The 243,793-nt window shown below is 43.1% G+C and overlaps 2 protein-coding genes and 1 long non-coding RNA gene across 6 annotated transcripts; 2 read left to right on the top strand and 1 right to left on the bottom strand.

Moving 5' to 3' along the window:
- The first annotated feature begins 1,564 nt into the window (after nt 1-1,564).
- On the top strand, nt 1,565-126,063 carry MYZAP (myocardial zonula adherens protein). Of its 4 annotated transcripts, XM_070797497.1 has the most exons (14): nt 1,565-1,700; nt 5,066-5,150; nt 27,962-28,048; nt 42,955-43,110; nt 47,246-47,338; nt 51,171-51,284; nt 55,046-55,198; nt 60,574-60,699; nt 61,867-61,995; nt 66,026-66,105; nt 67,521-67,626; nt 89,187-89,270; nt 106,684-106,784; nt 125,123-126,063. In XM_070797497.1, the coding sequence occupies exons 2-14, from the start codon at nt 5,100-5,102 to the stop codon at nt 125,217-125,219; spliced, it is 1,377 nt and encodes a 458-aa protein (XP_070653598.1). In that variant the 5' UTR covers nt 1,565-1,700; nt 5,066-5,099; the 3' UTR covers nt 125,220-126,063. The 4 variants fall into 4 exon arrangements, with proteins under 4 accessions (XP_070653598.1, XP_019824321.1, XP_019824323.1 ...); XM_019968762.2 differs by lacking the exons at nt 1,565-1,700; nt 5,066-5,150 and adding an exon at nt 14,072-14,225; XM_019968764.2 differs by lacking the exons at nt 1,565-1,700; nt 5,066-5,150; nt 106,684-106,784 and adding an exon at nt 14,072-14,225.
- LOC109565094 (uncharacterized) lies at nt 106,781-144,870 on the bottom strand. The gene is made up of 5 exons (XR_002181614.2): nt 144,388-144,870; nt 133,143-133,289; nt 131,038-131,203; nt 112,038-112,221; nt 106,781-109,855 (listed from the first exon to the last, which is right to left on the bottom strand). It is a non-coding gene; the product is annotated as an uncharacterized lncRNA (long non-coding RNA).
- Nucleotides 144,871-144,907: 37 nt separating this feature from the next.
- Nucleotides 144,908-152,139, top strand: POLR2M (RNA polymerase II subunit M). Its single transcript, XM_019968766.2, has 4 exons — nt 144,908-145,158; nt 146,934-147,578; nt 150,522-150,726; nt 151,754-152,139. The coding sequence occupies exons 1-4, from the start codon at nt 145,046-145,048 to the stop codon at nt 151,898-151,900; spliced, it is 1,110 nt and encodes a 369-aa protein (XP_019824325.2). The 5' UTR covers nt 144,908-145,045; the 3' UTR covers nt 151,901-152,139.
- Nucleotides 152,140-243,793: the final 91,654 nt, after the last annotated feature.

Raw genomic sequence — 243,793 nt, 5'->3', positions numbered from 1 at the left:
GCACTGCTTTACTATTATTTTTTATTTATTTGGCTGCATCGGGTCTTAGTTGTGATACTTGGAATCTTCGTTGAGTCATCCTGAATCTTTTGTTGTGGTGAATGGGCTCTCTAGATGTGGTGTGTGGGCTCATAATTGTGGTGCACGGGCTTAGTTGTCCCACCAAATGTAGGATCTTAGTTCCCCGACCAGGGATCAAACTCACATCCCCTGCATTGCAAGGTGAACTCTTAACCACTGGACAACAGGGAAGCCCCTCCTCCTGCACTGTGCTCTGAACATTCAGAGATGGACACGTAGCTCCTTTTCTCAGGAATCTAGGCTGTGCCTCTGCCCCACAGAGGCCTGACCTATTATAAGGTTAACTGCTTACAACTTAGGACAAATGGCAGTTTCTAAGCCAAAGGAATAACAACAAAGACATGTTTGGCAATCATTTTATTGATGCTTTTGGAATGTCAAAGCTTACAAGAAACCCTCAGTTACTACATAGACGTGTAGCTCCAGGGAGGTGCCATGACTTCAGGTGAATGCAGATTGAGTCAGGGCTACCACTGGAACCCAGGTCTCCTGTCCACCTGTCCATTGGCCTCTCTACCTCTCCTCGGAGATCAAACCAGTTAATCCTAAAGGAAATCAGTCCTGAATATTCATTGGAAGGACTGATGCTGAAGCTGAAACTCCAATACTTTGGCCACCTGATGCAAAGAACTGACTCATTTGAAAAGACCCTGATGCTGGAAAAGATTGAAGGCAGGAGGAGAAGGGGACAACAGAGGATGAGATCGTTGGATGGTATCACCGACTCAATGGACATAAGTTTGAGAAAGCTCCGGGAGTTGGTGATGGACAGGGAAGCCTGGTGTGCTGCAGTCCATGGGGTCGCAAAAGAGTTGGACATGACCGAGCAACTGAATTGACTGACTTCTCCTCAGGGGGGTTTATACCTAATAACAAATAAGAACTTAAACACTAGCCCATGATGTTTGCTCAAGGGCTATACTGACAGTGACTTGTCCATGTGAGGGCAAATTGCCCCTGAAGAAGATGGTCACCCAGCTTCCCCCAGGGGCTCCCACAGTCCTCCACAAGGCTCCCCACAGTGAGCGTGCTCCTGGTGCCAGGCACATCAAGGCTCAATGTTGTTCCAGAACCTGCTGTACTTCCTTACTCCCTATCAGATCACGTCCAGCCGCTTTTCTCCAGCCATGGTCAAGGTGAGTGTGGAAGCCGTAGAGCACTGTCAGGGGGTACTCTGCCTGTCAGGCACCTGCTTGGGATTTAGTCCTGGCTTTTCTTCACCTCACTCCCAGGCTTAGATGGGCCCCTCCCTTCTCTGAGGAAAGGGTTATCGGATAAGCTGACTTCCAGCTAGGGCACTGGTTAGGACCATTAGCCTCAGCACATTAGTCTCTGATAAATGGATGATTCCAACCCAGCACCATATAGGATACCACAGTGCTCAACTTCCGCTGTCCTGTCCTTTCCCGGTGACTTTGCCGTTTGACCTGCCTCTCAGAGCCTGGCAATTATTAACCTGCACAATCAGGCTCTGTGTGAACTTCTCTTTCCAGATAAGGCACCTTTCTTAAAAAGTTGCCCCCGAGCAGGGTCTCCCCAGCTAGGGGTTGTGGTTTGCTGGCTTCCTATGAGTTCCTTGTGTTAGTGATTCCAGTGCGCAGGGAGGGTCCTGTGGTCAGGTAAGCTGGAGAAGCGCTGCGCAGTTTGTTATTTTGGAAAATGCTCCGTTTACTTGAGGGCAAGAAGTCCTACCTTCAATCTGCCTACTTTCATTGAACCTAGATTTTCCCAATTTCACTGAACTGCAGAAATTTTTTTTTAAAACAGAATACACCTTAACCTCCTTGAGGGAACTTACCCTCACCTCTTTCTGAGCTCAATTTCTCTCATCCATCCTGCGGTTTACAACCGGGCTTTCCTGTCTGGGTCACTCTCCTGGCGTCACTGTTCTGTGTCTCTGCCATGTCCCTTCTGCACACTGGGGTGTGGCCTTGCTCCCTGCTTCTTGTTCCGGTGTGCCTGGAAATAAGGGGGTTTCCTGACACACGGAACTTACAGTGCTAAAGCCAAAGAAAATCCCAGGTGCCTTGGGACATGTTGGTCTTCTGTACTGAGCCCTGTTTCTTGCCTGCAGCTCCAGGCCTCTCCTGGGATTCCCTGTCCCTGGCCTCAGCCTACCTGGGGCTGTGACCACAAGGTGCTTACATGCCCAGCCTCTCCCTCTCTCTCAGCTAAACCCCATCTCCTCATCAGCACCCACAGGGGGAGTAAGTTCCCCTCTTACTAAGCAGACCCTTAGTGATGCCCCTCTGAGCAGACCCTGTCTGACCTCATCTTATCCACCCCGGATAGACTTGGAAAACCCTAGCACCCCACCCATTCCTCCCCAGGCTCATGCTTCTGACAGGCACAAGGTAGCTAAGTGGCTCTCAGGAGGGGTCATGGCGATTTTGCCACAGCTATGAGAGCGGATGGGGCAGGGGCCACCCTGACATTGTGTGTGGAAGGCCAAGAGCCAGCCTGTCCAGGAAAGAGAAGCTGCAGCCTCCCAGCCCCCACTCTGTTCCTGTCTGCTCTGCTGCCAGTTGCATGGTTGGGGGGATTGTTACTGTGTTCATCTCTGGACCACAGATGCCCACTCTGATGAGTGAATAGTCTCTGCCATCAGGGTTCACTCATAGAAGAGGAGGGTGATGGAGACACAGGGCTGAGCGAGTGCAAGCAATTGTTAAGTTGTGTTGCATTAAAACCAACAGAGCGATTAATTTGTCCCTTGTTTTTACTGCTGCAAATATTTTTCCATTTCTACCAGTCTTTCCCCAAGCCTTTCTATTTCCAGGGCCTTTTGTGTAGTTCCAGATCAGGAGTTCTTTTGTTCATTAAAGCCCCGACTTATTGGGAGACTGGTGATGTTTGCTTTTGAAGGGGAGGGGAGGAGGTGACCTGCAGAAGGCAGGCAGAAATAGCCATATCACATGGAAGTTTGGACCAGAAGTAGATGTTTTCCCAGATCTGGTGAGCAATGGGTCTCAACAGTATCCCTGTCCGAGGTGCTGGGATGTGGGATGGACTGATCTGGACACGCTGCCTTCCCTGGGACCCTGGAAAAAACCTTTCAACCTGTAGAATAATCCTACTTTGTGTCTATTCTGTGCCAGGCATTGTAGATGCTGGGATTAGAGGAGTGAACAAAGCAGATGGAAATCCTGGCCCTTGTAGACCCTGAATCTTAGGGGAGCTAGACAAAAACCAAATGCTCAAGACTTGGGCTTTTATCGCAAAGAGCCATGAAACCATTGGAAGGGTCTGTACAGAGAGGAGTGTAGATTTAAAAGGATCACGGTAGCCTCTGTGTTACGGATGGAATCACTGTAATGGGACAGAGGTAGAAAGACCAGTTCAGAGGCTATTTCAAGGATGCAGGGTAGAGGTGATGGTGGCTTAAATGTTGCGGATGAAAAGGCTTTAGGTTTTGGAGATGCTTTGGAGGTAAAGCCAGATAGATAAAATGTGAGCTATGAGATTAAAAGGAGAAATCATGGATGACTCCAGGGATTTTGGCCTGAGTAGCTAGAAATATAGTCTTCATTAACTGAACTGGGAAAGGCTATGGCAGGAATAATGTTTTTTGCAGGGGGGAGGGATCTCACACAGAGAGAGCAGAGCCCTCATGTCCTCAACCCCTCCCCTCCCCACCGCCCTGGCTTTTCAGGCAAGACCACACTGGCCCTCGTGGCTGTGTGTGGGTCAGAAATGGCATCTCTTTTAGTTAGGGAATTTGAAATAGACATGTACACACTGCCATTTTAAAATGCATAACCAACAGGGCCCTACTGTATGGCACATGGACCTCTGCTCAATGTTATGTGGCAGCCTGGATGGGAGGGGAGTGTGGGGGGAATGGACACATGTACACGTGTGGCTGAGTCCCTTCGCTGTTCATCTGAAACTATCACCACGTTGTTAATCAGTTATCCCCCAAGACTAAATACAAAAAAGTTTAAAAACCTTAAAAAGTTTTATTGGAGATTTTTAAAAAAAGAAAGAAGTGGCAACTCTTCCTCTATCCGACAGCCCTGTGTTGAGGACACGGCTTGTCAAGGGGAACAGCTCCTCTTGCAGCCTGAACCCCTTTCTGTAAACAGCCTTCACAGTCACACCCAGAAGCCCTGCCTGGAGTGACTAGCAGTGTGTCAGAAAGACCGTTACAGCAGGATGGGACCAGATGGCTACCTGGGGCAGCATCAACTGAGCTTAAAGAAATAACTGTTCGTGTCCCTGTGTCATGTTTTAAAGTACACTGTGTACTCGCCTCAGCAGCTCCAGTGAGCGGAGGCCTACTTGCATGGGTTCATCAGAGGTATAAAGGCAGGAAACAAAATTAAGGAGTATTGTTGGTCTTCTTAGGATTAAAAATAATGAATGCTGTTCTGTTTTGAAGTTACATGATCCTCTTTTATTACATGCTAAGACTAGATAAGTTCTCTATATTAATCTCTCTGTTTTTTTTTTTTTTTTTCAGAGAAGGGTATTCCCGGCAATGTTGAAGGAAGCATTAACCCTCACTGTTCGTTTTAAATATTTATTTATTTTATTTGCTTATTTTGGCTGTGCCAAGTTTTAGTTGGGGCATTCAAACTCTTAGCTGCAGTGTGTGGGATCTAGGTCCTTGATCAGGGGTTGAACCTGGGCCCCCTGCATTAGGAGCGGGGAGTCCTAGCCACTGGACCTCCAGGGAGTTCCCTATATTAATCTCTCATAATATAGCAAATCAAATATAGGGAAGGAATGGCTTTTCCAAAGGTCTTATATTAGCACCAGTATGGAACACTCAACATACTAGCTTTGAAGAAGTTGTTCCAAATCTAAAGGAGTGTTTCATCTTTTACACTCAGCATTGCCATCAAAATGACCAGGCAATTCGTGGTTTTCTTTAGTTTAAGGGACTTCATGATACACTATAGTCATATCATTTATATTTTACACTCTCATTCAAACCTCCCAATGACTCTAAGAGGTGGTACTGTTATCTCCTATTTTACAGGAGAGAAGATTAAGACTTGGAGAGTGGAGATGACATGCCTGGGACACGTCAGCTAATGTGTGGCAGAGCCTTAACAGACACTCAGGTTAGTTTGGGTCCAGAGTTCTGTCTATTAAACAATGTTTCCCTGACTCCCCTGATGTGAAGTTCAGAATTCCATAACCCCAGGGTCACAAATTTCTGGAATTTGAAGGGAATAAGGGCATCTACTCTATGCCCCCTTCCCCACCTGCTGCCTGAATTCTCTCTAGTCATCCTTGATGAGATGTCTTCCCCCTGGTCCTTGTAGAAATGCTGGGTGATGGCATAAGAAAAAGTTTGAGAAGCTTATTAGGATGTGAATTTCTGGGTGTCATCTCAGATCCATGAAATCAAGAGTGTCCTTGGATCAGGACCCAGAAATATATTGTTATCAAGACCCCAGGTGGCTCTAGTCGGCAGCCAGGTTTGGAGACCACACTGTAGTGATGGGGAATGCCCTGCCTGCCTCACAAATTGGTCCTGTCTGTCATTTCCACCCTGAGCCATTTCTTTCCTTTATCCCCTCTTCTTGGGTAGCTCTGGCTTATTCCTTAGATTGCATTGAACTGCATCTCCTTGGAGCTTTTACCTACTGGGCCCCATTCTACATTTTGGGTTACACAGAACAAGTTTAACCACTCTGCCACTTGGCAGTGTTTCAAGAACTGAAGTCATCAAACCCCACCCTCTCCTAGAGGGTCAATTTTCCCAAGTCTGCCACCTACATCTCTCATTATATAGTGTCAAGTTCTTATATCATCTGCGTCATGTTCTTCTGAAATCATTTGGGTGCTCCTTGTTCCTTTAAACTGAGGCACCAGAACCAAAGGCCACTTCCCGGGAGCCAGCATAGTAAGAACTTTCACTTTTCTGATTCCAGACCCTGCCTTCCTCTAAAGGGATCTTGAAATTAGATGACAAGTACTGGGTCTCCAAGGGGTGGGCCTCTGTGGAGCCACTGAGTTCTGCAGATGACCTTAGTACATGACGCTGCTGAGCCTGTCTCGTGCCCTGTGTTGGCACAGCTGTTGATTCTGGACACAAGGTGAGGACCGTAGATGTATTCTTGCTGCGTCTTGTCAGATTCTGCTCCTTGTTCCAGACTCTTGAATTTTGAGGTCCTGCCTCTTCCATCAGTAGATTGAATGTTTCTTCACCTGATTCTTTCAGACTGTCTGTATTATTCACCCTGTTTTCTACCAGACTCTGGTTTAAGATTATTGTTGTTCCAGAGATCTTTACTCTGAGTAGTGACGTATTGTATACCCCTCGGTATATCTGTGTGTGTGTGTGTGTGTGTATATCTCTCCATATTTTATATAGCTAGAATGGACACAGCTGCTGCTCACCCGATCGTCTCAGTCATCCTTTGCCAGCTCGTGTGTCAGTTTCCCGGCTTTTGTGTAGCTTTGGTGCCAATATTCTGTGCCTATTAGGGACATAGACGTTTCTTGCCCCTAGGGAGTGCCACAAGTATCTGTGAGTTATATTCTCCCTCTGTCCTCCACCCCATGTACCAGAAAATTACCGGCTAGCATAGGAGTAAGAAAGTCCAGCTCTTTGGTCTGGCAGCAGGACTAACTGAGGTTCAGTTTACATTCCAGAGCTGTCCATGGGATCAAGATCTGGACTTTACCTAAGACGGTGCCCTTGCTGACTCCTTCCCCTTTCTGAGACCCTACTCCCTTCCTGGTTGCTCCTGAAGGCACCTCCTCAATAATCTCCTCCACAGGGATCCTTGGTTCAGAGTCTGCTTCTGGGAGAAGCTGACCTAAGATGGTGGTCATAGCGTAAACAGATGTTATCAGCTGTTCCACATGAGTATACATATAAACATTTCAAGACTTTTAAATTTTGTTTATTTATTTTTTAAAACATTTATTTATTTGGCTGTACCAGGTCTTAATTGAGTCATTCAGGATCTTTCACTGCAGCACAAGGACTCTCTAGTTTTGGCGCTTGGCCTCAGTAGTCTCTCCACGGCATGTGGGATCTTAGTTCCCCGACCAGGGATTGAACCTGTGTCCCCTGCATTGCAAGGTGGATTCTTAACCACTGGGCCACCAGGGAAGTTCCAGGGCTTTTTAAATTTTTTTTAAAAATCCTTTTTGTAGATTAGCTATTTTAATTTTAGTATAGAGTCAAATACAGGTATAACTCATATATTAACTGATCCAAATAGGATCTACTGAGCAGTTACCACAAAGTCAGTGTCTATTGCAGCAAAACTCCTAAGTTGCTCAGGGAAGCATGAGAGTGGCAGAAGGAGACATTCTTTGTGCCACGTGCTGGGAAAGGCCTCTAATTCCTTTAACATCTCTCACTGCACTTACGCCTTCCCTTCTGTGATTTTTTTTTTTTTTTTTGACATTGGGTGGAGCCTGTTTCCTCTTAAAGACAGTCACCAGGCTGTCTTCCTGAAAAAATAAATACATAAGATTTCCGCCTTTGCACCTGCAAGTTTCCTACCACAAGCCCACGGGGCTCCTTGGACAAGCCAGGAGGGTGTCTTCCTCTAGGTGTGCAGGTGTGTCCCTGGGGGTTTAACGCTTGGCAAAGTCCCAGGGCTAAAAAAGGAATCACTTATCCTTTACACATCCATTTTATTTACTGATTCCCCTCCCCTGGGTATCTATGGCACTCCTGATTGACTACTCACTGGGATAATGTAGGATTCACATAAGTCTTCCAACTTTTGATTGGTCGGTAAGTTTTGTTTGATTTTCTGCTTTTTGAATCCATCCTTTCCTTTCCTTTCCATCACTGCTGGGTCCTCCATTTCAGAGTCCCTTTTTCTCTTATCAATACTATTTCCTATCGCTTGTTGGCCTTTTGGCTAAGATCAAGCGTAATACTTACTATTCCCAGGGAGTTCCCTGGCGGTCCAGTGGTAGGAATTAGGGTTTCACTGCCATGGGCTTGGGTTTGATTCCTGATCAGGGAACTAAGATCCCAAAAGCCATATGGTGCAGGCAAAAATTTACAAAAAGAAAATTGAAAAATAATATTATTCCCATAGACCCAAAAGCACTTGTCCTGTGGTCTCTGCCGTCCAGGCATAATATTCTCTCTGCTGCCCCTTGTGTCACTGCCCTGCTTGTACACCTTCACTTGCCCCCTCGTCACCTGCAGATCGAGTCTCAATTTTATTCAAGGTTTTTACAGTCTAATCCTAGTCTACTTTGCTTGGGCCATTCCTTCCTGTTCTGAGGGTCAAGCTAGAGAGGCAAGCACACATTTCCCAGACCCTCTGATCTCACTGTGTCCTCTGGCCCCCAGTCCAGAATGTCCTAACATTTTCTTCCTCATTCTGTGGGGCCAGCTCCCATGCTGCCTTCTCAGAGGAGCCTTCCTGCTCTCTCCAGCTCAGTGCCTTGAATTCCTTTGTCCTCTGCCCACTACAGTGCTTTGGACATGCCTCAAGTCTGGCTTCTCTCCCAGTTTAAGAGGTGAGCTGTCAAGGACATGGGCTTCCCTGGTGGCTTAGTGGTAAAGAATCCAATACCAATGCAAGAGATGCAGGAGATGTGGGTTCGGTCCCTGGATTGGGAAGATCCCCTGGAGGAGGAAATGGCAACCTACTCCAGTATTCTTGCCTGGGACATTTCATGGATGGGGGAGCCTGGTGGGCCACAGTCCATGGGTCACATACAGTCAGACATGACTTAATGACTGAGCAGGATCACACCTCAAGGACATGGAGTCTGAAGCTGTCTTGCCTGGGACTGAAGCTCAGCTCCACCACTTACTAGCATTGTTACCAGTGCTAGTCACTTCCCCTCCCTGTGATGTGATTTCCTCATCTGCAAAATAGGGGACATAATAACACCTTCCTCACTGAGGTGCTGGGAAGGTTCAATGAGACAATGCATTTTAAGCTTCTGAACACAGTCAATGCTGCATAAGTGTTGGCTAAATTCACATCTCTCTTCACAGATTGATTGTGAGTTCCCAGAAAGCAGTGGCTCTCTTACTTCTCTCTGTGTCCCCAGTGCCTGGTACATAGTAGGTGCTTGGTACATATTTGTTCAGTGGATTGGCTTCTTACTAGCCAATGAATTGGGCATTTGTCCGTGAATTAACAGGTGAGCACAGGATTGTTTTCTATGAGTTTTATTCCCCAGAGTGGGTGTGCAGCAGGTTCCATCCCCTGTGTCTAGACAGGTTTATAAATTCTGTGTATCTGGGTGACGTGGCTGAGGTATTGGGTTCCTCTCAGTCTGCTTTCCTTATCTCTAGACCCTGTTCTCTGCTTCTCAGACATTCAGTGAATGTGGGGTATTTCTTGTTCTACTTTATCCAAAGGAGCTTTGTAATTCAATACCCTTATCCTTGGGTTGGAAATGTGTCCTTTTTGTGTTGTGAAAAGTTGGTCTCTGTTTGGCATTCAGAATAGGAATATGCCAGGACTTTGAGGTGTTGTGATACCTGAATAGAAGAGGGTAAAAAAAGGGAACCCTCAAAGACAGAAGAGTGAAGAGAGCAAAAATACCAGGAAGCCAGGCATCACCTGGGCTCACCTCCTGTGTGTCCTGTTCCTGATGGGTTCTGCCAAGAAATATGGGTTGTCTTTGCCACTCAGGACTTTGCTGGATAAGTGGGTCCCATCAGAGCTCCTCAGCTAAAAATGCTAATAGAGAGTTTGGAGAGAGCTCAGAAGAGAGCACCACAGATAATTCAGATGCAGTTGTTCAGTCGCTAAGTCATGTCCGACTCTTTGTGACCCCATGGACACACCAGGCTTCCCTGTCCATCACTATCTCCCAGAGCTTGCTCAAATTGATGTCCACTGAGTCAGTGATGCCATCCAACCATCTCATTCTCTGTCGCCTCCTTCTCTTCCTGCCTTCAATCTTTCCCAGCATCAGGGCCTTTTTTCAATGTGTCAGCTCTTTGCATCAGGTGGCCAAAGTATTGGAGCCTCAGGCCTTCCAATGAATATTCATTCATTGGAATCAAATCCAGTGTTGATTTACTTTAGGACTGACTGGTTTGACCTCCTTGCAGTCCAAGGAACTGTCAATAGTCTTATTCAGCACCACAATTCAAAAGCATCAATTTTTTGGCACTCAGCCTTCTTTATAGTACAACTCTCACATCCATACATGACTACTGGAAAAACCATGTGCTTATTCGCTCAGTCGTGTCTGACTTTGTGACCCCATGAACAGTAGCCCTCCAGGCTCCTCTGTCCATGGGGATTTTCCAGGCAAGACTACTGGAGTGGTTTGCCATGCCTTTCTCCAGGGAATCGTTCCAACCCAGGGATCAAACCCAGGTCTCCCACATTGCAGGCGGATTCTTTACTGCCTGAGCCACCAGGGAAGCCCTGGAAAAACCATAGCTTTGACTATATGGACCTTTGTTGACAAAGTGACATCTCTGCTTTTTACTACTTTGTCTGGGTTTGCCACCACTTTCCTTCCTTTAATTTCATGACTGCAGTCACCGTCCACAGTGATTTTGGAGCCCAAGAAAAGAAAATCTGCCACTCTTTCCATTTTTTCCCCATCTATTTGCCATGAAATGATGGGACCAGATACTATGATCTTAGTTTTTTGAACTCTTTCACTCTAATCAAGAGGCTCTTTAGTTCCTCTTTGCTTTCTGCCATTTGGTTGGTACCATCTGCATTTCTGAGGTTGTTGGTACTTCTCCTGGCAATCTTGATTCCAGTTTGTGATTCATCCAGCCTGGCATTTCTCATGATGTAGTCTGCATATAAGTTAAATAAGCAGGGTGACAATATGCAACCTTGACATACTCAGAAAGCAGAAGCTGAAGGAAATGCGAGAGTAGTCCAGGAGCTGGGATGGGAGGAGGTGCAATCCAGTGACTGATTTCAAGAAAATGAAAGGTGTGTTTATGCAGACATCTAAAATTTTCTACAGCCCTGTGCATCAGCAGAGAAATTTAGGACAGGTTTTAGCCATGTGGCTATTACTGTGGATGGGAAGGTGTGGCAGCTAAGAGAGTTGTGTTACAGTGTCTGTTGCTTCCAGTGCAGTGGCCCTCCTCCGTCACCAGTGCTCAGGGAGGGCCCGGAGGAGGCCGGACCAGTGCTGAAAGGGAGCGAGGTGACTGTCTGCACCAGAGCCTCTGTCCCTGTCCTCACCTCTCACTCCCAACGTCTTCTGGCTGGGCAGAAGTCCTATTTCCTGGACTATGATTTCATTGTGGACTTTTTCCCTTCTCTGCCAGCTCCAGTTTTTCATTGGTTGCTCAGTCCCTACCTGTCTTCCTATTAATATTTTCCTCCTCCTCCTCCTTTCCCACTTTGGGCTCTCCAGTCCCCTCTCTTGCAGTTCCTTAGGTGTTGGCCTGGCATGGATTGGCCATAGCATAGGCCAGAGCCTGGCATCTGCCCACCCACAGCTCCTGTAGCCCTTAGTGCCAGCTGGTGTGGGGAACTTACCTGGCTGGGACAGTCCTGGGGACAATCCTGGGGCTCTGGCTGCTTGAGCTGACAAACTGCTTGGAGACTCTCACCTCTATTAGAAGCTGGATTAGAAAGGAGCTTAGTCTTAGTTTTGCTTGACTATGAGTGAGCTGAAGGATTGGTATGTAATATCCTTTTTTTTTTTTTTCCCCCTATTTCTTTATGTGGCTGCACTGTGTGACTTGTGAGATATTATTTCCCAGGTCAGGGGTTGAACCCAGATCTCAGGCTATGAAAATACCAAGTCCTAACCACTAGACTACTGGGGAACCCCCTGTAATATCATTTCTTCATTCATCCAACATTTGCTGTGCACTTGCAACATACCAATTACTCTGTAATATTTCTTCACTCATTCAGTGTTTATTGCACATTTACTATGTGCCAATTACTCTGTAATATCATTTCTTCACCCATTCATTATTTATTGTGCATTTACTACGTGCCAATTACTGTTCTAGGCACCAGACAGGCTTGGATGTAAGCAAGATCAAGTTTCCACCAAGAGGTCACGAGTGAATACGAAGTCTGCTGCTTTTGTAATGAACTATAATGCAGTACAAAAAGTATTAACAATATGAAAGACTTGGATAGATGGGGGAGAAATGATTCCATAGCCCACCCTTCCTCTCAAATGCTGACTCCATCTTGAGCAATCACTTGGGTGGCTGCCATAATATAAATATACACTGATGCCAGGTTATCTTGGGCCTGTCTGAACAGCAGCCCATTTCCTTTCTCCTCAAGGCAACATAACAACAACATTCACTAGTCTTTTTCTCCTGAGGTAATCATGCAGCTGTCTCTAATCCATATTGACTTTCAACAGCCATATTTTGACCACTTCTTTTGGCTTATTTTTTATTTATTTTTTTTTATCAAAGTGCTATACCTCTGAAGCTAACACAATGTTGACCACTTTTTATTGGAAGGCAGACCCATCTTTTAGACTCTTTTTTAGAAGGGTGAGTGGATAGAAGGATGCAGGAAGGGTGTAGTAAAAAAAAAAAAGGGGGGGGGGCCCTGGAGTTAGAAGACTACAGGTCTAATCCCAGCTATTCACCATTTAACCTAATACCCCTAGGTCTCAGTTCCCTCGTTGGTAAAATGGAGGTGATAATAGTATCCATGCTTTTGATTATGGTGAGGTTTTGATGAGAAAAGGCATATGCAGCAGGGAAAATGCAGACAGAGCTGGGGTGATGATGATGATGATTGAGATGGTAAAGCACAGGGTGTGTGACATTGGGAAAGCCTGCGTGACATCAGTTAGATTCTCTGGTCTCAGTTTCCTCATCTGCAGAAGGAGCAAATCTTACAGGAGCGTCTGGAATTTTGTTCAGCAACATTTCTTATATTCCTTGAGTGTCTTCTGTGTTGGTGCCACACTGGGAATTCAGACTAGGGTGAGTCTGGACCCTCCCCCTCTGGAAGCTCACCACTGGGAAGGGGACAGACACACATATTGATGACTCTAAAGAAGACACGGTCTCAAAAAGCATTGAGATTCACGAGGGTAAGTGTTCAGGGCAGGAGCGTCCTGGAGAGCTTGGTAGGAAGGGAGGGTTTGGGCTTTAAAGCAGCAGCAGCAGCAGCAGCAGCAACAACAGAGAGGGAAAGTCTTCCCCTATTGAGATACATTTGTCCTCAGGATAAATGCCAAACTCTTCAACTAAGCACACCAGGTTCTTCATGATCTGGCCCAGTGCCCTTCTGCGCTTTTCTACCATTTGCCCCTTGCACTGTGGTATTTTCAGTTTCTAAAAATTCTACCAAACCTTCTCTTGCCTTTTGCCATCTTGCAACGTAGTTTGTTTTGGCCTGTAATTCCCTCCTCTCTGTGCTAGGGGGCAGCAGAGAGGACAAGCAAGGCACTAGGCTTAGACTGTGGAGTCCATCACAGCTTTGCCACTTTCCGGGCAGTGGGGCATCTGCTCTGTTACTCAGTCTCTCGGTGAGTCAGTGTCCTCATCTGCAAAATGGGAATAGTGCCTATTCAAAGGGTGGTTGTGAGGATTAAATGAGTTAATACATGCAAAGTACTTCCCAGTCAGGGTCGCAGTAACTATTAAACAAACATGAGCAGGTGTAATGAACACTCTATGCCTGGCTTGCTTCTGTGTGTATTTCAGGTCTTACGTTAGTCATCACATCCTCTGGGAAGACTTTTCCTACACAGGCTAATTCCTAAGGCCACATTGTGAGCTCCTGTGTGTATCATCTTTTCTACCAAAGCACCGACACCTGTCGTTTCTCAGTATCCCCACCAGATTGCAAACTCCACAGGATAGGGGATTGGTGGATTGGTAGATTGTGTTGACTGCTGGGAGGCACTCATGGTAGGCACTCAGTCCTGTCCTAGGACTGACCCTGGGAGGACGCAGAACCGTGGGGGAAGGTTGGTGACCAACTTCTGCTGGGTCTGCGCTCTCCGGAGAAAATGCAGCCTGACAGGTCAGGCGAGTGCGCGGGCCCCGCCCCGGCCCCGCCCCTTGGCCCGGCCTCTGCCCCGCCCCCACCCTGCCCCGCCGGCGCTTGTGGCCTGCGCGGTTCCCGCCCTCCTCGCCTCCCTCTGGCTTATTACACCCGGGAACAGCGCCGCGCCGAACCCGCCACCAACGCCGCTGCTGCGGGATGCTGCGCTCCACGTCCACTGTCACCCTGCTCTCGGGCAGCGGCTCCGGGGCGCCCAGCAGGAGGGTGAGTAGTTAGGATTGGGAGCTGCTGCTGTCCCACTTCCCAGTCCAGCCAGCCCCGCTTGGGGGTCTAGAGATGGAGACGCGCGAAACCGGTCCCTCGGCCCGGACACTCCACCTGGACTCAATTTTAGGTTCTGTCCCAGCTCCGCGAGCAAGCCCCTTCTTTTCTATGCCCCAGAAACACCCCATGGGCTCGAAAGGGGACTTAGGGGACTTTCTGGAATTCCCAGAGATTTCCTCTCCTTTCCTGCCTCCTCTAGCAAGCCAAGTGTCTTGATGGCACCGTTTTTAAAAAAAGCACGGGGAACTTTCTGCATTATCCCTATCTGGAGACTCAAAGGTGATGAATGTCTAACCAAACTTTCCTCCTTCCAGAGATAAAAAAAAAAAAAAAGGGCCACTTGTCACCATTGGTGATAGAATAACACTGATTTGGAGTGGTCTTAACTAAGGTAGGCTTTATTTTACAAAGTAGAGATTAGGAGCTGGCCACCTAGTAGCCGGGTTGTGGGACCTGGGTTTATACAAGGTGCTTTCTTCTTTCTGATTTAAATACTAGCACAGTGGGCACCATCTCCACCTAGGTTGCCCTTTGGAAGTGCTATTTCTTTGCCATCTTTGTTGCATCTTTTCTCATCGCTCCAGGTGCTCTGTGAAAGAATTGCTAGCCACATCTTTCCCATTTTGTATCTCTTCCAGGAGTGGTACCTCAGAGCACACTGCCAGGGCCTTGGTTTGTGCCTTTTTCGTTGTTGTTGTTCAGTCGCTCAGTCATATCCGACTCTTTTCGACCCCATAGACTACAGCACGCCAGGCTTCCCTGTCCTTCATTATCTCCCAGAGCTTGCCCTAACTCATGTCCGTTGAGTTGGTGATGCCATCCAACCATCTCATCCTCTGTTGTTCCCTTCTTCTCCTGCTTTTTATCTTTCCCCGCATCAAGGACTTTTCCATTGAGTCAGCTCTTTGCATCAGGTGGCCAAAGCATTGGAGCTTCAGCTTCAGCATCAGTCCTTCCAATGAATGCTCAGGGCTGATTTCCTTTAGGATGGACTGGTTTGATCTCCTTGTGCCTTGTAGGTTTATCTGTTCACTATGATATTCAGTACTCATCATCTCAGTGCATCATTTCTGTGCTTGAAACTTCTCTAATCTATTTCCCTGTGTCTGTCTGTCTGCTTAGTTGTGTCTGACTCTTTGCACCTCCATGGACTGTAGCCCACCAGGTTCCTTTGCCCATGGAATTTTCCAGGCAAGAATACTGGAATAGGTTGCCATTTCCTCCTCCAGGGGATATTCCTGACCCAGGGATTGAACCCGCATCTCTTGTGTCTCCTGCACTGGCAGGCAGATTCTTTACCATAAGTGCCACCTAGCTCAAACAGTAAAGAATCCACCCTGCAATGCAGGAGACCGCTTGTATGCAGGAGACCACTTCCATGCAGGAGACCCCTTTCATGCAGGAGACGTGGGTTCGATTCTTGGGTTGGGAAGATCCCCTGGAAAAGGAAATGGCTCCTCACTCCAGTATTCTTGCCCAGGAAATCCCCTGGACAGAGGAGTCTGGCGGGTTATAGTCCATGGTGTCGCAAGGGCTGGACACGACTAAGCGACTAAACCACCACCAACTTATTTTCCATATGTTTAGCTAAACAAGTGGCTAAGTCCAAGCCAGGGGCCCCTTTGATACTCCTGTCTGTTTTTTAGTCTTGTAGATGTGCTCACTTTATTTTACATACCTCCCCCAAATGACTAGCAGTCGTCTTCAGTGCTGTTTTTCTTTAGCTCCAGAAGGACTCTGTGTTACTCCTGGGTCTGGGCCAAGTGATAGGTTCCGATGTGTGTGAACACAAGATATTTAAGGTTGACGGAAGCCAATCGTTGGGTTCATAAAGCAAGATTCCTGTTAGGTCCAAGTGGATTTCCAACCACAGTCCTAGCCTTACACCAGGATGGGTATTTGTCTTTTTTTCTGTGGAAATCCTTCTCAGTTGGAACATAATTATGATTGAGAAAGAATGAAGTTACTGCAAAGCCAGCCCTGAGCTTGGACAGGATCCTGTGTGGGACCAGATTGTGTGAAATTGTCTAGGTCCCCTTCCAGAGTGGATACCCGTTGAGTGGCTAGAGTGATGTGGGTGGATGCAAATGTGATTAGTATAGTAGATAACCTTTCTGAAGATTTTTTTCTCAAATATTTACTTTCAAGTATTTCTTTAGCTATACGTACTGTGGTGTCTGATGGAATGAACACACTGTTGAGAAGGCTTTGCCCTTTGAGTAAGACATCTGAAATACTTTGGTCTGAAGTGGTCAGTGCCCTGAATCAGACCATGTAAGGCTACTACTTTGAGCACATGGGTATTTGCTCTGTAAGGAAGATAACTAAAGATTTCCTTGTGATTTCCAACTCTGTTCAGAATTTGCAAATGGCATTGGTACTGTGTGTGTTTGTAGAAACTGTGATCTTTGATTGATTAATTGATTTTTAAGCAATGCTTATAGACCTTCTGTGTGATGAAGGGTTAGATATTGGGGTCCACTCTACCTCTGGGTATAGACATTTGTCCCAGACTGCCATCATACAGAGTGATGGTTGTAATAGTAGGGTAGAGTGTTGACAGGTTGCATGGAAGCTAAAAGGAAAGGTTCTTCTTGAGGCTTCTGAGGAAGGCCTCCCTCTGCAGCAGACATTTGTGTTTAGTCTTGCAGGATGGAGCATGGAGCGAGACTTTGTAAGGCGAGTGACATCATTGACATACTGAAAAAAGGAAGTATCATTTCTTCTAAATGGAACTGTTGGCATATACTGTTTAACAGTGATGTATTAGACCTGCTTTAGGGCAAAACACTTATTTTTTTTGGATAAACAAGGGTAGGATGTCTTAAAAATAAAGTTGCAGACCAAACAAGTGGAAAGTGTTCCCTAAGTTGAAAGTTTTTCAGTAAACTCTATATTGTTCTGTCTTTCCTCTGTGATATGCCACGAGCGATGGCCTTGTGCAGTAAAACGCTAGCCATTAAAATAACATTTCTGTTTCATCCCAAGAGCTTACCAAATTAGGGACTGCTGGGGAACCGGGATGTATCCGGCCAGGCCTTCAGGCCAACCAGAAATGGTGGTGACAGCTGACACTGAGCAGGGAGTTCTCGGAGTCAGCTGCCTAGGGTGGTGCGGCCAGACCAGACTGTCACTAGTTATCCTTCGTTTAATAGCTGCCACCTACAATTTGTACCTCCTTCTTATCTGAAATCTCTCAAGGGGGGGGCGGGGAAACACCAAACAGATGGGAGAGTAATGTCTGTCAGCTGATAAACCTCTGAGAGGCATTTATGGATGCCAACCAACAGGGGTTGTAAAGTTAAAAAAAAAAATCTGCCTTCATACCTGTTGTGCACTAAAAATAGTTTTATCTATGGCAACAGCAGGAAGATAAATTGGCTGGAGAATAACCATAGATAGATTGAGATGACCTTGGAGAATAGGAGAAAATGTTTTAAAAAATATTGACATTGCTTTGTGATTTTGAAAGGAATTTTGTAAATGCAGTTAATCACACTGAATGAAGCTTTGCAGTGGAAGGGCAGTTGTGTGGCCAGGGTATGTGCTTTGGGGGGGAAGGCATTTTTGCTTGGCACAGCCAAATATTACTGGTTTAGCAGTTTGGTGAGGGTGGTGTGAGATGATAGACTTGTCAAGGGTTCCCCCAGCATCACACTGTGTTGTAATAGGAGACTATTGACTGGTGTATTGGTGTCATGGCCCCTCCATGGCACATTAAAAAATGAAACCAAATCCAGGAAGGCCAGAGGGCAAGGACTGTCTCCTGGCCTGCTTTTGCCAGTAATTTTTGTATTTGGCAGAGTCTTCCTCTGTTAAAAACTGGAATGGGCTGGCCAGTCATCACTTCCTCACTCAGGCAGTACTCTCCTGGGTCCCATTTCTATCTGATTGACTCAAAGAATTCTCCTTAGCTGGCCAGGGAATGGATCAGACAGGTGTTTACCTCACTTCCTTTTCCTTTCACAGAAACATCTGTGAGCATAACTTCCATATTGTCCTACTGGGCTCTGAGGAAGGGACGCAGAGCATTGTGGGAACTCAGCGTCTGGTGGAAGGAAGCTGGCTGCAGCCCTCCCCAGGGAGGGGGTTGGCAGGGGGCCTGCAGTACCCAGAAGACTGGCTGGCTGCTCTCCTGGGCCCTCCTGAGCCCAGTTGAGGAGTTTTAGAACCTGGTTTCCCCAGGATTCAGCCAAAGACCCTCTGCCACTCAGAACTAATAGTTATATGCTCAGAAAAAAAAAGTGTCCTGACTTCTCTGCTTTGGTTCACTCATCTCGCTGTGTCAGGTGTAGGATGAAGAGACCTGAGTTCTGAGGAGTCTTAAGGAAATCTGAGATCCAGAGGCTGGTGTTACCACTGAGCTTCTGGTCACTTATGAAACCTTTTCACATCAGCCTCAAAAATTGTAGAGCTGAACACAGGGAGTTGTGGGTCCTGGGCCAATTAACTAGAGACCAAGTTGAAATGTTTTGATTTAAAGGACTTTCAGCAATTATGTGCCTTACTTGTTGTTCCTGCAGTCGTGTCTCTCAGCCAAAAACGGTCCCCATCTCACCCGGCACACAGGATAGTAACACAGAGGTGTTTGCCTCTTTTCCCTCCTTAGATAAGTGATATTTCCTGAATATCAGTCACACTGTTGACTGTTTTTTGTATTTTAAGGCCAGTGTGTCTCTCTAAAATGCAGAATCCAGCTACCTAACTCTTCTGCTTTAAGAGCTCCTTTGGTATTGCCAGGAACAAGTACAAACCCCTAATTTAGCACCCAGGGCTTCTGATCTGGCCTTTGCCCTCCCCACCCCCTCCTCACGAATACTCTTTGCAGGTGTACCAAATTACTTTCTGTTCCCCAAGATTTTGATGCTGTTCCTCACCTCTGCCATTTTTCATGCCTCTTTTCTGATGAAGGGTCAGCTCCTCTGGGAAGCCTGCCTGAACCCCCTCTTCTGTATTCCCCTAGAGGCTCGTGACTCTCATCATTGCTCCTACCTATGATTAACTACTAGAGGAGAAGGTTTAAGGACCCTCCCTTCCCAGGCCTGGTGTAATAGGTGCTTCGAAAGAAGAGTGTCCCCAGGGTCCTCAAACAGCCATACTTGACACTGAGTTGGCAAATGGGAAAACAGGAAGAGACGCTTGGGATGAAGCCAGCCCATGACCTCTGGTCCACCTGGGCAGGAAGCAGGTGCCCTGTGGATGGGAGTGTCTGCCTGGGTGAGGAGCTTCACAGCTCTGGGAAGGCCTCCAAGTAGTCCAGGTGCCTGATCCTGTTGTACTGTCGGAGTTTCATTCCTTTGGTTAGGTCAGTGGTTCCACTCTGGTTACGCATGGAATACCGAGAAGCTTAAAATCCTCCACCTAGGCCCCACCCCAGGCCATCTAGATGAGAACCTTGAAAAGTAGAGAATGACATCAGCATTGCTTAGGAAGCTTCCCCGGGTGATTCTAATATGTGGCCAAGGATCAGAACTCCTCCTTCCAGGGTTGCTCTCTCAGACAGCTTTCTTGGACATGCAGGCAATCCTGGGTCCATGTTCTGGAAGGTCCCTTTGGCTTTTTGGAAAGGCATGATGGAGGTGGGGGCAGGATGGGAGAGTCCTAACATGCTAGGACTCTGGTGTCTTTGTGTGCATTCATTTACCTGTGATTTCTCTCTGGGTCTTGGCATTTGGGGCACATGGTAAGCCTGGTACAGAAGAGCCAGCTAGAACAAGAGGGAGAAGTCACTGTCCTCCTACTTAGGAATTTTGTCTGGAATCAGCTGTGACAGGAAAGTGGGTGCCAGGACACTTTACACCACCTGGAAGAAAGTATGGAGATCAGGGTGGGCAAGTGATGACCCCATAGTCAGACCCAGCCCTTGGCCTCTTTTGTATACTCTGAGCCAAGAATGGTTTTACAGGGCCTGCAGACCCTCAGTATTTGCTATCTGGCCCTTTACAGAAAAAGTGTACCTCGCCCTGATGTAGACGGTCAGGCCTGCAAGCTCAGGGTCAAAGCAAAGCTTAAGAGTCCTCCTCCAGACGGGGCGGGCCCAGTTCCACCTGCATGTCCCAGAGATTTTAATGCTTGTGCTGAGCAGAGACTGCCCTCCCAGCCACAGCCATAGTGGCCACACCATCTGTTGTTAGGTGGAGCTGAGCAGGGAGCCACGGTCACAGAGTGGACTGCGCCCGAGGGAAATGTAAATGCACTTGGCTCATTTCTGTAGGGAAATCCATGTTTGTAAACTGATGAGCAAACCCAGCACCTCCCTGTGTCATCTTCTCCACCCCTTTTTATTTGAGATGGGCAGCTCTCCCTCAGGTGAGCCTGGATACTGAAGCTGAGAGCGTGAGGGTACGTGGATGGCAGAGTCCCCGCTAGACAGGGACCAGTCCTCTGCCTCCACAGAGTGGGTCAGAAATAAGTCCCCAGAGGCCTGCTTACCTCCCATGCGCCCTGATTGCAGACAAGGGCTCGGTTGTGGATCTTCTTGTGGAGGAGGCTTGAATGCTCGCTGCCCTTCTCCTGCTGTCCTCCTGTGGGGATTGGCTTGAAGAAAGTGGAAGGCTCTCTGGGGAGTGTCAGGCACATTCTCCTTACTGTGTTTTAGTTCAACCTAGAAAGAAGCCCATACTGACATTTACTGAGCAAGGGCCTATGACATGTTGATCCTGTGCTGAGTGCTGTAAGGGCTACACAAGCAGTTAGGTACAAAGCCTGCTTGGGAACCCTATTTTTTCCCTTCCGGTCCATGCTGTAGGGTGTGGAACATAATAGGAAGTACTCAATAATTGCTGTTGAATCACTGAACTCAGATTTGAGCAATAGTCCTTTCCTCTAGAAATTTAAATGGCTCCCCGATGGCTTCCCTTAGAGGCCTTGCTTCGCTGTCAGGCATCTGTAGGCTGTTAAGAGTTCGGCCCCTACTTGTGTGGCCATTTTCTTCTCCCGATATTGCTCAGGTTGCGGGCCCATTTACCATTCTCAGAACATGCCCTGTTTGTGTCTTTGGCCCGTCTGGAATGAATGCCTCGTGGCTCAGAGGGTAAAGCGTCTGCCTGCAATGCAAGAGACCTGGGTTCGATCCCTGGGTCGGGAAGATTCCCTGGAGAAGGAAATGGCAACCCACTCCAGTATTGTTGCCTGGAGAATCCCTTGGACAGAGGAGCCTGATGGGCTACAGTCCATGGGATCGCAAATAGTCGGACACGATTGAGTGACTTCACTTCTTCACTTCATTCTGATGATGGATTCTCCCAACATCATTGACCTGGGAAGTCCTTTCTGTCCTTCTATACTCAGTTCACATGTCATCTCTAGAACCCTTCTGATATACTCCACCTCCAGTTAGATGACTGTTCTCCTCCTTAAATTCCCAGAGTAAAAAATGATTTACTGAAAGCTACATATGTGCCAGAAACTATTCTAAGCCCTTTTCACATATTAGTTTATTAAAGCCTAGCCACAGGGACTGGTCCAGTGGTTAAGACTCCATGCTTCTACTGCAGAGGGCATGAGTTAGATCTTTGGTTGGGGAACTAAGATCCTTCATGCTACTCAGTGTGGCCAAAAAAAAAAAAAAACAAAACAATCCTTGCGAAAATCCCAGGAGAGTCGTTTCTGCACTATTGTTAACTGAGTTTTACAACGGAAGTAACTGAAACAATAAAGATGGAGTAGCCTGGAAAATCCCATGGACAAAGGAGCCCAGTATGCTGCAGTCCATGGGGTTGCTCAGAGTCAGACACGACTGAGCGACTTCCCTTTCACTTTTCACTTTCATGCACTGGAGAAGGAAATGGCAACCCACTCCAGTGTTCTTGCCTGGAGAATCCCAGGGACAGGGGAGCCTAGTGGGGTGCCGTCTATGGGGTCGCACAGAGTCGGACACGACTGAAGTGACTTAGCAGCAGCAGCAGCTTTCCAAAGGTTTCACAGCTAGTAGGTGTCAGAGTCAGAATCAGAATTGAAACCCAGAAGTGCAGTTCCATATGCCTTAACCACACTACCCTGTCTGCCCAGTATTGTATTGGTTGTGATATTGCCTTGTGTGGTTATGTTTCTGGATGATGAGCCTTTTTGGGTAGGGCTCTTTTTTTTTCCATATTGGTACCCTCATAGCCCTTAGTGTTTTACAAGTGGTGGGTGCTCAGTACTTGAAGTACACTGAGTCCATCTTCTTGTTTTTGATCCACTGGAAGGGACCTTTGATTTCAAGGATGGCAAGTCCAGGACTAGTGTTCAGGGTAAATAAGATTCAGCTCCCCACAATGTTCAGAACACAAGGTGGAGCCAGCTTCTATGGGAACCCCTGGGATCAACTACCTTACCTGCCTCTCAGATACTGTCCAACCTGGGCTACTCTGGGTATTATGTACCTGAGTGTCAGGAAACCATGAAAGTGAGCATCATCAAATGCTCAGAGAGATAAGCCTTGATCTGCCTTGATCTTAGCCAGGGGGAGATTTTCCCATGGGGAGATTCCTCGAAGTGAATGACTAATGGAGGTCAACTCTACAGGGTCAGCCTGTCGGGTACATTCAGGGGTTACTTAGTACTTCTGTTAAGAAATTCAGAGCACCTTTTCGACCTGTGGGATGTTCTCTTTGCTGCTCTTGAAATAGTCCTGTGGGTCTAGGAAGGATTGAGGACCTCCCCCGCCTCCACCCCATCTGATATGTGCTGTGCTGTGCAAAGTTGCCTGAATCATGTCCAACACTTCGCGACACTATGGACTATAGCCCGACAGGCTACTCTGTCCATGGGATTTTCCAGACAAGAGTACTGGAGTGGGTTGCCATTTCCTCTTCCAAGGGATCTTCCCGACATGGAACCCATGTCTCCTGAGTTGGCAGACCTTTCTCTGTCTCTGATATAGTCCCTCTCAATCTTGATTATTGCTGTAACTGACTGTTAGTTGCTTGTGTCTGACTCTTTGTGACCCCATGAGCTGTAGCCTGCCAGGCTCCTCTGTCCATGGGATATCCCAGGAAAGAATACTGGAGTGGGTTGCCCTTTCTGACTACTAAGATATTTTAAAAATATTTATCTGTATTTATTTATTTGACTGCACGCCCTGGGTCTTTGTTGCAGCATGTGGCATCTTAGATCCTCATTGTGGCCTGCAGGCTGTCTTAGTTATAGGCTGTGGGACCTAGTTCTGTGACCAGGGATTGAACCTGGGCCCCTTGCATTGGGAACATGGGGTCTTAGCTACTGGACCACCAGGGAAGTCCCTACTATGTTTTTTATTTTAAAAACTTACACATACGTGGAACAGGTGCAGACATTGCAGAAATCCCCCTTTCCAAAAGATCACCACCACCACCACCAGCAGGTAGTCATGTTTCTGTAAAGACATTTTTCCCCACAAATATATATACTAATTATCAGAGTGTATTTTAAAAACAGAACAGGTTATTTTTTCCCAGCACTTGTCTTTTTTCACATGACAGTACATTTGAGCATCTTACTAAGAAGGGTCTGACCCTGTTCCAAGCTGGATTTAAATTGCATCTGTGCCGTCAGTCCATTGTGGATCAGCACTGATTACAGAGTGTAAGCACCACGTGCAGTCCATGCCCTCATGTTTCCATAAAGGCACTCCTAATGACAAGAGCAAACACGCCGCACAGGGGTGTGGGTGGAGCCGCGAGCGCCTGGCGCACCTGCCAGTTAGCTTTGAAGTCAGATGTTTATTTTACATTCTTGTTTTATTTGAATTCATTATCTATCATCAGGTTAAACTGATAGTTTAGAAAAATGCATTCTCTTTAGCCTGTGAATTAGTGTTCCGTAGTGTAAATATGGCCTGAGGAGAGATGCAGAAAGTGTGTTGAGGAAAATCAGCATTTTGGGTGGACAGATAAAGAACTGTCTCCATCAGGGGGAGGGGGCTTCTCAGTTTTGACTGATTGGAGTCATGGAGTCCCTTCTGGACCTTGTCTTTTCTTCCAGTTTTCAGTTTATTCCAAAAATGATTGACATTAGGGATTACCCCTCTAGGGCAATCAGCCTATAAAGCTATTAGTTGCTATACTAATACCCTCTAGATCCATTGGCCAAATTGTTTTTATTATGGAAAGCAGAGCTAGAAAGCCAAGTCAGCCTATTTCATTTTGGAGCTTGTAGGCTGATGACATTATTTAGATTAAAATAAAAATATCTAACAGTGATAGAAGCTTACTATATGCCAGAATCTTCCTTTACCTGTATTTTACCCTTGAGATTCAGAGAGATCAAATAGATTGCTCATAGTCAGCACAGCCTAGTAGGTGTTGGAAACTGTGAATATGTGTGTACACCTGTGCAGGTATGTATCTCTGTGTGCACATGTGTGTGTGTGGTATAGGGTATGGTACAAGAGAAAAGTACTTCCTTTTCTCTGCAAAACTATGCTGTGGATCGGATCTGGCCTACCAGAGATGATTATTGAGCATCACAGACTTGGATTACCTGCCTGGTGTGAGTTACATTTTGATGTTCATGCAAATGCCCGCTTGCTTCAACCAGCCCATATGGCCTGAAGTCAAAGGGTTACCTCTTTCTGGAGACCCTCAGATTCCCGTCAGTGTTGTTTGTCAGCTGAGGGAGCTGTGTGCCGGATTGGCTTGATTTCTCTATGACCAGCATGACTGGCAATGAGCTTTAAGGTTTCGTGCAAAGTTGGCCATGTAAGAGGGAGTGATATCGCTGCGGGTCAGGTCACGTCTCTCCCTGGGGTCACTGGAGCCAGAGCTTGCCCAGAGAAGAGTGAGATGGAGAAGGATCTCGAAATCAAATCTTGTGGCTGAAAGGACTGGATTGTTTAGTGCAGAAGAAAAGACATTCAGGCTGATGAAGAGCAAAGGGAATTCTGCTACAGTCCCTGAGGGTACCCCGGGTCTGTCAGGTAGGGGGTCTGAGGAAGCGCTGTTTAAGTCCATTATCAGGAAGTTAGAGGTGTCAGGTAGCAAAATGGGGTACCTCAGAGGAAGGCAGTGGTGAGAGTGGAAGTGCTAATGTGTGTTCCAAATGGGCTGTCACCTTTACGGGGAAATGTTAGCCTCAGGCTGGGTGTCCACCTGCCAGGTATATTGTTGAGTGAGGAGGTTCCTTCAGAGACTGGCAGGTTGGATGTCAAAGGTCTTTTACAATCGTATCCAACCGTGGGCTTCTTGGATGCAGGGTGCTTTCTTCAGAGGCTGCCCTGTGGACCAGTGCATAACTGTGACTGCAGACCAGGTTGAGGTATGTATTAGTTTAGTGGGGTTGCTGTAAAAAAAAAAGTACCACAAGTCAAGTGACTTAAACAACAGCAATATATTGTCTCCTGATTCTGGAGATTGGAAGTCCAAAGTCAAGGTGTCGACAGGATTGGTTCCTTCTGAGAGCAGTGAGGGCAGAATCTGTTTCAGGCCCATCTCCTTTGTTTGCTTACATGGTGCGCTCCCTGTGTGTGTGTGTGTCTCCCAATTTTCCCTTTATAGAAGGACACCAGTCATTTGGGATTAGGACCTACCCTAATGACCTCATTGTACAAGCTGTGGAAAATTCTTAAAGAGATGAGAGTACCAGATCACCATGCCTTTCTCCTGAGAAACTTGTATGCAGATCAAGAAGCAACAGTTAGAACTGTACATGGAACAACGGGCTGGTTTCAAATTGGGAAAGGAGTAAGTCAAGGCTGTATATTGTCACCCTGCTTGTTTGACTTACATCATGTGAAAGTACATGTATCAGAGTACATCATGAGAAAAGCCGGGCTGGATGAATCACAAGCTGGAATCAAGATTGTAGGGTGAAATATCAACAACATACCACCCTAATGGCAAAAAGTGAAGAGGATCTAGAGAGTCTTTTGATGAATGTGAAAGAGGAAAGTGAAAGAGCTGGCTTAAAACTCAGCATTCAAAACACTAAGATCATAGCATCTTGTCCGATCACTTTATGGCAATTAGAAGGGGAAAAAGTGGAAACAGTGACAGATTTTCATTTCTTGGGCTTCAGAATCACTGTGGACGGTGATTGCAGCCAGGAAATTAAGATGATTGCTCCTGGGAAGAAAAGCTATGAAAAACCTAGACAGTGTATTTAAAAGTAGAGACATTATTTTGCCAACAAAGGTCCAAAGGTCCATATAGTCAAAGCTCCATTTTTTCATTACCATGTACAGATGTGAGAGTTGGTCATAAAGAAGGCTGAGCACTGAAGAATTGATGATTTTGAACTGTGGTGTTGGAGAAGACTCTTGAGAATCCCTTAGACTGCAAGGAGATCTGACCAGTCAATCCTAAAGGAAATCAATCCTGAGTATTCACTGGAAGGACTGATGCTGAAGCTGAAGCTCCAATACTTTGGCCACTTGATGCAAAGAGCTAACTCATTGGAAAAGACCCTGATGCTGGGAAAGATTCAAGGCAAAAGGAGAAGAAGGTGGCAGAGAATGAGATAGTTTAATGGCATCACCAACTCAATGGACATGAATTAGAGCAAATTCCAAGAGATGATGGAGGAGAGTGGGGCCTGGTATGGTGCAGTCCATGGGGTTGCAAAGAGTCAACATGACTTAGTGGCTGAACGACAAGCACCGCTATAAATACCCTATTTTCAAATAAAGTCACATTCTGAGGTACTAGGAGTTAGGACTCCTGTGTATACATTTTAGGGGGACAGAATTCCACCCATAACAGGGACAGGCTGTGCTCTCATGAGTGTGTGCGGCTGTGGGCTGGGCACTCTGGGTGCTGCTTTGACTCTCTGTTTTTTTCCTTTGATGTTATTTTTTTAATGACAGGATAAAAAACAACACATTTTCCACTTCTCTCCAGAATATATTACAATAGGATCAGGCTGTGATAATAGGGTGAAATAAACATCATGTGGCATTAAATACGTTGTCATTGTTGTGTGACCATCACCACCATCTGTCTTTCACATTTTCAAACTGAAGTTCCGTATTATTAAAGAATAACTCAGTCCTTGGCAACCAGCATTCTTCTCTCTGTCTCTATGAATTTGACCACCCTGGGGACCCTGTGTAAGTGGAACCACACAGGTTTGTCTTTTCATGACTGTCTTATTTCACTTAGCATCATGTCCTCAAGGTTGCTCCATGTCATAGCATGTGTCAGAAGTTTTGTTCCTTTATACGGCTGTGTAAATATTCTGTTCTATGTATATACACATTTTATCTACCTACTCATCCATCGATGGACATTTGGGATGTTTCCACCTTTCGCCTATTGTGAATAATGCTATTGTGGACATGGATATATAGACTTTAAAAATTTTTTTGTGATTAAACATGTACATGTCTGTTATAGGAAAATCCAACATAGAGTCAAGTAGAAAGCACCTTCCCACCCCTCACCACTGTGTATAGCTTGGCCTCTACCCCTCTGGCTGTATTTTGAAATCAGATCATCCTGTACTGTAATGGAACATGAGCCATTTTAAAAAATGTTTGAATTCTATGAAACTATTCAGTAGTTTGCTAAAGAAGGAAAGCATAAAACATAAACAGGAAGGTGGGGAGTGCCTGTGATGGGCCCGGTGGAAGCTGGTCTTTCCCCAGCGTCCCCTGTGTGATTTGTGCCATCATTCCCGTTGCTAAGGAGGCGACGGAGGCTCTGAGAAACCCCAGGTGATCTGGCTCCTTCTGCCCCAAATGCAGGTTTATAACTGCCCTCTCCTGTCTTCTCTCCCAGGCAAATGTCTGCAGACTACGGCTGACTGTACCTCCCGAGAACCCAGTGCCTGAGCCGAGTGAAAAGAAGGTTGAAAGAAGAGAGCAGGTAAGCCATCTCTGAGGCGAAGTCTTGACCAGTGTCCACCTTTTTGTCGCTGTTTTATGCTGTGCGGCATGTGGGATCTCAGTTGCTCGACCAGAGTTTGAACCCTTGCCCCCTGCAGTGAAGCACAGAGTCTTACCCACTGGGCTGCCAGGGAAGTCCCTCGCCTCTTTGTGCCCTTTTATTTGAACCCCCTTCCCCTGACGTCCTCCATCCAGGCTGTTCACAGAGCCTGCGTGTCAGCAGCTGTATGATGAAAGGCCCCCCACCCGCCATCTTCCCAGAAGTCAGGCTGCTCTGCCTGGCCGGCTGGGTGGCCTCAGGACCCTGCTGTCGCTTCTGGGTGAACACCGGCTGTGTGTTGCCTTGCAACTCTAGGGGCGCTGGCTTTGGTGACAGGTGTGGTGGCAGGGGACGGGTTTTTCCTGAAAGAGCCCTGACCAGCTGAGTCAAAGGGCCCATTGTGAGCTGCGGCGGGGCCTGAGCCTTTCTCTGTGGCTGGAGCCAGAGGCCCAGCTCTTGGGGTGGGGGTGCTGCCTGGAGAAGAATGGCCCCAAAGCAGCTCTGGCAAGGGCACCCGGCTGCAGGGAGGAGGAGCCGAGCAGGCCTTTTTGTGCCAGCTGCTGTGCTAAGTGCTGGGCTGCAGAGATAAGTCTGACCTTGGCCTTGCCTTGAGGAGCTGACAGATTTTCAGGTGAGACAGACATATAAATAAACCAAGCTGATGTGATAGTTCGAGTGTTAGGATCCTGAAGTGTAAGCAGGGCTCTGGGAACATGGAGAATCGGGCTGTATCAAAGGACCCAGAAGCCTGTTTGAAAGGGCTCTCGCCGCTAAAAATGGAAACATTTCAAAATCAAAAGAATTAATGACAGTGATGAATTATGATACATTGAATAATAAAAAAAAAACCCTCATGGGTATATAGTAATAGATTATAAAAGGGAAAGCTCTTTTTTTTTTAATATAACATTAGCTGATAAATTTAGCTAATTTCTTGTTTTGTAACCCCCATGCCAGGTCATCAATGAATGTAAAAAACTAGTCGGTGAAAGATTACCTGGAGCAGTATATTGATGTGGGCTCAGAGTATGACCTCACTGATCACTTACAGGCTCTAGAGGCACAGTGCTGCAGTATGGCAGCCAGTGGTTCTACCAGGCGATGCCATTCGGCTTTACCAGGACTGGGCAGCCTGGTATTCTGTGACTTCTGGTATGATGCAGTTAAGAAGTAAATAATGTTACCTGTAATATTCATGCCAAACTTGTGTAACTGAATCTAGTAATAAGGAGACAGAAAAATCCAAAATGTGGGATTATCTATAAAAAAATTAGACTCCCTTAATAAATTTAATGTTATTAAAAAAAAAGAATCTATTGGAGATAAAAGAGATGAGAGAGACTTAACATTATTATAATGCATTAAATGTTGATTAAATCCTGGGTCCAATATATATATATATATATATATATATATATGTAAAATATATATACATATATGTATCTTTTGATACAATATCAAGTTGTACAATTTTGAATATAAACTCATATATTACATATTATTAAAAAATGGTGCTTTTCTTACTCATGATAATGGTACGTTGGTGATATATCTTAACTGTTCTTTTGGCTTCTCTGTATCTTTGAAGATTTTCCAAAGAAAAAGTTTAGAGGTAAAAGCTTATAGGCAGAGAGAGTGGAAGTGGTCAGGCTTTGGCTGCTGAACCCTGGCTGATGACCAGGGGCCTGTGTTGCTGGAGGTGTGAGTCCCCTCTGCCCTCACTGATCCCCTCTCTGCCCATCCTTTCAGAGCTGATAGATTGATCAGAGGAGTGGCCCTAGGCTGTGTCCAGAGGCTCATGGGCAGCTTAGCACATGGGGAGTCAGAATGACTACTTGCTGGAGAAGAGGCCCAGGCTGGGGCAAGTGACAGGACAAGGGCCCTGAATGCATGGTAGAGGCAGTGGGGAATTGGGTCTGTTGGAGTTAGCTCTGAGCTGCATACCTGGGGAGATGGTTCTGAGGGGCTTCTGCATGCTAACACTGGGGCGGTGGGTTCTGTGAGGCACCAGAGGGCATGCCACTGCTCAAGAAGAGTCAAGTATTACCTAAGAAAATGCCAATCTGTTCTATGTCACAGGCATGTTGGTCTTCACGTTGTACCCCGATTTGTCTGTTGACCTTGAACAGTGCTTTTCAAGCTTTTAAAAACAGTTAGACCCTCTTATTAAAAAAAAAAAAGTCAAAATGTCATCCTGAAGCCTCATGTAATCCAGGTGAAAGTGGTGCTGATGGGGGCCAGAGTCCTCCCAGTTTCCCTGCACTCCAGGACCCTCCTGCCCAAGAACTCCTGGAGCACAGGGCAGAAGCTCCAGAGCGAGACTGTGCCAGGATGCTAGACTCGGCAGACCAGGTGTGCAGCCTGCGTGCCAATCTCTGATGCATTGGTGACTCACTGCAGAAAAACTGGGGTAGAGAGGAGGAGGGTGGGGCCGGCTCTTACCCCAGAACCGAAGTCCTTGTGTGGTGGCAGCACGTGAAGGTCCTGGTGGTAACTCTGAGGCTGCTCTGGGTGATTCTGAGTCCTGGCCAGGTGCCTGGTCTTGAGTCACTGGGAGCCAGAGGTGAGCACCAGCGAGGAGGCCCTGGGGCTGCTAGCCCCCCTGATGTCCTTCCGTGTGGCTGCTCCTCTCTGTGATATCGTATGTAGTCCACAAAATTGCAGGAAACTAAGAACACTGGCGAGGTGACTTCTTCCTTTGGTTCCTTTGTCTGTGGTGTGACAGTTGGGGGACTGAAGCTTGCTCAGATAAAGAAGCTGTAAATGGCCTGATGGGATGCTGATAAAGCGAAACTCCTCAGAGGATTTCCGGGGCCCTGTTAGACTGGCAGCCCACTGAAGGCAGAGCTGGATCTTGTTCTTTTTCACAGTCAGCAAGATGCATAGCGTTTTGTTTTTTTTTTTTTTTGGCTCTGCTGGGTCTTCGTTGCTGTGCGGGCTTTTCTCTGTGGCAAGTGGGGGCTACTCTCTAGTTGCAGTGTGCAGGCTTCTCATCACAGTGGCTTCTCTTGTTGGGGAGCATGGGTTCTAGAGCCTTTGGGCTTCAGTAGCTGCAGCACGTGGGCTCTAGAGCACAGGCTCAGTAATTGTGGCACATGGGTTTAGTTGTCTTGTGGCTTGTGGAGTCTTCCTGGATCAGGTATCGAATCCACATCTTCTGCATTGACAGGTGGATTCTTTACCGCTGAACCACCAGGTAAGCCCTGCATAATGTCTTCTGGGGACCTGAGGAAGCTATGGGGCAGCTGGCTGCACATAAGCACCACTGCTAGCTGGGCCATTCTGTCTACTGGCCCCAAATCATTAGGGAGAGGAATTACTCACGGGGCAGTGGTGGAAGGGTGTGGCAGGTGGTTGAGGTTGCCCAGCTTCATGATGGGCTGTTTAGAGGCTTCTGGAGGCAATGACGACAGAGGCGGCATCTTTCTCTGGAGTCATGGGTTCCTCAGGCAGGTGTGGAAGGCTTCCTGCTCCCAAGGCAGATGCTGGGGTGCCTGTTCCTCTTAATCTTTCTCTAATGGAACATCCCACCTGCCCCAAACCTGCTTTCCCCAGTCCACCAGATGACTCCCAGACACTTCGTTCCTCTGCTACTAGTTTCCTCATCTTTCAAGTAGGCACATGAAAGCCTGGTTGCAAAGAGTAACTGAGTTGGAGTATGCAAAGGTCCCCCAACCGCATCTGGCCTGTAATACTGATTAGAGAAAAGTGAAAAGTGAAAGTCACTCAGTCATGTCCAACTCTTTGTGACCCCATGGACTATAGCCCAGTAGGCTCCTCTGTCCATGGGATTCTCCAGGCAAGAGTACTGGAGTGGGTTGCAATTCCTTTCTCCAGGGAATCTTCCCTACCCAGGGATCAAACCCATGTCTCCCTCATAGCAGGTGGATTCTTTACTGTCTGAGCCACAAGGGAAGCCCACTGACTAGAGAGGCGATGGTTAAATGTCAAATGCTTCCCCTTGACTGTCAAACCCAGTGGCCCCGATTCTTCACTTTTCTCCCCTGTCCCTGGGAGAAGTCATTCTCCTTTCTGAAATTGCCCATCCTGCTTCTCCTCCCTCTTGGGCTGTGCCTCCTGCATCTTTTCGGATAGTATGTCCTCCTCTGAGCATCCCTCTGCCAATACTCCCGGGCCTGGCCTCCTCTCTCTGCACAGACCTTACCTCAGAGAACTCCTCTTTGGTGATGATACCACCTCCTACGTCAACCTTGCTCTCCCAAGCCCCGTCCTACTGGTGGCCATGCTGGCATTCAGTGTTCTTTACATGGTGTTTATTTTATGTACAGACATTTTATTGCTGTTTTACCATTATTTTTGTATTTAAAAATATGAAATCCAGTCTGTGGCCATACCACCCAAACGTGCCTGATCTTGTCTAAAAGTATGAAATCTGGATCATTTGTGTGCACAGATATGGGTGGCTCAGTGATAAAGAATCTGCCTGAGTGTAGGAGATGTGGATTCGATCCCTGAGTCAGGAAGATCCCCTGTAGTAGGAAATGGCAACTCCAGTATTCTTGCCTGGGAAATCCCACTGACAGAAGAGCCTGGTGGGCTGCAGTCATAGGGTCCAAAGAATCGGATGTGACTGAGCACCCATACACATCCCGTTTTATAGTTGAGGAAACTGAAGCACAAAGAGATTAAGTAACTTGCCTGAAGTGATGCAGCCCTAATCTGTGGGGTCTCAAGGAGTCAGGCACAACTAAATGCGCACACAGATAAGCAGGAAGTACTCAGCTTGGTTGGAACACAGGTAACGCACTTAGACAATGTTCTGACCCTGTGAGAACAAAGCGCCCCACGCATCTTAATGCCTGTTTCCTGATGGCAAGTGAGAACAAAGCGTCTTCTCTATTATTTGTTCCTCATGTGTGTCCCCTTCAGAGCCATGTACTTTGAGGGGACTGATGGCGTCATCTTGGAAATGAGGCAGAGATGTTAAGGGCACCACAAGGAGGGTGTGTGGGTTCGAGGGGAGGGAAGGGAGAAGCAGTTCTCTGCACCCAACTCCCTGTACGTCTGGGAGTCTGACACCCTCTTCCCTTCTCTCCTCCTTCTCTTTCGAGTCCAAAAGAAAATTATCTTTTCCAGGATAATTCACTTTTACTAGAACCTTCTTCCTCAAATAACCTATCTGATTAAGTCCTGCTTTTGGCTCTCTAACATAAAATGGCAAATGATGACAAAGGGTAGAAGATGATGAGTTGATGCCTTTCCTTTTATTTCAATATTTATGTGTTTACCTGGTTGCACCAGGTCAATAGTTGCAGGATCTTCAGTCTTCACTCTTTAGTTGCAACATGTGGTCTCTTAGTTACAGCATGTGGGATCAAACCCAGGCCCCCTGCATTGGGAGCACAGAGTCTTAGCCACTGGACCACCAGGGAAGTCCCTTCTCCTTTGAAGTAAAATAGCTATATTTGATTATTGTAAGCAAATAAATGTCAAAATATCAGTAGTGTGCATTGGTTTGCTTGTTGGTTCCATTGTTGCACTGCTGGTTGGACTGCAGGACTCAGAGCCCGCAGCCAGTTCCTCCTGCATGACCACCCAGCCCATCTAAAATCCACTTAGTACTAACTCTTTCTTTTTTCTGGTTGGTCTGCCCTCACCAGACAGGTTTACTTATCATCTCGCAAACCCATGACATCTGCTTCCTTCTCAGAATCCTTGCTAAATCTCTAGCCTGTGCCTGGAGGCTCTCCGCAGCTGTCTCTCAGTTTATCCAAGTCTCCTCATCCTCAAAGGCCCCACCAAAGGCCTGCCTCCCTGAGATCCTCCTGCCTGCCTGTGCTTGGGTGATTATTCCCTCTCTTGAGCATCAGGACACCCAGGCAGCCCTCTCCCTTAGCACCTAGCCATCTGGTGCTAAGTACTTCACATATGTACACATACATATTCTTGCCACGTCTGGATACAACATGTACATATGTGTGTGTGTGTGTGTGTGTGTGTATGTTGTTTTCTCAGTCATGTCCAACTCTTTGTGATTCCCATGGACTATAGCCCTCCAGGCTCCTCTATACATGGGATTTCCCAGGCAAGGATACTGGAGTGGGTAGCCATTCCCTTCTCCAGGGGATCTTCCCAACCCAGGGATTGAACCCAGGTCTCCTGCATTGCAGGCAGATCCCTTCCCATCTGAGTCACCAGGGAAGCCCTATGTACATATATACACACGCATAAAATGTGTAGTCTTTTAATTTTGTCTCCCAGACCCTAGATCTCTGCTTTGCATGTAGTTGGTGCTTAGTGAGTGACTGGACTGTGGTGATTCAGTTTTGTATTAGTTTCCTTGGCCTGCTGTAAAATGTACCACAAACTGGGGGGGGGGCTTAAACAACAGAAATCTAGTGTCACCATTTTGGAGACTGGAAGTCCAGGATCAAGGTGTCAGCAGGGCCGTGCTGTCTCTGAGAGCTCCAGGGAGGCAGCCATCCTTGGCTTTTACAGGTTTCAGAGGCTCTTGGCAATCCTTGGCTATGGCAGCATCACTCCAGCTTTACCTGGTGTTCTCCTGTGTGTGTGTGTCTCTGGATCGAAATTGTCCTCTTTTTACAAGGACACTAGTCATATTGGGTTAGCTCTTACTCTACTGACCTCTTATTAACTTGTCTCTGTCCCCAAATAGGGTCCAATTCTGAGGTTCTGGGGAGAAAGACTCCAACATGCTCTCTATTTGCAGAACACAGTTCAACCGACGATAAGTTTCTTTGTGAACTATTATCACCTTAAATTGCATTAACAACTCGGGTGAATGAGCAATGAACTTTTATTTACATATTAAAAGTTGTTAACTATAGGGAAGAGGAAATGCTGATTCATTTGTAGACACACATTTCATGTTGAGGAATTGATGACATGTTTACTAAATTGTTGAACATTAAAGTTGGTAGAAAATAATTTTGAAATTAAACCCCTGTCATTTTCAAAGAACTTTGTGAATGTATACATTTATATTCCTATCCAAATCTGTATGCAGTATACTTTTATAGAGACAGACATACACCCACACAAATAAGAAACCAAATCAACACCCCCTTTATCATGTTGTATCAGGGTCTCACTATATAGTTGAATTTTGGAGAATACTGTCTGAGCTCTGCCGATTCTGAGTCTGTGCAGTGGTGAAGTTTTTCCCAATTGACTAAGTAGCTTGAAGTGGATAATATTTTAAACAGCTAACATCCCACTGTCATAGATGTCCTTGGAGTGACATATGTTTCTAAAGAAGCTGTTTTTCTGTAGATCTTGGAGAATCCTGACTGAGAGAGAGCAGATATATGTGTATGTATACAAAGTCGAGGGCTTTCATAGTCCAGTAAAATGGTTAAAAGGAAACCTTTGCTGTTTGGTTTTATAGTCTTCTAAGAAGTCTTTAAAGCCTTAAAAGCCCCGGATGAATAAGCCTGCTGAGTTCTTGTCCTTGGTGTGACTGTTTATACAATATCCCGGGCTGTTGCCAGGTGAGGGCGTGCACTGCCGTGATTCAGATGCGGCTGGGGCCTCCCTGGTGATACTGTGTAGGACTCTCTGTGCCTCTCAGAGATAGCAGCCCCTGGAAGGGCAGAGAGTCCTGGCTGCCTGACCACTCAAGGTCATGGCAGGCCACTCAAGTCATCTCCAGGGGCCTCAATTTCCTCTTCTGGCAAGTGGAAGTGTTAGCCTGGAGCCAGCATTTTTCTAAATTTCTTTAGTTCTGGGACTCTCTATTCAAATAAATATGTATGACAGTGCATCTGTAGAACAGTGAAGGCGCAGTGACTGGTTTAATATAAGGTCGGGGTCAATGGCTGCCCCAGCAGTGTGCCCTGCCCCCGCCTCATCACACACCGAGGAGAGATGGGGGACTGTGTACAGAACTGCTGACCCAACTCTTCCATTTTCCTAACTTCCCAACACTTTGTGTTTCTTTCCTCATGCGGAGAAACCAAGGCCAGTTCAAGCGTGAGCATGTCACTGTCAGAGTGAATCTGATGACTGCGATGGAACAGCAAAAAGACTCCAGAGAAGGGAGGTGGACTGACAGGCAGAGGCATCCAGACGGACATGGAGAATCTAGTAGGAAATCAGATACTCAGAAATCTAAAGCCACCGCCGCAAACTATAGAATCTGTCAGTATCTGTTAGTATGCCCGGCAGTGCCCCAGATGACTTATTATGTTATTCCGTGCCTTCCTTGAAACAAGCTTCTGAAATTGATGGTATTATCCCCATTTTACCATTCAGGACCTTGAAGTAAGTCACTTGCACAGGGCCACACAGCTAGTAACGCTTTGCAGTTCTTACTCAGGTCTGTGCCCTGGCGAGTCATCTTGGTGACATCAACTTGCATGCTTCCTCCTATCAGGAACGTCTGGTATCAGTCAAGGTAACTTACCTAAGGTGTGTACTGTACCACTGGGTTCCAGAAGAGAACTGACCCCTCGCCTCCCCCCAGATACTCTTCTCCTTTTCCTGCGGTTTTTAGGCCTAAGCAGCTATTGTCTGCTTAGGATGGAGTATTATCTTTAAGAAGTTACTCTTATAAGGATACTATCAGAACTACATTTTCTTGTGAGATTTGTTTTTTTTTTTTGGCTGTGCCAGGTCTTAGTTGTGGCATGTGAACTCTTCCTTGTGGCGTGAGGGCTCTAGTTCTCTGCGTGCGTGCGTGCTAAGTCACTTCAGTTGTGTCTGACTCTGTATGACCCTATGGACTGTAGCACACCAAGGTCCTCTGTCCATGGGATTCTCCAGGCAAGAATACTGGAGTGGGTTGCCATGCCCTTCAGGGGATCTTCCTAACCCAGGGATGGAACGTAGCCCCTGCATTGGAAACCTTAGCCACTTGCATCCCCAGGGAAGTCCCTCTTGTGTGATTTCTGCTTGACTAGAAGTTTTCTTTTTCTTCTCATCTTTAAGCATTCAAAGTGATCTGTCTTTTTCCAACCATAAGTTTATGTAGGAAGTGGTCTCTATTCATTCTTGTGAGATAGTTAAAAACAACAAATATCTTAGTTACTCAAAGGTCTTCATTTATCTGAGGGGACAAGCCTGCCCATCCCCTCTGTATTCCAGAGGGAATAGTCCTAGTCCTCTCCCAGACTGTGGAAGAGCCCCAGAGGCTCAGTTATAGCGTCCATTTTTGTTATAACCAGACAAAACAATGTCAAGCATGAATAATGACCAGGAACCATAATTTGCTACGATGGACACACAGGTCAGACCGCATTCCTGAAAGTGATCGCTTCTGCCTTGGGGATGGATCCAGCGCCCAGACACTCAACATTTAAAGAGTCCCCAGGTCACCTTCTGCCTTCTGGCTGGAAAAAGTGTTAGTCTTGCAGTTGTGTCTAACTCTGCAACCCCATGGACTATAGCTTGCCAGGCTCCTCTGTCCCTGGGATTCTCCAGGCAAGAATATTGGAGTGGGTTACCATTCCCTTCTCCAAGGGATTTCCCCAACTCAGGGAATGAACCCAGGTTTCCTGCATTGCAGGCAGATTCTTGACCATTTGAGCCACCAGGGAAGCCCTCTGGCTGGAAGGAAAAGTCCAAAACCAAAAGTTTTGAAAATGGCTTCTAGTTTTCAAGTCACTCAATTCATGTTTCAGGCCATTGAAGTCATACTGGCAGCCAGACATGTGACCAGCTGCCTATCCTGGCCTCTGGGGTCAGGGGCTGGCTGTGGCAGTCTACTAGCACTAGTTTGGATTTATGGTAGGCTGTTTCTGATACTATTTATTCTCTGAGACCCCTTCTATTTTTTAATTAATTAATTTTTAAATTGAAGGATAATTGCTTTACAGAATTTTGTTGTTTTCTGTCAAACCTCAACAGAAATCAACCATAGGTATACATATATCCCCTCCCTTTTGAATTTCCCTCCCATCTCCCTCCCGGTCCCACCCCTCTAGGTTGATACAGAGCCCCTGTTTGAATTTCCTTAGCCGTACAGCAAATTCCCGTTGGCTGTCTATTTTACATATGGTCATGTAAGTTTCCACGTTACTCTTTCCATACATTTCACCCACTCCTCCCCTCTCCCCAAGTCCACAAGTCTGTTCTTTATGTCTGAGATCCCTTCTTGACCATGGGATGTTTTTCTTTTCTAAAATCAGTGTCTTGGATGGCCACATACTCCAAATATTCTGACACAGGCACAGTTCCAACTATTTTCTCTTTCTTCTTGCCTTTGAACTGTACTTACTGAGCATCTATTTATGGTGAGCACTGAGGATCTAGCAGTGACTACAACAGATAGAGCCACTGTCTCTGTAGATAACCTCTGTAGAGGTGATCTCATTGCAAGATCTTATATTCTGAGTTAGGGTTTAGAAAATATGGTCATCTATCACTGAATTTATACCCCTGCTTTCTGATAGCAATAAAACCTCTAGAGCAGGAGTTTAGGCTGAGTTACTTTTCTATCGTTTTTCTTTTCTAAGGCGCTTGCTGCCAAGTATCTTTAGGGAAAACAGCCATAGCATGAGCCTGTAAGTAAGTTGTAAGTCACGCAGACATCCCAGGGAATAGTTTCATTGAGAGAGTCTCTGTATAGTTTACTGATGGTGCCTGTCATGAATTCTGCTGCTTTGCACAGAGGGACTTGGGATGTTCTTTCAGTTGATTATGTCCTTTTCCCTTCTTTGGCAAAAACTTTTTTGTTCTGTGCCTTTATTAGGGCTTTTGTTTTCAAGGCAATTTTATCTGCTGTTGTTTTATGTCCAGGAAGCTTTTAGTAGGCCTAGTGTACATTTTTTAAAATTTGATTTTTTTAATACCGAGCAGCATTATAAAGAAGTTGAAAAAGCTTTTAATTATGGAGAATTTCAAACATAAACAAAAGGAGACTGAATTGTGTAATGAATATTGGAACCTTCACCCAGCTGACAGCCCTCAATCCACGGTCAGTCTCGCCGTATCTCCACCCCCGTCCACTTCCTCCACCCTGTGTCCCAGATGTCATAAATAGTCTATGTCTCTAAAAGATAAAGATTATCTCTTAATATAATCACAATGCTGTTATCATGCCTAAAAATTAATATTTATCTTATGGGGAGATTATTTTAAAGGACACGGACGGAGAAAAATTCAGCTATAAACACAGTGTCAAACGCGTCAACTCTTTTTACTTTTTTTTTCTGGGTTTTCCAGTTTTTGACCAAAAGCATGCTCACGTTTTGTAAAAGTAATAGAAGTCTCAGATACTTTGCAACTTTTTCTGGATATAGATTTTATGCTTGGGGCAAATATTACCCCCTACTCCCACCCTGTGGCTTCATCTTAGAGGAACAAAGGATGTTCTCTTCAGGGGACCAACTTTACATATTCTGAGTAATTCCCCAGAACCTCTTCCAACTTTTAAAGCTTCTTATTCATTCAGCAAGTATTTATTGAGAACTCATTAAGTGTCCATCACTGTTAGTTGCTGGGGATTATGGTGAAAAAGAAGACAGATAAGACCCTAGACTTCTTAGAACTTTGATTTGGTAGGGAAACAGGCCTTACATATATCGTGATGCTAACAGTCACTCCATCATGGTGGTGGTAAGTGTTGTAGAGACCTGACTGTCTGAAGAGTTGGTGAAGATGACCTTGAGAGAACATTTCAGCCCAGCAGTGGCTCTGCAGTGAGAGGGAATAGGCTGTGTAAATGCCTGAGGCATGAAGGAGGTTGGCTGATAAAGGAACAGAAAAGAGGCCCTGAGGCTGGAATGAAGTGAGGGACTGTAGGGAGATGGATCCTGGGAGGCTAGAGAACAGCCTCCCATCCTGGGCTCATCTCCTCCCAGTGGCCCTGAATCTGAGGGCCTCCCTCTTGGCTCCCATAACCTTGAGGTCTGGGACCACACGAAGCTGTGAGCTCCACTTCCTCTCCTCTATGCTATCCTGAAGGTTTTGGTGGCTCAGATGGTAGGAATCTGCCTGCAATGCAGGAGAGCCAGCTTTGATCCCTGGATCAGGAAGATCCCTGGAGGAGGAAATGGCTACCCACTCCAGTATTCTTGCCTGGAGAATCCCATTGGCAGAGGAGCCCAATGGGCTACAGGTCGCAAAGAGTCGGACATGACTGAGTGATTAACACACAAGCTATCCTGAAGGTTTTATGCTTAAAGAAAGAGCCTAGATTTGGAAACACAAACAGGCACTTGAATACTGCCACCTTGGAAAAACTAGTAATATATACACAGTAGGGTTAATGTGGAGATTAAAGAGAACATTGTATAGTAAAATAGCTAGCCAAAAAATATTTTCTTTCTTCGTAAACCCCCCTTCCCCGTCCCCATCACAGCCCAGCAGATCCTCAGGAGTCCTCTCCCTGTGGGGTGGCCCATGCTGATGGCCCTGCTCCTGTGTTGGGTGCTTTCCTGTGGGTCTCTCATTTAGATCCTGACTTTGTAATAATTTTTTAGTTGTCATTTTTTGAAAAAATATTATTGAAGATGTGGAGTCCAACTTTCTAGGTGTTTTACTCACTCAAACACGTACTTGCAAAACAAAAAATAGAAATATGAAAGGTACTATTTTTTACTTAACAGATCTTTGATACCTTTTCATGTGTGTAACTTTCAGATCCACGACCTCTTGGGATGTGCTTCACAGACCATGTTGTCCCTGGCTTGTCTGTATATACCTTCATCTATGGTGGTCCCCATCTCCCCTCATGCGCATGAAGACAAGTCCTCTTAATCTGGTCACCTGAGCGTTTTCCTGTAGGATAGTCCACCTGTGAAAACCTTTGCTTTTCAGAAACAAGTTTTCCCAAAGCCTTAGGCCACCATCAGCTTGTTTTTCAGGAACTGGGTGGAGCTGGTGACTGAAAGAGCTTGCTTTTGTTTCCTGGTATGTGGGAGTTTCATTAGAGCTTTTCCTCTTCCTGATTATATGTGTAGTAAAGCTGGGATATCTAATTCGAGCTTCTCACTCCACTGAGTGCCATTTAACCCCCTACTCACCTAAACTCAGGTATCAACATTAAGAGTTGCCTCAGTGCCTGTGGGACCCAGGTATGAGGGGCTCTAGTGAAAGCATTTTCCATAAGCAATGCAAGTGTCCCACCCCTCATATTTTATCTCTTAACAAGTTTGTACAGAAGAGTGGGAAGCAATGGATATTTTGTTATTTTTTAAGATTTATTTTAAAATTTTTGGTTGTGCTGAGTCTTCACTGTTGCATGTGGGCTTTTTCTAGTTGCAGCAAGCGAGGGCTACTCTTCGTTGCGATGTGTGGGCTTCTCACCAAGATGGCTTCTCTTGTGGAACACAGGTTCTAGCTGTGTGGGCTTCGGTAGTTGCAACACACGGGGTCAGTAGTTGTGAGGCACAGGCTTAGTTACTCCATGGCATGTAGGATCTTTTGGGACCAGGGATCAAACCTGTGTCTCTTGCATTGGCAGACGAATTCTTAATCACTGGATCACCAGGGAAGCCCTTCTTCTTGGAGTGGGTTGCCATTTCCTTCTCCAGGACATCTTCCCAACCCAGGGATCGAACCCAGGTCTCCCACGTTGCAGGCAGATGCTTTAACGTCTGAGCCACCAGGGAAGCCCCAGCTTAGAGGTCATTAATGATTAATAATTCGGTAACTTTTACAAGCTTTGATTGAATGGGATCATAAAGGACTTACTGTTCTGCCACAAATGAATGATTTTAACATACACATTATAGTTTTATATGTCAAAGATGTTTTGCAAATGCATAGAAAGAATTTATGCAAAGGTGGTTTAAAAATTAGTGTAAGAGCAAAGTTACCATTATGAAACTCAGCCTTCTGCCCTGTGACATTGTCAGCCCCAAGGAAGATTAGACGTAGGCTGGTTTTTCTCTACCATCTCAGTCCCTCGTCTTACGTTGTTCCTGTCCCCTCTCTTCCATGTTGTGATGGCCTACTCTGTCCCTCTACATCCAACAAAGCCTATGGGGAGGTGTCCTTAGTATCGGACAGAACTGGGCTTGAACCTAGGTATGTGACCATGAACAAGAGATGAGACTTGACCTCTCTGAACTTAAATTCTCTCTGCTATAAAGTGGAAAGGACAGTCATTGTGTTGTGGTGTGGCTGTGAAGATTAAATGTGTGAGGAACATGTCTAGCTTATAGAAGGTGCTCAATAAATCTTAGTTTCTCTTGGCCACGTCCCCCCCTTCCCAAGTGTGTTTGCACTTCAGCAATGATGGGAGTTTTAACTGAGAGAGCCAAGGAGCAGAGGATTCTTTTGGAGTGATGTCATGCTGCCTCTGCCTGACTTTTCAGAAGTATTTCATTTCATTTCATTTCAGAATAGTCACAACAGGGGACCCCCACCTCCCTTCCTCAGAACTGGCTCCAGGGTCAGCTTTAACGTCAGAGGACAATCTGGCTGCCAGATGGCTGTCAGCATTCTTCCCCCCACATATCTCAACCTCCTGGATTTCAGGCCACACAGTTAGTGATGATGATGAAGTCATACAGAGGAACCAGCATACAAACAGCTTTACCAAGAATGTGAGATTTCAGACACTCACTCTTGCTATCAGGGTTGGCACAAGTACTTTGTCGGAAGGCGCCTTTGTCAAAAAGATGCCTTCTCTGGGAAGATGGGATCCTGCAGAGTGCTGCTTGATAAAGGGACAGAGCTTTGGTGGAAATTAGGGCAAGGTGCTGGTCTTCCAGGGGAAAGATAGGCCCAGGCCAACTATGACTTGGTGAGTAGAGACCAGGTTGGATTTCTGCTGGCAGTGCCACCCCTGCCCCATTGCCAGGCATCTCAGTACTGGGCACAACCTGCATAACCGTGTTCAGTGGGCCCGTGATGACAGCTGCCTCTACAAAGCCTAAAGAGTCATCATTCTCTTCTCTTTTCCTCCCCTCTTTCAGCATCGTGACCTGAGCAATGGAGAATCGACCAGGAAACTCCCTCAGGGTGTTGTCTATGGTGTGGTTCGAAGATCAGATCAAAACCAGCAGAAAGAAATGGTGGTGTATGGGTGGACCACCAATCAGCTGAAAGAAGAGATGAACTACATCAAAGACGTGAGTAGTTTAAGGATTTTTTTTTATCTGTTTTATAGTCTTCTTGTAGCATCTAAGAGGATGGAGTTGGAAGCTCTGATATGAATGTAATAAGTCATTTTGAAATAATTCTAAACGTTGTCATTTTGGATGGAAAACCACTACAGATCTTCATGGTGATGTGAAAAGTGTTAGTTGCTCAGTTGTGTCCAACTCTTTGAGACCCCATGGATTGTAGCCTTCCAGGCTCTTCTGTTCATGGGATTTCCCAGGCAAGAATACTAGAGTGGGTTGCCATTTCCTTCTCCAGGGGAACTTCCCGAGAAGGAATCGAACCTAGGTCTCCTGCATTTCAGACAGATTCTTTACCGTCTGAGCCACCAGGGAAGCACACATGTAATTTTGCAGTGAGGTACAGAATGAAGTTCAATATGTTATTAAGTAAGGAAACTCAGTAGGCCAAATAGCTTTTTTCTTCCATGTATGATAAGGAGGCTCTTAGGTAGTTTTGCTAATTATATTGGACCATCCTGAAATTAAAAGACGCTTACTCCTTGGAAGGAAAGTTATGACCAACCTAGATACCATATTCAAAAGCAGAGACATTACTTTGCCAACAAAGGTCCATCTAGTCAAGGCTATGGTTTTTCCAGTAGTCTTGTATGGATGTGAGAGTTGGACTGTGAAGAAAGCTGAGTGCCGAAGAATTGATGCTTTTGAACTGTGGTGTTGGAGAAGACTCTTGAGAGTCCCTTGGACTGCAAGGAGATCCAACCAGTCCATTCTAAAGGAGATCAGCCCTGGGTGTTCTTTGGGAGGAATGATGCTGAAGATGGAACTCCAGTACTTTGGCCACCTCATGTGAAGAGTTGACTCATTGGAAAAGACTCTGATGCTGGGAGGGATTGGGGGCAAGAGGAGAAGGGGATGGCAGAGGATGAGATGGCTGGATGGCGTCACCGACTTGATGGACGTGAGTCTGAGTGAATTCCGGGAGTTGGTGATGGACAGGGAGGCCTGGCATGCTGCAATTCATGGGGTTGCAAAGAGTTGGATACGACTGAGCGACTGATCTGAACTGAATATAAGAGTTTGGATAGCTGTATAAATTTGGATACTTTTGGCTACATGTAGCAGAAAAGCCAACTCTTCAAGGAAATTTTTCTCATGTGGGGATAAGTCTAAGGATAGGTGCACTCCAGGCAGGGCTCCCCAAGCACCAGTTCTACTTCTGAGATTCCCTTGGTTCTTTCCTCCTTCAGCCTTAGGCTTACAGCATCATCTGAAAATATGATGGTGTCTGGAGAAGGAAAAGGAGACAGTCATCTCTGGTTACCCTTTAGAGACCCGTCATCAGACTTTCCCTGGTGTCTCATTGGCAAGGACCCAGGTTACATGCCCATTCCCAAATCCATCACTGGCAAGGGGAATGGGCCTTGGGAATTGGTTTGATGGTTCAGGCCAATCAGTTGGGTTGAAACAGATGCTGGGAAGTCAACCACAATAGACATTGTCCAACCCAGGCCAATTAATACCATTTCTTTGTAATTAATATTACATTTCTTTTAAAATGTATGTTCTTTGGAGAACTTTTGAAAAATATAAAGATGTATGAAGAAGAAAACAAAATCACCCGTGATTCTACAATTCAACCAGAACAGTTGTTAACATTTTGGAGTATTTCCTTGTAATCTTTTCTTTTCTTTTTATCTGTCATCTATCTTTTCTTCCTTCTCTCCTCCTTCCCTCCTTCCTTCCATCCATCCATCATCTCCATTCCTTCTTGGTCTACCCAGTGTCTCCCTAGATTGAATAGTGCCTTTGTTGTCAAACCAGAGTGATTAGATAGAAAGGATATGAGCTGTCCCAGACACTGGCCTGTGGACTAAAAAGTACCCGTGAGAAGCAGGACAGCATGGGCAGTGGAGTCCCCATGGATCTTGGCTCAAGGTCCAGCTCTTTGACCCAGCCAAACTTTTGCCCTATCTGAGCTTCAGTTTTCTCCTTTACAGATCATGGGGGCTGAGAAGGGATCGTTAGGGTCAAAACTAGCTCTGTTTTATCTGGCTTTGTTTGCCAGCAGGACTCAATCACGTGTGGTCAGCTTTTGTTTTGAGTTTTTGAGAAGAACATCTCTTATCAAATATCAAAAAATAATAAATGTACCTTTCTTAATGTGTCTTGAAAGATTTGGATAGTTGTACAATTTTAAGGAATAAAAAAGATAGTAAATTCTTAACTGAGAAAATGAAGAAAAGCCAGATGAGCCATACTCATACACAAGTGGGCAGAGCCTGTCTGACACCTGTCACCCTCAGAGCCCCCGTCGTCCAAACCCTGAAGATCATTTCTAACCATTCAGAGTAGCCCATTCCTATGTTTCTATGTAGGGACAGCTTGTACCTTTTTGGTTGCCCGTATTTTTCTCATGCAAATGCTTATGCCTTTCTCACTGAGATGCCCCAAATAACATGGCACCACTTCAGAGGTAAACCTGCTAAGCAGATTGGTGAGTTGCAGATTGTCCAAGACAAAATCGTAGGTTCAGGCTGTCAGGTGTCCAAATCACATGAGAATTTCTGACCTGAATTGCCAGCCTCCACTGTGATCTACAATTTAAAATCAATTTTTTGATTCCACCTTCTGGGGCTGGCTTCAGATCCATCCCAGGCTACTCATTCCTGAGTGTGTTTATGGGTTTGTGCACCTTCCCTCACTTGTGGGTGGACTCTGGCAGTATTTGCCAATGGGAGTCACATCCAACTCCACCCACTCCCCAACAGTGAGTAGGCTGAGAACCAACTCAGGGCCACAGATGAAAGCCGTTCTGTCTGCCCAGAATGAAAAGGTTGTTGCTTTTGGCCTCATTTCCCCCAAAATGTTTGTATTCAATGGTGAGAAAGTAGACTCTATCATTACAATTCATTTGGGAAGGCAAGGTGTTGTGACTTACCTTCTCCTGCCCTGAAATCTCCACCAATATCCAGTCATTCCTAATAAACATGCAGTTTAAAGCAATGTGCTAGTTGTATAAATACAGTTTCAAAATTAAGTCCCCATGTGCTGTGGCCTACTTAACCCCTCATTCTAACCAAACTGCTGCTTTTGAGCCTTTCCTGTGATAGAAGTTCCAGAGCCTTCTGGAGAGGGCTCCTTTGAGGCTGCTTTTTTTGTATGAGAATCCCTGAGTTCTTCATTCAACCAAGGGAGCACCAGAAGAAGAGTGAAGATAGAGACTATTTGTTAGGTTTTTTGCTTTTATTGAGAATATATTTAAGGCCCCATTACTCCTCTGGAAGTGGTATTATAGAGAAATTTAAACAGAGTTTGTATAAACAGGTGTTTGGGGGAATCACCATGACTTTTCTTACATTTAGTGCCTTGTGTAGTGTTGGTGATTATTGAGGAACTGACTTTCACATTTATGGGCTCTCTAAGCTCATACTTTCCTTCCTTACATTCCAAACATTTATTTGTTCTTTGGCAGTCAAGACAGCGATAGGGAAAATTAGAGGTGCCTTTTTTTGTTTTTTTGTTTTGGTCTGCCTAGTCGTGTGTTTTGGCTTCCCTGGTGGCTCAGTAGTAAAGAATCCACCTGCTGATGCAGGAGACATGGATTTGATCCCTGGGTTGGAAGATTCTCTGGAGAAGGGAATGGCCACCCACTCTAGTATTCTTGCATGGAGAATCCCATGGACAGAGGAGCCTGGCAGGCTACAGTCCATGGGGTTGCAAAAGGGTTGGACATGACATAGTGACAAAACAACAACAACAACAATAATCATGTATTTACGAAGTTGACCAGTTAAACAGTTCCTACTTATAAAAATATGTGATAGGAAAAGGGGAAAATCCCGCCTGAATATGATTTTTAGGGTGGTAGGTAAATTTCAGTAAACCATTTTTTCTTCAGAGCATGTTATTTGATAATTAATATTTATTAATAATTATATATAATCCACAATATGTATTTATTATTATCACTATTATTTGGATAATTCCCTTGTGATACTCTTTCTTAATATCCCAAATTGTCCTGTTCCTAAGAATATTTTTTTGTGAGGCCTTTCTCTCATTAGGGTTTCTTAAATGTTTTGGAAATCTCACATGAAAATATTGTAGCTTGATCTCTAACCAGCATTTTTGTGGGCTGCAGGTGAGAGCCACTTTGGAAAAAGTAAGAAAGAGAATGTATGGAGACTATGATGAAATGAGACAGAAGATTCGACAGCTCACCCAGGAACTGTCAGTAAGTAGCATCATGTGAAGGGATGCTAGGGCTTAGAACTCCCTCTCAGTTGCTAGTGCCTGAAGATACTTGAGTGTATCGTGTTCCTTGTGAGTGGAATCATAGGAACGTGATTGCACTGGGTCTGTGGTGCAGCTCGTGGGCTCTCCAGTTGTGGCGTGTGCTTAGTCGCTCCATAACGCGTGGAATCTTAGTTTCCTGACCAGGGATTGAACCCACCTCCCCTGCACTGGAAGGCAGATTCCTAATCCCTGGACAACCGGGGAAGTCCCTGGAATCATATTTTACATGAATTGAGGGAATATTATCATAGAATGAAGTTTATTATTTGAAGGAAAATTTTTGTGGCAAGAATAATTTTCACTTTCAAAGCATTCCCTCCAAAGTCAAGAACAAGACGAGGAAGGCAGCTCTATTATTATTAAATGATATTGTACTGGAGAGACTAGCCATGGAATTTAGCAAGAGAAATAGATTTAGAGGTATAAAAACTGGATAGGTAGATGAAAAACTATCACAGTTTACAAATCATATGACTACATACCCAGAAAACTCAAGCGAACCAATGAAAAAACTGCTGTAAACAGAAGAATTCTGTAAAGTAGCAGGGTAAAATATTAATGGACATAGACAAATAGATTGCAATATGCAAAAAACCAGTTAGAGGAAATAAAAGCAACAAAATACTGCCAGATATCTGGAAATAAATTTTAATAAGTAGAAAGACATATATATCATGTACTTGGAAAGGAAGATTCAACATCGTAAGACATTAATACCATTCGTGTTGATATGTAAGTTTAATATTACCCAGTAAAAGTATTAAAGGATTTTTATTTTATGTTGTTCTTTTACAACTGAACTAGGTGGTTCCATGGTGTACAGAAAATAAATATGAAGAGTTAAAATTCTAGGGGGAGAAAAAGGCAATGAAGGAGACTAGCCCTCTTATTATTACAAGAAATTGAGAAAGCCTCAGAGATGAAAACAGTATAGTATTGGCACATAAATAAATAGACATTAATGAAAAAGAGCCCAGAAATGTAACCCAATCTATGATAAATGCGGCATGTGAAATGAAGGAAGGAAAATAGACCAGTCAATATATGCTGTTGGGACAGACTTATATCTGGACAAATTCTGGGTAGATTTTGTTAAACTTAGTGCCAGAAGAAAATATATGTGAATTGTTTTACAGTCTTGGAGAGGGGAAGGTATTGTTTTATGAAGAGATGCAATTCCAAAATCACTAAAGGAAGAGTTAATGACACTGATAATTTTTACTACATTAAAATGAAGACTAGCGCTGGCAAAAATACCAAAGTCAAATGACAACCTGGGAAAAATTATTTGCCTTCGTACTATAGGTAGTAGGCATGGAGAATGAAATGGCAGCCCACTCCAGTGTTCTTGCCTGAGGAATCTCATGGACTGACGAGCCTTGCAAGCTGCAGTCCATGGGGTCGCAAGGAGTCAGACACGACTGAGCGACTAGTAGGCAAATATCCTGGATACTTAAAAAGCGCCCATGAATCAAAAAGAAAAATGCCCCACCTCATAAAAATAGGCAAAATATTTGTGACAGATAATTTATAGTAAAGGACAGATGAAGAGATCTTAAATTCCTCATTCTCAATAAGAGAAACTCAGATTAAAATGGTCCTGTGATGTCATTTTTATCTAGCAGATTGGCAAAACTGCAAAAGTGGAACAAGATGCTGTATTAGCTGTGCTATAGAGGAACAGGCAGATTGCTGCTTGGAATGTAGTTTGCATTACTTTTAGCAAAAGCAGTTTGGAATATCTACCCAAATTACAAATGCCTATATCCTTTGACAGCACTTCTCTTCCTAAGAATTTATTCTATAAGAAAAACTCTCACATATGTGAAATGATGTATGTATAAACTCAGTTGTTAAACATTGTTTATAATAGTAAAAAGATTGGAAACCTTACAAGTCCATTAAGAAAGAGAAAATTTTAAGAATATATTATATCTCTACAATCACAGAGTTGTAAAAAAATAAAAATGAATAAGTTCTTCAAAAAGATACAGAAAAATTTCAAAGATACAGAGTAAGTGGTAAAAAAGCAAGACACAGGAAAATGTCATGTGTAGTATACTACCATTTATGTAAACTAAGAGAAGAAAATAAATATATCTAGATTGTTTTGTGTGTGTACAAAAAATTACTGGGAGGATCATCAAGAAAGTAATTAGCAGTGGTTCCTACTTGAGGTGCAGCGTGGGCATGGTGGTAACTGAGCAGATGGGACAGGAGTGAAAAAATATTTTGTTTAGTATCTAATATTTAGAAATATTTAGTGCCTTTTCTACTTTTAAAATGTTTGAACTCTAGGAATATATTGCCTACTCAAAATTAGAGAAAAAATAAGCTTCCTCTGGTTTAACCTAGCTAATGTTTTATGGGGAAAACATTTAAAAGAATATTTGTGGTTAATAACCTTGAAGGAAAAGTCTATTCTGTATGACATACTTCCCATAAAAGTTAACATCTGCAGTAAAGGAGCACAGTTGCAACAGTCATGTATTAGAGTCTAGTTTATGTCTGGGCTGTGAAATTATCTGCTTAAGTAAGACCTACTGCCTTGATTACATGGGCTGGGAGTATACTGGCATATCCAGCTTGTCATTCTTATTGACATGTAGGAAGAGATTTGTGAAATTGTCACCTGCCAGTGGAAATTCACTCTGCCATCCACTGACGCTGACTGTAATTAAAGCCAGAGGACTGGATTTGCATGCATAAGCAGGTCTCTGCCCCTTGCTTTCCATTGGCACCTCCTGCACACCCTCGTTTTCTCATCTAGACTGTCACAGGAGCTTCATCTCTACCCGCAGTCTCCTCCTCCTCTGGGTCACACCACAGACTGTAGCCAGGTTAAGATGCTAACATGGGACTTTCCTGGTGGTCCAGTAGTTAAGACTTCACCTTCCAATGCAGGTGATGTGGGTTTGATACCTGGTTGGGGAGCTAAGATCCCACATGCCTCATAGGCCAAAGGTCAAAACATAAAACAAAGCAATATTGTAACAAATTCAATAAAGACTTAAAAATGATCCACATCAAAAATAATCTTAAAAAAAAAAAAACATGCTAACTTATTGGCTGTATGAATGTGCCCTGAGCAGGAACACACCTCCTGTCCCTGGCCTGCTATTTCTTCCCTCTCCCAAGGGTACACTGCTTCCGGTGCCTCCCACAGGCCTCACAGGATCAACCCTTGAGCCTCCCAGAACCTTACCTCTGGTTCTATTGCCTCCTGGCCTTTCTATATACTCAGCCCTTCTTTAAGGTCTAGCTTAAGACTGGGCTCTGATGAAACTCTGAAACACATTAAATATACATCCAACAAAGACAACACAACAACAGCAGCAGCCACAAAACAACTCCTGGGAACTGGGTGAGTCCAAAGCATATTCCTTCTATGGTGAGTAGGCAAAAGCAAGACTGTACAAAGTCATATCCAACTAGGTTCTAGTTGTAAAGGTAGCTATACATTTGCATTCAAATCCCTTAACTTCTCTCCTTCCCTTTCCTCCCTATAAAAAGGCATGTTCTGGGGGCTGCATAGTGTTGTGAGAAGTAAGTGAGGCCCTGATGGGGAAGGAGTGAATCATCCAGGGGAAAAGTTGTCTTGCCTTTCTGCTCTCTAGGTCATGCAGATGTTGACTTTTTAATGTCAAGCTGTACTTGAAGTATCATTGACCCTGATGTGTCTGCCCTCAGGAGAAAGTTGTGACCTAGCTGAAGATTTTTGTGAGCGTGTATGGTTTGGTTGTGTGTAACTGTCTCTTCAATCTGTCCAGGTTTCACAGGCAAAGCAGGACTATCTGGAGAATCACATCCAAACCCAGTCGTCAGCCCTGGACAGTTTTAATGCCATGAACGCGGCGCTGGCGTCAGACTCCATCAGCTTGCAGGTACTCACCTGCTCCCCGTTGGCCGGGTTGTCCTCTGTTCCAGCGCACATGAGCTTAGCCAAGGGTGGGCCCTGTGTCTTTGTATTAGAGTAAGTCACAGAATGTTCTCGGCTCATTATTCAGAATACACTCGGCCACAGTAAAGGCTGAGCCAAGGAGACGGTTAAGGAAGGAAGCTGATGGAAATGCTTCCAAGCTGAGACTCCCAACCTTGCAGCTGCAGTTGGTTTTGTCCTTATTAACATGGGGGTTTAGATCCTGAGTTCAGCACTAGTGATATCACTTGTCCCGCTAGACACCTGAGTGGTCCTGAGCATCAGGGCCTGAAACAGCGTATCACCCAACATATCACCCATATCTCCCTCATGCTGCAGTGTTAGGAGAAGTCTCACCAGTCACTGGAAAGATGGCCTTAACCCAAGGCAATCCTCATTTCTTCATGACGAGTAACTCCCAAAGGCTATTAGGCATGTTTTCCTAATGTAGAAATTATTTTGCATTAAAAGGAAAAACCGTGTGCCTTCCAGAGAACACCTAGGAGTGCCAGACAGGGATGCCAGAAAGAGTCAGGGTCCTGCACGTGTGCAGGTGTGTGTGGTCAACCCGCATCAAGGGGATTCTTCTTGTTATTACTATGATTTGTTGGGAGTTAATCCCTCACATGCTGCCTATTGTTACTCTTTCAACCGAGCCCCCCATGTAATATGCAAATTAATTTGAAAATGTTCAGAGCCAAGCATTAGATTCAACATTATATTCAACAGCCTCCTCGGGCTTTAATTTCCAAACATGCAAATAATAGATTCTGTCCCCTTCCAATTTTATTTGGCTCTTATCTCTTTACCTTCCTCTTCAAAGTTCACACAAGCTATTTCATATCCTTTCTGGTTCTCTATAAATAATTTGCTAGATAAGCAAACAAATTTTATGTTGGGATGATCCACTTCCCCTAGGATCCAGTACTTTTTGCTGACAGCTGACTGGGCGGTAGTGCCAGCGTTGAAGCTAGGATATAGTTCCACAGTGGGGCAGACCTTGTGTTTGGATTTGTTTGGAAGCCCATTTCTGGTGGGGCTCTGAGTCCCACCCTTTTCCTGGCTCCCCTTAGAGCATGCCAGCTTTCCCCTGGCCTCATGCCAGGCCCTGCTTTGGGTCTGGTTTATTCAGTAGCCTTTGTTTTCTCTTCCTCCTGCCATCAAGGGGGTTTGTCCAGGCTCCCTTTCCTTCTCTCCTGGACATGTTCTCACCCTGGCCAACTAGGAAAGGCTGTATCTTACCTGACTTCACATCTGGTTGGTATCTGTGTTTTTTTTTCTTCCCCATCATACTTCTGATTTGCCACCCCCTGTTGACTGTAAAAACAACAACAACAACAACATACAACCTAAAAGTTGAGAGTTCTGTTTTATTCGGAGACCTCCCTGAGGACTATAGCCCAGGATTCAGTCTCTCAGAGAGTTCTGAGGAACTGTTCCAAAGAAGTAAGGGAGGACCAGGATATACAGGAGTTTTGGCTGGGAAAAAAAAAAAAATGTAGTCAAACATCAGAAGATTGCTGTTAATCACAAAAGAGAGAGATCTTAAGTTAATGTTTTTAATGCTTTTCTATGTATGATAAGATATAAGAGTCTGGGCTCATGGACATTATTTCTTTGGTATGCATCTTAACTCTCTAGGCCTGGTATCCTGCTTTTTCCCATCCTGAATTCCCCTCAGGGCACACTTTCAGGTGGGCTGCCCTGGCTGATGGCTTGATGGCCAGCAGCATTCATTGTTTACTGGAATGGCAGGCAGGCAGGCAGCACTTTTGTCCCCATCAGTGACACTCCAGGCATTCACTTCCAAGGTCAGCTGTTAGAACAGCGTCCACCCTAACCCAGGGACCCTGACTGATTCCTCATCATGGTCTAGTCTCTTATTCCAGGGCAGTCAGAGGAGCCTTATAATGAAAAGATTAAAAATTGTTGTTTGAGAAAAATAAGAAGAAGTGGGTGGAGGCAGGGAAAGAGGAGGAGTGGAGGAAAGAAAGATACTGTCTCATGGCCAGGAAACTCAGATGCGTCTGAAGATATTAGCTTCTAATTTCTTCCATTGTCTAGTCTACCCCATTTTCATTATTAATGACAATAAGACCAGGTCTTCAGTTCGACTTTATAGAATGTCAAAGCTGGAAAGAACGATTGAGATGATCTCCAACCCCGTTGTTTGATGGATAAACAAACTGAGACCAACAGAAATGACTTGAACAATGTGTGTAGCTCCAGTCCTGGTCTCTTGGCATCTGATACAGGTTCTGAGCACAGGACTGGTCTCTGTAAAGCCAGTGGGACTTGGAGAGAGGATGCTTGGCCAGGTGGTTTTCCAAGCTCCTTGCATCTCCAACGTTCTGTGATTCCAGCCTCCAAATGGCTTCTGTATTTTCTTTCATACCTATATACCACCACTAAAAATCCTTTTTTACTGACTTGAATAGGTTTAGGAATGAAGCTTATTATCCAAGGTGGAGGCTCAGGAGTGGAGGAGCTTCAGAGACTGGCCAGCTACAAAGAGGACACAGGTGTTAGGAAGTGAGTCCAACACCAACATCTTATATTAGAAGAATTCCCAGCTCTTCTATATGAGTTGTAGGTAACTGCAGGAGGCAGTAGGAGGGGGTAGAAGTTGCCTTGTGTCTAGTGCTAGGAATTCTGGGGTTGTGGAAGCCATTCCTCTGTAATGAGAGTTAAGCGTGAAATAGCAACAGTATTAATTTAAGCATTCCTGCTTCAGTGGCGGTCTGGATTAATGAGCATCAGGCGTCTGACACTTGTCAGGCACTTGTTGCAGACTCTGTTCACCAGTCCTCCCTTCATCACTACCCTTCTCTGCCTGAGGGAAGTGCATGCAGCATCATAGTAGCCTCAGCCATGTTGTTGCTATTCTGGCAGCTCGTCTACAGGTGCTGAAGTAAACAGCCTGTTCAAGAAATAAGGGGGAATACCTCCTTTTTATAAAATACCTATTTGGTTTTCTGACTTAGGAATTTAGAAAATGTAGAAGATTTTAACAGAGAAGAAAGGTAATACCATCCATACTCCTGTCCCTAGTGAAGGTGGTTATTTGAATTTGGTAACTCTCCTAGTCTTCCCCTCTCTCCCCGGTGGCTCAGCAGTAGAGAATCTGCCTGCCAATGCAGGAGACATGGGTTTGATCCCTGGTTTAAGAAGATCCCCTGGAGAAGGAAATGGCCGTCCACTCCAGTATTCTTTCCTGAAGAATCCTATGGACAGAAGAGCCTGGTGGGCTGCAGTCCATGGGGTTCCAAGAGTTGGATACAATTTAGTGACTAAACAACAGCAAGAACTACAACCTCCTAGTCTTTTTTTTTTTTTTTGCTGGGCATTTGAACAGATGCTTATGCTTTTTTTTCAAAGTGGGGTTCTTCTGTACTTATTGTTTTCAAACCCAATTTCTTTACGTGTGAAATTATGTGTCATTAACATTTTTCCTTGGAAAAGGGTTTGATCCATTTCCATCCATCCTAGGCAGTGGTCCGTGGTGTTGGCAGCAGTGATGGGGAATTATGGGGAAGCTGGCTGGCTTCAGTACAGGGCAGCAGACCTCCTGACCACCAGGGGGCCCTCAGGCGCTCTAATACCAGGGGCCCAGGCTTGTAGCTCCTGTTGCTGATGTCTCAACAGTTAATGACAAAGGGATGTCCCGGTGTGGTCTGGCCCGTTTTCTCACACCGCTAGATCTGGTTTTTATTTTCATCCCATCAGAAAACCCTTGTGGATGTTACTTTGGAGAACAGCAACATCAAGGATCAGATCAGAAATCTGCAGCAGACATACACAGCCTCCATGGACAAGCTGCGGGAGAAGCAGAGGCAGTTAGATGCGGCGCAGGTTGAAAACAAACTGCTGAAAATGAAGGTAAGTACAGGAGCATGGATCTCCTGCTCACCGTTTCCTCCTCTTGCCTCCTCCTCCTCTCTCTCCTTCCATCATCAGCTCTCCCATTCCGATTTCTCCATTCTCTTCTCTGTTGGGTTTTGGTGCCCTTCTGTGGCCAACCACGCAGGATCTGACCTGACGGCACTGAGAGGGTTTCTGTGTTCAGAGCTGTCAGTGCAGATTGGGGGCACCCCCATACACACCCCATTGGGCTCTCCTGCCTCGATCCCAGTGGCCTCAGCTGCCAAGACCTCATCATGGCACTGCCCTTATGTACTGAGAGAGCCCTTGGGATGCCTGCAGGTTTGGGGCTTGAGAAGCTTCAGTGTTGGGGACTTCTCCAGTGGTCCAGTGGTTAAAAATCTGCCTGCCAAATGCATGGGACATGGGTTTGATCCCTGGTCTGGAAAGATCCCACATGCCACGAGGCAACTAAGCCTGTGCACCGTAACTACTGAGTCCTCGCTCTAGAGCCCGTGCTCCAGAGCAAGAGAATCCACTGCAGCGAGAAGCCTGAGCGCCAAAACAAAGAGTAGCTCCCGCTCACTGTAATTAGAGAAAACCCGCATGCAGCAATGAAGACCTAGCACAATCCCAAAATTAATTATTTAAAAAAGAAGATTCACTGTTTAGCTTCTCTTTTAGATCCCAAGGTCTTTTTGTCTGGTTTGAAAATGAAGAGCTGAGGGGCCCCCTGGAAGAAAATGAATGGGTGACCAAGGACTCTAGGCAGTGTCACTCCTGACCCCAGGCCTGGCTTATTCTGCAGCTCAACCTCTAAAGCCCTGGAGGTCTCAGTGCTCCTTCCATATGTGAGGCGTGGAGCCCTCGCTCGTCCATGGATCTGCTCCTGGCTCTGAAAAGAGTTCCTACCCAGTGCCAGGAGCAGAGCCACAAACAGCTCCCAGAAGTCACTCAACAAATTATTTCCTGAATGAATTTGTTTTCATTTGAACCTGTGCTTCTCAGATTGTGTTCAACACAGCCTAGCCTGTTCTAGAGGAGAGTGCCTTGTGGGTTGCATTCAGTTCAGTTCAGTCACTCAGTTGTGTCTGACTCTTTGCAACCCCATGAACCGCAGCATGTCAGGCCTCCCTGTCCATCACCAAATCCCAGAGTTTACCCAAACTCATGTCCATTGAGTCGGTGATGCCATCTAACCATCTCATCCTCTGTCGTCCCCTTCTCCTGCCCTCAGTCTTTCCCAGCATCAGAGTCTTTTCACATGAGTCAGCTCTTCGCATCAGGTGGCCAAAATATTGGAGTTTCAGCTTCAACATCAGTCCTTCTAATGAACACCCAGGACTGATTTCCTTTAGGATGGACTGGTTGGATCTCCTTGCAGTCCAAGGGACTCTCAAGAGTCTTCTCCAACACCACAGTTTAAAAGCATCAGTTCTTCAGCGCTCAGCCCTCTTCACAGTCCAACTCTCACATCCATACATGACTACTGGAAAAACCATAGCCTTGACTAGACGGACCTTTGTTGACAAAGTAATGTCTCTGCTTTTTAATATGCTGTCTAGGTTGGTCATAACTTTCCTTCCAAGGAGTAAGCATCTTTTAATTTCAGGGCTGCAGTCACCATTTGCAGTGATTTTGGAGCCCCCCAGAATAAAGTCAGCCACTGTTTCCCCATCTATTTGCCATGAAGTGATGGGACCGGATGCCATGATCTTCGTTTTCTGAATGTTGAGCTTTAAGCCAACTTTTTCACTCTCCTCTTTCACTTCCATCAAGAGGCTCTTTAGTTCTTCTTCACTTTCTGCCATAAGGGTGGTATCATCTGCATATCTGAGGCTATTGATATTTCTCCCGGGAATCTTGATTCCAGCTTGTGCTTCATCCAGCCCAGGGTTTCTCATGATGTACTCTGCATATAAGTTAAATAAGCAGGGTGACAATATACAGCCTTGATATACAGTATATATACAGTATACAGTATACCACACAGTATACAGTACACAACAATGTACAGGTTGTATACCCACATGATTTATTGCACGAATCAGAGTATGTTTGGGAATGAAAGGAAGTGCTGTTAAGAATTAGGGGAATAGCCTGAGCTACATGGTCCTCTCCATAAAGTCTACCCACAGGGCAGCTGATGGGGAGGACAGGCTGCTATCCCACACTGCGTGGTCTCCATGATGACTGCCCGTGGGCCCTGCCATCACCACCCACTTGGCCAAACACAGCCACCTGGGGGAGGGGAAGGAGCCAGGGAGCTACATAGTCAGTCAGCTCCTCCCTGCTTTCCTTTCAAACAGGGCTGTTCTTCTATTTCTGCTTTCATGTATTGTATTTCTGCACAAGAGTTACTTCGAAAGAAAGGGGTTTGTTGCTGAAACATTCTGAAGTGATTGTTAGGAGTTTCTCCCTCAGGGCAGGATCTTTATGCGGTCATTCATCCCACAAATATGTATTGAGTGTCTGCTCTCTACATCCATGCTCCGCAGCCGTCTGTTCCAGTGCTGTGGTGTCAGGGAGACCAAGCCTCTAACCCAGCCTGCAATTGTGTTTTGGAGGCTAATGCTTTACCCCAAAATAACAATTTAAGAAGTGACAGTATTTCACGTAACCTGGATGCAGTGTCAGCAGGACATGAGGGACAGAGCTTGTTTTCAAATTGGAGATGAAGCACAGGACACACTGGGTCTCTCTCAGTTCGTGATAATCTCCATTCAGGATTTCCCATGTTGTGGCTTCTTGGTAGCAAAACTTGCCTAGTGATGAGAAAGGAGATGTAGAGGACATCAGAGGAGACTTTGGTCCAGTCTTTGGAATAAACATCATGTAACCTCTTAAGGTTGTAGTATACTCTGCTTATATAGAGATTATCTACCCAGCTAACTCAGCTCTCTTGAATTAGCAATCAGCTGGAGGGAAGAGACACCAACACACTTTCAGAGGCATAAAATTAATGGCCTGAGCTTTACAGGCAAGGGCAGGGCCTAGGCAGAAAGGAAGCAGCAGCCACCCCCAACATATGCCTGCCTGCCCACTTTACTTTTTCTCATCTGCTAGGCTGGGTCTGTGCAAGCCCCCAGGAGCCCCCAGATTGGGTTCTGCAAACCACATGGGAACATTTCCAACTGCACCAGTTGGGAAAGCACAAAAGTATGGAAAGGATGAGTCCAAATTTCTTACATGAGCTGAAGTCTTCTCTAGGGACTGAAAGCTGATAAGATGGTTTCAATTCCATGTGGCACCTTCTCTTCAAAGGCTTTCCTGTTCTTCTGACTTATTTTTTAGTGTATGCATGTGGGGGGAAAATGTCAAACAAATATGAAAGGTAACGTGGAGGTAGGCATACACCATTTTACATTCCTACCACCATGTAGGAGAATTCCAGTTTCTCCCCATCGTTGCCAATACTGGTTACTCTCTTACTGATTGTAGCCATCCTTGTGGGTGTGAAGTGGTAGTTAATTGCATCCTTGATAACCAGTGATGTTGAGCGTTGTTTCATGCATTTGTTGGTCATCTGTATATTTTTTCTGGAGTGTCTGTCAGATCCTTTACCCATTTAAAAATTAGGTTATTGATATTTTATTGTTGAGTTGTAAAAATTCTTTATATATTCTGGATACAAATTATTAGATGTATAATTTGAAAGAATTTCCCCCCACTCTCTGTGTTGCCTTTTCAATTTCTTGATGCTATCCTTTGAAGCACAGCAGTTTTTAATATTGAATATCGATGAAGTCAAATCTATGTATCTCTTTTCTTGTCTATTGTGCTTTTGGAGTCATATCTGAGAAGCCATTGCTTAATCAAAGGTCACAAATTTTCTTTCTAAGAGTTTCATAGTTTTGGCTTTAACATTTTAAGTTTTTCATCCATTTTGAGTTCATTTTTATATATGGTGTTTTAGGGACCCAACCTCATTCCTTTGTATGTGACAAATCCGACTGTCCCAGCACTATTTGTTGAAAAGACTCTACTTTTCACAGTGAAAGACCTTGGTAATTGTTTAAAATTGTTAATTGTTTAACGGTTTAATTGTTTAAAATTTAATTTTTATATCAGGTAAATTATTGGTTTCAAAGTCAGCTCTATGAAACAAGTGTAAGAAACAGCACATCTGTATCTGCCCTTTCCTCTCTTATTCCCTCTTTCTTCATTTAGCAAACCTTTTTATTTTTAAATTTTATAGTTTATCCTGCTGCTGCTGCTGCTAAGTCACTTCAGTCGTGTCCGACTCTGTGTGACCCCATAGACAGCAGCCCACCAGGCTCCCCCGTCCCTGGGATTGTCCAAGCAAGAACACTGGAGTGGGTTGCCATTTCCTTCTCCAATGCATGCTCTGACCCAATTCTGATAATGTAGTGGTCTTATTTTCATCCCACAACAGAGTGAATTTGTTTTCATTTGCATCTATGCTTTTCAGATTGTGTTCAGCACAGCCTTTTGGCTGTTCTAGAGGAGAATGCCTTGTGGGGAGAATATCCTCATGATTTATTGCTCAAATTGCTTAGATTCTTGAGTACTCAAGACTTTCAAAAAGCATGTCTTTCTGAGGCCAGTTAGAATGTGGATATATTACCTAGTATAGTGAAGGACAGGGAAGCCTGGCGTGCTTCAGTCCATGGGTTGCAAGAGTCAGACACAACTTAGCGACTGAAAAACAACAATATTACCTAGAGGGAAAGGGTTGTTAAAACTGATAGAATAAAATATGATAAAATTTCAGGAGGAAAATAACATTACACAGGAAAAGGCACTGAAGAAAGGGGTTAATAAGACAGTGCAGGGACTTCCCTGGTGGTTAAGAATCCACCTTGCAATGTAGGGGACATGGGTTTGATCCCTGGTCGGGGAACTAAGATCTCACGTGCTGTGTGGCAACTAAGCCTGACCGCCACAATTACTGAGCCTGTGTGCCACAACTAGAGTCTGTGTGCCATAGTAAAAGATCCCACACGAAGCAACAAAGATCCTGTGTGCCCAAGAGCCAATGCAGCCAAATAAACATAAAGAAAAAAATAAGACAGTGGAGCACATTTTAGAGAGAATTCAATTTTAAAACAGTTAGATTTGAAGTGCAGTGTTGATAGAGAAGTATGTTTCTACCTTGTGAAAAAGTCGCTCGTGGGACACCTTTTCCTGATAATATTAGTATCAAGTAAATAAGTTTACAGGGCTACTTTTAATGTTCCATGCACCTGCTCGTCCCTTTTCCTTCTTCCTTCTATCTCTTTCCCCATCAGTTCCTGCTGCCTCTGTCCCCTGCAGAGCCCTGGCCCCTGGGCCCACTCCTCTGTGAGTTCATGCTTGACACATACAGAGTGTAAGGTGCAGATTCGCCAGAAACTGCTGAAGCTGTAGCTCTGAAGTGAGTCTCTGTGCAGGTGGAATGCTCCCAACAAGCCAACGCAGAGGTGATGAGAGAGATGACCCGGAAGCTGTACAGCCAATACGAAGAGAAGCTGCAGGAGGAGCAGCAGCGGCACAATGCAGAGAAGGAGGCTCTCCTGGTGTGTATGTCCCACCTGCTGACGGAACAACCGGGGAGTGTTGGGTGCATTATTGTTGAAAATGAAGTCGCTCAGTCGTGTCCAACTCTTTGCGACCTCATAGACTGTAGCCTACCAGGTTCCTCTGTCCATGGGATCTTCCAGGCAATAGTACTGGAGTGGATTGCCATTTCCTTCTCCAGGGGATCTTCCCAACCCAGGGCTCGAACCCGGGTCTCCTGCATTGTAGACAGACGCTTTACCTTCTGAGCCACCAGGGGTGAGCTTTAAATGGGAAGGTGTGTACTTGGAGGTGAGTTAGTGGACTCTAACATGGGTTTAGTATGTGCCCACTCACTCCTCTCCCTTCTCCCTCCCTTCCTTTACTCACCTTCCTCCCTGCTTAAAAGAGCCCTCAATCTCTGTCTCTCAGTACACCCCTTTCTCCAGCCAGTCTGACCATTTGCCACATCCAGGTTGACCCTGGCTTACCTGAAGCTGTGCATTTCCTCACCGCATCTTCTCCTCCTTCCCTATCCCCATCCTGCTTATGCTTCCTGAGAGTCTTGAAGATGCCAGCATCTCCACGAATGAAGTCTTTCCTCCTCACACAGCTGCAAGTGTCCCCAGTCCTGGGGAAGCCCGTTCTCTGTTCTCTGCTGTGGAATTCTCTTGTCCCTGTTATTAGAGCTGGGCTGTGCATCTCCCACCTTGGCTTCTCTAGCGGAGCATCAATTCCTTGAGGACAGGGACTCCAATCTGCCTCATCTTGTGTCCTCACAGGCTTAGTACATGTGCTGAATAATTGACTGAGCTGGTGTTTGGGAGAAAGATCTGGGCACTCTGCATTCAATTCCACTTCTAGCCCTAATTCCCTTTATGTTGTTGGCAAATACAGTGATACTTTGAGCATCTTGTCAGGGGATAAATAACATTTGTAGGCTCTTTTTTTTTTTTTTTCCTTAAGAAGGGGGAAAAAAGGCAGAAAGATAACTAGGCCCTTGCAGTGTGTCTTTTATTCATTGGTTAGAACCAGAATCATGGAATTTGGGTTCGTGATTCTCTGAGACTCTTCTAGGCTCCCGGGTCATGCTTCTAAAGAGACAAGATGATTTAGTGGGGCCTGAGCTGTTTGAACCCTGATTGGTAGTGACTGAGTGTTCTGAGAAGAGTGTGTTTCTTTTGCAGGAAGAAACCAATAGTTTTCTGAAAGCCATTGAAGAAGCCAATAAAAAGATGCAAGCGGCAGAGATCAGCCTAGAGGAGAAGGACCAGAGGATCGGGGAGCTGGACAGGCTTATTGAGCGCATGGAGAAGGTAACAGCTTGGAGCCCGCGGGCCCCTTACCCAGCCTCCCTGTAGTGTAACAGCTCCCCTCAGGCCTGCCCAAAGGTGTGAGAAGCCCTCACCACAGATCCCTCTCATTCCTACAACTTGTGACTTGAAATAACAAAGACAGAACTATAAAGTAAAGTATATGGATGTAAAGCCATTATCCTCCAGTTAAAAATAAATCTAGAAAAAAAAGAAACAGCAAAAAGTAAAGTATATGGAAGTTCTACCAAGTCCTAAGTGTTCCTATGTTGAAAATTTTGATGCTTCTAACATCATTACATACAAAATTATTTATAGAAATTAATCTTTTAGCAGCCCTGCTTTGCTGGGGCCCTCAGCATGAACTTGGTTTCCTTGGCAGGTAGTCAAGCCCTGTTTCCATGTTACATTGACACCCCAAGCCAGTTGTTTCTGGGACCGGGGTCTGAAGGGTTGTTTATGCATCAGAGTAGGGGAAATTGCTCTCCGTGGGTGGGGGTGGAGCAGGGAGAGCCTGCAGAAGACAGGAGCTCAGCTGGGATAATGAGCCAGTCTAGAGAGAGGGAAGAAATGAAGTGGGAAGTGGAGAAAAGATAAGAGGTGGGAGAGAGGAAAGAGAAAAAGCAAGAAAGATGAAGGGAGGGTGACCTTTACCAGGTGACAGCTGACTTCCAAGTGAGAGTGGTGGTTGAGGACTAGAGCTGTGGGTTCTAGGAAGTGGCTCTCTAGCTGTGTGAGTTTACAAAAGAGAGGGGACCAGCCAAGAGCACCCTTCAGCATCCTGTGACCCACACTGGACACTGAGAATCCCCACGCCAAGGATGGAGGGAGGGGAATGACCGGGGAAGCAGGGTCAACAGCTGGGCTTCCGGCTGGTTCCGAGAAGAGGGCTGACCTGTGATGTCTGTGGCCTGGTCCCCTCTACACTCCTCTGACCAATAAGGTGGGAATAGCATTAAACAGAGCTTCTCAGCTGGCCAGGGGGCTCTTCTTTTAAGTAATATCTTTTGAGGGGAGGGACTTGAACAAATAAAGAGTCAGTTATAATTTCATCTCTACCCTCTGGGAAAGCAGAATCCTATCTTGTCTTGAAGAAAAGGTCAGTGGCATGGTTAGGGCTGATGTCGGTACTGGTTGTAGATGGTGGTTGTAATGATTGGGCACTGAAGGCATTTTGTAGAATGCAGGCAAGCTTTCCTCTACATCGCCGCTCTCCTGCAACAGCAGAAGGTGCTGGTTAAAGCACACTCCCCCCGAGTGACAGGCTGTCCTGCAGCAAACAGGAGCCAGGTGAGCGGGTGGTCTGGGGAGGGGTGTGTGCAGGGAAACCATCTCACAGAGAGACTATCCATGTTTTAGAATCATGAACCTAGGGTTTGAGTCTTGGCTCTCTTTCTAGTTGCAGGAAGTTACTTGACTCTTCCAAATTTAGCTTCCTCTTCTGTAAAATGTTGATAATAGTAATTCTTATTCTTAGGCCTTTTGTGAGGAGTCAACAAGAAAAATCCAGGCCAAATGTTAAGGGCAGTGCCTGGCATATATAGAGTAGGGGCTCAAAAAATGTGTGGCTCTGGTTTTTAGGTTTTGACTTACATAAATGTCTGCCCCTGGTGTCATCTTTTTTTTGTTTCAGCTGGACCTGTTCTATAGCTTAGTTTCTTTGTCTCCTTGGGCTTCTGGAAAGTTCCCAACATTTTCCCACTGATGTCCATGTGGAGCCCGCATGGGGGTGTGTGGCTGGGGGGCTAGGGCGCTAGTAAGGCTGGCCCTCCCTCCCCGCAGTTGTGTGGCATAAAACATTCCCCATGTCCTCTTGGCGTTTTCTTTAGTGATTGAGAATCTGTTGTCCTTTCTCGTGACTTTTCTCATTTAGGCTAGCAAAATGCTTGCCTTAGGTAGCTAAGATTAGATATGCCCATTTACTGGTTTTCGCCCTTCACAGCTAAATCTGTGAGAGCAGGAACTGTGCCAAACCTCTGTCACACACTGTGAACAACATGCCTACAGAGTTTGTATCCTGTTCTCACATATTTTTGGATTTTTCTCGAGGACAAACCATGTGCTTTTGAATGGCTTCTCTGCTGTACCCCTTAGTTTACTGTTTCTGAACATTGTGTCCAAAACAGCTTTCTTTTTTCCTTCATCAGTTCAAGTATGTTAAGGAGTGTGTTCTATCAGAGACCTTTCTGCAGAATAGATAGTACCCTATGCCTTGATCTTGGTGGTGGTTCCACCAGGTAATGTGAATACAGATATGTCAAGGGATTGTACAGTGTCCACTTAAGATTTGTTGTACCTCAACTTAGGAAAATATCAAAATTTAAAGCATACCGTAAGTTAGGCCTTTCCCTACTTTATGACAGCTTTTTGGGGAGTTGGAGGGAAGGCTCACTTGTTAAGAATTCATCACTATTATTTCAGGGCTCATGGAAACTTCCAGCCAGTGGCAGAAACCATGGGGACAGTTAGTCTGTACATTCACTTGTAGAGATTTAAAAGAAGTAACGAAACCCCACGAAAAAGTTGGTCTCCCTTTATTCTGAATATGTCGATGATAACATACCCTCCCTTCCAGAGTGTACTGCTTCCCACTCTGACTATCCCTTGTCTGCTACTGCTGACAGCTTCAGAAGTTGTGGGAGTTCAAGTTTCAAGGATTTGCTTTTAATATTTGGTGGGAAAGGAGTTTGGGATCTGTAAAACTAGTCAAAGCTTGTTGGGCAGAATTTCTGAGGGTAAAGATCAGTCACAGCCATACTTAGAGAAAGCCCTCAAGCAGAAGAGTCTCCTTTCAATTAGTGAGCAGGATTTGATAAATATCATTTTAAGGAAATTTGTCATACTAACAGTTGTAATTATTTCTGGTGCAGTTTTGGAGGTAATGGGTGCTATACCTTTATTAATATTTTTCACTTTGTTCAAAGAAATAAATGTCCAGATTCTTTTTACTTTTTTAAGGTAAACTAAATTTATATAAAAATGTGCAAATCTTCTTAAAAAATATTAATTTATTTGACTGCATTGCTTCTTAGTTGTGGCACGTGGGATGTAGTCCCCTGAACAGGAATCAAACCTGGGCCCCTGGATTGGGAGTGTAGAGTGTTAGCCACACCAGACCACCAGGGAAATCCCTGTACAAATCTAACGTGCACAACTTATTGCTTTCCTATTGATACTGTAATCATTTACCACAGTTAGTGGCTTTAAAACATCATAGAGTTACCATCTTTAGTTTAGGAGGTCAGAAGTCCTAAAATCAAGGTGTGGGCAGGGCTGTTGGGAGCTCCAGAGGAGAATCCATTTCCTCGCCTTTGCTCCCTTCAAGAGACTGACTATATTCCTTGGCGCATGGCCCCATCCTCCAGCTGCTAAGTCAGCATTATAGCACCTCCCAGCCTGTGTCCATCTCTTGACTGTAACCTTTCTTCCTATAAGGGCCCAACCAGATAATTCAGGATAATCTCCCCATTTCAAGATTATTAACTTAATCATGTCTGCTAAGTTCCTTTTTCCACATAAGGCAACATGTTCCCAAGTTTCAGGGATTAGAATGTGGATGTCATTGCAGCACATTTATTCTGATTTTCATGGTATGTTTTTACAAGTAAACACAGCTGTGTAAACACTACCGCAGTTAATTTATAGAATATTACAGAATTCCAGACCCTCCTGAGGATTCAGAAAATAATCAAGAAATTTGTAGTATCACAGGCCACTGATTTAGAGTATTGATTATCATTATTTAGAACTGTATATTTTCATAAGACATCTGAGCTTGGGCTGATGAAATAGCTTTTAAAAAATAAATCTTGCATGGCTTTCCCATGGTATTTGTCTCTAACTCATAAATACATCTATAAATGCACACTAGCAAATTTGAAATTTTGAGATTTGTTTGGACTCTGGTGAGTGAGTGTATCGAAGCCCATAGGTGTCATATAGATTTGAACTGACTAGTATTGGAGTTGCTTGCTGTACATTCTCTAGCCAACTTGGGATCCATCGGTTAAATATTAATGTCTGTCTGTTTTAGGAGCGCCATCAACTTCAACTTCAACTCCTGGAGCATGAAACAGAAATGTCAGCGGAAATAACCGATTCTAACAAAGAAAGGTAAGATACACTGTCCTGTGTCTTATAATGGATTTAGGTGGTGGACACACTGTGCTTGTGTGGGCTCACTCGGTCCTTGCATTTTCATTCATTTGGTCATCACTCATTACAGACTGATAACATGTAAAACGCTGGACTGGGAGCTTCCAGCCACATATTGCAGCCAAGGGGTGGTTGTTAGAACAGTGGAACACGTCAGTGCCTGTCACTAATGCCAAAGTTCTGTCTATAAATGTTCCCCATAACCTTGAGCTCCACAGGATGCACCTTGTTGATGAGAAAACTCAACAGTGACTAATCCCATTGCCTTGGAAACGAATTTTACAATGTCTTTGTTTCCAAACATTTTTCAGTGAAACCTTGCCTTGTCCCTTGGCTGTGAGTGTATAAAGCCCTGCATGGGAAATGCAGGAGCAATGAACTGCCTATTCTGGAAACCAGAAGGCAGAGAGTCCACACGTGGCCCTCTAGTGAAGGGAAATGGGGTTGGCATGCGCTGAGCATTTGAGCAAGTTACTTAATCTGCCTGAGATCCTTTGCTTCTCTGTAAAATAAGAATTCTTTTTTAAAGTGAGAGGAATTAAAGTGATACTAATAATGCCCATCTCATTGGGTTATTATTGTGAGAGAACTGTTGGCTGTACTGCCTGCCACAATGTATGCTGAAAAATACCTGTTCTCCTTCCTCTTACATGACATCAGAGTTTGCAGAGTTCTAGGAATCCTCCCTAGTCTTTAAGGTTGTGCTGAGGAGGGACCCAGCAGAGATGGGAAGTGGTAAGCAGACCACCAGACCCTTTTCCGTGTTCTAGTTTAGTGGCCCCAAAGAAAGAGTCCATCTGCTGGTTCCTTGGGTTTATTTGAAACAAGTAGAGTCTGAGGATAATCTGTGCTGGGTTTTTTTTTTTTAACATGAAATATTTTCTGAGGTGGTCTGTTCTGTTTTGATGGAGGAAGGGTGTTTCAGCATATTTCCCATTTTCTCAAAATAAATGATGTGTGGAACAACTGTAATTCCTGCCTTCCCAGGACTCTGCCACTTGGTTTCAGATATGTTGTTGTGTTGCTAGACTCTTCTCTGTTTTCCTAATTGTGGCAATTACTGGATGTTCCAATGTTGTATTAACCCCCAAAGAAACAGTCTCTCATATCTATAAGTGGTTAAAATTCTCTCTCAGCTCTTGGGAGGTAAAGTAACTGTCCTTACACAGGGTGAGATTTGCAAGTGGGGACTTGAAAAAGGGTCCTGTGTTCCTTCTCCAGTGGGGTGGTTGGTTGGTGGTTAATAAACTAGGATACATACAAAGTAGGAAGAGTGCATCTTGTTCTGGGCGGTGTTTCTCTCAAGTGGTGACTTCGTGTGCTGATGCTGTGTCGGTCAGGGGTTCACTGGCTCTGTCTTCTATCTGTGTTAGGTATCAGCAGCTGGAGGAGGCGTCAGCCAGCCTCCGGGAGCGGATCCGACACCTAGATGACATGGTGCATTGCCAGCAGAAGAAAGTCAAGCAGATGGTTGAGGAGGTAAGTCACTGTGAAGGATCATGGGCGTGAGATTGCTTCCTGTGGTAGGGACTCTGCAGCCCCAGAGCCAGATATGACTCTCAGCTCCGTCTTCTGTGGTTCGCAGTTAACTAGCTCAGGCCACTGCTGTCTTGGCCCAAAGGAGAAGCTCCTCATCTGTCCCCTTTGGACAAGTGATGATCCCTCTAAAAGAGGGCTCTCTCCAGATCAAAAGGTTACAGTTAAGAAAGCTGGGAGGCACATTTCATAAATTCACCCCGCTATGCAGGTGGGTGCCTTCAGCTCAGGGACCAAAGGGTCCTTTTTCTCTTTAACTGTATAGTGTGAAATCAAGGTACATACTTACTGATGGTTGGACATAGTTTACTATCCTGTTTTTCTAAATGAAAAAACAGGTAAGATGAACATTTATAATTCTCTAGGAGGAAAAAAAAATTTCTTTTAAGTTGTGTTATAGTAACCTGTCTCTTATGGTATTTTCTCCATAGGAGAAAATCCATGTTGTGTACAACGTATTATCTTTTTCTTACTCAATTAAAAAAATCAGAAACAAGAACAATTAGTACTAACAAGGTTATAAGGATTCCCTAGGGACTCATTCTCTAACTTGCAAAGAAAAAGTTTCGTTTTAATTAAACATTTGGTCTGCAGCAGAAAAACTGAAAAAAGCATTATATGTGCTTATATTAAGCACAACTCTGAAAAGTTATTTGTTAATGGATTATTAAAATGAAAAGTATCTACTTCTAATAATTTACACATATGATAGACAAATAGAAGATTAAACATATATCTTTTTTAAAATTAATCTCTAAAATGTTGGAGCTACGAGTGGGGCTAAAGTCAGGAAATTGTGAGGGTGGGGAGGGACACCTTTTTAAATTGTGTGTAGGATAAACACACATTAGATAAAATCTTCACCCAAATGAGAAACCCACTTATACAGTGTGATTGGCCTGGGTGGAGTAGAATAGGAGAAGGGGGAGCAGGGGCTCAAATGAGGAGATCCTGATGCAGTTTCACGGTCCCTTGGCCTGGCTGGGCAGGAGCACTGCCAGCAGCAGTGATGGGCAGATCTTGCCCCGTATCGGCACTGGGTAGATGTCAGGGGTGTTTCCGAAGGAAAAGCATCACTTTGTCACAGTTAGCATCTCAGGAACTATGGCAGTCTTAACTGTGGCTTTTCTGCCTCTGACTTCACACTCACGGTGTCTGCGGCCGGCTGCCCCTCATTTCCCCAAGGGGCTCCTTGGCTGTGGTATACTCCATTTCTCCCGCCTCACCACAGGGTACTGTCTGCGTTGTTTCCCTGTCTAACATTAGAGAATGGTGAACAAAACCTCACGTGCATTGGCTTCTGATTCAGTTTTTGTCTATAAGGGTTTAATGATTGGTCTTTTAAAAAAATAATTTTATTTATTTATTTTTTGGCTGCACTGGGTCTTCGTTGCTCTGGGCTTCTGTGGGGCTTCTGTAGTTGCGGCGAGCAGGGGCTACTCTCTAGTTGCAGTGCGTGGGCTCCTCATTGTGGTGGCTTCTCTTATTGTGGAGCATGGGTTCTGGGGTGTGTGGGCTTCAGTAATTGTGGCATGAGGGCTTAGCAGTGCAGTTCCTGGGCTGTCGAGCACAGGCTCAATAGTTGTGGCACACAGACTTAGTTGCCCTGAGATCTTCCCCAACCAGGGATTGAACCTGTGTCTTCTGCATTGGCAGGTGTATTCTTTACCACTGACCGCTGGAAGCCCTGATTGGTCTTTTTAAAAAGACATTTTCAAGTTTAGAATTCTAAGTTACTTCTGGAATCTAATAAACATACTGATTTGAAAGCAGTAGGGGAATAATTAGGGCTTCCCAGGTTGTGCTGGAGAAGGCAATGGCACCCCACTCCAGTACTCTTGCCTGGAAAATCCCATGGACAGAGGAGCCTAGCAGGGTGCAGTTCATAGGGTTGCAAAGAGACACAACTGAAATGACTTAGCACAGCACGGGGGAGTATTTATATATGCAAATGAGGAAGCATCTAAAGATCACTGTCCATATCTTGCTTTAGTGTCTCTGATGTAATATCTCCCAAACATAGCTGTTCTAAGTGCCGATGATGTGGTCTGAAAGACCCAGCCATTGAAGTGAAATCGCAGGCTGAAATTTAGGATGGCATCATCAGAGGCCAGCTGGGGCCAGCTGGGTTTCAGTTAGGTGGAAGAGAAAGGGAGCTTTAATTCTAAATTTAAGCTAAAAATTACTTCTATCAGGTAATAAGAATTAAGGTATTTGTCCCGTACACCGTGTTAACTCATACAACAGGAGGATGGTTTAAAATCTCAATCACTGTAGCCAATTCTAACTTTTTTTAAAAGTTAGAAACATGGAAAAGGGACAAGTGAGCACACTGAGAAGTCCAGGATGAGGTTGGAAAGTATTAGAACTCTAGTAATCCAGGGAATGGTTGAAGGACTTGGACAGGTGATGGCCACGGGGAGACGTGAGCAGGGAGTTCACATCTTAGGAAAACTGTCATGGAGAAGAGGTAATATATTTTTCTTTGCATTGCAATGCAAAGCCAGATTGGAGCCACTGGGTGGCACTTGAAAAGATGCACATTTCAACTTTCAACATAAAGGAAACATTTGTAGCACTGGCTGCCCTGAAAGGTATTTAGCCCTTAATCAGGTACGCCTTTATAAGGAGAGAAGACGAGATTGAAGCTCTTTGTATAAAGGATTCTCTATAGTTTACTAGGCTGTGCTGTTGGTAGGATCTCAGCCTTTTCACTGCTTTGCATAATGCATGAAATCAGCAAATATATACTAAATTTGGACCAAATTTTTAAAAATCTAGATGGCTGAATTAGTCATTTGGACCAAATTTTGAAAAATCTAGATGGCTGAATTAGTCGTGTGGTGTCCTCACTCTGGCTTGAGAAGAGAAGTGCTTTCTGTCTGTGAACTCCAGCCACCCAGACATGGAGGCAAATTTGACTGGAAGATAGAGGCAACCTTTATGTGTCACCAGTGTTAGGGACAGTTTTCCCTCTCTTCCATAAAGTCTGAAAGCCTGTCCCTGTGATGGGTTCATACTCAACAGGGGTAGGAATCCAGTCCCTGTCCATTATTGCTGTCATCTGAGTCATAATGTCTGTGAAGAAATTTAGTTTATTAAAATGATAGGCTTCCTTCTTCTCAAAACATTTAGGTATTATTACTGAGGTTCTTTGAATCCTGACATGTTAAGCAGTATATTTACTTCCACTCCTACTGCTGCTGCTGCTAAGTCACTTCAGTCATGACCGACTCTGTGCGACCCCATAGACGGCAGCCCACCAGGCTCCCCCGTCCCTGGGATTCTCTAGGCAAGAACGCTGGAGTGGGTTGCCATTTCCTTCTCCAGTGCATAAAAGTGAAAAGTGAAAGTGAAGTCACTCAGTCGTGTCTGGAGTGTAATTTCTTAATAATATACTAAATAAAAATTAACCAATCTTGGTATTGCCATCCTTAGCCCAATAATAATTTTTCTTTGAATCCTGACATGTTAAGCAGTATATTTACTTCCACTCCTACTGCTGTTGCTGCTAAGTCACTTCAGTCATGACCGACTCTGTGCGACCCCATAGACGGCAGCCCACCAGGCTCCCCCGTCCCTGGGATTCTCCAGGCAAGAATGCTGGAGTGGGTTGCCATTTCCTTCTCCAGTGCATAAAAGTGAAAAGTGAAAGTGAAGTCGCTCAGTCGTGTCTGGAGTGTAATTTCTTAATAATATACTAAATAAAAATTAACCAATCTTGGTATTGCCATCCTTAGCCCAATAATAATTTTTCATTGTATGGGACAGTACACTTCCACAGGGATCTGTGCTGTAAAAGTTCCAGTCACCCTTTTGAAATGAAGGATTAATATATATCTTATCGGGTCAAGTTCATTGAGAAAAGATACAGAGTATCTTCTGTGAAGTGTGAGAGCAGATACCCCCACTTAGCTAGATCTTTGTACTCGGTTAAGTCTCCTTTTGTGCTGTTTATCAGGGGTTGGTCATCTCCTTCCCACCACTAGTTCTTCTGACTAGTTCTGGATCTGACAAATAGATACACACACACACACACACACACGCCCAAATATGCCCCTTTTAGACTTTTAAGAGTTTTCCAGAAAATACAGAGGCACTGAAAAAAATAACAGTCATGAAGAAACTCACTCATCCATCCATTTACCAGATCCCTGCCTGTACTTTGTCTTTGCTGGGGCCGGGCACCAGTTGGGGGTGGGCAGGGCAGATAGTGGCTCTGCCCTCATGGATCTTACTATCTGGCGTTAGCTGAGTTCCAGTCATCCTTGCTCTTGGGCTTCAGTCTTCTGTTGCCAAGCTGTCTTGGGTGTGGGTCTTTTGTCTCAAATCAGGTAGAGTTCTTTAGCTTGCTGCTAAAGGACACAGGAGATCAGGGATGAGCACACGGCTGCAAGAAACCTACAGCCCGAGCAGTGAACACCTGACATATCTTTAAATATCTTCAGTCAACAGGGCGTTGACACCTCTTTCCCTGCTCTCATCAAGGCCCAGTCCCCTGCCAATCAAAGCAGCTTTCTGCCCAGGGGAAAATTATCTGGAGGAAAGCAATTTAAAAAATTCAAATTCTCTCTGTTCCGAGAATCTTCCCTTTTAAATGGATCTGCCATTTGTTAGCACACAATTTATTTTAAAATTCTTGTGTGGTGTGGTGTGCTGAAATGTACAATGCAAAACACGTTTTCACCAAGTACCCTCTGTTTAGAGGATTCAGAGTGCTCTCCCTCATTGAAAATTAGCCACCTGGGGGAAAGGGAAAAGAGCCGCAACGATGAGCCCACAACCCTAACCCGCTCAATTGCCCTGTTTCCAGATCATGTCCCACGAGCTCTTCTCCAGATTTAGTCTCCGGCTCTTTGGAAGATAACAAAATGGTAGCCTGCTCCGGGTTGAAAGCAGTTGCTTTCATTGTTCGTGGTTAGAAGAACACTTGTACTCTCTCTGCTGGGAAGAGGTGGTATGTGTGTGTGATGAGCTGATGAACAAAACACGAAAGACATGCTATTGAAAGGAAAATGTGATGACGTAGGGCTCTTATTTGTGGAAACACCCACATTCTGTAACCTCAGCTTCCATGGCCTGACACTACAGAGTCAAGAGAACTCCAAGACCCACCGAGTATTTCTAGCAACATGGGTTCCTAGACAACAAAGAAGTAACTGTGGTGAAAGACAGTACTAAAATATAATTTTAAAGTGCCAGGTGGAGGCTGGTCCTAAGATCTTGGAGATTGAAGCCTTATTTATGGAAAAGCTATCAAGGACACCTGCCAAGGAGATGGGAAGCAGGCTTGAAGAACTCCAGTGCTCCAGGAGGAAGTGCTCCCCACCTGATCACACCCCAGGAAATACAGAAGCAGCCAAGTGTCACTGTCGCTTGATTATATTTGTATGTGGGAAGTGGCCCTGAGGATGTCATAGTGCTGAATCAAGATACAACATTAGTCAACTTAGCATTCTCCTTGTTTAAGTACATTTGGTTTGCTTCCATCCATGAATACACAGCTCAACTCACTTCATGAAAAGAAGTCTATCTGATGAAAAGAGAAATGTATTTGGCTGAAATGTCCTTAACATCTTATGGGAAAACCTGAACAAACTTTTTGACCCACCCAATATATTGACGTGAAATATACTTCATGCATGCTGTATTTTTATAGAGGCCTTGAGACAGCCACAGGCCCTGGTATCTCAACTAAACAGTGTTGCTGAGAATTGTAGTAGCAGCAGTGGTAATAATAGTCAGTGGGTGGTATTAGCCTAGTGATGGAGTGAATTCATCAAGGGGGTGGGTGTCATTTAGACGTTGGGTAGTTTTTTCCACTCCATCCACTTCTCTGTGGCCAAGTGGGCAGGTAAATGCCTTCTGGTCAGTAGTTGGCTTTGGTCTTCCGTTTAGATGTTTCTGTGCAGCAGAAAGGGAGCACATGGATAACTTTGCACTTAAGTAGTGAACTGGTGATGTGGTTTTACTCCCCGCCAGTGTTCTGTTTGAATGCAGATCCCCAGATACTCTGCTGGGTTTCCCAGCTTCCACCAGGGAGCTTGGAGTCGGATCTGAGAATTGCTCATCTAGATATCACTCTAGCATAGGGACCTACATTGTTTCTAGAGATTCCATTACTGCCCTCGTGTTTTTCAAATCTGTGGTGGAAAAGTTATTAGCATTTGTTCTAGTGGAGTAGACTCACAACTCAGCTTCAAAAAGTGAAATAATATCAAACCAGGGAGTGTAATGACTTCTAGAGAAAGTGGGGCACCCATGTGGGCCTCCGTCCTAGGACTGTCTGCTCTTGCCCTGCCCTGGGAGTTCCTTCTGTCTTTTGGGCCATGGGCAGTGTCCTGGGGCCAGATGAGCCTTCTGTTGTGGGGCAGAGAGTGAGTGAGGGGCTGAGACTGTCTGTGAGACCCTGAGAGTGCCTCCGAAATTTTGCCTTAACTAGATGACCCACGCACCTCCGCCTTGGCCTGATGCTGGTTCCTGGGCTGGTTGGGGACCTCCTTAGATCTGGGTCCCCTGCCTTTCAGGACCTCCCTCCATCTGCTCCTCCTTGCCTTTGCCCATGTCCCTCAGTTTACCGCTCCTGCCAGGACAGCGATATGGTGTGAACTTGACTTACTACATCAAACATGAGTTAGGTGCTCAAACCCTGCCCACCCCCCACTCACACTACCACTCCATTCCCAACCCTTAATTGGATCCTAAGCCTTGGACTCTTTTTTAAGGCTATACTTTTGTCCTAGGGCCGCTCACACTCCTACCCAAAGGAGATACTACACACAAGCTGAGGCCGGATTTACAGTAATTGAATGAGGCCGAATTTACAGTAATTGAAAATGTTACAGTTTTCAATTCTGGTGTTTAACACTGTATTAGCCACTTCTTGATTTAAAAATCTTAGATGCTTGATCTAAAATGTGAAGGCTTTAGAAGGCGTCAGAAAGCTCACACAGAGGTAAACCTTTTTTCTATGCATTATTGAAATATTGCAGGTTCATTGTATTGCTGGTACTGGTTAATGTATTCACGATTCGAACTGTCCTTTCAAGGGAGAAGGTCTTTTCTTTGTAAATGTCATTGAACCCACCTTCTGTTTGTTGAAATCATTTCTGATTGGCTCAGATATATTTCTCAGAGGCTTGGAAGCTCACATCCTGTCTGTGGCGGTCTCTGTGACAGTGCTTCTCATCCGAGTAACTCTCAGAGAGTGGGTATTCATCGTGTTGCATGGCTGTACATCTAGACCTCCCATGCCACGCTATTTCTCTGTGGGCGGTATTACTGGCACCATATTTTAGTACAGGAAACTGAAGCTTAGTTTTAAAAAAATAAGTTGCCAGCAGCCTCTCCACGAGTGATGATGGTGCTAGGTCTACACCCAGATTTTTGACTCCAAAGCTAGCCTTGTTCTTTGCTTATTTTTTTAGCAGTTGGAAAAAATTATAATTTTTTTTTTGTGTGGCCTCACTGCACAGCATGTGGGATCTTAGTTCCCTAAGCAGGGATTGAACCTGTGCCACCTGCCTTGCAAATGCAGAGCCTTAACCACTGGAGCACCAGGGAAGTCCCTGGAAAAAATTTTAAATATGGAGAATAATAAAAATAAAACCCATGTACTGTCTTCTGGAATTGAAAGATATTAACATTTTGGCATATTTTGTATTTTTTCTAAATAAAGAACTTTAAAGACATTCTCATTTTACTCCTCCCATTTCGATTCTTTGTCCTTCTTACCCTCCACCCTATCCTGCCCTAGCGCTTCCTTCAGAGGCAACTGGCCTCTATCCAGACCATGTTTCTCTGCTTTTACTACACGCACATATGTTTATTGTCAATATATAGCTTAGTTTCTGTGTTTGAAAAGGTATGCTGGGAGTTTCCTGGTGCCCTAGTGGTTAGGATTTGGTGCTTTCATCACAGGAGCCTGGGTCTAACCCCTGGTTGGGAAACCATCCCACATGCTGTGTTGTGTGGACAAAATACAAATAAATAATAAAACTGTGTAAAATTTTATATATAGTGTATAAATAAATTTTATTGTATTTATTTTGAAACTTACTCTTTTCCCCAATTTTGTTTTTGGTGTTGTTCCATATACTAGATCTTAATTATTCATTTTGATGGCTCTCTAATATTCCACTGTCTGAATATCTTATAATGTATCCTCTTGATAGACATTTAGCTTGTTTCCAATTTTTTATTCTTTTACAAACAATACTGTACATGTGTCTATGCTTATCGAGGGAATAAAATTAGAGGAGGAATTGCCAGGGACTGGGGTTGGCACAGTCTCACCTCTGTCACTCTCCAAAGTGTGCATAGACTTCTACCTGTCATGTGGAAGGACAGATTTCCCCACATCCTCACCACCTCTTAGACTATAATTTTAGCCAGTTGTGAAATATTTCTTTGGCTTAGTTTTAATTTGCATCAGCCTGTTAACTACTCATTACAACTAGAGAAATTGACCCTAAACTTCTCAGCAGTCAAGCTCCCATTGTTATAAATTGGTTGTTCACATCCTTTGTTCATTTTTCTGTTTGGTGGTTTTTCTTTTTTCCTGCTGATTTGTAGGAATTCTGTATACTGCCAATATTAGTTGTTTATCAAAATAGTTGCGTGCTATTATCTTTTCCCAGTTCATGGTTTTTGGTTGTTTATGGGGTTTTGTACAATATATACATTTAAAAAAATTGTTATAAAATTATCAGTCTTTTTGTGCTGTGTTGTGTGTCTGTTTGTCATAAGTTTTAGAGTTTTGTTTTTCATTTTTAGGTCTGTAATCACCACCACCCCCCCTCCCCCGCCACATTCTTGCCCATCGTTCTTCCTTCCTCTCTTTTTCTCCATAACACTTTATCATCTTGTGATATATCCTACACTTACCTGTTTTGCTTGCTTATGTGTTGTCTCTTTCTCCCCACTGGAATGTAAGCTCTCTGAGGGCAGTGGTTTTTGTCTGTTTCATTCATGTCTGTATCCCCAGTACTTGAAATAGTCACTGGCATATAGCAAGTGCTCAATAAATTTTATTGAACAAATAAAGAGTAATCTGTATGGAATTTATTTTTTGTGTATATAGTATGAATAGAAATTCCACCTTTTATTCCCTCATGGAAGGCTTATTTCTCTAACACCATTCATTGAATAGTCCATCCTTCCACCACTGACTTTTTTCATTCAGCCTTTATCAAGCTGAAGTAATTTCCTTTGCACCACTGTCTTTATATATTCCCATTCCCCTGCCTCTGTGCTAAAGTTTGCAGGAAGGTCAGCCCTTCACATACAGCAGTGGGAGTGGGGGTGACGAAGAGCTAGGCCCTGTTTATGGAGAGCGCGTTTCTGATGGGTCAGTCAGTAAACATTTAAGAAGCACCTTTTATGAACCAAATGCAAAGACAGACCTGAGTCCTCAAAGCCCTCAGAGGATTTTCTGGTTGACATTAAAGCTGTTATAACTCAAGGCAGAATGTAAGTGTTGAGCAGGCAATGAGCTGTTTGCTGAGGACATAGAAACTGGAGAACACAGTGGTTAAGTTTGTAGGCGTCAAGTAAATTAAATCTGTCTTTGCATCCTGCCTCTGCTTCTCACTGGGCTTTATATCTTGAGCAATTTACTTATCTTCTCCAACATTTAATTTCCTTATCAAAAAATGTGAGTGATGGTAATAATGCCTGCTTCAGACGTTGTTGATGGAAAGAATGTACCCTAAGGGTGTAGGTCAGTGCCTGCAAATACTCACTAATTCTAGTGTGCATGGAGAAACTTTAGGGAGGAGATGATATTTGCCTGGGTCTTGCAGCATGGGTTAGATTTTTGTAGCAGGGATTGAGTGGGTGGAAAAGGACGTGCCAGACTAGACATAGAATCAATTAAAGCACAAACATGAAGGCCAGAAAGTATAGGGTGAGTTCAGCGAGCAATATTTCAGTTTGAGTGCACTGTAATGATGACAGGGAGGAATGATGAAGAGACTGGAAATGTAGGTTGAGCCTAACTGCGGTGGATTAGCAGCAACAACCCGAGAAAACATCCTTTATTTCTCAGCTCCTGATTCCTCGATGGCTCCCCATTGCCAATGCCTCTGGCAGGGGTTTCTTGAAGACTCAGAGAGGAGAGGGGCAAGAAGGGCAGCTCAGAGGCTCCCTGGAGAGTCCTGGTCAGTGCAGGTGAGGGTCCATGTTCCAGGGCATCTGAACTTTAGGAACATGTGTTTGTGTAATGTGCACCTGCGTGTGTGTGTGTGTGTGTGTGTGTGTGTTTAATTGAAGCCTCCTTTATTTTTTGTTTTGTTTTGTCTTAGAATTGACACAATTGGTAAATCTTTTTTTTTAAATTTTATTGGAATATAGTTGATTGACAATGATGTGTTAGTTTCAGGTGTACAGAAAAGTGAATCAGTTATACATCTACATAATCCCCTCTTTTTAAGGTTCTTTTCCCATGTAGGTCATTACAGAGTACTGAGTAGAGTTCTCTGTGCTACACAGTAGGTCCTTATTAGTTATCTATTTAGTATATAGTAGTGCACATCTATCAATAGGAACTTTTTTTTAAACCACTTTCTTTTTTTAGCATCAGCTCTGTGTCAGATGTGGAGCTGGGTGCTTCTGTATACCGGCTTACCTCACAGATACTGAAGGTTGGGCCCCAGACCACTGTAATAAGCAAATATTACAGTAAAGTGAACCACATGAACTTTTTGGTTTCCCAGTGCATATAAAAGTTATGTTTATACTGGAGTCTATTAAGTGTACAATAGCATTATGTATAAAAAACTGTATGCTGCTAAGTCGCTTCAGTCGTGTCCGACTCTGTGCGACCCCATAGACGGCAGCCCACCAGGCTTCCCCGTCCCTGGGATTCTCCAGGCAAGAACACTGGAGTGGGTTGCCATTTCCTTCTCCAATGCATGAAAGTGAAAAGTGAAAGTGAAGTCGCTCAGTCGTGTCCGACTCTGTGCGACCCCACGGACTGCAGCCCACCAGGCTCTTCCGTCCATGGGATTTTCCAGGCAAGAGTACTGAAGTGGGGTGCCATTGCCAAAAACTGTATAGACCTTAATTAAAAATACTTTATTGCTAAAAACTGGTCACTAACCATCATCTCGGAGAAGGCAATGGCAACCCACTCCAGTGTTCTTGCCTGGAGAATCCCAGGGATGGGGAAGCCTGGTGAGCTGCCGTCTATGGGGTCTCACAGAGTTGGACACGACTGAAGCGACTTAGCAGCAGCAGCAGCAACCATCATCTGGGGCTTCCCTGGTGGCTCAGTGGTAAAGAACCTGTCTGCCAGTGCAGAAGATGTGGGTTCCATCCCTGAGTTGGGAAGATCCCCCGGAGAAGGAAATAGCAACCCACTCCAGTATTCTTGCCTGGAGAATCTCGATGGACAGAGGAGCCTATCAGGCTACAGTCCACGGAGTCTCAAAGAGGCAGACATGACTAAGCGACTAAACAACAACAACAGAAGCATCCTGTGAACCTTCAGTGAGTTGTAATCTTTTTGCTGCTGTGGAGGATTTAAAATATTGTGAGAATTATCAGAATGTGACACAGAGATACAAGGTGAGCAAATACTGTTGGCAAAATGGTGCCGACAGACTTGCTCAATACAGGGTTGCCACAAACCTTCAATTTGTGAGCAATACGGTATGTGTAAAGCACCATAAAGAGAAGTGCAGTAAAACGAGTTCTGCCTGTACATCCTCTGATTGTTTAGCTGGAAACATTTCTCTCCCTGGATATTCCTGTTCAGTGTATGGTCTTTTGTCCCAGATACTGTGTCCATCCAGGGAAGCTTAGAGGACCCTCCTTCCTGCTTTCCCACCTCACCTTCCTCTAAAGTCATGGAAGAGAAAAGACCAGGCTTAAGACGTGGGGCCCCAGCAAACCGTTTGTAAAAGAAGGTATTGCCTGCCAGTGTTCTTCCCTGCCTGGCCTAATTTGCAGGCAGCACTGCCGAGATAGGCTGTCATCACAGGGAGGACAGAGGCCACCCTCTGGACCTCAGGCTGGTGTGAACAGAAGAACCCAGGCCTTGTCATCAAAGAGACATGGGTTTAGGTCTCACCCCTGCCAGCATCAAGCTCTTGGGTGACCAACTGTCCTGGTTTGCCTGCAAATGAGAAGGTTCCTGACACATGAGACTAAAACCTAGGAAGTTCCAGGCCAGCTGGGACGGGCTGGTTCCCTCTTAGTCCTGTGGTCTGAACCTTTCCCTCACCCCATCCGCAGATGGCCGATGCATCCCGTCTCTGGGTGGGAGGGGAACCAAACATCACTTGCTTGCTCCCCTGTTGTGCGAACTCGTGCACTTCCTGTTCCACGTGCTGCTTCCCTGCCAGTGGAGACAGGTCTCCCTGGCTCACGGCTGCGCTCCTGGAACCTAGCACTGGGTCACCGCTGACGTCGAGGAGTGCATGAACAGCGAAACTCTAGGAACCCCAGTTCCTTCGTCTATGGGGGTAATGACTCTGAGGGTTGTTTCTGAGAATAACGAGCTAAGCCAGCAAAAGCCCTGATGCCCAGTATGCTCTTTTTCTTCCTTGCCAGAGAATGCCCGCAGATTGGGATTCCAGTTTATCCATCCTTCACTGATGTTTGTATAGTCCAGTTATGAGTGGGTACCCAGGAGATTCAGGGGGCTGGTTCTTCTTCAGTAGAAGTGGGGTGATCTTTAATATAAGATAGAAATCAAACCAAATTAGATTACTTTACCGCAGAAGCCAGTTTCAACTGATCCTTTAGAATAGTATAGTTCTATGATTATATATTACTTCAAACTTAATAGAAAAAAATTGATTAAAATGTGTGCCCTGTTCATATCTGGCCTGGCTGAATGCCACAAGACACATTAATTGAAAATGAATTTCTCCAAACCCAATCAAACATCATGAAGATGAAAAATGTACCTTTTTCCCTCCGTTCCTTCATTGATTTTTCATTTTCCCCACTCAGAGCTTCATTTAGCAATTTTTCAGTTTCGTTTTGTTGTGGCCTTAACTCATCCCTGCTCTCCCCCCAAAATGAGATAATGTACCCTTTTCCGTGTCCTTTTTAAACTGTCCTTTGATGCTGCATTAGTGCAGGGCAGATCCACGTCTTGTCATAGGTCCCTGCGTTGTATCATTTTTTAAGAAAAGAAGGTAACCTTATTTTTAAATTCTTTCTGTGGTGGTTTTTACCAAAGGGAATGCACTTAAAAAATAGATAACTCTGAAATTAAACTGTTATAGCACTTATAAAATAGAATTAAGAGAAACTGTAGCAAAAAAAAAAAAAAAACACCTTTTCAGAGGAAGAGTATTAGATATCAGTTGTTCTCAGTTTTCATGGTGAGGTGTTTGGGCATCAGGCACGATTCCTATTTTGTTGAGAGAACTGGAGAAAACTATTTGCCAGATCACAGCATGTTGAGCTGAAAACTAGGCTGGGTTAGGACAAGAGGGAGCAAGGGGAGGTGATAAAAACCCCAGGTGAGTTCTAGAAGATTCTTGCCTGTCCTGTGCCAGCTGTAACCCAGTCAGTCCACTGGGTCTCTGGGTAACTGGAGGTTCATTGTGGGTAACAATAATAGGGATCTTCAGTCTATTTTTCTGTCAAATTTTCAAATAATTGAACAGCATGCATTTCCCATGAAAAGTCAAAAAAGACTCATATTCAAGTATCGTATTGCTTCTCTTTGACCTAGAATTCAGAACTCTGGTTCTCTCATTTTGATTAGAGACTTTGATTGGCAGGTATCCATTTTTGGTATATTTTCAATGGGAAAATGACTTCTTTGTTTACCAAGGTGGTTTAAAGTAGAAAGTTTTTTTATTTATTTGTTTGTTTTATAACTTGCTTTATTTTTAACATCTTTCATGTCAAATTAGGGTTCTATAACATTCATCTTAATGGCTTTATGAGTCCATTAGAAAGAGTAACAGAAAGAGGTACTGGTGATAGAGGTTTGGAAACTTTTTATTAATGTGTTGAGTTTCATGATAAGCACACACACAAATACAAACCATCACACTGATTTTGAATAAAAGTGCTTGGTTTACTTTCCTTGGCTATTCTTAAAATTAGAATGAAAACAAAACAAATTTCAGAGGAAATAAACAATAATGTCATAAACTTAGTTTGGATTAAAAGAATCTAATTTCCTTACTCTTAGAAAATTTTAAACAATTTAATTCACTGTGACAGTCAGTTTTAATGTACCTTCTATATCATGCTCCGTTACAGTGTATCTCCTGTTTTATGAAAGGCATTTGCAGATGTATGTATATTATCATTTTCCAGCTGGTAAGAGAAAACACCCTAAAGCATAATCTCTTAAAGAAAAAGTATCAAGTGCTATCTAGTATTTAATACTTATTTGCTGCTGTATTTCTTATATTCATTCACTTCTCTCCACATCGCCAACCTCCGTACTGAGTTATGTTTCATGAGTCTTGCACAGTCGGGTACTATTCACATTCTTTTAATTATAGGCTATATCACATTCTGACATCTAACACGAAATGACCCGTGTCTTTTGTGTCTGTCACCAATGTGAAAAATTCCAGGAAGCTGACAAGCCTTGCAACCTCCGGGGGTTGTTGTGAATCCATAAGAGGACCTTACTGAGTTTTTGTATAATTTCATTTTAGTATGGTTGACATACAAGGTCCTTTTTGATAGAAATCGGGAGGGATCCTTTCACTATAGGAATCTGTTTCCAAAGCAGTTTATAAAAATGTGTGGATGGATAGCAGTGACTTCACTTCCTAAGAGGACTGCTCTTTCATGTAAGATAATCGATACACTAAGCCTCTGTACCGTGTGGGCTTGCTGTCTGTGCAAGGGGAAGATCTAAACACACCGTGGTGGTGGCAGTGATGGTTCCTGCCAGGGGTTTGCACAGAGACAGATGTAACGGCAGCCTGGAGGACTTGGCAAGAGCTAGCCTGGGAAGTGACTGTGGAGTACTCCTGCGGGCAGATTTCCTGGTGGAGAAGCGGATGGAGGGTGGGAGGCCCTGCCTGGTGAAGGCACCAGCTGGGGCAGAGGTCCCACTGTGTTCACAGCACTCAGAGGATGGAGTGGCTTCTTTGTAGGGTTCATTGTGGGCCAGAGCTGGCAAGAAAGGAAACTGGGGAGATAAAGTGGGACCACAGCAGAAGCATCTCATGTCCACACTAGGGAGCTGGAACATTAGACCGCTTGGGAGGGTTGTTCTGTTTTGTTACTGTTTTCTTTTATTGAAGTGTAGTTTATTTACAATGCTGGGTTAGAGTCAGGTATACGGCAAAGTGATTTGGTTATATATAACCAATTCTTTTCTATTATAGGTTATTACAAGACGTTGAGGATAGTTCCCTGTACTATACAGTAGGTCCTTGTTGGTTATCTGTTTTATATATAGTAGTGTGTGTGTGTAAATCCCAAACTCCTAATTTGTCCCTCCTGCTTAGAAGCTTGGGAGGGTTTTTGAGTAAGAGAGCATCTATAAGTAGAGCCTAGAAGTGGACTTGGTCCAGGTAACTCCAGTGTGTGGCTATAGTTGAAAGGGATTGCTTGGCTCCAACCATCTATCCAGGTAACTCAATTGTGGCTAAAGAAGAAAAGCAGTTACCGTTTTAAAAACTAGATGACCCCCTAAACCCGCCTTATATCAAACTGGCCTGTTCCTGCATGATCAGTTAGGCTACAAGACATATATTCAGTTTGAATTACAAAAATTAAAAAAAAAAACAACTTGCTAATGAAGACAAAATTAGACATCAGTTCAGTGAGTTAGCATCAAGTAAAAGGTTCTAGATTTTACCCAGATGGGTTTCTTCCCTTTGTTCTATAAGAGGGTTTACTGTTTGATTTTTTAGATTAATTAATTGATCTCTGGCTGTGTCAGGTCTTAGTCGAGGTACTCAGGATCTTCACTGTGGTGTGGGAGCTTCTCTCTAGTTGTGGCTTGTGGGATCTCTAGTTGGGGCGTCTGGGCTGAGAAGCTGTGACCCATGGGCCTAGATGCTTTGTGGCATGTGGGATCTTAGTTCCCCAACTAGGGATTGAACCCATCTTCCTTGTATTGGAAGGTGGATTCTTCACCTGTATCATCAGGGAAGTCCCCCTGCTGTTTGATACTTAAATTTAACTGTTGCAACAAGATGACATTCTTGGGTAAGTAAGATAGAAGCACTTATTTTCCAGACTTCACCTAATTTCTTGTTTCTTAATGTTTTGACTTGAGCCTGGTAACTTGGGTCATTTACCACCACCTGGTGACAGCTAGATTTAAATGCAGTTTTGTGAAGTGTACATAAACCTCTTAATGGTCAAATTTACAAACTGATATGAGTCAAGAAGTGAGAGCAAATGTGCCAAATGGATTTCACTTGCATACTGCCTGCGTGGTTCCCTGGATTTGGGGATGCCCCCAATTTTGGGGTGTGCTTTGGATCTTATATATTTAGCAAATCTGTCTTGGTTCCTCTGGTCCTCCCAGTCTCTTCCAAACAACTTTGTTTCTGAAGTCTACAGGGTGGATTGTTTAGAAGTAATGGATGGACAGATTCTTTGATTCATTCATTCAATGTCTGAGAATATGAAGCTGATCAAGGCCTTTACTCTCAAGAAGCTGACAGTCTAGGGAGGAAGAAACACCAGTAATAACATAGTGATAGCTGATTTTTGACAGTTTCTGTTACTATAGGAGTAAGATATAGGAGACAATATGTCAAGGCTCTTTGAAGTTGGCAGTCAGAAATAACAGCATTTTTCACACAAATGTGTGATTTAGATATTATGGAAAAGAACCAAAGGCTTGGGAGTCATATGTTGGCTAGAATAATAGCAAACCCAGATACATGTGGGCATGCGTGCTTAGTTGCTCAGTCATGTCCAACTCTTTGCAACTATTGGACTATAGCTCGGCAGGCTCCTCTATCCATGGGACTTTTCAGGCAAGAATACGGAGTGGGTTGCCATTTCCTTCTCTGGGGGATCTTCCTGACCCAGGGAGGGAACCTGTGTCTCCTGTGTCTCTTGCATTGTGGGCGAATTCTTGACCCGCTGAGCCATCAGGGAAGTCCCATCCAGACACATGAGAGTCTGCTTAGTTTAGAAACTGGATGACTTATTGGGAGAAGGCATGAGGTGTGCTTCAGGAACAGACATCTGTAGGGAAATAACTTGAAATTAGAAGTTGGCACCCCTTGTAGGGCATGAGGGGCCTGCCATGCACTGCCTGCCAGCCTAAGCGTCCTTTGTCCCTAGTCTGAACACGTCAGCTCTGACCACAGAATATACTGTACAGGATGCTTCTCTGAGAAATGCTCAAGGATGAAAGCAAATGAGTGTGCACGGCTTTCATTTTTAGTGCAAGAGCACAATCGCTTCTTGAAGCATCAGTTGCTGAAAAACTTGAGCCCTGTCATCAGAAGCTTCAGATCCCTTACATTCTTCCCACACCCATTTTTTCCTCCAGAGCAAGGTGCCTCCTCACACTAACATTAGCCCAGAAGTCTCTCCTCAGCTCTCTTTCCCTAGATGATATCTCTGTTTTGCATTGATTTCTTTTTCAAACTAAAATCTAGGGAAAAGGTGAGTAGAATAATCTTGGTCTCTTCCTATGAGCTGTTCCTGAGGGCATCCGTAACCCTCACTTCTCTTGATTCACTGACTACTTCAGAGCTGGTGCACCTGGTGTGTGTGTGACGTCACTTGTGTTATTTGATGACATATTACCCCTGACTTTGGAGTATTTTAGTTCACTTCAGTACACATTTTGCCTATCATTTAAAGACTTTAAAAGTCAGCTTTTAAGAATTTTAACAATATAAGAAGGAATGAAAAAGGGACACGATAAGGGTAATTTCTGCAAATTTTCCTACAAAAAGTGAAGGAAATGTAAATAAAACAAACTTTTGTTTTGCCCGTAATCCTACCCTAACTGCAGAATGATTTCATTTATCTAACTTCTCTTCCAGCTTCTACTTTCATCATTGTAAACTCTTGTTTTTCTATCCCTTGAGGCTTTTTGTAAACACTTTTCCATTTTGTAATAGATTTGTTTTTAGTGTTTGTGTAATATATTCCATCAAATTGATAGTCCATAATTTATTACCACTTCCTTTAGTGCTGGACATTAAGGTTATTTCCATTTTCTCTCTATTATAAATAATAGGAGTAAGAACATCTTTGTATATATAGCTCTGTTCCTACATCTGAATTATATCCTTAGGATAAATTCCCAGGAGTGGGATTAGTAGGTCAAAGGGTATGAACAGCTTTATGGCTCTTAATATTTATTGCTAAATTGCCCAAAGGGTCATTCTAATTTACAGCACCACCTGCAGCACACAAGAATCGCTGTCTCTCCCAGCCCTTCTAGCACCAATTTTCTCAGTCGGTAGTTTCAGGCAAATTTAATAGATATGAAAGGATAACTAGTGACTGTTTTTAATTGTTAAAGTTTTTTTTTTTTTTTTTATCAAAATCGAACATTTTTCCTTAAGTATGTTTCTTGTGTTCTATTTTGTATAAATGGTTTGTTTTTCATGATGGAGTATTATATTTTTTGATACCAGGTGGAACTTAAAATATTTTATCACAAAAATGTCTAATTCACTCAGGACAAAGAGGGTAATAATGAATCATTGCCTAGATTCAACAAACAGCAAGATTTGGCCACATTTGCCTCATCTCCACCTTCTTTTCCTTTTATTTTTTCCTTTGTGGAATTATTTTAAAAGGCAAGTCCCAGACATTCTACGTGTTTCACTAGGCATCTCTAAAGCATGTGTACTTTTTCCTTCTGTAATCATAATTAGTTATTATTACATGTTAGTTTTCACAGCTAACAAAATCAATGATAATTCTTCATCCCATTTGATATCGGTCTGTAATACCATTTTCCAAAATGTCTTTAAAAAGTCTTTTAATAGTACTTTGCTCCAATCAGCATACAGAGAAGTCCACTATACTTGGTTGGTAGGTTTCTAAAGTCCTTTGATCTAGAGCATGCTCCGTTTACTCCCCTCTCGCCCCCAACTCAAGTTTACCCCGACCTAGTGACTTACTGCAGGAACTAAGTCAGCTGTCCTATAAATGTTCCCACATTCTGAATTTGACTTTTTGTCTCCTTATTAGCTTGATTGGATTCTGTTTCAACTTTTTTTAGTCAGGGTAGGCAAGACTGCTTCCTGGGTGATTCATTTTGTACTGCTCCAGGGGCACATATTATCTGGTGATCCCACTTTGGGTGATGGTGAGGCTGGCTGTGGATTCAGGTGGTGACAGCCCTCAACACAATTATCAGGTTCCTCATCAGCTTTGCTGCTCAGCATTTCATCTGTCCATGAAAGTTGCTTGAGTCTGTTAGTAATATTTCCTAGGTATCACACAATGGTGATTTCCAAATTCTCTCCTTCCTTCTCCATTTATTACCTGGAATTCTTCTGTAAAGTAAAACTTCTTTCCTCATAAACTGGGACTTTTTCTTAGTAATCTCAACATGCAGTTTGTGCAAGTAAGGCAGGATAAATGCTTTATCCTTTTCTCTAAATCTTCATGTTTCTAAGTAAGGAGTTGGTTCCGCTGTCATTTCCAATTGTTGCTGCTTTGTTTTTTCTTTTTTAAGAATCATAAAATGCTCAGGGTTTTAAAAAATATATATATATATATTCCCTGTGTTTTACTTAATTACACTCTTTTTGATGTACAAATTGTCCTGTCTTTGACCCAAGGGAGACCCTTCATGTCTTTGTTTTCAGGTAGAATAAGGTGTCTCAGGCTTATCTAGTATATTTTTAAAAAGAAAACAAAAATTATGAGTTCATACTGATACTTTCATTTCAAATCTAACAAAACTTTTTTTTACCTCTTTGATTTCATACTCATATTTATTTCTCTTACACTAAAGACCTTGGTTCCAAATGTTATTATACAACCTATCAAATAGTTTCAAAATATAATACTAACATTACTATCCAGATTTTCCCAGTGAGTGAGAAGTTTTGTTGCAATTCTTTTTATCTTTAGAACGCATCCACTAAAAATATCCAGTCAAATTACCTTCTTCTAACAGTGCCTGAATTACTTCTTTTAACCAATTTGATATACAGTTAAGTTCCTTTATTTCAGTTTGTTTTCAAATTTTAGGATTCACTTTTTCCCCCCTTTTTGGTTTTTATTTTTTGAATCTATAAAATGTGCTTCCAAGATTGAACCTGTGTAACAAGGTTATTATCAGAAAAGTCTTTCTTCTGTCTCTTCCTTCTAATTTCCTCCCTCTCCCTGTTGGTAAATATTAAGACTTGTTTGATCTTTGTAGTGTTTCTTTTTGCACATATTCATTCATACGTCTTCAGCAGTTTTACACCAAAATATTCATTCATATGTCTTCAGCAGTTTTACACCAAAGCCAGCATACCATACATTCTTTACGATATACTGTATCAGGGTTTTAGAGATCTTCACTTTTTCTTGAAGGTTACAAGGAAATCCATTGTTACGATGTACCATAGTTTTATCAGCCACTTATTGATGGAGTTCTGTCTTTGTGTGTGTGTGTTGCCTAAAATCCTATGTCCAAGTCATTTCATATTTTGGCTAATGTATCTATAGGATCTATTCCTCGAAATAGAATTGCTGGCTCAAAGGTTAAGTGTAATTGTACACTTGTACTTCTTTTACTTATTGCTAGAGTCCCTTCTGTAGGAATTGTATCATTTTGCACAGAGAGAGATTTTTTAAAAAGGTTCTGCAAATGCTCAAATTTCATATAAAAATTATTGGAAAATTAGTGCATTCTTCCAAATCACATATTATTTATTGAACCCACACTCTGTTCCCACTATTGTCCAAGACATGGCCTGGTACAGAGCACTCTGGTTCCTGCTTTTAGGAAACCTGCAATTTGTCCATGGAGACATGATTTGTGAATGAAAAACAAATGGTACTCCAAGATAGATATAGTATAAAAACAAAGGGAAAAAACCCAGCTCAAGTCCCTGTCTTTCAGAGGACTTCCCTGCTTGCCCCAGGCCTCATGAGTCCTCAATCCTCTGAATTTCATTATTACTTTCAGTGACAGTGACCTTTTTCCCAGAGCAAAACTTTTGACACTTAGTTGAACAAATATAAATATACAAACAGGACCAACAGAGCCGAATGTTGGAAATACAGGCTGTGGCATAAATTCAAGCTGAATAAATTTTTTATGTAGAGTTACGTCTGCACTTCTCAAAGCATCAGTGAAGTTTTCCTAAGGGTTCCACAGCAAAATCAGTGCAGAAATGTTAGGCTAAATAAACCTAATGAAACAGCTCCACAACCATGTTTGATGTCCCAAGCTTACCTGGGCACAGAACCCGCCTCTCCATGGAGCACCTCATGTTAATACTGTTGCACAGAACACAGAAGAACCAAAATGTAGTTTCTGTTTGAATGAAAGCCAAAGGCTTCTCTTCTAGTTGATTAACTTGTACAGTTCTGCATTTTTGATTAACAATGTCCAATTTGTTTCTTTCCAGATTGAATCACTAAAAAAGAAGGTGCAGCAGAAACAACTCTTAATATTGCAGCTTTTAGAAAAGATATCTTTCTTAGAAGGAGAGGTAAGAAGCCATGTTTCTTCATGCTGGTGTCTTCTCTACCATTAAATTTTATGTTGCTGAGCCTACCGCTGACACTTAATTAAAAATATGGCTATTTCCTGGCCTTATAAAATTGATTGAAGGTTAACTGCCAACATTGAAAATGAGGTTCTGACAGCTAGTTTTTCTTTACCAATCTGACTCTCCTCATCCCCCCTTGCTACCCACCTCTGCTTTTTGGCTCCCATTTTTCTTATTCAGGAATTTTCTTAGCAAGTTGGATAGGCTGCTGATGAATACTGATAATTCCCCACATCTGTGTTGTGCTTTATAATTTGCCAAGTATTTTCACGTACATCTCTCACATGATTTTCTCAACAACTTTAAGAAAGGCAAGATGAGGTTTATTCTCTCAATAATAACAACAAAAAGGCACAGGGAAGGCAGGTAGCTTTTCTCAAGGTTACACAGTTCAGTGCCAGAGCTAGGCTGAGAGACAGACCCCTCACCCAGTTCTCTTCTGTGACCTTGAGTCAACACACTTTAGAGGTGACTTGTTGTTTAATCACTGTCGTGTGCTACTCTTTGTGACTCAATGGACTGTAGCTCCTCTGTCCAGGGGATTGCCCAGGCAAGGATTTTGGAGTGGGTTGCCATTTCCTTCTCCAGGGGATCTTCTTGACCCAGGGATCGAACCCACATCTTCCGCTTGGCAGGTAGGCTCTTTACCACTGAGCCACCAGGGAAGCCCCAGAGGCGACTTAATTTCACTGAAAACTTCAATGATATTTAGTATTCATGACTTTATGGCCTTTTGAAAGGCATTTTGGGAATTTTGTGGAGGTTCCAGGGAAGGAAATTATGGAGTTGAAAGAACTTTAAGAGCTTAGGTGTTAATAGAAGTGGAAGCCTTCTGTTTTCTCTGAAGGCTTTTTATTAAGAACTTGGCATTGAGCCTCTTCATTTAAGGCTCCGTGAATCTCTCCTTGTCTGTGTCCCGTTTATAGTCCTTCCCCAGTGAGAGACAGCCCAGGAGAGAATGGTGAAGTAAGGACACAGGAAAGTAATGACAGTAATTAAGCTCCTAGTGTGTGTTGGGCGCTTTTACTTTCTGTATCTTTTGTATACCATAGAGGCTAAGAGTGGAATCAGACTTGCCTAGGATTGAACCCTACATTCTTATTAGCTGGGTGACCCTGGAAAGGTTTCTTAGAATTAGAACCTGAGGATGATAACGGCACCTACGTGTGTGTCCATGTGATGGGAGTGCATAGAAAGTAGCTGGCATGCCTAAGCAATCAATCATTTTTTCTTTATTAAGAGGGATGAGTTAGATTATATTTCCTCCATTTTATAGCTAAAGAAACTGAGGTTCAGGGATGTTAAGGAACCCATCCAAAGTGACAATTATAAGTAAGCCTGAGCACTTAACCACCATGTTTGTAGGGGTGGCAAGCAGGGTCTTTGTTTCCTCTGTTTTGGGAGGGCTGCCTATAAAAGTCATAAGCAGAAACCCCTCATGGCCCAGAGGGACCTGAGAGCAGACTCAAAGCCCATGGGCTCATTGTCCTGACAGCTGAGTAAGTGGACATTTGTCCTGTCCCCTGAGTCCAGCTCTAGCTTTATGAATGGAGACTTCTGTATCGAAGACTGTCCTCTGAGATCACAGCTCCCTGTGGAGGAATCACAGCTCCACAGTGAGAGTCAGAGAGAGAGTGACCTGGTGAAAGTCATGGGTTCCGAGAGAGGCTGGTTCCAGGAAGGAGATGCTGACAGGAGAGGCAGAGGGTTACCCAAGACCATGCCCACTCCCTCCCGTCTCCCCCGGCTGGCTGTGTTACCAAGCCGGCTCCCCTGCTGGGAAATTAGAAAATGCCCAAGGGGGGACTGTGCTTTGAGAAGAGCCTTACGTATATGTGTGCTTTTGATTTGGTGAACTCCTCTCTTCTCTTCATTTGGGTTGCCCAGACTCTGAGATGTGGATGTGAGTCTGCTAGTTTAGTTAGGAGGTGATCCCTGAAAGCCCCAGTGAGGAGAGGAGAAATGAGTTAGGGAAAGCATGAAGGCCTCTACCGACGACCTTACTGAGATTGCCACTGGGGACGGCTGCTGCTCACTTGCCCTGGGTTTCCAGGGGAGATGGCGCGCACTAGGTTCTGAGATATCCTTACCAGAAGGTCTGAAAGCTGGGGCATTTGTCCACTAACTCCCATCAGTAGTTGGTTGAGGCCTGCTCCAGGAGGTTGTGGCAATTCTGGCCTGCCCTGGGCAGAGGAAGCCCCCCAGGTAAAAAGTCATGAAGGCATGTCAGGAATTGGTGAGTATCCAGAGCATGGGGGTGGGGTGGCCGTGTCTGCCGTGTGCATCCAAAAAGTCATTCAGAATGGCTTGAAAACTATTTCTCTTTGAGCATTTAAACACTAATTTTAGATTTGGTTGATTAAATTTCCCTAAACTATTTAAATTCCACTACAAATTTAGAATGCCGAATTCCTTTTGATCATGCATCTTAAACAACAGATAAACCGTTATACAACATGTCAAGATTTAATAATACATTTACACTTTAACTTATTCTAAAATATTAAGTATCTTGGGTTTAATTTATATCTTCATTGTTTGTGTTCTTGGTTTTTAAGATCTTCGAAAGGTCTTAGAGTTAACCTAAATGTCATTGTGACATTTTCCAGACAGTTGCACTGATCTTTCATATCCAGAGGACAAGGAATACCTTTTCTGAGCAGCAAAGCCTACAGGATGCTGACTCTTGGAGGGACACCTTCTTGCTTTATGGTATAGGACTAGGTGGCTTCAAGGTGATTCAAACTCAGGACCCCTTATCATTGGGCTGTACTGACCTATCTTTAGTACTATTAAAAATATGTATATTCCTTATTAATACTTTACCATTCTTTGTCAGACTAGGTAAAGATTTCACCTCTTAGGAGATGAGTTTGAGCTCTTGGTTTTCCTCTTCAGGTTGTGTGAGCAGTTGATGATGTTACAAACACACTGCTGTCATCTCCTTTTCAGGCAAGAATACTGGAGTGGGTTGCCATTTCCTTCTCTGGGGGATCTTCCTGACCCAGGGAGGGAACCTGTGTCTCCTGTGTCTCTTGCATTGTGGGCGGATTCTTTACCATCTGGTGATGTCCATGTGTAAAGTCGTCTCTTGTGTTGTTGGAAGAGGGTGTTTGCCATGACCAGTGTGTTCTCTTGGCAAAATTCTGTTAGACTTTGCCCTGCTTCATTTTATACTCTAAGGCCAAACTTGCCTGTTACTCCAGGTATCTCTTGACTTCCTGCTTTTGCATTCCAGTCTCCTATGATGAAAAGGATATCTTCTCTTTGGTGTAGAAGGTATTGTAGGTCTTCACAGAACCATTCAACTTCTTCATCTTTTTCTTCTATGGGGCATAGACTTGGATTACTGTGATGTTGAATGGTTTGCCTTGGAAACAAACCAAAATCATTCTATCATTTTTGAGACTGCACCCAAGTACTGAATTTTGGACTCTTGTTGACTATGAGGACTACTCCATTTCTTCTAAGAGATTCTTGCCCACAGTAGTAGTAGATAATAGTAGATACTAATAGATAATATGGTCATCTGAATTAAATTCACCCATTCCTGTCCATTTTATTTCACTGATTACTAAAATGTTGATGTTCACTCTTGCCATCTCCTGTTTGACCACTTCCAATTTACCTTGATTCATGGACCTAACATCCCAGATTCCTATGCAACATTGTTCTTTACAGCATCGGACCTTACTTTGACCACCAGGCACATCCACAACTGAGCATTATTTCCGCTTTGGCTCAGCCTCTTTATTCCTTTTGTGGCTCTTTCTCTGCTCTTCTCCAGTAGCATACTGATCTGGGGGTGGGGGTGAGGTTCATCTTTCAGTTTCAATCTTTTTTCCTTTTTATGCTATTTATGGGTTTCTCAAGGCAAGAATGCTGAAGCGGTTTGCTATTCCCTTCTCCAGTGTATCAGTGTAGCAAAGTGACTCAGTTATATTCTTTTTCATGACGGTTTATCACAGGATATTGAATATAATTTCTTGTGCTGTATGGTAGAACCCTGTTGTTTAAAGACCATTTTAGTAGTGACAAAATTGGGGAAAATATGTGTTTTTTTAAGATTCTGAGGTTGCACTGACATTTTCTAAATTTATCTAGTTGTTTTGCTTTATAATACAGGGTCCTGTTGGCCACTAAGAATTTCTCTTATTCTTACCTATTCTAACACCAGGAAGTTTTATTCCTTGACTTTCCATTCTCTGCTTTACTGTAATGATGCCAATGATGGTGTTTTAGTTATCTTCAAAAAGTTTTGGTGGACAGAGCGAGTAACCTAGTCCTGTCTGATTAATAAACTAGGTGCTGCTGCTGCTAAGTCACTTCAGTCGTGTCCCACTCTGTGCGACCCCATAGACGTCAGCCACGTCTCCCCCACCAGGCTCCCCCACCCCTGAGATTCTCCAGGCAAGAACACTGGAGTGGGTTGCCATTTCCTTCTCCAATGCATGAAAGTGAAAAGTGAAAGTGAAATCGCTCAGTCGTGTCCAACTCTTAGCGACCCCATGGACCGCAGCCTACCAGGCTCCTCCATCTGTGGGATTTTCCAGGCAAGAGTACTGGAGTGGGGTGCCACTGCCTTCTCCAAATAAACTAGCTACCCTTTGTTAAGGGCCTGACTTCAGACTCTGGAGCTAGACTGCCTGAGTTCCAGTGTCAGCTCTGTGACTTACTAGTATGTGGTCTTGAGCAAGTTACTTAACTGCTTTGTGCCTTAGGTTGCTCATTTGTAAATGGGAGTCCTCTGCACAGAGTTGTTAGGAAGACTAAATTAGTTAATACTAAGTGATTAGAAAAGTATGTGGCTCCCAGTAAATGCCATGTGTTTACTGTTTCCTCAATAGCTAGGTCCCAGGGACTCCTTCTATTGACAACTGATTTATATTTCCTCTTTGTCCTTCTCTTCCTCCTTCTTTTAAATTGAGAATGTAGATTATTTTGGTCCCTGAATTCATCATATGTACTTACTGGTGCAGAAACTCATTAGATTTTGCAACCCCTTCCCCCACCAGATCCCTAGAAGTTTGTGCTAGGCCCCATCAGACTAGGTTTTCATCAGCTGATTCAGAAATCTCCCTGATGCAAAAATATGCCCATTCTATTTTCTTTTTTTTCAAAATATATTTTTATTCACTTATCTCTTGAAGAAATACCCCATCCCTTATTTCCAATATGTTGTAGTTTATGTGCTTAGTTGCTCAGTTATGTCTGACTCTTTGTAACCCATTGACTGTAGCCTGCCAGGCTCCTCTGTCCATGGGATTTTTCAGGCAAGAATACTGAAGTGGGTTGCCATTTCCTTCTCCAGGGGATCTTCCAGACTCAGGGGTTGAACTTGTGTCTTCTGTGTTGCAGGCGATTCTTTACCTGCTGAGAAACTTTTATTAAAGTTATAAGCATCTGGCTTCATAAGGTTCATCAGCTTTCTGAAACTGAACAGATCCCATTTCATTTTTCTCTGCTGAAAATCCTAAACTTATATTCCAACTCCAAAGTCAGAGGAAAGGAGTCAGATGTCTTGGTTTTGTCCGTCCTGCACTTAACATGTGTTGTGTGGTACATAAACCTCTCAACGTGTCTGCTGTGCATTCCTGGGTCAATTGTGAACTTCCCTGTGTGACGCCGGGGCAGCAGCACCAGGCACCACGTGCAGGTTTTATTGGACGTGCATTCTTGTTTAGAGCTCGGGCTGCAGCTCCGGCTGCTCCCTCCCTGGGGCCTCGGGAGCCGGGGAAGGAGGTGGCTGCCGTTCATCTGTGACATAATCTCCCAAAAATGCCAAGAGGTGCCATACCAGGTCCTTCCTTTCTGGAAGGCGCACAGCCTCCCTAGTTCCTGGGTGGTCTGCATTTCACAGCTCAACACAAGGTGGTGGTGTTTGAGAGTAGGAAAACCCTGGAACCTGATTCTCAGTCCTGGAGCAATCTCTTCTGCAGCCCAAGCCAGGCAGTCAGCCGAGGCTGCTCTTTAGTCATAGCCTGTGAGGCTCAGAGCAGAGTGTGTTTGCTTTCCTGTATCAAGATCTACCTTTTAAAATTATTGTTTTTTAAGTATTTCTGTCATCCTGCTCTAATTTTCCTCCTGTTGCCCATATTCAGGCTCTCATCATCCTTTTTTAGGTCCTGTCAACCTTGTATTAATTCATACAAATAAAGCTGAAGCTTTCTAAAGTGTATGGTGACAGATGTTAACTAGACATCCTGCTGTGATCATTTTATAGGGTGTGCAAACACCAAATCATATGTTGGATACCTGAAACCAATAGAATATTATATGGCAATTAAGCCTCCATTTTTAAGAAAGTATGTAATTTAATGAGTGTTGACGGTTGTATATACCCATGAAACCACCACTGCAGACAAGATGCAGAACGTTGCCATCACTCTCAAGATCTATTTCCCCTTGCGGTCCATCTCCCTTCCTATTCACCACCAGGCAACCAGGGATCTTTTTTTTGGACTTGTTTGCATTTTATATAAATAGAATTATATAGTTGTGTGCTCTTTCATGTCTAGTTAGCTTCTTTCACTCAGTGTAATGATTTGAGATATATCCATCTTACATATATTCTTTTTTTGTGGCAGGATATTTTTTATTAAGATACCACAGTTTATTTCTCCATTCCTTATTGAGACACGTTTGGGTTGTTTCCAGCTTGGGGCTATTGTGAATAAAACTGCTGGGAACATTACTGTACAAGTCATTATGTGAACTTAGGGTTTATTCTTTTTTTAAAGTAATTAATTTATTTTAAATGAAGCAAAGATGAATATTTTTAATGATAAAAGGTACAATTCACAAAAAAGATAGACATCATAAACTATTAGACACCTTAACAACAAAGAAACAGACCCATAAAGAAAAAATCAGAAGAAATATAAGGCAAAAGAAAAAATATATAATCATAGACATACTAACATTTCCCTGAGAATATTTTATCAAGTACACAAAAAATAAGAATAGGGGTATCTTGAATGATGTCGTTAATGATTTAAATATAACAGATTTCTATTTAATTTATATTAATCATATCCTACATAAATATATTTAAAATTTTATATCTCATATGTTATCAGATATCCATAGGACATTTAGAAAAACTGGCAAAAAGATAAACATTACTAAATTTCAAAAAGTTTACAAAATTTCTTTAGTGTGTGTGTGATTCAGTTATACATATACACATATGTTATTTTTGAAATTATTTTCCATTATAGGTTATTATAAGATATTGATTATAGTTCCCTGTGCTATACAGTAAACCTTTGTTGCTTGTTGCATATCCATTTTTTAAAATTAGAAATGTAGCATTCTATTCACATTAAGTCAATCAAGTGGAATCTAAATGTCATAAATTTTTTAGTTAGGAAAAATTTCATAAGTTTTCTAAAATATAGATTATATATATGTATACAAAAGCTTTTCTACTACACTTGATAAAGGCTTGAGAAAGAACATAAAAAAAAAGAGAGATGGAGAAATTGGGAGACATAAACTAAATGAAATGGGAGCACTGACTATGAAATAGAAAAAGAGAAACAAACTAGATAAAAGTAAAAGATCCTCATATAGTCCAGTTATTTTTAAACATGGCTACTCACTAGAAACATATCTGGAGCGCTGGCAAAAACACAAAGCAATACCTGGGCATTTGTATTTTTTAGAAAATTCCAAAATAATTCTCATATGCATATGGATTTTTTAAGTGATTACAGGTTTTTCTATTACATGGTTGTTTTGGTGATACAGAATTCTGTAATTTTTCTGCTGACCAATCGTAATACAATGGTACTGAGTAATAGTTACATAATCACAATAGTGAAAGATGTTTGTCAGTTTTCACAATCAATAAAAAGACAAAAAATAAAAGATAATTACAATTGCAAGCCATAGTAGGAACATGATTAACCTAACAATATAAAATAATTACATACAATTTGGGGGGTCAAGCAGAGTGATGTGGTAAGTGAAAGTGCATACATGCACATGTTTTCATCCGCTCAGCCAGTCTGTGTCTTTTGGTTGGTGTATTTAATCCATTTATATTTAAGGTAATTATCCATATGTATAATCCTATTACCATTTTCTTAACTTGCTTTGGGTTTATTTTCTGTAGGTAGGGCTTTTCTGTTCTCTTGTTTTAGGCCTAGAGAATTTCCTTTAGCTTATGTTGTTAAGCTGGTTTGGTGGTGCCGAATTCTCTTTAATTTTCTCTTGTCTGGAAAGCTTTTGATTTCTCCATCAAATCTGAAGGACAGTCTTGTTGGGTGGAATATTCTTGGTTGTAGGTTCTTCCCTTTCATCACTTTAAATATGTCATGCCATTCCCATCTGGCTTGTAGAGTGTCTGTTGAGAAATCAGCTGATAGCCTGATGGGAGTTCCTTTCCATGTTACTTGTCATTTTTCCCTTGTTGCTTTTAGTATTTTATCTCTGTCTTTAATTTTGTCAGTTTGATTACTGTGTGTCTCAGTGTGTTCCTCTTTGTGTTTATCCTGCCTGGGACTCTGTGCTTCCTGGACTTGGTTGATTATTTCCTTTCCCATGTTTGGGAAGTTTTCAGATATTATCTCTTCAAATATTTTCTCAGGTCATTTTTCTCTCTCTTTTCCTTCTGGGTCCCCTATAATGCTAATGTCCGTGCATTTAATGTTTTCCCAGAGGTCTCTTAGGCTGTCTTCATTTCTTTTCTTCTTTTTTCTGTATCCTGTTCTGTGGCAGTGATTTCCACCATTCTGTCCTCCAGGTCATTTATCCATGCTTCTGCCTCAGTTATCCTGCTGTGGATTCCTTCCAGTATATTACTGATCTCTGTTTGTTCTTTAGTTCTTCTAGGTCTTTGGTAAGCATTTCTTGCATCACCTCAATCTTTGCCTCCATTCTTTTTCTGAGATCCTGAATCAACTTCACTATCATTATTCTGAATTCTTTTTCTGAAAGGTTGCCTATCTCCACTTCATTTAGTTGCTTTTCTGGAGTTTTACCTTGTCCCTTCATCTGGGATATAACTTTCTGCTTTTTCATGCTGATTAACTTTCTGTAACGTGGTTTTATTTTAGTTGCTTTGAGATTGTGGTTCTTCTTGTTTCTTCTGTCTACCCTCTCTGATGGAGGAGGCTAAGAGGCTTTTGTAGGCTTCCTGAAGGGAAGGACTGGTGGTGGGAAAAACTAGGTCTTTCTCAGTAAAGCTTTAATCCAATTATCTGCTGATGGATGGGGTTGTGCTCCCTCCCTGGTAATTTTTTGGCCTAAGGCAACTCAGCCCTCGGGTCTAAGGGCTCTATGGTCAGGTTGGTGGTGGCCTCCAAGAAGGTTTACACCAAAGCTGACCTCCCCAGACAGCTGCTGCCAGTCCCATGCCCCTCCCCCAACCCCCGTCCCTCTGGGGAGCCCCTGCTGACACACCTCCACAGGAGACCCTCCAACACAGGTGGTTTTGGTTCAGTTTCCTATGGAGTCACTTCTCCTTTCCTCTGAGTCTTGGTGCACGCAAGGTTTTGTTTTCAGCCTCCAAGACTGGAGTCTCTGGTACCCCAGTCCTGTGGAAATTTTGTAATCAAATCCCACTGGCCTACAAAGTCAGATTCCCTGGGGATTCCCAGTCCCTTTGTCAGGTCCCCAGGCTGGGAAGCCTGACATGGGGTTCCAAACCTTCACAACAGTGGGAGAACTTCTTTGGTATTATTCTTCTCCAGTTTGTGGGTCGCCCACCCAGAGGGTATGGGATTTGTTTTTATCATAATTGTGCCCCTCCTACCATCTAGTTGCGGCTTCTTCTTTGTCTTTGGGTGTGGGGTATCTTTTTTTGGTAGGTTTCAGCGTCTTTCTGTTGATGCTTGTTCAACAGCTAGTTGTGATTCTGGTGCTCTTGCAGGAGATGGGCGCAAATCCTTTTACTCTGCCATCTTGAACCTGAAGCCCGGGTTGATTCTTGTTGAGTGAATTCCTAGTAATGGGATGGCTGGGATGTATGGTAGATAAAGATCTAACTTTTTAAGAAACTATAAAGAGAGTCTACTTTCTCACCAGAAGTTGGACTGTTCCAGTTTCTCTGCATCCTCACCCTTAATACTGTCAGTCTTTTTCACGTGGCCATTCTGGAAGGTATGTGGTGGTATCTCATTATGGTGGTGTTTCCATGGTCACCAGTGATGCCGAGCATGTTTTAAGTGCTTATTAGCCATTTGTATATATTATTTTTTGAAGTGTTTGTTCAGATCTTGGGCCCATTATTTTACTGAGTTTTACTTTTCTTTTTTGTTGTGTTAAGGGTTCTTTATGTATTCTGGATACCAGTTCTTGGTCAGATAAATGTATTGTGAACATTTGCTCCCATTTCATGACCTCCTTTTTCATTTTCTTAATGACACCTTTTGGTATCCATTTTTATTTTTGGTAAAGTTCAATTTATCAATTTGTTATGGTTTCTGCTTTTTAGTTCCTAAGAAATCTTTGTCTACTACAAGGTCACAGAGATTTTCTCCAATGATTTCCTCTAAAAATGATAGGCGTTTTGCTTTTAAATTTAGTTTTAAGATCCATTTGGAGTTAATTTTTGTATTTTGTGTGAAGTAAGGATTGATATTTTTGTTTCACCATAGATATCCTATTATTTCTTTTTAATGCCTCTTTATTCTGATATTGATCATTTGTCCCCTTCCACCCTTCTTTGATCAATCTAAGTAGAGTGTTATTAATTTTGCTGTTTTTTTAAAAACTAAAATAGCTTTTGGCTTTGTGGATAGAGAATATTATCTGTTTTCTGTTTTATTGAGGCTGTTTGCTCTGATATTCATTATTCTCTTCCCTCTAATTATTTTGGTGTTACTTTGCTCTTCTTTTTCTAGCTTCTTGAGGTAGACCTTATAGGTCAGTGATTTTAGACCTTTCTTCTTTTCTAATATACGCTTTTAAATCTATGAATGTCCCTTCCCAGCTCTGCTTCACCTGCAACCTACAAGCTTTAATAAGATGTATTTTTATTATCATCCAGTTCAAAATATTTTCTAATTTCCTTTGAGATTCTTTGACTTATCAATTATTTAGAAGTGTGTTGTTCAGCTTCCAAATATTTGTGGTGTTCTTAGATATCTTATTGTTTTTTATTTCTAATTTAATTGTTATGGTCCTAGAACATGCTTTGTATGGTTTTCATTCTTTTAAATTTAGTTTGACTTGTTTTATGGCTCAGCATATGGTTTCTCTTGGTTGAGTATTATAAAAAAATTCATATTCTGCTGTTTTTGTGTGTGTTATATAAATATCAATTAGATTTAGGTTGTTGATAATATTGTCTGGATTATTTATGATTTTCCTGGTTTTTGTATAACTGTTCTCTTAGTTGCTCAGAGCAGGTATTAAAGTCCCTTGCTATGATTTCAGACTGTCTGTTTAATTTTGTTTTTTACTTCATATATTTTAAAGCTCTCTTATTAGGTACAAACACATTTTTGACTATTGTGTTTTGGCATGAATTGATCTCTTTATGAAATACTGGTCACTACCTTTGTTCATACTCTTTGTCTTAAAGTCTCTTTTATCTGGTATTATAATTTCTGCACTCTTAAGTTTATTGTTTGCATGGTATATTTTTTTCCATCCACTTATTTTTAACTGGTCTGTGTTATTTAAAGTACATCTCCTGTAGACAATATATAGTTAGGTTTTGTTTCTTTATACATTCTGATATTCTTATACTGAAGTGAACAGTCCATTGACATTTAATTTTTATTGACATGGTTGGATTTAGTTCTGCCATTGTTTGTTTTCTATTTAGTCCCTCTGGCTTATTTGCTGGTTTTGTTCCCTTCTCTTGCCTTTTTTTGGACTGTTCCAAAATTTTTTAGAATTCCATTTTAATTCATCCATTCATCAGTTGGCATTGTGTCTTTAATATTTGAGTGGTTGCTCTAGGTACTATAATATACATCATCTAGTGTTCACAGTCTACTTAGAGGTAATATTGTACCATTTAATATAAAATGTAGAAATCTTACAATGATAAGGTCCATTAACCCTTCCCCCTGCTGTCTGAGTTAACCTTATGTATTGTATCTATATATTACTATAAACCCACTGTATATTGCTAGAAGTTTTATGTCATATGTATTTGGAGAAATTAAAATAATTTTCTTTTATGTTTACTCATATAGTATTTATTTCTGATATTCTTCACTCATTCCTGAAAAATCTGAGTTTCTGATACCTCTCTTCAGGGTGAAGAATTTTTATTTAGCATTTTGTGTAGTGCAGACCAGATGGGGACACATTCACTTAGTTTTTCTTATTTGAAAATAAGGCCTGTAGTTCACCTTCATTATGGAAATATATATAGAGTTCTAGGTTGACAGTTTCCTTCATTAGTATTCAGTCTCGTCTGGCTTTCATAGTTTTTGATGAGCAACCTTTGGTAATTCAGATTACTGTTTCCCTATATGTAACAGGATGACTTTCAAGATTTTTCTTTGTGTTTTTCAGTAGTTTGACTGTAATATGCCAAGGTAGGTTTCTCTTTGAATTGGTTGTCTGAGTTTGATGAGATTCTTGAATTGGTTATATTCAAGATTATATATATTGAATCAATATATAATCAATATATTGGTTATATATATAATCAATATATATATCAAGATATATTGATATATATTGAATATATATATTCAATAATATATAATCAATATATTGGTTATAGTCAATTCTTGAATTTATATAAATTTATGTCTCTTACCAAAATGGGAAAATTTCAGCCATTGTTTCTTTTCCCCAAGAACCTGGAGATGTACTACCCCCCACCCAACTGCCCCCTTAGTTTTTTGAATATTTTTTCTGCTCCAGTTTCTTCTTTCCTTCTGTGATTCCAGTGTCCCTATGTTAGGCTTTTAAAAATTGTCTCACATTCCATGAAGTTTCATTTATTATTTTCAACATTATCTTATCTTGATTGAATGACTTCTTTAATGTGTCTTCAAGTTTACTGACTCCTTCCTTTGGCATATCCATTTTTTTCTTAGGGCAATCTAGTGATTGATCTAATTTCAGGCATTGTACTTTTCTGTTCAAAAGTTACCATTTGTTTTCTATTTATATTTTCTGTTTCTGTTTTTTTTTTTTTTCCTCCTTCATCAGTGATGTGCAGGAAAATAGACTTGTAATTGCTTTAGAAGGTAAAGAATCTGGTTAGACCCAACTGCATCCTGCCTTGCTATGGTGGGTGATGGGTTAGATCTCGGTTCAGTTCTTTAAGCCTTGGCTTCATACTTCTTTCACTTTGCTCCACATGTACATGGTTCAGGGGTCTGCTGGAGACTGGAACTGAGTTTATACACAGAATATAGAATTTCAGTATTTTCTGACCCTTCCATTTTGGCTTCCCTCTCACTCTTGGTAATGCTTCTATCCCGTAGACTCCTACTGTTTTGTTTTTTTTTTCCTATCATACAGATGATCTTTCTATCAAATTTTTACTGTGTTTGTGCTGCCTCCACTATGACTATTCTGCTCTTGGGCAAAGCTGCAAACAGAAACAAAAGAATCACAGAGAACCCAGCCAATGCTTGTCAACTGCTCCAAGTTTTACCTCCTGTCTAAAACGTACCTGTCCTTCAGTCTCTGAAGACCTCGGTTGTTGTTTGTCTTCTGTCCAAGGTTGATAGCTATTCTTTGCACGAGTCTCTATTTTTAAAATTAAATTATTTATTTAAATTGGATGATAATTACTTTACAATATTGAGATGGGTTTTTGTCATACATCAACATGAATTGGCCAGAGGTATACATGTGTCCCCCCATCCTGAACCCTCTCCCTCTCCATCCCATCCCTCTGGGTTGACCCAGCGCACTGGCTTTGGGTGCTCTGCTTCATGCATCAAACTTGCACTGGTCATCTGTTTTACATATGGTAATATATATGTTTCAATGCTATTCTCTCAAATCATCCCACCCTTGTCTTCTCCCACAGAGTCCAAAAATCTGTTCTTTACGTCTGTGTCTCTTTTGCTGCCCTGCATGTAGGATAGTCATTACCATCTTTCTAAATTCCATATATATGTGTTAATGTACAGTATTTGTGTTTCTCTTTCTGACTTACTTCACTCTGTATAATAGGCTCCAGGTTCATCCACCTCATTAGGACTGACTCAAATGCATTCCTTTTTATAGCTTAGTAATATTCCATTATGTATATGTACTACAACTTCCTTATCCATTCAACTGCTGATGGGCATCTAGGTTGCTTCCATGTCCTAGCTATTGTAAATAGTGCTGCAGTGAGCATTGGGGTATATGAGTCTCTTTCAATTCTGGTTTCCTTGGGGTATACGCCCAGCAGTGGGATTGCTGGGTCATATGGCAGTTCTATTCCCAGTTTTTTAAGGAATCTCCACACTGTTCTCCATAGTGGCTGTACCAGTTTGCACTCCCACCAGCAGTGTAAGAGGGTTCCCTTTTCTCCACACCTTCTCCAGCATTTATTGTTTGTAGACTTTTTGATGATGGCCATTCTGACCAGTGTGAGATGATTCCTCATTGTGGTTTTGATTTGCATTTCTGGTTTTACATTTAGATCTTTAATTCATTTTGAGTTTATTTTTGTGTATGGTATTAGAAAGTGTTCTAGTTTCATTCTTTTACACGTGGTTGGCCAGTTTACCCAGCACCACTTGTTGAATAGACTGTCTTTTTCTCCACTGTATAGTTTGAGGAGGCTCTATTTAACTGCTTACTCCTATATACTAGAAGTGCGGCTCTCACTCTACCTAGAAAATTGCAGTGACCTCCCTGACTGATCTTCCTTCCTTATAGTTTTATTTCCTCCCAATACAGTTTTCACTTGGAGCCCAAGTGTTTGAAGTAAAATTTGAGTTTGGTCTTATGGGCCTGGGTGTAGAGGCTTGGTTGTGGCATACACAGCCCTTCATAACCAACTCCTGCACACCTGTACACTACAGTCAGGGGCCTGTTCTCAACCCAGTATTCTTCCATAATTCTGGGGTACTCATTCCTTTTATTTCCCTTACTCTCTGTCCCTTGCATAACTCCAGAAAATCTTCAGACAATTCAGTCCTCCATTTTGAGTTAGACATCCCCTCTGAAGTGCCCCCATGATATTTTCTGGGTCCCCCTGGCATGAGACTTAGGAGTTTGTTCTGTTATTTTCTGCTTAGATGTCTGTACCCCCAAAAGACTGAACTCCTCAAAGGTTACAAATTATGCCCTATTTCTTTAGCTGCCAACTTCCTCCCCTCACTTGATTTTACATACTACCTGATTCCCAGCAGATACTCAGGTTTTTTTTTTTTAACTAATAGTATTACATTTTTAAAAGTTAAAGATTTTCATATCAGTGCTTCAGTGAATAGCTGATTCAGGGTTTGAACCCGGGTCTCCTGCCCTGCAGGCAGATTCTTTACCATCTGAGCCACCAGGGAAGCTTGATTTGTACGAGAGTTCCTTTGAAATAGAACAAAAGACTTAGGACTACAAGTCCACTACTCACTGTATACCAATTGGGATACATTCGCTAACCTTGCCTTTTTGCCCCCTAACTATAGGTACTCAGCTCAGCATTTTACAGAATCCTCATGATTACAGTCTACATTGAGAAAGAATGAAACAGTGGGACTGTTGATTGTTAATGGGCAGGCCTCTCTCTCTGTATGAATGGGAGAGTTCAGATATTGTTGGTGAAGCAGTGTGTGTGTGTGTGTGTGTGTGTGTGTGTGTGTGTATATGTGTAAATGATGGTGATCCCCTGGCAGTTAGCCAACAGCATTCTCCCAGAGCACCAGGTGACAGATGCCGAGCCCACAGATCAGTCATGGCTTGTCAGCAGCTAAGGAACCTGGAGTGCATTCTCTTCCTGTACACCGTTTCGCATTATCAGAAGGGATTCCTAGACCTTTATACCCCGCAGAACGTGAGTCTGCACCAGAGCCGCTGCTTTGCGCCTTGTTATCACCCATCCAGAGCAGGAGCTCTTTCAGAGCAAATGAGCTTGTTTCCAAATAACTTTTCAACTTTCATGTGTTGTTGAGTGTCTTAGAATACAGTGCCTTAGCTTCAGCATCAGCTTAGAAAAGACAAACGCTTAATTTTTTCTGGTTATGCAAATAAAACACTCATTCCCTGGTGGCTCAGTTGGTAAAGAATCTGCCTGCAATGCAGGAGATCTGGGTTTGATCCCTGGGTCAGGAAGATCCCCTGGAGAAAGGCATGGTAACCCACTCCAGTATTCTTGCCTGGAGAAGAATCCCATGGACAGAGGAATCGCAAGTTACAGTCCATAGTGTCACAAAAGGTTGGACATGACTGAGCGACTAACACACTTTCAAAGGCATTTATACATTTATTCAATACATATTTATCTTGCATATACTACATACTGTGTTCTGAGGAATACAGTCAGGAACATAGTTATGGTTATTGCCTCATGAAAATTTAGCATTACAGAAAATACATAGAACTTTAAAAGAGAAATCAAAAAATCTCTATACACAGAGATAACCACTGTCTGAATTTTTTAAAAGGTGTGTCTTTCTGTCCTTTGGGTTTTAGGCAGCAGCATTTCATCTGTTTTCGTTTCAATATCCTCAACTCCCTTGCTCCTTTGTCCTTCATTTCCCCCACGGGGCAAATTTCCAATTCCTGAGCATCTAATCATCAACCTATGTAATGTTTGGCTCTGGTCTGGGGAAAAAACACTATTTCAGAATGCTAATTTTAATCCCAAGGAGCTTGTTCTACTTTATATGTTTGAGATTCTGAATTTTCCACACCTACGAAATACTAATTATTAAGTTACAGAGGTATTTCCCTCTAAATTAAGTTAATAGACTTAAACTCAATTTATAGTTTAATGAGGGAGTTTTAAAACATGAGCTGTACCTTATTTATAATTACAAAAAAAGTGATAAATATCTAAAGGTCATCAGTAAGAGACTAGTTAAATAATGTAGATCCATACAATGGAATGCTATGAACCCATTAAAATAGTTTGTTGACATAAAAAGAAAACTAATAAACATGGAAAGAGTCACAACACATTGTTGAGTGGGCGAAAAGCAAATGGTACAGAGTAGGGCAAAAAGCAAATAATGGTACAGAGTAGGATATTTTGTTTGTTTCCATTCAGGTAAAATTGGATACATATGTATGTCCAGGCACATAAAGCTATTAGTAAGGATTCAGTCAATATATTCCTTCAATTCCTACTGTATAAGAGGCACTTAAAAATACACTGTGATAGATGTCTGTGTCTAGGGGAAAATCCAGATAATACCTATAAATTGTATCATATGTATTTGTGGGGGAACACATTTGCTTTACTAACAGCCCTTTCCCCCCTCATCTCTAGAATAATGAACTACAAAGCAGGTTGGACTATTTAATAGAAACCCAGTCCAAGACTGAAGTGGAAACCAGAGAGGTTGGAGTGGGCTGTGATCTTCTACCCAGGTATTTAAGAATTTCCTATTGTTCCAACTCAAATTCCCCTTTGACTCGAGAAAATACTTTCACTGTGCTGTTATTCCCAGAATTGCATTCTTTCTATCAAAAGTATTTCTGCAAAGAGAAGTGGTGTCTGCTGAGGGGTCTGGCTGGTTTCTGTGGAGTGGGGAGACTGTGGAGGCCAAGGGCATGCATGGCCCAGGAAAGACCTGGGGAAGCCCCTGCAGAGAGATGAGCCCCATCAGCAAGTGTGTGCATTTGGTCCTTCATCTATTCATTTATCTGTTCATTCGGCACACATCTGTTGAGTACCTCCCCTGTGCCAGACAGTGATGATAACGAGAGGAATTAGACTGGGTTCCTGCCCCAGAGTGCAGGCTGCAAGGGAAATCAGATGTACAGGCAGACATTCTCAACAGTGTGAGAGGGCCCTGTGAGGTAGTAACAGAGTAGGGAGACTCTAAACCCTGCTGCTCCCTAGTACTGTAACAGAGTGTTGTCATGCAGTAGACCAGATTCACAAATACATCTCTTCAGACATAAGCACATAAACAGGAACTATAACCTGGTTTGTTCAGCTGCATTGCTGAGCTAGAGGACTGAGCCATGTGTTGTTAAGTTGCTCACAAGCCCAGTACCTGGGTCTCTCCCCGGTCAGGTTAGCGCCTGTGACCCAGCAACCCAGCCCATGTCTCTAGGTGCTCAAAACTGTGCTTGGCTCCAAGAGGACAGAAAACAAGTGCATACCAAGGGCACTGACGGTACATGGCTTGTGACTTGGGTCACCAGAGTCACAGAGTGCCACACCCTGTGTGCAGTGCCGGAAGGTGTATTCTCGTGTGGTTAGGGGCGGGTGTGTGGTGGTGGACATGAGTCGGTCAGGAAAATGTAGACTCCTGGCTTTGAATGGTTACATCCATGGGAAACAGGAATGAGCTGATTGCCAAGCTGGGCTGTAGAACACCCAGCTCTCGTCCTCGGGGTTAGGAGCTGCGGGACATGTTCAGGCTGGACTCTTGTTAGCTGGGGCCTCCGTTTCCTGACCTGGTAAGTCAGTGAGTTGCCCAGGTGACTACTCAGCTCTAACCAGTTCTCACACTGTAGAACAATGTCTCATATCCCTGTTTAGTCATTACTGATATTGTCTTTTTTATTAAAATGAGATACTTGCCATTCTCAAAATACTTACCAAAAGCAGGATTAAGCTCTTTTATTTATTTTTTTGAGATAAGTCTCATTTATGTTGCTCGCTTTTTAGTTAAAAACAAGGCAATATTTTTCATTCTGATACCATTAACAGAATATGTTTAAAAAAGAAGGAAAAAGAATGTATAAATAGACTCTAGGTCTCATCAATGCAGGGGATAAAGTACTTGATAAAAATAGGACCCAAAAGAATGATTGATCATACCCAGGGACAACTGTTAAAATATAAATAGTTTGGCTATTTCCTCTTTTTTTTAATTTTTCAAGAACCAAGTGGCTTAGTCCCCTCTAATTGCCCACATAATAAATCTTATTTGGTTGAGACGGGTACAAAACTATGTCTGAAACCAATAAATTGTTTGTTTTCTAATTCCCACATTTTGGCCTAAAACAGGGTTTTCAATTTGTATGCCGAGGGATAGCCTGAAGCAAACTTTTATGGCTAAGTTATGAAACCACAAAGCGGTGTTCATAATGGAAGTGCTGACAGACCCTTAACTTATGGCCGCACTGAACTTGGAAGCCACTTCAGTATCTAAAAGCAGCTTTTCCATAAATGTAACATTTGGTTTCCCCCAGGATCCATCTTAGCACTTTAACTACCTGGGGCAATCAGCAGAGGAAATGAAAACTACGTATCCCCATTTCCGAAAAGGCAGGGTAATCTTTCATTCTTTCTCTCGCAAGTATTTATGAAGTGCCTACTATGTGACAGGCGCCGTGCACATCTGGGGGCGAGGAGCACGGCCTCTTGAGAGGTGAGGTGGGGCCGTGGTTTCCCACCTGTGCTTTTTGGAACTGCGCGCTCTGTGCTCGGGCTCCAGGAGGGGCTTCGGGGTGGGGGCGACGAGGTAAGCAAGGAGCTAGCCTGTGGAGACCATCCCCCCTCACAGAAAAAAACCCAACCTGAGAAACTCAGTTTTTAGTGTGTTTTATATGTTAGATTCCAAGAAAGGTTTTGCCTGAATAAAGAACTCTGTGGTCACAATCAAATGGGAACCCCCACCCCCGGATCTAATCTCCCTGTTTTATAGATACCAAAACTGAGGCCCAGAGAGATACAGGGATTTCCTAGAAGCCACAGAGCCAGGATTTGAGCCATACCTCTGGAGTCCTGGTATGGTACATCTGTAGTTTTAAAATGCTCAGTAGAGATTGCTAAATTGTGTTACGTATGTTCTAAAAGAATCCCTGGTTCTCACTTAAGACTTCAACTGCTGCTACTGCTAAGTCACTTCAGTCGTGTCCAACTCTGTGTGACCCCATAGATGGCAGCCCACCGGGCTCCCCCATCCCTGGGATTCTCCAGGCAAGAACACTGGAGTGGGTTGCCATTTCCTTCTCCAATGCATGAAAGTGAAAAGTGAAAGTGAAGTTGCTCAGTTGTGTTCGACTCTTAGCGACCCCATGGACTGCAGCCTACCAGGCTCCTTCACCCATGGGATTTTCCAGGCAAGAGTACTGGAGTGGGGTGCCAATTGCCTTCTCCTAAGACTTCAAACTGGCATCTAACTAACAAAAGATTCCATGGTGTTTTCAATAATTTTTTTTTCATTTTTTAACTTTACAGTATTGTATTGGTTTTGCCATATATCAACATGAATCCACCACAGGTATACACGTGTTCCCCATCCTGAACCCTCCTCCCTCCTCCCTCCCAAGAATATTTTAAAAACAGGCTCCCCAAATATCTTAGATCCATAAAAAGTAATGAATTAAGCCTGTTACGCAGGTGAGTTTTGTTCTTCCTTCTGGGTCTTCTGCCGTACCCTCCAGCTGGGAAGGTTTAGGCTGTGGGGGTCCCTGCCCAGCCAGCTGAGCACAGCTCTGCGCCAGTTACTCAGTCTCCTTTAATCTGCTGTGATTCCATCCTTACAATGGGAATGAAGATGACAATATCAAATCATACTGGACTGTTATGAGGATTAAATGAAAACATATATGTAAAGAATTTAGCATGGTAACTGAAGAACTTAATAGCTAGTATTCCTATTATCTAAATAAAAACTTGATTTTACATATAAGACATGGTATCAAGTATTTTTTTTAACATTTTATTGGAGTATAGTTGATTTACAGTGTTGTGTAACTTTCCGGTGTAGAGCAAAGTGATTCAGTTATACATGTGTTCATTCTTTTTTAATTCTTTGCTCATATAGGTTATCACAGGATATTGAATAGAGTTCCCTGTGCTGTATCGTAGGTTTGTGTTGGTTATCTGTTTTATACATAGGAGTGTACACGTGTTCATCCCAAGCTCCTGGTTTATCCTTCTCCCCAGTGTTTCCCCTCTGGTAACTGTGAGTTGTTTTTGATACAAGTCTGCTTCTGTTCTGTAAATAAGTTTGTGTCTTAGTTGCTCAGTCGTGTCTGACTCTTTGCAACCTCACGGACTGTAGCCTGCCAGGATCCTCTGTCCGTGGAATTCTCCAGGCAAGAATACTGGATTGGATTGCCATTCTCTTCTCCAAAATAAGTTTGTATCGTCTTTTAAAAATGAGATTCCACATATGAGTGATATTTGTTTTTCTCTTACTTCACTTACTATGATAATTTCTAGGTCCATCCATGTTGTTGCAAATGGCATTATTTTGTTCTTTTTTACGGCTGAGTAAATATTCTGTTGTAAATGTGGACCACATCTTTAGCCATTCATCTGGCAATAGACATGTAGGTTGTCTCCATGTTTCGGCCATTGTGAATAGTGCTGCTCTGAACATCGGGGGGCGTGTCTTTTTGGATTAGAGTTTCGTCTAGATCTATGCCCAGGAGTGGCATTGCTGGATCATATGGTAATTCTACTCTCAGTTTTCTGAGGAATCCCTGCCTTCCATCATGCATGCACTAACTTAATTTGCGCTGACAGGGGAGGAGGGTTCCCTTTCTCAGCATCCTCTCCAGCATTTGTTGTTTGTTGACTTTTTAATGATGGCTATTCTAACTGGTGAGTTGGTACCTCATGGTAGTTTTGGTTTGCATTTTTCTAATAATGAGTGATGTTGAGCATCTTTTCATATGCCTCCTGGCCATCTGTATTTCTTCTTCTTTGGAGAAACATCTATTATGGTTTTCTGCCAATTTTCTGATTGGGTTGGTTGGTTGACAGCTTAATTGAGTGGCTCGTGCTCCCGTATGTGTTGAATTTTTCAATTGTCAGCGGTTTGGTATCAGTGGTTTACACTGGACGCTGTGTAGAACTCTGGAAGCCCCAGTGATAGATGAGGTCTTTGGTCAGCTGTGTTATCAGGTGTTGCAGTGTGTCCCAGGCACTGGGCACAAAGCCCGTGCTGCTGTAAAGCCTTATGGCACCTACGACCCATTTCTCCCTATACCTGCAAGTTTTACATGCTGTGCTACTGCTAACAGCATTTGGTGGCTAACAATCTGCCTGCCAAGCAGGAAACCAGCTTTGATCCCCAGGTAGGGAAGATCTTCTGCAGTAGGAAATTCCAACCAGCCTCCAATATTCTTACCTGGGAAATTCCACGGACAGAAGAGCCTGGCGGGCTACAGCCCCATGGAGTTGCGAAGAGTGAAACATAACTGACTTAACAATTAGAGCTGCTCAGGGAGCACAGAAAAAATAGAGCAACTCTAATTGGAAGTCAGTTGACTATCAAAATCTTCCCCTAGGTAAGGAAACTGAGATTTGAAGAGCTTAGGTAGCTCACACCTCTCTTGCATACAAGTCCTCATTCCTGGCTGCCTGCTGGGCACCGCTTCATCTTCATACAAACCCTTATCCATAGCTGAGCACATTTTTTTCCATCAAAGTCAGATCCTCTAGTTGTGGTTAAGAGCAATGGCTTGGAAATCAGCCCTGGGTTTGGGTCCTGGATCTGCCTCTGGGTATATCTATAACTTTGAACTAATGCCTAACCTTTTTGAATCTCAGCTTCCTTACCTAGGGGAAGATTTTGATAGTAATTCCTAGTGAAACTTGCTAAGATGATTCAGATATAAAGTGTCCAGTGTATATGGCCATGTTTGCATATTTCTGCTGCTGCCATCACCACAGTCCCAGCTGCCATAAGTTCGGGGTTCTGCACTCACCTTTGAGCTTTGCACCTGGACTCACTCACTGGTATGGGGCTGGCTTTTTCCTTCATGACTTGCTCCAGACTCTCTACTTGCACTTCCCCAGCCTCTTGGAGACCAGTGTTCAGTCCCATCCCTGGCTCCAGGTTCTCCTTCTCAAATTCTTCTCCTTCATCTCATCTTTGTGTGGCATAGATTTCTGGAAAGCAAGGAGAGAGGGAAGGGGTCAAAGGCATTCACCCTGATGCCAGGGGCTTCTAAACACCTAATTAAAGGCAAAACTCATGAGTCAGATTTGAGAAGTTAGATATATATTAATTAAGGCCATTGAGAGCAATTTTAGGTCAGCTAGCCTTCAAAGAGAAAAGTGGAAAACAAAATACCAAAAGAAAAGAGACTTCTGTCCTTTGTCCCTTAGCGAAACTCAGTTTCCAGTAAACTCATAAATTATGTCTTAATAGGTACATTTTAATGAAAAATATTCCTTGCAGTCATAAGTTGCCGGCGCATAGTAAGTACTTTAAAATGCCTACATTTTCATATTTCTGTTGTAGAAACCAGAACACAAAGCAGCTTTTTGTCAAGGCATTATTTGCTGACTCTGCTTTTGTTTGCCCCAGGGAACTGCCCCTTTATGGATTAATAAAAGGTTAACAATAGCCTTAATGTGTTAAAGAAAATGGCTGAGTTTTCATTCTGTGGTTGAAATTATTTGTGTTCTTGAAATCCTGTTTCTTAGTGATCAACTAAAAAAACTAACCTCAATTCTTTTTGAAAGGTTGAGATATGAGAGCCTGTTTCTGAAACCCAGAGGGTTCACCTTTATAAATATTTCTGAACTTTACGGGCTTTTAGGATAGTGTCACCAGAGACTATTTCTGTTCTGTGGTATTTTCACAGGAGTTGGCACAAATTGCCATCTGGCTCATGCCCCTGGCACTCCACTAAACTGCCTGGTCGGGTCCCTGGGGGCTCCTGAACTGTGATATCCTGTGGATTCCTCTGTAGCAGGTGATGGTGAAATTGTTACCACTCGTTCCTCAAAATCCATTGTCCTCTGGTTGCCTTGGTCATTGATCTGTGTAGTGATAGTTCTGTGTCTGGCCTGAGTGAGCTGCTGAGGTCATGAAGATAAGCAAGATGTGGTTTTCACACTTCACGAAATTATAGCTAGCAGAGGATGTGCAGACCAGCAGGTGCAGTGAGATGCTTCCAGGAGTGTCACAAGCCTCTGTGACAGTCATTTTCAATGGGAGGAGAGTGTGGAAAAGACATTGAATCTCTTGGGAGAGTTATGTGAAGATTAACATTCCCCCACACCCAGGCTTCTAATACACCTTATTAAGAAGTTGTCTCCTAACCATGGTTGAAAATCACCGCACGGTAATAGGTGTTTGTTGTTGTTGCTATTTAGTTGCTCAGTTGTATCCGACTCTTTGCAACCCCATGGACTGTAGCCCTCCAGGTTCCTTTGTGCATGGGATTCCCCAGCAAGGATACTGGAGTGGGTTGCCATTTCCTTCTCCAGGGGACTCTTCCCAATGCAGGGATCGAACCTGCGTCTCCTGCATTGCAGGCAGATTCTTTACTGCTGAGCCACCTGGGTAGCTGTATATAGTTATAACCTTTTTTCTTGTGATGATGTATTAGCAACTCTCAAGAATACAGTATTGTTACCTACAGTTGTATGCTGTCCATTACACCCTGTGACTTTTATAACTGGGAGTCTGTACCTTTAGGCCCCTTCACCCATTGTGCCCATCCCCCACCCACTTCCTCTGGCAATCATCCGTCTTTTCTTGGTATCTATGAACTTGGTTTTTGTTCTGTTTAACATATGAATAAGATACTTTGTCTTTGTCTGACTTATTTCATTTACCCTAATGTCCTCAAGGTCCATCCATGTTTTGCAAATGGCAAGATATTATTCTCCTGCATTGGCAAGTGGATTCTTCACCACTGAACCACCACGGAAGCCTGATGGGAGGTGTTACTGATGGGGGCAAATTTAGCAAAAGTGAACCCTGTGGAAGGAGAAAACTGAGCGGCGCTGCTCAAGGAAACTGAGGGCACACAGAGAAAGGGATGATAGTTTCTGTCACTGCTGTGCAGAATCGGGGGATGAGGTTTGACTCTTGAAATACAGGTAGGAATTCATCAGATTTATTTGAGGGGACAGTTGAGGATGGCAGAACTGTGAAGCAGTGTGTAAATGAGGAAAGGCCAGGCGAAAGACAGAACAGTAGATGGCAGAGGCCTTTACACCCTGCAGGGGAGATGAGAGTCCATCCAGGAAGCAAGGGGGGAAATGAAGAGTTTGAAGAATAGTAATATGCTCCAATTGCCCTTTTAGGAAAATATATTTGACAGCAAAATGGATATGGGCTAAACCTGCAAGTAACAGAAATCATTTCTGCCTGTCATGTGGTCTACCAAAGTGCAAGGGAAGCTGGGAAAGGTAGTTATATGTCTATAAGGAAAAAGAAATGGGACATTTTCTCCATTTTAATCACAAAATTGTTACTTCTGCCTCCTAAATATCATCTTAACATTTCCTTGCTACTTTACCTCCAGTGCGATTTTTACAGTTTGAGTTCTCATGGTCTCTCTCACTTTCTAAATAGCAAAACTCTCCTAAATAACCTCCGGCCTCCAGACTAAGGCCTTTGGAGTCAACCCTCAAGGTGTCAAGGAATCTTGCTAGAATAAAAATAGGGGCATATCCTGCCCTCCTTAAAAACGGCTCACTGTCCCATTCTGAACCCCTTAGCAGGGTACAGAGGGCCCTTCGTCCCCCTTCCGCCCCAACCTCATCTTCTGCCATTTTCACATTGAACTCTTTTGCTCCAGTCCTGGCTGAGTATGTCTCCTTTTCACACTGTGGCCTCTGTGTTCACCCTTCTTTGCCTGTACTGCCTCCGCCTGGAATTCCCACCTTTTCCTCACTCACCTGAGGAATGCCTAGGCATCCTTCAGGAGTCACCTTCCTGGGGCTGACTTCCTCTCAGTGAAGCTAACTTGTCTGCCCTCAGTTTGCCCATAATGTGTTTGTTCTTGTGCTGCTCAGGGTCTTGGCAGGAAGGGAAAATGGAAGACAGTTAAATGAAATGACTGTGTACAAACTTGAGGGCAGCTTTTAGGGAAATAAAAAATGGACACTGGCTTGCTCTGGAGCTAGCAACAGTGGCAGCTATTTCCAGCCTGGGCCTGAAGAGATGGGGAGAGAAAGCTGGTAGAGGAGATGAAGGGGTGAGCTATAGCGCAGCCTTTGCTAGAGGAATGTAGCCAACCACCAAGCTGCAGCCTGAGCAGAGGGAGCAGATGGCTTGGGCTGCCTGTGCTGCATTCTCTGCCTCCACCTCCTAACAGGTCCAAACCAACTGGAAGGTAATGGGTGAGGGGGTCCACTGATGTCCACCTCTGGGCAACTTCCCAGGGTTTAGGGGAGAGAAAGGGGGGATGGATCTGAACAGGCAAATATAAAGCATCCAATATAGCTCCTTATGTCTTTATACAGCCAAGGCAATGGCACCCCACTCCAGTACTCTTGCCTGGAAAATCCCATGGGCGGAGGAGCCTGGTGGGCTACAGTCCATGGGGTTGCTAAGAGTCGGACACGACTGAACAACTTCACTTTCACTTTTCACTTTCACGCATTGGAGAAGGAAATGGCAACCCACTCCAGTACTCTTGCCTGGAGAATCCCAGGGATGGCAGAGCCTGGTGGGCTGCCGTCTATGGGGTCACACAGAGTTGGGCACGACTGAAGTAACTTAGCAGTAAGACATTACAACGATTTAAATATCTTTCCCATCTAATTGTGAGCTCCTGAATGCATGGTGTTTTTTTTTTTTTTTTTTAATTTTTCTGAATCATGGATACCTAGCAACCTTAAGTTGCTAAAACTACTGTCTGGCTCCAGGGAAGAAGGGGGTTCAAGATGGTGGAGGAGCAGGACATAGAGCTCACCTTCTCCCACAAAAACATTAACCATACATCTACAAGTGGACCAGTTCACACCGAACATCTACTGAATGCTGAAAGAAGACCTCAGACTTTGGAAAGGGCAAGAAAATCACCACATAACTGGGTAGGATAAAAGGGAAAAGAAAGAATTGGGATGGGGCCTGCACCCAGGGAGGGAGCTTTTAAGAAGGAAAGATATACCATATCCTTGGATTGGAAGAAGTAGTATCCAAATGACTGTACAATGGAAAAAAGACAGCCTCTTCAATAAGTGGTGCTGGGAAAATTGGATAGCTACATGTAAAAGAATGAAATTAGAACACTCCCTAACATCATACACAAAAATAAAACTCAAACTGAAGACCTAAACGTAAGGCCAGACACTATAAAACTCCTAGAGGAAAACAGAACACACTCTGATGTAAATAGCAGCGATCTTTTTGGATCCATCTCCTAGGGAACATATCTCAAAAGCCATTTATGACAAATCCACAGCCAACAACATACTCAATGGCAAAAAGGTAATAGCTTTCCTGCTAAAATATGAACTAAGGCTGCTCACTGTCACCACTTCTATTCAGCATACTCCTGGAAGTCTAGGACACAGCACACAATAAATAAAAGGTATCCAGATTGGAAGCGAAGAGGTAAAAATGTCACTGTATGCAGACAACATGGTTACATATATATATATATAATCCTAAGAACTCCACACAAAACTACTCGAGCTAATAAATGAATTCAGCAAAGTAGCAGGATTTAAGCCTAACATTCAAAAATTGGTTGCATTTCTTTACATTAACAATGAAATATCAGAAAGAAATGTAAAAACAAAAAAACTTTTAAAAATAGCACCAAAAAAAGGAATAAACCTGACCAAGTAGGTGAAAGACTTATGCTGTGAATTATAAAACAATAATAAAGGAAGTTAAAAAGCATTCAGAGAAAGGGAAGATATCCCATGCTCTTGGATTGAAAGAACTAATACTGTTAACACATTACTGACAAGGGGGTTTTTGCAGAAACTAACACCTGCGGCCAGTGATTTGTTATGTAAATGAATACGGAAACATCTCTAGTCAATAATGTTCAGGTAACAAAACACATATTACTACATCTCTGATCAGTAATGTATTAAAATGGCAATGCGACACAAAAAAGTCTACAGATTTAATGCAAACCCTATCAAAATACCCATGACATTTTTCATAGAACTAGAAAAATAATCCAAAAATTAATATGGAATTATAAAAGACACAGAATTGCCAGTCCTAAGGGAAAAAAGCAGGAGGCGTAACTCTCCCAGACTTCAGACAATATTACAAAGTTACAGCATTCAAAACAGTGTATTATTGGTACAAAACCAGATATACGGATCAGCAGGACAGAACAGAGAGGCCAAAAACAAACCCACGCATCTAAGGTCAATTAATCTCCAACAAAGGAGAAGAGAATATAAAATGGGGGGAAAGTCTCTTGAGCAAGTGGTGCTGGGAAAGCTGGACAGCAGCACATAAATGAATGAAATTAGAACACACCTTCACATCATGCACAAAAATAAACTCAAAATGGCTTAACGCCTTAAACACAAGACATGACACCATAAAACACCCAGAAGACAGCACAGGCAAAACATTCTCTGACGTAAATTGTACCAATGTTTTCTTAGATCAGTCTCCCAAGGCAATAGAAATAAAAACAAACAAATGGGACTTAAGTAAACTTACAAACTTTTGCACAGCAAAGGAAACCATAAAAAAATGAAAAGACAATCCACGGAATGGGAGAAAATATTGGCAAATGATGCAGCAGACAAGGGCTTAACCTCGAAAATACACGAACAGCTTATATAAATAGACAACAACAACAGCAAAAGCCCAGTGGAAAAATGGGCAGAAGACCTAAATACACATTTCTCCAAAGAAGAAATATAGATGACCAGTAGGCACATGAAAAGATGCTCAGCATCACTAATTAGTAGAGAAATGCAAATTACAATGAAGTACCAACATACACCAGTCAGAAGAGCCCTCATTAAAAGGTCAACACACAATGAAAAAGAAGTTACAACAGACAATGCAGAAATACAGAGATTACTGTGAGCAACTATATGCCAATAAAACAGACAACCTGGAAAAAAATGGACAAATTCTTAGAAAAGTACAACAACCATCCAAGACTGACTCAGGAAGAAATAGAAATTATGAACAGACCAATCACAAGCACTGAAATGGAAACTGTGATCAAAAACCTTCCAACAAACAAAAGCCCAGGGCCAGATGGCTTCACAGCGCATTCTATCAAACATTTAGAGAAGAACTAACACCTATCCTGCTCAAACACTTCCAAAAAACTGCAGAGGGAGGAATACTCCCAAACTCATTCTGTGAGGCCACCATCACCGTGATACCAAAACCAGATAAAGTTATCACACAAAAAAGAAAACTATAGGCCAATATCATTGATGAATACAGATGTAAACATCCTCAACAAAATACGTGCAAACAGAATCCAATAACACATTAAAAGGATTATTTATCGTGATATAGTGGGTTTATCCCAGGGATACAAGGATTCTTTGATATATGCAAATCAATCAATGTGACACACCATATTAACAAATTGAAAGACAAAAACCATATGATAATCTCAATAGATGCAGAAAAAGCTTTCAACAAAATTCAACTCACATTTGATAAAATCTCTCCAGAAAAATGGGCACAGTAGGAATCTACCTCAACATAAGAAAAGCCATATAGGACAAGACCACAGAAAACATTATTCTCAATGGTGAAAAACTGAAAGTATTTCCTCTAAGATCAGGAACAAGGCAAGGGTGCCCACTCTCATCATCATTAGTCAACATAATTTTGGAAGTTGTAGCCATGGCAATCAGAGAAGAAATAAAAGGAATCCAGACTGGAAAAGAAGAAGTTAAACTCTGTTTGCAGATGACATTGATAAAGATACCACCAGAAAACTACAAGAGCTAATCAATGAATTTAGTAAAGTCACAGGATATAAAATTAATACACAGAATTCCCTTTCATTCCTACACATTAACAATGAAGAATCAGAAAGAGAAATTAAGGAAACAATCCCATTCACCACTTCAACAAAAAGAATAAAATACCTAGAAATAAACCTACCTAAGGAGACAAATGATCTCTATGCAGATACACTGATGAAAGAACTCAAAAGACGATACAAACAGATGGAGAGATAAATCACGTTCTTGGATTGGAAGAATCAACAGTATGAAAACGTAGATTGCTTTGGGTGGTAAAGTCAGATTTCATGCAATCTCTATCAAATTACCAATGGCATTTTTCACAGAACTAGAAGAAAAAATTTTATAATTTGTAGGGAAACACAAAAGATCTTGAATAGCCAAAGCAATCTTGAGAAAGAAAAATGGAATTGGAGGAATCAACCTTCTGACTTCACTCTATATTACAAAGCTACAGTAATCAAGACAATATGATACTGGCACAAAAACAGAAATACAGATCAATGGAACTGGCTAGAAAGCCCAAAGATAAACCTCTGCACCTATGGGCACTTTATCTTTGACAAATGAGGCAAAAGTATACAGTGGAGAAAAGATAGTCTCTTCAGTAAGTGGTACTGGGAAAACTGGACAGCTACATGTAAAAGCATGAAATCAGAACACTTTCTAACATCATACACAAAAACAGACTCAAAATAGATTAAAGACCTAAACATAAGACCAGAAACTATAAAACTCTTAGAGGAAAACATAGGCAGAACAGACATAATGCGCAGCCAAGATCCTCTTTGACTCACCTCCTAGAGTAATGGAAATAAAAAAATAAACAAATGGGACTTAACTAAACTTAAAAGCTTTTGCACAGCAAAGGAAACTATAAACTAGATGAAAAGACAACCCTCAGAATGGGAGAAAATAATTGCAAACGAAACAACTGACAAAGGATTAATCTCCAAAATATACCAGCAGCTCATGCAGCTCAATATCAGAAAAGCAACCCAATCAAAAAATGGGCAGAAGACCTAAACAGACATTTCTCCAAAGAAGACATATAAATAACCAACAAACACATGAAAAGATGCTCAACATCACTTATTATCAGAGATATGCAATTCAAAACTACAATGAGATATCATCTCACACTGGTCAGAATGGTCATCATCAAAAAAAATCTACAAACAGTAAATGCTGGGGAGGGTGTGGAGAAAAGGAAACCCTTGTGCACTGTTGGTGGGAATGTAAACTGATATAGCCACTATGGAAGACAGTATGGAGATTCCTTAAAAAACTAGGAATAAAATTACCATGTGACCCAGCAATCCCACTACTAGGCATATATGAAGATAAAACCGTAACTGAAAAAGACATATGTACCCCAATGTTCATTGCAGCACTATTTACAACCGCCAGGACATGGAAGTAACGTAGATGTCCATCGGCAGATGAATGGATAAGGAAGTTGTGGTAGATATCCGCAGTGGTATATTACTCAGCTATAAACAGGAACGAATATGAGTCAGTTCTAATGGGGTGGATGAACCTAGAGCCTTTTATACAGAGGGAAGTTAGAAGGATAAAAACAAGTATTGAATATTAGTGCATATATATGGAGTTTAGGAAATGGCAATCCACTCCAGTACTATTGCCTGGAAAATCCAATGGACAGGGGAGCCTGGTAGGCTACAGTCCATGAGGTTGCAAAGAGTTGGACACCACTGAGCGACTTCACTCACTCATGGAATTTAGAAAAATAGTGCTGATGAACCTATTTGCAGGGAAAGAAGGGACATGAAGATGCAGGGAACAGACTTGTGGACACAGCGGGGGAAGGAGAGGGAAGGATGAACTGAGAAAGTAGCACTGACATATATACACTACCATGTGTAAAATAGCTAGCTAGTGGGAAGCTGCTGAACAGCACAGGGAGCCCAGCCTGGTGCTCTGTGATGACCTAGAGGGGGGAGGTGGGAGCAGGGAGGCAGGGTCACAGCGAGGGGACATATATATAATTATGGCTGATTCATGTTGTTGTATGGCATAAACCACACAACATTATAAAGCAATTATCCTCCAATTAAAAAATAAAATGAAATAAAAATATTGTATATTAAAGCATTCATATGGAATCTAGAAAAATGGTACTGATGAGCCTATTTGCAGGGCAGGAATAGAGACACGGGTGTGGATACAAGCGGAAGGAGGAGAAGGAGAGGTTGGAGTGAACTGACATAGCATTGAAATATATATATTATTATCATGTGTAAGATAGCTAGTGGGAAGTTGCTGTATGAAACAGGGACCTCATCTACAAACAATATCTGGAGAGGATGTGGAGAAAAAGGAACCCTTTTGCACTGTTGGTGGGAGTGTAAATTGATAACAGGCACTATGGAGAACAATATGGAGATTCCTAAAAAAAAAAAAAAAAAAAAGGGAATAAAACTACCATATGACCCAGCAATCCCACTGCTGGGCATATACCCTGAGAAAACCATAATTCAAAAAGATGCACATACCCTCATGTTCACAGTAGCACTATTTATAATAGCTAAGACATGGAAGCAACCTAGATGTCCACTGACAGATAAATGGATACAGATGTGGTACATGGATACAACAGAATATTACTCAGCTGTAAAAAGAATGAATTTGAGTCCATTCTAGTGAGATGGATGAACCTAGAACCTGTTATGCAGAGTGAATTAAGTCAGAAAGGGAAAAACATCATATTAACGCACATATATGGAATCTAGAAAAATGGTATTAATGAACTTATTTGCAGGGAAGGAATGGAGACACAGACACAGAGAACAGAGCTGTGGACACAGTGGCATAAGCAAAGAGTGGGATGAATGGAGACAGTAGCACTAACACGTGTACACTAACGTGTAACACAGACAGCTGGTGAGAAGGTGCAGTGTAACACAGGGAGCCCAGCGTGGTGCTCTGTGATGACTAGCGGGGAAGGAGGCTCAAGAAGGAGGTGATATATATGTATAATTATGGCTGACTTGTGCTGGTGTACAGCAGAAACCAATACAACATTGTAAAGCAATTTTCCTCCAATTAAAAAATAAATTAAAAAAAAAGAGGAAGCTCAACTTGGTACTCTGTGATGACGAGAGGGGTGGGATGGTGGGAGACGGGAGGGAGGCTCATCAGGGAGGGGATATATGTATACTTACAGCTGACTCATGTTGTTGTACTGCAGAAATTAATGCAACATTGTAAAGCTGAGCCATTGGGGAAGCACTTAAAGCAATTACCCTCCAATTAAAAATTGTTTTAAAAAAAAGATACACTTGAATAATGGAAAAAAGTCAACAAACAACAAATTCTGGAAAGAATGTGGGGAAAGAGAGGCCTCCTATATTGCTGGTGGGAACGTATGTTAGTGTAGCCACTATGGAAAACTGTGGAAGTTCCTCAGAAAACTAAAAATAGAATTACCATATGATTCAGCAGTCCTACTCCCGGGCATATAGCTCGACAAAACTCTAATCCCAAAAGATACACACCCCACTATGTTCACAGCAGCATTATTCACAATAGCCAACACATGGAGACAACCTAAATGTCCAGCAACAGATGAGTGGATAGAGAAGACGTAGTACGTATATACACACAATGAATAGGACTCAGCCACAAAAGGGATGAAACGATGCCATTTGCAGCAATGTGGATGCAACTAGAGATTGGCATACTAACTAAAGTCAGTCAGAAAGAGAAAGACAAACACCACATGATATCACTTACATGTAGAATCCAAAGTATGACACATATGAACTTACTTATGAAACAGAAACAGACTCATAGACCGTAGAGAACAGATTTGTGGTTGCCAAGGGGAAGGGGAGGACCGGGAATGTGGGATTAGCAGATATAAACTATTACATATAGGATGGATAAACAACAGGGTCCTACTGTATAACATGAAACTACATTCAATATTCTATAATAAACCATAATGGAAAAGAATATGAAAAAGAATGTCTATATAACTGAGTCCACTTTGCTGTACAGCAGAGATTGGCACACATTGGAAATCAACTATACTTCAATAAAAATAAAATTAAATAAAAATACAAACAAATACCTCGTGAAACTTAAAAGCTTCTGCACAGCAAAGGAAATCATAAACAACAAAAAGACAATCCACAGAATGGGAGAAAATATTTGCAAGTGAAGCAGCAGACAAGGGATTAATCAATAAAATATACAAACAGCTCACACAGCTCTATGTCAGATAAAAAAAGAAAAAACAACCAAAGAATAGGCAGAGGCTTTAAATAGCCATTTCTCCAAAGAAGACATACTGATGGCCAAAAAGCACATGAAAAGATGCTCAACATCACTAATTATCAGAGAAACATAAAATTACAGTGAGGGATCACCTCACCTAAGTCAGAATGGCCTCATCAAAACATCTATAGACAGTAGATGCTGAAGAGAGTGTGGAGAAAAGGAACCTTCCTACACTGTTGGTGGGAAGGTAAATTGGTGCAACCACTATGGAAAACAGTATGGGGGTTCCTTAAAAAACTAAAACTAGAACTACTATATAATTTAGCAGTTGTACTCTTGGGCATATATCCAAAGAAAATCGTAATTCCAAAAAAACACATGCACCCCAGTGTTCATTACAGCACTATATACAACGAGCAAGACATAAAAGCAACCTAAATGTCCATCGACAGAGGAATCGATAACGATGTGGTACGTTTATACAGTGGAATATTACTCAGCCATAACAATGAAATAATGTCATTTGCAGCAATGTGGATGAACTCAGAAATTATTACACTGAGTGAAGTAAGTCATACAAAGACATATCATATGATACCACTCATATGTGAACCTAATATTTACAGAACAGAAGCAGACTTGGAGATAAAAAAACAAACTTACGGTTACCAAAGGGGAAATGTGGGAGGCGGTTAAATCAGGAGCTTGGGATTAACATATACACACTATTATACATAAAAAAGATAACCAACAAGGACCTACTATATAGCACAGGGAACTCTCCTCAATATTTTGTGATAACCTATATGAGAAAAGAATCAGAAGATGAATATACGTGCATGTGTAACAATAAAAAAGGCTGACACCGAAGAATTGATTCTTTTGAACTGTGGTGTTGGAGAAGACTCTTGAGAGTTCCTTGGACAGCAAGGAGATCAAACCAGTCAATCCTAAAGGAAATCAACCCTGACTATTCATTGGAAGGACTGATGCTGAAGCTGAAGTTCTGGTACTTGAGAGTAGCATGGAAATATATACATTACCATATGTAAATTAGATAGCTAATGGAAAGTTGAGGGCTTCCTTTGTGGCTCAGATGGTAAAGAATCTGTCTGCAATGCAGGAAACCCGGGTTGATCCCTGGGACAGGAAAATCCCCTGGAGAAGGGAATGGCTACCCGCTCTACTATTCTTGCCTGGAGAATCCCATGGACAGAGGACTTTTGAAAGTCCCTTGGACAGCAAAGAGATCAAGCCAGTCAGTCCTAAAGGTAATCAACCCTGAAATATTCATTGGAAGGACTGATGCTGAAGCTCCAATACTTCAGCCACCTGAGGCGAAGCACCAACTCACTGGAAAAGATCTTGATACTGAGAAAGATTGAGGGCAGGAGAAGCAGGTGACAGCGGACAAGATGGTTGGATAGCATCACTGACTCAATGGACATGATTCCATTGAGCAGACTCCGGGAGAGAGTGAAGGACAGGGAAGTCTGGCGTGCAGTCCAAAAGGGGTCACAAAGAGTTGGACACGACTTAGTGACTGAACGACAATGAGAACTTCCTATATAATACAGGGAGCTAAACCTGGTGCTCTGTGACAACCTAAAGGAGTGGGAGTTTCACGAGGGAGGGGATATTCATGAATTCTGATTCATGTTGATGTATGGCAGAAACCACACAATATTGTAAAGCAATTATCCTCCAAATAAATAATTTTTTAAAAGTTACTAAAAATAATGGTCCCTCTAAATACTCAACTGTATTACTGCAGTCTATTTTTAAGTGTTGAAAATGGATTTCCTAGAGTTATCTTATCACGTGAAGCATATGGTGAGTTTTGTTTCATATTCCTGATTTGCCTTTTTTCATTTCTCAGCCAAACAGGTAGGACTCGTGAGATCTCAATGCCTTCCAGGAACTATACTCCGTACACACGAGTCCTAGAGTTGACCACAAAGAAAACTCTGACCTAAGCACTTGGAGACATGCACTTTTCACAGATGGACAAAGGCCCTGGAACCCTGCAACCTGAAGTCTGGAAAGGGTGACTGTTGCTTCCTCCTGTACACTGTTTTAAGTCCCAGTGGAAATTGCTGAGGTTTTGCTCCACTTCTAAAACATGAGGCAAAGTGAAGGTGGAAGGGGGAGGGCAGGAGAGAGAGGTTTCAAGGTTGTTTTTCAAACCCCCAACCAGTGTATGTATGTACCCTGCTGTACTGGGCTGTTGTTAGCTTTCCATGTAGACACTGAGCCCTGGCAGGAGAATTCTCTATTTTCTGTTTTACTAGACTTCGGTTGGGAGGAAAAAGGGTATTAACTTGAAATTTCATGCTACTCATGCCAGGATCATTTGTTACAGCATGAAGGTTTTATTTACCCGTAAAAGTATTAGAGGCAGTGTTTCTCGGCTACAGGGAAGCCTGTCCATAGGAGCATGGGCACCTGGGGAAATGTGACCCCAGGAAGGAAGGGGCAGGTGCCGCAGACCCATGCAGGGGCTTGGGAGCCTCGGCTGGAGCCAGTCCTTGTGAGGGCAGACACGTTTCATTCTGATGTGCTAATCCCTCGGTTTAATTTGTGCCTTATGCCTTTATGGGGCCAGCTGAAATCACTGTATTTCTTCAACCTGTGATTTAGTTTTTCTTTCTCACTTTAAATGAAAGAGAATTTTGTATGTTGTAGAAATTTAATCACTTAATGCTTTCAGTATCAATTATTGTTTTTGTTAAAAGAATGAATAATTTGTTCATGCATGCTCTACTTTGATATTATAACCTATGTCACATACGTTTAATAAATGCCATATATTTTGTTCTACTGATGCTGTCATTGTGTGTCATTCATGACTGTGTAGAGGGGTAAAGAACAGAACCAGGTTCTGGACTGTTCAAGTTAGGGCACCATAATTTTTCAATCAGTACAATCCCTGGAATCATTTATAAACTGTACGAGAGGGTGTGTGTGTTTCTGTGTATGTATTTAAACTCTGAAATTTATCTAGTTAACTTACCTTCTAGAAAGATTAAGATGCATTCATGTTTATAAAACATTAAAATCATTTTTACTAAAAAAAAAAATCCTCCTGTGTGCCCAAACTCCCTGTGCTGTGGTTAGTCGTTCAGTTGTGTCTGACTCTTTGCAACCCCATGGACTGTCACCTGCCAGGCTCCTCTGTCCATGGGGGTTCTCCAGACAAGAATACTGGAGTGAGTATCACTCTAGGGGATCTTTCCTCCTCCAGGGGATCTTTCTAACCCAGAGATTGAACCCAGGTCTCCCTCATTGCAGGTGGATTCTTTACCAGCTGAGCTACCAAGGAAGCCCACCCAAACTCCCTACCTCTTACCTTTAAAAAAAAAAAAAAAAAAAAGAGCCAAAGAAAGAAAGCAAAGCAACTCAGTTGAGTAAATGACCATAAGTCGGCATAGTGTCAAAGAGGAAATGGCATATTTTGAAGTCAAATTTGTATTTACATTGAGGTTGTGGGACCTTGGACGTGTCATCAAAGCTCTCTGAATATCAACTTCATATTCTACTAACTTGGGATAATCATGCCTACCTGATTGCTTCAGCAGCACATATACTAAAATTGGAACGCTATACAGAAGATTAGCATGGCCCCTCAGCAAGCAAATCAGATCCCTTATGATTATACAGTGGAAGTGACAAATAGATTCAAGGGATTAGATCTGATAGAGTCCCAGAAGAACTATGGATAGAGGTTCATAATACTGTAAAGAAGGTGGTAATCAAAACCATCCCCCAGAAAAATACAAGTCAAAAAGGTTGTCTGAGGAGGCCTTACAAATAGCTGAGAAAAGAAGAGAAGCAAAAAGCAAAGGAGAAAGGGAAAGATATACCCAATTGAATGTAGAGTTCTAAAGAATAGCAAGGAGAGATATGAAAGCCTTCTTCGGTGAACAATGCAAAACAAAGAAATAGAGGAAAACAATAGAATGGGAAAGACTAGAGATCGCTTCAAGAATATTAGAGATACTGAGGGAATATTTCATGCAAAGATGGGCACAATAAAGGACAGAAACACTATGGACCTAACAGAAAAAAGCAGAGACATCACTTTACCAACAAAGATCCATAAGCTATGGTTTGTGAGAGCTGGACCATAAAGAAAGCTGAGTGCTGAAGAGTTGATGCTTTTGAACTGTGGTGTTGGAGAAGACTCTTGAGAGTCCCTTGGACAGCAAGGAGATCAAACCAGTCAATCCTAAAGGAAATCTGTCCTGAATATTCATTGGAAGGACTGATGCTGAAGCTCCAATATTTTGGCCAACTGATGTGAAGAACTGTCTTCTTAGAAAAGACCCTGATTCTGGGAAAGACTGAAGGTAGGAGAAGAAGGGGACAACAGAGGATGAGATGGTTGCATGGCATCACTGACTCAATGGACATAAGTCTGAGCAAGCTTCAGGAGCTGGTAATGGACAGGGAAGCCTGGCGTGCTGCAGTCCATGGGGTTGAAATGAGTGGGACATGACTGAGCAACTGAACTGAACTGAAAAGAAGCAGAAGAGATTAAGAAGAGGTGGCAAGAATACATGAAAGAACTGTATAAGAAAGGTCTTAATGGCTCGGATAACCATGATACTGTGATCACTCACCTAGAGCCAGACGTTCTGGAGTCCAAAGTCAAGTGGGCCTTAGGAAGCATTACTAGGAACAAAGCTAGAGAACGTGATGGAATTCCAGCTGATCTATTTCAAATCCTAAAAGATGAGGCTGTTAAAGTGCTGCACTCAATATGCCAGCAAATTTGGAAAACTCAGCAGTGGCTACAGAACTGGAAAAGGTCAGTTTTCATTCCAGTCCCAAAGAAGGGCAATGCCAAAGAATGTTCAAACTACCACATAATTGTGCTCACTTCACATGCTAACAAGGTAATGCTCAAAATCCTTCAAGCTAGGCTTCAACAGTATGTGAACCGAGAACTTCCAGATGTACTGGAAGCTGGATTTAGAAAAGGCAGAGGAACCAGAGATCAACTTGCCAACATCTGTTGGATCACAGAAAAAGCAAGAGAATTCCAGAAAAACATCTGCTTCATTGACTATGTTAAAGCTTTGACTGTGTGGATCACAACAAACTGTGGGAAATTCTTCAAGAGATGGGAATACCAGACCACCTTACCTGCCTCTTGAGAAACTCATATGCAGGTCAAGAAGCAACAGTTAGAGCCTGACATGGAACGACAGACTGGTTCCAAATTGGGAAAGGAGTATGTCAAGGCTGTATATTTGTCACCCTGCTTATTTAACTTTTATTCAGAGAACATCATGTGAAATGCCAGGCTGGATGAAGCACAAGCTGGAAGCAAGATTGCTGGGAGAAATATCAATAACCTCAGATATGCAGATAACACCACCCTAATTGCAGAAAGCTAACAGGAACCTAAGGAGCCTCTTGGTGAAGGTAAAAGAGGAGAGTGAAAAAGTTGGCTTAAAACTCAACTTCAGAAAACTAAGATCATGGCATTCCAGTCCCATCACTTCATGGCAAATAGATGGGGAAACAGTGGCTGACTTTATTTTTGGGGGCTCCAAAATCACTGCAGATGGTGCCTGCGGCCATGAAATTAAAAGATGCTTGCTTCTTGGAAGGAAAACTACGACAAACCTGCTGCTGCTGCTCAGTCACTTCAGTCGTGTCCGACTCTGCGACCCCAGAGATGGCAGCCCACCAGGCTCCCGCGTCCCTGGGATTCTCCAGGCAAGAACACTGGAGTGGGTTGCCCACAGGGTAATAAAAAGCAGAGATATCACTTTGCTGACAAAGGTCTATACAGTCAAAGCTATGGTTTTCCAGTAGTCATGTACAGCTGTGAGATTTGGAGCATAAAGACGGCTGAGAGCTGAGGAATTGATGCTTTTGAACTGTGGTGCTGGAGAAGACTCTTGAGAGTCCCTTGGACAGCAAGGAGATCAAACCAGTCAATCCTAAAGGAAATCAATCCTAAATATTCATTGGAAGGGCTGATGCTGAAGCCGAAGCACCAATTCTTCAGCCACCTGATGCAAAGAGCCAACTCGTTGGAAAAGACTCTGATGCCGGGAAAGATTGAGGGCAGAGGATGAGCTGGCAGGATGGCATCACCGAATCAGTAAACCCCAGGGGACAGTGAAAAACAGGGAAGCCTGGCACGCTGCTATCCGTAGGGTCATAAAGATTCAGACATGACTGAGTGACTGAACAACAAGAAGCATGACACACAAGTTCATGAAGTGTTCCATATTTTTTACACAAAAATAAACTCAAAATGGCTTATAGACCTAAACATAAGACATAACACTATAAAACTCCTAGAAGAGATCACAGGAAAAACATTTTCTGACACAAACTATACCAATGTTTTCTTAGATCAGTCTCCCAAGGCAACAGAAACAAAAAACAAACTTAAACAAAAACAAAAAACAAAAACAACAAACAAAAAAGCAAACAATCAGACTCACAAGCTTTTGCATAGCAAAGGAAACCATAAGGAAAACAAAACCAAAATAACCTATGGCATGGGAGGAAATATTTGCAAACAGTATGACCAAGAAGGGCTTAATTTCCAAAATATCCAAACAGCTCTCAGTACAACAAAAAAAGCAAACAACCCAACTGCAAAATGGAAAGGAGGAGACTTCCCTGGTGGCCCAGTTGCAGGCTGTGCTCCCAATGCAGGGGCTCTGGGCTTGATCGCTAGTCAGGGAACTAGATCCCACATGCTGCAATCAAGAGTTCACGCCACAGCTAAAAGATCCCTCATGCCACGACGAAGATGGAAGGTCCTGTCTACCACAACTAAGACCCAGCACAGCCAGATAAATAAGTATGAAGGAGGAAAAAAGAAAAACGGGCAGAAGACCTAAACAGACGTTTCTCCAAAGAAGAAATACAGATGACCAGTAGGTTCATGAAAAGATGATCTACATCACTAATTATTAGAGAAATGCAAATCAAAACTACAATGAGGTACCAGCACCTACTAGTCAGAATGGTCATCATTAAAGAGTCAACAAATAAAAAATGCTGGGCAGGGTGTGGAGAAAGGGAACTCTCCTATGGCTGCTGGTGAGGATGTAAGTTGGGGTAGCCACTGTGGAAAACAGTATGGAAGGTTCTCTGAAACAAAAAATAGAATGACCATATATCCAGCAATTCCACTTCCGGGCATAGATCTGGGCAAAACTATAATTCAACAAGAGACATGCAGCCCTGTGTTCACAGTGGGACTGTGCACAATAACCAAGACATGGAAACAACCCAGATGTCTATTTACAGGTGAGTGGATAAGGAAGATGCAGCACACATAGACAGTGGAATATTACCCAGCCATGAAAGAGAACAAAATAATGCCATTTGCAGCAACATGGATAGAACGAGAGATGATCATACTAAGAGTAAGTCAGAAAGAGAGACAAACACCCTATGATATCACTTATCTGCGGAATCTAAGATGTGATACAAATGAACCTATCTATGAAACAGAAACAGAATCACGGACACAGAGGAGAGACTGGTGGTTGTCAAGGGGGAGGGCGCTGGGGGAGGGATGGAGTAGGAGTTTGGGATTAGCAGATGCCAACTGGTATATATACATAACAGATAAATAACAAGGTCCTACTGTGTAGTACAGAGAACTATATTCAGTAGCCTATGATAAAGCACAATGGAAAAGAATATATAAAAAAGAATGTATATCTGTAACTGGATCACTTTGCTGTACAGCAGTAATTAATACAACACTGTAAATCAACTGCACTTTAATTAAAAAAAAAAAATCACACCTACCTGATAGGCTAACGTGAGTGCCAACTGAGGTAGGTCACGCAGAGGCCTGTCCTGGGGCTCTTGGTGCACAGGAGGGTCCTGCCATCTGGAGGTGTGTCTTAAAGCACTGCTGTTGAGTCCTGGCTACCTTCCCTCTCCAAGGTGCTTTAGCGAGAAAAGCCTTTTCCTAGCGCGGTGTCAAGGAAGAGAGTTTCAGGAAAAAGCAGATCTGGGGACCAGGAGGTAGTGAAGCAGGACTCAGAGTGGCAGAGGGTTCTGGGAACCCCTGGGCCCCTGGAGAAGCTGGTGGGGAAACAGCTTCTAAATGAAATGTGGTGGCATAAAAAAATGTCAGTTTTTGTGAGAGCAAGAAAGAAATAAAGACTGTTCGGCAAACACTCCATACCCTCCTTCTTAAAACAACCAAAAAAGGAAAAAAAATCAATAATCTAAATTCAAAGAATGCTAGGAATCATTCAAGGTGGTCTGTCCCCAGGGCCTTTTGTATTTATAAATTTTTAAATATACCTGTGGAAATTTTGGAGAAGGCAATGGCGACCCACTCCAGTACTCTTGCCTGGAAAATCCCATGGACAGAGGAGCCTGGTAGGCTGCAGTCCGTGGGGTCGCTGAGTCAGACACGACTGAGTGACTTCACTTTCACTTTCCACTTTCATGCACTGGAGAAGGAAATGGCAACACACTCCAGTGTTCTTGCCTGGAGAATCCCAGGGATGGGGGAGCCTGGTGGGCTGCCGTCTATGGGGTCGCACAGAGTCAGACACGACTGAAGCGACTTAGCAGCAGCAGCAACATGTGGAGAATTCTAAACATTATTTGAACTATTCAGAAAGACCACTGAAGGGACTTCCTCAGTGATACAGACTTGAAACTGAAAAAGAAAAAACCCAGAGCTGATCCTTCTCACCCTTTTGTCAAAATCAGTGACACTCAATCTACCGTCTGAAACAGAGTGGCGTTTGTTCTTCAACCTCCTCATAAGCACAGGTTTCATGTAGAACTGGAGAGAAAAACTAATATCACATAGCAAATTTACTCTGAATTTATTCCAAAAATGTATTCCTATAATAATGCCTCAATTAATATTCTCATTCCAATCCTTCCAGACTTTCTTGAACACACACACACACAGACCATTTATTGTTTTAGAATACACAGGACTCTATACAGAAGCAGAATCACGGCACTCAGGAACGCAGGCTCTTGAGACTGTCTCAGCTTAGTCACAAGTGTGTGCCTTAAGCAAGTCACAGAACCTCTTTGAGCCCCTGTAAAATGGGATCAGTGACAGTTCTTTCCCAACTGTCACTGTGTGCAGATAAAATGAGTTAATATCTGTGGGGTTCCTAGAATAGTGCAGGGCGCAGAGTAAGCACTTGGAAAGCGTTACCTGTGGTTGATAATCACATTTCACTTACACACTACAGCATTCTATATAGGTACAGGTGTATAGAGCTACACTGATGTTTCTGACAGCTAGTTGGATTCTATTTTATTGGTGTACTATGGTTTACTTCGAAGAAGGCAATGGCACCCCACTCCAGTACCCTTGCTTGGAAAATCCCATGGACGGAGGAGCCTGATAGGCTGCAATCCATGGGGTCGCTAGGAGTCGGACACGACTGAGCGACTTCACTTTCACTTTTCACTTTCATGCATTGGAGAAGGAAATGGCAACCCACTCCAGTGTTCTTGCCTGGAGAATCCCAGGGACGGGGGAGCCTGGTGGGCTGCCGTCTATGGGGTCACACAGAGTTGGACACGACTGAAGCGACTTAGCAGCAGCAGCAGCATGGTTTACTTGCCCTATCCCCAGCTGTTGGAATTTTGGAATTGTCTTTACTCTTTTTAAAGCAATCCTCTGATAAGTTCCTAGAAGAGGGATCACTGGGTCACGAGTTAGGTACATTTCAGTATTTCAGTGCATGTGGTCCAATGTGGCCTCTGGAGATTTGAGTCCACTGAAACTCTCACCAACAAAATGAGAATATTCTTTCCCTACCTCTTTGCCAACACTGGGAATGAGAAATGAAGGCATGTGTAAAGTTGGTAGCTTTAGGGAGGCCTGCACCCCTCCCCCAAAAAACAGACAGTGCAGAAAGTACCTTCAGGATATGGCCTGTGGATACCTGAGCTCCGGACTGTGCAGGTGTGAGCTGCAGGCGTGCAGGCGTCCCCGTGGTCCAGAGAGTGCAGGTCAGCCAACAGGAAACAGGACTGGGCTTACTTAGGAGCTGGCATCCTCCAGGATCCTGGAATCAGAGAAGGCCTGCTGCTTAGTGAGTCAGAAGCTAGAGCTGGCCATCGTGACAAAAGATTCACCATATGTCTGATAGGAGGTTTGAGTTTGGATGGCATGTGCCCCAGGGAGTTCTTTTTAGGGCTACCTGGGGAGAGAATGTTTGGGGACGCGTCTGGAGCTTGGTGATGTGACATGGTCTTCCCAATAGAGGGCGCACCAACCAAGACTGATCCCCAGCTGGTCCAAGTGGATCTGTGTACTCCAGGCACCCTCTTTCTCCCCAGAAAATGCCACTGGCCTGCTCCAGGATTCCTTTCTGTCCTGCTTCAGGCCACATCAGACCACAGTGCTCTTCTGGACAGCCAGACTCAGGGGCCAGTTCAGCTCAACCAGCACATGCCAGGTGCTGGGGAGACACGGATGTGTACCCTCAAGACCTTCATCCTTTCCGAAATTGTTCCCAGTCAGTCTCCTCCCGATCTTTGCTTTCTCTGAATCCCAGAGGTATTTGTTTCTGTCCTATCTTTTCTACTCTTACGTCTGATGACAGACCATCATGTCCAGGACAGAGGGGCCTGGCGTGCTGCTGTCCATGGGGTCACAAAGAGTTGGACTCAACTCAGAGACTGAACAACAACAACCATACAGGTAAGCTCCTTGGGGGCAGTTTCCTATAAGGAGGGGACAACATTCCACACCTCAACAAGCATGGAGAAATCTATAAATGAAAAGTATCCAGAAAGAGCCTTGGCCAGAGAAAGTAAAGGAGACTAAGAGTTACCGACCTAGGCATAGCATGCAACCACTCCAGTCTTCACAGCAATTCTGTGTAGAAAATGTCACTACCACCGTTTTGTAGGTAAAGAAATGGAAAGTCAAAGAGAGATAAAACTTGTCTGACACCGCCAGACCTGACTGACTTCAGAACAGGGGTGGGAAGGCTGGAGTTGGTATTGTCACTAAACTGCAATAGTCCCATGGGTGGCTCTTGAGTGTGGTGCTCCCATGAGCAGCTCTGCCCAGGAAGGAAATGGAATTGAACCCCAAAGAGGCTGGCTGGGCTGATCATGTGAAACAGCACAGGAGGAGTTTCCAGAGACATGCCTACAATCGACACTAACATTGACCCCTGCTGTTAGTACTAGTCATTACGGTGAAGGAGGTGTTGCACTATGAATATCTGCAGACCCAAGGATTTCCTTTTATTGGACACATATTACAGACTTGATGAATAATGCTTCCTTGTGAGTAGGACTGTGTACAAGGAAAGCAGGGCAAAAAAACAGTATGTTGGGATAAATAGGATTAAATAAACCATAGACTTCTTTCTCTTATATGCAAATTTGAGAATAACTCACTGGACTTTGTCAGAGGAGGACAAGCCCCAAAGTAAGACGGGAGATGAGTTTCTGGAAAGAGACCAGTGGGAGACTGCTGCTAAATCTGGAGGTAATTTGTTAGGCAGGATTAGATTGCTGATACATGGTGTGAAGTATAAATCAAAGAAATTTTTGCATATGGATGTCCAATGAATTGTTTTAGCACCATCTGTTGAAAAGACTATACATTTCCCACTGAATTGCCTTTGTGCCATTGTGGAAAAGCAACTGGTCATATTGGTGCACAGGTCTATTTCTGTACAGTCTGTTATAATGATCTAGTTGCCTGTCTTAACACCAGTCCCACACTGACTTGATTACTGTAGCTTTATCTTAAGCCTTGAAGTCAGGTAGTATGGGCTTTTCGACTCTATTCTTTTTCAAAGTTGTTTTGATTAGTCTAGGTCCTTGGCATTTCCGTATGAGTTTTACTCTCTGTCAGTTCCTACCTATGGGCTGTTGGGATTCTGACTGACATTGCACTGAATAGATAGGGCTTCCCCGGTAGCTCAGTGGTAAAGAATCTGGCTGCAGTGCACAAGCCACAGGAAAGATGGGTTTGATCCCTGGGTCAGGAAGATCCCCTGAAGTATAACAGAGTATGGCAACCCACTCCAGTCTTCTTGCCTGGAGAATCCTATGGACAGAGGAGCCTGGTGGGCTACAGTCGACAAGGTTGCAAAGAGTCAGATACAACTGAAGTGTCTTAGCATGCACGCACACACTGAACGGACAGATCGTCAAGGAGAAAACCAAGACCCACTGTTGATTATCAGGCCAGCTTGGAGCTGGTAAGACTAGGTGAGTTCCATGCTGGTGCTGCTTCTGTCTTCTTCAGTTGGGAAGGTAATAGGTAAAAACTTTCATGGAATTCTGAACAAAATATTATAAGAAACATTAATTTGTGCCCAAGGGCCATAAAACTGATGTAATTTGAATGCAATAAAATATAAATAAATGGCAAACAGTTCTTGGGGGTTTTCTCTTAATTTTTCAACACATACTTTTGAGTTTTAACATAGAGCATTTACAGCATTCACCTTCCTGAATTGGGGTGGGAGGGGGGTTGAGAAATAATTAGTAGGCAATTTTTTGGCCCTGGGACTTTTCTTGTAAATGTTTTCTTTGGCAGCCATACTCTTGAGAACAGGAAGTTACTCTCTTGTTACAGATTTAAGACTTTTCTGAGCCAAATAACAGAAAGCTGGATTAGTTCTGAAATGAAGGGGGAAAAAAAACAACTCTTGGCTCTTGCTGGAGATTAATGACATCTTGCAAATATTTTAATTCTCCCCTTTCCTCTTAACTTGCCACCTCCTAAACAAAGCACATTCAGCCTGAAAAATCTTAACTGGTCATTCTGTGGTCCAACCCTAAAATAAAATATGGTACCCACAAATTTATTTTAACAAAATTTTTGATGGGCTGGGGGAAGGAAATAAATGCTGTCTCAAGTTGACCTTTTCTGTCACAAAATCCCAAAACAGAATTTAAAATAGAAAATGTAGTTGTAAAGATGCTACAGTATCATAAAGATTTATCTTTTTTTTTGATCCTTTAAAGTGCATTTTGCTATAGATAAAAATGATAAATCAAGCTTTGTAAACAAAGCCTATATATTGTTAGAGATGCTTGCAAACAACTTCTTAGCAATTGTTCAAAATAAGAGAATTATATCCTTTGACTACAGCATTTATTAGTCTGACTACAAAACAAGCAAACTGGTTTCCCCTAGAAAAGACTAAGTTCTTTTGAATTAATGTCCACTTTTTACATTTGATTCTAGGAAAAAAAAACAAACACCCAACAACTTGCAATGTCAATGAAGTTTACAACCTGTGGGGACATTAACTACGAAATCAGCGATCTTAATTCCCTGACCAGGGACTGCACCTGTGCGCCCTGCAGTGGGAGCGCAGAGCCCTATCCACTGAAGTGCCAAGGAATTTCCTGTAGGGATTCTCAAAACACAGATGATCTTTAGGAAAACAGATTTAGAAGTGAAGAACACCTTCCTATAACAAGTGATCTCTAGGAAGTGATCTACTAGTGATCTAGGGAGTTTCCGTGGTATTACACTCGTCCCTCAGTATCAAAAGTGGGGGAATTGTTTCCACGCTCTCCATTCCCACAGATACCAAAATCCACACATGCTCAAGCCCTTATATAAAATGGTGTAGTATTTGCATAAACTTATCCTTTAATTTAAATCATCAAGATTATTTATAATACCTAATGTAAATGCTTTTTAAATAGTTGCCAGTACACAGGCAAATTCAAGTTTTGCTTTTTTGGAATTTTCCAGGATTTTTTTTCCTTTTCCTTTTTCTGAGTATTTTGGTTCCATGGTGGTGGTGGTGTAGTCGCTTAGTTGTGTCCAACTTTTTGCGACCCCATGAACTGTAGTCCGCCAGGCTCCTCTGTCCATGAGATTTTCCAGGCAAGAATATTGGAGTGGGTTGCCATTTCCTTCTCCAGGGGATCTTTCCAATCCAGGGATTGAACCCATGGCTCCTGCATCTCCTGCACTGCAGGGCAGATTTTTTACCACGGAGCCACCATTTTGCTCTGAGGTTTGTTGAATCTGTGGATGTGTAACCCACATATATGGAGGGCTGACTGTATTGCAGCCTCTCAAAAAAGAAAAGGCCTGAAGTTTCATTTATACTTGTTTTCACACACCAAACTCAAATGTCCTGGTGCCCAGGAAGTGTGCATCAAGGTGGCAAGGGTCTGTGGTAATGGGGGCAAGTGGCTGGTGCTGGGGAGGAGCAGGGAGGATGCTCTCCAGGATCACTAGTACATGTCCATCTTAAAGTCACTCAGATTCATAATTTTGAAAAACTCTGTGCTGCCAAACAAACTCATCTGTAGACTGCATGTATGCTAAGTTGCTTCAGTCATATCTGACTCTGGGACCCTATGGCTCCTCTGTCCATGGGATTCTCCAGGCAAGACTACTGGAGTGAACAGCCATGCCCTCCTCTAGGGGATCTTCCCAAACTAGGAATCAAACTCACATCTCTTATGTCTCCTACACTGGCAGGCAGGCAGGCAGGTTCTTTACTACCTGGGAAGCTCCATCTGTAGATGTGATGTAGCCAAAACCCCACAATTTGCAACCTTTTATTTACATTTTCTAATGTTTTCTTTCTGTGAATTATAAAGAAAAAACTTATTCCTTTAAACCACTTTTTTTCTCTAGTCAGCATGAAGTGATGTTCCTCCCACGTCATTCATTATAAGTTTGTCTGTCTTCTGCTATTTTGACAACTTCAGGGTTTCTTTTTAACCTTATACACAATCTTAAATTACTCAGAGCTGTCATCCATTAGATATAAAAATTAAATTAAGCCCAAGAATTCTAGGTGATGGAAAACATGATCCAGTCCCATAAGATATGGGCAACCACGGGAGTCCAGCAAAGGCTGATAAAACCCTAAATTTCATCAATGTTGGATGACTATTTATTTAAAGGGAGCTACCTGCTTCCTGGTTTCCTGCATACCAAATATTTCTTTTCAACATTTATGAGCTTAAATAGATGCAGATGTTGCCAAAGAATGTATTATAACATCCATCATCCTAGAATCCTATAACTTAAGCACTGAAAGGCACCTTGGAGTTCATCTGGTTCAATACCCTCATTTTAAATGGGAGAAGACTGAGGCCTAGGAAAATTAACTGGATACAAAGTTGGTGGTACACAGACCCTCTCTTCCCAAAATCATAGTTGTGGATCAACAAATTTCACCACTATACCTTCACTTAACTTCTCTGATCTGGATCACCTTTACTGTCCATATGCTATACTTGACTGTTCTTTCCTCCAAATTTTGGAGAAAATCAAGGAGGACTTTTTCCCCTTGGTCATTCTCCCGATTCTATGCTATATGGGCCTCCCTTCCTCCTTTTCTCCTATTCCCCCTTGCTGAAACTTTTCAGAGTGGTAATCTTCTTTATGCAAGACAGAAAATTAAAGGTGACCAGACACTTGATTCTGGCCAGGGTCTCATGAGAGGAGAGGGGTGGATAGTTTTCTCTAAATCCATTTTGCTGCTGATCATTGATTTCTTTGTTTCACAGCCTCCAATGTATATTGGATTCCAAAGAGTGAGACATAAACGGTGTGCTGGCACTGAAGTAGAGACCTGGTTCTTCTTTCCCTCCACTAAAGGCACAACTCTCAAGTCCCTCTCCTACGACACTTGTAAGAAAATTATTAAATCTCACCCTTTAGTGACTTTGCAAATTACCTTCCTTAAACAACACACTGGATGTTTTACCAAGAATCTTGGGTGACAAGACCCATGTAAGTATAGAAGGATCTGCCCTTCAGCACAGAATCTGAACCGATTCTAACCAAACTTTGGTTTTAATATCCTCACTTTTTGCCTACCCTACATATTCTCCAAATTGTGAAAAGGTGGTCTTCTGCGGTCTTTCTGCCACCTCAACTCTGTTGTAAAACTCTAGCTGGTCTACTCTTCCTCTCCAATGCCTCAAAATTCTATTTTCTCCCTTTCTCTTCTAACAAAGCCCACTTTTTAGTGTAGATCATCACCTCAGCTAGCCTTTTGTGAGAAAGCCATTTGGAACAAATTCACACTCAAGTGTAAATGACTGATAGGCCACAACCCTTCTAGAAATATCTACTGTCCCAAAGGAAGATCCTTGTTAACCTAGTGATTCTCTTATCAGTGGAATTTTAGCCAATCCATCAAAGGGAAGTGAAGTAAGTCAGACTTGAACAAAGAGAACAGACTTCTGGTTGCCAGAGGTGGGATGGGGTCGGGGGGAGTGGGTAGATGGAGTGGGATTAGCAGATGCAAACTAGTTTATATAGGATGGATAAACAATAAGGTTCTACAGTACAGCACAGGGAACTATATTAAAGATCCTGTGATAAACCATAATGAAAAAGAATATAGAAAAGTATATATATGCATAACTGAATCACTATGCTGTACAGCAGAAATTAACACTGTAGATCAACTATCCTTCAATAAAATGTAAGTAAAAAAAAAAGTCTTTCTCCTAATGGGAGAGGAGGGGCGTCAGCTACAATGTCTGTATATTCTATAACACATATCAGCACATGCTTGCTTTTTTTTTTCCAGATGAATTCAAGGGTGGTTTAATATTTAAAAATTAATAAAAATTTACCATATTGAAAGAATATAGGAGTAAAATCATATGATTATCTCAACATAATTTTTTTGCAGTTTTAAACCTTTTATTTTGTATTGGGGTATAGCTAATAAACAATGTGACAGTTTCAGGTGGAGAGCAAAGGGACTCAGCCATGCATACACATGTATCCATTCTTCCCCAAACTCCCCTTCTTTCCAGGCTGTCACATACATTGAGCAGAGTTCCTTGTGCTTCAGTATGGAACTGTGTGTTCCAGTAGGTCCTTGTTGGTTATCTATTTTAAATATAGCAGTGAGGACATGCTTTCTTTCAAGAAGGTGTTTTTTTTTTTTTCTGGTTTATGAGTTTATTCATACGAAAAATCATAGAAGGACTTCCCTGGTCCTACCTGGTGATCTAGTGCTTAAGAATCCACCTGCCAATGCAGAGACACTGGTTCAATTCCTGGTCTGGGAAGATTCCACATGCTATGGGGTAGCTAAGCCCATGTACCGCAACTATGGAAGCCTGAGTGCCTAGAGCCTGTGCTGGGCAACAAGAGAAGTCACCAATGAGACTAGGAGTCACCCGTACAATGCAACTAGAGAAAACCTGCTTGTAGCAATGAAGACCCAGTGCAGCCAAAAAGACAAACAAATAAATAAATAAACAAGTGTTTTTTTAAATGGGCAAAGGATCTGAATAGACATAAAAATAAAATTCACAGGTGTTAATCACCATCAGTCACATATCTAACCAATAATCTTGATTAGTGTTGCTAATTACAGAGTAAAATCACCTGGAACTTTAGCGGACCAATAATTTTTTTTTTCCTGAATTATCTCTTTCCATGCTAACAGAAATATCATAAAACACTGTGGTGGCCTGAAATGAGAAATTTGTCACCAAACAACACTCAACCGTGTGAAAGTCTGAAGAGAAAAGTGTTCTTTTCCTTTGACTTGAACCTTATTTGACTGGGATTTTCTCACCAGAGTCTTCCTATTTTTTTTCCATGGGCAACTGCCCCCTTGATTAATCCCATTTCCCTCAGTCTTAGTTTTTCCAAGCAGCTGAGCAAACAAAGATGGAGGCAGCCATTTTAACGTGCTTCCTCCCTCAAGCCCTCTGGGATGGGCCGTCCGTTCATCCTGTTCATAAACCAACGGCCTGAATGTGCTTGGAGAAAGCAGCAAGGATCTTCTGTCAGGATTAATTTTAATAGTTCCACAGTCTGTCACTGGGGAACCACAGTCCTGGAAAATGGCTTTAAATTACTATTTGCTGATAAAGAGACAGATATGAGCTGAAAATTTGGTTCCTTGTTTCAAACAGTTTGGATAACTCATGTAAGACTTTACCTGTAGTGTGGAGTGCATGCACTTTACAGCCTAAACTCTTGGGTAGCTGAGGAAAACCTTTTGTTGCGGTGGCATCACAGTGAAATGCAAATGGGGGAAATGTGACATTCTGTAGAAGTACAAAAATTTTAGAGTTGGAAGGGAGATGAATTTGTGGGTGAATTCCTCAGCATAAAGCTTCCTATGAAACCTATTTCTGATATCTGTGGAGAGAAACTGATTCCCCTTGTTGCCCCTTCCAGTTTTTTGTCTCCCTCTCTACCAGTTTCTTCCTCTTTCCTCTTTTCACTCTGTTTTTCTCATACCCAATTCCAATTGCCTGTTCCTTCCCTTACTTTCTCTTCCCTAACTGGCAAGGCTGCTGTCAGTTAATTGTTAAGTTCTATGCTGAGGCACAGGTGAGGCAGCTAGCAAGACTGACCGACCCATCAAGGGACTTCCCTGGTGGTTAAGTGGCTAAGACTCGGTTCTCCTAATGCAGGGGCCCTGAGTTTGATCCCTGGTCAGGTTACTACATTTTCCTAACAGACTGATGCTACTAGGCTTTGTATTAGTCAGGGGTCAAGATTGAAGGCAAAAGAAGAGGGTGGCAGAGGATGAAATAGATTACCAACTCAATAGAGACAAATTTGAGCAAACTCTGGGAAACAGTGAAAGACAGGGAAGCCTGGCGTGCTGCAGTCCACGGGATTGCAAAGAGTCAGACATGATTTAGCAACTGAACATTAGTTAGGGGTCATCAGAGAAAAAGATCCAGTAGGGTGTTTGTGTTTGTGTATCAGCCATTATCAGAGAGAGATTCATTTTAGGGAACTGGCTCAGGTAATTATCACTGCAGGGTAGACCATCAAGTTAGAGAACCAGGAACTTACAGTTAAAGTCTGGAGGCTGTGTGCTGGCAAAATTCCTGTGGGGGTGGGGTGGGTGGGAGGGGTGGTCAATCTTTGTTCTCTAAAGGGCTTCAGCTGATTGATGAGGCCCACGCACATTTTAGGGGGTGACTGGATTTACTCAAAGTCCAATGATTTGAATGTTAATCTCAGCCAAAAAATAACTTCACTGAAACATGTAGAATAATGTTAGACAAATTTATTCATTTGTGGGGCTTCTCTGATGACTCATGGTGAAGAATCTACCTGCCCATGCAGGAAACACAGGTTTGATTCCTGATCTGGGAAGCTCCCATATGCTGTGGAGCAACTAAGCCCATGCACCACAACTTTTGAGCCTGGGCTCTAGAACCACAGCTACTGAGCCCACGTGTCACAACCACTGAATGCTGCGAGCCCTGGAGCCCATGTTTGGCAACAAGAGAAGCCACTGCAATGAGAAGCCCACACACTGCAACTGGAGAGCAGCCCCTGCTCGCAGCAACTACAGAAAAGCCTGAGCAGCAAAGACCCAGTACAGCCAAAAATAAATAAATAAAAATTGAAAAAAAAAAAAATCTCTTCACTTGCTAAGCCTCTTGGTTACTGATTAAAGAACTAGATAGTTGGTGCACCCGTTGTGAGGAATTCAGATTTGTATTATAGTAACTTGAAATCCTAAACTATGTTGTGTAAAAGATTCTATCCCATACCACTGAGAATATTTTCACAAAAATTATGGTCAACGTTTATATTAAAAGCTTAAGATCTGCAATATATAAAGGGTATTTCATTAAGAAGGTGAATATGAGGGAAAGACAGGGAAAAAATTATGAGAGGGAGATTTATCAATTAGTATCTGCTACCTGCTGGGAGGGATTGGGGGCAGGAGGAAAAGGGGACGACAGAGGATGAGATGGCTGGATGGCATCACCGACTTGATGGACGTTAAGTCTGAGTGAACTCCGGGAGTTGGTGATGGACAGGGAGGCCTGACATGCTGCGATTCATGGGGTTGCAAAGAGTCAGACACGACTGATCGACTGAACTGACCTGCTTTAAGGGAGACAGAAAAGCACAAATATAGCTCCTTAATAGAATTCCCTGACTTCACAGTTTGTTAGAAATCACCATGCACAACACACCTTGAGAAGCACGGTATGTTCTAAGCACTATAGTTATGCTCAGAGAGCAATTTGGGTTGGAATAATCTAGGAAGGCTCAGGGAGGAGGTGAGACTTGAACTAAGATTTCTAATGGACTAGGGGAAAAGGGACAGCCTTCCACAGAAGGAAAACAGCTGGGGGCAAAATTCTGAGACTTGAGAGAAAGCATCCTTGCTTGGAGGGTGCCTGTGGCCCAGGTCTGAAGAAAGGGTTTACTATCACCTGGGTAGGGGGATGGGGGTGAGGAGGTGGGGAGGGAATAAAGGCCTTCAGGTCCCGTCCAGGAACAGAGGGAGAAGGCTAGAGTGAGGAAGGCCTTGGGGGAGCTTGCCACAGGACAGATACCTGACAAGGGCCTTACTTAAGTATTTCTCATTTAGAAAGATATGGAGCAGGTTACTGAAATCCTTGTTTCAAAGCAGAGTTTATGTTGAGACTTTTGATACGTTAAACTGATTAGAATGGAATAGATAGCAAGGATACAGAAACAATTTCAGCTGTACTTCCTGAAGTAGCCTCATATTTCATCTAGAGCTTCCCTCTGGGAGGGAATTGTTTGTTTGTTACAGCACCTTACAAAGCACTAGCAAATGTAAATTTTCCGTATCACAGAAGGGAGAGACTGGGGTTGGAGGTTATAGGGTCTTTCAAACCTCACAACTGATGTCTGACTATAGCACGCTTCCTACTTTTTTCTTTGGGATCCAGCTCTCTTACCTGAACTATAGAGAAGAGTTAGGTGTTACATCGGAGAGTTAGCAGTTACACTGCTTTCCTCAACAGCCTAAAAAACTTTCTTGCTCTTTGGAAGATTTTTGAATTGGGGTGGCAGAAAGACAACCCGGACATTTGTGTCTAAAACCTATGTTCTCCCTAGTTTTGTACCCTGGGAAAACTTCAGCTTTTGTGCCTTTGTTTTTCTAAGGGCAAAACGGGTAATTGTGAAAAAGAGGTTCTCCGTTTGCTTGTGCAGCACCTCCCACTCTCATCACCTCTTGTGGGCCTCTGAAATCGTGTGTGTGTGTGTGTGTGTGTGTGTTGGGGAGATGCATTTTGTATTGTTACAAGGACTCACTCAGGAGTGTGTGTGTTGGGGCGGGGTGGTGGGGGTGCGTTTTGTATCGTTAGGAGGATTCAGGAATGCCAAACAAACTAGAGGGCAGAAACACAGACATCAAATAGACACCAAACTTGCAATACCTGAGGCAGTCCTGAAAACGAGGGAAAGTCTTGCTTCAAATGCCACAGAGCCGCCTTAAGAAACGCTGATGGTTCTGAATGATCCTTCCAACATTAATGTTTGAGGTCTTCACTAACCCAGAACTAGGAAGGCCACGCCATAGGCCAGGGCTTCACATGCCGGGTACATACCCCAACTTCACTAATGGTTAACCAACTCATCACTCATGTTTCCACGTGCCTTTCACTTCTTGGTTATTCCTTCCTTGGTGCCCATAGCCGTCTTACAATTCTTCCATTTGTTACTTGATTAATGTCTGCTCTCCTCCCGCACTGAGTAGACTCCTTAAGGGCAGGGCCCCAGGAACTCACTTTTTCTGAATACTCAAGCCGAGACCCAAGGCACAGGTGAAGAACGTGCAACTAGAAAGCGCGCCCCGCCGGCGCGTGACGTCACCCTGCCATTCCCGCCGCGGCCGCCACTCCCTCAACTCTGTCCCTGTTTGTTTCCGGCGTTTCAATAAAGCTCGATTCGGCTAGAAGAAGACCTGTTCTTCCGGGAAAATGGCGACTCCCGCTCGTTCGCCGGAGTCCCCGCCGGCCGCGGATCTGGCGCCAGCTACGGGGGCTGCCGAGGACGCCGAGTGCCCACCGCCTCGCCAGCCTCAGCCCCTGCAGAATGTCCTCGCTGCCCCGCGGCTTCGAGCCCCAAACTCCCGAGGACTTGGGGCAGCGGAGTTTGGCGGAGCTACGGGAAATGTTGAAGCGCCAGGAGAGACTTTTGCGCAACGTGTAAGCTTGGGTCCCGCGAGGTCACCGCAGGGTTCCTCGGGTTCGGCACCCTGGGACGCGCCCCTCCCCGCCCCCATCCCGATCTCTTTCCTGGAAGGTCACCTTGTCTTAGGTCCGTGTCAGGCCCGCGGGCTAGTGGCCGGCCTACAGTCACAGAGCTACCGCGTACGGCCCGGGCGCCGGGCGCCTGTGTTTCTAGCTCTCCAGCGTTTCGGCTCCTCATCAGCTCCTCGTTGATTTTATTTACTCAGTGCCTGTGTCGGCCCTCCAAGGGGAGGGTCTGTATCCCAAATCCTTTCGCTCCCATTACCCCAAATAGTGCCCCAAACACCTAGTCAGTTTCATCTCTAGATCCCATTTTTTTTACAGGAACTGTAGGAAATGGGAGGAGTAAGGTAAAAGAGTCGGACACGACTGAGCGACTGATCTGATCTGATCTGAGGGTAAAAGAGTGACTTATTAGGCAAAGTAAGTTTGATTAACACTTAACTGTTAGACTTCATGGATTTTAGCAGAGGATCGGTGTAACAATAATGATTTTTTAGGAAGCTTATTTTAGCAGGTTGGTGCAGGATAGTTTGAAGGAATAAGAGGTAGAAGAGACTAGGAGGTATTTTCAGAGAAGTTCCCCAATAAGGGGATTCTAAGAAAGTGAACTAGAAGGGTAGCTGTGGGCCTGGGGAGACTAAATCAGGCTTAGGATCATTTGAATATGTGGTTGACAGAGATGGCTGAAGTTTCCAACCTGTATGGAGCACCATTAATAAAAGTAGGAAAGCTGGAGGAGGGTAATAGTCTGAGATTGATTTTACTTACTGGAGCTGAGTTAATGGAAAAGTTAATTATATTTGATTAAAAGTTGGAGAAGTGGTCATGAGGCTGGAGAAAGAAGAGAACGTTGGGAAAATACAGACATCTCAACTGGGAGGAATGTTAATAGAACTGGGAGGAATGTTAATAGAATTGGGAGAATCAATGTAGTGTCATAAAGAATAGAGGGTGTGAGCTGTAACCTTCCGTGCACATTTATTGTTTGGCTAAAGAAAAAGAAATCAGAAAAGGAACCTTTGCCACTTAGCCAAAGTGGCAAATGATCACGTGGGGACTTCCTGGTAGAGAACTATTTTGACTGTGAGAATGAGTGAGTTAACTTTTTAGTCTCAGGACCGCTTTAACTCTGAAGACTTACTGAACACCTTGAAGAGCTCTTGTCGTATGTGTTTTATATCGACTGGTAGTTATTGTCTTAGGAGTTACAAGTGAGAATCTTTAAAACACAAGAATACAAAACACACGCATTCTATTAGCCAACAGAACAATGCTATCATCCATATCATGTGGCCTCTGGAAAACTCCCCTGCACTCATGGTAAGAAAATGAGAGTGAAAATGACAAATAGTACCTTAGTTATTATAAATAGTTTTGACCTTGCAGATCCATCCACCTCCCCTCACCAGGAAGGTCTTGGAAATCACACTTTTAAAAACTGATTTGGGGCATGTCTTATATTAATATCATGCTTAAAATACTTTTGCAGAAATTCTAATTGTTAATAGATGAGACAAACGAGACACAGTCCCTAATCATCCTGTAGTCCCTTGTTTTGAGCGGTATTTGGGTAATGATTCTCGTATTTCATCCCTGTTTTGGGGCAGCTGGAAATCAGTTTTTTGACTTAAAGGTCGATTTTTCTCCCTTTGAGAATACTACTTTGTATATCTCAAGTTTAAAAACATGGCTGTATGTAACGTACACCTATTCTTTTCCTTTTGTAGAAAATTCATTTGCAAATTGCCCGACAAAGGTAAAAAGATCTCAGACGCTGTCACCAAACTGAAAGCTGCCATCGCAGAACGTGAAGAAGTTAGAGGAAGAAGTGAACTCTTTTATCCTGTTAGCTTAGACTGTAAGGAGAGGCAAAAAGCGATTGCAGTTGTTGATGGGGACAGAGATAAGGCCCAGAATTCTGACCAGATACTTGACACTTCATCACCCGTTCCTGGCTGTTCCTCTGTAGCTAACACATCATCTCAGACAACCTCACGACAACAGGGACTGGCACATCCAACTCGAGGAGGTGATGCTGAGGCAGCTGAGGCTGAACACACAGTGAGCGAGCACCCAACTTCTAGCAGCAGAGCCCCAGCGCCTTCCTCATCTCAAGCTAGTGAGGGTCTCCCTCAGCATTGTGCCTTAGGTCAAGTGGAGGATCATCCTGGCAGCTCAGACAACCTGTTCATTGATAGATTACAAAGGATCACAATTGCGGATCCGACTGAACACCACTCAGAAGGAAACCGGAATCCTGAGAACTTGGCCAGCCTCTGGAGTGGGCCGCAGAAGAAGCCTCATTACATGGAAGTGCTGGAAATGCGAGCCAAAAATCCCATGCCCCCGCCACATAAATTTAAAACCAATGTGTAAGTACCATCGGAAACAGGCTTGTCACAGGAGCATTATATTTGTTAAACTCCAAAAACTGGGAGACTGCGTTAAGTTCAGTGAACTTGGTGTGAGAACTGCTTGTACTTGGGAATGAGCGTATTGTAGAAGCAATAAAACAAACATGGCTGGAGTGGAGGATTCCTGCTGGAAAATGCTTTCTTTTTTTTCGCCAAGTAATTGAAAAGGTTTTCAGTAGCAGATGGAGCATTAAACTTCAGGATACTTAGGCAAAATTTTATATAAAACATAGAATTAGAGAATTTATTATAATTGTTTCCAGAACCATATTCTTGTACATAGCTCCTCCTCTAACCAGACTATAAGCTAAGAGGAAAACAATTGTAGGAACCGACGGCCTTTCTCAGTAAAAAATATTTGTGTGCTCGCTGTATGTAACAGCAGGTGCTGTGACGACATGAGAGTAAAGATTCTGTTCCTCATAGAGTTTAGGGTCTAGATGAGGACTCGAGGCTTACACACTTGGAAGAACGTTAAAGTATATAATCATATCAGGAGGAAGGGAGCTGAGAAAGGGTTAACAAAGCAAAACAAGTTTGGGCAGGAGGGGCAAGTGAACTGTACTCCTAAGTTCCTTGTCATAGTTGTTTCTGAGATCTTCAGAAAAAAATCTCTTCAAAAAGAGTTTTATTTATTTATGTGCAGTTATAACATTCAAATCAGGGAGTAGTTTTATAAGACATTAATATCAGATACAGGGAGCTTCCCTGGTGACTCAGTGGTAAAGAATCCACCTGCCAATGCAGGAGACGCAGGTTTGGTCCCTGGGTCAGGAAGATCCCCTAAAGAAGGAAATGGCAACCCATTCCAGTATTCTTGCCTGGGAAATCTGATGAACACAGGAGCCTGGCAGGCTAGGGTCCATGTGGTTGCAAAGCGTCTGACACCAACAACAGATACAAAGTTTAACCACTACTGCTTTTCTTTGAAAAACTGAAAGCTTGTAGTTACAAGTACCTAAACCAATTTTTTAAAATTATTATTATAGAGACTTTAAAGTTCAATTGTATCTCACTATTCATTTTTTTAAGCCTCAAAACTATTTGTTCTGCATAGAAAACCAGAACAAATAGTTTTAAGTAGAAAACCAGCAGAGAAGGCAATGGCACCCCACTCCAGTACTCTTGCCTGGAAAATCCCATGGAAGGAGGAGCCTGGAAGGCTGCAGTCCATGGGGTCGCTGAGGGTCGGACACAACTGAGCGACTTCACTTCCACTTTTCACTTTCATGCATTGGAGAAGGACATGGCAACCCACTCCAGTGTTCTTGCCTGGAGAATCCCAGGGATGGGGGAGCCTGGTGGGCTGCCATCTCTGGGATCACAAAGAGTCGGACACGACTGAAGTGGCTTAGCAGCAGCAGAAAACCAGAATTAATTTTTAGTTAGGAATAAAAAGTAATCTTTGATTAAGTAATTACTCATCTTGTGTGTGGTGAGGTATCTTTCCTCACTTCGAGGGAGGCAGAAAACCAAAAGCATCATTTAGTCAATACGTACAGCAGAGAATACATTGACCCTGATTCTGTACTGTGGTCCTTTAGCTGGAAGTGGGAGTAGAGGAAGGGAATATCCGTGAAGGTTCCCAAGTTTGTGAGCCATAGAGACAGGTGCACTCATCAGAAGAGGCTGGGCTTTGGGGAGCCAGGCGGTAGACAGTTGGAAGTGGCAGGGGATGCAGGTGTCCCTTGGCCACCTCTTGCATGCTCTTCTGGCTCTTCTGATGCAGGAGGCTGTGTCTCATCTTCTAGTCCTAGTCTACCCAGAACTTCAGATGTGCAGAGTCAGTTACCTGTGAAACCCAGCCACGTGGGGGTGATCTGTGCCCCTAAGGTTTGTCCTGTACAGAGTAGAACTCACTTCTTCCCAGACTACTTTGTCCCATGTTCCCTAAGCCAGTAGTGCCAGCACCTTCTTTCTTCCCCTCCTTTCCATCTCTGCCAGCCATGGGAGCTGACAGTGTATTTCCTGGACCTTCGTCTCTAATCATCCTTATGTTCATCTTTTCTCCTGTCAAAGTGAAGATGCTTATCACTGTCCTGGCCTAGTCTTAACTCTACCAGTCCATCCTGTCCACTGCTGCCAGAGTTTATAGAAGACAAACCTGAACCTGTTAGCAGACTAGAGCCTTCCACGTGCCTGCACCCAGCCTGCTGCCCCAGCCTTTTCTGTACTCTCCAGCTCCCATGCTTCCTGTGAGCTGCAGCCCTGTCAGTCCTTACTCTCTGGTGAAATGCCGTCAGAGATCCTATCATTTACATGTTGAATCCATATTATTCCAAGACTCCTCAGATTGCACTTTTTGAAGTGTTTCTGCCGCCATCCTGTCTCCCATTACAACAGGCCATTCCCTTGTCTGTGTTCCAGTGGGCCTGTGCCATAGTACCCATGATATTACATCACGCTGAAACTGTTCACAAGTTTAATTCCCTCTGCTAGACAGTAAGCCCCTTCACAGGTATTTTTGAATGAGAATAGGCTTCTAGCTCGAGGATAAGCTTTTTGGGGGGCTTCCTAGGTGGCTCAGTGGTAAAGAGTCCACCTGCCAGTGCGGGAGACGTGGGCGATGAGGGTTCAATCCCTGGGTGGGGAAGAGCCCCTGGAGGAGGAAATGACCACCCACTCTAGTATTTGAAGAGAGAGGGGAAAGGCAATGAGTCTAGCTATCTGTTAGAGAAATGCATTGTCAAATTACTCGCCAAAAAAGGTGCCAATTTAAATATTTGTTTTTGAGGTAAATATATTTAAAAAGAACGTTTTATCTATGCATGTAAATAGTGGTAAAGGCCTTACTGTTACCTTGTAGAACAGTTAGCTGCCAAGGTTAAAGGCCACTTTTGTTGAATGCTACAAATGTGTGTCTGTGAAAAGGTGGTGTAACATAAGGGTTGCTTCCTGCAGATTACCTTCACAGCCCCATGATTCATCGAGTGCTTGTCAGAGGAGAGGGTCTCCCATCTCCTCAGAGGAGAGGCGGCGCAGGGACAGGAAGCATCTTGATGATATCACAGCGGCCCGGCTTCTGCCGCTGCACCACCTGCCAACCCAGCTGCTCTCCATAGAGGAGTCGCTGGCACTTCAGAGACAGCAGAAGCAGAGTTATGAGGTATTTAGAGCATGGCTTTTTCCTGCCTGCATGTTGTACGCTGCTTACGTGAGTCAGAATTTACTCTAGGCCTTCGATTTTCACAAAAGCTAGGTTGGCATGGATTTTCAAGGCACCCGTTTTTAAAAGCCAGTTTTCATCCTCAGCTCATTCAAGTGATTGCCTGGCTGTAACTAAGCATCGAGGAATCGTTTCTTACCTTGTTTGACCCTAAATGCCTGTCTGAAGGTATTTTTAGGTTGAATTAAACCATTCAGTTTGGGGTTGGTTTCCTGGCAGAGCAGTAATAACTCCACTTCAGTCCCACCTACCTGCACTACCCGTGGCCTGAAGGAGGGACATAAATGAGTTCGAGTGGGTTGGGGGCAGCCTGAGAAAAGTGAGCCAGATGAGGAATGAGCATTGCGGCTTGCCAGTCAGTCAGTGACACCGTCACTGGGCGTTTGCAAGCACATTGCCACTGTTTAAGATTTACTTAGGCTTTTTATTGCATAGTAATTTTCATGGGAGTTAATTTGGAGAGGGATAATCAGTTTTTAGTATTCTTTGATTTTTCACTGTGGCACTAAAATGTCACTCTCGAGCCTAGAAGCCATGATCTAATCTAGGAAAGAAGACACTTCCAGTTGGAGGGTCAGGACAGCATTGGTGGTTTTTAACATTTGATGGCTCAAATGGTTCTTCAGGGTTGTCTGTACACATGCACATGCCCACATGCTTGAAAATATTTTCCTGTGTGTAACTGTCGCAGTGCCAAGCTGATTGCTCAGCTTCTCTTATAGGAGTTGGATATTTCAGTGCACATTGTTTATCAGTGGAAGTCTGTCAGCACCGCTGTAGCAGGCTGGTAGCTCTCTCCAGCTCAGCCCTGTGATGTCTGTGCCTCATTCTCTCAGACGGCAGTAGAGAACCCAGAAATAAAGGGGCATGCCATTCTAGTGAAACCAGTTCTGTTCCAGTGACTTCCCACTGAAAAATTGTAGGGAAAAGGTATGAATGTCTAACTTTTTGCCTTTTTGTCTTAAAGGAGATACAAGCCAAGCTCGCAGCACAGAAGCTAGCTGAAAGACTAAATATTAAAATGCAGAGCTATAATCCAGAAGGGGAATCTTCAAGGAAATACCGAGAAGTAAGGGATGAAGATGATGATCAGTCCTCCGAGGATGAATTCTGAAGATGGATGTTCAGATCATCTCCTAAATCTCTGCCTGTTGAGATCTCATTATCTTTTTACATCAGAGTGCCTAACAAGTATCAAGATCAGTGTCAGACATTGTTGAGAGAAAGAATTTTGTAAAGTTACACTAAGGAAACTATAAAAAGAGCCCACTTTCAGATGATAACTTTCATGTGCTTGAAAAGTTGAATGTTTGAATATTGTGTTTAATGACACTATATTAAATTTTGGCAGTATGTCCTGTGTTGGTCTGATATTTTAGTATATAGTAAGCACATTTTTTTCTCTAAGCCAAATGAAAGCAGGTGATTAAACTGCTTTTTTCTTTATACTTACCTCTACCAAATAATGTTTATTACATGTCTTAGTGAATTATTTAGTTTCCCAGGCATCACCTAAAATGAATTATGAAGATATAATTCCCTCTTTTTTTGAAGAACAAAGGGAGAAGTCTAGAGAATTTTGTGCATGTTTGCATGGGGGCTGTTACAGTATTGGACATTAAATACCAAGGAAGACACTCAAAGAAAATGCTTAAATATTTGTTTCTTTCTGTCTTCCCTTAGGAAATATGTTTTCTTTCTTCTCATAAGGAATATGCGGTACTGTTAGTTAATTCTAGAGGGTGGGTGGTCTTTCTAGATGACCAGATTTGCCTGGTCATGGAGTAACATGAGGAACAGGAAAAGTCTTAAGGTGATTGATGTTTGTGAAGGGAATAGCTGTTGGTGGTGGTTTAGTTGCTCAGTTGTGTCCAGCTTTTGCGACCCCATGGACTGTAGCCTACCAGGGTCCTCTGCCCGTGGGATTTTCCAGGCGAGATTACTGGAGTGGGTTGCCATTTCCTTCTCCAGGGGACCCTTCTGACCGAGGAATTGAACCTGTGGCTCCTGCATCACCTGCATTGCAAGCAGATTCTTTACTGCTGAGCTACTGGAGAAGCCCTATCTGTTGTTAGGCTTGGCCTGACTTGACTTCGTTGTTCTAGCAGATGATAGGTTCAATTTGATAAGAGAACCAAAAAAGTTTCTGAAGCTACAATTGGTTTGTTATCAATATATATTGCTTCCCTGCCCCCTCCAAAAGAGACTTATGTAGGCTGCAGAAACCTCAATTTCATGTATGATTTCAAAGGATTATATGGTTGTCTCCAGAGAAATTAACACATATGTTGCCACAGTTTTGTCTAACATGTTGGTGCCTTTAAGCAGTGTTGAAAGAATAAAATATTAATTAGAGCAACCTGAAAATGCTAATGGTGATGTTTTACTGCTGGTTAATTAAATGTAACTTAACTTTGAAGGAGGCTTTGCATATATGAAATTTGAATTAGAATACATTTAGGCAGATATAGGTGTGGTAGGAAGGGCTCAGTTCTGTGTCCTGTCCTTTTGGGAGTAACTTTATCGCCCTTTTGCTTTCCTCCCCTCATAAAGCAAATATAGGAATATCCTGCACAGTTTTGTTATTTTTAGTTTTTAAAACTAATTATAAATGATTTCACATCCTAAAGTTATTTGATGCTCCTTCTTTATTAAAATAGTCATTCAGTTATGTCTGACTCTTTGTGACCTCGAGGACTGTAGCCCGCCAGGCTCCTCTGTCCATGAAATCCTCCAGGCAAGAATACTGGCAAGGGTTGCCATTTCCTTCTCCAGGGGATATTTCCAACCCAGGGATTGAACCCAGGTCTCCTGCATTGCAGGCAGGTTCTTTACTGTCTGAGTCACTAGAATAAATAAACGTTATTCCTGGAAAACCTGATCATGGGAGGGCTCCCATGCCATACATGCAGTCCCCTGTAATCCTACCACCCAGAGAAGGCTTCTGTTAATATTTGGGTACAAGGACATATGCATACTTTTCTATGCATAGCTATACATTTATATTTTCAATAATGCAGTCGTACGCTGGTTAACATTCTGCTCTATATACTGTTAACATTTCCACATACTAAATATTTCACATTTTAGATAGCTGCAGAATATTCCATTTTATGGGTGTGCCGTAACTTTGAACATTTTGTTTCACGATGTGTTCATTATAATGCAAATTGGAATGATACAATCAACATCTTATGTCACATCTGTAAAAAGTGACTTATTTCCAAATGGTACCTTTCTAGAAGGAATTGCTAGGTGAAAGTAAATTTTTGAGACTTGATATCCATCACTCGCCACAAAGGCTGTTTTCCTTAATGTTCCCACTAGCAATATATTAAACTATCAGAATTGCAAGTTGCAATTCAAAATATTTGCCAATAATTCCAGAAAAGGGCTTCCTTTAAAATGTGTTTCTTTGATTATAAATGACGATTTGAGAGTCTTGTCATGTTTATTGACCATTTTCACTCATTGTTTTGAGCATTGCTTCTTCATATCTTCCCTATATTCTCTTGGCGAGTTTGCCAATTTTATTGGTTTATAAGTTACTTTGTGAATTAAGATGTCTTTTTGTCATGTGTTATTACCGTTTTCAACATGTGACTTGCCTTCTAATATAGTTGGTGGTGTTTCTGTGTAGAAGTTGTTTTCTTAGCGTCTGCCTTTTGCAGGTGTGCTGTGTGTATGAGTGTGTGCTCAGCTGTGTCCAGCTCTTTGTGACTCCATGAACTGCAGCCCGCCAGGCTGCTCCACCCCTTGGATTTCCCCGGAAAGAATAGTGGAGTGAGTTTCCATTTCCTACTCCAGGGCATTTTCCTGACCCAGGGATCGGACCTGAGTCTCCTGTCTCTTGTGTTGGTGGGTGGATTCTGTACCAGTAGTGCCACCTCGGAAGCCCATGCAGGTGTGCTAGGGCGTGCTTTCCCTACCCCAAGGATGGGTACAGATTGATCCTTATTTTCTTTTGGTACTTTAAAAAATTTCACTTTTATACTTACCTTTAATTAAGAAGGAAATTTTTAATCCATCTCAAACTTGGGAATATTGTATGAGGTGAGATTTAGTTTTTTAAAAATTTGCATTGTACTGGTATAGAATACTAAATTCCTGTGTATCTTTTGTGTCTTGGACCTGGGCCTTCTAGTTTTTCCACACTATTTAAATAAGTATAGTTCTAGTCAGTGGTATGTTTGGTAGTATGAGTTCTTTCTCATTCTTTTAAATTTTGTGAAATATACAAGAAGTACATAAAACAGGTGTGCAGTTTAATAGATGAAGCAAACAGCTATGTAATCACAAACCAGAGGCTCAAAAGCCACTGCCAGCACTCCAAAATCTCCCTGTGTGTTCCTTCCAGCTTCCCCTTTGTCCCCCAGAGGAAACTCCTAGCCTGACTTTATGGCAATAGTTCTCTTTTAAAAAATGGTTTTACCTGTTATGTGTATAACAATATTGTTTTCCCTACTTTTGACTTAAAAAACTGGACTCACACTGCATGTTGTGTCTAGTGCCTTTCACTAAACACTTCCACAATGCACGCTGTGTGTCGGTGTGATTTACTCATTTTCATTACTGTGTGATATGCCATTTCATTAGTGCCACTTTATTTTCCTGAGATGGGCACCTCTATGATGTTTTCAGTTCAGGGCTATTACAAGCAATGCTGCAATGAACATGTTTGTGCCCATAAACATTTCTGTAGGGCATTTACCTAGGAGTTTAACTGCTGGATTATGAGATAGGTATATCTGTAACATTTAATATCCTTCCCCTCATCCCTCACTGTGTATGAGAGCTCCAGATTGCCAGACTTTACTTTTAGCATGCGATTTTTTATACAGACATTCACTGTGCTTTTATTTTGCATTTCTCTAATTAGAAACAGCCTTTGAGCATCTTCCATATGTTTACTGGTCACTGGATTTCTTCTTTTGAAAAGAGCCCATTCAGAACCTGTCTCTGTTGTGTGTGTGTCCGCCACCTTACTCACTGATTGTATACATTCTTCGTACTAATGGTTATTGAGTTTGTTGTAAATATCCTCTCCTCTGGTTATTTTTCATTGTCTTCATGGTTTTTTGATGAATAAAAACTCTTCATTTTAATGACAAATATATTCATCTTTTATGTTTAGTGTACTTTGTATCTTTTCTTGAGGAATGTTTTCCTACCCTGAAGTCATGAAAATACTATCTTTAAAAATCTTTTCATTTAAATAATGCTTTTTAATTTTGCCTTTCTTACTGTCTTATGTTTGACTTCCTGTGGGAGGTACCTGTGACTGTGTGAGGAAGGGTCCTTCTGTGTAGCCACTCATCTGGCACTGTGCAGTGCCCTCCTGCCATGCAGTAAGCACCAGTCTATGCCATGCATAGATTATATTTCTGTGATCCACTCTGGGTCCTCTCCGTTTCTCCAGTCTAATATTATGCCACTTTATTTGTGATAGCTATATGGTATAAAGCTTGTCATCATGTTCGGGAGTAGCTTGACTGTTTTGGGGCCTTTGCATTTTAAATTTTATTTATTTGGAAAGAGAAACAAAGTAACTTATTTCCTTGTTTCTTTTTGCTTTTTGTAATTATTACCAAAAGATAATTTACAATTAGATCATTTTTAAATTTAAATTTTAGAATCAGCTTGCCATGTTACATAAAAGGAAGCAACATAGGGCAAATCTCACTGATAGTGCAAATCTCCATTCATTTTCGAAAAATGCTTGATATTCTGATATTTTTATTTCTGTATTTTGAGACTTAGGAGATCTGAACCTTTGCCATTCATAAACTAAATCACTCAACTAGGCCATTACTTTTAGTCTATACAAGTTAAATAGAAAATTCACAAGACTTTTTTATAGTGTTAATACCTAAAGTATTGTGTAGTTTTGCAAGAAAGAATTTTATAAAAAGATATCAAAGTTCAGTTTAAACCAGCAAAAATTAAGTGAGTCTGTAGTCATGAACTTTTACCTTCTATTTTCAAGGGATTATGTTAAGAGAAGAAAGTTAAGTGCTAAAGTTTGGGGCTTTACCTGCTCTGGGGAAGAGGTTAGGAGGATTAATCACATTATATAATAGTCATCTATAGGGTAATTTTCATTTTCATAGGACCTGGCTCTGATCCATATCACATTCTCTGGGGAGCCAGGAGCTGTTGAGTCAAGGGCGAGGTAGATACCTTGTGGGATTATCTCTGTTTCCTGTAACAGGGATGTTGAAGTCATTTGCTCAAGGGCACTCAGAGGCAGCCAAGAAAAGAACCCGGTGCTCAAAATTTCTGGGCACTGGAGCACATGGCCTTGCACATGAATACCACAAATCAAGGTTATGTATGGGCTTTAAAAAGTGCTAATGCTAAGCAAGAGCTCAGGTTACTCTAGGGGTATTTGTCCTGTCTCTATGACTTAAACTACAAAAGAGATGTTTTCCTTCTGATAATTTTTGCATTGGAATGTTTTATGTTTAAGCCTCTTATCACTGTGTGACCATTTTGGCCACTGATGGTATCTTGATCCTTTCCTCCTCATTGGTAGTTGGTTCATAAACCTTTATCAAAGAAAAGATATGAGAGAAAATGACATCAGATATCATGGGCTTTATTTAGAGGACCAGGTAAACCTAGCAGGTGACCCTTTGCAGGCTTCATGACAATTTATAACACTAAAAGGAAGTAAAGTTGTTTAAAAAGAAAAGATTATGTCTTTGTGTAGGAGAAGTGGAGCGTGCCTATGCTAAATAAATGAGAGTTCCATATCCCGCTTTTATGAGGAGCCTATAGAGTCATCTACAAAATATGGCAAATGGCATTATTGACTAGCTGTATGACAGGGAGGGGAAACTCACAGCTATTATTTTAATTTCTGGCTAAAGTGAGGAAGCTTTGATACAGGGCTGATGAAATCAACCTCGTGTTGGATAATACTGAACTAGAGCCAGACCACAAATCAGAAGCGATTCTGAAAGCACAGCATAAAAGCCTGAACAATTAAATATGATCTATTACTTCCCAGATGATTTTAGAAAACTTGGAATTAAAAAAAGGCCAAAAAGAGGCTAAGCCACTGGAATAGCATTAGATTATTAGATTTAGGATTTAAATGCCACTATTTCCTTTGAATCCAGTGGGAAGTTCTGTCCTCTCCTGACTATTTAGTCTGTAAGATGAGGTCACTGACCCCTTATCTAATGTATGGGGTATGTTTTGAGAGAACAAAATTTCAAAGTGTGGTCTTTATAGAATACTTTGAGGTCTAAAAGGGAGTCTATATGAAAACCTTATTGTAACGATGGTAACAATTATGACTGAAGTAGTTTAGGAGGTTCCTTTTGGCATCTGAAGCAAAATGTTTTAAAATCACCACCATATGAAGCTTTTAATTTAGTGTTAAAATTAACTGAAAACAATAGAGACTCCCTAAAAAGCTATTTTGACAAGGGGAAATTAGGACATTGAGCTAAGGAGAGACCCAGTTTCGTATGGAAAAACTTCACATTATTAAAGCAAAAGAATGAGAGTTGTAAATCAGGTCCTTGGAGTATACAAAAAAGCTCTTTGAAAGATGGAGACTCAGCTTGGTGCTTATAAACTCTGTCTGAAAATATTGCTAGTAAATACAGCAGTTCTCTCAATCAGTACCACATATATTTGTATGGAGTTAAATAGCCCTTCCAGTGCTTGTGTTGTAAAAATGAAAGTATATCTTCTATTGCTTACTTAGATTTTTAAATAAAGATTTCTCCCTTTCAGCTATGCTTGTGTGTGCTTAGTCACTCAGTCATATCCACCTCTTTGTGATACAATGGGCTGTAACCCTCCAGGCTCCTTTGTCCATGGGGACTCTCTAGGCAAGAACACTGGAGTGGGTTGCCATGCCCTCCTCCAGGGGATCTTCCCGACCCACGGATCTAACCCAGGTCTCCCGCATTGCAGGCGGATTCTTTAACATCTGAACCATCTCAGCTACACTTAGAGGGTTCAAATGAAGCACATTAGGAAACTGTGACTGGCAATAGAAGGCAAATCTTATCACAAATTAACATCTTTAGTAGGAACAAAAATTAGGCACTATTTTTCCATATCTCATAACTGGGGAAATTGAGGCACAGAGAGGCGTGGAGAGTTGCCTAGAGTTGTGCAGGTGCTTCTGACAGAACCAATTCTTTCTGCACTACCCATGCTGTTTGCTTAATGTGGAGCCTGTGCCTTGCATGCTAAGTTGCTTCAATTGTGTCTGACTCTTTGTGATCCTATAGACTGTAGCCCACCGGACTCCTCTGTCCATGGGATTTTCCGGGCAAGAATACTGCAGTGGGTTACCATTTCTTACTACAGGAGATCTTCCTGACCCAGGGATTGAACCCATGTCTCTTGTGTCTCCTGCATTGGCAGGCAGATTCTTTTCCACCAGTGCCACCTGGGAAACCCAGTGTGGAGTCTACTCATAATTAATTCCTTAGCACATATATGTAAAATTATAGAAAAGGCACAATGCCAGAAATGTATTTTCTAAAACTATAGGAATCTTTAATTTCTTTACTGTAGTCTTAACTATGGCAACTAGGCTACATGACTATGGCTACATAACTATGACTACAATTTTCTTGAAATAAAATGGATAATATATAAAAAAACAAACTAAAAATAGGTAATTTACTTATCATTATTTATAAGGGTTATCCTATTTTTCCTTTTCACTGTGTAACTTGGTCTGTTCTGAATGTCTCCACTCTCACACTCCTCTTCTTTTAGTCATCAGAAGGTTGACTTTCACTGGCTCATCAAACCTCTCACCAGTCCCTCTGTGAAATCTCAGTTTGGGGTTTGACTGTCATTGCTGGTTAATCAACATCATTAATAAAAATGCCAGGAAGTCAAATGTCTTCTATGAAGCAGATGAACTTGAGAAGAGTAAACCTTCTTTGAGAATTCTTTTTTAAAAATTGATGTATAATTAACATAACATGAAATTAGTTTCAGGCATACGACAATGTCCAAAGTCCCTTGGACAGCAAGAAGATCAAACCAGTCAATCCTAAAGGAAATCAACCCTGAATATTCACTGGAAGGGCTGATGCTGAAACTCTAATACTTTGGCCACCTGATGTGAAGAGCCAACTCATTGGAAAAGACCCTGATGCTGGGAAGGATTGAGAGCAGAAGGAGAAGGGAGCAACAGAGGATGAGATGGTTGGATGATATCATTGACTCAATGCTCATGAGTTTGAGCAGACTCTGGGAGATAGTGAAGGACAGGGAAACCTGGAATGCTGCAGTCCATGGGGTCGCGAAGAGTTGGACATGACTTAACAAATGAATAATGACTCAATATTTGTATACATGGTCAAAGGATTACCACATTAAGCTTAATTAACATCCATCTCAGGCTTCCCCAGTGGCTCAGCTGATTAAGAATCTGCCTGCCAATGCAGGAGATGCAGGTTCGAGCCCTGTATAAGGAAGATCCCCCAGAGAAGGAAACGGCAGCCCCTTCAGTATTCTTGCCTGGAAAATTCCATGGACAGAGGAGCCTGGTGGGCTATAGTCCATGGGGTTGCAAAGAGTTGGACATGACTGAGCACACACTCGCACACACACACACAACATCAATTTCTGTATACGATTGCAAAAAGTTTTTTGTGTACAATGAGAATTTTGAGGATTTACTTTTTAAGGACCTTTCAAATATGCAATACAGTATTATTAACTATAGTCATCACGCTGTATATTACATTCCTATGATTTATTTATAAGTTTACGTTTGTAACTTTTGATTCCATTAACCCATTTAATCTCCTTCTCCCTTAAATTCTATTTGAATTAAGATATTAATAAAGTGTCTGTGACTACAGCAAGGAGTCAGCTAAATTTTGCACTTCTTGATTCTCTCTGACTTTCTGGGAACAAGGAGGAATTCTCAGAGCTTCCTAAATCTTCTGGCCCTTCAGTCCTTTGGCAGGCAGGCTGTCTGTACCTCCCTTATGTACTGCTGAGCCATCTCTGTGATCAATACCTTCAATGAAGTGGTCAGATATGGAATGGAGGAGAGAGTCCTCCTTGCCTGACTGGTAAAGTCTCTGGTTTTGTTAGTCTTGTTGCTAATTATCATTTCTCAGATAGCCCCTTGCATCTGGCTTTTTCATCATACAAAATAATGGTGTAGTTTGCTGTCCAGGGGTGTGATCGGCCTTGCTCTTCATAGCACCCACTGCTTGGTCTTATCCAGAGAGGAAGTCTAGACGGCTGTGGGTCACGTGCAGGCCTCAGTGTTCAAGAAGTAACTCCACTGGCCTTTATCTTCTCTGAAGACAACACAATGAGATCCTCATTAGTATGGGGGTTCCTCAGATAATTTACAAACTAAAGGAAACCATTTTGATTTTGGAACTTTGTTATAGTACCTAGCGTACTTCACAACTGGTGGAGACTCATGGTATGTCTTGATATGTCCCTGGACTAGCAATGCTCTCGACAATGACCTTGATGTTCTGTGCCATTTCCTCAGTATGAAAGTGTATTTCAAAATGGAAAATTTTAGATCTGCAAATTGGCAGGTCAAACGTAGCTCTTGGATAATGATGGGTGGGGTTCAGGCTTCAGTGTCTTTTCCCTCCTCCAATCTAGCTGCCATGGTTTCCTCTAGTGCAAAAACCTGTTTATCTGTCAGAGTTCTACGTTAGAATATACATTATCTTGAAGATAGCAAAATGTCAGTAAACTCATTAATTGATCTCTCAGTGGATGTCCATTTATTAGATGGCTTTTTCTTGGAGGAAAGTAGAACTTAAGGGAGTGGGAGATGAAACAGGCAAGTTTTGAGGAAGGGAAGAGAAGAAAAGGAAAATGGGGAAGGACAGGATGGAAGGGAGGCCTGCATGGACTCTGAAGAGCTGAGGGGCAGCACGAAGTGTAAATTGGAAGAGTGGTGTCTTTCACTGTCTTCAACTCCTCTCCTCCCATTTTCTCATGAACCCACTCCGATCAAGGGTCTACTCACAAAGTTCTCCTAAAAAAACTTGTTGAAGCTACCAGGGACCTTCATTTTGCTAATTCATCATAAGTCATGAAACACTGAAATGCTTAAGGTTCTCTCCTTGAATCTCTTCTCTGCCTATGCTCACTCCTTTGGTGATCTCATCCTGCCTTGTCGTTTTAAGGCCTGTTGATACATCATGACCCCCAAGCTCTTATCTCCAGCTCTGAATTGCACACTCATATTCTGCTGCAACAAGAGTGCTCTGGGTGAGTCCTGGACTCTCAGGTGAGGAATCAGAATACATTGGTTGTGGTGGTAGTTTTGCTCTTAACACAATGAATATTTTTGGCCAAGTTGCTTAACTTTTTGCGTCTTGAGTGTTCCAGTTTCTAAAATGAGGGTTGTTGCTGTTGAGTGACTAAATTTTGTCTGACTCTTTACTACCCCATGGACTGAAACATGCCAGGCTTCCCTGACTTTCACTATTTCCTGGAGTTTGCTCAAGTTCATGTTCATTGAGTTGGTGATGCTATTTAACCTCATTTTTATAGTATGTAAAGGCAAAAATGAAGGAGTTGGCAACAAACAAAAGTCCAGGATCCAACAGCTTCACAGGTGAATTATATCAAACATTTAGAGAAGAGTTAACACCTATCATTCTGAAACTGTTCCAAAAAACTGCAGAGGAAGAAAAGCTTCCAAACTCATTCTACGAGGCCACCATCACCCTGATCAAAATCAGACAAAGATACCACAAAAAAGGAAAATTACCGACCAATATCACTGATGAACATAGATACAAAAATCCTCAACAAAACACTAGAAATCTGAATCCAACACACATTAAAAAGATCATACACCATGGTTAAATGGGATTCAAACCATGGATGCAAGGATTTCTCAATATCTGCAAACCAAACCCTGTGATACACCACATCAACAAACTGAAGAATAAAATGAGGGAGGTGGAAAGGGTCAGCATCTCCCCAAATGCATGTCTTATAACAGAAATCTTGAGGAAAGTGGGACTTGGTGGTCCAGGGAGGTAGCGTGCTCTGTTGCCTGATTGTTGTGGGGTCTCCTACCTTTTGTCCCCGCTTCTACCTTTGTCCCTGTCACAGAGGTGTCACAATACAGCAGCCAGAATGAGTTTTTAAAGTCATCATCAGATCAAGTCATTTTTCTGCCCCGTGCCTTCTCCAGTGGCTCTCAACTCAGAAAAGAAGCAAAATTCCTTTTGGTAACCCACACAGCTGCACATAACCTCACCCTCAGTAACCTACGGGGGCACCCAGGCCTTCTTGCTGGTGCCCTAAAGTGTGCAGAGCACCAAGGGCCTTCACACAGCTATTCTCTCTGCCTTGACACTATGGGCCTGGCTCCTCATTTCCTATGAGTATCTCCCCAAATATCTCCTGATCAGTGAAGCCAATGAGCATAAAATGACTCCCCTTAGCTGCTGTTTCTTTCCTCCATAGAATTGTGTGTGTTCCTGTTTGCTTACGGCCTGACTTATCCCACTGGAGTATGAGGGTAGGGATTTTTATTTGTTTGGTTTATTGCTATCTCCCCAGGGACCCAGAACCATACCAGACACAGTGGGCACTCAGTAATATCTTGTAACTGAATGAGAGAGCAAATGAACAAAGTGAGAGGAGAAAATGAGCAGATGGAGGTGGAAGCAGGGGGCTTGGAAGCCACCCTCTGCACAAGCCTGAGGGCCCCCTTGCTCCTGCGTGTGATCCTGATGCCAACACCCCGGGGTCACGTGTTGTATAGGTCTGGGCTTCACATCTGTGGTCTCACTTGCTTCTCATCCGTGTCCTGGGAGGGAAGTAGGATCATTCCAGCATTTTCCAGAGAAGGAAACGGAGGGTCAGCGAGGGAGAGACTTTCTCAAGGTCACACACTGTAAAGGCCTGCTTCTGTTTTTCTCTAAGTGCCCTTTTCAGTTTCCCATGCTGCCTCGCCTGTGTGATCTGTTTGCTGGGATTCCAGACAGCCAGTGCCCTGCATTCCTGGGGGACTATTGAGGATGGGCAGGGGGAGAAGTGAGATCCTGTCACCAAGCCTTACACCGCCAGGGTGGACCCTTCCCTTGGTCTTGACATCAGAGCTGCGACAGGCCGTGCCTTTCACAGACATTTTCCTTAATAAGAAGAGATGACAATGACAGTGGGGAACAGGGGGCAAAGAACATAAGCACAGCCCAGGCGACAGTCCTTCTGTGCTTCGTTCCTGTCCACGTCTTGAATCCTACCTTCTAAAGCCACCACCTCCCCGGAGGGTTGTGTGGCACTTCGACACCAGCCTGAGCCAGCAGCTCAGACTCGCCACTTACTCCTAGGATAACGCTGCTTAACAGCTGTAAGCCTCTTTGTCTGAAAAGGGAGACTAATAGGAATATTGTCACAGTCAGAGGCTTATGGTGAGGATGAGATAGTCCTAAGTTTATAACAACTGTTAGCTGTTCTTCCTGCATCCCGCCTGTCTCTCTGAGGAGAGATCTGTCCCACACAAACACCTGTCCTCCACCCTCTGAGTCACTGCCTTGCAGAAGAGAACAGAAGAGCCAGGCTGCCGAGCTGAGCCCTCCCAAGGGGCTTGGCTTTGCCCTCTGTCCTCAGAAGTGATCCTACCTTCACACATCAAGAGGCAGCAGCATTCAAAAAGAACTAGACTTTCCTTCAGTGGTTGGGGTTGTTCTGTTGCATCATGGTTCTTAAGGTTGGGAGCCAGATGTAGAAACTGGTCCAGAAGGAGAATAGAATTAAAGGGATGATAAGATAAACACCCGGCTTTGGAGTTGCCCCTGTCGGGGTCCTTGCAGACATGTCTAGTGACCGCTGGAAAGCAAGCTTAATCCTTGGGAAGTTGGTTGTCCTGGAGGCCAAGGATGAGGCCCTTCCGTATAGAGAGGGTTGTTGGAACCCATAGATTCTATGCCCAGAGAGAGTGCAGAGCAGGAAGAGAAAGAACCAGCGACAGAACTGTGGGAAGCACCGAAGAGCAGGGGAGGGCCGGGCCTGGCAGGCAGCAGCCTCTAAGTGGACTCAAATTCTGCCCTCACAGATCTTGTGGAACTGACACGTGTATAAATAATTCTTATCCAAAGTATACAGGGCTGGGACTTCCTGGATGGTCCAGTGGCTAAGACTGCTCTCCCCATGCAGGGGGCCTGGGTTCAATCCCTGACTGGGGAACTATTATAGATTATGCTGCAAATAAGAGTTTGCATGCTGCAACTTTAAGATCTTGTGTGCCACAACTGAGATCCCAGCGCAGCCAAATAAATAAATATTTTTTAAAAGACACAACAAAGTATATAGGGCTAAGTGACTAACAGAGACCGAGGACCTTTCAGACAGGAGGGCCAGGAAAACTCTGTGAAGGAGGGAGTTCGAACTAGGCTTTGACCCTTGGGTGGGGTGGGGACTGGCGGGATGGGGAGATGGTTAGATGTAGCATTAGAAAAGTCCAGGAGGCAGGAGAATTCAGAACGGTCAGAGAAACTGTGAGAAGGTGGTTAATATCTGGCCAGAAGAACTCATGAGAGTTGGACCATAAAGAAGGCTGAGTGCCAAAGAATTGATGCTTTCAAACTGTGGTGCTGGAGAAGACTCTTGAGAGTCCCTAGGACAGCAAGGAGATCATACCAGTCAATCCTAGAGGAAACCAAACATGAATATTCATTGGAAGGACTGATGCTGAAGCTGAAGCTCCAATATTTTGGCCACCTGATGAGCCAACATGTTGGAAAAGACTCTGATGCTGGGAAAGATTGAAGGCAGGAGGAGAAGGGGGTGACAGAGGGTAAGATAGTTGGATAGCATTATCGACTCAATGGACATGAGTCTGAGCAAACTCTGGGGAGATAGTGAAGGACAGGGAAGCCTAGTGTGCTGCAGTCTTTATGGGGTTGCACAGAGTTGGACAGGACTTAGCAACTAAGCAACAACAGAGGAACTCATGGAACAATGCAGAATTGGAGTCAAATTTAAAGGAATTAAAAATACGAGTCACAAAGAGAAGTTTGGGAAGACTTTGAAATGAACACTATTGTTGCTGACACTGAGGTGATTAGTGGGCAGGACATCGATTTAGGCAGCTTCCTGAAAGAAGCACCTGTGGAAGGGACGAGAAGGACACAGGGTGAGTTGTGGGAGAAACTGGGAGGTGCTGAAGTCTCACCAAAGGCTTGGGTGACCTTGCTGGGTGCTTGGGTGACCCTGAAGAGCAGTTTCACTATGCAGGGTCTAGAGGATTGAATGAAAAGTGGCTGCAAAACGATATATCCGCGTTCTGTCCCTCAGAACCTGTGACCTGATTTGCAAATGCAATTAAGGCCCTTGAGATGCGGTTATCCTGCGTTTGGGGCCCTAAATCCAATGACCAGCATCCTAAGAGAAAAGAGGGGGAGATTCAGCACTCAGACACACAGGGGAGAAGGCCAGATGAAAACAGAGACTGAGATTGGAGAGAAAGGCACCTACAAGCCAAGGCATACTGGCATTGCCAGCAGGAGCTAGGAGAGAGGCTGGAACAGACTCCCTCAGAGCCTGCCGCACGAACCAGCCTGCTAGCACCATGATTCCTGCCTCCGGAACTGTGAGAGAATGAACTCCCATTGTTTTAAGCCACTGAGTTTGTAGTAATTTGTTATGGCAGCCCTAAGAAATGAATACTGGAGGCCAGACCTCGTTGCCATGCATGGTCAGCCACCAGATGTGGGCTGCCCCTGGAAAGGAGTAGTGAGTGAGTGAGCCCCTTTTCTGCAGCAGGCATAGTCCCCTTAGAGGCCCTAGTCTGAAAGCACTCCCAGCAGCCTGAGGAATACACTGCTCATTCCTGAAAATGATTTGGACAAGGCATTATAGCAGTTGCTCTTGTATCCCTCAGTTTTCCCATCTCCATAATGGGAATAACCATAAGACCTATCCCATAAGGTTGCTGGGATACAAAATGATAGTACTAGTTGCTCTTGTTTAATTGCTAAGTTGTGTCTGACTCTTTGTGACTCCCATGGACTCTAACCCATCAGGCTCCTCTGTCCATGGAATTTTCCAGGTCAGAATACTGGAGTGGGTTGTCATTTCCTTTCCCAGGGAGATCTTCCCAACTCAGGGATCAAACCTGTGTCTACTGTGTCTCCTGCATTGGCAGGAGGATTCTTTACCACTGAGCCACCTGGGAGGCCCCATTAGTACCAGTAGCTAAAACATTTATTGAGCACTTACTGTATATATGCCAAAAATGCTTATACACGAGTTTATACTGGTATGTTTCCCAGCATATTGTAAGCACCCAGGAAACAGTAACTCTTATTATAGGGGGTGCGTCCAAGGTCACAGCTGCTAGATCAAAACCTAGAACACCCCTCTTTCTGGAATAGGTCCCTTCTCTGCATGTGTCTAATCAGGTCTTCTTTTCATGACAGGAATATTATTTTTATACAGTGAAACAAGATCTGTGCTTCACAAATGAAATGTTATTTTACCTTGTCATCTGAAAGGAAGAGCTCTGAGTGGTCTGAAATTCATTCACACTCTCACAGGCAGACTCCATGTGACCAAAGACATTAATTTGTGAGACAGGCAGGGGCAGGAGGGGCCGCTGGGGCTGGGCACAGGGTCCCGCTGCCTACAGCTAATTGGCTCCACAGGCTCCACTCCCAGCATCTGCTGACAAGGCATTCCTGAGATGTGGGGAGAGGCCAGACACTATCATTTTAAAGAGGACAAAGTGAAGGACAGAGAGATTACCGATTTGCCCTCTTAATTATGTGGTGAGCTAGAGACGGAGCCAAGAATTGAATCCAGATTTCCCAAGTCCCAGATGGGCTTTTTCATCAGGGGGTCTTGCTACATTCCTTCCCATGGAACTGCTCCCTCTCTGTGTCCCAGAAACACACATACCTGGGTTGAGTTCAGGGGTGTGTGTGTCTCTCTGTGTTACTGCTCCCTTTGTGTGAAACTGATTTTTAAGAAGAAAGATAAAGTTTCTACCCTTAATATTGGCCCCTTAAATGAGAACAGCATAGATGATATACAGATTGCTTAAATGCTCTTAACCACATCTATTTTTCAAGAATTTTGGCTTGGCATGTCCAGCACGCAAATGGAAGAGCACCGGAGATTGGACTCAGGCCTTTCTTTCCAGAAGAATTTACATACAGAAGCACTGTGCAAATTATTCATGTTAGAAGGTGCTTTTTTCTTCATTCAAAAATCTGAGGTAAAATTCACATTGACATAGTCTGGGACTGTGAAGGAAGTGGCCATCCAGGAATTTCCATAAGCAATCCTTCTCACCTAGAAGGCCCTTTAAGAACCATGCTGTGGACTTCCACCACTAGAGGGCTTGACCTGAATTATACACTGAGGAATGGGCTAAGTACAGTCCTTACCCATTTCCAGATTTTCAGGCAAAGTCAGCTTCCCAACAAGGTGACTTGCCACAGCTTACTCTTATTGTTCACTTTTGGTGCATCAGATATACATCCCTGTTATGCAGCCCCCTCCCCAAACTAAATTTTATATTTTAAAAGTATGGACAACATAAGACACAAAGCTAGTTTGCTAACTTTGATCAAAGGGTCAGCAGTTACTGGCTATGCTGCTTTGGTAACTCATCTTGTGAGACCCTAGCGGTGATCTGCATCCCGAGAGGCTCCCTGGGGACCGTTCTGCCTGGCCTCCCCCGGCAGCCTCTTGGTTCCTCTGCGGACCTTCTTTGGACATACTTTTCTCTTGGTGTCTTCTCTTGGTGTTGGGGGGCAGAGGGATGTTTAGTCACTCTTCCCAAGAGCTGAGAAGTTCTTTAAGACAGAGCTAGTTGGTTTGTCCCCTTTGTCATTCTTTCCTTCCTTCATTTTTTTTGCTGCTCTGAGTGGCATGTGGGAACTTAGTTCCCTGACCAGGGATCGAACCTGCACCCCCTGTATTGGAAGAGTGGAATCTTAACCACTGGATCACCAGCGAAGTCCCTTTTCCATCCTTTATTTATTCAGCTCATGTTCACAAACGCCTAGAAGCTCCTAGGCACTGGCAGACTGTAGCACTAATTTCTTGACCTCTTGCAATTAACTGTCTAGTGGGGAGTGCTAACAATTACCTATGTGAGAAGTGTGATGGGAGCATAAATTCTACTTACTCTTCCCTCCAAAAAAAGTGATAACTGCTCCTTTTATGTTCATCTCTCAAAAGAGACCACATCTTGCTAAAGTTATTGTAGCACGTCACCAGGTAATGCTGGATTATCTCAACTGTTGGGTTTATAAGGGTGTCCTCTTGGGGCAAAATAAAAGCAAAAATAAATGTCTTAGCAGGAAAGCAGTGAAAGAGCTCAGAGGAAGCGTTCTAGGCTCTTAAATCAACATATATTGGGTGGCAGGGAGAGGGAGATGTGGAGATGAGAGTGGGAGGGGAGAAAGTTCCTGCTTTGCTGTTAATAACTCGAGCACTTGGCCCAGTAACTTAACTGCTGGAGATTTGAATTGTCCAGTTTCTAAAACGAAGTCATAGGATTGCAGTTGTCTTTTAAAAATGTGTCTCTTAAAACAGAAATTCTGAGAAAAAGGCAATTTGGTGGTAAGATGAATTTGGGAGGTGCAGCATCATGCCCCTCTTCCTCATTCACTCTCCCCTAGGAATTCAAAATCACCTTAGCGTGTTAAAGGCTTTGACAGGTCCAAGAGTGCAAAGCCTGTTTAGCTTTATCTAACTCAGCATTTCCCAAATGTGTTTGCCTGGAGATCCAATTTTATGTTAATACCTATTAATATAGAAATGTTAGACTAGATGTTCATTGAAAAGCCAATAAACATTTATTGAGCGCCTACTTTGTGCTGGGAAGTTACCTCTCGGGTTGCATTTCATGAGTTTATGAATCTCGTGATTACAATGTAGATGGAGATTTTTCCACAGATAAGACCGTCTAATTACTCTGTCCGCAATTCCCAGGAGTGATTTCCAGAGGGCACTGTTTAGCATCATTAGTGGTTTTTCACACCAGTGCCAATTTTTTTTCTCTACAATGTATTGGAGTTCAAATCAGATTTAAGTCTTTACATTGATACAGTGAACAGCCGTGGGTAAGTAGTGTTAACTTCATGCTGGTTTTAATCTGCCCAGCAGCTTCCACCATAAGCTTGAACAAGGCTTCAGATGCAAAAAAAAATTTTTTTTTGAATATTCAAATAAACTTCATTCACTCATGTCTCCTATCTTTGAGTTCTAGGTACTTTAACAATTTGAGGAAAATTCAGTTAGTTTTGGGAAGGAGGTACTTTTAAAACTTGTTTCTTTTGTACAGCTGATTAAAAATAAAATCCCCATCTGATCAGCTCAAGAACAGACTCATTTTGTCCTTTGCCACTTTCTCATGAAGAGAAAGGTTGTCATCTGTCTTTAAAATGTTCTCCCAGGTGTCATTTTCTGCAGAAACTATAGGAAGTGAGTTTTGACAGAGGGTCTGTTTTCCTTTATTTTAAAGTCATCTCACTTTAGTTTTTCAAAGAAGACAGGGTAAGAGAGGCTGAAGGAGAGAAATGGAATGCACGTGGATTCGTGGTGAGAAATCCCATTGCTTGTTCTAATTTTGCCTTATCTAACATTAGGGGAAAAAGAACAGGCAGGAAGTTGGAATCTGCAAGTTAGGCATTCTAAAATCTGGATTCCGTATTCTTTTTTATTCTCTGAAATTGACTCTATGCTGCTGATTGTAATGCCAAAATGATAACTGCTGATAAATATTATCTTTGTGGAGACATAGGGCATCATCATATGTCAAGTCTGCAGACTAATTTTTAATGCAAGCCCAGCAGATTTTTGTGGATGTGGGCCAGGAATCTTAATGAAAGAAAACATCAAAGATGCAGAAGAAATGAGAATATTAGTCAAGGAAGATACACAGTGATGCTCTCTGATAACCCCTGTTATTGACATTAGAACTCTGTGGGAGCAACTTAAATAAACATCTGGACACTGAGTTTAGACATTTTCAGTGACAAACCCCAGACAGATCTTTTTGACTTGCAATAATAAATATTTCAGAGGCTATATGAATCAACTGAAAATCCTGTTTTCAATTATTCTAGTTTTATAAATAGAGCATAGTTAATTATTCAAGTATAGAATTTCTTTTGAAGATTAGGTGAATTTTATATTTCCTTTGTCCATGTTATACTTCAGTTTTATTATTCATATCAAATTTATGTCTGTGTGTTCAAAAATAATATAGTTAGCTTGCCAGATACTATTAAATCAGAATCCAGCTGAGCTTGATTTTTTTATTATTTTATTTTCAGGAAAGACTCTTTTACAGCCCTCAGCACTGCTGTTCTGTGAACTTGTGCAGCATGACCAGTACCAGAGAAGACACCAGTGGTAGTAAAGGAGGGACTCCCTACGCTTTTTGACCAAAGTTCTTCAATTCTTGTTTGTCCATGAATTAGGAAGGGATCAGAAGCTTGTTGATAATGCTTCAACAAAGCAGAACTCAATGAATAAATTGACTGACGTAAAAAAAATAGCTAGAGTCCATGACCTAAGCTACTCAAATAATCCTACTGACTGCTGCAGTACATTTTATAACATGACTACAGGCTTTCCTCTAAAAGTTGAAAATAAAAAAGAAAAATGTGATGAAGTACATATATTACCTCCAGAGCCTAAAACTCTCATGTATTAAAATTCAGCGTCCGTGGTGGCTAGCCCTCAAAATTTATGACCCAGTCTGGCAGAGTACATCATGTGAAATGCTGGGCTGGATGAATCACAAGCTGGAATCAAGATGGCAGGGAGAAATATCAACAACCTCAGATATGCAGATGATACCACTCTAGTGGCATAAAGTGAAGAGGAACTAAAGAGCCTCCTGATGAGGGTGAAATAGGAGAGTGAAAAAGCTGGCTTAAAACTCAACATTCAAAAAACTAAGATCATGGTATCTGGTCCCATCACTTCACGGCAAGAAGAAGGGGAAAAAGTAGACACAGTGACAGATTTTATTTTCTTGGGCTCCAAAATCGTTGCAGACTGTGACTGCAGCCATGAAATTAGAAGATGTTTGCTCCTTGAAAGAAGAACTATGACAAACCTAGACAGCGTATTAAAAAGCAAAGACATCACTTTGCAGACAAAGGTCCATATAGTCAAGGCTATGGTTTTTCCAGTAGTCATGTAAGGTTGTGAGAATTGAGCCATAAAGAAGGCTAAGTGCCAAAGAATTGATGCTTTCAAATTGTGGTGCTGGCAAAGAATCTTGAGATTCCCTTGGACTTCAAGGAGATCAAACCAGTCAATGCTAAAGGAAATCAACCCTGAATATTCACTGGAAGGACTAATGCTGAAGCTGGAACTCCAGTACTTAGGCCACATGATGTGAAGAGCTGACTCATTGGAAAAGACTGATACTGGGAAAGACTGAAGGCAAAAAGAGAAGAGGATGGCAGAAAATGAGATGGTTATATAGCATCACTGACTCAATGGCCATGAATTTAAGCCAACTCTGGGAGATAGTGAAGGACAGGGAAGCCTGGTATACTGCAGCCCATGGGGTCAAAAAGAGTCAGACATGACTTAGTGACTGGAAAACAATAACTGGCATGAAGATTGCAACATGGAGAAGGTCATCTTGCTTAGAAGCTGGTTTCATCGCTTTTGGAAGCTTGTAACATGGCACTCACCAAGATGTATTTGTGGAATTGTTATGTACACACTTGTTCCTTCCCAACCTGACCAGACTACAAACTCATGGACTGGAAGTAGCTCATCCCTGAGTCTGGCACAGAGAATGCCCTTTAAAAATGGTTTGAATAAAGAGGTTCTAGTTTTGCTTCTGCTTATTTGGGGAGGAGGAAGTTTTAGGCAAGCCACAACATCTCTATTGTCCAGTTTTCAATATAGGATGTGATAATAGAAGCCAACATTCATTGAGCTATTATTCAACACAAAGCACTGTGTGAGGAGCTACATTAAAGAAATACATGTATATAATATAAAAAGTAAAATACAACTAGAGGGCTTATAATGAAAAACAGCAATCCCCTTCCCAACCCTATCTCATTCCTAAAGCCACTACTTTAGCTGCTTCTCATTTATTTCTCTCCAGATTTCTGAATCAGATGCTTATGATATTACTAATTTTTAAAATACACACTATCTATTGATTAAAGGGTATGGTTCAGCTCCTTTACCCATCCACCCTGTCACATTTCTGCTCCTCTGCTCCTCCCCATTTTAAATTAAATATTCAGTGTTTACATTGTAATGAATGTAAATAGTATTTTCTATCAACAATGCTTCCAAAGTATTCTAAGATTCCACGTCATTTGCTATATGACATGAATTTGCTTTGAAATTCATGCTCACTTTATTTGATTGCTTGATATTCTATCTGCCTAGAAAAAGGAGTCTCAGATTTCCCAACAGAAGAATTAAGCTTTTCTCCATATTGTCACACAAATTAAATAAACTTCAGTGCACTTGCATTTGGAATGTTCCCTGCTAGAGTCCCCTGTGCCCCTCCACTCTGGGCTGACTGGTATCTTGGTCTGCCACATGCTGTCATCCTGAGCCTTACCTTCTCTCATATCCTGGAATTCTTTTTACCTCACTCTTATATGTGATCTGTTTTCTGGATCCCATGTCTTTGTCTGCTCTATTTTTTTCTCAAGTTTTGATAAAACACATATTCCATCCAATAAGGAAGTGGCAAAAGAGCAGAATTTGATACCTTGCAAGTCTGATGATTTTATTCAAACCTCACTCTTGATTCATAGTTTGGCAGGGTATAGAATTCTAAGCAGAAGAACATTTTCCTTAGGATTTGAAGACATTAATGACTTTACTGCTTTTTAGTTTCACTCCAATCTCAAAGCCTTTGTATATGACTTCTCTTTCTTGCTCTTGCGTGTGCTCTCTCTCCCCTTCTCTCAACATTAGGCTTTTTAAAGTCCCTAGGATATTGAAATTCCATGATGAATTTGGAATTGACGTTATTTCTCCCCTTTGTGTGTGTGTGTGTGTAGGTGTGGCAAGTGTTGCTATACTGGTTGGATTTGTTCAATACAGAAAAGTATGTCTTGATTTCTGGGAAATCTTCATTATAGAACTATTAGATATTGGATCTCTTGGGTTACTGTTGTGTTCTTATTCATATTCATTATAGGTTTCTCTTCTGTTTTATTCTGCTCCTTGAATTATTTGTTTCTCTCAAGTGCTTATTTTCCCCCTTATTTGCTTTTGATCTCTCTAGCATGTTAGAGGCTCTCTTCTGATCTCTTCTATCTTGGATCTCTAGTGAGTTAACAAAAAGTGAGGGGAGGAGCTGCGTGTGGGCCTTGAGTGATGGGGGCACCCAGCCTTTCTTTGGGAGGTCCCCTAATGTCAGCACCTAGCCTCCTCTTGTGCTGGTCAAGTTCTTTAGAAAGTCTCCTGTCTTTTGGGTGAACTCCTAGCTGCCAGTATTCAGGGGACAGTATCGGGCTCTCACTGTTCAGCCTGCCATTTTCACTCCACCCCCCTATTTTAATTAAATGCCACTTCCCACTTGCACTACGTATCCACGAGTGTCCTTCAGTGTCCACCAAGTGTCCTTGAGCCTATCCCTCTCTGGTTTCTCTCTCTAGAGGGGTGGCCACCACACGCAAGTGTTGGAGGAAGGGGTTTGGGGGTCTGTCTACCTTCTATGCACACGATTAATGAGTCCTCTGGCTGTTAGCCTAGCTCTTAGATCAACTTGCAGAGCACCCTGCTACTTCCCTGTCTGAAACTTTTGGGGGTTCTGTGGTGTAACTTGGCTTGCTTTTTATTAGTTTCTCTCCATCTGCAGACACTTAAAAACCAGCTTTCTCTACTCTAGTAGGTGGGTGGATGTGTAGGTTGGTATAAAATTTTTCTTCTTCGACTATCATTTCGGTAGGGCTTCAGAATAGAATGGATTTAAATGCATGCACTCAATCTGTGTGTTTAACTGGAAGCCTGCAACAATCTATACAATAACCTTACAATGTACAAACAGTTATTCTCCCTGCCTTAGTGGGAAACAGGCACAGTTTAGGTCACAGCCAGGAAGTGATAAAGTTGGATCTTAAACTCAGCTCTGTCTGACCCTCTGCCTCAGAGGACAGGACTTAGTGGTCTCCAAAGCAGTGGTTCTCAACCCTGTTTGACATTAGAACCACCCAGGGAGCTTTAAAAAATGTTAATACCTAGGCCACACTGAAACCAATTAAACCAGAGTCTCTGAGGATGGACTCAGGCAGTGATGGTTTTTAAGAGCTCTCTTGGGACATTCTAATGTGTGTCCTGGATTGAGAACCACTGTTCTGAATTCTCCTTCAGTTCTAGGATTCTTTCTACCAGTTTCCTTTCAAAGCAGATTTCCCTGCAGTGGGATAGCCTGGACCTCCCAGTAAAGCCCCTCAGGCCCCTTCCTTAATCACCCTCCATTCCTTCCACTCTATTCTCTTTGTCATCAGCTCTATTCACTTTGTCATCAGCTCTATTCAGATAAGGTAGCCAGAGTTAGCAAATAATATACATATATATATATGCACTGGAGAAGGCAATGGCAACCCACTCCAGTGTTCTTGCCTGGAGAATCCCAGGGATGGGGGAGCCTGGTGGGCTGCCATCTGTGGGGTCACACAGAGTCAGACACGACTGAAGTGACTTAGCAGCAGCAGCAGCATATATATGAAAATGGGAAACCTAATTAAATTTGAATTCCAGGCAAGCAAGTTTTTTTAGTCCTAATGTTCCATATTTGTGACATACTTATATTAATAAATTATTTGTTGATTCTTTGATATTCAAATTTACTGGAGGGTCCTGCATTTCATGTGGGAACCCTATATTCAGAGCTCCATTTTGCAGCACATTCAAGGTTGATAGAACCTGCTGTTTGGAAGCAGCTCGGCTTCATGCCTTCTGCATTCCCCAGGCTCCCCTTGGCATTGCAAACCCACCTCTCCCCTGCCATAGTAGAACCCAGTGGCTGGGCAGAATCTGATACTCCCATCTCATCTCCTTCTCCTTTTATAAATACCAAACTCATATTTCACAAACTCATATAAATACCAAACTCATATTTTTCCAATTCATCTTCCTCACTTTTTCTTTTGTGTCCCCACAGCATTTTGCTTGAGACTAACAAATAGAGTGAAATTCACTCTGTGCTGTGAGACACTGCATGTCTATTTCCTTGATTTGTCTGAAAGCATCTCCAGGACTGAGCCCTTGCCTTATTCACCTTCGAGTCCCCTCAGCATTGTGTCTCCTGGGTGTGGTTTGGAAAGGGGGGAACATGGAGGCACTTAGGAAGCTGGGCGGTCTTGTCCTCCTTGCCCTCTCCTCTTTTAGGCTATCCTTTGCTTTAGCAAATCTCCTCTTCCTGGTGAGCCAGGCTCTAGGACATATGATTTAAGAAGGCGCTCACTATCAGGGCCTATAAGGACTGCCCCTGAACTGGCATGACTCTGAGACTGAGTGCCTCCTTAAGTTGCATACCCTGTGCCTCACTTGCTTCCCTCTAGTCTGATCCGCCTCTTGAGAAGGAAGGAGCCCTTCCTGCCTGGCCCAAAAGGAAACAGGCCTCAGATCACCCAAGTATCAGAGTGCGTTTCCCAACCCCAGTTGCTAGATACATGTCTCCCTTGCCTCATCCACAGCATGTGGAGGCTGGGACCAGGCCTATGGTTGGGCCTGTGGGACCACCAGCACACTGTGAGAGTAAAACTCAGTTTCGGTATGAAGAGTCTTCCAGACTTTGAAGTCTACAGACAAATATTGAGGAAATACGTAGTTTGAAAAAAAAAAAAAAAAGAATCTTTTCCTGTACTCAAGGAGTTCATGGTAAATATCTTAAATTTATGTCTCTCTGTTACTAAAATAGATTCTTCCAAAAAGGAAGACCAATCACAAAACTTTCTGTGTTATCTTTAGCAGAAATAAGGTCTTTAATGCTACAAACTGGCTGTGTGTTGCAGAAGTCCCTTAACCTCGTGGATCTTTGTTTCTTTGTTTGTAAAGTGATAGGTATCAGATGAGACAATCTCTAGACCCCTCTGTATTTTAAAATTTCCATGATTTCTCTTATCTTAATATTTCATTCCCTACTATACTGGCACTTACATCCTAGCAAGTGATAGAAATATTTCTATTTTGTAGATCTTTCTTGATTTATCACTTATTTTAATCTAGTTCCATATCCTGGCACTGCTTTGTCTAAAACCTGTATTATAATTTTTTTTAATGCAATTTGTCCTTTATAACTCTTTTTCATGTCCCATAAAAATGATGGATAGGGGAAGGTAGATAAAGCTACAGATCAATCTTAGATTCTGATAATCTAATAAATGCTTTGAGCACCAATCTTGCAGTTTATGACCTCTTGCCAACTGATTTATGGCCTTGTAGTAAATTTTCTCTCCCACTTATCCAATATTTATTGGAACATCTTGTTCTTAACAGACAAAGTACTGTATAAAACATCTGTCAAAACAAAACGCAATTCAATTAAATATATTTTACTTCCAAATCTACTTCTCTGGTTCTTTCTAGCAGCTAGATTGCAAAACAAGGGATTCTATGCACAACTTTTGAGCAAGGTTTCAGGGATATAGAATATACTTGGAAAATCATTAAAATAAAAGTTGATCTGAAAAGAGTGAAAAACCCTTCTTTACTCCATATTAAAGGCTGGAGCCTGGCCAGACTGATACTGGTTCACCTAGTGGTTCCCAATCTCTTGGTCAGCAATGGCTCTGTTACTCATTTCTCCTTCAGAGACCTCACGATTTCAAAAATTTTCTTCAGAAGCAAACTATCTCCTTGGTGGGGACTAGCTTAGTTATCAACCTAGAGATATTAACCACCAACTTCCCCAGTTAGTCTGTGATGATCTGTGTTCACTCATAGAGTTGATATAATTCTAGTCAGAAACAAAGGGAGAAAAAAGTAGGTACAATTTCTTTAGCATTTTGAAAAACTGAAATAGCCTCAGGGTCTCTCCCTTCTTCTGTCTTTGAAGGAACCACTAAGCAAAATACAAACTTACAAGTTTTTCACTCAGATGTTCATTTTTCTTCTATCAAGTCTAATACAAAAAAAAAAGAGAGAGAGAGCGCGCGCCTGATTCTCCAAGAATTGCAGCAGTGGGAGGGAACTTTCTATTCTTCGCCGCAGAGATGCACACGCCTGTACTTCTTGCAGTCTTTCCTTCGCGTCTGGGTGAGAAGTGCTCTGATCAGTGCCCTCAGCCCCTCATTTTGACCTGCAGAAGTCTGAGCTCTACTCTGAAGGTCAGTTTATGGATGGTTTGTGTATGTGGCTTAGCGAGCCCCGACTTGCTACATTTCCAACAGTTTAAATTTCTCCAGAATTCAAGGTTCCAATTTTGTTGTTCTTCCTGCTAAATGCTCCCCAAATGTAACACGGATAGATGACATATTGAAAGCATATGTATGTTACCTCCATATTGATGTCATTTCCTATAACACCAGGAATTATATGTGAAGTGCAGGGAGGTGGGGAATGAAGGGGGGTCTGACAGGCAGAAGCAAAGGCCAAATGGAGTCCAGGAGAGGACTCTAGTATTTTTGATGTTAAAGTTGAAACCTGAAATATATTATCTTTTAATTTTATATTGGAGAATAGCTGATTAACAATGCTGTGATAGTTTCAGGTAAACAGCAAAGGGACTCAGCCATACAAATACATGCATCCATTCTCCCCAAACTCCACTCCTATCCAGGCTGCCACATAACACTGAGCAGAGTGCCATGTGCTATTCAGTAGGACCTTGTTGGTTAGCCATTTTAAATACAGCAGTGTGTACGTGTCCATCCCAAACTCCCTAACTATTCCTTTCCTCCATTCTTCCCCCTTGGCAATCATTAATTCATTTTCTAAGTCTGGGAGTCTGTTTCTGTTTTGTAAATAAGTTCATTTGTATCATTTTAGATTCCTCATATAAAGAGTATCATACAATATTTTTCCTTCTCTGTCTGACTTACTTCACTCAGTATGACTACCACTAGATCCATCCATGTTGCTGCAAATGGCATTATTTCATTCTTTTTAATGGCTGAGTGATATTCCATTGTATATATGCACCACATCTTGTTTCATCTTTACAGGAAAAAAAAAAAACATCCTGTAGATGGACATCAAGTATACTTGAACCATTTTCTTTTCCATCCTGAATCACAGGAAGTTTAGGAAGTGACCTTAACTGTAGATTTCCGTATTGTCACCAGGATGGCTATTTTCCCTCTGGGATTAATCCTTCAGGTTTTCAAACCTTGAAAATTGCCCTTGGGCATTTAATATTTAAATGTCAGCCCTGAGTTTTCCTAATACTGAGAAAAATGCCAGTGAAAGCAGGTGGACCTGCGAGACCCTTCATTTAACCCTCACAGCCCCAAACCTCTCTGAGAGATGCCAACTTCTGGAACAAAACTGGAGCAAAACTGTGAGGGAGTAGTGTGTGCAGGGAGGCTCTGGGATTACTACTCAATGGGTCCCCACATCCCCTGCTTTTTTGGCACAGACGCTGCAAAGGTCACACCCCCTAGGATCTGCCTATCTGTCCCAACAGTGCCCCTCACCGACCCACTTCCCAGGGCCCAGGGTCCTGCCCCTAGAGAGCATAGGCTCTTGGATCAGAAGTCCTCACTGGGTTTTGGCTGACTGGAGGACCTGGGGCAAGTTACTCAGTCTTCTGTATCTTGTAACATGGATTTTGTGAAGATGAAATCATATGACTCATACAAAGCACTTGGTGCAATGATCAGTGCTATTAGGAGCACAGGAAATATTGGCTCTTCTTATTAGTGTGATTAACAACATTTGGATGAAAGTGATCAGGAGTGACAGTACCTCAACACTTTCTCCTGCAGAAAACACTTTCTTCTGCATCCAAGTGTCTTACGCCAGAGTATTGAGACCCTGGACCTTGACTTCACGCCACTATGTAAGGCTGCTTGAGGCCAGAGTGTGTGACCATGGAGGAGGCGTGAGCCATCCTTGGCAGCCAGAGCTAGAAAGGCTGGGAGACGGTGGTGAAATTCAACAAAGCCCTCTGCTGAAGGATCCTGGAGCTCTGGCTGGGTGCCTCACCTGAGGATGCTGGAGTGAGTGAGGAGGGTGGGTTCCTGTCCTCAAGGAGCTTCCAGTCAGGCAGGATAGAAAGTAGCTACCAAACCATTTCCCTGCAGGTGTACAGAAATTTTCCTTCTGTTCTACTGGCTATATGCACTGCCCTTCCTATGATGCCTACTCCCTGCCAAGGTCCACTCTGCCCCCATCTGCCAGAAGTTTGGGCCATTTCTCCTTGTTCCTATGTGATACCTCTCTGCTGTGGGTCCCAGTTACACTCAGGCTATGCTCCTGGAATGTACAGACACACTTACCTAAGCAGACCAGCCCAGTTGCAGGGCACAAAGGGCAAAGTGAGCATTGGCTTTGTCTGGCAGATTTTTGATATGGTTTATGTCTGTAACCTTCAGGTCAAGCCCAACGGGCTCAGTACCTAAGGAAGCTCCATCTCCCTAATATTCCTACTAATAAACAGTAGTTTCAAAATTCAGATAACATTGATTGAACTTTCAGTATGTGAGAAGCCCTGTGCTAAGTACTTGATATACATTATCTCACTCATTCTTCTTCTTACCAACTTGAAATTGGTACTATAATTATTCTGATTTTAAAAGTGAGGAAACTGAAGAGGCTAAGGAGCAGGTCCAGATCCCAGAGTCTGCCAGCTGCAGAGCTGGGGCTGAATTCTGCTTCATATTCTCTTTTCTGTTTCATGCGCTTTCTGCTGGGGGCCCAGGTACTTCTCTCTGGTGCTCAAGTTCTATTCCATCCAAAGCCTTATCTTTCTGTCTGACGCTCGAGGCCTTCCACAGCCTGGGACCAGCCAGCGCCCTGCAATCACCTGTCCTCTCCCCCTCAGTACCCCCAGACTGCTCTCTACCTCTGCGCCACCACCCGGAGGCCCGTCTCCCTCTCCCAAAGACCCCTCAAGTCAGCCTCCAGGATCTGACTTGAAAGGTGCTGCCTCTACCACATTGTCCAGGACCTCACTTCCTTGATTCTCTGGCAACACTTCAGAGATCTCACCTCTCCAATTGAAGGCTCAGCTTTGCAAGCCCTTGACCAGCAGTTCATCCTCCTTTGACTCCTAGCACTGAGCTGTGCACCATGAGAGGACTGGGGGTATTTGCAAGTTTGCCTCCAGCCAAGGCTGCATTCCCTGTGACACAGACGAGGTGAAAAGGCTTAACCAAATGTAGACTGTGGATCTGGCATTTTGAATTACTACTGCTGGGGCTTCCCAGGTGACTCTAGTGGTAAAGAGCCTGCCTGCCAACGCAGGAGACACAATCAAACGTGGGTTTGATCCTAGGGTTGGAAGATCCCCTGGAGGAGGAAATGACAACCCACTCCAGCATTCTTGCCTGGAGAATCCCATGGACAGAGGAGCCTGATGGGCTACGGTCCATAGGGTTGCAAAGAGTTGGACGCGACTGAAGCAATTTAGCGTGCATGCACGGCCTGATTGAGTTTATTGTTGCTATGTTGCCCAATCAATAAATAAACAATAACAAAGGCTGAAAAATAGTGACATGATGGTGCTTTGGGAAAACGATGAGATGTGTGACATTCATCTGCTCCTTTGCTTGTCCTGCCTCTTTGAGTTGTGCCTTTCTGACCTGTCACTTTGCCTTTGGACATGGTACCAAAACCTATCTGAAGAGCCTTTGTAAATCCCCAGATATGGCCAATTGAAAGTGTTCTTCTTGGGAGGGGCCCCTTGTTTGAACTGGAACCTGAGTCTTAAGGTAAGATTCGATGGAGGGGCTACAGGCCTCTTCAGGCAAGAAGTAGACTTACTGAGCCCTCTGAAATTATGCTGAGACTACTTGACCTCGTCTTTGTGTGGACATTTTTGTTATTGCCTAAAGGATAATTTTTTTGTAGGAAGATCTCAGGGTGGGAAGCCTGGGGCCTGCTGGCTGAGGGAATTCCTGTACCAGCTGATAAGTGTGTCTGTCAGCTCCCAAAGAAAGGGGCGCCCCTCAACCTGACCTCACTCTTCTCCTCTTACCTCTGGGGCTGCTCCTTCATGGGCACCTCTCCTTACCTTGCCTGCCAACAAAGGCCGCTTTCAGCCCAGCCCTTCTCTTCACCCTGCCCCTCTCTGCCGGCTCATCCGTTCTCATGCTTTCATTAGCACCTCTCTGCAGATGACATACAAGTCAACTCTTGCAGCCATGACCCTGGTCTGTGCCCCAGACTGCATTTCCAACCGCTGACAAGACATCTCCGCTCATGCCTTGCAGCCCCCAGCCTCTGTGCACCCAGAGCGCTCTTCTCCACCTGCTCATTCCCTTCAAGATGTGCAGGTGCCTCACAGTGCGTTCATTTCAATCAGGGCTCCTGCCAGGCTTTCAAGAGTGCTTGGCTAAGAGCTTTGGAGTCAGTTATCAAAAGTCTACTGAATGCCTATTGTGCATAAGGCGGCACACTCAGGCTTGGGGTAGGGAGATGCATGAAAGTCAGCGAGAGTGGGGGTGGGATTAATTGGGAGACTGAGACTGACGTATACACACTACTATGTTTGAGCAGGCTCTGGGAGTTGGTGATGGACAGGGAAGCCTGGCGTGTTGCAGTCCATGGGTCACAAAGAGTTGGACACAACTGAGTGACTGAACTGAACTGATAAATAAAATAGACAATTAATGAGAACCTACTGTGTAGCACAGGGAACTCAACTCAGTGCTCTGTGGTGACCAAAATGGGAAGGAAATCCAAAAAAGAGGGGATATATGTATAGGTATAGCTGATTCACTTTGCTGTACAGCGGAAACACAACAGTGTAAAGCAACTATACTCCAACAAAAAATTTAAGATATTAAAAAAAAGAAAGAAAATCACCAGTAGAATTAAGGCTCTGGGTCTCAGTAAGGGAGAAATGCATCAACAATTCAGGGAATCCCTAGTAGAGATGGGATCCTTAGTAGAGAGGGGACCCCTAGTACAGAGGGGGATCCCCAGTAGAGACAGGATCTGTAGTAGATCAGGGATCCCTAGTAGAGACAGGTGTGCAGGGTGCTCTGCATGGCCCCTGTCACCTAATGTTGCCTGATGAGGAGGACCTCAGTCTCAGCTGCCGGTGACGCTTCTCCCCATCCCTACCGTCATCCTCTTGCTTCAATCCCACATCATTCACACCTAGATCACTGTAACTATCTTCTCTCTGTCTCCTGGATTGTTAATTTCTCTCTATCACCAGCTAGCTAATTTCCCCAAACTACAACTGTTACCAATTCTCAAAAGAAAAAAACATGTGTATATATATACATATATATTTATATATATATTTTTTCACTCAGGTGCCCCAGCCCTTCTCTGTAGCCTCATTTCTGCACAGTGGTTAGTGCATGGGCTCTGGGATTGGGCTCACCAGGCTGGAATTTCAGCTCTGTTTTTTTTTTTTTTTTTTTTTAAGGTGACTTTGTGGTTGAAATCAATGCCAGAGGGAGCAGGTCCAGTACATGACGAGATGACATCATTACAGAATCTCAGAAGGAAGCAGAGATTTAGGGCATGGTGGTAACAGCAATAGTGTTGAGAGCTAACTTTTTTTTTTTTTTACTTTTTGACTGCACCACACAGCATCTCAGTTTCTGGACCAGGGATTGAATCCATGACCCCTGTGTTGGGACCACGGAGTCTTTACCACTGACCCACCAGGGAAGTCCCTCAGCTCTGCTACTTAATTGCTGTAGACCTCTGGAAAACTGCTTTATCTTCCCAGGCCTTAGTTTCCTCATCTGTAAAATAGGGAGAATAATAATACCTATCTTATAGAGTTATAAATTGGAGAAGGAAATGGCACCCCACTCCAGTGTTCTTGCTTGGAGAATCCCAGGGACGGGGGAGCCTGGTGGGCTGCTGTCTATGGGGTCGCACAGAGTTGGACACGACTGAAGCGACTTAGCAGCAGCAGCAGCAGCATAGAGTTATAAGGACAGAATGAGATAATTAGGCAAAATTACAATAAGCACTGAGTAGTAGCTGCTGTTGTTATTCCTTTTTACTGCTTCCAAGTCATAAGGCCCTTTGCTCTGCAGAGGCCTCCCCCTTGGCCTTGAGGATTTGGTCTCTGTTTCCCATGATGACACTCCTACCCGAGACACCAGGCTTCTCTGGCTATGCTGCTCTTGCCCATCTAGCAGACCCAGTTCAGTTCCCTGAACCTGCAAGTAATGTCCCCAGCTCCCTCCGCTCCCTGTGACCTCTCTCTGTCACCTGGGCTTGGATCACAGACATAAGAGGCCCTAAAATGTAGTTCCTGATAGACTCCCCCTAAATATACTACCCTTCCTTCAAGCAAGCAGGCAGCATTTAACAAGAAAACATTTCACCTCCTATGTGGATTATAGGAACAACTTCTTAGCTGTCATTTGTACCCTCTCTGATCAGCGGCTGGCAACTCTTTCTTGCATGAGGTCAAATACCAGCTATTTTAGGTGGGCCATGTACCTACAACTCAGCTCTCAAATCCTCAGCTCTGCTGTTGTCTCAAGAAAGCAGCCAGAGCTAATAGGTGGTTGTGTTCAGATAAAAAAGGTCCATCTAGTCAAAGTTATGGTTTTTCCAGTAGTCATGTATGGGTGTGACAGTTGGACCATAAAGAAGGCTGAGTTGCCAAAGAATTGATGCTCTTGAACTGTGGTGTTGGAAAAGACTCTTGAGAGTTCCTTGGACTGCAAGGAAATCAAACCAGTCAATTGTAAAGGAAATCAGTCCTGAATATTCATTGGAAGGACTGATGCTGAGGATGAAGCTTCAATACTTTGGCCACCTGATGCAAAGAACTGACACATTGGAAAAGACCCTGATGCTGGGAAAGATTGAAGGCAGGAGGAGAAGGGCGCAACAGAGGATGAGATGTTGATTGGCATCATCAACTCAATCGTTGTAAGTTTGAGTAAATTCAGGGAAATAGTGAGGGAAAGGGAAGCCTGGCATGCTGCAGTCCATGGGATCGCAAAGAGTCAGATACAACTGAGCGACTGAACAACAAATAAGAGCAGGAGGTGGGCCTGATTTGGCCCTGGGCTGTAGTTTGCTGACCCTGCTCCAGCTGAGAGCCAATCTTGCCGGACAAACCCCACTGCTTACAGCATGCCCCCCGCCTCCAGATTTTCCTCCCAGGAACAGGTTATTTCCTTCTCATTTGGTCTCTAGTCAGTCTCAATGAGGGTTGAGGTGGCTTGGAGTGCTGACGGCTGCACTGCTCCTCCTCCGACAGCTCTGTTCCTGAGACCAGCCAGAGCTAGGGAGCTCAAGGCCCCAGAGGCAGAAGACATTTCTGCAAAAGGAACCCAGAGGCTCTTCCCACCCCCTTCTTCCTCCCTAACCTGCACTCCATTCATGCTGCCCTCAGCCCTAGTCCCAGAGGTCGATAAGTACACAATTTATAACCACCTCAGACAGACTTTTATTATTAAGAAAGGAAATTAAAAGTCTCTTAAGTGTAGATAATATGGAGTCCACTATACAAATTGACAATAGCCAGGAAATTGGAAACCTGGGGCTCCAAGCTCCACTCCAAGATGAAGTGCCTTTTTGGCTGGTCATCTCTCCCTGGGCTGGGCTGGGTTCAGGGCATGGTAGTGTCAGTGGTCCCAGAGTTTCTCTGGGGCTGAGCCGCTTGCCCAGTATTGCTTTGGCATTTGTAAGGATCCCTCTGCCCAGATCCCTTCTCCCCTTTGCCCTCCTAGAGGGCCAATGGGGAAGGCAGTCAACTCCCCAAAGAAAATCCCAGCCGCTAAGCCCTGGTTAGGTGTGTGCGTGCTTGCGTGCATGCTAGCCTCTCTTAATGGAATCTTTCTTTAAGGGTGACAGGAACACCTCTCCAGGGACTGACCTGCTTACATTCCCCACCACCCCTTGGGTTGTCACCAGGGGATTAATTATAATTTAAATCGATGGGTACTTGAGAGAAGGTGAACTGTTTGCCCTCCTCTAGCACTTGACATTTCGAACACAGGACAAGAAAAGGTGACTTTGTTTATTTATTGAGCTATTATGGCTTAATGCTAAAAGAGCTTCCTGACAAGAACTGGAAAAAAAACCAAAAAACCTCCTTTTGGGGATTAAATTTTTAAGCACAAATTGCTTTGTTACTGGTCACTGTTTGAGAAAAACACTCAGTGAAAGCTATATTCACTCAATAGTGAATGTTTTTCTGTATCTCACTGGGTATGCTGTAAGTAAATGCTTTCTCCAGTATTTCCGACATCTGGTCTTAATATTTGCAAGTCTTTGTTTCATGTACTTTTGATAGACAACATTTTTGTGTGTGTGTGTGTGTAGAGCATTTTGTTATTAGACTCTATGAAATGTTAATGTTAATCTGAGCTGCCCTGATCTTTATGGAACATAGGCCAGTCTGAAACTTTCCTTGGGTGTATCTTTGGAGGAGTATTTTGGGGATTATGCAATATATTTTGACATCCTTTCAAGGGCATCTGAATTGGTTTGGTGGAAACATTGTGTGTGCTTTTAACCCAGAGGGCCCCTGAGCAGGGTTGCTGCTCACTTCCAATCTCCATGACCAGCATATTGGGTGCTGTTATATAGGAACACTGGCTGGTTAAGTTCAGAGGTCAGGATTTGCCTCTTCTACTTGGTATTCTTGGAACCAAAGCACCTGAAGGTCTTTGCAAATAGAGCATTGAATTGTATTTTGAAGGGATCTTCAGCACTTTCTGGATGGTAATGAACTTAAAAGTTGAGGTCTATTTCCTGAGAGTCTATTTTCCACTAGGCTGGCTCATGTTGAAGTGGGAAGAGAAGTTGCTCCCCAGACTTGCAAATGATTAAAAATAACCTGGCCATATGCAGAGTGACGCCTTTCCTTAGCAGCTGTAAGGAAAAAAAATGTGTTCATGACAATAAAATTTAGGTTGATAAAAATGTAGGGTGTTGGTGCCATTTTCTTGGAAGAATTTGGGCTGTGGAGATGTGGCGGAGTTGAGGCAAGGTGACCTGGAAGCCATCAGCAGGCCAGACCTAGACTTTCTGGGGCCTGGCTAAGGTCACAGAAACTTGGCAGTAAGAGTAGGACTAGATCGTGGGTACAGGGCTGAGTGTACTGCTTGTGAATCACTGGAGGATGCAGTAGAGACACAGCTTCTCTGAATGGCAATGTTGATTTCTGTGTACATGACTTTCATATATTTTTCTTTTAAATTTATAAAATGTCAGTAATCTTTCTAACATGGACTCCATAGGCTAGTAGACAGGAACTAAAGCCTGGATATTCAAAACCTTAGGGATATAGTGATGTATGAATGTCTGCAGAATGCCCCCCTCCCCTGCCCGCCAAGTGCTCATTCTCAGTCCTCTTTCCATAGCACCTGCTTCACCCCAAGAGAATGTCACAGGCTTTTAGAACATTAAAAAAATCTCTTACAATTCTATTTTGAACTAAACTTCATTACTGAGTGGTTGATTCACAGGTGTTCTCAAGTTCACTGAAGAAGAAAATCAAATGGAAATGTACACTGTACAATAGAAATGTATTGTCCAGTAAATTAAGATAGAATTAGAAACCTTGGATGAGAAAAATTCCAGAGGATTCCAGCCAAAGCTTAGTGGTGCCTCAAAAGAGAAAAAGATCTTTTAATCCCCAGGATGAACAGTCACTTTGGCAACCAAGTTATAAAGACTTAAAAAAGAGTTGACTTGGATTTCCCTGGTCGTCTGGTGGTTAAGAATCTGCCTGCCAATTCAGGGGACATGGGTTCAGTCCCTGGTCTGGAAAGGTTCCACATGGCCACAGGGCAACGAAACCCATGAGAGGCAACTACTAAAGCTCACACACCCTAGCTCTGCAACAAGAGAAGCCACCGCAGTGGGAAGTCGGCACACCACATCTATCGAGTACCCACCTCTCGACGCAACTAGAGAAAGCCCACACAGCAACAAAGACTCATTGCTGCAAAGAAAAAAAAAGTTACTGGGTCCCCTCCGAATCACGGTGGGCTGTCCAATTTGTTTAAACTCTGCTTACTGATGGAAGGATCTCTAAGATATATTGTTTAGAGAAAAGAGCGAGGTGGAAAAGAGTGTGCCGAGCATGCTATATACGGTTTAAAAATTAAGAACACCTGTATCTGGGTAAGCATAGACTGTATCTGGAGGGGTATACAAACGCTTGGCAAGACTGCATTCAGGAAGGTAAGTTGGATGGTTAGGCCCAGAGCAGGACTTGTTTTCACTGTAGAGCCTTATGTATCTTTTGAAACATAGACAATGTACATGCATTACCTGTTACCCAAAATAGTTAATCCAATAAATGAAAAAATAATTCCTTACTGAGCCCTCTATCTACTCTCTAGTCTTTTGAAACCCAACTTTCCAAAAGAAAACTTACCAACCTAATTTGTAGAAATAGTATTTTTACCCCAGCCACTCTCTATCCCATTGGCAACTAATCAACAAAAATTCTCAATATCATGATTTTTAATAAACAAGTAAAACCTTTCATCCTTTGACACCTGCCTCCTCTTATTTAAGCTATCATGCCGCAGAAAGTTGAACAGGATGTGAGATATCAAAAATGGCTCTGCATTTAGACTGATGGCTTCTAATGTTGCCAAACAGATGCTGCTAAGTGTGGAAAGATGTGCTTGATTGTTTGGGATCCACCTGCAGAGACATAAGCTTATTTCCAAAGAGTATACTCAGAGGTGGGGTAAGAGATATGGTTAATGAATAAAAGCAACTTTCTAATAATGTCACATGGGAGAAGGAGATAAGAAGAGTAAGGGGGAAAAAGACCCCCACAGTCTCTTAATATTCCAAATATAATTGCCATCTGACTCAGATCTTCTCAAAGGTTATTGTTTATAGGTCATTTTTTAGTGGCATATCTTTGTCATTAACAAAACAATAATTTGGAGGGACAGCCTAAAATGATTTTACTACAGAGTTTAAGTTGCTTGGTTATTGTCTTAGTTTCTTTCATAGATGCATAGGGATCTCCTGGGAATGAAGTGGAACAAACATATTTCCTAGGGTTGGGAGTTCAAGGGTCTGGTTTGGATCTACAGTGTCATTCTCTTAAGGCAGGGGTTCTCAACCTTTTTGGCAGCAGGGACTGGTTTCCTGGAAGGTAATTTTTCTACAGACGGGAGTGCGGAAGTGGTTTCGGGATGATTCAAGCACATTCCATTCATTGTGTACTTTATTTCTATTATTACATCAGCTTCACCTCAGATCATCAGGCATTAGATCCTGGAGGTTGGGGACCCCTGGCTTAAGGGACAGGAAGTATGGACTGACAAGGGCACAGGGATGGAGCCAGGGTCCGTTTCTGTTTTGCTGCTTGCTAGCTGTGTAGTTTTAGACAAGCCATACGCTGTTTTTGAATTTTAGTTTTCACATCTGAAACAATGTGGTCAAGAATACTAACCTGGAAGGGCTGTTGTGAGGACTAACTGTGAGACTTTGTATCAGCACCTGTGTGTGTGTGTGTGTGTGTGTGTGTGTGTGTGTTTCAGCGCTTAGAATGGCTGGTTCCTTTTCTTCTGCAGAGACCCCTGAGACGGGACCCACGATCCCCACAAAGGCTATGGCCCTGTTCTCTTTTTACAAGCTGCCTGGGTAAGTGTTCCAGGATTCTGACCTTCCATGGAAATCGATGAGTGCTTGCTCAAAGGCCCCTGATGTGCTGCAGATGGCATTACCTGTTAGAGACAGAGCTTTCTCAAGAGGAGCTTGAATTTCCTTTATTTGGAGAAATGCTATTTCACAGTCCCTCAGTAGATGTCAGCAGTACAGCAAACATCCTTATGCCACAGCGGAAGCAGGTTAGTTTTCAAAACAACTTTCCTGATTAAAAAAATTAAAAAACCAATGCCCCTTTTTGCAATGCCTTTCAGAAGCCCCAGAAACAGAGAGGTGAGATCTTTTGGCCTCAAAGTAGATCCCTGAAAGATTTACCAAGAGTACATTTGCATTTTAAAGACAACTTTTCATTCTTGCTAAAGAAAACATCATCCCAGAGATGGGTAGGGATTATAGCAACCTTTTTAGAATTTTCTGCAAGTTTATCCAGCATTTACCCTCCAGGCAAGAGTGAAATAATAGAAGATGTCCAATATTTTGCTTCTTCCTGTGAAGTAAATCAAAACCGTGGGAATGTTTTCCCCTAATTTAATTTACTGCTGTCTCCTCGAATTTATCTTTCATTGTATTCAATTAACCCTCTGATTGCGACCACAGACAACGACAATGAGGTCAAAGAATAAGAGTTTTCAGGAAAAAAGGGATGATTGGAGTTTGTGGCCAAGTATTATTTGGATGTGGATATCAACCCAGGGTTTTGCTTATGACATTTAGTCTGTAAACTGACTTGCCCTCCCCCTCCCTTCTGCACGCCTGCCTACCCCACCCCCAGGTGTGACTTGAGCTGTGTCAGTACTGTGAAGAGGTGGGAATGTCTCTGTTACTTACATGCATGCCCCTTTTTCCTTCACAGTACATAATTCTGCTGCCAAACTTGACTTCACACTAGGTTGGTTCTTGGAGTATATGTTTCCCTTGTTTCTGTCCTCACAGCTGTCTCCTGAGGCTTCGATCTGCAGTGGTTTCCTGCCATTCCCATCAGAGTCTATGTTTTGGTTGGTGGGACTAGATCATGCCAAAGGTTTGAGAACTCAGCTACTGTCTTTAGACAGTGAGCTTCTTGTCATTAGGAGTATTTGTTAAGTGGTTTTCAATCATTCGGCACATTGGGATCATCCGAGAAGGAAACAATGATGGTGACCAGTTGTCCCACACTGTCCCAAGTCTCAGGCCCCAGGGAACACTTTTGTTCTGAGCAAACTGAGATGCTTAGTCATCTGGCTGATGCTAGGTTCCATTCCCAGAGATTCTGATTTAACGAGCATTGTGTGTGTGTGTTCAGTTGCTCAGTTGTGTCTGACTCATTGTAACTCCATGGACTGTAGCCCATCAGACTCCTCTGTTATGGGATTTTCCAGGCAAGAATACTGGAATGGATTGCCATTTTCTTCTCCAGGGGATCTTCCTGACCCAGCTATCAAACCTGAATCTTAGTGTCTCCTGCATTGGCAGGCAGATTCTTTACCACTAGCGTCACCTGGGAAGCCCTGTTAGCATTAAAAACAAAACAAAACCTTCCCAAGTGATTCTTACATGCAGTCAATGTTTACAACCATTGACCTTAAGACCAAATGACCATGGTCAGAAGTGCTACAGAAGGGGCTCCTGGGTAAGCTGCAGGAAGAGGTGGCTTTGCAGGTTTTCTGTAACGGTCAGAGCCTTGACCTTCGAACACAAGTCACTTGACTCTTGTATAGGAAGGCCTTGGGCTGGGATTAGGATGAGGCAAGTGGGGCACTTGCCTTGTGCACAAGATTTAGGGGGCACCCAAACCCACAGTATTCAACATAAGATTTTGAAAGAAAGTGAAAGTGTTAGTTGCTCAGTTGCATCTGACTCTTTGAGACCCCTGTCCAAGGAATTCACCAGGCAAGAATATTGGAGTGGGTTACCATTCCCTTCTCCAGGGGCTCTTCCTGACCCAGGAATTGAACCTTAGTCTCCTGCACTGCAGGCAGATTCTTTACTGTCTGAGATTTTAATACAATACTAAAAAATAAAAGTTAATGCAAATGATCCACACTGCACAAAATATTAAACCTTTTAATAAAGTCAAGACCAGTACTGGAACTTTCTGGTTCTGGTGGTCCAGTGGCTAAGACTTTGCATTTCCAGTGCTGAGACCTGGGTTTGATCCCTAGTCAGAGAACTAGGGAGAAGGCAATGGCACCCCACTCCAGTACTCTTGCCTGGAAAATCCCATGGACGGAGGAGCCTGGTGGGCTGCAGTCCATGGGGTCGTGAAGAGTTGGACATGACTGAGCCACTTCCCTCTCACTTCCCTTTCATGCATTGGAGAAGGAAATGGCAACCCACTCCAGTGTTCTTGCCTGGAGAGTCCCAGGGATGGGGGAGCCTGGTGGGCTGCTGTCTTTGGGGTTGCACAGAGTCGGACACGACTGAAGTGACTTAGCAGCAGCAGCAGCAGCAGGGAACTAGATCCCACATGCCACAACTAAAGATCCTACAAACTGCAAGTAAGACCCAGTGCAGCCAAATAAATAAATAAATATTTTTTTAAAAAAGATAAGATCAGTATTAGTGCCTAGTGAAATCATACTGAAGCCTGAGGCAAAAGGAAAATTATGAATCCTCTTCCTGTTTTTATTTTAAAATTTGATATTTTATTCCTCATGGATTTTTTTCCCTTAATTTTGATTTTTTGATATTGCATTTAAGTATTATATGTCTTGATGACTGACTTTGTCTTGGTGTTTCCCTTAAATTTTGCATGAGGAGTATATCTCACTTGGCTTCCCCTAACTGTGGGTGGTCCTGGGAGGACAACTTTGGTGCTCATTTACAGCAGAGAAGGCCCCTGGGGTTTCTCAGAGGCCCAGTGGGTTCCCAGATGGGCAGTGTTGCCTCACTCCACTGTCTTCAGAAGGAAGTAGGCTTCCTAGAAGAAGGAGAGTGGTGATGGGAGGGTCTGAATGAAATTCACCAGAGCCTTGGAAGGTGAGCTGGACCTGGAGCCTCAGCATGCAAGCCAGGGAGAGCAGACTCGGGCTGTTTGGATTACTGATCGAAGGAAATGCTAGATTTCTAGTATGTTTCAGTTGATTTGAACTCCTACAGCCTTTTTGATTAGAAACCAAAAACAGTCTGTATTTCTTCATTTCTAGGATTAAAATTAAGCAAAAACAGGACTTTTTTTTTTTTTTTGGTAAGTGGAGTAGAAAACAGACAGTGCAAAAAAACCCTATCTTACACAGGCTTTGGGGGAAGTGTGAGACAGAGGGCTAATCCTATCCAGAGTCGGACAATTACCTAGCTGGTGTGCTTCCTGGCCCAGAGCCAAGACTGGCAGTGCCAATGGCAGAAAAGAAAGTCTTAGTCAGACCAAGATGCTGGGGCCAAGAGACCCCACAGTGAGGGCCACCTTCTGCCCTTGAGCCTTCCTGCTAGCTTGAATTGGGAACTGTGAAAAGTATACTTGTAGTTTTTCTTTTTCACTAAAAAGGTAACTGTGGACCCAAATATTATTTATGCAACACGGTTTAATGAAACAGGGTGAGATTTTAATTTAGAAGACCTGATTGCAATCCCAGTCCTATCCTGTCCAGTTGTGGGACGTTGGGCAAATCACTGAGCCCCCTAGAGAATTATTCCCAGCCTGTAAATTAGGGAGAATAGAATTTATCCTGCTGGCCCTAAAGATATTTATGAGAACCGCCTGACCTAAACTTGGTCAAAGTGCTGTGTAAGGTGTGAAGTCTCCACAAATAGAAGGCATGATGGTAGTTGTGATTGTTGTGTTATGTACTCCCTTCTCACAGTTTATACTCCTACTATTTAGCTTGCTCACCTAATTAATAAGTTAATTCAATATACATATCTTAGAGCCTGCCACGTACAAGACTCCATCCTGTGAAGCAGCTAAAGCATTTCCCCACCCAGGGTCTAGTAGGAGACAGGAAAGATATACAGAGAAGTATAAGGCAGATAGAAATGAACACTTATGTGAGAGAGGCAAGTAGGGAGGAGCTGGTGTTCCTGGCCTGGAGAATCCCAGAGGATCATGTGAGGAGGTAACACAGGGATGAGGAATAAGAAAGGTTGGACTTCTGCAGAGTGAGCTGGGACAATGGGAAGGCACTGTACTGGAAGGCTGGGCAGCTAGGAATCTGCTGGACTGTTTATAGGCAAAATGGACTGAGGGGTATAGGAAGGGAATAGTGGGCAAAGTTTGCAGAAATGTGTAGGGGACAAGTTGGTGGGGATGGGACCTGATCTAGGGGAGGAAGGATGGAGTTTATTGTTTGGGAAGCTTTGTTCCTGACGTGTTTGAGCAGGGCAGTGACTCAGGTATAGATAGAATTGGCTATGGGTAGAATACAGGCCCTCTGCCACTTGTCCAAGCCCCAGAGACCAGAGTTTCCCTTCTTTTTCCTTATGGGACTCACTGGGGGATGCTGGTGGACAGGGTGAGGGCAGCCAACCAACCTCAGTTAAGATCCGTTATCGTGCCTCCTCAGGACCTTGGAAGCTCAGAATTTGAACAATTTAGTGAGCTTATGTTGAGTACCCTGTCTGTTTCAGACACTAGGTCAGGGCCCAAGATTCAGTCAGGAATGAGAGTCAGTTCCTGGCCCCCAAGAAAGAGCTGAGTGTTGGTGGCTGCAGTTCAGTGTGCTGACTGCCACCATAGTGTGGGAGCATGGCTGGTCCCTAACTAGAGCTCAAGGAAGCAGATAGAGGGGGAAGGCCAGGAAGGACTTGGATGAAAGGGATGTTGAAGCTGAGACCTAGAGGCTGAATAATCATCATTATTTTCAATTTCCACAACTTTTTCATCATCCTGAATAGAAATTCTGTACCCATTAAACAATATGGGTGACTTCCTTGCTGGTATAGGAGATAGGAATCTTCCTGCTGATGCAGGGACACAGGTTTGATCCCTGGTCTGGGAAGATTCCACATGCCTTGGAGCAACTAAGCCCGTGTGCCACAACCACTGAAGCACGTGCACCCTAGGGTCTGCACACGGCAACTATTGAGGCCGCATGCTGAAGCCCACACGCCTGGAGCCTGTGCCCCACAACAAGAGAAGCCGCCGCAGTGAGAAGCCCATGCACCACAACTAGAGGAGCCCCCACTCACCGCAACTAGAGAAAGCCCATGCACGGCAACGAAGACCCAGCACAACCAAAAATAGACACATAATTAAAAAACAATACCGGCAGTGGAATTCTAAAAGCCGACCAGCTTATTCTAAATGCAGTCAAGTTTGAGAGAGAACTACTTGTCTAGACAACTTACTTGCTACGCTGGGAATGTTCCACGAAAGGCTTGGAGCACTTCTAGGGGGAAGCCTGGCTTTCGACCCTGACAGACCCTCGTTCACATGTAGACTCTGCACCTTGGCAAGTCAACTTCTCTCAGGCAGGAGGTCTGTTCCCTATATGTAAACAGGCAGTAATGTGTGCCTCCTACCACCGTGGTAACAATCGTTTGAGAGCCGGAGGAAAGCATCTAGCCTAGAACCTGGCCTGTACATGTCAATGAAGAGTCATGATTATTTATGCTCTCATCTGGAGAGGCACTTCAGTGCCATGTGAGGAGCACAGATTTTGGAGCCAGAGAAACTGGAAAAATTATGGTTTCCCTACTTATTAAGTCCTATGGACATAATTATTTTACTACTCTAAATCTGTTTTCTTACTTGTAAAATGAAGCTAGTATTTACCTCATAGTATTGTGAGAATTAAATAAGACAACGTGTATACAGTGATAGGCACATGGGAGCCACTCAATAGATGGGGATAATTATTTACATATGTGAGATGTATGATAGTTATGTCTGTATCATCTGTCATCCAAGGAAGAAGGAAGCAGAGACTTTTAGCACTGAAATAGGTTTTAAGATATGAGAAAAAATTAGTAAAACGTTGAAGTTTTGAAATGTCATCTTTTACTGTAGGGCAGAAGAAGAAGCAATTGTGGGTTAGTTATCAGAGCCCTTGGAGTTCAGATATAAGAGTTATCAGCTGTTGGTTTTCAGGCAAGTCACACTCTGAGGGACTCAGTTTCCACACCCAAATAAAAGAACTTAAAAATAATATATGTCCATCAATACATACATAATTTGAATAAAGCTTCCACAGATCTCATCATCCTCTGTCGTTTTGCTAAGCTAACAAGCTGCCAAGGTCTAGATGAAAAACCCCTCCTTTGGCCCTCCCCTCCCCGATTTGGGGGCCTCTTCCATTGCCTGAAGGGCCTGACATGTGGATAACAGCATTAGTAATCATCCTCTTGTTCCCACAGATATCATTATGTAAAAAATTCTTTTCAGCACTCTCTCCACTTATTCTAAACTCTCCACCAAGGAAAGATCTTTCCTAAACCAGGATCAATTTTGTTTGGGTTCAGATGATTCTGGTAATATATACACAGTCTGATCCTCCAGGAGGAAATGTCAGCATGTTACTGATACTATTCAAAATATATACTGCCACATATATTTTTCAATTCATAATAGTCTGTGTCAGTTGATTAAATTGCTGTGTGGCACATGGGATTGTATTTGCACTCCTTATGCATGTTTTTATTATATTGTAGTCAGGATGAATTACGGTTGAAGATTTGTAGGTACTTTTTGTTCTTGATGATCTAGCTTTGATTTATCATCAAGATGGCTTTGGTTACATGATTAAACCAAATGTTGTCTCTTTTTTTATAGATATTTTGGGCTGAGTAATACTGATTAATACCAGTGATTTAAGGTCCAGCACCAGACTAAAAATTTCTATTTTGTAGCTAGATGTTCCTTTTGTAACACATCAATGGAAAATACAAGACATGGAGTCACATTACCAAAAAGTTCAAAATTGCTGAATATAGGATATGTGTGCATTGGGATGTGAACTTGAAGGGAGTCACAGGGATGAAGTCATGAAAGGCCTGAAATACTACACCAGATATTTGTGATGTATTCTGTGGATCAGGGGTCACCAATTTGAACACCTACTCTGACCGGGCACAATGAATGAAGCAAGAGAGTGAAGCAGTCCAGTGTAAGAAATGGCATCTTTGGTTACACGCTGTTGACTCTGACACAGTTTGCTTATAAAATGTGTAAGAAAAACGTTCTTACTGAAAAGAACTATATATTCTCGTGTTTTCCTTTATGTGTGGCCCTTTTAAACTCTTTGCTCTACTCTTTATAGAGGTAAAAATATCTATTTCTTCACTCTGTGAAAAACAATTGTGTACATGGGATCATATTTGGCAAGTCACTGTCACTTCAGCATCAGGGAGACTATAGGGAGTGGTGGGGACTGTGGCTGACTGTACCATCCAGCCTCTCCCTAAAGGGATCTGCCTCTTGAGCTCCACTTGAGGTTGTTTATTTGGGGCAAGAGAACTTCCATTTGGGTAAGAATGAATTTTGGAGAAACATCAGAAATTCACTTTCTGTGAAATCTCTTGTTTTAAATGTTGACCCCAAAACAAATGAAAAAAATGTGCATGCAGACCACACGTGTACATAACACACATCTGTACATTGGATGCCATCTGGGAACTTCCAGTTTAGACCACTACCAACAACCATAGAGCCTAAATCATGCAAGTTACATGATCCATTTACATTTCAGGAAGATTTATTTAGTAGCATGTTAATACAAAGGGTGCTAATTTGTTAAAGTAATCTCATTGGCCTCTTTTTTGAAAAATGTGTTTAACAAGTACCCATATAGTGCTAATATATCCCAGAAACTGTTCTATATGCTTTGCAAACATGCATTCCTTCTAATTGACTACATGATCTACACTATTATTATCCCTGCTTGATGAGAACTGAGGTCGCAGAGCTAGTGAGGGACAGAGCTGGGTTTTCAACTCAGACAGTCTGGTTCCAGAATGTGCCATTGAACTACTCCATCATGTTGCCTTTTAATGATAACTGAAACATTAATATGCATTCAGGGACTTCCCTGGTGGTCCGTGGCTAAGACTCTGCACTCCCAGTGCAGGGAGCCCAGATTTGATCCCCAGTCAGGGAACTAGATCCCACATGCCCCAACTACGAGTTCATATGCTGCAACTAAAGCCTGCATGCTACAAAGAAGATCAACAATCCTATGTGCCACAACTAAGATCTGGCGCAGCCAGATACATAAATAAATAGTAAAAATAATAGAAGATGCATTCAGAGGACTGTGTGCATGTATGTGTGTGTATACAAGTGTTAAGGGAGAGTATAACTTTTTGACACAATTATATTCTGATTATCATTGAGGAAATAACGGAGAAAAAGCAATCTTTGTTCTTTAAACAGCTTTGCTAAAGGGTGAGTAATTTCTCTGTGGTAAATCCAACTTATTTGACCAAAAAAAAAAAGTAGTTATATATTCTGTAAGAATTGTGAAAGCCAGGAGAATGGAAATCCTAAAGATTTCCCCCAGATTTACCACACTCTATAGGATCCACTGATGGAATTTCACTGCCACACGGTGTAGCGGTCGGAGTGTTTAGTGGAAATCAATCCTCTCCTCTGATGATTATTGGCAAGGGTATCCTAACCACCCACTGGACATGAGGACCCTCTCCCTTCAGCACTTGCCCTGCCAGGCTCTGAGACAGACCTCTTGCTGTTGACGCCCTGTGCAGGGGAGATGTTCACTTGCCTTGAGGCCACAGAGCAAGAAACTGAGGAGACAATCATGGGGTCCACTAGACTAAGGAAGCACGACAGCTGATTGTGATGTGTGACCCAGGATTAGATCTTGGACCAAAGACGAAATTGTCATCTTTGGGCTAACTGATGAAATTTGAATGAGGTCGGTAGTGTACATAAGTCTTGCAGCAGTGTTCGTTTTCTTATCTGATCATTGTACTATGGTTAGGTAAGATATTAGCATTTGGGGAATCTGGATGAAGGGTATATGGGAATTCTTTGAACTATTTTTGAACACTTTGGGAAGTCAAATTATTTTAAGTAGAGGAGCTTTTTAAAAAGTAAAATAAGAGACTCCTACGAGGGGTGGGTGGGCTCGTGCATTCCTCTCGAGTACATGGTAGGTGCCAGCTCTGCATATGTAGCAGGTCTGCTGCAGCTGGGCCATGAACCCCACTTGGAGAAACCAATGTGTTGTTGCCCTGGTTTTCCCAAAGGGCTTTGATGTACACCCACGCTATCCATGGAACTGGCTTTGCTCTTATTTGATCTACATGTTGACAAAGTCTGTTAGGAGGACCCACCCTTGAATTGCGTGACAGGGCCTTGGGAATTCAGGAACAGGGAGGACTTTGCAGCTGGCCATGAAAGCTCAGGTGGTCTGGGTCAAAATCAAAGTTTATCTGGCTTGGTTGCCTTAATGGAGTGAAGATTCCATCCTTGAATAACCCAGTTACCACAGGCAGATTACAAATTCACAAAGAATTCAAATACAAGGAAATACACTTAACACTAAACAAATAAACTAGACATGTCCCAAGCTTTCTTTAATGATTGAGAAAGCCTTCACGATTTTGTGGGGTCAACATAATAGGCATCAGCGGGTATCAATGATACACAGACGTTTTGGCTCTTATCCTTCTCTAGGATGAACAGAGTGTCTGAATTCCTTCCGACCACCTTGCTGTTCTCTTTCATCTGGAAGCATCTCACGAAGAAAACATTCTATTTGGGGACTTTCAGTTTATGTCTGGAGAAGGTGATGGCAACCCACTCCTTTACTCTTGCCTGGAGAATCCCAGGGACGAGGGAGCCTGGTGGGCTGCCATCTATGGGGTCACACAGAGTCGGACACAACTGAAGCGACTTAGCAGCAGCAATTTATGTCTGTTAAGGGCCATAATGGTAATCACAAAGAGGATATTAATGCCCCCAAACAGTAGTGGCCTCAAACCTTACCTTGATTTATTGCTTTTTATAATTATTTGCATTCATTAATTTTCTGTACATTATTAGGAGCACAGATTGGAGACCAAAAGAATAGTAATGCCCCAAGCAGAAGAGAAAAGGTTAAACATAAGACTTTCTCGTGCTGGGAAAAGCCCCTGGTTAACTTCTCACAAAGAGTCAGACCCGGCTGAGGGACTTTCATTTTAACTTCTCCTGGGAGCAAGTCAGCAAGGGCTGAGTCAGGTGCAACGCCCTCCCTACACACAGGGATGAGGTCTCTAGCAAACACGATCCAGTCAGTGTCCTGGAGTGGGGTTCAAGCTGTATCTCCTCCTGTGCGAGTGAGGAGAACAAAGGGAGAGGGACAGAGGGAGTTCCTATAATCTTGTAACTCCAAGCATGTACTTCTGCTCCCAGTCCTCCGCTAAGTGCTTGTTCTGTATTTGCATTATTTGCAATACGGTTGTTCCTGATACTTTTTCAAGTTGGGCCAAAGCTCATGGGTTTGGTAGGATCAGCTGCTCTAGCGCTAGACGAAGTGGGTGTCTTCGGTTCTACTGTCCATGGTCCGTGCAGGGCACCTGTGGTCTAACTACTTTAGAAAATGTTCAAGTCCACCTTCATCTCTTCCTGGGAAGAGTACTCACAGTTTCTTGCTTTGGAGCCTTTTCTCAGGAGAATCCCCTCTGGATAGTGGGTTTCCTCCTTGTTATTCATTATGGTCTTTCAAACTGAATTAAATCATTCTGTCTTTGGATTTTTGTTTGTTCAGGGAACTTTATTTTACCAAGCTATTCTCTGTACCTTTGTGGGGGTATTTTTCCCTCAAGAGTGAATTTGGGGCACCCTTGCAGCTCACATGTAATATAACCTCTCTCCCAGGCCTCACCAGTCTGGGTAAAAATTTAGTCACATTCATGTAAATAACTCTTGAGTTCCTGTTCCCTGCTCCCCTACATGCTCACAGGAGGGCTTCAGCCTCCTACAAAGCCTCTCCAAATATTTCTGCGACTTACAGAGAAACCCCCCACGGGCCACAAACCAAGGGTCTGTGTTTAGTCACCACGTGGCTCTTGCCCTGGTCCTCCCTCTGCTGCCTGCTAGCTGCTGCTGCTGGTGGCAATGCCAGCTTCTGTGCCAAAAAGGCTCTGCTCCCCAGCTGCCTTCACCAGCATTTGTCTGTGTGCTCAAGGCTACGGAGAGGACACCTCTCCCCTCCTCCATGCTCCATTTTCACCCGGGCCTCAGAGTGACCCTGCTTTTGCTAAATGGCACACCATTGCTCTTGACAACAGCTTCTTCCTTCTAGAGGCCCTAAGTCTTTTCCCCGTCTGGAGTCCCGAGAGCCCTGGTAGGGAATGTGTCCCACAGGACAACCTTCCTGTTTCTTACCTTTCTCTTATACCCCTTGCAGTCGGCAACAGACCACCCCTCCCCCAGCCTCAGATGGGAATCGCCACTCATTCAGTCACATCCAGGTTTCCCTGCCTCACCAGTGCCTCCAGGGGCAAACCAAACCTTGGGATTCCTGCTTGGACCATGGAGAACATCCTGCTTTATATCAGTGAGAGACTCCCTTAAATGTAGAAAGATTCTTGAGCTGAAGTTTAAGAAACAGGGAAATAACATTTTAATTGACTTGAAAACTAAAGATTTAATTTACTGAAGATTTCCTTTATTCTTAGAACTCACTAAAAGTCCTTTCAGTTTACTGTTTTCTTTATATTTTCCTTTTCCTGTTTTGCCTTGTAGCGACCCACTCTAGTATTCTTGCCTGGGAAATCCCATGGACAGAGGAGCCTGGCGGGCTATAGCCCATGGGGTCGCAAAGAGTCAGACATGACTCAGTGACTAAACAACAGCAGACAACAGCAGCAAGATATACATTACATAAAACTCGCCGTTTTAACCATACTGAAGTGTACAACCATCACCACTACCATCTGTTTCCAGAACTTTATCTTTCCAAACAGAAACAAGCCCATTACACAATAACTCCCCCTGCTGCCCTCTCCCTCAGCACATGGCGACCACCATTGTGCTGTCCCTGTGAATCTGAGCACTCTGAGTGCTTCGTGTAAGTGGACTCATATGGTATTTATCCTTTTGCGACTGGCCTATTTCACTACGGCAAGGTGCATCCATGCTGCTGTGTGTCAGTATTTCCTTCTTTTTAAAGGCTGTATGACATACCATTGTACACACACACTACTTTTTATAATGTTTTTCTATTGTGGTAAAAGTCACATAATACAAAGTATTATTTTAACCATAGTTGACTGTCTAGTTCAGTGGCACTAACTACGTTCTCATTGCTGTGCAACTCTCACCATCATTCATCCAAATTTTTCACCTTCCTAAACTGAAACTTTGTCCCTCAGTTCAGCTTAGTCACTCAGTCGTATCCGACTCTCTGCAACCCCATGAGTCGCAGCACGCCAGGCCTTCACCCAGACTCACGTCCATCGAGTCCGTGATGCCATCCAGCCATCTCATCCTCTGTCGTCCCCTTCTCCTCCTGCCCCCAATCCCTCCCAGCATCAGAGTCTTTTCCAATGAGTCAACTCTTCTCATGAGGTGGCCAAAGTACTGGAGTTTCAGCCTTAGCATCATTCCTTCCAAAGAAATCCCAGGGCTGATCTCCTTCAGAATGGACTGGTTGGATCTCCTTGCAGTCCAAGGGACTCTCAAGAGTCTTCTCCAACACCACAGGTCAAAACCATCAATTCTTTGGCGCTCAGCTTTCTTCACAGTCCAACTCTCACATTCATACATGACCACTGGAAAAACCATAACCTTGACTAGATGGACCTTTGTTGGCAAAGTAATGTCTCTGTTTCTGAATATGCTGTCTAGGTTGGTCATAACTTTCCTTCCAAGGAGTGTCTTTTAATTTCATGGCTGCAATCACCATCTGCAGTGATTTTGGAGCCCCAAAAAATAAAGTCTGACACTGTTTCCACTGTTTCCCCGTCTATTTCCCATGAAGTGATGGGACCAGATGCCATGATCTTAGTTTTCTGAATGTTGAGCTTTAAGCCAACTTTTCCACTCTCCTCTTTCACTTTCATCAAGGTGAAAGAGGTCCCTATTAAACACTAATTTTCCATTCCCCCTCTCCCCAATCCTGGCATCTACCAATGTGCTTTCTGATTCTATGAATTTGCCTATTCTTCGAACCTCATGTAAGTGGAATCAAACAGTATTGATCTGCACCTACTGTATACTGGAATGCATTTTTACAGTTAATATATGTCCTACAAACAAGATTGTACCTTCCCACCCCCCAAGCTATACAGTATGGTCTCATTAGCTATCTGTTTTATACATGGTAGCATCACGGTTTGCTTATCCACTCATCTATCCATGGACATTTGGGTTGCTGCCACCTTTTGACTGTCATAGATCATACTTGTAATGTTAAATTTTCTAGTAATCACATTTTTAATAAGTACCCCCAAAAAGACTAGGTGAAATAAAAATTTTTGTTATCCTAATATATTCAAAATGATCATTTTAACATATAATCAATATAAAACATTTGCTAATAAGATACGCTAAGTTCTTTGTTTAATATGAGGTCTTGGACCTGTGGGCCATTCCTGAGCACTGATTTCTCAATATCCTTTTTGACTGAAGTCGTGGGACAATATCCCACTTTTCCTTAGAGAAAATGCCCTAAAATTGATGAATTCTTACTTGATACCTCACTAGAATAGAAATGCTCCCATTGACTGGTTTTTAGAATTGTAGGTGAGAACCATATGGGTTTTGAAGAAGACTCCTGTCCTTCTCCTCAGAGCACGGATCTGGGGACTTAAGGTCAGAATCTCGTAGAGGCTCCAGCTTCTCTGTCAATCCCTGTTCTCTCTGGGAGGATGGTTCAGAGCACAGGTGCTGGAGACTCCCTGAAGAAAGTCAAGTTCTTCTCTGTACAGATCTCTGCCCACCACTATCAGCCAACTCAAGACTTGCCCCTCTTGTCTCTGCCCAACTAGGCAGCACCCCCAGAGTTTGCTACCTCCAGGCTTTTCCTCTGCTATTTCCCTCATCCAGCATGTTTTCCTGTCTTTCCAAAGTCAGCCTGAGCCTCACAACCTTCTTAAAGCCTCTGGCCACCTTCCTTCCTCCACCCCATCACCACTTCATCCCTCAGATGCACTTGTGGAATTTGGCTTGTCAAACTTGTTCTTTCGCCTCAGTCCTTTGGATACAGCCCTAAAAAATTCAGGTGGAAAGATGAGGAGAAGAGATTCTGTTTGATTCTGTGTTGAAAAATGTAACTTTTATATCCTGTAGCAAATCATGTTCTTCTGACTGCTCTCCCCTCCCAGGTCAGCTCTCTTTTAGCCATGGATCTAGGGCATTTCTAACATGCAATTCTGAATCTCTTCCTGATAGTCAGTACACAAACGGAACACAGCCCTTGGGCATTGAGGCCCTTTTAAAGTATCTTCACATGCTAATAAAAATCATAATGTTTGCTCCGAAAGGTTGTACCTGTTAACTCATTCAGTTCTCTGAAGGCATTATTCTCAGCCACATTTTGAAGAGAAAGAACCCAGCTTTGAGATAAAGTTGTGAAATCATGGTTATGCAGTATACAAGTGCCAGAACCAGGGCTGCTGAGAGTCAGTGTGGACGCAGTTCTGCAGTCCAGCCAAGTCTTGGTGAGTGGAGCACAGGCCCCCACTTGCTCTTCCTCCTGACACAAGCCTATGTGGCCCTCTGCTCTCCTTCTGGCCTTCTGTCTAGATCCTATACTTATTCTCATTATAGCAGTGTCTTTCCACTACATGGGTAAATTATAAGGGGAGAAGCCATCATTTTCTGTTTAAGGCCAGCCTTCTATGTAGGCAATAGAGGCTGTTGGTTCTCATGTGTGATCTGAAGGACTTCCAGTGTGTGTGTGTGCGCGCGCTAAGTCGTGTCTGACTCTTTGCAACCCCATGGACCTCTGGTAGCCTACCAGGATCCCCATGTCCATGGGATTCTCCAGGCAAGAATACTGGAGTTGGTTACCATTTCCTGCTCCAGTATCTTCCCAACCAGGGACTGAATCTGTGTCTCTTGCATCTCCTGCATTGGCACGTGAATTCTTTACCACTAGCGCCACCTGCTTTGAAGAAGGCAATGGCACCCCACTCCAGTACTCTTGCCTGGAAAATCCCGTGGACGGAGGACCCTGGTAGGCTGCAGTCCATGGCGTCGCGAAGAGTCGGACAGGACTGAGCGACTTCACTTTCACTTTCCACTTTCCTGCATTGGAGAAGGAAATGGCAACCCACTCCAGTGTTCTTGCCTGGAGAATCCCAGGGACGGGGGAGCCTGGTGGGCTGCTGTCTCTGGGGTCGCACAGAGTCGGACACAACTGAAGTGACTTAGCAGCAGCAGCAGCAGCACCACGTGCTTGCAATTCTACCATGAAGTCAGGTTTGATTAACGGTCCACTTTTATTGGGAAGATCCCCTGGAGAAGGACATGGCAACCCACTCCAGTACTATTGCCTGGAGAAGCCCAAGGATGGAGGAACCTGGAGGGCTACCGTCCACGGGGTCGAAAATAGTCGCACGTGACTGAGCTACTTCACTTTCACTTTTGACTTTTGGCTGTGTTCCTTTCTGGTGTACAGGTGTTAAGTAGGTCTCTTCATCCTTGCAACCACTGATTTACCTTTTGTGTCTATTAATTTGCCTATTCTATTTCTTTCAGATAAATGGAAATATAGGATATATGGACCATTGTGTCTGGCTTCTTTCACTTTGCATGATGTTTTCAGTGTTCATACATGTTGTAGCATTGCTCACTGGTTTTCACACTTTCTTTTGAAAAGCAAAATGCTCTAAACAGAAATTGTGAGTGGTCTTCAAAATGGGAAAAAATAATAGCAAATTAAACAACTGACAAAGAATTAATCTCCAAAATATACAGGTAACACATGCAGCGCAATACCAGAAACATGAACAACCCAATCAAAAAGTGGGCAGAAGACATAAACAGACATTTCTCAAAAGAAGACACATAGATGGCTGATAAACACATGGAAAGATATTCAACATCACTCCTTTTTAGAGAAATGCAAATCAAAGGCATGATGAGGTATCATCTCACGCTGGTCAGAATGGCCATCATCAAAAAGTCTACAAACAATAAATGCTGGAGAAGATGTGGATAAAAGTGAACCCTCTTACTACTGGTGGGAATGCAAACTGATACAACCACTATGGAGAACAGTATGGAGATTCTTTAAAAAACTAGGAATAAAACTACCATGCCAACCTGCAATCCCTCTATTGGGCATATACCTGGGAGGAAACCAGAACTGAAAAAGACATATGTACCTGAATTTCATTGCAGCACTATTTACAATAGCCAGGACATGGAAGCAACCTAGATGTCCATTGGCAGACGAATGGATAAGGAAGTTGTGGTATATACACACAATAGAATATTACTCAGCCATAAAAGGAACACATTTGAGTCAGTTCTAATGAGGTAGGATGGACCTAGAGCCTATTATACAAGTGAAGTAAGTCAGAAAGAGAAAGACAAATACCATATATTAACGCATGTATATGGAATCTAGAAAGATGGTGCTTATGATCCTACATGCAGGGCAGCAAGGGAGACACAGATGTAAAGAACAGATTTTAGGACTCAGTGGGAGAAGAGGAGGGTGGGATGATTTGAGAGACTAGCATTGAAACATATACATTACCATATGTAAAATAGATAGCCAGCGCAAGTTTGATGTTTGATGCAGGGCACCCAGCGCTGATGCTCTATGACAACCTAGAAGGATAGGGCAGGGAAGGAGGTGGGAGGGGAGTTCAGGATGGAGTGGACACAAGTATACCTATGGCTGATTCATACCGATGTATGGCAAAAACCATCTCAATATTGTAAAGTAATTATCCTCCAATTAAAATAAATATTTTTTTAAAAAAAAAAGGAAAAAAATAAACTGTGGGTGGAAACTCAGTATTGACATAGATAGAAGCAGAAGTGCTCTGGTGGAAGTGAGGTGAATTTCCTGCCTTCGTGAAAACACTCAGCCTGCTGGCAGTCCTGAGCACCTCTGCATCACATCTGTGGAGCATCACAGAACAGTCTCAAAGATCCTCTCCTGAGTGTTTTTAGGTGCAAAGACTTTTGTCTAAGGATTTACTTTCAAGAATGTAAATAACCCTACTGATCATTTTCATCTGAATTAGTTCACAACACCACTCCCTGAAACAATGGAGAGAGCAGAAAACTGAGCAAATGGGTGTTTGATGGGGGAACGGCACACATAGGGTTTTTATAGCACTGAGGCTGCCTTGGAGAAGCAGTGGGAAGAACAGGGGCTCTGAACAGCCTGGGAAGGAATGGAGGGTGGGCAACTGGGAAGTAAAGCCCACGTAGGCAGGAAGGGACTAGAGACAGCATAGGAGGCTGCTTCGTAATATTGCTACAGCTCCCCCGCCCCACCCTGGTGATGGCCTTTTCTGAGAAATGTACTTTTCTGTGGGGCCAAAATAGGATTGTTGTATGGTCTGCAGCTGACTGGAGCTCTTTGTTTCCTGGGACATGATTGCTTTCTTGGGCAATGAAAAAAAGTCCATGTAAATCTCTGTCCAAAGGCAATTATTTGAGATGTGAACTAGTGAAGTCTGCCAATGGAAACTGCAGGTCATTTGAATGTGGCCTGGTATGTGGGATGCCTCAGACAGCTTTCCTGTCTCTTCCCTTGGTCCTTGTGGGAAACTTCAGGCAGTTGCAGCAGCCTCTTTGGCTGCTGTGCACCTCAGTGTTCTCCTTGGAGTGAGGGAGCTTCTTCCTAGTCAGTGTCAATCATCTTGACCAAGCAGTGAAGTCAGCTAGGGCCTTCATTCCCAACTAGGTGCCTCAAATCAACATAGGTGCTACACAGTGAGAGGAGCCCTGAAAATCCAGAAACCCAAGGCCAACCAGGGATACCTAGATTTTAATCTAGGTTTTGTCATCTTTTATTAAAGCAAGTTACAATATGCAAGTCATGTTGTCATCACAAGCCTTAGTTTTTCCCTGTGTAAAATAGTTGGTAGGTTTCCACCTTGCTTTAAAAAAGTACTTACAGTAGTTAAGTACTAAAAAAAAAAGTACTTAAGTACATAAAAAAGTACTTAAGGCAACATTTTTGTAAAAGTAATAAACTTAGACTAGATGATTTCTAAGTTCTTTCTTTGTTCTATAGGTTCTAAAGACTTCTGCAGGTGATTGCTGAGTTACAATTTAAAAGCCTAAATATCTCAACAGTTTTCTCAGGTTATCTGAATAGCTATATTGTCAGTGGTCATCCTTTCACCTTATTTATTCAACAGGTCAAGCTTCCTACTGATGAATTTAAATCCTCTTTAAAAAGCTTGCCAAATGAAGAGAGTCTACTTGAAATCATTAAGGGATGTGAGAACCAAATACAATGTGAGCCCCTTAATGGGATCTTGGATCAAGAAAAAAAAAAAAAGCCAACAACCTGCAATTGACATTTTGGAAAACAACTGAGGTATGGGATCCAGAGCGCCTCCAGCTTTCTCCAGAGTGCTTTCTTTGCTCTCCTCCCTCCCTTTCAGCCTTCAGTCATCCTCCACAGACAGTCATTCCCCAGACACTCTGGCCCACTCAGCTTTCCCCCTGCCTTGGCTGCTGCATCTCACTTCCACTGAACTCTTCCTTCACACTTTCCCTTAGCTAGAAGCATGCCTGGGAGCTGATGGGTATTGCTTGGTCTGAACACATGGATGCCAGTGGAAGCTATTTGGAGGCCAGGGGTCCTGGCTTCTATGCTGTCCCCAGCCAATGCATTCAAGAAATAATTGTGCTATTGAACTTGGAAAAGGGATTCAAATTCAGATATACTGTGATCATGATGATGGTGATGGTGATGATTGTTAAAGGCAAAGCTTCGTATCCTGGGCCTCATGCTCATTACTCAGAGGTGAGGGCAACATGGGCAAGGTCAGCCTGGATCCTGATGAAACCCAGCCTCCCCCAAGCTCAGAGTCCCGTGTTTATTTTACAACAATTAGAGGCATACGGGCTCCTTCGGAGACAGGTTAATCTATCAGGCTGACTTGTGCAGAGCCTCTGCTTAGATGTGCCTGGTGCGAGGTCCTTGAACGCAGCTTAAAAAATTACCTTGGTAAAAGGATGGGGAAAGCACTTTCCCTGTTTCTCTAGAAACAGTTACCAGGCCCCCAAACTGGGGGAAAAAGATGTGATCACCTCCCATTTGGAAGAAACCCTCAAGAACCGGTTTCAAGCTGCCCTTGAGGGCCAGTCTATCACCATAAACTAGCCCCTCTCCTCCCCACCCCTCTTCTCCCCACTACCGCTTTTCTCCCCACCCCCAAGCAGAGCTGCAGGAGAACGAAGGGGCTCTTTGGAGCCCAAACCTTGCTTACCCGCTTAGTGGGATGCTGTGTTTGCATCCCCTTCCCCTGCTTTCCTGGGCCCTAAGACAAAATGTGAGGGGCTGCAAAAACAAAAAAACAAATCCCATCGAACGATGAGCTCTACCTGCAAGAGGAGGTAGGCATCCTGCTGCCTGGTGGATGGGTGCTTGAGCAACAGGTTTGTCCATTAGGGATCATTTGTCAATGTTTGGAGACATTCGTTTGTCAGAAGTGGGAAGATGCTATAATTATCCAGTGGGTAGAAGCCAGGGATGCAGCTAAACATCCTACTATTGCACAGAACAGTATCCACAACCAAGAATTATGTGGTCAAGGAAAACAGCAGTGCCACTGTTGAGGAATCCTGCTGTTAAAATAGCTACTGATCAAAAGAGAAGAGATGTCGTTATCCTGGGGACACGCTAATTATCGCATCGTATCCTCATGTCCCAGCATACCTACTGTCATTCTATACTACGTATTTATGCACCTTTATGCAAAACGTCCAGGTTGCTGTCCACATCCCTAGGGACCCTCATGCTCTTGTGTCTGCCCCAGGTGTTATAACCTATTAGCTGTGGGATCCCACACAGGCACCTTTGAAAAGGAAGCTGCACTATTAAAAAATTTTTTTTCAATTGTTACACATTAGAATCATCTGGGGAGCTTTCAGATTTCCCAATATAACAGCTGCATCCCAGGTCAATTAAGTCAGAATCTCTGGGGGTGGAACCCTGGCAGCTGCATTTTAAAAAAACTCCCTGAGTGATTCCAATGTTCAGCCAAGTTTGAGAATTGCTGCTCTGGATAAGGCTTACCCTTCCAGTGTGTGTCACTGGGCAAGCCCTTCATCCTGTTACTATTGGAGAGCAGGGTCTGGTGGGTCAGCTCTGGTGCTCTGCCAGGTGCCAGCATGCCGACATTTGGAAGGTTGCTTCCGATTGCCCATTTCAGGTATTAGCTGTTCAACAATGACTGGATTTATTACTTAACCCCAGGAAACATGTATATATTATGAATTACATATGTGTTTCTATATAAAGCAGATATATTTTACATTTCCCTGTTTAACCACCACTCCTTCTTAACTAAGGACTGGGATCCTCAGAGGCTATAGGTTAGCCTTTGGAAATCGACTTCTGAGTCATCTGATAAATCCCATGGAACGTCAGGATTTTTAGCTTTTGCTATATCTGCCAACCTCTTTCCTGGGCCTTATGGGGGTTCCCTGTGCTCCCAGGCCTGTGATGTCACTGCCTTAATGGCTTGATTCTTTCTTGATCTACTACTTGATTCTTTCTTTTATCTGCATCTTCCTCTTTGCATTGTCCCTTTACAATGGACTCAGACTCTTTAACACCCAAATCAATAATGACTTCTGTGAATTCTGGGGCATTGAGAGGTTTTTTAAAAGATTGGGTTTCAAATTGTGTAAATAATATGTATGTTAAAAAGCATAACAAAAGGAACACCTGTAATTTTGCTACCTCCAACCCATGAACTAGATTATCGACCACACCTGGTGCACAGCGCCCCTGTTCATCCCTGTGCTTTACCAGAGTCAACAATAACCTGCATTTGTTTATAATTGCCTTTCCTTTTTGGAAAAAAGGATTTTTCTCAAGGATGTATAAATTCCTGAAGAGTATATTATTTGGTTTTGCTTATGTTAGATCTATTTTTAAATGGTAACATATTGGATATAGTCTTTTAGGACTTGAGTTTTATCCCCCTTAATGTGTGTGTGTGTGTGTGTGTGTGTGTGTGTGTAGTTTTTTTTTTTTTGCTAAGATTCATCCTTACGACAGCTAAGAGGAACTCACTCATTTTCAGCACTGGATAATGCTCCATTGTGTACCTGTATACAATTTGCTTATCCACTTCACTGTTGATGAACACTGTGTTGTTTGACTTTGTTACTGTGAACAGTGCTCCAAACACTTTCTTACACATCAGCTGTGTATACATGAGCAAGAGGTTCTCTAGACCTGGGCTTCTCAAACTTTAATAAACACATGGCTCACCTGGAGATCTTGTTACATTGCAGATTCTGGCTTCGTCTGAGGGGAGGCCTCATAGTGACAGCAATGCTGTGAGTCCATGGACTTTCAGGGGCAAGACCGCTTAATTTGTAGGAGTTCTTCCAACCCTTCCTATGTTCTTACTCAAATCCTTCATTGTATGTGCTTCAAATATTGACACTCAATTTGTTTCTTCTTTTATCTTTCTTTATGGTGTTCTTTGATGAACAGAAATCCTTAGTTTTAATATTGTTGAATTTATCTTTTATATGTAGTTTGTGTCTTAAAAAAAGTCTTTAATTCGAAGTTTAGTTAATAGAATTATACCAGTGTTAGTTTTGGTAATGTATTATGGTTATGTAAGATGATAACTTTGAAGGCTGTTAGGTGAAGAATATAAATGGATTCTTTGTAATATTTTTGAAACTCTTCTGTAAGTGTAAAATTATTTTAAAATAAGTTTTTCAAGTCCATTACTGTTGGAACGTTATAAAGATATTCTCCTACATTCGATTCTGCAAGTTTTGCCTTTCATATTTAGGTCCTTAGTTCTTCTGGAATTGATTTTGTGTTTGGCACGAGTATGGATTTAATTCCATGTTGTTTCACAACGTTTGTCAATTGTCCCACAATCATTTTTGAATACTATCTTTGTTTTCTAGTGCTCTGCAATACCATCTTGGTCATACACCAAATACACAGAAGGGAGTGGCTCTTTATAGACCTCCAAGCTATATAGCAAGCAGAGAATGGCTTCTGTGAAGCATGCTCCTAGGAAGCCTGTACCATTCTCTCCCCAAACCCACATGCCCTTTTCTCCAGGATAGTTCCTCTCTGTGCGGCAGAATCAGGGCAATGTGAACATTCCCTTCTCGGTTTGTTCAGGGTTCTCAGTTATACCCTGATTAGCTTCATGTTTTTGACCTTTAGGCTTTGTCAGACCCATCTTATTCATATTATTTGAATTACACACTATTCAAGGTAGTAAAGAGCCTACTGTGACATTTTCCAGCCTTTTCAGGTTATGGTTGAAAAAACTGAAGTGTGTTAAGAAGTGTATCCAAGCTGATGAGAGAGCTGGGATTAAACCCAATTTCTCAACTCACACTCTCCTGCCCTGTTTCTCATTGCAATCGACAGTACCACTGTCTACCCAGCCATTCAAGCTAGAAATCCGAGGTGCTCCTGCTTGTCCCTCCTTATCTGTCATGACATTCTCGTAACTGTGCCTCTGAAGTCTTTTTAAATTTTATTTTCTCACATTCATTCCCACACCCACGTCCTGCTTCATATCCTCGTCAGTGCTCCACTGGATTTCAAGAGCCTCATTATTTGTCATTTTTCCTCTATAATCAATCCATCCACTAGCTAGACTGCTCTTAAACTTCTAACTTTGAAAACACCTAGTTTACCAGGTTGTTTAATTGCCTCTGTTGCTTCGCCTAAAGACCTGTGTCTCCTTGCCACAGATGAAATTATGACTTTTAACATTTGCTCCCAATTGACCTTCTCAGGTTCATTTCTTATCACCTTCCTCCTCCCCTCCAGGGGCCAGGGCTGTATCCACACTGAACTATTGGATGCTCCTGAGAAGTGTCATACATGTCTGGGCTTCTGATACTTAGCACACGCTCCCTCTGCCTGCAGCACCTTCACACCTTGCTCTACATCTTGCATTGCACTCACCCTTCAAGATTTGGAAAAGCGCTTTCTCCACCACGAAGCCCTCCTGCATGCCTCAGTTGCAGCTAATCTCTCATAGCATTTTATGTGATCCTATGAACCTCTGTTACAACAACAGGCTTGTTCATGTTCTGTGTTCCTTCCCAGAACATGAGCCCCCTGAGGTCTGTAACCATATACGGAGCTGGTCAATGGTAGAGGCACAATATATTATTATTGATCAAATAAAAAAACTATTAAAGGACAATGCTTAGAAAATGTTTACATCATTACATTCTTACTCTACCAATACATCTTTATATTGGTATTAATATCACTTATGTGTTAGTCAGGACTTTGTGGTAGCAAGTACAGAAATTCTATTTGCACAAAGTTAAATAAAATAATAACCAAGTATGGCTCACATAATCTGCTGTGGACAATGAAAGGCAAGAGATGCTTTTCTGGACAGCTGGAATCAGGTACTCAAGTGTGTTCAGGGTTATACTCCAGACTCTGGCCTTTGAGTTTCTCTGCATAAGGGCTTTATTCTTGCCCATGTGCTTTCTGTCAGGGAAGCTCTGCTGCTGCTGCTAAGTTGCTTCAGTCGTGTCCAACTCTGTGTGACCCCATAGACGGCAGCCCACCAGGCTCCCCCATCCCTGGATTCTCCAGGCAAGAACACTGGAGTGGGTTGCCATTTCCTTCTCCAATGCATGAAAGTGAAAAGTGAAAGTGAAGTTGCGTCGTGTCTGACTCGTAGCAACCCCATGGACTGCAGCCTACCAGGCTCCTCTATCCACAGGATTTTCCAGGCAAGAGTACTGAAGTGGGGTGCCATTGCCTTCTCCTAGGGAAGCTCTATACCAGTATTAACAGAAACGTGATAGAGTTGTTTCTCTCCTAAGTCCAGTATAAATCATTTTGAATTCTAATTGGCCAAGCTTGGGTCAGATAGCTGTCCTGAACCTTCTGGTGGAAGTTGAGTCAGTTAAGGAAATGAACGAACACGGCTAAAATGGGAGAGATAAGCAGATCTCAAAAATGGAAGGAATAACACTGATGGGTTATGGTTGGACAATCCCTCCCCTTAGATTTGTGTCCATGTAGAGGAGGAGAGACAGAAAATGACTTTGTGTTGTTCAGTTGTAGTGTTTGGACAAGAAAAGAGCCTAGTATTTGCACACTCAGCTGAAATAGTTGACAAATGAGTGTGTCTCCTAATGAAGTTATTCCATCTTTGGAGCAATGTCTTCATGTTTGACAAGTACCAGGGACTTTAATTGAAAATTACTTTGGGAATCTTGCCAGACATTGCAAATCGAAAATATGAAAACCCTTCTCCTGGGTCAGGAGTGTAACAAGCCCCATGTCAAATGTCATTACCCCACGTGCATTCTAGGACTGTGCAGGTGGGAAGCTAAGTGTTGATTGCATATTTTAGCCCAAGAATAATTTCCTGAATGGCAATTTGTTCCTTTATTTGATGAAACCGAGGTTTTCAACAGCAGTAAAATGCAATCTTTCCAGAATGTATTTCCGTGGGTTATGAAGATTGATTATGCTGCTTAGTGAGAGATTCATTATTTGGTTATTTAGACCATGATTTATTAAAAAAAAAAAAAGTAAAAAGGTAATGATTTCCAGTTAAGAAGGTTTGCCCTGTGAGCAGCGGTATTTAACTCAGCATTGCTTCTAATTGATAGCACTGGGAGAGAAGGGGTGGGGGGGGGGCAGGAGACAGGCCTGTTTTAAGCCAAGCCATTGGCACTTTCTTGGACCTCAAAGGTCCCCCCTAATTTCTCTGGAGCTCAAGACTGCACAACCCCCACTGCCTCAAGCCTGAGGGGATTGGAATTTTGATTGTGTCCTAGAATAAGGGGGTGTGGGGGCAGGGCAAAGGCATGGCAGGAGGCAGAACGGAGGCTCTAGACTACATGGAGCCTAGGAAACACCCAGGCAAAGTCAAAAAGGGAAAAAGAGCAATAAGGAAGAAAAGTGGACAAAGAATTAAGCCAATAAAGCGTGGAAGTGGGAAGGGGGGTGTGTGTGTTTGTGTGAGAGAGAGAGAGGATGGAGAATCACATAAAAGAGTTCAGACCCAGGTAGAAACCAAAGAGAAGTGGGGAGGAAGCAGATCAAAGGGAGAATGGAGCCCTCTCACAGCTTGTAGGGGTGCTCAGCTCCAAAAGCCCAGGGCTACCCAGGCAGACCTGTCCAGCTCTGTCCAGACTCCTTCACAGCACTTTCCAACTGCTGCAACTGTAAACAGTCTCTTTTCAGGAAAATAAACCAACGAATCTCAATCATGATGATCAATTTAAAACAAAAAAAAGTGGAGAGAGGGAGGAATACTGTTCAGATCTAGGATGAAACTTGGAGAAAGGACAAGAATGTCTACTTGAACTTCCCGTGGTGATCCAGTGGTTAAGAATCTGCCTGCCAATGCAGGGGACATAGGTTCGATCCCTGGTCAGGGAACCAGATCCACATTCCACAGAGCAACTAAGCCCAAGCACCACATCTCCTTAGCCTGTGCTCTACAACTCATGTTCTGCAGTGAGTGAACTGACTGCAATGAGAAGCCTGAGCACTGCAACTAAAAAAAGCCTGCATGTAGCAACGAAGACCTAGCACAGCCAAAAATTAAATAAAATTTTTTAAAAAGCCTGTTCTCCAGTCCTTGGAATCGTGCCCCTGCCCATGGCTGTCATATTTCAGATGCTTGCCTTCTAGACAGCTTCTGTTAAGAAGCAGTCCACAGTGGTGAGAATGAAATGGTAGACAGGAAGTCCTTTGTTTCTGAAGGGGAACCAGCTCTAGATCCTAGAAAAACTGTCCCCCAAATCTTGAAGCTAACAGCCAAGAGAGTGACAACCCTAAATACTCATTGTTGAGCCTTAAGTGGCTGGGACAGGACAGTCAACATCTCCATCAAAGCTTATGAGAGCCCCTAAGGGCAGGTTTTGTTGCTACTTACTCTTTTTGTTTTAAAGGCAGGTGCTATCTCTCTTCTGCAGAGGGAAACTGAGGCTCTAGAGAATTGGGTGTCTTGTCTAAGGCCTCTGCTCTGGGAGGGGATGAACCAGCTTGACTCTAAAGCTCCAAGTCTTTTATTCACACCTGGCCATCTTCTGTTTAGTCCATGAACCAACCACAGCCAATGATCAACCAATCAGTGCACTTGTGAACACAGCCCCGAGGTGTGTGTCAGATTTGATAAACACTTACACCAAGGCCATTCATGTCCAGCACTTCAGTGTGCTTTTATGGCCACACGAGAGACAGACCAGGCACCTCAGAGCAGTTGGGGAGGAGGTGCGTAGGGAGAAGGAACCTGGGAAAACCTTCTAATTGGGGTTTCTCGGATTTGGTAACCCAGTATTACTATCTACCCTATCTCATGAAAGTTAACCTTACATTTTGAACTCAAGTCTTGATCCCCTGACCCTGTTCCAGGTCAAAGAACCAGGGTACCATCTGAGGACGCTTTCCAGGCTTCAGGGGAGCAAATCAGACCATCACTGGGATCAAGAAGGGGTGAGAAATGGCACATTCAGTGGAGCCCTGCCAAGGACAAATCTTCATTTGAACCTCAAAGGAATCCACTGGGAGAACCACAGTCACTAGGGAATGGAGCATCCTTTGTTGTTCCTTTGAGATGGTCCCAGCCCAGTTTCCACAAAGTCATGCTTTGAATTCCTTCAGCATTCTTACATTTCCTTATAATTGTGTTTCCAGGAAAACCCCTAAGCTCTCGACATCCAGGAATCTCATTTACAAAAGATGCAACTGCAAAGTCCATTCAAGTAGCTCTTTAAAAAAAATAAATCATTTTTAAAAAGTATTGCACTGTATTGACGGATTTCACAATTAGCTCTTTTGCCACATGTTTCTCTTAACAATTGCATTAACAAATTTCTTTTCAAGTCCATATGGGATGGGCAGATTATTTTTTGCTGTTTTCCACATAACATCATTTAAAAGAAAATTTGAAGAGGCTTCCTTTGGATCCAAGAAAAGTCCAGTGGGTTTTTATATTACATTTCCAACTGGCAGTGGCAACACTTGGCACTAAATACCAAGAGAAGGCTGGTAGTAGTAAGGAGACTTTGCTGTGCATTCAGAGTCTAGTTGGGTCTCATTGAGCAGTAAATGAGAGACTCATATTTCAAAACAGAAAGAAGGCCCAGAGTGACAGAGAATGCACAATATCCAGAGATGTGAGGTTCCTTTTTCTTTTAAAATGACTTATGTTAGCTGAGTGATTATGAATTTCTGTAGGTCAAGACTATGCCCTTTTTGGTCCATTTTGTCCCCAAGACCTAGGACCAGGGTCTCCTCAGGTGGCTGTACAATCTACGCTCTACACAGAGCTTGGTCGATGGATGAGAGTGCTACAGTGTACCTGTTCTTGGCTCCCTGAACCGAGAGTCCCAGGCTTCCCTTCTCCATCCTAATTCATCCAATCCAGGTTGGTGGAAGTTCTGCCTAGCATCGTGCAGTGTCTGGTATTTCAACTATAAAACAAGCCAACTGGCTGATCTCCTGTAAGCCATAAAAACTCTCAGTCTCTTCATCAATGAAGTGCTATAAATGCTTAGTTTGAAACACAATTGTGAGGCTGAGATAAAAACACAAAGCACTCTGTGAAGTCCCACCGACTATACTGTTCTTGTGGAGGCACAGAGCTTGCCAGGTTTCCATCATATCAATACCCACCCCCTGACTCCAAGCACTCATCCATACCTTCTCAGAATTTACAACTCCACATTTGCACAGCAAAATTTTTGATTCTCAATGAAGAAAAAAAATAACCATTCCCAATGCACCTTTCAGTCGCATTAACCAAACACATAGAACATTGGTTATTATTTTCTCTCCTAAGTGGAAATCTTAAGAGCAGTCTCTCTGAAATAATTGCCCTTTTGCAATATTAGAAATATTTCAATAGTGACAGCTTGGAAATGCTTTAACTTTTAAATACTTAAACCAAATAATAAATAAACCCTTGTGATGAATGTTTCCAGAAGGGACGATTAACATTATCCTTACAGCTGTTCATGATATAATATCAAAATGAAAAACATGCACGAGAAAAACAGCAAGCCCATGCTGACTTCACATCGCTTTTTTGCAAATAGCTCTAATGTGAAGACATCCTCAGTAAGACTTAACCAACAATATTTCATCTGATCATCATTTAGCCAAACCACAACGATACTCCCGAGGCCTCTTCAGTTTCACTGACAGCATCTGTCATTTCAGTTACTGCAAATGTGAGCTCTTACAATGATGCTAGTGGGGTGCTCTGTGGCCTAAAAGGAAAATAAACCTCTCTCTTTCCAATTTTTAACATTTGATTTTTGAGGCAGAACTCAATAGTAGCACAGGAAGAGAGATTTGTTGTCATTGGTGGTGGTGTTCTGTTTGTTTGGGGCAGGGGGCTTTAAGTAAAATAAAACCATGGGTCTGGGCAAATGCATGTGTTCCCAATTTAATTGTGTACCTGAGCTTCTAAATGGCAAGAATTCCTGTTTACATCAAAGGTATTTTGAAAGAACAGAAAGTTGAACCATAACTTAGAAAATCTGTAATCTTCCTAGTCAATAATTTATTGGCAGAATTCCACAGTAACTTATAATTTTATGAGAGTAATAATAATTACCATATGTGCCAGACGCTGTGCCAGGTGGCCTCATATACCTTATCTGACTTAGTCTTCGTGACAACCTTCATGACCAAAACGGCATTGGTATCTTTCATTTTGAAAGGGAGGAAACTGAAGGTCAGTTTGGTTGCTAGAATGCCAGCCTCCAGCCCCATGTATTGTTGTTGACCTCCCTGGAAATTCATTTACCACCTCTGAGCTGTTGAAGGGATTGGTGAAGAGGCAGTCGCCCAGAGCCCTCAAGAGCATCTTGGGTTGTGAAGATGAATTGCACTTCTTGGCTGCCTTCGCCCTTTTGCTTTCTTCTGAAATGGGTCCTTGTGTAGTGGGAGGGGAGGGAGGGAGAGGGGAGCACTCTCCTGAAGACCTGGCAGTTGGGTCTCATCTTCCCAGGTTCATCAGAATGGCATCTGAGCTAGACTGACACATCCTCCCCCAGGAGTCTGCCCTGACTGGCTAACAATCCCCGATAATCTGGGAACATCCTGAGCAGTGTCAGTGAAGAGCAATGGGGCTTTGATTTCGGACAAATGCTCCATGATGGATGGGCTCTGGCTGACACACTTTCCCCACTGGGGCTCAGAAGTGACATGGGAGGGCAGGTTGGAGGTGCCAGCTCCAGGCAGTGGGGAGACCAGATGGTTAGCTTCTGCCCAGCACTTTTTCGTGGCAGGGGAGGCTGCCTCTGTCGCATCCCCTGACATAACCATTCATCAAGGAGCATGTGGAGCACCCCTGGGGTCCTTTCTTCATATCCAGGCAAGAGAGCTCATTCTTGGGAGTGTGACAGGAACTGAGTTTGGGTACCACCACCTGAGCTGCAAATTTTCTTGTTTACGTAAGCGAAAATGTTCCCACGTTATTCTAGTCCACACGGATCTCAAAGGTGAGGCTGGTCTTAAGTCAATAGGGATCTGAAATGAAAGCTGTTGTGGTGAAAAGCTCGTGATATATAGCACTAAAGGGCAGCTGGGCTCTGCAGGCTATAATTTATGCTTTTTCCTACTTCTAGAATTTATCCCAAACTTTCAGCTTTTAGGAAGCTTCCTTTTGACTGGTGAACTGTCTGAATTCTGGAAACTAAATTCTCTGCTTTGTGGTGCTCAGTCTAACTTGTATTTAGAACTCCACCTAGACGTCACTGTCTCCATGAAGCCTTCCTGGATTCCCAGCTCTGGTTTAGTTCCCAACTGTGAGCTTCCACAGCAACCTGTCCTTCCCCTTAGACGTCTGTATCATGACTGTCCTTTTCATTTCTGCTTCCTCACTTAATGGGGTAGGCACTGGGCCTTGTGTATATTTTTGCACTATATCACTACAAACCTAGACAGCATATTAAAAAGCAGATAAATCACTTTGCCAACAAAGGTCCACATAGTCAAAGCTATGGTTTTTCCAGTAGTCATATACGGTTGTGATAGTTGGATCATAAAGAAAGCTGAGTGCCAAAAAATGGATGCTTTAGAACTGTGGTGCTGGTGAAGAATCTTGAGAGTCCCTCGGATAGCAAGGAGATCAAACCAGTCAATCCTAAAGGAAATCAGCCCTGAATATTCATTGGAAGGACTGATGCTGAAGCTGAAGCTCCAATACTCTGGCCACATGTTACGAAAAACTGACTCATTGATAAAGACCCTGATGCTTGGGAAAGATTGAGGGCAGGAGGAGAAGGGGGTGACAGAGGATGAGATGGTTGGATGGCATCACTGACTCAATGGACATGAGTTTGAACAAACTCTGGGAGATAGTGAAGGACAGGGAAGCCTGGTGTGCTGCAGTCCACGGGGTCACTAAGAGTCAGACACCACTAAGTGACTGGAAAACAAAATATCACCACAACCTACAGAATGATGAGGGTCAGAATACAGACCCAGAAAGCCACTCACATTGCTCTGAGGAGAGCAGTTCATGGAAAAAAATTCATACAGCCTTCACCAAGGGACGGATTGCCCCTAGGATGTTTATAGATTTCGCAATACCATGATATTTGTATTGATGAGTGCTTTTCTTTCCTTAACTAATAATTCCTACACTTAAAGCTCATTAATTTCTACTTCTATATATTAGTCTTCAGCGTCTGGCTTGCCTTTGGTGCAAGTCTGTATACTGGCTCTTTCTGAGCAGGTGTGCTGTGTTGTGCTTAGTTGCTCAGTCATGTCCAACGTTTTGCGACCCTATGGACTGTAGCTCGCCAGCTCCTCTGTCCAAGGGGATTCTCCAGGCAAGAATACTGGAATGGGTTGCCATGCCCTCTTCCAGGGGATCTTTCCAACTGAGGGATTGAACGCAGGTCTCCCACATTGTGGGTGGATTCTTTACTATCTGAGTCATCAGGGAATTTCAGAGTAGGGAATCCATCAAATCACCACAGTGAACATGACTAATCAGCATAACATGGCTTTTCTGAAGCACAAAGATTTTATTTGGTGGGATCCTCGCTGTGGTCTTGTCAGTTGAATGGCTTTCATCAGTTGGCTATGAACAAGCTGGGTTCTTGGAGGCTGTGGTCACCAGGCAGAGCCCAGACCACAGACGACAACTTGAATCTCTTACATCCCAATTGGAGTTCCTTCTTCATCGGTAACACAGGGTCCCTTTTGTTTGAAAACCCACACATGTATTTGTTACCTCAGGGTGTGAAGAGCTATGCGGTGACCATGGAAGAGTTGAGGGTGAGAAGGGATTGGCCAAAGTCAGAGTTCTCCAAAGTTAAAGGTAGGAGAATCAGGATAGGAGACTGAGATGAGTGTGAGAAGGTCCCAGGCTGGTGGGACAACTCAGCACGCCACTCTAGTCCTCAAAACCCAAGTGTTGTAAGGTCTCTGCAGGGCCTTTTAGCTCATGTAAAAGGCTACAAACTCAGTCTTTGAACATAGTGAAAACAGTGAGCCAAGATTTGGATTTCCTTGGCGGTCCAGTGCTTAGGAATCTGCCTACCAACGCAGGGGACATGGGTTAGATCCTGTTCTGGGAAGATTCTACATGCTGCAGGGCAGCTAAGCCCATGCTGCCACAATTACTGAGCCTGTGCTCCAGAACCTGTGCCCTGCAACAGGAAAAGCCACCACACCTCAACAAAGAGTAGCACCCACTAACTGCGACTAGGGAAAGCCTGCATGTAGCAACAAAAACCCAGGACAGCCAAAACTAATAAATAAATTGGTTTAAAAAAAAACACAATGAGCCAAGATTCGGAGTTCGTCATCCAGCTCTCTTGTTGCCACCCTGTTAGTTTGACACATAAGGTAGACCCCTGGAGAACAGGGTCTGTCTGTCCTTCTGTATTTAAGTGTCCATGTTGCAGAAGGGGACTTTCCAGTCTTGTATTTTTTAAACTTCATATAAAGCATTTTTACTTCATCTATAGAATTATTTGATTTTTCCTATTATAAAGATTTTGAAATATAAATATATACTTAAACTAACAAATACATAAAACAGTAAAATACATCTATATTACAACTAGAGGAAACTACAATTGATTTCTTACACTTTATACTTTCCCTGTGCAAATACACATATATGAATAAATATTTAACTGAATAAATTCCCTTGTTTTGTTCGTATGATTTTGAAATGTTCTGTTTTCACTTAAATATTGGGCAAGTATCTTTTCAGTGAATGTCTATCTATTGTACATTTTAATGGCTGCACAGTGGCATAATTGCTTTACCTGATCCCCCTACGTCTAAATATCCAACCACACTTTGCTATAACAAACAACACGGAAATAAACATTCTCATGGACTCATCTGGAGGCCTCAGACCTTGGACTTTTAGCAACGGCTGTGACCAATGAAGGCAGGGACAGGTAGCAGAAGCCGGGATCTGCAGCGTCCCTGTGATCTCAGACCCCACTGTGTGTCTAGAGGAAACAGTCCTGAGACCAAACTATGAGTCTGAGTTAGCGCTGGAGAGGCCCTGCTTGGTGTTTGAACTGCTCTTATCTCCAGCGATTCTGAGGAGTGGGATGGCCTAAAACTAGGGCATAGTTCCTGGACTGCGTCTCTCCATCAGGTTAAATTCACAGACATTTCTAAAGAAAGGACGTTTCACCCCAAAGCAAAATGACAGTAGTTAGGTCTTGAGAATCTGTTGCACTGTAGCACAATCGTTTATTCATGGGTAGAGCCTGTTGGAGGCTTTTGCTCATCCTGGAGCAGCCCATAGACAGTGAGGGGTGTTGGGGGAGGAGACCCCCAGAGACTTGAGAGGCTTGGCCTCTAGAGGAGAAGCTGCTGTTGGTGCGGTGGTGGTTTAGTTGCTAAGTCGTGTCTGACTCTTGCGACCCTATGGACTGTAGCCCACCAGGCTACTGTGTTCATGGGATTTCCTAGGCCAGAATACTGGAGTGGGTTGCCATTTCCTTCTCCAGGGGATCTTTTCAACCCCAGGACTGAACCTGGGCCTCTTACATTGCAAGAAATCTCCTGCAATGCAGGTGGATTCTTTACCATCTGAGCCACCAGGGTCATGGTGCCAAATGGACTAAGGAAAGGAAACTGGCAATCGTGGAATGTTCTGACTGTTTCATGTCCATTCTGCTACTGAATTCTCGTATCAACTCCAGTTTACCCTGTTTATGTTAGTCACTCAGTTGTGTCCGACTCTGTCACCCCATGGACTGTAGCCTGCCAGGCTCCTCTGTCCATGGAATTTTCCAGGCAAGAATATTGGAGTAGGTAGCCATTCCTTTCTCCAGGGGATCTTCCCAACCCAGGTATGGAACCCAGGTCTCCCACATTGCAGGTAGATTCTTTACTGTCTGAGCCACCAGGGAAACCCCATTCTGTTTATGGGTGAGGAAATAATGGGTTGGCCAAAAACTTCATTCGGATTTTTCTGTAAGATGTTATGGAAAAATCTGAATGAACATTTTGACCAACCCAATAGAAGTGAGAGAGAAATTGAGTCACTTTTCCAAGTACAGCTCGTGGTGTCAAAGCACCACGATTTTATTTCAAATCTTGTCTTTCTGGCACTTTCTATATGCCAGGCCAAGAAGTTTGAGAATTGCCCACATCCTTGCTGCTGCTGCTGCTAAGCCGCTTCAGTCGTGTCTGACTTTGTGCGACCCCATAGACGGCAGCCCACCAGGCTCCCCCGTCCCTGGGATTCTCCAGGCAAGAACACTGGAGTGGGTTGCCATTGCCTTCTCCAATGCACGAAAGTGAAAAGTGAAAGTGAAAGTGAAGTCGCTCAGTCGTGTCCGACTCTTCGAGACCCCATCGACTGCAGCCTACCAGGCTCCTCCGCCCATGGGATTTTCCAGGCAAGAGTACTGGAGTGGGGTGCCATTGCCTTCTCTGGCCCACATCCTTACTGAAGTCTAAACTAATTAATGTCCATTTTGTGAGTGATGAGTTATTAATAGCATGTGTAAGAAAACTGAACATATTGACAACAGTATGTGAACCATGTCATGCTCTATCCCCTGTGATTGGACCTTTACTTCCAAGCTGCCTTTAGACCAGAAACTTTCATGGGTATCTCAAGAGTATGGCCAGTGAGTATAGCAGGGCTGGGACCTAGATCTGGAGGGGCTTTTGCTCTTTTTGTGCTCAGAGACCTCCCAACCACAAGATCCCCTCTGGTCTGGATGTGGGGAAACACTATGAGAGAATAGAACATTTAGAACATTCCTCAAACTGCCATGAGTCCATCTCCTGATGCAGCTGATGGTCCTACTCCATCCAGCCATGGATGTGGCTGGAATGTGGTTCAGCCATGTGGGCCACAAGGGTGGGAATGCCCTGTGGGTAAGGGTATTCTGCTGCTCTGCCCATTCAAATTTCCCTTGTTTCCCTAGTCCAGGGGTCAGCAACCTTTTAAAAAATTTTGGCAGAGGGCCATATAGTAAATCATTTAGTTTGTCTCTGTCATGATTACCTAACTGATGGAGTGTGAAAACAGCTAGACAACACATCAACAAACGAGCACGGCTGAGTTTCAACAGTACTTAGCCTGTGGGATTGGTTTGCCAACCCTTGCCTTAGCCCAACAGGTTTACCAAAGCCCCCACCATCTTCCTTTCTTTCTTCAAGATAATGCTTCAAAACACAAATTTTCTCCAGTTTTTTGGCCACGAGGTACAAAGGGTATGTACATGAAAGGCCACTAGCATTGTTTCTTCTCATACCAGTGACTAAAAGTTATATTCCACCAAATCACCATGTGACCAAACAGTGAGCCAGTTTTTCTGTGATACCTTTTCTTTAGCTACTGTTTACCACTGATGATCAAATGTATCCTGAAGGATGACCCTCTTATAAAGAGCATGCCCATCACATGCTCTTGACAAAGTGGTCTGGACTCAGGGGTAATTAATCCCATCTAGAAGAAAATCCACCAACTTTAATAACCCATTTTTTCCCATTTTTTTTTCTAGTTAGACATACAGTAAAGCCCACGGTTGCTTACTCCCGGAGTGCCTATTTCCTGGAAGAGTACAGAGGACTTTGGACCAAGACCCAGGAGCCTTGGATTTTAGCCTCAGCTCTGTCTCTATCTAGCTACCTTCCCTCAGGCAGACTCTTTCCCATTCTGGGCTCAGTTTTCTGTTTTGACAAATCATCTTCACTACATACAAAAGAATGAAGGTGGACCTGGTACCTTACCTCATATATGAAAATTAACTTGGAATGGAACAAAAAATACAAAAGATAAAACCATAGAACTCTGAGTATAAACAGGAAAAAAAGCTTCATAAAATTGGATTTGGCAATGATTCTTTCTATATGACATGACACCAAAACCATAGGTAACCAAAGGAAAAAAATAGATAAATTGAACTTGATCAAAAAGTTCTGTGCATCAAAAGACAACTAACAGTGAAAAGGCAACCTAAGGAATAGGAAAAAAAATATTGCCTTTTTTGCACCGTGTATCTGATGAAGAGTTAAGATCCAGAATATATAAAGAACTACACCCCCACCCCAAATTAAATGTAAAAAATGGGCAAAGGACTTCAATAGATGTTTCTTCAAAGAAGGTATGCAAATGGCACAGAAGCACAAGCAAAGATCCTCAACATCACTAATCATTAGAGAAACGTAAATCAAGACCACAATAAGAAACCTATAACCTGACACCCATTAGAATGGCTACTATCAAAAAACACAAACAGCCACGCAAAGTAACAAGTGTTGGTGAAGATGTGGAGCAATGCGAATGCTTATACACTGCTGATGGGAATGTAAAATGTGGCAGCTACTTTTGAAAACAGGATGGTGAGTCCTCAAAATAAATAAATAAACTGAGAATTACCACATGACCCAGCCAATCCACTTTTAGGTATATACCCCAAAGAACTGGAAGCAGTTTCTTGAAGGGATATCTGTATACCCATGTTCATAGCAGCATTATTCATGATAGTCAAAGGTAGAAACAACTCAAGTATCCATTGATGGATAAATGGAGAAAGAAAATGTGGTGTATACATGTAAGGAATAGTATTCAGCCTTAAAGGAAACTCAGATACGTGCTACAACATGGATGAACCTGAGGACATTGTACTAAGTAAAATAAGGCAGTCTCACACACACACAAATACTGTATGATTCCACTTCTATGAAGTGTATAGAACAGTCTAATTTAAAGAGATAGAAAGTAGAATGGTGGTTTCCAGGCCTGGGTGGGTGGGGAGGGAATGGGGAGTCATTATTTAATGGATATTGAGCTTCAGTTTTGCAGGTTAGAGTTTGGAGATGTAGGGTGGGGATGGTTGTACAACACCTTAATACTATTGAACTGTACACTTAAAGAAGGTTATGATAGTAAACTTTATGTTATATATATTTTACCACAATTAAATTTTTAAAAAAGCTTAAAAAAAGTCATGAGATGACCGTGACTGTCCCTTCTGTTACAGATTCTGTATTTCACTGCACACAAGGGAAGAAGTCTTTTTTTTTCCCCATTTATCCATATCTTTTTATTTTTTTAATTTTATTTTTTATTATAAATTTATTTATTTTAATTGGAGGCTAATTACTTTACAACATTGTACTGGTTTTGCCATACATCAACATGAATCCACCACAGGTGTACACGTGTTCCCCATCCTGAACCCCAATTCCACCTCCCTCCCCGTACCATCCCTCTGGGTCATCCCATTGCACCAGCCCCAAGCATCCTGTAACATGCATCGAACCTGGACTGGCGATTCATTTCATATATGATATTATACATGTTTCAATGCCATTCTCCCAAATCATCCCACCCTCGCCTTCTCCCACAGAGTCCAAAAGACTGTTCTATACATCTCTGTCTCTTTTGCTGTCTCACATACAGGGTTATCATTACCATCTTTCTAAATTCCATATATATGCATTAGTATACTGTATTGGTGTTTTTCTTTCTGGCTTACTTCACTCTGTATAATAGGCTCCAGTTTCATCCACCTTTATTAGAACTGATTCAAATGTATTCTTTTTAACGGCTGAGTAATATTCCATTGTGTATATGTACCACAGCTTTCTTATCCATTCATCTGCTGATGGACATCTAGGTTGCTTCCATGTCCTGGCTATTATAAACAGTGCTGTGATGAACATTGGGGTACACGTATCTCTTTCAATTCTGGTTTCCTCAGTGTGTATGCCCAGCAGTGGGATTGCTGGGTCATAAGGTAGTTCTATTTCCAGTTTTTTAAGGAATCTCCACACTGTTCTCCATAGTGGCTGTACTAGTTTGCATTCCCACCAACAGTGTAAGAGGGTTCCCTTTTCTCCACACCTTCTCTAGCATTTATTGCTTGTAGACTTTTGGATCGCAGCCATTCTGACTGGCGTGAAATGGTACCTCATAGAGGTTTTGATTTGCATTTCTCTGATAATGAGTGATGTTGAGCATTTTTTCATGTGTTTGTTAGCCATCTGTATGTCTTCTTTGGAGAAATGTCTGTTTAGTTCTTTGGCCCAGTTTTTGATTGGGTCATTTATTTTTTTGGAATTGAGCTGCAGGAGTTGCTTGTATATTTTTGAGATTAGGAAGAAGTCTTAAAGACACAGCCACTGACGTAAAGCAGGAGGTTGGTCCCTCCACTTAGAACCACAGTCCCTGCCATTCCACAGCTCTTCACAAACACAACTTCTTTTCAAACCCTTGGTCTCAGTCAAGCCTTACAACAGTGCTGTAGAATTGGCAGAGTGGTATTACTGCCCATGTTACAGAGGAAGAAAGTGGGTCTCAGGGGCCCAGGGCACTGAGTTAACACATGGACATGCAGGGCTGAGTCACGCTCTCCCCATTACCTTCCTTGGAAACCTTATGGGAGAGCTCTCAAAGTTCTTGTCGACACTGCACTCGGCAGCTTGCCTGGGAGGGGAGCCCTGTTGACAGCTTTAGATTTCTCCCCTAACACCTTGACTCTTACCTAGTAGTTTCCTCTTGGTTAAAGAACTTAAAGTCTTAAGTCCTTTAAGACTTAAAGAACTTAGTCTCAAGCCTCTTGCAAAGTATTTTCAGGAAAAGGAAGGAAATGAAAATTTACTGAGTACCCACGAAAACTACTTTTCCTGCACAGCAACTCACAGAGAAGCATAATTTGAGAGATGAGGAAGATGTCGTCCTAGGGTACCAGGATCCCTTGGCCAGAGAGTGAGGTGGGCTGCAGTGGAGAACGGTGAGTCAGTCACCCTCTGCCACTTTCCCCAGAAACTGAGGGCCCAGTGTCAAAATGCTTTGTGCACCGATGCTAAATATTTGAGCAGAAGAGCCAAACAAGCAGGCTTTCTCTCCAGACAGACAAGACCAATCTGCTCGCCTCAGTGAGCTCTCCTGGTTGGAAGCATCCCCTGAGCTGCTAGTAAGTGCCAGGCATTGTACAAAGCATTGAGATGCAATGGGAAGTGGGCAGGGCAGGCAGGTAGTGATGCTCCCTGGTCCACCGCCCACCTGGTAGGCAGGAAATAAACATGAAAACAAACGCACAGATGTGGTGGAGCATGTTGTGTGACGTCCAATGAGGGAAACAGACAGGGTGATACTTGACAGAGCAGGTAGGGGAACTGAGTGGGTGTCTGAGGAGGTGATGTTTCAGTTGTGACCTAAAGAGAGAGATGACAGGAATAGAGCAAAGGGGAGAAGTCACCGGACAGGGGACAGGTGGCAAATGCAGGTGACCTCTTGTCACATAGAGCTTGGCAAAGGAAAGAGGTACATGAGAGAAGGGCAGGCAGAGAGGGGAGCAGTGACCAGCTCAAGGGGAACCTTGATGGCCATTTTATATTGGATTGGATTTTATTCTGGAAGCAAAGGGAATTTGTGAAGAGTTTTTGAACATGTAGGGGAAGGCGGCACTGCCACAGAGGCCCCTAGCATCCCGAACTGCAGAGGAAGCTGGGGATAGCTCCTCCTTCACTGCTTCACACATCGACACAGTGTGGCCTATCACCTCCACAAAAATTCCTACTACCTGTATGGAAAAAATCTAGCCAGCATGTTTTAGGAGTTATAGGATACATACATTTTTCAATGTTTCTTGTAGGTTTTGTGGTGACTTAACTAAGATCATGGCATCTGGTCTCATTACTTCATGGGAAATAGGTGGGGAAACAGTGGAAACAGTGACAGACTTTATTTTTGGGGGCTCCAAAATCACTGCAGATGGTGATTGCAGCCATGAAATGAAAAGATGCTTACTCCTTAGAAGGAAAGTTATGACCAACCTAGATAGCATATTCAAAAGCAGAGATATTACTTTGCCAACAAAGGTCTGTCTAGTCAAGGCCATGGTTTTTCCTGTGGTCATGTATAGATGTGAGAGTTGGACTGTGAAGAAAGCTGAGCACCGAAGAATGGATGCTTTTGAACTGTGGTGCTGGAGAAGACTCTTGAGAGTCCCTTGGACTGCAAGGAGATCCAACCAGTCCATCCTAAAGGAGATTAGTCCTGGGTGTTCATTGGAAGGACTGATGCTGAGGCTGAAACTCCAATACTTTGGCCACCTCATGCAAAGAGTTGACTCACTGGAAAAGACCCTGATGCTAGGAGGGATTGGGGGCAGGAGGAGAAGGGGATGGCAGAGGATGAGATGGCTGGATGGCATCACCAATTCGATGCACATGAGTTTGGGTGGACTCCAGAAGTTGGTGATGGACAGGGAGGCTTGGTGAGCTGCGACTCATGGGGTTGCAAAGAGTCGGATATGACTGAGGGACTGAACTGAACTGAACTTAATATTGATGTTGAGCTATAAACAGAGTCAGGGCAGTTTGATTAAAAAAGTAGCAACTTCATGCCAAATAGGCAGTATTTTCTTCCCCTCTCCTCCCTTCCCCCCTCCCTTGGCTTCTGTCTCTTCTTTTGCTCCCATTCCCTCCCCTCTCTCCCTCTTTCCCTTCTGTCCCCTTCTTTTTATTTTGCAAGTGTGCTTCAATCTAATATCTGGCTCTTGCTTGAATATAGCAGTTTCCTTAAGTCCTTTAGAATCAAATCCTGAAGTCAGGGACCAACCCCAATTTAATAGTGGCCCTGGCCTCTAGACAGAGAAGGCAATAGCACCCCACTCCAGTACTCTTGCCTGGAAAATCCCATGGGCGGAGGAGCCTGGTAGGCTGCAGTCCATGGGGTCACTAGGAGTTGGACACGACTGAGCGACTTCACTTTCACTTTTCACTTTCATGCATTGGAGAAGGAAATGGTAACCCACTCCAGTGTTCTTGCCTGGAGAATCCCGGGGACGGGGGAGCCTGGTGGGCTACCGTTTATGGGGTCGCACAGAGTCAGACATGACTGAAGTGACTTAGCAGCAGCAGCAGCAGCAGCAGCAGCAGCAGCTGGCCTCTAGAAGGCATACATAGATACTGTAGATGCCTTGCAGAGTGCCCTGGATGGGAAAAAAAAAATTACAAAAAAGCATCCAACAAGTAATCCTCACCCCCTTTCCCAACCTCCCCAGAAACTCTCCAGAAACTTAATTTTTATAGGGCCAACCACAGAATGGTAGGGAGGCCCATAGTGGAAGAACTTGGGGAGAGAAAAGATGATGAAAAAAAGACTTCCAGAAGAAAGGAACTCACATTTTGAATAGGAATGGTATTTAAAAGAAAAACAAAGCCCACATCCCAAACATCCCATCCAACAGGAAATTATCATCAATGTTTAGAAATTCCAGGGAGTACACCCTGGGACAGCTGAAAAACTGGCACAGGGACTTCAGTTTTGTTGAGGAGGAGCGATGGGTGGGTTAGCCAGTTCCCCAAACATCTGGGGGTGGGTGTGCTCAGTGTCCTGACATTCCCCTGACAGGGAGGGCAAAGAAGTCAATGGTGGGCAGGAGGAGCCCAGTAAGGTGGTGTGGACCCCTGTTACTTTTGCTACATGCCTTCTGTAGTTAGCAGATATTAATCATATGCATGCTAGAGTGCCAGGCACCCTGCTAGGCACTGGGGACCCGGTGCAAAAGACAGCTTGAGTTCCTCCCTCAAGTAGAGCCTCCCCGCTGCTTTGGGAACAGTGTTTCATGACTGGGGAGTTTTCTTAGATTACTGATCAGAGGGACCTGCCCTACCTTAGCAGAGTGGCAGGAAAGTGACCCCAATGTGCTCTCCTTGAACTTTCCATCATGAGAAGAGTGACAATAACATTGGGGGAAACATAGTTGGAGTAGATTTGTCCATGTTCTGCAGAGAAACCCCTACAGGTGTTTCCATCTGGAGCCTCAGAGCTGCCCTGGCACCTGCTCCTTCAGCCTACCCCTACATTCTGAACTGCTGCAGAGCACCTGATAAATACCAGTTCTGTAGATTCGCCAGCACTGGTGTCTGTTGCTTACAACCAATGATCCTCAATGACCAGAAGGTGACTAAGAAGGAGATGGAGATAGACGATTGCCTTTGTAATTTAGATCAAAACTGAGAACTGTTAAGTCTAAATCTTTATTACCAGCAATACCTTTACTACTTTAGGTCTTTTAGCCTAAATGATTGAAACAGGCTTCTTCTGGTCTCCTTACTTCCTCTTTAGAATGATTATCCTAACAAGTTTCCCCACTTCTGCAGAACCATCAATCTCCTTAGCCTGCCAAAATCTGGTCCCAACCTGCCTTTGGAGCCTGCTGCCATCATTTAACACATTCAACGTGCAGGCTAACAAATGCTTCATGCAATTGCCAGGCTCAGTGTTCTTGCTCAAGGTCTTCCTTCAACCAAGAATGTCTTTCCATGTTTCTGGGCTCTTTGTAAATTCTGCTTCATCCTAAAAATCTCACTTGAGGGGCTTCCCTGGTGGCTCAGTGGTAAAGAATCCACCTGCCCATCTGCCAACACAGGAGACATGGGTTCGACCTCTGGTCCAGGAAGATCGCACATGGCTTGGAGCAACTAAGTCTGTGTGCCACAACTATTGAGCCTGTGCTCTAGAGTCCAGGGGCCGCAACTGCTGAAGTCTGAGCCCTAGAGTCCATGCTCCTTAACAAGAGAAGCCACTGCAATAAACCTGTGCACCATAGCTAAGAGTAGTCCCTGCTCTCAGCAACTAGAGAAAAACCTGCAGCAATAAAGAACCAGCACAGCCAAAAACAAGTTTTAAAAATTATATTTAAAAAAACTCTCACTTGAAATGTTATTTCTGATATAAAGCCATTACAGAACGCCTAGAAGAAATCAATCACATCTCCCTCTGTGTTTCCACAACCTTACTTTGTACTGCTACTGTTTCCCTCTGTCTTGACCCTGAGTTAGTTGTATGCATATCTGTATGTCTCTCTAGACTTGACTTCATTGAAGAGGGCCTATGTCTCAGGCCTCCCAAAGCTTAGCCTCCCTGAAGCCAGGATAAACAGACAAGTTGGTAGAATTAACTTAATTTATATATTAGTCATAGGTCTCTAAGAGTTATTGGGCTTCCCTGGTGGTTCAGACAGTAAAGAATCTGCCTGCAAAGCAGGAGACCTGGATCTGATCCCTGGGTTGGGAAGATCCCTTGGGGAGGGGCATGGCAACCCACTTCAGTATTCAGAGCAGTTTATTCACTTCAGTTTATCTGAGCAAAACCATAATTAGAAAAAGATACATGCACTGCAATGTTAATTGAAACACTATAATAGCCAGGACATGGAGGCAGTCTAAATGTCCATCAATGGAGGAATGGACAAAGAAGATGTATGTGTGTGTGTGTATATATATATCCTCCATCAATGGAGGAATGGACAAAGAAGATGTATGTGTGTGTGTGTGTATACACACACACACACACACACACACACACACACACTGGAATATTACTCAGCCATAAAAAGGAATGATATGGTGCCATTTGCAGCAACATGGATAGACCTAGAGATTGTCACACTGAGTGAAGTCAGTCAGAGAAAGACAAATATCATATGATATCACTTATATGTGGAATCTAAAAAAATTGGTACAAATAACCTATTTACAAAACAGAAATAGTCACAGATGTAGAAAACAAACATGGTTGCCAATGGAGAAGTGAGGGGAAGGGATAAATTGGGAAATTAGGGCTGATACATACACACTACTATTAGAGAACTGTCAGATGGGCCTTAGAAAACATCACTACGAACAAAGCTAGTGGAGGTGATGGAATACCAGTTGAGCTATTTCAAATCCTGAAAGATGCCGCTGTGAAAGTGCTGCACTCAATATGACAGCAAATTTGGAAAACTCCGCAGTGGCCACAGGACTGGAAAAGGTCAGTTTTCATTCCAATCCCAAAGAAAGGCAATGCCAAAGAATGCTCAAACTACCGCACAATTGCATTCATCTCACACGCTAGTAAAGTAATGCTTAAAATTCTCCAAGCCAGGCTTCAGCAATACGTGAACCATGAACTTCCAGATGTTCAAGCTGGTTTTAGAAAAGGCAGAGGAACCAGAGATCAAATTGCCAACATCTGCTGGATCATCAAAAAAGCAAGAGAGTTCCAGAAAAACATCTATTTCTGCTTTATTGACTATGCCAAAGCCTTTGACTGTGTGGATCACAATAAACTGTGGAAAATTCTGAAAGAGATGGGAATACCAGACCACCTGATCTGCCTCTTCAGAAACCTATATGCAGGTCAGGAAGCAACAGTTAGAACTGGACATGGACCAACAGACTGGTTCCAAATAGGAAAAGGAGTGTGTCAAGGCTGTATATTGTCACCCTGCTTATTTAACTTATATGCAGAGTATATCATGAGAAATGCTGGGCTGGAGGAAGCACAAGCTGGAATCAAGGTTGCTGGAAGAAATATCAATAACCTCAGATATGCAGATGATACCACCCTTATGGCAGAAAGTGAAGAAATAAAGAGCTTCTTAATGAAAGTGAAAGAGGAGAGTGAAAAAGTTGGCTTAAAGCTCAACATTCAGAAAACGAAGATCATGGCATCTGGTCCCATCACTTCATGGCAGATAGATAGGGAAACAGTGGAAACAGTGGCTGACTTTATTTTTCTGGGCTCCAAAATCACTGCAGATGGTGACTGCAGCCATGAAATTAAAAGACACATACTCCTTGGAAGGAAAGTTATGACCAACCTAGACAGCATATTAAAAAGCAGAGACATTACTTTGTCAACAAACGTCCATCTAGTCAAGGCTATGGTTTTTCCAGTGGTCATGTATGGATGTGAGAGTTGGACTACAAAGAAAGCTGAGCGCCGAAGAATGGATGCTTTTGAACTGTGGTGCTGGAGAAGACTCTTGAGAGTCCCTTGGACTGCAAGGAGATCCAACCAGTCCATCCTAAAGGAGATCAGTCCTGGGTGTTCATTGGAAGGACTGATGTTGAAGCTGAAACTCCAATACTTTGGCCACTTGATGCAAAGAGCTGACTCATTGGAAAAGACCCTGATGCTGGGAAAGATTGAGGGCAGGAGGAGAAGGGGACGACAGAGGATGAGATGGTTGGATGGCATCACTGACTCAATGGACATGGGTTTGGGTAGACTCCAGGAGTTGGTGATGGACAGGGAGGCCTGGCATGCTGCAGTTCATGGGGTCGCAAAGAGTCAGACACAACTGAGAGACTGAAATGAACTGAACTGAAGAACCTACTATATAGCACAGGGAACTCTACTTACATGGGACTTAATGACTTACATGGGAAGAGAATCTAAAGAAGAGTGGGTATGTGTATAACTGATTCAATTTGCTGTACAGCAAAAAGCAATACAACATTGTAAATTAACTATGAGTGAGTACTATATTTCAATATGAATTAATTTTTAAAGTTAACCTTACTGGAAGAAGGGCAATCCAAAGCAAGTAAGAATGTTTTGCACTGAAAAAAGGTGATCTGAACATCAGGAGTCAGGTTCTGACCATGCACACAGAAACCAAAGCTCCCTACAGTCTCCTTCCTAACTCTGCCTCTGGGCTATTATTTCATCACTCTGTGGCTTTCTTCATTTGATAATTGCTCTCTCTCCTTCCAGCTACACTGTAACCATCCAGTTCACCATAGCATACCCAATCCTCAGCAAAGATGCTTAGCACATGCCAGGAGTTGAGAAAGTTATAGCTGAATGAACAAAGAAGTGAATGCACTTAATCCTTATTTACTCTGAAATGAGTTCTAACTCAGACCCACCAACAACATTTGCAATTCTGGGGGCAGGAGTAGAAAGAAATCTCAGAAATCAAATGTCTGAATATTTGAAAGTTACCAAATATGCTAAAAAGTTATTTTTATGAAATGCTATCCTTTTTCCTTAACAAGTATGCCTCTGTGACTTCTTCACATTCTGCTCTGAGACGAGGTGGCATAGGACAGGCTGTTCTCAGTCTCTTGTTTCCCTCCCCAGCCTGGCTCTGCTTTGTACTTTAGGACCCACACACCCCAGGGGTGTCCACACTGTCCCTCAATTGCTGCCCTTGGCTAGTCCTTGTATCTCAGATACACATTACAGGGATGGCCTGGCCTCAGAGGACAGACCCAGGGATGGGACCCTCAAAGGCCTGGAAACAGGATCAAGGACTTTTAGGGTTTTATACCAGGGCATAGTCTAGAAAGCAAGGTATGGATTCTAGTTGGATGAGTCCCTGTAGCTTGCATTCTCCTCACTTTATGGGGAGGAGAATGGCCAGACAAGGGCCAGGGGGAACCAGGGGAGGGTCCCCTCAAGCCTAGGTCTGAACCTATTCATAAAGTCCCTACTCTGTACTGGTTTTTCTCTAGAGTTTGAAAACTCATCATCAGTGCAGAAAGAGCCAGAGAAGTGGGTCCCCTGGACACATGGGTAAGAGAGAAGCCTGATGCTCCTCAGTGGCAATCCTCTTTTCAGGCAGCAGTGGGAACCCCTCGCAGACCACAGGTGTGCTTGGTCAGGAACGTCTAGAAGCTTCTGTCCCTTAATGTTATTACTGCCATTAAGTGAGGGTGCTTCAAAATCCCCTTGGACAGACTGGGTGGGTGGGGAGCCCCTAAGGGTGATGGTGACACTGCAGTTCTCCCGGTTGAACAAAACCAGCGGCTGGTGCTTTAAAGCAAGGAGATTTTCTGCACGGATGCTTTCCAATGGGCTCCTGCAGACAGCTGGGGCCAAGCTTTTGAAATATTTCTAGCCTCTGTGTTCCTGCTGTGAAGTCTTTCGAGAAACAATTTAGGAGCGAGGAGCTGTTTGCTATTCTGGGGCAGGGGGTATGCAGATGAAAGGGCAGATGGGTTGGAGAGGGATAATTCCCCAAGTACCCATAAAATTTTTGATCTTTGGCCCCTGCTGTAAAGTGATTCTGGGAATACCGGTCAGACGGGAGAGCCAGGCTCTGTGGACCTGGAGCTTCCCGTGACCTCCATCTGGGCACCTGGGACACAGCCTTTGTCACCCAGGGCACTGAGATGGGGACTCTCACGGCTCCTGGAGTCTCCAGAGGCCTGTTGGCAATCAGAAGAGTCTCAGGCCAGATGACACTGAGGGCTAGGGGAGGTTGGATGAGATGGCAGAACCCTGTCTAGGTAGTAGGCTCAAAGAAATAAATATTCACCAAGGAAATGAACTTCTTTTTCCTATAAATGTGTTTTGGCTGATGGTCCAATTCTCTGGGGCTCAGGTGAGCCAAAGCTGTGTGGTAACTTAGCCCGCTGTCAAGCGACCTTGAGTTAACCCTGGGATCTGTCACCTCCTGGCTGGAAGTGAAGGGAAGTGAAGTTGCTCAGTCGTGTCTGACTCTTTGCGACCCCATGGACTGTAGCCCATCAGGCTTCTTGGTCCATGGGATTTTCCAGGCATGAATACTGGAGTGGGTTGCCATTTCCTTCTCCAGGGGATCTTCCCGACCCAGGGATCGAACCCAGGTCTCCCGCACTGTAGGCAGATGCTTTACCATCTGAGCTATCTTCCTGGCTGGGGGACTGGCCAAATTATTTGCCCTCCCTGCCTTCACTTGCTTTGCAGCTCAAAGAAGTGAAGCTCTCTTCTCAGGAATGGTAGAGTCCAATGGAAATGTCTTCATGTATTCCTCACATTCAACTGATTTCCCGACTTCCATCATTCTTCTGATGACACTATCATTTAAACTGGGTTGGGATTTTGAGTTTTGGAGTCAGATTTAAATTCAGCCCCAGCTTAGTCTTAGAAAATAATGTAACCTTGAGTGTGTGTTGGTCACCTCTTTGAGCCTCAATTTCCTTATCTGTAAAATGGAATGGTATCACTTACTTGTCCAGTTGTTTGGAGAATTAAAGGAGATAATAGCCTTGGATGCTGGTTCACATTCTCCACCTCTGCAGAGCAGCATTGCCCCTGGGGTTGGCAAGTCTGGGCAGCTCACCAAGGACCCCACAGATATGAGCTTTCTGGATTCTGAGTGAGTCTTACAGGGACCACTGTTGAAGTGGGCACAGCTTTCTTCAGGCAGAGTGTTGTATTTTCCTGGTGGGGAACTCTGTGGTCAGTTCTAGATGAAAGAAAGGCACATGGCCTAAAAGAAGGGCTTAATGAAGCAGGCTCCATTGTGATCAAGGTGAAGGCCTCCTGTCTAGAAGGTATGGTAGGAAGCAAAGTGATAGAGGTTGAAAGGCTTATCCAGAACAGGAGGCTCTTTGGTTCAATGGAAAGAGACTGGATTGGAGTAAATTGGGCTGGGACACTGTTTAAGATGACTCTGTGTCCCTGGTCCTCAACAACATAACTGTCATTCAGCTGGAGCTAAATAAGTGCATGCTTAATGAATGGAGGAGGGAAGGAAAGAACGAAGGAGGTAGGGGGAAGGTGCTAAACTTGATTCCTTGCTCAATTCCTGGTAAAATATGGATAATAATATTTACCACACAGGTTTTGTTATGAGGATTCAGGGCAACACTTGTGTTTTCATCTGTAAAGTGCTACCCACCTATGAATGATACCATTATCATATCATAACAGTATCATTTGTATTAGAACTGATAGTTATAAGAAATAAGAGAAAGTGAACACGGAGATTGAGGTGGATGTCAGTCAGGGTGAAAATATCATAATCACTGCCTTGAAAGCAATGCCGTTTTTATGATGACCAACCAACCCATCAGGAAAAGGGCTCCCAACTGTATCTCAACATGGGCATCAACTCTATGGATTCATTTTCTTGCCCTCAATTTTCAGGAAAGAAGAGGCAAAATCACAATAAAATCACTCAGCAAGTATTTATTATCTGAGTTTGATCTGTGCATGTGTGAATGCTAAGACACTTCAGCTGTGTCCAACTCTGTGTGACCCTGTGGACTGTAGCCCTCCAGGCTCCTTTGTTCATGGGCTTCTCCAGGCAGGAATACTGGAGTGGGATGCCGTGCCCTCCTCCAGGGGATCTTACCTACACGGGGATTGAACCTGCATCTCTTATGTCTAACCTGCATTGGCAGATGGATTCTTTACCACTAGCGCCAATATAGTAACTCAACCATCAACTCTTATTCTATGGGATAAAGACACTGAGATTCACACTCATTAGCAACATCCTCAGTTCAAGCTTCCTTCACAAAATTTGTGTTTCAAGGCAAGACATTTAGCAGTTTTGTTCCAAGTGACGTATGTGCAAATCTTCTGTTTTTAACAGCGCTGCTTACTTCATTTTTGTCACCTCACTCGCAGGCTTAGCCCGGTAGTTAGTCTGTGCCAGCGGCTGGGGTTGCATCACGAGAACAAGACACAGGTCTCGCCCTCAAGAAGGGTATAGCCTGAGGTAGACAGACAAACAGCTGGCAGTTATAATAGTAATAATTGCTCATATAACATGCTTCATTGCTTTTGGATAATCATTGAAATTCTTTGTGTTTCTAAGTTGTTTCATAGCTAGCCCAATCAATGGAGCCAGAGTCAAAGAGGAAAATAAAGTAATACTGAGCTCCTATTTTATGCATATGTGTGGGTTTTACACGTATATCATTTGAGGTGTCAGCAGCACATCACCCCCATCCCCATGCTCAAAAGGGACAGGTAGTATATGTCCTTTTTTTGCGACATGAGTCATTAAGATAGAAAAATTAGCACTAACTTCTAGCACAGGGTCCTATAATGATTAAGAGGGGTCTGTCTTACACTGAAATCTTGCTCTTTCAACTGTACCACTTACGCTTGAATAATGTGCCCAAGTAAAGAAAAATAATTTTCACCCACCTATTAAATGCTTGTGGCAATTCCAGAGGACTAGAGTGAGAATGTATTCAGTGAGGCACTCACATGTGAGTCCAAGTCTGGGGCAGGGGCTGGCAGCCATGCTTAGGCTTTTATCAAAATGAGCCAACAGTGTTACCTCCCAAGCATCACCTAAGATGAAGTGAATGTTCTGTGGTATCTTGGCAGTAGGGAGAAGTGGTTAATGGCACATTTGGCTTCAACAGTCCTGGTCTGAGTTGTAAATCTGCCTTTTAAGTCTATGTGATTTTGAGCAAATTCCTCATTGAAAAGTGGGAATTGCAATGACCTACCTTATAGGACTGCTGTATTAAATCAGATAATGTCTAAAAAGCGCCTATTAATATAAAGTGGAAGTCCTGGCAGTGACTATTAGCTCCATTTTTGTATTCTTTAGACATTTCCAAAGCTAGAGTGTGATGCTGGGGGATCAACTGGAAAGGCTCAATGCAGAGTGGACTTAAACGTTAGACAGGTGAACTCTGAAGGGTTCAATGCACCACATCAAGAGACCTGTGCACATGTCTTTTGGAAGTTTGAGGACTCTTGCAGGCCATCTCTAGGCTTTATTAGTTTGTATCTCATAGTGCCTAGCAGAAAGTGCTACTAGTAATTGAATGGTTAAGAGCTTGTATAGCAATACAGCACTTTACTGGAAGTACAACCCCCGTCCCCACAGAATCAGTTTATTAGGAGTCCCAGTTCCTTAGTATCTTATGATACCTCTAAGAAGGTAGTCTGGCTGGGTGTCCAAGGGGACTGTCCCTTGAGTGTGAAGTGAGCTCTCACTGTTCTGTATGTACTAGACTCTCACCTAACAGAGGCCAACATCCTGACTCCAAAAGGATCCTTAAAGATGAGTTCTGGTTCCAGTGGCTCTTTCCATGCCAGCTACATGTGGGCTGTGCGTGGACTGAAAGGGAACTTCTATTCACCCCATCAGTTCTGAGACGTCCGGGATGTCACTAGAGAGCCAGTTAGTTAAAAGCACATATGGCTCAAAAGCAAATATGTCCAATCAGTTGTTCTATATTTGAAAAAATAAAGTAGGTTTTGTTGCTGTTGTTGCAGTTAGGTAAAATCAAGTTTTAAATCTTATTCTAATATTTTTGTCCCCCCTCCACTGACATACTTACTTTATTGTTTTTAGAGAGTAGCTTGTCTAAACAGAAATTATTACTTAGAGTGCTTTTTAGAAAACTTTTTGTTTGATACTGGAGTGTAGCCAATTAACAAGGTTGTGAAAGTTTCAGGCACAGAGCACAGGGACTCAAGCCATACCCATAAAGGTATCTATTCTCCCCAGGCCCCTATCCCATCCAGGCTGCCACATAACACTGAGCTGAGTTCCCTGTGCTATACAGTAGGTCCTTGGTAGTTATCCATTATAAATATAGCAGTGTGTACATGTCCATCCCAAACTCCCTAACTATTCTTCCCCCGCATCATTCCCCCTGGTAACCTATTTAGAGTGCTTAACAGAAGCAGTGTAATACTGGCTTAAACAATCAGGAACTTCACTATTGCACAGAGCTAGAATTCAGAAGTAGGGTGGACTCTAGGATTGAGTCTGCAGCTTAGTGAAGTCATTGAGGAGCCCAGTTCTCTGGGCATCTTAGCACCACCAACCTTTATGTGTCAGCTTTGCACTCATGCTAACTCCTCTCAATCAGAATATTCAAAGGAAGAGAAAGATATTATTTATCTTGTGTCCATGTATTTATACCTCATCAGCTGGCAAACTTCCCCTCACGTATTATCGGCCAGGATTGGGTCCCAGGCACATTCCCATACAAGTTCCTGGCAAGAGGGATGGGAGGACCACAACTGGCCCAAATGAATACTTCAGGGTGGGATGGGTGTTTGGTCAGGAAGTCACAGGCACTATTCTAAGCATGCAGTTTCAGGTTGGCATCCACTCCAGTACAATGAATGCAATATGTTCTTAGCACACGGCTGAGAATAATGGCAGAAAAGATTTAGACTTTACCATTCAAACTTGTTTAACTTTGCTGCAGCATTGAGCTTCCCCAACACCATAGTCTAGCTAAATAGACAAATTTTAAGGACTCTACACTGTCTGTACACTCATGATGCCCATCAATGCCATAGCACCAAAGAAGGAACCCAGGAGTGGCCCAAAGCCCAGCTCTGCAGTTTGGCGGGTCCACTGAGCCTCTCATCTATATCCCTTCCTGAAGTCAGGATGGATGGTTAGTGCAGGGCTGGCTCTCTCAACCCAGCTCACGCAGAGAGAGGAATTCCCAAGTTGCGTTAGTCTGGGCAGGCTTTTCTGCTTTCCACGGCATTGCTTACCCACTGATTAGCTGTGAATATCGAATGAGGCTGAGACAACATCACTGTGGTCATTGGAATAATAAAATCGAGTCATTCCATCATTTCACTTTTCCTTTGAGGGGGAAAAAGCTTGGAACACAAGGCCCATCAAGGCCTTTCCTGTTTCTGATGTCTCTATCACAGACTTGGCTCCAAAGGTTAAATGTTTTGGATTACAAAATGTACATTATATGAGGGTCTTCCTATAAATCAACAAGGCAGGTATGTTAAACACAGAAAAATATCTACAGCTGTTCTCTTACTCATCCTGCTTGTTATTTAACTCAGCCTGGGCCCTAAGGAACATTTTTAGTTGTACTGTCAACAGTTTCAAAACAAAGAAGAAACTGCAACTGGCAAATGAGGAACCCAGCTGGTCCTCTGTTTAGGCTCCCACTGCATATACTTTAATCCTGACACCTGCAAGCTATTTAATCAGGATTTACAATTGAACATGAAGGATGAGGGGTCCGCAGGGCTGTGTTCTTCGTGTTTGGATTGCAAATGATGGAGAAAAACTTTGTTATCGGATGTTGTAGTTATTTGAAGTTGGGTGCCCTCTAACCCACGGGGAACTCGGCATCATTTATCACTCCCCAGAAAAAACTCAGCTCAGGCAGACGCTGCCCCTCACAGCCTAACATTCTATTTTTGCTTCTCCTGTATTCTAGAGTAAACAAACTAGGAATTTATGAACAATGAGAAAAATAATTTCCGGAGAACAGATGGCAAGAGAAAGTTCTAAGTGAAATAAGGAAAGCAAGTCTGGAATTTGACAAAGCAACAAGCAGACAAGGGCATTTGCGTACAACATGGTCAAGGCCTGCAGTGTACAAAGAGTTCTGTACTCACAAATGTACCCTTTCATGGAAAACAGCAAAGTCTTGAGCCAGAATGAAAATATGGCCATTCTGCCCAATGCTTCAGATAGAATTTAAGGTTGCTCGTAAATGCACAAAGTTCCTATACAAATAAAGAGAATGCACTAATTCTGGACTTAGAAAAATTCCCTTGGGACTAGCACTTTGGAATGGAAATTTCCTGTTAGTTAAGAACCTTCTAAAATAGAGTGACTGAGACAAGCCCAGAGGAACGGCTATGATCAATACTTATTGGGTCCCCATTGGCCTGAGTGCTTTGGAGGCGGACAAAGAAGCAGAAGACACAGGTCCTGCCCTCACTGAGCTTCCAGTCTACTCGAGGGGAGAAAAAGACCCCTACTGAAATAATAACAGGATAGAATGATGTGCAATAGAAAGAATTTCAGAGAAGGGATGATTACTGTCCCCTGGAGTAGTCAAAGAAAACTTTCTGAAGAACTTGGAGGTTTGAGTTAAAAATGTAAGTGGCAGAGGCAATGGTTCTCAACATATTTTAGCACAAAGCACCCCCAATGATAGTTCCCCGACATTTACGTTTAGAACCTATTCACTGAGAAATACTTAACAAAAAACTATGAATTTGTTACCATTGAAAGATGTTTGTATTTTTCACCATAGCAGTATGTACATGTGTTTGAAAAACAGTACACATAGGTGTGATGTATTGTCAACGTACAAGATATGGTTTCCATATGGCCTCATCTCTCTTCCTTGCAATAGCTCTGCTATTTTAGCCCAGTGGTCTGATGTCTACAGGTTAGTAAACACTGGCTTAGACTAACATGTTTGAGTGCTTATGAAACTGCCCTCAGAGCATATGCCTAATAAAATTGGACAGATGGCCCTCTGTTGATGCCTTCAGAAATACTTCAGGAGCAGTGGGGGGACTTGGGTGTGGCTTTAGTGACAACCTTCCTTCAACATCTCTGCTGGCATTTCGGTACCTTGAGCTACTGCTCTCTCCTTCTCCCCCTGCAATGTGCCCAGGTTGGTGAGTGGCTTAAGTTTATAGGGATCTAGCATCAAGGTTAGAGATGATGGGCCACATTATGTATTGCCTTTTACTGGACCCAGACCAGCTTAGATAGAAAATTCCTCACATCTCAAGAACCTATGTGTCTTTTAAAGACCAGAGAACTAGATTTAACAATATCTCTCAGAAATTCCTTGTCCCAGTGAATAAAGAATATACTTTTCTTCACATTCAAGTATAATCTGCTTGCTTTTTTGGGTAAATATCCAAAACATAGGAAAGCAGATAAACTCAGTCAGTATTCTGTTCTGATCATTTTGGCCTGTGTCTTTAACAGTTTTTGTTTTTAAATGTATGCATTTACATATATGCACAGATATTTTTACAAAACTGGAATCATTCTATACATGCCATTTTATAACCTGATTTTTTCCAGGTAATGTGTTGTGTTTAGTTCCCTTGTCCATACACATTTTCCAAATCCTGACTTTTTAATGCCTGTATAGCATTTGATCACATCAATTTTCCAATCATTATTTAATTAATCCTTTTTTTTTTTTTTTTTTGGTTAAACATTTAGTTTGCTTCCATGTTTTCTAAACCTTAAAACAATGTGGTGATGAATAAAAACCTTTATGCTTACTGCAAAGAAAATGCAACTTCAATTTGATCAAGTATCTTGAATTCTATAGTTTACTCCCGGATTTTACCATCTCATTTTGGCTTTTTCTACCAGTTTCGGACTCAGTTTGGGATCTCTGCATTTAGCTATTGGTCAAAGTCCACAGAATACAAAGCAGTGAGGTGGTTTATTTCCAGAGAGTTGGGAGAATCAGAAAAGTATAAACCTTATTCTCACCCTACTCTTCCTGGAGGCTGAAGAGGTAGATCACCTCACAACAACTTAAGTGCTGTGAGGTATTGATGGGAGAGGAATTTG

This window comes from Bos indicus, chromosome 10, assembly GCF_029378745.1.
Source record: "Bos indicus isolate NIAB-ARS_2022 breed Sahiwal x Tharparkar chromosome 10, NIAB-ARS_B.indTharparkar_mat_pri_1.0, whole genome shotgun sequence".
Classification (NCBI taxonomy): Eukaryota; Metazoa; Chordata; class Mammalia; order Artiodactyla; family Bovidae; genus Bos; species Bos indicus.
Note: the sequence above shows the minus strand (reverse complement) of the source record. Positions and strands in the feature narration are given on the sequence as shown.

Excerpts from the sequence above, each read along its gene's own strand:
- POLR2M (XM_019968766.2), top strand. The coding sequence starts at position 145,046 with ATGTCCTCGCTGCCCCGCGGCTTCGAGCCCCAAACTCCCGAGGACTTG. Across the intron at positions 145,159-146,933 it reads GAGAGACTTTTGCGCAACGT|AAAATTCATTTGCAAATTGC; the intron begins GTAAGCTTGGGT and ends TTCCTTTTGTAG. Across the intron at positions 147,579-150,521 it reads CATAAATTTAAAACCAATGT|ATTACCTTCACAGCCCCATG; the intron begins GTAAGTACCATC and ends TGCTTCCTGCAG.
- MYZAP (XM_019968762.2), top strand. The coding sequence starts at position 14,160 with ATGCTGCGCTCCACGTCCACTGTCACCCTGCTCTCGGGCAGCGGCTCC. Across the intron at positions 51,285-55,045 it reads CAGACTCCATCAGCTTGCAG|AAAACCCTTGTGGATGTTAC; the intron begins GTACTCACCTGC and ends TCATCCCATCAG. Across the intron at positions 60,700-61,866 it reads CAGAGAAGGAGGCTCTCCTG|GAAGAAACCAATAGTTTTCT; the intron begins GTGTGTATGTCC and ends TTTCTTTTGCAG.